We start from the raw sequence: 288,358 nt of genomic DNA, 5'->3' as shown, positions 1-288,358 counted from the left end.
TAATTCCATTAAACTCCTTGAAATCAAGGGGAAGGAAGAAAGCGTGGACCTCCCGTACCAAACGCTTCCCGTATACATAGATAATGATTTATTTACAATCGTTGGGAGTATCTTTGCTAATAAAGGTTAAGTGATACTCCGGACCCTCAGGGATGAACTAATGGTATTTAGACCAGAAGCCAGGCTGCAATTGGCCAAGGATATAGCGCCTTATTTCGCTCTCTGAAAATAGATTAGTTTGCCAAAAATATTATTTTAAATCATATAATACTTGAAAATAAAGTCGTGTGGTTTAATGGTTGCCTAAAACTACATTTGTAAGGTTAGGAAGTGAAAACCGCACGACCCCGCACTTCCTAGCTTGGCTACTCAATTATACAAATTGAAGTATTTCCAGGTATGGCCACGTGGAGGCGCTAGGTAGGGGCTTGGGATGGCTAGAGCTATGTTGGGCGCTTCTTCCTAGTTGCCTTCCCCATTTCATACCCTTATCCCAGCTGTGCATTAAGCAATAAAATTGAGGTTTGATAGTTGACTAGGTTTCAGCAGATACTAACAATGTACCAAAACTCAACTTTATTGGTTAATGGGTAACTTAGAAATCGGCGTGGGCGTACAGCACCACCCACCACCCTATTCGGGAGAATGCTGTATATCCATAACATTTGTCTAGAATTAGTGCAATTCATATCTTTCTACCTTCGTTTTAATTACCAGTCGCAATCGTTGATGAAAAGCGTAGCAGCTCGCACGCACGATATCCTGAGGCATTTCATCCCAAATTTTCTCCAAACGTAGCTTAAAAGTATCCTCAAATAATCAGTTGACTGCAAAATTTACTGTTCCTTTACCATCTTACATCTAGACTGGTCTGGTTTCCGGTATCCTTGTATCACTCTAAGATACAAAAGATGAGTCTATCGTTTATTCCGGATGGCTACAACCTCTTTAAAATATCACACGGTCGAAAAATTTTCAAAAACAGATTTATCACAGGTTCCCTTTTTGCGTCAATGATTATTACCACGACTTTTACACGAATGAAAATTCAAAACAAACGTGCAGGCTGTGTTGACATTTGAACACATTCTAATCAAAAAATATGCACACATCTGTGATTAGCCCATTTTTTATCAAACAGGTCCAACAAACACCGACAGTTAATACTATTGGTCGCCTTTTTGTTTCCATTTTGACATAGGACTATGTCTCTTAGGAAGGCAGCTGGGGGGGGGGGGGGGGATGGTAGCTAATTACATAAAATCATACAATGCGAGGGTCATGAAAAAACGATAAATTTTGAACGCTGATTGCTCTTATGAATAGTTTTTTATGGTTTGAATACCGATCGATAATAGATGCAGCAATTATGTGGTTTTTATTACAATTCTCATTTTTAATCACTAAATAGTGAAAAAAAACGAAAAGTTTCAAGGTCAAATTTCTTCATATATTTTCTTCGTGATTACCTTGCTTCCCAGGCAGGGACGACAGTTAAACACACCATCTGTTTAGTGTGCTTTGCTTTTACCTCCCCGTCCCAACAGGTCAAAAATCCTTTTACGATTACGACGATTAAACCTATTCCAATTTGATATCTGTGTCTGGGAAGTACGCTAGAAACAGTGATAAAGTCTCCTCGTTCCAAGGAAAATGACGATTTTTTTACGTAGAACTGTCTTACGGCAGAGTATTATGATTTTTTCTGTTGTACGGATAAATTGTTTCAGTCTTGTGGGCGTTACTCCCCCCTTCCTGTCAGCAACCTCCGGTCATCAACTCCCCCTTTTATCCCACCGGCACTTATAAGAGAACCGTGCAAACATTTCGGGGTCTTACCCTGTTAAGAACCCCCCCCCCCTTTGTCAGCTACTTCAGTTCTGATTCCCTTATGCCAAGGAACATGTATGCCAAAGTTTGATAAAGAACGGTGAAGGCGTTTCGAATTTATGGCTTTCCCCCTATTAGGGACCCTTCCCCTTCCTATTAGGGAACCTCCCCCTTCCTTTTTGTTAACCCCCAGTGTCTTTCTTTTGTCAAGGTACATGTGTGCCAAACTTGATAAACAACCAGGCATTTCGGAGTTATGGCTTCCCGATCAGGAGGAACTAACAAAATTATAACACTTCTTGTTATTTTGTTATCAAATTTTCCAACAACAGTTGTTATTAATTAGATATATTTTAATATATTATAACAGCCGTTGTTATAAATTAAAATTAATTAAACTGCCTCTAATTAACACCTGATTCATAACGAACCCTGTTATGATTTTATCTTAATTGTAACAGATTGTGTTAAAGGTTAATTGTCAACATTTCAAGTTATTCCAAAAATAACACAGCAAATAAAGATATATTAGCACCTGTTAGTAACCGTGAAGTGACGTATTTAATGTAGGGTAATGCCGTTATCGTCGGGCCACTGTTATGGTCGGGCCACCACGATTTTTTCAGTTTTAGTAACTCGTGATACGTATATACAAGCAATGTAAAACTTCTTACTGTGACAGCTAACTTTTCACAATATTGTGAGTTTCAATCGTGTATTCAAAACACGCGTACTGAATTCACTGATTGAATCAATACAAAAAAAGTTTTGCAGGTGCAGATAACTTTTCTTCAAGAAATGATTCATGAAATGCAATTATCGGGATAAATATTGAAAATTTATTAAGTGTGCTGTGCTCTATTCGAAGGATATTGAAAAATCCCTTCCACTTAGGACGTAAGGGGGTAAGAGGGTAAATGCCACAAAAGCGCTTATTGTAAAGGTCGGGCCAGTTGTGCAGTCATGGTTGGGCCCCATCATTTTAACCACAGAAGCGCAATTTTCGCTAGAGAACGTCAGTCGTGGGAAATGTGATGAAATAAAGCAAAATTAGTGTAATAAAAACCTAGGTTGTTGTTGATTTTTCATTGCAGTAGTACACTTCGGGAAACGCGATTGTAGTAATATTGATTTTACAAGATCACCAAAAATTTCGCAAAGATGTAATTAAAAATAGGATATTTATACATATAAGGGCCGTTGCTCACGAAATTCATTCTTTTGATGTTTCTACATAGAATTTCAATACGTATTTCTTAGATTAAGAGCGGTGGCCCAACCTGTACAACGTGGTCCGAGTATGACAACATTTTTTGTATTCACGTAAATGTCTATAACCTTATTATTTTTTAAGCAATCAGTTAAAGATTTTCCAGAAATATAGCTTATTCTTAGACCTTTCCAACGATATATTTAAATTTTAAAAATTCTTTTTGAAACGGAAGTTATGGGCGAATGTCAAAAAGGCGGCCCAACCACAACGACATTCCCCTACATTTGAAATGATGACGGTAATTAAAAAAAATTTTGTAAGTAACATATTTTGTTATAAAAGTAATTTGCAAGTAACATAATTTGTTATTGAAGCGAAATGTGTCATTCTTAGTGGTGGAATCTATATAGCTCATCTATAACTCAATGTGCTACTTGTATCTAAATCTGTTACAAACTTGAAATTGCATCCTCATTAGTTTTTTTCGATTTGTAACACAATATGTTAAAAATATCAAAATGTGTTATAAAACAGATATAATCTTGTTATGGCCTCCTGATCGGGATCCCCCCTGTTATGATTCCCCCCTATTCTTGTCAACCCATCAGTGCTGATTCCTTTATATCAAGGAACATGCATGCCAAGATTGGTGAAGAACCGTCCAGGCATTCAAGAGTTATGGCCTCTCCCTACCTGTTACGAACACGAAATTCTGACTTCGAGAAAAACGCATTCAAAGTTTGTTGCGTTCGAAATCGCCTTATAACTCTGGCTGTTTGCAACCTTTATGTAGTCTGATTAGAGTGAAATGTTGCTTAGAAAATTTTTGATCGATTGCTGTCATTAACTCATTTTTTAAATATTGTGACTTGGTCTGATTTAACACCGACCATATGCTATCGTGACAAGCAATCGAGTTCAGCAGCAGTTGAATCAATCAGTCGAGTCAATTAGTTGGGTCGAGCAGTCGAATCGAACAGTTGAGTCGAGCAGTCTAGTCGAGCAGTCTAGTCGAGCAGTTAAATCGAGCTTTTCAGTCAAGCAGGTCCAGTCGAGCAGTTCAGTCAAGCAGTCGACTAGAGCAATCGGGTTGAGCTGTTGTGTCGAGCAGCTGATTTGAATAGCCCAATCGAGTAATTAAGTCAAGCAGTTGAGTCGAGTAGTTTAGTCGAGCAGTGCAATCAAGCAGTTAAATCGAGCAGTTGACTCAAGCAGTCGGGTCGAGTGTTTAAGTCAAACAGTTGAGTCGAGTAGTGCAGACGAGCAGTTTAGTCGAGTAGTCTAGTCGAGAAGTTGAATCGAGCTGACCAGTTGAGCAGTTCAATCGTCTAGTCGTGCAGTTAAATCAAGCAGTCAAATCGAGCAGTTGAATCAAGCTGTCCAGTCGAGTAGCCGAATTGAACAGTCCAGTCGAGCAGTTCAATCGTGCAGTTAAGTTGAGCAGTTGGATCCAGTAGTAAGTCGAGCAAATGTGTCAAGCAGTCGAATCGAGTAGTTAAGTCGAGTAGTCCACTCGAGCAGTTAAATTGAGCTGTTTAGTCAAGCAGTCAAGTCGATCTATTCAATCAAGCAATTGAGTCGAACAGTCGAATCGAATAGTTCAGTTGAGCAGTCCAGTCGAGCAATCAAATCGAGCAGTCTAATCGACCAGTCCAGTCGAGCAGTCTAGTCAACCAGTTGAGCAATCGGGTAGTCCAGCAGTCTACCAGTGAGGTGACTAAAAGTAGAACCAATTGCTACGAAAGCATGACGTCCTGTCAGGGGCCTGTTTTGATTTACCGATAAGCCTCTTACGACGTCCTGTCAGAGACCTGATTTTGGCTACAGACAAGCCTCTTGGGCTTCGTACACAAATTACGTAACGCTTAGAGGGGAGGGGGGAGGACAAGCTAGCGTTACTTTTTGTTACGTAGGGGGGAGGGGGAGTCTTGAGAAGAGTTACGTAACAAATTTATCAAATTGAAAAAATACGGAATTATTTTTTGCTGAATAAATCTGAGCAGCTGAAAACCGTTTGGCCCGAAATGCAACATGGGGTGATGCCTAATTGCTGTTTCAGCTGTGTAACTCTATTTAAGCCTTGATTTCCACTTGATCAAATCCATTTTGATCAAAATTTTTGTTCTGAATTCAGACTTGGCTGTGTTAAATCATACAGTTGGATCAGAGTTCAGAATTGACATTCTGATCATAGTAGTTTTGATAGGAATGTACAACCGATGCGTTTCTTGAGTTTGCAAAAATAAAAAAATATAAACGGATTGAGCGATTTTCATTCATCGATAGGGGGGAAGGTTTAGTTAACGTTACGTAATTTAAAGGGGGGGCTATGCCAAGCGTTACTTATTGTTACATAGGGGAGGGATGGGGTCAAAAAACTATAATTGTTGCGTTACGTAATTAGTGTTCCGCGCCTTATGCTTTTACCGGATTTCGAACAAAGCTAGACCAACTTGATGTCCTGAAAGTGAACCTTGATGGAAAAGTGAGTGATCGCCTCTTTCTTTGGCCTGATTGTATTCATATACTTACTGCAAAAATTTATTCTAAACTGATGTCTTGCACGAAAACAAGGTTGACGGAATATTCGTGCAAGTGACGTAGCGTAGTATTTCTCAAACCGAGGGAGGAAGAATTAGTGACTATTTTATTAGAAAACAGGTTTCGGGTGTTTCAGGTATTACCAGCACCCACTAACTTATGTTGGTGTGTGAAATGATGATGATCAGTTTTCTCATTTCTCATGGAAATGCTCTACCGCAAAGGTGTTGGCATCGGAGCAATTAAAGACTAAACTAAACTGTCGGCACAATAATGGCAGCTCGATCTGCAGAATGTTTCCACCGCCTATTTTAAACATGCGGTCGATTTTCAATAGCAATATAGTAGTTAGATGAAGTATCAGAGAATCATCAAAGTTAGCAGTGTACTATTTTGTACTATACTTCTTTTTACTTTTGCCTATATGCATCTACTGTCTTAGTGAATAGTGCAATGCTTAAAATAAAGTGCACAACATCGACCAACTCCATTTGAGTCATCGACGACGTACTAAAAACTAAACTCATTCCGCTGCAGCAGCAGCATAACACTCTGGCGGTTAATGGCTCCGGCAGAATAAGGGCTGGTGCAAATTATAGGTTCGGATCCGCTGATTTCAACCGAATCTCGCACACCCAGACGCGGTTCGGGTACAAATTTGTGCTTCCAGCGGCGTGAAAAATGGTGAATATTTTTTGACGAACCTAAGGTCTTCAGCACTCAGGGAGGTGCGTACTCGCTTCAGTCAATTCCCGTGGTAATGGCACCGACCGACGACGGGGTGCGTGTGTGCGTTGCGCAACCTGCACGCCATCATCGATCGGCAGTGTCCAATTTATCAAGCGTGTAATTTATTGCGCTGCCTAATTTGGGGGCTGAATTTTAGAATTGCTAATAAAGAACTCGCAGATTGCTCGGTCGATTTGCAGAGGCTGAATCGTGGAAATAGTGAGGCTGTGCGTGAAGCATGGAATGTAGGTCGGGCGACGTTTTGTTTGATTAGAGGAAAAATTACTGTGACAGCTTGGAAAGGACTTTCAAAGGCGACGACCGCTGAGCTGTCGAAGAACGGACGGATGTTACGCGTTCACGGGCAATTACAGCTAGATTTCGCGTTAAGATCCTTTCCAATGATTTGCCGTACAAGGTCGACGGCAATCTCCGCTAATCCAGCGGCATTGCCAATCGATGTAAAAAAGCCTAATGTGGCCATTAAACTACCTCAGTAAGTGTTTTATTGGCGCGCAGTTGAAGTGCTTTTTTCCACTTACTTTGCGGAAGAGGTTATCGCAAAAAGCTCATTTAGTTTTTCTGATACAAATGAGATGACTAAATTAGGTTGATTTTTTCTGCACTCTCTCGGTGGGCGGCATTGGAGAATGCGGTCTCTTTCTTTGTCACCGAAGATACCGTAACTTTTAATAGCGGAGCCACCTTCACAACGGGTAAAACAACCAAATATTGGTTGAAATCTGCAAACATTGTATTAAATTTCCATTCCATATTGTCCAAATAATAACATAATTTTATTTTGAAATTAATAAAATTTAAATTACTCCTTCAACCCCTGGGAATTGTAACGTCATGCCGTATATTTACCATTTTCTTAGTTGTCTATAGATCATCACTTGCACATTGTAGGATTCCCGAGAGCACTGTGTTTGCCCTAGAGGGTAGCCAGCTTGCAAGCCCGCCCTGCCGCCCTGCTGCCCTGTTGCTGGTGCTGCTGCGGGTAACCTGTTGAAAGAGTTGAAAAAGCAATTGCCCGAGCAAAAAAGGAATAAGCGTTAGATTGTTCTATTTGGTAGCCTGTGTGCATGCAAGAAAACGCCAACCTCTGCTACGTGATTTAAATTAAATTCATTTTCATCGTTCTTTCCCCCGGTCGACATTCTCCCGTTTCTTAGATCCTTGAAGCAATTCCGAAGGAAAGAGTGACCTTTCAGCAAGTTAACCGTTTGAAAGCCGGCTGAATTCCAAGCGAGTGGCGATGGCATGGCCATGATGGGTGATCTGGATTTTCGAGTGCCTTTTTGTTTGGCTGTGGTGCTCTGTTCACAAGAATGCTGACCATTCTTTCGAGACCCGAATTAAAGCAAGATCTAGATCTTACTTTGCGAAGATCACGCCGCACCATTTCAACAATCGGCTCAATTGTATTAACCAATTCGAGTCATATTTCTTGGTAGCAACTATAATTATTCATGGCATGGCTCTTATTTTGCAATTTGGCGTTTCGAACAATGCTTTTGCTGTCGAATCTTATTTTGGTACCATAATTCACCATTACTTTTAAATTGATTTGATCACAAGTAGTTCAGAAACTTTCTAAATCGTTGCTGTGGTAAGCAACAGGAAACAGTCTACCGTTCACCGCGTTTTCAATTCAATCGTTTTCGATCAAATTCAAACTCATGTCAATGTCTTCCACGTGCTCCTGGTTCATGTCGCTAGGTGCTTCGAAAAGTGAGAAAAACTCGCCGCCGCTTGTTGAATATATCACATCAGGTGTAGTCCTTTCACCGCCACTGATACGATAGCTTGTCACGTTTATCTCACTGATGAAAGGCTGCAAAATTATGCGGCTTGTCTTCCAGTTGGCATTGAACCTTCCGAGAGGAAAAAAACTGTAGAAATTATCATCATTTCCACTGCCAGTCGGTCGGTAGAAAAGAGTAATTATATACGAAAACAGTCTGCCGAACGGCGGCCCTCGCATACGCAACATAATTTCCGCACACTCTGCTGACCAGCTTAGGTGTGGACCCTCTGCCTCCGTCTCAATGGGTGGTGTAGTTGTCCTCTTATAGATAAAAAGGTGCAACTTTTTCTCTCCATACCTGGCAAGTACCCGCGCACTCCGATTGCCCGCCCAGGCTGATACCACTTGAGACACGAGACTTCGGACTACCATAACCAAACGGAGAAAAGCAAATGATTGATCAAAGAGAAATTGCTGTATGAATAAATTTACCAGAACATAGTTGCAGCATTTTTTTCCACTATTACTGGTTAAGAAAATGAACTCGTAACAAATGATGATTGAAATAGTTGGCTTTTTGCTGGTTGCATTTCAGGTTTGATTCATACCCTGATCGGCGCGGCCCGAACGGCGGAAATCCATTTGCGTTAAACCTCTTGCCCTAATAGTTCGCGGTTGCACAAAAAGTACCCGGCGTGAATAGTTGCTTGACAAGTCCGAGGGCTGTAAAATTTTACACCTTTTGTAATGCTAAGTTTCGGAACCTTTCGTGCTTAGTATTCGATCTTGCAGGTGTTCATGTTGATCCACATGAAATAAAAGGCTCTTGCTAAACTAATAAAATCTAATTTCTGCTTTAGGCTGTGTATTTTGTAATGTACGGTAGCTACCAGCAGTGAAAGAAACTGGAACACCAAGTTTTTACAACATCCTAATGAAATAAAGAGTTCTATGAAGTTGACGGTAATAACGAAATGAGCCTTCAAACGTTGGTATTGAAAATTGTTTATAATTCTCTTGTTCTCAAAAACAAATTAATTATTATAGTGCATTTTTATACCAGTGTTCTTTTAGCTAATTTTGCTAATGATGAATGAACAGTGAAAATTTTTAGATACCATTTTTCGAAAAAACGAAGACAAAACAAGAACAGAGTGGTTCACAAAAGATCCAAATGGCAGATATTTAAGTTAGTCCGTTCTGCCATAATAAAATTACTACAGTTGCTTTGGTTGACAGGGCCTTAAAGTTAACAAACGCCAATTTCAGACCAAAAATATTTCAGATAGTTAAGTCTACGCCATATAAAAATAATTATCTTAAATATTTTGTACAAGAGGTAATAAAACAAAGATTGTATATAATGTATTAGATGCTAGGGGTACCGAACAAAGAAACAACCAAGGGTCCACCCTTATGCCACGTGGACAGTTCAGAAGCAAGTGGGAGTGTGGCAATGTCCACCCTTATCCACGAAAGGGGGAGAAGGGCTATAGAAAATGTCGACGTGCACAAGTTGTTTTTTAACACAAAATAGAAATTTTAATTGTTTCAGTTGAATAACAGCATTAACCATTGCATAGCGACCCAGAAGTGTAAACTTACTTTTGCGTCTACAGTGTGACACATATATAGGGTCTTTTTCTAATTCCCGTCGTAATAAGGAAAGCCATTCTAATTTCCATCATTTGCTGGATGGATTTAGTGAATACTCCAAAAGTTCTTGTACTGATTTGACTAAAACACACTTACCTTCCGATCCGTGAACTTTGAAATCACTGCATAAAGCATATTATTGAAATTACGCAACTGACTGTATTGCTAAAATTCGTCGTACCGTTTTAAAATCCGTCCAACAAAATTTTTCATCGTCCGAACTAAAAATCACAACAATGTTTACGAAGCTAACGCGCATGTATTTGTGTAGGACGGCATGACAAATGTTATTCTACAAAATTTCTGCAGGTCAGGCAAGTTTTTCTGGCTGTAGAATAACGACAATGCCTTGCGCGAGTTATTTTCATTTATTAATGACGGAAATTAGCACGATTAGTCGACATTGTCTTCTTCGTCGCACGAAAAAACGTAGGAAATTTGGCTGGTAGGACTTCTTTAATGATAAAAAGCATTTAAATAGATCTCAGCTCACTTTGATTGATTGTGTATGATAGACAACTAACTAAAATATTAGGGAATAACTAGTTTTGCATTGTGTGTCATAAAAATGCTGATATTTTTAATAATTTGTGTTGGATAGGACGGGAATAGGCAATTACGACGATGTAGCAACATACCCTATTCGAACAAAAATCATTTTATGCTTGCAACGGCATATACAATTAATACAATCAAACTAATGTCATGTGCGTGTGTCATCATGTTAAGTCTTAGTTGACGTAGTTTCATTTTCGTATTGTGTCTCGTTCGGTGTACACGTACCAATGTTCAAGTTACGGTCGTTGATAATAAGTAAATTCCGAAATGGTGCTGCATGCACAGTTTTTGCGAGTAAATGGCACATAAAAATTTCCATAATCTTTAGCAAAATTGTTCAACCCTAATGGCACTTAATGTGAAATTGACGGTTCCAGATTCCAATCTAATCTAATGTTTGATCTCACACTAACGCAGCCAATTCTTGAAAGCATCCTGGAAAATGACGATTACTTGAATCAATATTTTTTCTTGTCAACGGCCAAGCCAACTGCGAAGCATGTCTCGCAAAGAGAAATAATACCTTCCATTCCATAATAATTCCATTAACGAGAAATTAGCCCTCATCATGTATTCATGACTACCTTGAGTGTGTTAGTAAATAGGTCTTAATGGCTCTTTAGTTGCAATTTTTTAAATGTAGTACAGTAGATTCGCTAGGATAAATGTTTATTTGTCTTACATTATCGATAATCTTCAATATGCAACTCAGTTTCATCGACAAAAATGTTTTTCTGACGAGCAAACTGCTTATGAGCACATGCACTTCAAAATATAGTTACTAAATATATAGTTCGGCGGATAGAAAACCAGGCGAATTGGCATCCCTGATTTATGAAATTAAATTTGAAATTATGGTGAAATGTGCAGGTTTTTACGAAAAATAATCACTGGCGTGTGTTGAAAATGACTAGTTCTATGAAAATAAAGTGTGTGTTATTAACATTACTCCTGCATTTTGGATTTTGAAAAGCTTTTGGCTCCGCTTTTGACGTTTATTTGGCTCCCGATTTTCTATCCGCCGAACTATATATATAGTAACTATACTTCAAAATCATCTCAGCATAAAACATACACACAATATTAACCTCATCGCGTATCGCATTTTACCTGAATATTTTAAACAAAACCGGCCCTTCACTTCACTTGAAATACAGTAGTTAGAAACATTTAATTGTAACACATCAATATCTGGCTCACTTTCCGTCAGTGTATCTCCGCAGTTGGCAGAAATTTACAAAATATGAAAGCACTCGAGCACCTAATCGATATTTGCGTATGCAAAAAGACACTCATGCAATATGAAAAAATATGTATGTACAACTAGCGTAAAACTTTTAGTTTTCACCCACCGAACTTTTCACTTAAAATTTGCGTTTCAACGGCTTTTACTCATATAAGCCATTCCATCTAAAAATCTGGTAAGTTTTATTTACTTTATTCTTAAACATAAGACGAAATGCATGCCGACCGCGAACTAGATGTTTCCAAAATTTCCGGTAAATAAACGTATCGATTTTTCAGAGTGCATCTATTGCATGCGACAGGGGGATTATCGTATTCTTTCTTTTATCTCTTGCTCGTAGTAAGTCGGTGGGGCTATACAAAATACTAAGAGTTTGGCTCTTTCGTCATGTAATAAAGAAATGTAACGGAATATATGGCAACATTACGTAGGGTAAAGAATACCAGCGAATTTTGTGTTAAGCTCTCGCGTGACTAGCTGAAAAGTTCATCATATGTTATACAATACTCCCGTTTTTTAATAATATTGCTCGTCAAACTGCATGTGCACACACAATGCGTTTGGTTATTTCTCGCTTACAGTTTCTATTCAATTCGCAAAACAATACAAATATAAAATGATGATATCTTAATGATCGCTAATTTCACCTCAAACTCCTTGAAGCCAAGGGGAAGGCAGAAAGCGTGGCCGGCGGTACCAAATGCTTCTCATCGGTGTTGCGAAGCCCACACTCGTATGGTTTAATTTTCTAACACACGCGTACTCATTCTAACGAACGCGCCAACATAAGCGTCCCTTTCGGACTCTCGCTCGTACTTACCCGAAAAAAAAAATTACATTGAATTTTGTAGTATAAACCAAGGTTAGTCAAAAGAGGTTTTCTGATGTTCAAATTTGTTTTTCACCCCCGCTGGGTTACTCTTGACGACCACCGAAATTTTCAATGCGGAAACTGTTGAATGTATAAACAACGTTGATGGTTGCTAACCAATCGTTCCGCGCACTTCTCTTCTACAAACTGTGAAAACTAGATCACCTATTTTAACTCACCTTGGTATAAACAATGCGTTTACAACAGTTTTTATTGTGGACATTGAAACTTTTAAATTTAAATCTATTGTAAACGTATCTCAATTCAAATTTTTTTATGCCCTAGAATTGGTCATATTTCATCACAAAATTACTGCTTTTTTAGTTATATTTTATTTTTTCGCTTAAAAAAATTACCATAAAAGGACGATAACTTTCACTGTAGATGAGATTTTTTGTTCGCAGAAAAATAGTTTTTTATGGTTAAGATACTTAACAACCCGTCATTTTTATGGTTGAACCTCTCAAAACCATGAAAGTTATGGTGAACTAAAATAAGTTTGATGGTTTGGGTATCTTTTCTGATGAAAAGTTTTATTGTTTTTACTGTATTTTGTATCCTACTGTTATAATAATTTTTATCTTCATGCTATGGTTTTTTTTCCGGGTATTCATGCATTGCAACCAGGGCTTCGACCGATCCTTTTTTTCTACCGCAGTCACACCAACGCGCATTCAAGTTCACACCGTCCGTTTAGAGGTGGAATACGAACGCTATGCATAACACAACTGGCAGTTTGCTCAGTCAAACGCCGATGGCATGCAGCAGACTGAACGCGTTCTAAAACTTTTTGACATTTTCGTTTCGATCAAGTTGCCTTTACCGTTTGGAGCAGCGAATGACTGCAAAACAGTCAAATGACTGGCAATCACCACGCTAACGAAAAGCAACCGCACAATCGTATGATTCAATACTACAAAAAAACAACCACTACATGTGCATGGAAGAAGTCGGTCGGACTCCGTCCAATACAAACGAATATTTTGCTTGCGTCCGACCGACGTCCGGGTGACAAACTATTACTGTGAGCAGCCGATTTGGAGACAAAAAGAGAAACGAAAAAATACGTCACCGTATGCTTCCAGTCAGTTTGCAGTTTATATTCTCAAAGCGCAAAGCAAAACGGGAGATCGACTGCTTGCTTTTGCTGAGATGCCGCATGAATTGTAAGACGGCAGCAGCGCAAGCGGCAGATTGACTGGATTAAAAAAAAACAGTCAAATGATCGTTCAAAAAGCGGAGTTTGAATGCGGAAAGTTCGCATTCACGGCAGTCACATTCAACTTGCGATCCCTTTTCAAGCCCTGCTCCGGACCCTCGGGAATAAACTAATGGTGTTTAAACCAGAAGCCAGGCAGCAATTAGCCAACGATATAGTGCCTTATTTCGCTCCCTGAAAATAGATTAGTCTGCTAACAATATTAGTTTAAAAATAATTACACTTGAAAATAAAGTCGTGTGGTTCAATGCTTGCCTAAAACTACATTTGTAAGGTCCTCCGTGACCAGCGTCACGGCTTCAAGTTCTTAAAAGACTACCGGTCTAATAAGGGGTTTGTACATCGTCAGCTTCGTACGGCGGCGTGTGCTTCGCGATCGTAGCATTCTGCAAAGGATAAAGTAGAGCCAATTGCCCCTTACTACTGTTGTTGTCCGCGGCCACCATCGTTCCCAAATTCACGAACCCACTTACCACTTCCAGTTAATCGCTGTCAACGGTAATAACCGTTCGCCATGTTTGTTTCCTTGAGCCTCTCCCTTTGATGTATTTGGTTTTTGACGCATTTATTTTTAACCCAATCCTCCTAAACTCTGCTTTCTGTCTGGCGAAGATTGCCTCCGCCATAGCGGATAATCCGCTATCTTATCGCATGCAGGATAAGCCGCTATCTTATCTTAACCCTTGCTGCGTCTCGAAGGGACACAAGAGTGTCTCCGAGATGCGCACGAAACACATCACTCGGTCCAATGTACCTCTGAACAGTCGCGTCAGTTTATTCGAAAAACCATGTTCATGCATTATCTGCCATAGCTGGTCACGATCGACTGTATCGTATGCTAGTTTGAAATCAATAAAGATGTGGTGCTTGGGCACGTTGTACTCCCGACATTTCTGCAAGATCTCTCGGATGGTAAAAATCAGTGGGGTTGTGTACAAGACACGACCGCATATATAGGTGACGCAGGACTACGTAAGTCACTTTGTAGTGATAGTAGCATGTATTCATGCTTGTAATCATTCGATTCTTTATGTATACATGCTATATGCAACATATATACATACATACATATATATATTCATACAGAGCCGTATTATAACCGAACACTACAGCTGTAGCACATTTTTCCAACACAGATATTAAATTCGCCGATGTTTAATCGTCACGCAGTAAAGAATTTACGATCTTTTGGAACAACGAACTTGTGTCATTTTTTCTGGCTCACTTCCCTAACACAGACGTCAGATTGAACTAGGTTTAATCGAGTTCGTAAGAAATCTATTGGCACGAGGGGGTTTTGTCACTCTCTCTGGCGTACTTCCCAAGCAAGGACATCAAAATGGTCTAGGTTTAACCGCGGTGTTAAGAAATCTTGTTGAAATGAGGAAACTTCGTCCCCTGTTTTGGTTTATTTCCCAAGTACAGATATCAAATTGGTATAGGTTTAGATCATCGTAAAGAATCTTCCAACCAATCACGAAGCGAGAATTCTGGTAAAACATACAGTCAACCAAAAAAGTATTCGGACAGCAGCGCATAAAATTTTCTTTTAGTAATTTTGCACAGTATTTTTGCAAAGAATGGTAACACATATTTTTTAAAACACTTTTTAACTAAAGCATATTTATATGCACAACAAAAATTCGGGGAAAAGCTTTCCGTTTTGAAGATAGGGTGCATATAGTTTGAATTCCTCAAAAATGCAGCCAAAAAAGTATTCGGACAGTTAACTATTAGTTGAAACAAATGTCCTTTCTCGCTCATCTACTACCTCGTAGGACCATTTACATTCTTGAAGACCTGTTTTAATCTGTTTGGGATAAAATTAACAATTTTTCAAATATCCCTCTGTGAATTGCTGACCATTTTTTTACAAGAGCTCGGTTTAAGTTATTGTGATAAGAAATCGAATGATTTCTCATTTAGAAATGAGATTATCTAAAAAGATGTTGAAAAGGGTTCAAATCTAGACTGAATGCTGATGTTTCGGTAGCTCTAGGACAATTATATGGTGCCTACCGCTTACAATTATCGACAGTATGTTTAGATTCAACATCCCGGTACAATATGTATGTACCACACAATTACAATTTTGCTTTAATTTCACCTAAAATTATTCAGATAGTTGAGTTTACATTTAGTTCTATCCAAAAATATATATCTTTGGTGCCTCGGAGCTTTCCAAGCATCCCAACAAGGTATGACACTAACCGCATTGCTTGTTTACTTGCTGACGAGTGATTTTTCGCTTGTAACCCTTCTCTTTTAGTTATTCTTGCATAAGGGTTGTTGATGTCATACCTTGTTGGGGTGCTTGGAAAGCTCCGAGGCACCAAAGATATATATTTTTGGATAGAACTAAATGTAAACTCAACTATCTGAATAATTTTAGGTGAAATTAAAGCAAAATTGTAATTGTGTGGTACATACATATTGTACCGGGATGTTGAATCTAAACATACTGTCGATAATTGTAAGCGGTAGGCACCATATAATTGTCCTAGAGCTACCGAAACATCAGCATTCAGTCTAGATTTGAACCCTTTTCAACATCATTTTAGATAATCTCATTTCTAAATGAGAAATCATTCGATTTCTTATCACAATGACTTAAACCGAGCTCTTGTAAAAATATGGTCAGCAATTCACAGAGGGATATTTGAAAAATTGTTAATTTTATCCCAAACAGATTAAAACAGGTCATCAAGAATGTAAATGGTCCTACAAGGTAGTAGTTGAGCGAGAAAGGACATTTGTTTCAACTAATAGTCAACTGTCCGAATACTTTTTTGGCTGCATTTTTGAGGAATTCAAACTGTATGTACCCTATCTTCAAAACGGAAAGGTTTTCCCCGAATTTTTGCACCCTATCTCAAAACTTGCCGTATCTCAAAACTTGCCGTAAGACGTAGTCCTACGTCAAAATCTGATCCGTAGTTGCGCAAGCCCCAATGAAGCCCGCTTGGTAATTTCCTATTAAATCCTGTGCTATTGCTGACAGCCGGCGTAACAGAACCTGGGAGAGTACCTTGTAGGCAGCGATCACCAGCATTATGCTGTAGTAATTGCAGCGGCTCGACTCTTTTCACCCTTTTTGTAGATGGGACAAATCACTTCCATACATTTCTCCGGTAGCTTCTCCTCCTCCCAAATCTTGGAAATAATCCAGTGTAGAGCCGTTTTCAGCGATTCTCGGTCATGTTTATAAAGCTCTGCCGGTAGACGGTCCTTACCAGCGGCTTTGTTGGTCTTCAGCAACCCGATTTCTCGTTTATCTTCTTGGATATCAGGTACTGGGACATTATTGTCTTCCATGGACACAGCTTGTTTAACTTGCGTTCCGCCTCTTTCTGCAACTTCGCCGTTGAGGTGTTCATCGAAGAACTGCTTTCACCTGTCGACCACCTAGCGCTCGTTTGTGATTAGATTCCCTCCCTTGTCCCTACACATGTCAGATTTTGGTATGTAGTCCTTACGAGTTTCATTAACTCGGAATAGTTGTTTTAATTCTTCACGATCTCTGTCCTCCTTATGGCCCTTTTTGCTCCTCAGGTTCGTTGTATACTGGTTCCTTGCTCGTCGATATTTGGCCGTATTCTCCCTAGTGGCAATGATCAGATAATTTTTCCACGCAATTTTTTCTCTCCGTCGCTTGTTGACATTCCCGCTCAAAACAATCGTTTTAAGTACTCTGGAGCTCATCACCTAGTGCTCTCAGATTGCAGTGCTTATTCTGCCCCAACCGTCTTCAAGGTTTGAGGCACCTCTCGAAAAAAACGTTTGCCTTATCCGGCATTCGTGCGCAATTCTCGGCAAATTACGAGTTATCTAGCTGCCTGATATTCAGCCGAGCTGTCGTACGTTGCCTCCAGTCTCGCGTAGAACGCTTACTTCTCATCGTCGGGACTCGGAGCTACCTTCGTGCGGGCAATGCACGTTAATGAAGCTGTAATTGTATAAACTGTCCTTTACCCTCAATAGACATTCTCCGGTAAAATTAAGCATTGCAGCCACGGATCTTCCAAAACTTCTATCCTTTGCGACAGATTTTCTGCGGAGCTGCGATGCCGAGTTTACGAGGTTGAAACTGTTGGAGCAGTACTCGGTCGCCACCAGCGGAGTTTAGCGATCTGCAGTTCCAAGTACCGAGTATCCATTCGTCGTCCTTGAGTTAGCCTTGGTAGATACCGAATATTCGATCCGCAATTAATTTATAGGGGAAAGTAATGAAGAATTTTTGAATGAGGGGAAAGAGTAGAAAGCTGAGGGGGGCTATTGGGAGCTACGCTAGTAAGTTGTTGTTGCGACTCCTACCTTGTCCAATGCTGGAAGGTGCAAGGGTCGAACCAAGCTATAATATGAGATTGTAACCGGATTCGAACTCACAACACCCGCCAGGGCATGTGGCTCGCTGGTATTTGTACTTTTGAACCATAGAGGCGCTGTATCCGTAATTGCTTAAATGCTGGCAGTAGTCTCTACCGAGTCTCGAGATGGGTCTGCCATCTTATAGGACGGTTATCCGCCATGGTTTTTACCTTTCACCAGGACAGGTACTCGTCTACAGCCCGGATGTCGTTGGCTAAGCTGCGTCGCCATGAGCCTCTGGGTCTGCCTCTTATACGCTGTCCTTGTGGATTCCAGTCGAGTGCTTCTCTGCAGACCTCATTCGCTCTTTTCCTCAAGGTGTGTCTGATCCACTTCCACATACGTTTACGAATTTCAGGCCACCAGGCACCTGCAGTTTTTGCGTTGTTTCCGCTGAGACGCACCACGTTTTGCAGGCATACAACAGAACGGATTTAACGTTTGAATTGAAAGTTCGGGTTTTCGTATGTAAAGTGATCTGGTTTGAGCGCCAAATATCTCGCAGACCTGCAAAGGCACCCCTGACCTTCCTGATCCGTGTAGTTATATCAGTCTTGGTACCACCATCGGGCGTTGTCTAGCTACCATGATATTAAAAGGCGTCTAGATGCTCAACTCCACATGCCAACGGCAAAAGAATTACTCTGGTTGGAAAGGGATACCCCGAGATACCGTTGAAGGAGATGAATCGGCAAGCGAAGGTCAAACTGAGGTGTTTCCTGTAGTCGATAACATTTCGTAGTGGACAAAATTACCATGGACAGACTAATTAGACTAGACAACCTCTCTCGTAATTTTTTTACATAAATTTTTATTAATAACAAAATAACGCAATTAAAAACAAAACTTAGCACCATGAATTAACGTTTGTTGAATTTTTCATAAAAAACAGTGTTCAACTGAACTCGCCAACTCACCCAAAATCCAAAACACTGTGACTAGCCATGGTAATCTATTGATCAGCTTACTTTGCCTTTTCGGCCGATGGAATCATATGCAGTTGTACACACTCCGAGTAAATTGACTACATTGGCATGGATGGGTAACTACTTTGACGGCTTAAATCTATCGTAAACACTAGTTGTTTACGAAGAATGGCTGCTGAGTTATGCGTAAATGTTATTTTAGAGTGTTTTTGATGTAATATTTCGTTATACGGCAAATACGATTGCAACAGGAGGATATTACTTGTTGAAAAATTGCACCAGCGTTTTACATCCCTCACATATCTCTATCGAAAATGCGGTGAGAAGAATTTACAAAATATATTTCGCTTTTCCATAATTTGATTTAACCACGTCAAGCGCCTAGCGGGGCAAAAGTGCGATTCATGGACGAGTCCAAAATGCATAGCTAATTAGGGCATTGGATGGTATTTTCGGCATGCTTCTAATTATTGGGAATACTCTTTTTTCGTATTACCTGTAGAACCAATTTCTTACCACGAAACGAATATGCAACCGTAGTAGTGTATATTGGTAAGCATTTGTAATGATTTCCCCTGTAGGATGCGGAGAACAGAGGGTAGGCCCAAAATAGAAATAGGCCAAAAAACTGATGCCGCAACAGTACATACAGTACAGCACTGTATTATAGATACTAGAAATGGAAGATCTGCAGGAAACTGTGTGCTCTAAAGATGCTGGCCGAAGGTAAACAGTGTCTTTCTGCTGATGAAACAAAAAAACGTTTGTGTCGTAATTTCCGTAACCGGGCAGCATCTCTGCGCGTGTTACTAACTAGTATCGTTGCCGATATAAGACAGAGGGCTCACCAAGAATGGCTCGCTTACTCGTCAATCGGATGCTGCTAATCGTTGCCGATGTAGGACAGAGGGCTCACCAAGAATGGCTCGCTTACTCGTCGATCGGGTGACGTCCTTCGCCTCGATTGGGCTACCTTAAGGCCCAAGAGTTACTGCTAATCGTTGCCGATGTAGGACAGAGGGCTCACCAAGAATGGCTCGCTTACTCGTCGATCGGGTGGCGTCCTTCGTCTCGATTGGGCTATTTGAAGGCCCAAGAGTTACTGCTAATCGTTGCCGATGTAGGACAGAGGGCTCACCAAGAATGGCTCGCTTACTCGTCGATCGGGTGACGTCCTTCGTCTCGATTGGGCTACTTGAAGGCCCAAGAGTTGCTGCTGCTGCTACTGATGTTCTACTGATGTTCTGGCTGAACTGCTTACCGCTCCCGATGTGTACTTCTCAGCGTCCGACATTCGAATGAGCTCTCTTGCGGCGCGCACGCCTATTTATAGCAAATGACTCTCACGTACTAGTAGAAGGGGCGGGGCGAATATGTACTCTGTCTAATGCAAATTGGCGGACTTCGGACATCAACTTGAGAAATATGTATCATTTTCTTTTGTCACGTATAATATTATTTAACTTAGAATTTTATTTAACATTTTATTCATTTAATATTTGATTCATTTCAACATTTAACATTCTTATCCTACAATACTATCCTTGTGTACTCTCTAATCAAAAATACTATACAAGACCATATCGTTAAATCTAGAAGGTTTTCTTAATAAACGCTTGGGTCTATCATTTGCCTCGTGCATGTTTTCTGTTATATCAGGAAACTGTAATTCAGACATTGTTTCGCGACTTTCATTTGATTCTGGATTGTTTTCTTCTTGCATCACAGCGGGAACTTTTTTTACATCCTGTACATTTCTACTGTACTGCACGCCTCGGCTACTCTGAACAATAACTTTTGCACCGTCCCTTGCCAGAACGGTATAACGGTCTTCGGTGAATGTAGGATCTCCTTTTTGTTTCGAGCTTTGTGCCATCAGTACCTTATCTCCTACTGCAATATCCGAACATTTCGCTCCTCTAACTTCATCTGCATACTTTTTGCTATCTAGCTTCGAGGCAGCATCCTTTTCACGTATATCCGTACGATCTACTGGTTCAGGAGAATACTTTTCCCATAAACATGGAAAGGTTCCTCTGTATCTCCATCCGACGAGTAACTCAAACGGCGTGATTCCGAGACGTGATAGTGGTCGAACTCTGTTGTGCATATGCAAGTATTTTTCCAATGCTAGTTTCCAGTTAATATTGTCAAGTTTCGCGGCAGCGAAAGCTTCTTTCAACCCTTTATTTTGCCGTTCTACCGCACCGTTGGATTGAGCACTTAATGGGATCGATTTTCTAATTTTTACACCACGGTTTTCCCAGGTTTTGACAAAATTTTCACTTTGGAATGGCGGACCATTGTCACTGTGAATTATGAGCGGATAACCCCAAACTTCGAAAATTCTTCCTAACGCTGCATTAACACAATCCGCATCTATGTTCTTCATCTCAATTACATGTAGATACCTAGAGTAGGTATCTACTATAACCAAGAATTCTCCCGATCCGAAACCTTTGAACGAAAAAAAATCCACTTGTAAAATTTCCCACGGTCCTTCCGGTAATTCACGATTTGTTAATGGAATGGGTGGGTTTCTTCTCGATAATCTGAAACAAGTCTCACAGCCTTCTACAAAATTTTCAACTTGTTTGGCCATTCCTGGCCACCAGAAATAGTTTCTTAGGATTTTCTTCATGGAACCTATGCCCATATGTCCTTGGTGTGCTGAACTAAGTGCTCTTTCTCGAAGAGCGTAGGGCAGAATAACTCGGTCTCTAGCGAAGATTAATGCTCCAAATATTCTCAGATTCTTTGATTCTGATTCGAATCTCCTCAAAGATTTATCCCATTTGCCACTCTTAATTGCTGATCTCACTAATATCAGCTCAGTATCCTTCTCAGCCTCTATCTCGATATCATCCCACGTGATTTCCATTGTACCAGTGTCCAGCAAATACAATAAATGTTTTTCTTCAGCGTCATCGAACGGCATAGGGGATTGAGATTCCTTCACTAACCGAGATAAGGCATCAGCGACATTAGCTTCTCCTGAAATGGTAGCAACTTTGAAGCAATATGGCTGCAACCGCAACGCCCAAGCCTCAGCTCTCGATACCGCTCTTTTACCAATTCGGTGTAAGCCACCGAAAATAAAAGCATTCGATTCGGCGTCCGTCCGGATTGTAAAGTTAATGTTTAAAAGATACACCGAAAAGCGTTCAACACCCCAAACCATTGCCAGTGCTTCCTTTTGAGTTTGAGGATATTTCTTCTCCGCAAGTGTTAAAGCTTTTGATGCACATGATATAATCCGAGGTTTCGACGTATGGTCATATTGAACGAGGATCGCTCCTAACCCGTAAGGTGAGGCATCTACGAATAAGTCTGTTTTATCGTCTCGGTTGAAATAACCCAGAGTCTTGATGAATCTTCCTGCATCATTCTTCAGGTTATTGAACTCGTCTTCTAGGTCAGGATTCCAATAGAATTCTTTTGAATTTGCCAATTCTCTCAAATAGCGAGTTTTATCCGCACGCTGAGGAACGAATCGTTCTATAAACGTGATCAAACCAAGAAAACTCTTTACTTCTCCTTGTATTTCTGGTTTGCGAAAGTTCTTTATCGCTCCAATTTTTTCGTCATCTACTTGCCATCCTTTAGTTGATAATGTAAAACCCAAAAATTTTGTTTGTTGCTGCGCGAAACTGCATTTGTCATAATTTATTCGTACGTTGTGTTCTTCGAGCCTTTTCATGACGTTTTGCAGGTTATGATCATGCTCTTCTCTTGTTCGCCCATATACTAAGATATCATCCAGATAATTGACGGTTCCATCACATCCCGAGAGTACTACTGTTTGCATGACCTCCTGAAATATGTCAGGGGCGTTTGTTAGACCAAATGGCAACCGGCAACATCTATAAAGTCCATCTCCAGCGAAAAAATTCGTAAGATGTCTCGATTTTTCATCTAGCACTATGTGGAAAAATGCACTGGTTAGGTCTATCGTGGAGAAGTATGCAGCGCCATGCAATTCCATCAGAATGGATTGAAAAGTTGGCATTTTGAAAGGAGTTCTATGTATGCACTTATTAGGTCCACGCAAGTCGACCACTAGACGAATATCAGTTTTCCCTTTTGGAATAACTAATAGCGATGAACAAAAACTTTTATCCATATCCATAGTCACCTTCTCAATAATACCTGTTGCTTTTAATTCATCAAGTTTCTGTCTTGTCAGCTCTTTGAAAGCTGGAGGGATGTGCGTATAAACGTTCCTTGAAGGGGGTAAAGAGTTATCATAGCTCAGTATAACCGCCGGTACGTTAAATTTTGGAAACTCCTCGAAACGCTGAACGCTCTGCACAGAAACAAATTCACATCTCCAATCAGGATCGGTCCCGTCAGCGCCGGTAATCGAAACTTCAAGCCCCACTTCAAGTAAACTATATCTGGTTGCAGTGTTGAAGCCAAGAAGCGCTTTAGAACCATCTACCACATAGAACTTTTCTACTGTAACTGACCTATCTTCAGAAACAAAAAGTTCTGCTGAAAAAGTTGCTATCACGTTGATGTTTCCGGCTGTTGCATATGCACGCAAAATCTTATCGGACTCGTAACTCAACTCGTGCAAATTTTGTCTTGCCTTTTCGTCTCGAAGCATAGCGTTGAATGATTCTGGAGTAATAGTATTAACCTGTGCTCCAGAGTCTACAAAAAATACAACTTTTACGCCAGCAACGAACCCTGTAACGTAAGCCTTTGCGTCATTCGTCGTCACAGAATCGACGTTTCCAATATCATCTTTACATAATGGCGAGGATTGAAGTACCTGGAATAATTGCTTCATTCAATTAAAACAGTTTGCTTCATTTTTACTTTTTATTATCATATTATCATAGTAATAATAAATCACAAAAAATAATTATTCATCACTTTGTATTACCTCACTTTGTTCTAAATTTTCTTCTGTTTTCTCCACTGCTGCGATTTTGCTTGGAGGCTCTGTGTCTTCTCCTGTCCAACGACGTTTACGGGATTCTCCTTTTATTTGAGATGAACACGCTCGTTCAATGTGTCCCCGGCGATTGCAGCTGTGACAGACTTTCTCACGGTGAAAACAATCATCTGAAGAGTGATACGTGCTCAGGCATCTCCAGCACGATCGGGCAAATCTTGGGTTTCTCGATGTACCACGAGTAACCGCTCCTCTAGCACGGTTACCTGCTAATCCCCGTGAAGATCCATAATGACTACGGCGAGGTTGACCATAATTGTTCGACTGATGTGAAACTAGCGCTACCGTTGCTGCTCTCTGTTGATGGAGTCTGCGATAATCATCTTCATTATCCAGTTCCACTTCTCGGATGCGCACTTGATCAATTAACTCGTTGAGTGTCCCTCCATCAGTTAGAACCCGGTAAGATACAGTTCTCACTCGGCTATCTGAGGAACCTCTGGTTACGGTTCTTGAAATGGCTTCGAACACCTCATCCGCCTTGTAGTTACAAAGCTTCGATGCGGCAGCAACTCTTCTTACATAGTCAATATTGAGTTCACCGTTCCTTTGCACCATATTCGATAGCTTACTACGCTGGGATAAAATATACGCTCTTGACGCAAAATAAGCGTCTAGTCGAGCAATTGCATTTGAATAGGGATACATTTGCTCATCAGCCATATCAGCTTGCGATGTGGTGCCATCAAGTAGCTCAAGAAGCAACGGGCCTGCTTTGATGCGGAATAAATCGAATCTGGTCGATTCATCGGCCGCTTGAATAAGATTTAATGATGCATTAAACACGTTTTTCCAGTGATCATAGGCTCTCTTGTTGATTTCCGTATCTCCGGTCGCTGGCGAACATTCTGGAATGTTCAAGCTACCTAATGACATGTTGTTCATTGTCATAAGGAGCGTTTCGTTTCCGCTGTTCTGCTCATCGCGTATTGTGCTGGATCGTGCTTCACAAAAATCTGCATTTTGCGTCATCCCAGCCAACACACGGCTAAGTTGTTCCTGTTCCAAACGGGTCTTTTCCAATTCTGCCTTCATTTTAGCTAGTTCCTCCTTTAGCTTCTTCGTACGCTTTCCCTTTGAATGTCTGTAAACATAAAGGTACAGGGTTTTTTTTTTTTAACTCACGAATTTCAGAGTCACATCACATGTAATTAAAGTAATTTGAGATTTCATTGTAACTAGGAAACTATGCCTTTTCAATCATAGTTTTCATTAATTTTTATTTTTCGATTCAAAATCCCGCCATTTCCATCGGGATTTGAGATTTCATTGTAACTAGGAAACTATGCCTTTTCAATCATAGTTTTCATTAATTTTTAGTTTTCGACTCCCGCCATTTCCATCGGGATTCGTTATATTCCACCTTTCCTATTGGAATATATACAATACTTATTCATTCTTCCATGAAGAACTAACAACTATATTCCACCTTTCCAATTGGAATATATTTCATTACACAAATGAAATCTCAATTCACGTCTCAACTTGATATCGAAATTGAAAATTTACCTTTTCTCAGTATAATCAGGTTCGGTGTTGCCACCGACGGCGCCATTGTCGTAATTTCCGTAACCGGGCAGCATCTCTGCGCGTGTTACTAACTAGTATCGTTGCCGATATAAGACAGAGGGCTCACCAACAATGGCTCGCTTACTCGTCAATCGGATGCTGCTAATCGTTGCCGATGTAGGACAGAGGGCTCACCAAGAATGGCTCGCTTACTCGTCGATCGGGTGACGTCCTTCGCCTCGATTGGGCTACCTTAAGGCCCAAGAGTTACTGCTAATCGTTGCCGATGTAGGACAGAGGGCTCACCAAGAATGGCTCGCTTACTCGTCGATCGGGTGGCGTCCTTCGTCTCGATTGGGCTATTTGAAGGCCCAAGAGTTACTGCTAATCGTTGCCGATGTAGGACAGAGGGCTCACCAAGAATGGCTCGCTTACTCGTCGATCGGGTGACGTCCTTCGTCTCGATTGGGCTACTTGAAGGCCCAAGAGTTGCTGCTGCTGCTACTGATGTTCTACTGATGTTCTGGCTGAACTGCTTACCGCTCCCGATGTGTACTTCTCAGCGTCCGACATTCGAATGAGCTCTCTTGCGGCGCGCACGCCTATTTATAGCAAATGACTCTCACGTACTAGTAGAAGGGGCGGGGCGAATATGTACTCTGTCTAATGCAAATTGGCGGACTTCGGACATCAACTTGAGAAATATGTATCATTTTCTTTTGTCACGTATAATATTATTTAACTTAGAATTTTATTTAACATTTTATTCATTTAATATTTGATTCATTTCAACATTTAACATTCTTATCCTACAGTTTGGTAAAGTTTCTATCTGACGGAGGCTGCAGTACACCAGCGGAAAAATAGAAAAAGTGCCGGTTGAGAATATTTCTTTCTGAAACATATCGCAAATTGAAGGTACAATGGTTTGTTAACTACTGCTGTGCTAATTTCATGGATTCAAACTTCGAACTTTTTATTGTTGTGCTTCTTTATATCTCATGAAAATTGATGACAACTTCAAATGTCGCGCACTTACGCCCCGCTCTACGCTAATATAATCAGCAGGTATCTCTTGTGTATATTCATATCTTTCTGACCATTTGAACTTGCGTGCTTGATGATAACTGTAATTGGCTTATAGATTCTCTAAATTCATTCGAGACTCCTACCTCGAAGTGAAATCGCGAGACATTGCTCTATTTGACGCTCTTTTCACGACTTTTTTTTACGCCCCTATAAAAGCTTCGTATAAATGCTTCTGTGTATTCACGTACAAGGTCTAATTGACTCCGGGATTGAAATTCTACGATCGTTGCTCGAAAAGTTTTCTTTTCAAATCGAGCGCTTTTTCCCATGACATTTCGATCTGATATAGTGAAATATTCATTGGCAAAACATTAAAGCGTACTCCTACATTAACGGTGCAATTCTTTTTATGATATTGGCGATAATTTTACCCTTCAGACTCTAATGAAGTACTTTGAGAAAGTTTCCCAGGCCCTATTTATTTGACTTATATTGCGTTCGTTACATCAATGAAACTAAAGGTAACTATTTTGGATCAATCATGTAGCTTAACGATTTTTATGAATTAATAAATGTCATGTATGCAATTAGGTATTGAATATTTTGTTATGAATATATGCAACTGTAGAAACTTCTTGATAATGTTAGTTCAGTAAAGGCAGTGACGAAACCAGAATTATTGCTTAAAAGGAAAATAGCGTCATTTAGATTTGTTAAATAAACATTTTAAATTCAATTTTCTTTCAACTATGTAAATTTTCATTTCTACACCAGGCGATAAAGTATATATAGTCAGTTTCTCGAGATTCATTCACCAGAGCATGATTTCTCCACAATAATAAGCAAATAATTCAATCAATTTCATTCATACATGATTTGTAATGCACTCACGGATCAACAAGGTTCGCATTTAATATGCCCCACACACGCCAACAATTAGTCGGGATCGCGTCACTTTGCGCAGATTCCAGCACGTTGTACTGACCGACCGACCGACCAGAGCGACGGCTCCAAACACCATGCCACCAGGCAGTGTCTTTCGATTTGAGTGTGAAAATATTTTCCTTTTCCATTTGCCACGAAGAAAATTCAGTCGACTCTCGAGCTCAAGCCTTGGCTCGAGAGTCCGGCCGGCCCCCATCCATCGTGAAGTACTTCAAAGTTGCAGTTGCAAAGGCAAAACAGGGCTCCATGGGAAAGGCCAAAGCGCTTGGCTTTCCGTTGAATGGTGTCACCCCTTTGGAGCTTAGTGGCCATGCAGAGTACAGCCGATCCGTTTCTTGCGTACCAGATCGCCATTTCCCGGTCGACTGTAAATAGAAATCTTTACCGGCAGTTGCAGTAAGCGCCGTTGAGATTTTTCGTGACAAACATCGCTAATTAAAGTCATCCTTCGTTATCGCAGCTTTTCCAAACCGAACGTTTGTTTTCAGATTAGCTCTTCCACATACAAAGCGAGGCGAGCGGCTATCGCATTGGGATTTGTGCAACAAGATTTCTACCGATATAGCGATTCAACCATACGTGTTACGTGTCAGATGCAGGTGGGGACACGATGCCGCCGCGCCGGCTTGGTATTTGTCGCATAAATTAATTCGCCTGCCGACTGCGCTATATGCTGTAAAAGTTCGGTACTACAGCCCCCAGACAGGCCGCACTTGAAGTGCAAGATAAACAGAGTTAACCGCAAAGAGCAAAGAAAACGAAACAATTTGTTATACCAGATAGTGCCCCAGCTCGTGCAGTGTTGTCTGATAGCGGTTGACGGAAAATGCGGCACACTTGCACTTGATGCCGGGCTGATGTTTCATTCATAGGAATCTTCTTTCTTTGAAGAATTCCATAAAGTTTTCTCTAGATTGTGTGCTTCGAAGAGTTTATTGCAAAAAAGGGCCATCGCCAATCTTTGCCAAGCGGAAATGGTGCACTCAAGTTTGTCTGTATTTTTTTTTATATGAAGCCAGTTCTTGTGGTTGTAGCCTGCCTTAAACCATACATTAACAAATTTTGTACAATAATTTAGTAAAAAATCTATATTCCTGAATATTTGGTAACACTATCCATTTCAACATATACGCACAAGGTGCGCACCCTATGAATGTGTTGTTTTGATTGGACAAATACAAACGTCTTGTAAACTTCAAATGTGTGTAAATTCCACCCCATCGACAGACAACCATGTTTTTGCCGCCAACATCTCTCGTGTGCGAAAATGAGATAGCATGTCAGCACTGCGTTTCACTCAACTGCCAGCAGTCTGATTTGGGTCCGCTGTCAAATTTTGAGCCCCGGACATGCTGTCGCTGACGTTTACTGCAGTTCGATATAGAGATGTCGATGGGTTGGTAAATTCTCAACGTCGCAATCATAGAACACCCGCACGGCAATTTCGGCTAAAATGGTTTATTTTGGGTGCTGTAGAGAGCTGCTGAGCAAGAGAAAACGTATTATTTGTTCTGCCTTTTTCTAATTTGTCCAGTAAACTTAACTGTGAATTGTGTATGACGCTTGATAAAATATAGTAAGACATAACTCATCAAGGCACAACTTCTTAGGAAGTTTCCTTCTTACTCCATATCAGGTGTGGAGCCTAAATCCCAAAACGGTCATTGGCTTTATAAACCATGTAGTACCGAATTGGGGCACAGGATTACAACTCTTCCGCTCAACTCCATCAATGGGTATGAGCGATCCGTAAACTGTGTACAGCAATCGGGGCCTACCACAAAAGACGATCATTAAGACTGTCGCAGTGGCCTTTTAACCCAATGCCCTTCTGGCATACAAAAAAAATAATAATAACGAATATTTGGGATCTCTGGTTACCACCAGCAATAATAAGAGTAAGGAGATTTAACGACGCAGTCAAGTTGGAAATTGATGCTTACGGAAGACATACGTAACTTGCCGTATTTGAACGAAAGGTATTGCGGACTATTTTTGGCGAATGGTAAGCGGAGAGTGACGTGGGCGTATGAATCTCGAATTGCAGTCATTACTTGGAGAGCTTTCTATCGTACACCTGGCAAAAGTTGGGAAACCACGGTGGACCGGCCATGCCATGTGTGTTGGACGACTATGCAGTGAAATCCGTTCTCTTCAAGAACCCCACCGGCACCAGGAATAGAGAGGTCCAACGTGCTAGATGGTTCGACCAGGTTACAGCCGAATTACGTGTGTCAAGATGCTCTACGAATTGGCGACGAGTAGCGTAGTACCAAGTATAGTGGATAGGAATTCTCGATATGACATACGGCAAGAGCCACCCTGGGTCTATGCTGTTAGAAGTCAAGAAGATACGATACAGTCCAGCGCGAAGAGCTATAGCTGATAATGCACGAGAACGATTTTCTGGATAAACTGATGCTGCTGATCAAAGCTACCATGGAGCGAGTAATGTTCGTATTTCGGGCACTGTTGAATCCTTTGGATGGAGTGTACTGCTGCTGCATGTTCTTTAATATTGCAAATGAGGGTGTGGCACGGTGGGTGGCCAAAAATTAAAAGACACGATTATCAGCAAGAACAGTCAACTCTTAGCCTTTGCCGACGTCTTTGACATTATCATCCATTACTAGAAACTTTGCGACGACGGTAGCATTCTACAGCAAGCTAGAAGCGGAGGCTAGCAGGCTCGAGCTAAAAATCAATGCGTTGAAAATCAAATATATGAGAAGTGACGACTCCAGAGAAAAAAACCCGAATTAATCCACCTAGCGGCGTGACCTAGCCTTTCTACTGCCACAATAATCACTATTTAATTTCTCAGGAACCTCTTTAATTAACTTGACTATATTTTGAAATATCCGTTCTGTATTCCTCAAAATTCTTATTTGCCAGTCAAATTCGCAACGTATTGCGTACAATAATTATCTTTTCTTTCCTTGGGTGCAGAAATACTTGTAAGCGTCATTTATGTTACTTGATGAACATATTATTTAGTTTTATAACATTTACGTGATTTATAGAAACATAATGTAAACACAAAAGATAATTTTTGCAGACTTGAATGAATATATATATATAGACAGCCTTAACATTCAGGCCTTAGAGCCACATACGAAACTTGTTTTGAATTGACAATATGAAATATGTGTTCATAGCAGATTTTTTGATATTTTGATATTAATACCATGCGTTCAAAAGTTAGCATCTTTGAAAACAAGAGTTCAGAAAAATTATTATTATATTTCGCTTTTGAAGAAAAAGGATATCTACAACAAAATGGTTGATCTCAAAATTTTACTATTAGTTTGCTTGGCTTCAATTTTGCAATATATCTGAATTAGAAAAAATAACTGAATAGAGCATTAGATATAAAAAACAGAAATGGAAATATTTCTTAGCTGACGCTCCTTCAGATAATTATTTTTGCATGAAAATCAAAACTTAAGCTTCTTTTGAATGTACTTTCATGAAAAGATAGTCATTAGCTTGATCGCATCGTTTGTACAATGTATCCCGTTAGAGGGTTAGGAAAACAAGATGAGGTCGAATAGTGCAAAAGCTGTGCCATAAACATGCTTGAGAATGGGAAATATGATCGATGTGATTTCCAGTGCTTGTCAATTCGATTTATTTATTGAAATATGATGCATGACATAAGATTTCTGTCTTTTAAAGTGTCACTAACGAAAACAAATCGTACAAAATTACTACCGTACAATGTTTTGCTCCTATTTTTATATAAAATTTCTAAGCTCTAGTATTTATTGATTGGAAACAGCATCTATAGATGCGCAAAAATTGTTTGCAATTTATATAAGTTTATCTGGAAAAATCAATCCATTAGTATATTAAATCCTATACACCACTATATCTAAATGCTTAAATTAACTGCTTTTCTTCGCTTTTTGCTTTTCTTGTCTAATTGCGAGTTACAGCAAGTGAAGAAAATTTATTTATTTATTTATTTATTTATTATTTATTATTATTTATTTATTAAAATGACAATCGAAATCTGAAATTAAAGAAAAGAAAAAACTTTTTCCGATTGAATCCCACTACAGTGGGATTTCGAATTTGGCATGGTTCGATTTTGGCAACAAAAGTATCCGTTTTTGGCAACACAGAATATTTTATTTCCAAAAGTATGCTTAAATATCAGTCAGTTTCCGTATTACTTTAAATGACGAAAAAATATTGCCCTAAGTGTGTTCATGAAAAAAAGTTTGCGATCATAGAATGTTTCGAACAATAATATTTTTATTGCCGTAGGACTATGTCTTACCGTAGGTCACCAAAAACTTACTTACACCGCATGGATAGGTCTTGGCGGATTTTGTGAAAAAGGTTGCAATCGTTGATTAATAACATTTAGTTAATTTCCAATGCATTTACATTCAATTTTGTCATATCAAAAAGGGTCTCGATTTTGGCACGGTTTTGATTTTAGCAACATAGGCGACACGCATTTGTTGCCAAATTCGAAATCCTACTGTATTTAATATTTATTTGCGACAGATGTATAGTTCGCCTACAACGTGCAGGCTTCATCAGTGTCTTATTTCGAAGTGTATACGTATCTGTCGCGAATAAATTTTAAATATTGGAATTCAGTCGGAAAAAGTTTTTTCTTTCCTTTAATTTCAGAGTTCGTATTCCACATTCCACTAAGAGGCTTCGAAAACTTCAGACAATTGACATGTTTCACACTCTCCTTGAATTTCAATGCAAATTTCAAAATTGCAAATCGTCATCACAAACACACATATACATACATACACACATACATACATACATACATACATACATACATACATACATACATACGCACACACATACATACATACATACATACACACATACATCACACACATTGAATACAATCAACATTTGATTGAAATGTTTTGATTTTACACGTTTTAACGGTTTAATATACGGTGCTTAAGTGTTAAAGTTTGAATAACTTTTGAATGAACCGTCCGATTTTCAATAACTCGGTTTCGTTTGATAGATCTCAACAGTAATTTTCAAATGATAATAAATCTGGTGATGCTTTACATTGAATTAATGCTTATATGTTACAAAAATATGTTTTAAATACAATTTTTTCACATTTCTTTATGTAACTTTCAAACTACAAGTCCAATCGTCATGAAATTCGGAAGTTAAGGGTTTGCAAGGCTCCTCTTTTATATGCAATCAATTTGGTTTAAATCGGTTGAAGGACCTATGAGATAATGAAGCCCCATATTTTTCGTATTTTTATACATAACTTTTGAACTAAAAGTCCGATCAGTATGAAATTCAATAGCAACCTATGGGACACCTAGACCTTTCATTTGACACTAAGATCATAAAAATCGGTACAGCCATCTCCGAGAAAAGTGAGTGAGATTGAAAAGCGTCACATACACACACACACATACACACACACACACACACACACACACACACACACACACACACACACACACACACACACACACACACACACACACACACACACACACACACACACACACACACACACACACACACACACACACACACACACACACACACACACACACACACACACACACACACACACACACACACACACACACACACACACACACACACACACACACACACACACAGAAAATGCTCAGTTTTCGAAACGAAGTCGAATGGTATATGACATTCGGCCCGCAGGACCTTCTTTCCATTTCCGGGTTTTCGAGTGATTTCTATACCTTTATACTATATATTTATATAGTAGAAAGGCAAAAACGTTCACCTCCCACGGACAGTAACTATTGATGGCGATGAACTCGACGCGGTTGATGAGTGCATATAACAGCTGGTAGTCGGCCCTACTTTTCCCTCTACAAGCACAAAGCAGATGCAGCAAAGCGGTCAAACTTCTGAAAGTGGGGAGTGACCAGCTGCACAAAGCAATCCATGCCCAGATCTGGATGGAAGAATAAATGCCTTCAGACTGGCTTGATGGTCTCATTTCTCCGAAATACAAGAAGGGACGTCGACTCGATTGTAGTAACTATCGGGGCATAATTCTTCTAAATTCCGCCTATAAGGTACTATTCCGTATTCTGTTCAACAGAATAAGTTCTGTTGAGACCGTTATCAGAATTCTTTGTCGACGATAACCAGTGTAGTTTTCGAGAAGGAAGATCGACTACGGATCAAATATTCACCTTGCGTTAAATCCTTAACAAATTTCGGGAATACAACTTGCGGACTCACCATCTGTTTGTGGATTTTAAGGCAGCGTACGATTCAGTGAAAAGAAATTAATTATGGCAGATAATGCTCGAACACGGCTTTCCGACCCAGCTAATAAAACTGTGTCTTACAACGCTAGACAAATCAAAATCAAGCGTCAGAATAGCTGGTGAAATATCAGATGCATTTCCCAAGGAACAATTTTAAGTTTTATTACGTTCCACGAGTGGTTTTCATGACCAGTTCCATAAAATCGCTATAAAAAACTATAAGCTCCACCAGAACTTTCTGATGACCGCTATAAAACTGCCTTCCGACCAAGTAGCCCACTTTTCAGAAGGTTTTCATAACCTCTATAAGAATTTAACAAAATAAATATATTCAGTAAGCTAATCTCAATTTCGAGCTAAATCAATTTAGTTGCTTCCAGTGATAGGAAACCGAGTGATAACTTTCTTTCTGCAAAACACTTGGTTTTTGATAAATTTTTCTTTGCGAGCTAAAACAGAATACTAGAATATGGCAATATGGCCTCGCATAAAAAAATGATTACGGTGTTGAACTCTAGTAAGCTTCATAATAGCAGCAATAAATCTGATTGGTCATGATGTTACCGTTTTAATAGCTCTATATAACTAACAGATTTATTGCGGTTTGACAAGCAACCGTAATAAGATCAATTTCGATTGGTGCGTCATATTGTATTGATACGCCACACGTATGATAGGTTTATAAGAGACGTGGTGCAGCCAATTAGTTTTATCATGGTAATATAAGCAACCACAAGAAATTTGCTTTATTAACATTTTATAGCTAGTTACAAGTGTATTTTGACTTATATCCTCTTGGTATTGCGTAATACCATTAGAAAACCAGAGGTAATGATTATCGCAATAAAACCCATATAAAATTCATTGGCGGAACTAGCGCTCATTTCTAGGGGGGTACAGCCTACAGCCTACAGCCCCGGCATTTTTTTCGACCATGTTATTGGTCAGACAAGTAAATTTTTCTAGGGGGGGGGGGCACAATCTCTCTTGGTGGGGGCTAAGCCCCCCCCCCCATAGCCTCCCTCCTCTAGTTCCGCCAATGAAACTTCAATAAAGCCAAGTAGCTTTAGAATTGTTACTTGGGTTGTGACGTTAGACGGATTGAAATAAGGCGATGCACTCTCTAACCTACTGTTTAATATAGCACTTGAAGGGGTGATACGAAGAGCAGGCGTACAAAGGAATGGAACCAACATTACTAAATCGCACTTGCTTTGCGGATGACATCGACATTGTTAGTGTTGATCTTAGAGATATTGTACAGGCATTTGTACACTGCCAAAACGGGGTGAGGTGAAATAGATGGAACGGTACGAGGTTGTCGACGAATTCACATATCTGGGAACTCTGGGAACATGTGACAATGACGTCACTCGAGATGTGAAGAGACGTTTTGCTGCTGCAAAGAGGGCTTTCTACGCCCTCCGTAACCAGGTAAAGTCACAAAGTTTCCGGACGCGTACGAAATTAGCTATGTACAAAACATTACCCAAGTAACAATTTGGGTTTTATTACACCCTTATGATGGCATTTAAAACCAAAATTGGTCTTGAAGACCACCATAAGAGTACAATAAAACTCACATTGTTGCTTGGGTAATATTGCCGGTGGCCATCTACGGTCATGAGTCATGGACGTTAACAGAAGCAGATCGGCGTATACTTGAACGAAAAATTTTGCGGTCAATATTTGGCGGAAAGATGGATTCCGCGAACCACGAGTTGTACGAGGTGTATTAATATGATGACATTGTGAAGGTGATCAGGCGCCGGCTGACATAGTGCGCTGGACATGTAGCCCGAATGCCAGAAGGAAGGTCAGCGAAAATAGTGTGCACATCAGAAAACCTGGGCGAGGTCGTCGGCTTCGAGGTAGTCCACGCACTAGTTGGGTGTGTGAGAACGAGCACGAGCATGCGCAGCAAGAGTGCCAGGTGACTGGAGACTGGCAGCCCGAAACCCGAGAATCCTGGAAATCACGAATACATTCGGCTATGATCCGCCAATATGGATTGTCGGCCATTAAAGTAAAGTAAAGTAAGTAATGAGAAAGCGGAGCATGGCGCAGTTATATTAATAACGAGCTGCAGTCTTTAATGGAAGGGATTTCCATCGTACACCTGGTAAAATTCGAGAGGCTACGGTGAGCCGGCCACTTTGCGAAGTTGTTCTGTTCAAGGATGCCTCCCGAAAAGAGTGGCTTAATATTCTAAATGACTCGACCGGACAAAGCTGAAAATTCAGGACGAGCTGCCCCGACAGTGACTAGGTGCAGACGAGTTCGTGGTACAGTGCGAGCCATGTTGATGTATTATATTTTATATATAAAAATGGATTTCTGTCTGTCTGTCTGTCGGGATGTTCCTTATGGGATCGAAATATAGAATTGTGTTCCTTATAGGATCGAAATATAGAATTTTGCATAACTCGAGAACTAATCAAGCAAATGGAACAAAATTTGGCAAGTGGGTGTTTTTGGTGACAAGAATTTTTTCTATGGTAAATTGAGACCCCTCCCCTCTTTAGAACGAGAATTGTGACACCTCTCCCCTTTAAGAGGAAGGGCTTCCATACAAATGAAATACAAATTTCCTCATAACTCGAGAGCTAATCAAACAAACGGAACCAAATTTGGCATGTGAAGGTTTTTGGAAACAAGAATTTTTTCTATGGTGAATTAGGACCCCTCCCCACTTTAGGAGGGGGGGGGGGGCTCCTATACAAATTAAATACAAATTTCCTCATAACTCGAGAACTAATCAATAAAATGGAACCATATTTGGCATGCGGGTGTTTTTGGAGGCAAGAATTTTTCCTATGATGAGTTAGGACTTCTATTACGTAGTCGTGCTAACGTAAGAACTAGAATGACTCTTAAATGCCTTGGACACTTTACTTTTTGTTCTTACAAAGTATAAAAATTACCTTTTTGCCGACCGGTTTCGGGTAAGTAGTTACCCATTGGACTCGGCCCCGTAGATGGGTAACTACTTACCCGAAACCGGTCGGCAAAAAGGTAATTTTTATACTTTGTAAGAACAAAAAGTAAAGTGTCCAAGGCATTTAAGATGAATTAGGACCCCTTACCATTTTAGGAGGGGGGCTCCCATACAAATGAAATACAGATTTCCTCATAACTCCAGAACTAATCAAGGAAATGGAACCAAATTTAGCATGTGGGTGTTTTTGTAGGTATTTTTTTCTATGGTGAATTGAGTCCCCTCCCCTCTTTAGGAGGGGAATTATGACCTCTCCCCCCTTCAATAGTGGGGGGCTCCTATACAAATAAAAGGGGGTCGCCCATTTGGCATAAAGTCATTTGGCATAATGCTAGTTTCCGATAAAAGGAATTTTCTGCAAAGTAGTTTTCGCGCAAATTCCCCCGCAAAATGGTACTTTTCGTAAAATGAATTTCCACCAAACAGTACTTTTCTCGAAACAGTATATTCCCCGTTTAGGTCAACTGCGAATTGTCAATTGGTTTTCCGCGAAATGGTACCCTCGCAACTACCGTCGCTAACGAGTGGTCCTCGTTAATAAGCAACGGAAGACGATCTTGAACAATGGTTACCTGCACAAAAATAATCCTAAATCACGTTTATTCCAAATCTTGAATTTGTATTTAGTGTACGATGGACAGTGATTGTGTGCTATATGAAGTAAAACATTCAAGGATTCACACACAGCAAAGATGCACTCGTTATGATTGGGCTCTTTGTTAGTTGGGTGTTCTCTAGTTGGGCCCTGCTTTAACTAAAATGCACAAGTATTTCAAAATTCTATCGTTTTAACGAATTCAGGCTGTATAGATAAATGTAACGCACCGATACATTTCTAAGTGATACTCTTAGGTCTTTTTGACAAGTTATGCGAGATTTTTTTCTATAGCAAGAAAAAATTTTTGAAGTTGACAGCAGATAATCAATTACCAGAAATTGTGAGAAGCACAAAAGTCAAGGACATTCTGTAGTATACTATGGAACAGAAAATCGGTACGCAAAGATTTATTATCAATTACTAATTGTCACTGGCTTTTCCACTGGTGTTATATGCATAGAGTCTATTGTCATAAATTTTGCGCATGTTTTCCGGCGAACCTTTGCATAAATTACTTTTGTCTAGGCTTATTTGTTTTAGTAGGTTTACCAACTACGAGTTATTTTTCCTTGGTCTTCGCATTGATTCGTTTGTTAAAAACAATTACCAGTTGTCAATTGCTGCTTTTTGTAATTAACCGTTATGTGCGCGACAAAAAAAAACAACTTTAGCAGGGTGACAAGCGTACCAGGCTACCCAAAAGCGAACTTTAGCAATTGTCATAACTTTAACAATTTTAAATTGATTTTGACGGAACAGGTTTATCTAGTTTAAACACACAAGGACTATTTGGTCATTAAAAGACACTTTGCCCGAAAATCCGGAATTACGACGGAGTGTCCGCTATGAAGTAGAGAACTTTTTGTATTACATTACAAGAACAACTGTCATAATCTGGGTGTCAAAACTCTGGAAATTCATTTAATAAACTTTTTCATATAATGCGATGGCTCTGTCGCTCTGTTTTTTCCCATGTCGCTCTGTTTTTTCCGATGTGTGGACTCATCGCTGCGACCAATATAGCTGATCTACTGTGATATCGCCCGAGTGTTTGCCCTTGTACCCGGTTAAATGTTGCACACATAAAGATTAAGCACCAAACAATAAAATCAGGCTAGATTATCAATTATGCCAAAAAGTCGTTAAATAACCATTATGCCAAATGATCATTATGCCAAAAGACCGTTATGCCAAATGGATTTACGCCAAATGGCGTTATGCCATATATGGTAGCCCCCAAATAAAATACAAATATCCTCATAACTAGAGAACTAATCAAACAAATGGAACCAAATAGGGCAAAAGGGGGGTTTTGGAGTCTGGAATTTTTTTTATGACCCCTGTGGTAGGGGGATAAGGACTCTCATGCAAATAAAACAGAAATTTTTGCGTAACTCAAAAACTAATCGAACTCGAGAAATTTTAGACTCATAAAACATTAGTCAATAATAGACCACCAGAAACTATCAATAGTAACATTATATGATTCAGGGCGAGACGGACACAGGCCGGGAGTGTTGTTGGCGACCTGCCGTCGTAAGCGCCGGCCACTGCGGGAGGGGGCAGCCCCCCGTACAGATCGCCTCTGTCTAGGTTTATTTATTTTCCTAGATCTACTGACTTCTATTACTTTCCTTCAGTTGGGTCACCCCTGCGAAATGGTACTCTCTACGAAAAGATTATCCGTAAAATGGTACATCCCGCGTAAGGTTTTTCGCGAAATGGTTTTCTGCGAAACTCTATATTCCGCGTTATGATCAACCGAGAATTGGTGTTCCGCAAAATGGTATTCGGCGAAATGGTTTGTAATGATGGCGAATGTTTAAATGATATCCGCTTTATTTTATCACGCTAAGCAATGGGGAAGTTGTTTTCTATTTTACTGTTAGGAAAATGTATATATTAAAACACCCATGAACACTTCAGAAACTTGCAAAACTCGAGATTGTGATAAAGGTCATACGAGATTCAGGATTTTTGTACAACACAGTTTAATTTGTGGCAATACGAAGTTTGTCGGGTCAGCTAGTTAAAATATAAAAAAGTCTGTTTGTCAAAATTACACCGTAATATTAGATCGCTAATAGTTGGCGATAAATGTTCCCTTAAAAACTTATACTTATTTTTTTCCTATAAAATTCTTCCCCGAACATCGACCGCGTGACCACGATGGGTTGGTTACGCAAGCAGAATCAAATTTTATGGGAAACAACAACCTAACCGGGTAACTTTCTAATTTAACATAATTAAAGCGACGCAGTCTGCCAGTGCCTGCCGGCATTTGCCCTGCAATTTGAGCAACTCGTGTCAAATTTAAAGCGCATAAATACACTGTGCTCGCACCAGCAAAGGCTATCAATCCGGAGGCAACAAATCAACAAATCGAGTGCCGTTTCATCGAAGCCATTTTCTGCGTTCAGCCACAGCCTGAACGAGACAAGACAGCCGGCAGCCTGAAATCCTAGAAGCAAATTACTCACCTATTTAACTGCGTACAGTGACTGTCTGATACAGCAAACAAACACGGCCATTCCACCTGCCACCGGTCGGTGCCAATAGTAATTGAAATCGAACTTAATGAGGAGGAAATGTTTTACACTTTTCTACAGTCGAACAAGATGCGAAAGCGTGCTCGTTTGTCACATAAAAATGCCATCAACATCAGCGTCTAGGCTGTGTCTACTATCGTAGTGCCAGAGACTCGGACGGTCCCATTGGGGAGGTACCGTTCAGCCATGCCCTCCAGTATCGCCAAGCTGCTGCTGCTGTTGCTGCTGCTGGACCGAAGGAGACAATTTTCACGTCCACCAAGCGAGCAAGAAAGAGGACAAAACCGCAGTCGCACATCTTGCAGGGGTGTTACGATCAAGGGAATGCGCCATTAACGAGAGCAGCGAGTACAACATCGAACAATGTAAATCGATGTTTTGCTTTTTTTCTTTTTTTTTCTCGCTATGTTACTGCCATTGAAATTTGACACTTTTGGAAGCGTTGACAGTTTTGGAAGCGCGATGTTATCCTCTGTCAAATACATAGCGAGGGATAGCACAGCGCATCCCCTCGGTTACGATGCTTTCGGATGTAGCCTGTTCGAAGACGATAGGCAGGCATTTCGAAGCTCGGACCGACGACGACGAGTAATTAAATCTTCGAAAGGCTATCAAGAAGTGTGCGTCCAATTTGTAATGGGTACATTTTTCACAATAATTAACTTTGCGGATCCGATTGAGTTTCTGCCTGTTGGGGCCCGGGGGGGCTGCGGTTGAAGTTGATGACAACTCTGCCACCTTCTTGTGCCCGGAATACAAGTTGAACGGCAGTTGTTTCGCAGTGGTGGTTGGTTAGTTACTGCGAGAGTTGTAGACATTTGGTTGCAGATGCTGATTTGTTCAATGCGATAGGCAATATCTGAGTGTGGAATATGGCATTTTGTGCATTTTTGGCATAGTGAAAAATAAACTCCTCTTCTTCGTTTGAAAGAACATTGAATGCGTAAAAACATGAACATGTGGCTAGATTGCACTACTTTGTAGTTCTTAAATTCAAGTCGAAATTCCAAAATCAATCAAACACGCTAACAGACACGAAACAATTTAGTTGCTACCTTCTGGCTAATTAAATTAACAATCAACTTGTAAAATATATAGCTAACCGAAACGGTTCGGTTGAAATTGGACTCACACGCTCCTTACGGGCTCAAATGCAGCAGAGGGCAAAATGAAGTAATGCTACATGGACGCTAGTAGGAAGGAGGGTTTCTTTTCCCACGCCATCCAAAGGGCGCTGTAGTGGTACTAAAATCTCGCACAGAGGACTTTGGGCCTTGGCAAACTGTTATTTATTATAATAATCAATGCTTTCACTAGTTTATTTCACTGTTGATACAAAAGCTCATATTGCTGGAAAATAGCAGAAAAACTCGTTGACTCTTTACAATCTACGCGGCAGTAACTACTAATAATAATTTTAATAAAAATAAAAATACAATTATACTAGTAATGTGCCTTACAATTACCACCTTATTACAGTATTACAAAATCGTTTTGACAATAAACTATAACTGCATTGCACTGTGATTGTGTTAGTTTCTTAGTAGTCAAAATTATATAAATTCATGAGGAAGTTGTCGTTGAATTAGACTAAAAAGCTGTAACCGAGAGATATTTTCTCACCAAAAATTATACGTCGGATGCCAATCATTACTAATTTCTATGATCGTATTATTATACCTGCTAAATCCTAATGAACATGCAGGTACAATGGAGTGACAAATTACAACCAGCTTTCAACATCTTAAGTTATGAAAAATGTTATTTATCCATATAATTTGTTCGAAATTTGGTAACACAACCATTCGGCCATTTGGAATGAATCTATATCTCGGCAAAGCGGTATAGTTTTAAGTGCTTTATTCAAAAAGAATCAAATGGCGTTTTACTCCAGCTCTGGAAGATACGTACAAGTCTTCTTTGAAGAAATGTTACTTTGGCAAAAAACAACTGCTCCTATAAAACCTTTATTTATGGCAAAAATATGTATTATGCACATTGTATTCCGTCGTTGAATTTCTGTCCATATTAAAAAATATCAGTAAACTAAAAGTTTATTGGCATGGCATTGGCAAGTTTATTGGCAACCCCCTTGCCGACATTGACAACCGGGCAAAGCGATGACGATAAGTACACCGCAGATCAATAACTTTGACACATTTTCGCAACATTGCAAATAAAATATTGCAATATTGGAGCTATAATGATTATGAGTTTTCCGAGTATTTTTTGAGCGAAATTTATTTTTTTCCATATAAAAACTAACTTTGAATCAGTTGTATGCTAACGCAAAACAAACTTCATACAGTAAAGCTTTTCACTGGTTTCGAATTTTTCGGCTATCGTTGTGCTCATTTGTACGCAATCTTGTGTAAATATGGCCGATGATTGCACCAAAATATAGTGAAATAGATTCTTATTTTTGTACCGTAGAATGATTTGGGTACCATAAGAACATATAACATAATAAAAAAAATCATTTCCCATGATTTTTATAGAGAGGTAGTATGTTTCGTGCGATCGTTGAAAAATGATATTTATTTCAACTTCACCTAATTTTTGCTTATCAAAGCATTTCTTGATTATGCGTCAATCAAAGCGTCAATATTATGGAAGTAGTATCTTCAGGTTTTGTAGAAAAATTTTTTTTCGGTGAAATAATGAAACTGATGAATATATCGCGTAACGTTTCAGCCTACTATTCTTCAGCTATCGTCTGACGCCTGTAAATATTTATTACCATTAAAATGTGCTATTTAGGTATTTTTCAACAATCAAATTCGCGATTTACAATTTTTACAAAAAACACATATCACAAAACTCTTACATTCTTCTAGTATTTACGCCACATTCATATCAGTTATTCAGCCTTCATCAGTGGGCTGGTTTTCCTTCCGTCCAACTGGCTTGTTGTTGTTACTCTGACGAAGCTTTAGGACTAGACCGTTGTATGCAGCATTGAATGTTCCGCATTCTCTCTGTAGATTCACGGTTTTGCTATCACCTAGGATTTTGATGTGGAACATTTCCGCTGTTGTTCTGGTCTCCTGGTTCTCTATCCGTTCTAAAACCCGAGTTTTGGCGAAGTCAAAGAGGTGTCCTTCCTCCACTGTATGCTGCGAGAGTCCCGATTTCGCCTCACCCTTTTTGGCATCATTTTTGTGTTCTGCTACCCTGGTTTCTAGCTTCCTTCCCGTTTGTCCGATGTAGACTTTTCCATCGTCCGTTCCACATGGTATCGAGTATACAACATTTCTCTGCTTTCCTGGTGGGACGGGATCTTTAAGTTTACTAAACAACCGATTCCGAATTTTATCTTGCGGTTTAAACGTTAATTCCGTATTGTGTTTGTGCAAGATCTTCTTTAATTTTTCACTTAGTCCAGGGATGTACGGGGTGGAGACGTATTTTACCTCACTAGTGGTTTGTTTAGTCGCTTGCAGAGAGTTATACAGTTTGTGTACTCGATCTGCTAATATTTTCCGGACAAACCATGTGGGGTAATGGTTGATGCGCAAGATGTTTTTTGCCATTTTAATCGCAAGCAGGGCGATTTTGGCAATCGGATAGCTTTAAAGCTCTGTCGAATATTGCTATAGCCGTGTTACATTTGTGTGCATACGGGCTTTGGGAAGCAAAATCGAGGTACCTTCCATCTTCCTGTTTCGGTGCCCACGTTTTCTCTATTCGATCATTATTTCTCTTCAGCAGCATGTCGAGAAACTTGAGACTTCCACTCTGTTCAATCTCTATTGTGAATTGCAATCTGTTGTGAAAGCTGTTGAATGTGTTTAAAATTTCGTTCACATGTTCATTGGATGCTACACAGAAACAGTCATCGACGTATCTGCGGTACATACTCAGTGAGATATTTTTACTCTCCAGTTCGGTTACGACTCTCGCAGCATACAGTGGAGGAAGGACACCTCTTTGACTTCGCCAAAACTCGGGTTTTAGAACGGATAGAGAACCAGGAGACCAGAACAACAGCGGAAATGTTCCACATCAAAATCCTAGGTGATAGCAAAACCGTGAATCTACAGAGAGAATGCGGAACATTCAATGCTGCATACAACGGTCTAGTCCTAAAGCTTCGTCAGAGTAACAACAACAAGCCAGTTGGACGGAAGGAAAACCAGCCCACTGATGAAGGCTGAATAACTGATATGAATGTGGCGTAAATACTAGAAGAATGTAAGAGTTTTGTGATATGTGTTTTTTGTAAAAATTGTAAATCGCGAATTTGATTGTTGAAAAATACCTAAATAGCACATTTTAATGGTAATAAATATTTACAGGCGTCAGACGATAGCTGAAGAATAGTAGGCTGAAACGTTACGCGATATATTCATCAGTTTCATTATTTCACCGAAAATTTTTCAACAAAACCTGAAGATAGTGATTTTGCGGTGACTTAAAATCAAAGAATTATGGAAGTAGAATGGCAAAGTTCACGATAAATTTAAAATCGCACTTTAGTTTGGATTATTTGAAGGCTACAATATTGCTTCGAGTGATTGATAAATTACCGAAATATATTTTAGCCACTCTGTCATGCGAAAAATATCTGATATTATTTTGCTTGTAAATACATAACTTCAGGGAAATATAAAAAAATCCGTCAATAGCGCAAATAAACTTTTCTGTTGGTAGTACGAAAACTATGCAACACATACGCTTCACTTTGAAATATTGCACAAATATGGTATGTTTTAGCCTGTTTGTTGCGCTTTTTCAGTCGTAATCAGGTTGTAAATAAGTATGGAAAACGAAAGCTCAGCAATTAGATTTGTTTTAAATTTGTTGTCAATACTTATTTAAAACCAATTGTGTTACTTCGGTTATTTTCATATGTATTTGAACAGTGTGGCGTTTGTTGCCACCATCTGCTTGTTTATGCCACCCTGATTTGTGACGTTAACTGAAATAATTAGGATAAAATGGCTAATTTTGCCGCAATGCCCTGCCATCTGTAAGCGTGCGTCATGGGAGCTCGCGCCACTACGGACCAAATTTTCACCATCTGACCGATCACAGAAATGTCGGGAGAGTAACGAGCCCACGCATCACATCTTTATTGGTTTCAAAGCAGCATACGATGCAGCCTATCGAGATCAGCTATGGCAGATAATGCACGGTTTTCCGGATAAACTGATGTTTCGTGCGCATCTCGGAACACTCGAGTCCCTTTGAGACGGGGCTAGGGTTGAGGGTTGATTGTGACATCATAGCCAGTAACTTTGCGATGGCGGAGGCAATAAGGCTTGTTCGCGACAAAATTTGGACACCCCTAAACACGCACAGCTTCGGAAATACATTAACAATGAATGAAATATTTTGCAGAATGGTAGACGTATGTCTGTTCTTTCTGAAAATATAACACTTGTGTATATTACAAGCGCTCAGCGTAAAATGGTGTCGAAAGAAGAGCAGGTGCGAAAAGCAATTGTGTGCGGTCGCAATGAAAATCCGGATCTCTCGTTTAGAAAACTTGCCAAAAAGCTTGGATTTCCTCCAAGCACTGTTCACCAGAGGTTGGAAAACTCGCAAAATGAATAGATGCGCCGAGCATCGGCAAACGGTTTTTATCATGATAAAACAGCTACGCGAGTGGTTCAATTCGCTTATAACAATGAGCAACATACACTCACGCTTCATAGCATCGCTGAATATACGAATATCGTGAGCAACGCAAAAGTGCTGCTTTCTGCTGCTTGTAAAGCCACTAACACTACTTTAAACTATTCCCTTTTCGTGGTAATATTATTTTGAATACTTTCCGGCGTCCCCGGGCATTCTATATCCGATAAATCGAACACACTCAATGTTCAATATTCAATTTTTGACCGAATTCTGATGTTCACATTGAGGTTCTGTTCGTGATAAAATTCAAAGCTGATGCGTGCATTATCGGCGAGGCAGGCGAATAGTGTGTGTTCATGAGGGATGTTCATCGATTCAAACGATCACTTTTTCGCGAATTCTCCAACCACTGCTGTTCACAGTGTTTTAAAATCGTTCAATACTCGCTTGACAACAGCTAGGAAGAAGGGAAGTGGAACAAAAACGGATCTGAGGAACCACCATAAGGATGCGAAGGTAAAACAAATGTTACGGAGGAGACCAGATCTTTCTGTACGTACCCTTGCTCGTAGAATAAAAATGTCGCCAACATTTGTGCACACTTCTAAGCAACGACAAGGCATGTAGTCTTTCAAGGTAAGGACTGTGCCAAACCGTAATGATAAGCAAAATACGACGGCCAAAACACGCGCTCGTAAGCGTAAGCTCGTAAGTTGTTTTGGAGTGGTATGATGCTAATGGAGTCCATATTGTACTGAAGGAGGCGAATCCACCCAACTGTCCAGAGTTACGCCCCATCCAGCGGTATTGGGCTTTGGTGAAGAGAGAGCTGTCCCAGCACAAACAACAAGCAACAACCATAGATAAATTTCGAAAATCTTGGACAAACGCAGCTACATTGGTTGCCAACAAGTCTGCACTGACCCTCATGGCAAGGGTAAACTCCAAAATTCGCCAATTTTTTATGCAGACCAAATAAGTAATAGTAATTTGTTTGATAATTATTAACGATACACACATAAATGATAGAAAATTGTTTCATGGATTAAACTTCTAGCAAATTTGTTTTATTGCAAAATTGAGGTGTCCAGATTTTGTCGCGAACAAGCTTTAGGGTAACCAACGTATTTTGGACCCCTTTAGCAGCTGTACATAATATGGACACTTACAGCAAAATCAAATGGAAGTGTCCAAATTATGTACAGCTGCTGATGGGGTCCAAAATAGGTTGGTTACCCTATATGCCAGACTGGCAGCAGAGTCTAGGAGGAGTGGGCTAAAAATAAATGTGTCGAAAACCAAATACATGAAAGAAAGAGACTCAAAGGAAACATACGCGCACCTTGTGGTACAGGCACTGCCTGGAGAGATTCCTATTGTCCATCTGACGAAAATCGGTAAGCTTCGGTGTGCCGGACATGTCGTAAGGATGCCGGACGACAGTGTGACAAAAACCGTTCTCTTCAACAACCGTAAGAGTCGTACTTGCTTGAGGTGTGAATGAAGCTTCTTGTCCAGGGACAATTTATATGTTGTTCCACTACTTAGTTCTAGGAACGAGATTAGAAATGCAAAGTAGTAAGAAAAAAAACATACACACATAAACACCTTACTTTGTGCTGAGGTCTACTTTACCGACCATAAAGCCGGGGCTAGTTATAAGAATGGTACTTGCTCGAGGTACGAATGAAGTCTCTTCTTCAAGGGCAAATTATAACTCGTGTTCGCACTTCCTGGCTAAAGGGCAATGATTGGTTGATAAGTAGTAAGAAGTATAAAAGGAAAAAGGGGCGAAAAAACACCGACACTCAAGCACGGATAACAAGCAGTTTGCGCACTCTATAGCGATACTGCAATAAGGAGCGAAGTTGCGGAATACAACAATTGGACAATATCACCATAAATCAAAATACTGGTCGTAGTAATAATGTTCACACAGCAAAAAACAACCTCACCGGCACCAGAACCAGAGGGGTTCAACGTGAAAGATGGCTCAACTAGGTCGAAAGTGATTTGCGACTTCTGAGACGACTAGGAAATTGGCGACGCGTGGCCCAAGATGTAGTTGAATGGAGACGACTGCTTGAAACAGCACGAGCCACCCCAGCTTTATGCTGGTGACGAGACTGCTATCCGAATCCACTTAAATATAGCTATTTCAGTACTCCTTGGAAATTAGTAGTAGGAGTAGTACTAGTAGTAGTAGTAGTAGTACTAGTAGTAGTAGTAGTAGTAGTAGTAGTAGTAGTAGTAGTAGTAGTAGTAGTAGTAGTAGTAGTAGTAGTAGTAGTAGTAGTAGTAGTAGTAGTAGTAGTAGTAGTAGTAGTAGTAGTAGTAGTAGTAGTAGTAGTAGTAGTAGTAGTAGTAGTAGTAGTAGTAGTAGTAGTAGTAGTAGTAGTAGTAGTAGTAGTAGTAGTAGTAGTAGTAGTAGTAGTAGTAGTAGTAGTAGTAGTAGTAGTAGTAGTAGTAGTAGTAGTAGTAGTAGTAGTAGTAGTAGTAGTAGTAGTAGTAGTAGTAGTAGTAGTAGTAGTAGTAGTAGTAGTAGTAGTAGTAGTAGTAGTAGTAGTAGTAGTAGTAGTAGTAGTAGTAGTAGTAGTAGTAGTAGTAGTAGTAGTAGTAGTAGTAGTAGTAGTAGTAGTAGTAGTAGTAGTAGTAGTAAGTAGTAGTAGTAGTAGTAGTAGTAGTAGTAGTAGTAGTAGTAGTAGTAGTAGTAGTAGTAGTAGTAGTAGTAGTAGTAGTAGTAGTAGTAGTAGTAGTAGTAGTAGTAGTAGTAGTAGTAGTAGTAGTAGTAGTAGTAGTAGTAGTAGTAGTAGTAGTAGTAGTAGTAGTAGTAGTAGTAGTAGTAGTAGTAGTAGTAGTAGTAGTAGTAGTAGTAGTAGTAGTAGTAGTAGTAGTAGTAGTAGTAGTAGTAGTAGTAGTAGTAGTAGTAGTAGTAGTAGTAGTAGTAGTAGTAGTAGTAGTAGTAGTAGTAGTAGTAGTAGTAGTAGTAGTAGTAGTAGTAGTAGTAGTAGTAGTAGTAGTAGTAGTAGTAGTAGTAGTAGTAGTAGTAGTAGTAGTAGTAGTAGTAGTAGTAGTAGTAGTAGTAGTAGTAGTAGTAGTAGTAGTAGTAGTAGTAGTAGTAGTAGTAGTAGTAGTAGTAGTACACTGGTCGACTGCTGGACTGCTCGATTGCTCAACTGGTTGACTACACTGCAAGACTGGACTGGTCGATTAGACCGCTCGATTTGATTGCGTTTTTATTCAGTTAAATAATATCCAATACGACCATAAAAACTATTTGTTTCAGTTACCGGCTATGACTCTTATGTACAACATCTTCTTAGAGCTATATTATGCAATATAAGATCTCAAAGAACTAATGCAAAGAATAAACATCTTCGCAAACACTGGCCAATTGAATGTATCCGCAGTTTTCTGAATTCTGAATAGACGTTTATATTTTCCGGATCGTAAGATTCGGGCTCAACTAGTATTTTATAAAAGTGAACTGTTCAATTTATGCTGAAAATTAGCAGTTTTCTTATGGCTGCATTAACCCAATCGTCTAATACCTATTTTCTTAACAACATATATCATCAAGATATCAAACGGTATCAAGGTAAAGCACGAGTATTGACTGACACTTTAGGACTGTAAAGATTTGTCGCTTTTTTCCATTAGAATAAAAATTTTAGAAACTAAATCACAGCAACTGTCTTAGACGTATCTCTATTATGACTGTGCTGCTATCATGATCTCCACCATCAACCAGGAGAAGTAAGTTGCTTGTTGCACGTTTTAATGTACGCGAGCGATCGCACTAAATGGTGTAAGGTCGACTGATTGATTGAACGCCGGCCGTGGAAGAGTAAACATTGGCTCTTGTTTCTGCGCAATCTTGTGTTTACAACCAAACCTTTAAAAGGCGCCTCCGGTCAGGATTGGTGCGCTACTTTTCCAAGACATTGTTGAACGGATGTCAGGAATGTGTTCTCCGGTTTTCTTCAATACGGTTTTCTAACTTAATTAGGGCCACCGTGACGAGCTGTCAAAACGTTGAGTAACTCCGGCGTTGTTTAATGGAATGGTTTCTGTTCTCGAATTGAAAGAATCGTGAGAGGCTTGGACATCCATTCATGCCGAGTAATTGCAGGTCGATTGCACCGAGATGACGCAATGACTGGATCAAAAGACCTGGCTATTTGCATAGGTGGCTTCAGACCATATGCTGGACTTGAAAAGAACAACATATGACCGATAGTTCTATTTTAAACCGGCAGCCTGTTGCGTAGGTAGAAGTAGGTGAACAAGTTAAGCTACTGAAATCGAATCTTCATCTAATTGAACTGTTTCGAGCGTCTTAAGTTACACGCTGTGGAGCACCTGTCGAACAGGAAATACTAACCACGTTTTCCCACAGTCTAGTAAAAAGGTAGGCTCATAAATTTTCCAATCGCCCAGCTCGGGCTAATTCAATTCAAATTCAAAACCCTTTCGACGGTTGCGCCTAAAGCTACTGACTGGATCAACCTTCATAGCGTGCCAAACATGAACGCTAGCAATTCAATTTCAATGAATCCGCCACTGCAAGTATATGTCATGAAGCCAAACAGCGACACTGGCAGGTCCGAACCCAGTGCAGTTTGTTTGATTTGCTGTTGTGGCCATGGCAGCGGTTGTCCCAGAAAGCTTCTCAGTTGATTGGAACACTTCAAGGAGTAAAAATAAAACGTGAAGATAGTGACACATAGAGACATCAAAGCAGTGCAACAACCTCAAGCGGTATAAATACTCACTCGTCGACAACATGCTGGGCAAGTGAATCAAAACTTTAGTCACTTGGCTCTATAAACCCTCTTGACCTACAGGTCTTTCCCGAGTGGAGGACAATCTTATTCTCAATTGGTCCATTACCGATAGACATATTTCCATTTGGTAGATAGAATTGCACCCGTTTTCAACGACGACGGCTTGTCGTGTCTTCAGGTCTCCCCGGTTGAAGTAACAGCGGTCATCCAGTCTCGTTTCGACCCCATGCAAAGTGAAGTGATTTGAAACAACAAAACATTACTCTCCTTTTTGCAATTAATAAACATGTTATGCAAGCAGTCTGACCATCATCGCGCTACGAGTGGGGCCTTTCAAGAGAAATACAAACCAATTCACATGCTTCTGCGTTTACGAGTCCCAAATCGGGTCCAGCAAAGCTCTACTTAGGATGAGCGTTTTATATTTTCAAATCTACTCGGTATGTTGCTGTGCAGACAAAGAGGGTGACGATCGTCATATGGACCGGCTGACTGTGTGAGGTCCACAGTCATCTTAGGTGATCCTTTTGACAGTGTGAACAAAGGTTATTTGAAGCTTTTTGCATACAGATAGGAACCCCCAAAAAGATTTCAACCATCTTATCCGCGCGCGGGTACGGTCCCTCGACAGACGGATGAAGATTACTGCTTCCAGTTTGTGTATGCACGATTCCGCTTAACGTCAAATAAACCCCTACCGTAAAGACTCCTCCGGTGTAAAAAAGGAGAAAGAAAAAAACATATCATTTTACATTTTAATTAATTCATTATTGTGAGTAATGAGAGCAATTGCATGGGTTCGATGCCGCAGGGCTGCGGCTGCAACGTTAAGGCAAAGTTACTCCGTGCTGCAGCACCGAGCAAAGTGCGGCAGCAAATAAAGATTTGCACTTTCCGATATGCGAGCGGGCTTTTGGAAGTGGCCGGCCGCCGAGCAATTGATACTGTTGTACAAGGTGCTTGTTGTCTGCTGTATACCTGATAGTATTGCTGTGTGTAAAAGTACTAGGCAACGGTAAGCTATCTCGTAAAGAGATACGCGTCTTCACGGTGAAGGTTTCGAATGGCAACTGTGCGATTAACGCGCAAAAGTGGTGAGAGGCGACAGCGATTGCAACGCCGTTGGTTGCAGCAGCGCAGCCAGCAGGACGGGGATTGCTTTATCCCAGTCAGTGATGGTTTTGCTGGAAGGCAATTTGCGTACGACTGGGGTATCATTTCAGTAATAACCAATGAGCGGTGATAAATCATGGTCAGCGCGTCAGACTTGCGCTGCAGTTCCCAGGCTCATGCCGGACCAGATGAAAGGCCGAAAAGTACAACACTGTGTAACAGTTCGAGAAGGATGAACGGCCGGCTTCGGTTGTACTGTTAAACTGCGTTCTCCCAATTTTTGTGATTGCAGAGCATATACTCAGAGGAGAGGATAGAAGATACCAATATCTTAAATATGAAGGACAAAAACAAATTGAACTAATGAACATAAACATTTCATAATTATATAGGATTGGCCAGTTATTTTTTGCACTAGAACTTACCTTATACGCTTTCTGTTGGGGGGGAAAATAGGGGTGTTGCAAGTTACCCAGTACACGGGGTTACTTGCAACACTATTCTAATTTTGCATGAATATAAAAGTGCTTTAAACCGCGAATGGCTATTTTCAGACATGTTGAGTGTACTGGCAGTAATAAAAGAGACACTAGAGGCACGTTTTGCTTCCCAACTTCACATATCTCATTTTAAAAGATATCTGGTGAAAATGTAGCATGTACGCGAGTTCCGAATCACCTTTTGCAGGCACGTGGAGTTTTTCACAATTTTCAATTTTTCTGTAGATGGCAGAATGGAAGATGGTCGTTGTCTGCGGTAACTAGCGAGCCCAGATACACGAACTCTTCTACCACCTCGATTTCATCACCGTCTAAATGAATCCGGGGAGGGAGGACTGCATTCACTTCCCTAGAATCTCTTCCTTTCATGTATTTTGTTTGCGATACATTAATGACAAGTCCAATTTTGGCTTCAGTTTTCAGTCCGATGTACGTTTCCGTCATCCTCTCAAAGGTACGTGTAATGATGTCAACATCGTCAGCGAAACCAAGAAGATGGACGGACTTCGTGAATATCGTGCCACTCGTGTCTATCCCCGCTCTTCTTATCATACCCTCCAAAGCGATGTTTAACAGCAAACATGAAAGCCCATCACCTTGTCGTAACCCTCTTCGAGATTCAAAGGGACTCGAGACTGCCCCTGATACTCGAACAACACACATTACTCGATCCATCATCGCCTTGACCAATCGCGTTAGTTTATCCGTAATCCGTGCGAAAATCTAATCCGTGGTGGCACGGGCACCCATGAATCCCGCTTGATATTGCCCCACGATCTCCTTTACAAATGGTGATAATCGACGACATAAAAGTTGGGAGAGTACCTTGTAGGCGGCGCTCAACAGTGTGATTGCGCGGTAATTACAACAATCCAACTTGTCGCCCTTTTTGTAGATCGGACACACGATACCTTCCGTCCATTCTTCCGGTAGTAGCTTCTCCTCCCAAATCTTGACAATGACCCAGTACAGCGCTCTAGCCAGTACGTCACCACCGTATTTCAGCAGCTCGCCGGGTAGCTGATCAGCTCCAGCCGCTTCAGCCGACCGATCTCTTCTGCTACATCCTGGAGTTCGGGCGCTGGTATTCTGTCGTCTACTGCACGTGCTCTAAGATCTATTGCCATATACCTTCATGTTCAGCTACATCGCTGTTAAGGTGTTCGTCATAATACTGCTTCCACCTCTCGATCATGATCATCATTCGTTCGTGAGAAGATTACCGTCTGAGTCCTGGCACATATCGGCCTGCGGCACATAGTCTTTACACGAACGGTTTAACTTCTCGTAGAACTTCCGTTTATCGTTAGCACGGTACAGTTCTTCCATCACCTCGCGATCTTGTTCTTCCTGTTGGCGCTCTATCCTCCGGAAGACCGAGTTTTGCCTGTTCCGTGCCTGTTTATATCACTCCACATTCGCCCTCGTACGGTGATGCAGCATTATCGCACGTGCTGCATTCTTCTCCTGCACTAATTACTCGCATTCGCCGTCGAACCAATAGTTTTTTCGGTTCGGATTCATTGTACCTAGTGCCGCTAGAGCAGTACTACCGATGGCGGTCTTAATGCCTTTCCAACCATCTTCAAGAGTTGCTGCACCAAGTTGCTCTTCCGTTGGTAGCGCTACTTCCAGCTACCGCGCGTATTCCTGAGCAACTCCGGTGTCTCGTAGCTGCTCGCTGTTGGGTCGCGGCGTACGACTTCGACGCGTGTTATACACCGTTGAGAGTTTTGAGCGCTCGCAGACTGCAACTAGGAAATGGTCCGAATCTATATTCGCACTGCGGTAGGTGCGAACTTTTATAACATCAGAGAAGAATTTACCGTCAATTTGGTTTTCTATTAGTTGGTCTGGTGATCTCCAGGTGGCCTCGTGGATATCTTTGCGGGGGAAGAAGGTACTTCGGACTACCATTTCGCGGGAAGCTGCAAAATTTACGCATCGTTGGTCGTTGTAGTTCGTTGCGGAATGTAGGCTGTTTGGCCCGATTACCGGTCAACATATAGCTTCCCGTCTTACCTGTGCGTTCATGTCAGCGATGACGATTTTCACGTCCCGTCGCAGACAGCCATCATACACCTGCTCCAGCTGCGCGTAGAACACCTCCTTCTCGTCATCGGGTCTCCCTTCGTGAGGGCAGTGAACATTGAAGATACTGTAATTGAAGAAACGGCTCTTAATCCTCAACTTGCACATTCTTGCGTTGATCGGTAGCCAACCAATCACACGCTGGCGCAACTTTCCCAGTACTATAAAGCCGGTTTCCAGCTTGTTGGTGGTGCCACAGCTCTGGTAGAAATTAGCCGCTCGATGTCCGCTTTTCCATACCTTCTGTGCTGTACAGGACAGCAAAGTTCCTGCAGTGCTACGACTTCGAAGTTTCGGGGATGTAGTTCATCATAGATTATCCCATCGCAACCCGGGAAGCCGAGCGATAGTACTTATTTAGTCGCGTAGGTCGACGTCGATTGTTCCGATCCCTATTTTCTTCTTCGTTGTTGGTAACTTTTTGTTTTCCAGGGCAGCTTGTTGGGCCTGTCCCTAACCCCCTGTCTCGCCGGAGGACCATCCTGCACAGCACTGTTTAGAGTCCCTGCTGACACGAGGACGAGTATAATAATTAGCCGCCCCTAACATGGAGTACAGCCGGTGTTGGAGCCACCCCCCCTGGTGAACAGACGCTCGTATTTGACGAAGCATTTCCTCTACCACCATACTATGGTTACCGCGCCAGTATTCGAGTCGCACCTCCTCACTTCGCAGATTGACAACATTGCCCAGGCTACGCCGCATTTGGTATCATATGATTCGTGGAGGCGTGAGGCGGGAGCTTGTAAGGACCAGAGCTGTGTTTGACGCTCCTTCCAGGTTGTAAACTCACCATTTGAAGCCCATCCCATCCATCCATCTGGGCCCTGCATTATTCCACATTGAGCGATCTGTTACAATAACCTCGTATGAAACGTCTATATTGGGCCTTGCTTCCATGCTGTCAGATACTTAAGTTACTAAGGGTGTCTGATTGAACTCCCAAAATATGCGAAGATGACTGATTTGGTCACATTCGAGTATAGTTTTATTACTTTGCAACCGTAGTGCGCCGAGCTTTGATTCCTTTATCATATGAAGATGCAAGGGCAGTAAGCATAGCATTGCCTCCATGGCTGCGTAGGTGTTGTATTCATGGCACCGGTAACTGAAAGATAGGCCAGGTTATGAACTTTGTTTAGTTTGGCCTGGGCTGTCACCTTATGCATCTTTGGCCACCATAGGATATTCTAGGTTGTACAATAGTAGTAAACGACCAAAAGGCTAGTTGAGTGAGGCTTCAATACCTAAGTTTTTCTCTTATTTAACAGAATGGCAGTCCTAGGCTTGGACTGTGTATTACATTAGATCAACTTACCATTAGCGCCGGATGGACCGAGGATCGTGGTATCGTTGATCTATGGCTCCTGGATCAGAGCAGCATTTAGTTGCTCATTGGTGAACCCCCGGCATAGGACACCAGACACCCTTGGCATGGTAGAGGTTCACCTGAATGCAGCAAAAACTGCTCATTTTGTGGCAGGATTGTCGTTTTTGGTTTGATCCAATAATGAATCGAGCCTTGGCGTACGGGTACCAGCAGCGTTTTCGCTGAGTTGAGCGACCGGGTCGCCCACACCGGCAGGCTTCGGTTGCTGCAGGTGACAGGCCACAGATGTCCGACCCACACTTAAAGGCGGATTGACCCTCTGAGGTTGTCTACTATTGACTGGTGGTTGCTGCGTACGACTCTTGCGAGGTTTTCGCGGCAGGTTTACATTGTTTAGCTGGCAGCGGGGCGCTCCCAGAAGGGAGTTCCGCTCGTACCGTCCTCAACTTTGCAGTCGAGACTGCTGCGCCTGTGTTGATCAGACCTCTGACAGACTGTCGCATGCGTGGCTTGTCGGCTTTTGGTCAACCTCCATCAGTAGTTCCATGATCTTTCCAAACACATTGCGACAGCGAATCTGCCACGCTTGCGTTGAAAAGCCTTCGTTCTGACTCTGGAGGAATCTCAAAATTCTCTCGTCCGTGGTGCCGATACTGTCCTGAAAGTAACCTATGAAGGTGTGAGCCTTCGGTAGGTCCTCCGTGTCGTAGGCCCGTAGTTGTTCCCAATCTAACGAGACGAGAGTAGATGCCGTTTGCTCCAGCCATTTGACCGTGTTCTGATCGGAGCAAGCCAGTATCAAGTAGCCGTACTTGAATTGGTAGCTCCTGAACTTGGGCCTAATGTGTGAAGTCTCCTGGTCAGCTATGTGATCCAGAAGAACGGCGCGAACAGTCTGGAGCTGATCCGTAGTGAGCAGGGAAACGGAATAATCAGCCGTAGTTATGTCTACGCTGAAAGCATCCACTATCGTTATATGTGCACCCCGAGGGTGGTTTTGGTGCTAACGGACCCGCGTAGGCTCGACTCCGTGGTCTCTTTTGTAATTGTATGTAAATTTTGTTTGTATGAATTTTATCTATGGCTAGGCGATTCAAGGTAATGTTCTTATCAAAAGATTCTGAACTGCAAAAATGAGCAAGATAGTGTATTTTAAGCTCTTTTATTTTCTATTGATTGAAATAGGCTAGCTCTGTTTAAACGGTTTCTTACTCTATTTCGAATCCTATCTCTATAGGAACATCCAGTAACTTACACAAAACATAACATAAAGCACTTGCCCCTCGAGCCACTTAACACTAAGTAAACTTGAGATAATTCCGCTCACAGAAGGTCGGTACACACGGATACATAAGTGACACGGAACAGTGCGAATGCTATATTTTCAAAACCTGGTGAACCATGCCAAAATGATCATGGTTCACGTTACAAAAACACAATTGGAAGCGCGCGCATGCACTCGCACAAAACATAGATATGCTTCGGTGATCATCGTCGATCATGTCACGATCAGGTTTCTGTGCTTTTTCTCAGGCTTTTAAAGTACTTAACCTCCCCATTATAGGAGCACACAGGGACACCTCACCGGCAACGGTTGGTGATGGGGAAGCTGCAGCAGCGAAATGAAAAAAAAACCTACAATGAACTAGCCGAGATACATTGTGGGTGAAGTAGTACGTTGTGCCATGTACGCAGCAAGTTCACATACAGGAACTGAGGTCAAAAAGCTAAGCTACTCAGAAATAAATTTACGGTTTAGATTTTTTTTAAGTATAATTGGACCATTTTGGCACAACAGCGACATTGTACTGGCTGAGAGTGTGCTTCATTACGGCAGACAAAAAGTGTTTACTCAACGATTCGACGGTATGGGATGAAAGGACGCAGGCGTGATCTCAGGCGCGTTGTGAAAAATGTGCGACCTGTGATCGCGCGACTTGTGCTAAATTAAAGGGATTAGGAAATTACTCGTTCAAAACACGACCGATGCCGCCGCTGCCGCCACTCTCTTTTTTATAGGTCGACGTTAGAATCCTCTGATGCATTCGCGTTATTATTGGTGCACAGAAAAAAAAAACACACAAAGGCTAGGTATAAGCCGAAGAAGAATGAGAAAATAAGACAAGTTCTCACCACGTCGCGATCCTCATTTTCGGCGTCGTGCTCGCGGCTGAGCAAACACGTGTTTACTCAACCGTTTGGGCACGAACTGTTCCGGGCAGGCCGGCAGGCAGGCAGCCGCAGATCGACAGCACTACTGCAGACGTCAGGAGAGACTGATGAACGGCGGTAAAAGTGACCGCAAGCAGCTGGTCCGGGTGGCGCACGCCCGATCGTAATTGGACGGGACAAGACGGAACGGGGCGGGGAGAGCAATGTGTCAAAAAGTCGTGATTAAGGCATAAATCCGAAACCAACCGAGTCAAATCAATTCCGTCAATCTACTGTAAACGGATGTAATCCAATTGTCTATTCGAATTATCAATTAGATGAAGATTAGCAAACAGTTTAAAATTCTAGTAACATTTGCATGAGTAACCATAAATATGCTAAATGTTTACGAATTTTGTTATAATCGGGATATTCTGAAATCTGAAAGGTTATATAAAGAACATGTTAACATTGACGGAACTAGGGGGGCTAGGAGGCTATAAGCCCCCCTTAGAAAAATGGAGCTGAACGACCAAATAAAATGGTCGAAAAAAATGCTGGGGGCTATAACCCCTCTAGAAATGAGCGCTAATTCCGTAATGCATGTAAAATGTGTAAAATCTGTAATATTCGGAAAATCTGCTGGCTTTCTAGCTCAGGCTTTGACAATTGAATACAATGAAATTTCTTCTCCGTCATTGACATGGCAATATCGCATTGTGATTTCATTTAATGAAATGTCAGAAGAACTGACTTTAGCATGGCGTAGGGTAAAGCACCCGTTTTAAGCAGTCTAAGCGGGTCACTGATCGTTTTACCTTATTACAAGCGATGGGTTGACTAAGTGGGGGATATCAGGATACCAATCTTCTTGCTACCTTTAGTTCTTCAAGCTATTACCAGTGGAATACACTATTATTGAGCTAAACTTTTGATTTTTTGCATTAAAAGTTGGAGCGATAGAACTAATTTTGATCAGACCGAACATGTTTTCACCTCCAAGGTGCAGTCCTGAAATCTGAATTTTTATGCGTCCCCATAAAAAATCCTTCCAGCTTTTCCCCCTTATTCAGTAAGTTCGCGTAGCTATCCGCCACCTATTTTGCTTCCTACTAATCGGCATATTCATGCAACAACTCTTATGGGAGTATTACAGAGGAATACCTATGTGAGGCTGTGCTGAGTCGATCGACTAGAACCGACTAAGTTGGCTGTTTAGTAGGGTGATGAATTAGAGCTGGCCTGGGGAACCAGAGGAAACAGATTGATTAATCGGGAGATGAAAATTATCGCAGAGGATGCATAAAATTGAGTAGCCTACAGAACCAGGCCAAATCGGTGGACAAATTGAATGATGAATGATTCAAATCAAACGAAATAAGCAAATCAATCGATGCATAAAATTAGTAGCCCTACGATGCCACGCTAAACACGATGAATAAATAGCATAATGTTAAGCGCTGTGTATCCCACCAAATCACTGGATAAATCACATGATGTTTCTAAAAAGCTGCATATTCTCACTGTTGCTGTTCTTTTATTAACGAGTTCATTACTCAGAAAGCGTGAAACAAAATGGTTCAGTACTCGATCTTATACAAGATGTATCGGGAAGAAAAATGTTAGTAATATGTATAACTAAATATATACAAGATTTTCGTACAAAAGATATACACAACTAATATTTAGACTTGCTTATGTTTGGTTAACCCTGTCGGTGCCACTAAGTAAAACTAATAGAACCGCACAGACCAGCACTGAGCCTGATTCCCAGGAAAATGTACTTTCACTAGAATGTAGTTGTCCGGAAACCTTCTCTTACAAGCACTTCGGTTCCTTTCGAACAGCACCTCCTCGTCCAGTGGCTTTACCAGGTAGACTTTTGTTTGTTTGTTCTAAAACTCAGATCTTCCTTAGTTTTACGTAATTTCTCTGTTGAAATCACGCTATTCAATACCCTGCGTCTCGTCGACCGGTTCCATACAGGCTTTGACTGTTGCTTCGTACACGTCACCAATAACACATATACTAATGACAATACACTCAAATCTTTACACAAATTTACACGGTTTATTTTTACGATTTTGGAATCAACACGGTTTTTCAAGACGATTTTTGAATTAACACGGTTTTTTACGACATTTTTCGGATTAACGCGGTTTTTTTAAACGGTTTTATTTTACACGCCACGTATCCCCCGTGTAAAAAAGACTTGAGTGTAGTGTTTTTTAAATAATCAATTAAAACACTCGAAAACAGTAATGTCACTTCGGTTGGCAGACTTAATTTACTTATGAAATATGACGATGTAGGTTTGATATGCGTAAAATGCCATCTGTCTAAATTGTTCATCGGGCATACTACGCACCGCACCGTTCGGCAAACGGAATTCGTCGTCTCTTTTATTCTCTAGTGTTCTTATGGGAAACTGTGAGTTTGACGTCTCACTCGTTGCTCATAAGGATGCTGGGAGAACAAAAGAGGCAAACATAGCAGCACACACAGTCTGATTCACAGAACAGTGTTGTCAAAGCAAATAACATTGAAACACATCGTTGCTTCATTAAATCACTGAGAGAATCGTCGAACATTATTGAAAAAGTTATCTTTCCTGTTGTTTTTAATAAAGAAAAATAATTATGAACATACATTTCTCTAGAAACTATTAAACCACGTTTTTACCATTTGAGGTTTCAATTAATACCCGTTTTTGTCAAGTCCTCTTAGGCTAAAGAACTAGTTTTAAGCAGTCTAAGCGGGTCACTGATTGTTTTACCTTATTACAAGCGATGGGTTGACTAAGTGGGGGATATCAGCATACCAATCTTCTTGCTATCTTTAGTTCTTCAAGCTGTTACCATTGGAAGACACTATTGTTGAGCTAAACTTTTGATTTTTCGCTTTAAAAGTTGGAGCGGCGGAACTAATTTTGAACACACCGAACCCATTTTCACCCGCAAGGTGCTATTTTAAGCAATCCTGAAATCTGAATTTTTTTACGTCCCGTTAAAAAATCCCTCGAACTTTTCCCCCTATTCAGTAAGTTCGCGTTCCTATCCGCGACCTACTAATCGGCATCTGATGCGTAATCGGCATAGCGTATCGGCATAGATGCGTAAAATGCCATCTGTCTAAATTGTTTATCGGGGCATACACTCACCGCACCGTTCGGCAAATGGTATTCGTCGTCTCTTTTATTCTCTAGTGTTCTTATGGGAAACTGCGAGTTTGAAGTCCCACTCGCTGTTCATAAGGATGGTGGGAGAACAAAAGAGGCAAACATATAGCAGCACACATGGTCCGACTCAGAACAGTGTTGTCAAAGCAAATAACATTGAAACACATCGTTGCTTCATTAAATCACTGAGAAAATCTTCGAAAATTATTGAAAAAGCTGTCTTTTCTGTTGTTTTTAATAAAGAAAAATTAATTATGAACATACATTTCTCTTGAAAGCATTGAACCACGTTTTCACCATTGGAGGTTTCAGTTAATTTCAAACCTATAATTGTTATTACCAGAACCGAAACAGTGCCTTGGCAACACGTAAGTTCATCAGTTATGCTGCAGCTGCTGCTAGTGGTGAACAGGTTCCGTCAATTCAGAATTTGTTTTCAATTTTGTTAGAAAATAATAAAACTTTTGGCTAGTGACAAAGCCTTAGATAATAGAAAAAAAAGAGACTGAATAATATGGTATGTGACAATTGAGTGCTTGATTTTCAGAGTGGTTGTAATCAGTGCTGAAAATTTGATGAATTCGTTAGTAGCGAGGTGGCGATTGCTGAAGAGCAGCTGAAAAATGTACGTTTTTGGACAACAATTTTTAATTCATCATATTTCTTGTCGTGTGTTTGTGTGAATCAAATGTATGGTTAAGTGATTTGTGAAGATGATCCTATCAAAAGATTTTGAAAATAAGAATAAAAAAGTGCATTTTCGGATCATTTATGTTCAACTGATTAAAATAGGTAACACTGCTTAACTCGTTCCTTACCCTAATTTCTTTTGCTTATATCTCCGGAAATATTAGGTTTAGAAAGACACTATTTTTACATTTTGAAAGAAAATTGCCCAAGGAAAGATATTATATTTAAGCACCAGTGCTGCCAAATATTTTTAAACTCAATTTGTAAACATTTATAAGCATAAGTTGTCCCGACTTGGTATCTCTATGCAACAATAACTTGAAATAGAATCATACCTTACGGAGCGTGAATTGCGGGTGAAGATTAATGGCTCTGTGTCACAACCGTTTTCTAACAAATCTGGAGTCCCACAAGGTAGCAATCTTGGACCACTGCTGTTCATTTTGTATTTCAATGAACAAAATGAATCGTATGGATGTTTCAAGCTAGTCTACGCTGATGATTTAAAACTATATATGACAGTGCATACACAAGATTGTTCCCGTCTAAAAAGTTCGCTGGCATCATTTGCCAGAAATAAACTGATTATTAGCGTGGAAAAATGCCAGGTGATGACGTTTCATCGCTTGGTACACCCGATTTTGTTCGTTTATCATATTGACGGAGTAACTCTTACTAGGGTTACTAAAGTGACTGATTTGGGAATTCTACTGGATTCAAAAATGTGCTTTGATTTACATACTTCAGCAATCATATCGATTCGTTTCTAAGGCGGCGAAAGATTTTTCGGATCCACATTGTTGGAAGTCATTGTACACTAAAGTACTTTTTTTACACGGTTTGGTTTTTTGAGTATTAGGAACGGGGTAACTTAGAGACCATTCATTTATTTCTCAATACCTTTGGGAGTAGCTCGACATTCCTCGCGTAGATTGTAAATAGTTCCTTAACTGCACCGTTTTCGAGTAATCGAAAAAAACAAACCGTGTAAAAAAAGACTTGAGTGTACTGTGCTCTCATCCGCCCAATCTTGGAAAGTGCGTCTATAATATGGCTTTCTTACCAGGTCACATGGTGTCTCCGGAATGAACGAGTACAGAAACGGTTTGTTGGATTGGCGCTGATAAGTTTGCCTTGGCGTGATCCTAACAACTTGCCATCGTATCCTGACAGATGCCGGCTTTAGGGGATAGATACTTTGGAACGACGACGGAAGATTCAGCAATTATTATTTATAGCGAAGTTACTAAATGGCGAAATTGATGCCTCTGAAATTCTCTTAATGTTGAATTTCCGTATCCCAGGTAGAACTCTTCGAAATACGACGTTACTGCAGCCAATTTTTCATCGAACGGTGTTTGGGTATAATGAACCGTTCTCAGCATGTATTCGCGCATTCACAACTGTTGAAAAGTATTAGGAATTTGACGTACCAAGTAAACGTTTTTTGTATAGAATTAGGTTTTTGTAAATTACCTAAATTTTATTCATTAAGACATTATTGTCAGATGAAATATTGTCAAATAAACAAATAAACAAATTTACATTTTTCTCTCAATGAAGACAATTTCATCTCAAAAATTCCAACTTCATCGTGTTTCGTAAATTTTTTATATAAGAATCACTCATCACCCTGAGCCCTGAGGTATTCTTTGCCGATCCCGAGATACAGTGTTTTAAAGCAAGCAATCCTCCAATTTTGATATAAAACTAAGAGCAAAATAATTTTTCTTGGAGCAGTGATTCTCTACGCAATGTAAAAATACTTGGGCATGTCAGAAAAGCATTTATACAGTATATAAAAAAGTTTCTCTTAACAGTGTTGCCAACTTTCTATGGATTGTCTCTTCGCTATCGAGGAAAATATTATGTTGAAAAATTACTATTTTTCACCACTTTTTTATAAAAGTTGGGTAGCTCTTGCACACGGTTCAAAGAATACATGCATAGATTTTTGAAAATAATTGCTGTTTGTCCATGATAAATGAAAGAAATCTTGCTTATGACGAAGTGCAGTTTTCGTATGACGAACGCTGGAGCATGAAAAATTGTACCACTAAGAAATATAAGTTCCGAAATATTTTTTTCGGGCTAAACGGATATCATGGCAAGCAAGATGTGGCAGAATTATCTGATGTAAAAAAACTTGAGTACTTGCGGATTCATTCTTATAAAAACTCGCAATAAAATATGGATCGTGTTTACGTATGACAAAAAGGGTCCGTAACCCTATTGAAATCTTTTTTTAATAGTCTGTGAATATCTATTATCACTAATTCACATCAAACTTTTAACAACAGAAAGTTGTTTCAAAATTTTGCATAAAATACTAAAACCAAGAGATGCAACTAAAAATATGTGACTATTTATTTTGACAAGCCTGCATACTAGTGTTGATCACATAGTTCAATAGTACACAATGTTCTGTAGCAGAATTCTTTTGCGGTGCTGAACTCAAGTGTCCTGCATTCTTCTATAGCATCTTACAAGATTTTTTTTCTTTTCCATTCCAAATCGACCCTTGTATCTCTAATGAAAAATGACTTCCAATCGAACATTCTTCAGCTTCTGGTGGAGCAAAAAGCAACACCTGATATTTAATCTCTCCCGATCGACGACCATTCTGCCTTGTTAACCTATATATTACAACTCGTGCACCTATGCTAAACACTGACCACCACCACCACTACCATCAAGAGCAGCAGCAGCAGAAGAGAAGCACTAAGCCCAAGAATTCTTGCAACAAAAGGGTATTCGTCGTGGTCGAACGAAAAAAAAATCTATGCAAGAAGGACCGGGAGGTACCACCATAAAATAAATCTGTATAGCCCATTAAATGTGCTGTTTGAGGTCTACTTTTTTCCACTATCTCAACGACCCCCGTTCACATGGCACACACAGGTTGACAAACGCCGAACCAGCAGCTAACCGTTCGGTGACTCTTGTTCCATTTGTCCGGCCTCCAAAGACAGGCAGACTAGAAGGGTTGCAGCAAGAAACAGGAGGTTGTTAACTGTCAATGGATTTATGTTTTCTATCGTGTGGGAGAGGAGGTCACTTTCAAAAACCCCGTCGCATCGGATCGCAACGGACGACAACTGGGCCACACTAAAGGATCCACCAACCCCGTCGGCTGAGGTTTTGGTGTCCAATTTCTTCTACAGGCACTTAAAACTTGCTACACTGGGCCATGCCAAGCATGGCATCGCGCCATCGGTATCGGTTTCCTACAGGTACTATCTTACAGCATCCGTCTGCTGGTTCGTCCATCAGCAGCAGTAGCCATATGTTTTTCCCAACCAGTGAGCCCCTAGAAGCAATGCTATGCCGTGGATCAAGCTTCGGAAAAGGTCGAATCAATCCGCTGGAAATTCACGATAGGCGCGACAACGTACTTCTATAGACGATAGACAACCACGAGACGATACGGGCGCTACTGCAACTGCATTGCTGGAAAAAGCAGAAAAGCATTCTGACGGACGACCGAGTCCCACGGCCGTCACGCAAAAGGGCTGCTGCAGAGATAGCAAAACAAGCGACAAAATGTATGCAAAAACGATTTTTCAAAGTATCGAGCACATTTCAATCGAATTTACATAATATTATTGTCCATTCATTTGAATAATGAAAACGTACGTTTGACCGAGTGCAACCGGACTGTTGCCGGTAGCCTGTCGAGAAGGTGTAGCGAGCGATCTGATGCACTTGACAGGTTTGCAGGTTTAGTTTGTACGAATATCAGGGCTTAAAATTATGTGAATATGCAGTCATCGTCTCGTCCGTACACTTCCTGTTCGCTTGTCAGTCGTACATGTGTCTTGCATATCAGGTAAAGATTCATCGCTCTTAGTATGTCCCAATATCTTTGATGGAAACTAGACTAGGTAGTAGACTTTGGTGCTTTTTGGTTTTCAAATGGTAATCGTTTCGATTTAAAGCATGATTTTCATCATTTCCGTTTTACTAAGTTTTTTACTTTGAGATGAAACAAAGCATATTCATAAATACATTATTTACATATACACTGAAGTCGCTTTTTACGCGGTTTGTTTTTTACGCGACTATTTTTACGCGAATTTCGTAATTTACGCGATTTTTTTACGCGATCTTGATATACGCGGAACGTTTCCTTCGCGTAAAAAGCGACTTAAGCGTATTTAATGTTATATACGTATGTGGTTTCAAAAACAGTTTTTTCCCTATATATCTGATGCCGGATTACTAATACATTTCCTTCGTCAATAAAAACGTTATTGCATAAGTTTAAACGAAATAACCAAGAATAGCCTAACACAACCTAAAACACAATAAAACCAGAATTCCACATAGCAAATTTGTAGAGTGAGGGCGCCATTCTTTGACCTATTTGGGGGCTCAGTAGATAGGTTAGCTGGTAATGCGACAAATTTCTCAGTTGGCAATATGTATGTAATTTTTTGCTAAAATATTGTTTAAGATCGCATTTTTTAAATATATACCGTTAAAAGATGTTGAATGTAAATAATTATTATTAAATAACGATTATTTAAATTTCTGTCTAGATCTTCTTTTGGATCTGACACTGACAGATACTGACTTTCGCCAGATGCACGATGGAGTCTCTCCAAGCTGTGCCTATAGCGCGTGATTCATACGTCTCCACCACTCTCCGCTTTCAGTTTGTACTCCACCAAATATCGTCCGCAGTACTTTCCGCTCGAACAAGACAAGGGCGCGTATGGCTTCAAGTCCATAAAGAACTACCGGTCTAATAAGAGTTTTGTACATGGTCAGCTTCATATGACGGTGTATGCCTCTTGAACGTAGCGTTTTAGGAAGGGGAAAGTATGCCCGATTTCCTGCTTGAATGCGCCGCTGGATCTCCTTACTAGTGTTGTTGTCCTCCGTCACCAGCATTCTAGTTCGTCACCATTAATGGTTACCGTCGGTGGGAAGCAGAAGTTTGTTTCCTGTGAGCCTTTTCCTTTCATATATTTGGTCTTCAGTGCGTTTATTTTTAGCCCAATCCTCCTAGACTCCGCTTTCAGTCTGGCGCAGATTACCTCTGCCGTCGCAAAGTTCTTGGCTATGAAAGCAAAATAATCTGCAAAGCCTAGGAGTTGGCTAGCCTTGGCAAAAATCGTGCCTCTCATTTCGATGCCCGCTCGTCGGATCACTCTATGAAGAGCGATGTTGAACAGCATGCAGCATAAGCCGTCACTTTGTCTCAACTTTCGCCGCATCTCGAAGGGAATCGAGAACTTCTCAGTGAGGCGCATGAAACACAGCACACGATCCAATATAGCTCTGATCAGTCGCGTAAGTTTATTTATGCAGGAAAACCGTGTTCGTGCATTATCTGCAATAGCTGGTTTCGATCAACTGTATCGTATGTTGCTTTGAAAACAATAAAGGTGTGATGCGTGGGCACGTTGTACTCCCGACATTTCTGCAAGATCTGGTCCGTAGTTACACGAACTCCCATGAAGCCCGTCTGGTAATTCCCTACGAAGCCCTATGCTATTGGTAACAGTCGCCTACAGTTTTGTAGGCGGCATTTACAAGCGTTATGTCGCGATAGCTGCTGCAGCCGCGCCGATAAACTTTTTTTGTAAATGGATTGTAGATTTTGTAGACAAACCAATGCTTGCATCCATTCTTCCGGTAGCTTCAGCTCCTCCCAAATCTGGAAAATCTAGGCACTCTTAGAGTAACTCTTAGGCTAAGCTAGGCTCTTAGGCTTAGGGTAACTTCCCCTCCGCCTCCTTCTGCAAGCGCGCCATTGAGGTGTTCATCAAAGAACTGCTTTCACCTGTCGACCGATTTGTTATTAGATTCCCTCTCTCATGCCTGCACACATTAGGTTTCAGTGTATAGCAATTACGAGTTTGGTCCACCTTCTCGTCAAACTTACGCGTGTCATTAGCTCGCTTTTCACTCTTAAGGATCGTTATCAACTGGTTCCTTGCACCTAGCTATTTGACCAAGTTCTCCCTAGTGGCAACGCTCAGATAATTTTTCAAAGCTTTTTTTTCCACCGCTTATTGGCTTTCCCCATTACCAATCATTTTGTATACTCCGTGGTTCTTCACCCAGTACCTCGGTTGCGGTCTCTCCGAAGGCCTAGCCTATTCTGCCCCAACCGTCTTCGGGTTTGAAGCAACTAACCACTCGAAGGAAGGCAGTGGCATTCGCGCTCAATTCTGGGAAGATTGCGGGTAATCTAACCGCCTGATGTTCAGCCAAAGAGGACGGCTTTGACCTGTCTGGTATGCGGTTGACTGTTTTGAGCGCATATCTATTGCTACTAGGTGATGGTCAGAATCAATATCCGCATCCGCATCTATAAGCAATGTTGCACGCTATGTCCGAAAGTATTTATTATTTAACTTATATGCACCTCAGATTTCTCTTCACAGGATGTTAGTACTAATCAAAACAATTAATTTAGAGAAGGTCTTAAAATATTCTATCTTGGGTTTTGTGAAAAATTCAATTTTCAAGGTTATTTAGGAGTCATCACCTCTAAAGTGATCATATCCGTTGTATTCGACCACCTCCGATTTCAACCAAATTTGGTATAATTGCTCATTTAGACCCCACATTCATTTTCCCAAAGTTTTGTACGGATTGATCAATCCTTGCAGTGACGCTTCTCCATTTTTCTCAGATCTTCGAAAATACTCATTTTTCACTGCATGTCACTGCAAGGGGGATTGTTCAATCCATTCAAAACTTTGAGAAATTAAATGTGGGATCAGAACAGGCAATTATACCAAATTTTCCTGAAATCGGAGGTGGCCGAATACAACGGATATGATCACTTGAGAGGTGATGACCCCTAAATAACCTTGAAAATTGAATTTTTCAAAAAACCCAAGATAGAATATTTTAAGACCTTTTCTAAATTAATTGTTTTGATTAGTACTAACATCCTGTGAAGAGAAATCTGAGTGCATGTAAATTAAATCCAATTTCCATTGGTTTCTTACTCGCTTGCTGATTGTTATCGGTGCTGTATCGCGCTTTTTTCGAAAACTCAACGTATTATAGAACCTTGTCTATAAGAACGTTATCAATGTAGTTCATTGTACGTTGGTCAGGTGATCTCCAGGTGGCTTTGTGCACATCTTTGCATGAGAAAATGGTCCTAAGGTCTTAAGTCCTGTATTACGCATTATCCAGCGGTTCCAACCACCAACCAACCAACCAACCACCAACGAGAACGACGCACTGGCACCGGATTTAGTCAGAAATGAACGAATGAATGACCGTGAAGGGTTGGAAGTTATGATAATCACCATCTCTGGATCGGTATACGTCTCAATTCAGGTTGTGAGCCACTAGGTGTGAGCTTAGGTGGGATGACCGACGACCGGCTCAATTTCAACAGCTACGTCGACTATGCTTGCTACAAAACAGCCAAGGCCTTCAACGCGATCTTCAGAATCATGCCGAATACAGCACTGAAACCCCAGAGGTATAGAAAAAATTAAGCCGCATCTTTCGACTGTTGGCGAGTTGTTACTGCCTACCGAACTATTTCGTCGGGAACAGCTTGGGTTATCGCCGGAATGATCTCTATCTGAATTACACTGCACAATGAGCAAAAACGAGCTGATCCCAATCCCAATTAATTGCAGCCGCTAGTTTGGAATCTCACAAGATACCTATTTCTGTGTAAAAAAAAAGTGTAAGGATTCGATTGGCGATAGTCCCATCTTGTGCAGACCTTGAGAAGATATCCATTTTGCCCTATTAATCATCAGAAACCATGGTAAAAGGCCATTAAACAGTACCTATAACAATTTTTTTGCTACCCATAAAACGAACTCAAATAGCTTCAAGTGTTGTCAATACGTCAGCTGAATCTAATCCCGGCCATTCCATACTGTGCGAAATGCAATAATAGTCCATTCGCCAAATTCAGCCTTAAATACATGGTAAAACCTAATAAAACTAATTCGAAAGCCGGGGTATAAACTCTAATAGTACCAATTCATTTAAAAAACATCAAAAGAGTTGAATGTCATCGATTTTGTACCGTGATGAATTCACGAACCATCCATTTGCCCTTTTCTATCCTAGATCGACAGAAACGCGAAATTTTTGGAGCCTAATGCGTAATTTTTCAACAACAGTGTCTTTAGAGAAGTTTATCAACAAAAATAAAGCACATATTCCTATACTATTAAGGTGATCATAAATTCACCTATCATAGTGATACCAACTTTTGTTTTTTTAATGCGTCCAAAAAAAATTTTCTTCAGAAAAATTGTAGGGCACATTAAAATGGACAACTTTGCTTTATCTTTTACTAGTTGCGAGATATAATGCACTCAAGTCGCTTTTTACGCGAAGAATGCGTCCCGCGTAAATCAAAACCGCGTAAATTCCGAAATTCGCGTAAAAAACCGCGTAAATTCCGAAAATCGCGTAAAAACCGCGTAGATTCCGAAAAACGCGTAAAAACGCGTAAATTACGAAATTCGCGTAAAAAAATCGCGTAAAAAACCGCGTAAAAACCGCGTAAATTCTGAAATTCGCGTAAATACCGCGTAAATTCCGAAAATCGCGTAAAAAACCGCGTCAAATCCGAAAATCGCGTAAAAACCGCATAAATTCCGAAATTCGCGTAAAAAAACCGCGTAAAAAGCGACTTCAGTGTAATTTGTTTACAAATTACACTTGACTATCAAATCTGCGCAATAACCATAGTTTTAATAGCTTTAATTAGGTTTTATTATGCACTAGCTGACCCGACAAACTTCGTATTGCCAAAAATGAAACTGTGCTGTACATAAATCCTGGGGGTTACCCCCCGCAGTGGTCGGCGCTTCCGACAGCGTATCGCTAACAAGACTCGCGGCCGGCGGCCGTCTCGTCCTGAATCATCTAGTGTTACTATAGGTAGTTTCTAGTGGTGTTGTTGATGACTAATGTTTTATGGAAGAGTCTAAGATTTCTCGAATTCGATTAGTTTTTCTGTTTCATTTGTATGAGAGTCCGCCCCCACTACCACAGGGGTGAGGGGTCTCAAATCATCAAAAAATAAATTCATGCCTCTACAATCCCCCACATGACACATTTGGTTCCATTTGATTGATTAGTTCTCGAGTTATAAGGAAATTTGTAAAAGAGGGAGGGGTCATAATTCCCTTCCTAAAGAGGTTAAGGGTCCCAATTCACTATAGAAAAAAATTCTGCCTCCAAAAACACCCGCATGCCAAATATGATTCCATTTGTTCGATTAGTTCTCTAGTTATGCAGAGATTTGTGTTTCAATTGTATATGGCAGCCCCCTCTCTTAGTGTGTATGGCAGCCCCCTCTCTTAGTGAGGGGAAGGGTCTCTAACCATCATAAGAGCCTTCCCTGGCCCCAAAAAACTCTACATGCAAATTTTCACGCCGATCGGTTCAGTAGTTTTCGATTCTATAAAGAACATACGAGCAGACAGACAGAAATCCATTTTTATACGTATAGATTTAGGGGTGCATTGGGCAAAATGGATTATTTTTGCCTTTCGCACAGTATGGAGTGGAGGGGATTTGACTCTTCTAATGTTTTCACAACATTTGAAAGCTATTTGAGTTCATTTCACGGGCAGCAAACAAGTTTTTATACTATTTAATGACCTTTTATCATGATTTTTGAGGATAATAGGGCAAAATAGACACCTTCCCAAGGTCTGGACAAGATAAAACTATCACTAATCGATTCCTTGCTTTTTTACATTTTTTACGGCGAAATTTGTTGAGATGAGAACATGTGGAATACTGCCAACAGAGTAATAACACCGAGTAATAAACCAAGTTGAGCGGAAATGGAGAGCTAGCGTCCGATATCTTAGAGTACGAACTTCCAATCAATGTGGATAATGATAGCGTTCAAACGTCCTTTGGTCACATGCATATCACGATAGTAGACATTTCCTAATCTGTGCACGTCTCGATAAGTGGAAGGAGTTCCATTGAGGAAATTTAACAGCTCAGAAGCAGTGAAATTTTTAATGAGTTAGAGTCCCACACGACGACCCAAGCAACACACTTTGCGTACTTCTGGTTGCAGCAACTTATTTACGACTGAAATTAGTCATATGTCGGTTGGAGCAATTGGTTTGTAACAAATGTGTTAGTTGGGGAAACGTGATGGTAACACATTATGTTAAGCAGTTTTTCGAATAACCAACATTTTCTAATCTTTTTAAAACATTTACATTAAATTACCAGTGTCAAATACCTAGCCACATAAGTTAACAGTGGGCCAACGTCTGATCTTTAGCTTCAGTTTTTTCGGCAATGTTTCTTTCAACTCATTCCAATCGCAAAAAAGCATTGTTTAAGCCTGTTCAAACCATCGGTATTAAATGCAAAAACATTAACAACGCACTCAACTTAATGGAATCAATAAACGGGAATAAAGTTTAAAATGGATTCAATGATGTCATTTAGAACATTGTACTTCGCACAAATAACCTCAGCAACGATCTGTTTATCCATTTTATTCGGCGGATTATCCCGATGGAAAAGGACAAACCCAGCAAGAGCAATTTATGGCGATTCGATTTCTACACGCGTTTCCATTTGCCGCAACAAAGAATACGATCACAGGTGGGTAAGTCGATTTCCTGCTTGATGCAGGCCCAACTAAAGTAATAACACAAAATAAAATACGATAAAAATCATGGTACATTATCCTGCAGTAGGTGATAATTGTCCCCGTGCTCGTTTTGACGGTTATTTATTGCCACGGTAGTCGAAGAGTTTCGCCGGCCAGGGCGCCCCATTCGCCTTGAGTGAACCAAATTACCGGCATGCGGAGTGGCCTGAAAATGTGCAATCATGATCCCGGCTGTCATCGATTGGGGTGGCCATAACGAAAGTTGAGTTATCGTTATATTGATTAGCGGGACTGCTTTATGCTTGCCCATGACCACATTCATATAAACGCACAGATTAAAGTAAAAAGCCTTCCTTCTTGGTGGGTAGATTGAAGACCGCGTGCGAACATCAGGTCGATACTCGCAACAACTCATTTTGTTTTATTAATTTAAGGTTGCCAGCATATGTTGTTACTCAATTGGTTCGAAAAGGATTGTTTATAATCATTAACGATTGATTATTTCTCCAAGAAATTAAGCTATATATTGCCTTCATGAGAAAAAATGATTGCTTTAATACCGATGCAATCATTGCATCGTGCTGTTGACTGCTTGTAGAAAACCTTTGTCGGCGCTCCATGGCATATTCCAGGTCATTAGATAATAATTAGCCATGTTTCAACGAAAGATATTTGTATTAATGAGTGGACAAGACAAATATTCCCGTGTAGTCCTACGCGGCGTTGTAAGTCATAAATATCACCGCAATCGAGTGTGCTACAAACAGTTCACCCTGCGAAGGTCCACAACCTTTTCGGCGTGCTGAGCTGAGAGTACCACCGATAAACCTTCGGCACTGAGCATGTCTTTACACTGCCATCGGGTGCTGATTCGCAAAACTCGTCAAAACTCGTAAAACAAAGATCGCATCGAGATGTCCCGTAAAATTGCTATCGTTCCCTAGCCGGTTGCCAGCGGCTCTGCGGCGCTACTTTAATGCACATTGGTTGGTGGACATTCGCATCAGCTGCAGAAAATAGCAAACCCAAGGAACACAGTTCGATAAAAAAAAATCACACTAACGATCTCGTTCGCCCTCGTTTCCCAACCGCTAGGCCGGTATCTAGCCGTTGGCCACATTGCACAGCTGATTCCCACGATTCAAGCATCTAGAAAGGCTGTGAAGGAAAATCTACACCTTCTCTAAGCGGCAGCAATCAAACACACATGATCGGGCCCCAGCAAAAAACGGGAAAATGTTCAATAATTTTCGTAAGATAGATTTCCAGACTTTTTTTTACTGCAGGTACTTTAGCAGCGCGACTGCTGAATGCGCTAGCTAGAAGGAAATGAAGTGAAACACAATATCCGAAGCGACCATCAGTAGCACATGGTTCTTTTTATATGTTTGAGAGAAAAATCACGGCATTTGTTAGGAAATGGTGCGATGGTTAAGAATGATCGCAGACTGTCAAAATTAATGGCGTGCAGTCACTGGGAACACACCAAGAAGGCAAGCAGAAGGGAAGCAGTTCGTTGTTGCGTGCTAAAATGTTGCAAATCCTTTCGCTTCATACTGTTAGACTGATGGGGGACGCAGTTTTGGTTGCGGGAACGTCGGGGTTCATGACACAAGTTTTTTAAGTACGACTGTTAAATTTATTTTTTAATTTTTATGTTTGGCCACAATATTTATCTTTACTCAGAAACTACAAACTGTAAAATTATGAAGAAATGCAAAGTTGTAAAATTATGAATTTATTCTTCTAAAACGATAGTTTTTACAATAGATGGAGGTAATTATGAAACAAAGGTGTTCATAGTGCTTCCAACGCGAGACAAGACGTGGAGGGGAAAGAGCGGAAAATAAGATAAGGAAGAATCGAAGCGAAAACGATACTTATTTCTATTCGAACAAAATTCATTGCAAATCAATGGGGAGTCCGAAAATCTAAATAATGAAATTGTATCATAACTTACAAAATCTAAAAAAATAGAAATGATTTTCGCACAGTAGCAATGCAAGGTGACACTACAATAAAGGCTTTGAGCCACGGGTCGAAAAGTGCAGAGATAAAGATGGAGGTATCTTGACTGACGACCGTGCGGAGATCGAAAGGTGAAAGCAGCACAATAATGCACACCTGAATGCAGAAAGTGATGGAGAAAGTGATCACGTTGATGTAGCAATCAACAAAGATGTGCCACCCCCATCGATAAGGGAAGTTAAACAAGCCACCCTGCCGCTGAAAAACAACAAGGCAGCGGGAAAGGATGGCATTGGAGCGAAACTTATTGAAATGGGCCCGAACAACCTTGCGAGGTGACTGCATCAACTGATTGTCAAGATTTGGGATACGGGACGACTATCGGAGGAGTGGCAAGGCGGAGTTATCTGCCCTATCTACAAGACAAACGATAAGCTAGATTGTGAGAACTACGGAGCAATCATTATCCTGAGTGCCGCCTACAAAGTACTGTCCCAAGTCATCTTCCATAGACTATTGCCATTAGCCCATAGATTTGCGGGAAGTTAGCAGGCTGCCCAAGCAACAATGTGAGTTTTATTGTACTCTTATGGCGGTCTTCATGACCAATGTTGGTCTTAAATTCCATCATAAGAGTGTAATAAAACCCAAATTGTTACTTGGGTGGCTTCATGGAGGGTCGGTCTACAACGGACCAAATCACCAAATCTTCACCCTGCGGTAGATCCTCCAGATGTGCCGCGAATTCCGAGTCCTCACACATCACCTGTTCATCGATTTGAAAGCCGCGTATGATAGCGTAAACCGACAAGAGCTATGGAAAATATTGGATAAAAGCGGCTTTCCGGGTAATCTTACTAGACTTATCATGGCTACGATGGATGGGATCCAGTGCTGTGTGAGAATCTCGGGTGGATTGTCGGACCCATTCAAATCTCGCAGGGGACTTCGACAAGGAGATGGTCTTTCCTGACTGCTATTCAATATTGCGCTTGGAGGTGTTATAAGACAAGCGCCGATCGAAATGCGTGAGACCGGTTATCCTCTACGGGCATAAAACATGAACACTGCTAGAGTAGGACCTACGAGCACACGGAGTTTTCGAGCGGCGGGTGCCAAGAACCATCCTTGGTAGCGTGGAAGAGAACGGTGTATGGAGACGAAGAAGGAACCACGAGCTCGCGCGTATCTACGGCGAACCCAGTATTCAAAAAGTGGTTAAAGCTGGACGGATACGTTGGGCAGGAAATATTGCTAGAATGCCAGACAACAATCCTGCAAAAATGGTTTTCGCATCGAATCCGGTAGGAACAAGACAAAAAGGGGCACAGCGAGCGAGGTGGCAAGACCAGGTGGAGTGAATTCTGGTGAACACTGGGTGCCCGCAGAACTGGAGACCGGATGCCATGGACCGAAATAGTTGAAGAAATTATACTGCGCTTGCCTTGTCATAAGTCGTTAGGCCAATTAAGAAGAAAAACGTTCCTCTTTATCTAAGCTGGGCCAGATGATGATGATGATGATGATGATGATGATGATGATGATGATGATGATGATGATGATGATGATGATGATGATGATGATGATGATGATGATGATGATGATGATGATGATGATGATGATGATGATGATGATGATGATGATGATGATGATGATGATGATGATGGTGATGATGATGATGATGATGAAGATAAGGATGATGATGATGATAATGATAATAATGATAATGCTAATGAAGATGATGATGTAGATGTGAGATGAGTTCGCAAAAATAGACACAAGCGACGCGCCGTATGTAGGTAAGTCATGTGCGTCTGATTAATGTCTGTTACAAACCTCGTCGCTTTTATTCATGGACATGGCAAATTGATGGCCAGAAATGGTCTGTCACTTGCAGCTCCGTCTACAGAACCGAAATGACGAACATTGTCTGAGCAAAGGACGAAATTCTAAGGAATAACCAGCGGGTAATCAAACTTGCTGACATTGCTACAATTACGATGAGAGCTTGATACCGATGGCCCTTCAAATCCTCATGACGATGACTTGGAGATTCCGAAAGACTTTACGCAGACTGTACGATTCGTCTTAGACTCGTGAAAAAGAAAACTGAATCCATGTTGCCTGCGTTCAAAGAATTTTAAGAAAGTCGAGCGAGTTCAACCAATGCCGGTATGCCCCGAGAATAGTACCACGGAAGCCTTCAACTCACCGCTGCAGTCGAGCTATTCCCATCAGCATTCAACAGTCGTTCTGGTTCCGCATGCGTCAACAATCCGCACGAGATAGTTACTCCATAGTACTCCATGGTTTTTGTATCGTAACGGCTGCCTGCAGGATGTCAACTCCAGCCAAAAAAACATGTTGCAGACGTTTTCCAGACACTCGTTCACTAAAAATTTGCTGGTTGATGATCCCGGGTTGCAATTAAAATGCCAATTTTTAAATTCCAGACACAAACTGTGCATTTCCTAACTTACTTCGACAGTTTCATATGCTTTAAAATATCTGCGACCCTTTCGGTGGCCGTATAAAATTCTTGCCCAGTCCGTTTTAATGTTTAATGTCGAATTTGTTTATTCAATCCGGGTTGAAACTGGATGAATTGTATCTGTCAGATAGGAGCAAATGAACACAGAAAGTTCATCCAGTTCCAATCCGGATTGAATAAACAAATTCGACATAAGTCCGTTTTAATGTTAATTCGTCATCCATTGCCACTATGGATACCACCATGGGCTGAAATAACTATCAAACTCCGTACGAACGTACTCATTGGTTTGGTGCTTTTGGTTCTGGCACTGAGTTTTTAGTTGGTTTACCCTAAAACAACTTCAACTAAACAGAAAGCAACAAAACACCACATTTTAATACAATTTAACAGGTAGGAGCCATTGTTTACCCTATATTGGTCAGTCCGGAATTGTAGCCAATTTTATGCCTCTGATTATTACCCAAGCGAAATTCGTCGACATCTGCGTGTACAGTTTCCAGGATCGTGTTTTGACCGTCTTATTTTGTTTACCGTCGTGATTTAGAGTCACTACCTATTTTTAATTGACAATCAGAATCATGTTTTAGCTCGATGCATGGTTGTAGACAACAGTTTCAGCTTGTTTGCGACGTCTCGGACGGAGTGGTTAAAAATCCGCTTGATAGTGTTGGTATTTACCTTCTATCGTCGCTGCGAGCTACGGCTTTCGATTCTCTCACGATACAGGCTTCATAGTTGTCGACATACGTTCTTTGGACACTTTTATTACGTTTGTGTGGCCAGTTTAAAAAATTTCGCTAACTCGACGTGCGAGCAATTGGGATTTTCGCGATGCACGTGCAAAGCGTAGATGCGTTGCGCTTTTTATTTAGACGATTTGCTGTTAACGGAAGAGTAAGTGTCAAAATCAAAGTAGAAGCGCACAAACACACACCTACAAACAGAGAGTTCAAGCCAAAACACTCCAACAAGAAGACTGGCAACTCTGCCAAAAGTCAAGAGACAGTAACACTAATGCTATCTGCCGAGTTAAAGTTGAACCAACACATACTAGTGTGTGTCAACTAGAATATGAATGTACACAAACACGTATGCAATGCATTGCCACGCTCGCACACATTTTTTCCCACCAATACATGTATACAACTTCAACTTTTGCCGGGAGGGGTGCGCTGTTGCTTCTGTTACTCGTCATTTGTATGGGCGCGGGGAGGTGATGCCAGTCTTCTTGATGGAATGTTTTTGGTTCAAGGTTGCGTCAAGTTTAAGCGGACCGAATTTCAACTTCGATCGTAACTGTCGTAATACCTTTTATTATTCTTAGGTATTTGCTATTATGAAAATATCTAGCTTTAGTTTTCAGAAGATCGCATAATCAACCCTTTTACATGCATTATGCGACCTTTTGAAAACTAAAGCCAGATATAAGTATTTCGTTCCCAGTATTGAGTTTTACACATCATTGCTGCGTTGGCAATAAAGCCTAGCTGGTCTGACTTGGTGTCTGGTCAAAAACCTCAAAAGTGTGCAAAAGTATGCCATCCTGAAATCCAAGAGAAAGGCAATTATTGAAAATGATTTGCAAGGCTTTATAGATGGAATACAACGATAGATATGGGTGGAACTTTTCAAATTCAAAACCTCGGAAAAGAGTGAAAAGACATTTATTTTCCAAAGATTTGTTGGACAATCTACAGAAAAACTGAAACAGGTATATTTCAGAGTTTTTGTGTGTAGTTTGTGGTTATAAATTGTAAGTTAGAGTCGACGATGTATCGAAGTATTTTAGGTATTTTACATGCGTCGAAACGACGAACAATATCGATATTCAACTTTTAGCAAAATTTAGAACATGTGCCTTTCTTAATACAGCAAATGACGTCTACTCAGAGATGATAAGTTAATACCCTAAATCCCAAATACCATTTTGAAAATGTTACCCATTGTACCCATCTGCCGAAATGCTGCACATTAACTCGACTGCCTTCTTCCAGCGAATTGTCAAAAAGGTTAATATGATGACCATTAAAACGGCACCTGAAAGGTGTCATAAAAGTGCCGACTGGATAACAACTTTTTCTGCGCTCAGTCAAAAATAAACTTCGCCCCAAAAGTAACGCTTCCAACGAGATCGCTCGCCGCCGCGCCGACCGCAAATCAACAAAACCGCAAGCTCTCGAGCACATTAGTGAAGTCCACTCTGTGCGAGTTCAGATAAGGTACGTTCGACACACGATAACGGAGGATTATTGCAATTTTGCATTTTGAGTATTATCTGCTGATTTTGCCTGCCATTGGGTTTGACTCACAGCAATCAGTGGGCTGCTCGCGATCAAAAGACCAATAATTTACCACATCCTGAAGTTCAAAATGACCATGGTTTTGAGCCGTGTGAGCGAATCGTAAAATGAAAGGTTTTCCATCTACCGTCCTGGGTGCGGGCCTTTATAAGGCCATTCCTCCGCACCAGATTCATGAACCACCAGCAAACAGATGCACTATACCGACTACACAAGAAGTAGTTATTTGGTCGAATGGTTATTGCCAGGTTGGAATTGGTTCATAATATATATGACCACTTACTGTTCGACCACTGCACGTGTATTTATCTTTACGGTAATTTTTGTTTGCGCTTTGTGTCCTGCTGCTTCCGTCTAAATTGTTAAAGTTCCCGAACATAAAAAAAAGTTTTTTCGCGATCACCGTTCGTGTGACCTGTGCAGTCGTAATTTCAATTAATTCTGAAATCAAATCCCGAAAGACACCGGAAAGGTCACACGACCAACCGAGAACCCCGTCGACCCCGTTCAAGCAGATTAGATGAATAGATACATGTGCTTAACTGTCCGCTAGTTTACCCACGGGTATTCTTTACAATTCACAATGCACCATAGAGCGGGCTCACCCCATGTGCTACGACGATCCAAATCGAAACAGCAGGATTCTCGATACAGATTGTTAGCAATAATGGTAGCACCAGGGCCACCCGCCTCATCGTGTCGTGTAGAAAAACTAACTAATTCAAATCTGGTCTCTTTCTTTTCGCTTCTTCCAGAAGCGGCAGCAGCAACAGCAACAGCAACAGCAGCAGCAGCAACAGCAACAGCAAAATCCCCCACCGCTCTCCATGTTCGCAGCGGCATCCTGAAACGGCCCCCACCGCCACTAATCTCGGCACCGCACCTGCTAGCGTTAAGGCACAAAACGAAAGACTTGTGAGTATGATGAAAATTAGTTAACTTTTACGGTATCTTTTAAAAGGTAGGTGCATTAAAGCGACCAATTTTTTTTTTGCTTTCAAAACGTGCAAAAATATTTGTTTGCTTTTTTTTATTTTTCGCACTTTGACGTTTAAGTAATAGCATCAACTTTTATAACGATATGTTTTCCAATCTCACCTTCATGCAATTTTTTACCTACGAAAAAAAAAATTTGCTTTACTGTTGCTTTTACCTGCTTTACTTTTGCTTTTACCGTTCCCGATCCACCGCCAAACGGATTATAATAACTTCGGTAGAACAAACGCTGCCTCAGTCCATTTCGCTTAACTGAATCAAACGCTGCCTTGAAAGCCACAATCAGATAGCGACTCTGCTTTATCACTTTCACCGCGGTGATATACCAAATGGCACCTTCAAACCAATCTACTGGTACCAATTTTTTCGCCTAGATCCTCATGGAATCCTCACGATCCGGTGGAATTATGCAGCCGCTTATAACCCGCTTTTTAAAATCTGACTGGGATTCCAGTGGCAGCTTTTGAAGTCGCTTGTCGCTTATCGGTGCCTCCTCAAATTGACCGTCGTTCGCACAATCCTCATCCTGCTCCTGTATTGCACTATTCAGCGATGTCTGACAGTGAGCCTTTCGACTGCCTACAACCCTCGAACCGTCAGTAAGTAGTTTGTCGTTCTTGTCATCATTTCACATTGCCGACATAAATTCCTGTCTCTGATGAAGTTGACAATTCTACGGGGTCCGATAGCGATATAATTCAAATGATAGCGGTACTGTCAAATGAATGTACATTGAGTCAAGGCGATCGTGCCATCCCTGCTACCGACATTTCTGAAGGATTTACCGGAGAGTAAAAATTTTATCCGTAGGCCCCACTAGAATAGTACTCTATCAGCCTGTTTTGCAAAACGGTTTATTAAGTCAAATCACGTAGAAGCTATTGAGTATTTCAAAGAAAAATTTGAGTACTTTCAGCGGAACGGTTACTGGTCACTGTTATCATCTAAATATATCATCTAACGGTAATAAAACAGCTTAATGACGATAGATGCCGTTTCTGCAACCTAGAGTGTGAAAGTGCGCATCATGTACTGAGCGAATGCACGGCATTATTCAATAAAAGGCTCAAATTTCTTGATAAAGGACTCTTGCAGCCTTCGGAAATATAGGCTAGTTCTCCTCATAAAACAGTACAATTTATTCGCAATCATTTATTTATTGTTGCCAACAGGCAAAGCTTGCCCTATGACCCTTATTAACTAATACAAAAAACGTCGAAACATAGACACAAATCTTGAACGTAATACTTGTTGAGACAAATTAAAATCGAACACTAATGAAACTCGGTTGAACGACCTCTGCAGACCAGTGATGGCACTGTTGGCACTGTTGGCACTGTAGTTGGTGCGACGAAAAGGTAGATTTAGTAGGGGTAGCCTCCGCAGTACTCTCGTTGGTGCATTCAGGTTGATTTGACGAAGGATGGTAGGGCAGTCGATGTTGGATGTCAAGGTGCCCGAGACAACCATGGCGCGTGCTGTTTCTCGGCGAACTTCGAGAGTGTCGATACGAATGAGCTGGCAACGATCCTCGTATCGCGTGTTTCTCATTGGTTGACGCCATGGAAGTTTTCGAAGAGCGTAGCATACGAACCGACGCTGGATACTTTTGATGCGGTAGATTGCGTTGTTGTAGTGAGGGACCCATACTACAGAGCAGTATTCTAGAGAGGCTCGAACCAGTGACCCGTAGAGCGCTACCAAACATTCTATGCTGTTGAAGTCACGTGTCAGTCGCATAATCAGGCCTAGCTGTCTAGAGGCCTTGGCAACAATGAAAGAAACATGTTGTTTGAAAGTGAGCTTTACATCAAGTAACACGCCGAGATCCTTTACTTGTCCCACGCGCTGAATTGGAATCCCATTTAATGTATATTGGAAGTGTAGCGGGTGATTTTTCCTCGAAAATGTGATGAGCGAACATTTGGTTGGATTTAGCAGCATTCGGTTAGTCTCGCACCAGCTAGCAAAGGTATTAAGCTATTGCTGGAGAAACAACGCATCGTCGCTGTTATGAACTGCGTAAAATAACTTCAAATCATTCGCAAATGCGAGACGTGGACATTCTAGTGAATGGATTATATCGTTAAAATACAATAGAAATACCAGCGGACCCAGATGGCTGCCTTGTGCAATCCCGGAGGTAGCGAGGAACGAATCGGAAGTCTCGTCACCCATTTTCACACTCAGCGTTCGTCCCGTTAAATACGATTCTATCCAGTTCAATAGATCACCGCTAAAACCATAATAGTCCAATTTAGCGACAGCGATGCAATGATTAACCTTATCAAAAGCAGCAGGGAGGTCTGTGTAAATCGCGTCGGTTTGAGCAATATGGTAGTTTTGGGATAATGCCTTCAATCAAGATACCAATTACTAAATGACATACTCTGTTAATAAGAAAAGAAACACAGCAAAAGAGGACACGCCACGATAGATCAAAGAACAACTGGTCGCAGTGGTCCAATGCTCCCAACAATGAAAAAACTGCAAGGTATACAGCCCTAAGGGTTATACGAAAGGGTGACGTAGGACTATATCAGATCATTAGACCAAAGTCTAAAGAAAACTGCATTTCTGGATATGTATGTTTATAAGAATATGTGAGTGTTATTCTTTGAAGGAATGTTTATTTATAATTATTAACTTTTTAAAAAGGGGCTTTCAACCATTGGTTGGACGCCCCAAAAGGAATGCTTAAAAGAGAAGAGCGAAATATTCAGATTCAATTCTTCATTGAATGCGATGGTGGCTTTGAAAATACGTGGGCGGGGGTACATAAGTACAACGCCTGGAACCATTGAGACATAGAGATTTCTTTTAAAAATCATTTGTGTGCATCATAAAGGTTGAAATAGTAATGAATGAGCAGCCCACAGATTATTGAATTAAATATGATTTTGCGTAATTTGACATATTTCAATAATCTTACTTTAACTCCATTGTGACCTTTAAAAGTGCCATTGGTTAGAAATAACATTAAAGCCAAAGTACGTTCATCGCAAATATGATGTGCCATTCGAATGTCCTTCTCCTTTGACATGAATGGCAACAGGCACGTAAGTTAGCGACGTCGATTCACTGTCTTCTGCTCCGAGAAGGTTTTACATCTTTACTTTCACAGCTTACCGCTTGTTACATAGCAGAAAATATGGCAATTACGCAAAAATTTCTGTTTTATTTGTATCCTCGAATCATCACAAAATAAATTCATGCCTCCAAAACCCCTCACATGTCAAATTTGGTTCCATTTGCTTGATTAGCTCTCGTGTTTGAGAAAATTTGTGTTTCATTTGTATGGGAGCCCCCCCTCTTAGAAGGGGAAGGGGTCTCAATTCATCATATAAAAACAAATTTGCCTTCTAAAACCCCCACATGACAAATTTGGTCCCATTTGCTTGATTAATTCTCGTGTTCAGGGGAAATTTGTGTTTCATTTGTACAGGAGCCCCCCTCTTACGCCCCCCTTAAAATTGCACTCTTACCCCTCCATAGGGGGGGGGGCTCCGTAGCCGCAAGGAAGCAAATGGTCATGGGTTCGAATCTTAATAGAATTAAGCCATTCGATGTCAAGTGACTTTAGCATGGGTTTATTCTTAGGCCCCCCTCATTTACCCTTCCTTCATGCTGAATTCTAAATTTACCCACTGAAGCCTCCTGAAAGTGCAAAAGTCCCTCCTATAGTTAAGTGTACTGGTCAGAGTAACGAATGAGTCCTCACCAGGGACGGCTATAATATGGGATAGTACTGGCAGTCAGTTGGTAAATGGTTGGATAATGCGTAAAACGGACCCCATTGTGGTCCCTAGCCTCCTATCTAGCGACTTTTACCCCTACCTCCACGTGGTACCAGCAGCAACCTTAGCAGAGATCGGGCAACCATCCCCGGTGGAAAGTTTCCACTGGAAACTAAGGTCGTATACCAACAGGGGAGGAGGCACAGTGTGTCTCGACACTGCAAGATGGCAGCCCCATCACGAGACTCGGTAGCGTAAGCCCTAGTACGGCTACCTATCTAAACAACAAAAAACTTACAACAAGAGTCAAGAAATATCTTCTCGGAATATTCGGCATGGACCAAGGCGACGAAATAAGGACATGGAATGGAGACTTGGTACCTGGAACTGCAGATCGCTAAATTTTATTGGTGGCGACAGGGTGCTGCTCGATCAGCTAGAACCCTGAAAATTTGGCATCGTGGCACTGCAGGAGATCTGTCGCAAGGGCGAGAAGGTGTGGAGGATCCGTGGTGGCAGAGCCCGATTTTTCCAGAGTGGTGGAGCGACCAACGAGCTGGCAACGGGCTTCGTAGTGTTGGGCAAAATGTAGGATCGCGTAATGGACTGGAAAGCAATCAACGGGAGGATGTGCGTGTTGAGGATAAAAGGCCGTTTCTTCAACTACACCATCATAAACGTGCATTGCCCACACGAAGGTAGACCCGACGACGAGAAGGAAGGGTTCTATGCGCAGCTGGAGGCAACGTACGACAGCTGCTGACCACGGGACATCAAGATCGTCATCGGGGATATGAACGCCCAAATCGGCAGGGAAACAATGTATAGACCGGTGATCGGGCCCCATAGCCTGCACACCGACACGAACGATAACGGCCAGCGATGCATCAATTTTGCGGTTTCCCGAGGCTTGGTGATCAAAAGCACCTTCTTTCCTCACAAAGATATCCACAAGGCCACCTGGAGATCACCTGACCAACGAACCTCGAACCAAATCGACCATATTCTCATCGAGTGCCGCTTTTTCTCGAACATCACCAACGTACGATCCCTACGGAGTGCGGATATTAGCACTACAGCAGTACATGTGCGCTGAAAACTATCGACGGTTTATACCTCGCGACAAAGCCGCCCTCCTCGGCTAAGCATCCGGCAACTAGACAACTCGCGTATTGCCGAAAACTACGCGCTCGTACTGGATGAAGCTCTGCCTTCCTTTGTGGAGCTAGATGATTCGACCCTCGAAAACGGATGGAGTAGGATACGCTAGGCCGTCAACGAGGCCGCAACCGCGGTGCTAGGTGTAGAAACCTCGAGTGCACGAAATAATTGGTTTAACGGAGAATGCCAAGAAGCGATAGAGAGGAAAAAGAGAGCTTGGGAAAACTGTCTGAGCATATCCACGAGAGAGAATTTGGCGAAGTATCGACGAGCGAGGAATGAATTGACCACGATCCTGAGAAGGAAAAAGCGCCAGAAGGAGGACAGAGATCGTGAGGAGTTTTACGAGAAGGTGAATCAAACTCGCAAGGCCCACGCACCAAATCCTGACATGTGTAGGGACGAGGGAGGGGATCTAATCACAAACGAGCGCGAGGTGGTCGACAGGTGGAAGCAGTTCTTCGATGAATACCTCAACGGCGATATAGCAGCAGGAAACGCAATGGAAGTTAAACTCGGAGTACCAACAAACGACAACAGCGTACCGGCTCCCGATCTCGAAGAGATCCGACGAAAAATCGGTCTGCTGCAAAATAATAGAGCCGCCGAAAAGAACCGACTCCCGGCAGAACTCTTCAAAAATGACCAAGAACCGCTAGTAACGGCACTTCACTGGCTGGCACGTTGTACTCTCGACATTTCTGAAGGATTTGTCGGAGAGTAAAAATTTGATCCGTAGTAGCACGGGCCCCCATAAAGCCCGCCTGATTCTGCCCTACGAATTCTCTTGCTATTGGGGATAGACGACGCAACAAAATTTGGGAGAGCACCTTGTAGGCGGCGTTGACCAGCGTAATGCCGCGGTAGTTACAGCAGTCTAGCCGGTCGCCTTTTTTGTAGATGGGACAAACCGCACCTTCCATCAACTCCTCCAGTAGTTTCTCCTCCTCCCGAATCCTTGAAATTATCCAGTGAAGTGCCGTTGGTAGTGGTTTTTGTAAAATTCTGTAGGAAGTCGGTCCTTTCCGGCGGCTCTATACTGATCTATAGGAATGTACACATTTAAAATGCACGCAACCATCACTGAAGTTCCGTTCCTTTACGTTGCCTATTGACGATTGCTGAAGGTTAGTGTTCTGCGTATGCAGCTTAACTTCTGTTTCTCTTCCCGTTTTACTAATTTTTGGGGTGTGCCTCAAGGCAGCAACATAGGACTTCTACTGTTTAAGCTGTTTTTCAGCGATATGCTACGCTGCTTGGAGTTGGATGCAAGCTAATGTACGCTGATGACGTAAAATTGTATTCACCAGTTCGTTCTATAGATGATTGCATACGGCTTCAGAGGCTTTCGGATATGTTCGCTGACTGGTGCACGAGAAACTGGCAGCAACACGATCAGCATCCCGAAGTGCCAAGTAATGACTTTCCATCGCTGGTGCGATCTTCTTCAACTACGAAATAAATGAGCATGCAATTTCAAGAGCCGACCAACTCAATGACCACGGAGTACTGCTTGATGCCACACTGACGTTCAATTTAAATCGCACCACTGCATTTTCGAAAGCTTTCCGACAGCTTGGCGTCATCGCTAAGATTGCTCATGATTTCAGTGATCCTCACTGTTTGAAAACACTATACTGTTCAACTGGCATGGACTCTGCATATGGAACGGCTGCAAAAACGTTTTGTCCGGTTTGCGCTACGGGACTTACCGTAGCGTGATCCATCAAATCTACTACCCTATCGTTGTCGTCTTCTGGGTTTTCAAAAACTGGAGCGGCGTAGGAAGGTTCAGCAAGTTGTAGGTGTATCAAAGATCCTAAAAGGCGGAATCGATTCACCAACAATTCTATCTGTTTTGAGCTTCCGTGCATCGCAACGCTTCCTGCCCCGATCAACCGAACTACTGCAGCCGAGTTTTCATCGAACAACTTGTGGATGCAACGAACCTGTAACTGCCCGCATTCGAACTTTCTTTGCAGTTGAAACCTTCTTTAAGCGAACCGTCACATAAGTTTGCACAGAAATTAGCTTACACTAGATTTTTATAAGCATGGCTCATATTCAATAAGTCAACTATGTCAGTTGAATTTGTTTGTGAAAAATAACTGAAATAATTTTATGAATGAATGACGGTGTTCATTTTATTTTCCAGATTCTTCACCATCAACAATGATGCCAGTAAACCCCACTCGCCATTCACTGCCAGTCACCTGTTCTCGTCACTTTGCGGGAGCACCATCATCAGCAATAATAATAACAACATCGACGAAGATGCCTTAGCCAATAACAATAACAACAACAGTAGCATTATCAATAATAACAATTATCTTAGCGATGATTCGAAATCAAGTACCTTACGAGAAACGTATCCTATGTACAACTATTGTGTTCAGCAGAGTCCTACGCAACTGTATCCGTCGTTCGCCGCCGGTGCCTTTAGCCATCATACCCATCCCCATCGTCCGCACGCGATGTCCCCCCACGACATCGGCCGCCATACACCACCTCCACACTCGTTTCTGGATCTCCAACAGCCACAGCAGATGGTGGCGTCGCAACCGTCCGCCCTGCAACCAGTGCCAGTACTAAGTTCCAAGCTAATGCCGCCTATTCCGCTGGCTGCATCGATAGCAATTGCGTCCAGTTTGCCCAAAAACCATCCGCTGAGTGAATCTGCCAGTGCAGCTGCAGCGTTTCACCGACTACTGCAGCCTTCATCCTCGTCGGCGGCCGGCATTTCGGCAGCAGCTGCAGCCGTGGCCGCCGGTCGAGCTCTACTCGAAGCCCGACATCATAGTAGCAGCAGCAGTCCCGATCGAATGATCAAATGTGAACGAACCGACTATTCACTCTCACCCCGTTTACCACCGGATATCGGTGGGCCAGGAGGAGGGGATGGTGGGAAAAGTACAATCACCAAGAATAGGAAAATCCATCGATGTGATGCTAACGGCTGCGATAAGGTGTACACCAAAAGTTCTCACTTGAAAGCGCACAAGCGGACGCATACAGGTAAGGCGAAGAAGTACCTATAGTATTGTTTATTTGTTAAACCATCTAACTAATTTTTTTCCGCAGGGGAAAAACCGTATATCTGCACCTGGGAAGGCTGCGTCTGGCGCTTCGCTCGATCCGACGAGTTGACGCGGCATTACCGGAAGCACACTGGTCTCAAACCGTTCCGCTGCAAATTGTGTACTCGTTCCTTTAGCCGTTCGGATCACCTCTCGCTGCACATGAAGCGGCACTGAGGGCGCCACGGTTTCTAGACTAGATATTCCACCAGTGAAGCAATACTCCGCTACTCATCAGCGACGTGCTACCGTGAATCTCATTTTATCTCTCTAACTCATTATATATTGTGTTAAACTCTGGCTCTGAGCGTTACTTGAAGTCCGTTTGATTGCTAGAGCGTAATTAGGTTGCTGTTGTTTCAATGAGAGCTTATGTACTTCGGTCGACGAAGAAAACTTCGACAACGAGGGCTTCTGTATTGTTTGCAATGAGCGATTCCTAGGGGAGGTGTTTCTATCACTGTTTTTTGGCCTGGCTTGCTATTATTTGAAAGGTTGTCTTTCATCCCCTGTACTAGATCACAAACCTTGAATCATATCGATCATAATAGGAAGATGACAAAAAATGAATGAATTGGTCATGCCTTTACGGTAATCTGGTGGAATTCACAATACCACTGTTCACTCACGATTTTTAAAAACTCGACGGGTACATCGGGCGGGAAAGTTATGACTGCAGCCTGAAGTTAGAGGCTTTTCTACAATGTGATACTCAGTGCGTACCAATGACCGGTGGGCCTCCGGTTTCCAAGCCATTTCGAATACTACTAGTTAAAAGGACTCATAATGCATAAACTTCAACTTCTGGAGTGATTTCATGAATTTTGATACCAATATTGTTTGGTTATATTGACAATTGTACAAATTTGTCTTGGATAAATAGAAAAGTTAGAAGCATTGCATTTCGCACTTCCGAACACTTATGGGTGTTAAATTGCCCGTACACATAACGGTTAACCCGGTCGAGCCATCTAGTACGTTAGGCCGCTCTATTCCTGGTGCTGGTGGGGTTCTGGAAGAGCATAGATTTCGCAACATAGTCGACTGACATCCTTCCGACGTAGCGGTTCCACCGTAGTTTCTTGACTTTCGCCAGATGTACGTTGAGAATCTCTCCAAGTAAAGCCTGACGCTCATGGTTCATACACCTGCACAACTCTCCGTTTACCGTTTGTGCTCCGCCAAAAATAGTACCTTTCGTGTAAATACGTCAAAAAGACAGTCCTAAATCCGCAAAGGAATACCAAAGCAAAGCCTGGGTGCTACATTCCGTTACCGAAATTGACCTTCTGTTTTTTATACGACTGACTTCGCAGCCAGCTGTTAGAATACAGGACAATTGCGGGGCCAGTGCTACGATTCTATTGACTCTAAGGGCCTCTCCCAGCCGAGATTCGAACATACGACGAGTGGCTTATTAGACCAACGTCTTACCTCGAGGCCACCTGGGAGGCAAAGGAATACCAACTGGGAGGGAAAGGAATACCGGTGGTTGCATTAGCCTTTTGTACATCATCAAAATCGAAATGTCTTGAGGAAATACTTTCGGTTTGAATGCGCCGTTGAACCTCATTATTCGTATTGCTGCCGGCAATGATCAGAGATTTCAAATATAAAATCTACCATATAGAGTTGATCACCGTCAATATAGTCACTGTCCGTAACAGGCGAGCGTTGTTTTCTCTCGAGCCTCTTCCTACTGTATACATTTGGTTTCTGACGCATTAATTTGTAGCCCAATTCTCATAGCAGAACATCTACGAAGGCTAGGAGTTGGCTACTTTTAGTGAAGATCGTTCCTCTCGTTTTGAAGCCCGCTTGCCGAATCACACCTTCAATAGCGATGTTGAATAGCATACAGCAGCGGTTCCCAAATGGGGGTTCGCGAACCCCCAGGGGTACGCCAAAACTTTAGTTCGCTTCAGAATAGTATAGGGAAATCCGTCAGGGGGTACGCGAACCGAAAAAAGGTTGGGAACCGCTGGCATACAGTATACAGGACAATTGCACTCGACTCTTTGTTCGTATTGCTAGCTGAAGCCCGGAATGAAGAAGTTAGACATTGTGAGACACTTCGTGCCTCAGGGTGTAGCCGATCCGGCACAAACAACAACCTCCCCTTTCTGGAGAAAGGTTAAGTGCAGCAGAAGTCGAAAGGAACACCGAGAGCAAGGTGCCCCTAGCCTTCCGCAACTTGGAGAGCTTGAACCAAACGGTGAAGAAGTACCTCGCCAAAATGAAACATCTTTCTGGCGAAGGATGACGAGCGTTACTTGATGTTGGACGGCAACGACTGGCAAAGCATTGGGTACATTACGCGCCATCATCCCCCATTTACGCGATGACGTCAAATATATCTCCCACACCAAATTCCCAAGGGAGGTCCTTCTATAACTGACGATCAACGAGAAGGAAATCTCGAGTAACTTTTCAAAAAGACCTAGGTAACATTAAAAGACTCTCTTTGGTCTACCTCTCTTTCGATTATTACGACGACGATTAGTTAGCTGGTAACACCAGCAACCGATTTATGCAAGGCAGATGTTTTAAAGTGCATTTACATCGCCGTGGCAACCGAAAGAGAAGAGGCACAAAGAGAATCTCTCATTGTTACTTAGGTCCTTTTGAAAAGTTACGCGAGAAATGTCCAAGCCGCTGTTCTTTCCTTCGAGGCTTGCGATGAACGGGGAGATATGCAGCATGACGGACTTGCCAAAAGTTGCCGCCTGGAAGATGTGGTCTTTTGGCAGTCCTGACCTCGGCCCACTATGTCGAAAGATCACGGGAGGAGATGAACCGGTTAAAGATAATTGTTATACTGAATACCGCTAACCCATCCAGTGTTATGCAGCTGCAAACAATAGAATATATTTGGGCGAATAGTTTCTAGTAGTAGGTAGTAGTAGGGGAAAGCCACCATCATTTCAAGGACTTGCCAATGTATGTAGGTAGAATTACAGTAGATCCAAATTTGATTATCACATGAATTTCACACTAATGCTGTTACAGAAGGGCCAAAAGAGATTGGGCGGACCCACAAGCAGAGGCACTTGTGCGCATTTCGGGGTTATAAGAGTCGCCTTCCAGCATTAGGATCCTTCCATGTAATAAACAATTTCGCTGTACCAACTTTAACCCACGTGATGATTTGTTTGTTTTGAATTGAGAAGTGCTATATTTGCTTCAGACCTTAAGGATTCAGGTTGGCAATCCACTCCATCATCCAGCCATCCACATTTATGATATCAATAATAATACTATTAATAATATGATATTAAGATGAAATGTGGTATATATGGACAAAAATAGCACAATCTCACCAGCAGTCCTTCGTATGGAATAGAGTAGCGTCCTTTGAGGTTCCATAAGTGCTTTTAATAATTAATTTAATTTTTTCATTCTGGTATCCATGTGCAGTATTAAAACTCGTTTCGACCAAAGTTTTTACTATATAGCAGGAGATGCTTCATAAGCTAAAACGAAAAAAAATAAATAAAATAACTTATATTAGGCTTACTTATTAGCAAGGCCGTGTAGCTCCGCCGTCTGCCCAAAACCGCGGTTTTGAGATCAAGCAGCCGGGAACCATCCAGCATCGCACCTTCTAGCTTGGCTACTCAATAGAGCATTACCAGGCATGGCCACGTAGAGGCGCTAGGTAGGGGCTTGGGATGGCTTGAGCTATGTTGGACGCTCCTCATTTGCCGTCCCCACTTCATACCCAGAATATATTTGGGCGAATAGTTTCTAGGCCAAAACAGAGAAGCCAGCTGATCGCCAACGCCACATGACAATCATGACATTATTTCTGACCAATGCATAAAAAATGCATTTCCAATTTTCATGCAAGTTTAGCGAGTTAGCGATTAGCCATCTCAAGGGTTTACTTTTGGCGAAAGTAACGGTTTCGCTAACGTACTCCAAATTCAGCGAAAACGCTAACCCGCTAATTAGAATTTAGCGTCACTAATTAGCGAATTTGCGAAATTGTGCCTAACACTACCTATACATAAAAGGATTCGGTGTGTATCCTAAGGTTGGTTCTCCTTCTCATAGGACCTACGCGAGTCATTAGCCTCGAACAGTTGTTCTAATTCTTCGCGACCTCTGTCCTCCTCCTGGCAATTTTGCTTCTCAGGATCGTGGTCCACTCATACTGCGCTCGTCGATAATTGCCCAATTGCTCCACCGTGGCAATCCAATCCAATCTCCAATGGCGTCTTGCTGTCCTATGGCGAACAGCTGATTGACGTTACTTCTAGTTGCGCATAGTACGCTTCCTTCTCGTCATCGGATCTACCTTCGCGTGAACAGTACTCGTACATGATGGTATAGTTAAAGGAACGGCCCATCACCATCAGCAATTACACATCTCTCGTTAATCGCCAATCTATCTAGCCACCACAGATCCACCATACCTTCTCGCCTTCGCGGCAGATCTCTGCGATGCCAAACTTTCGGGGTTCTAACAGATTTAGCAGTACCGAGTCTCGTGATGAGGCTGCCATCTTACTTTACCTTTAGTACCTAGACAATAAATTTCTTAATTAAGACACCCCCTTCCGGATCAAAAACTGCCGTAAACCGCTCCTGACCTGGTTAAGCAATTGCTGGCGTCGGCGGGATCTCCGCAAGTGATATTACAATCTCAAGTTATTGGCTCAAGGACTACCGGTCTTATTAATGTGTTGTACATCGTTAGCTTTCTACGGCGGAGTACGTCTTTTGGATGGCAGAGAAGGTCCAATTTCCAGCTTAAATGCGTCATGTAATATCCTTATTCATGCTGTTGTCGGCGATGACCAGAAATCCCAAATGTATGATCTCATGAACCACTTAAAGTTTATCGTCGTCAATGACCACCGTCCATGCGAAGCAAATGTTGCCTCTTTTGAGTTTTCAATCAGAATTTAGTTGGTATTAAACCCATTGACTTTTTCTAGTCTCCTCTTTCAGTCTAACGTAGATTCCCTCCACCACTTGAAAATTTCAAGTGCTAACGAAGCCGTATGCGAAGCCAGGGAGTTGGGTAGTCGTATTAAAAAACAGTCCTACGGTTTCGATCCCCCCTCGTCGAATCACACAGTTCGAAGGTACTCGAGGGTGTCCAAAAATGCGCACGTAGCACATTTCTCGTTCTAGAGTAGTTTTGATTAGTCACATTAGTTTCTTCGGAAACCCGTACCCGTGTATCATCTGTCATAGCTGTTGGCGTTCGACTGTATCGTATGCTGCTGTCAAATCAGTGAAAAATAATGCATTATTCCATATTCCTGACATTTTCGAAGGATTGAGCCTTCCAATTAGCCTGAAGGTACGATGCTGGTCTAACGACCAGCACATTCTGCTCTGGTCGAACGCTGGTCTAGCGACCAGTCATTGGGAGACTGAAAGAGACAACAGGATCGAAGTACTAGCCCCACCATTTTCCTGTATTTTATAAGAGCTGACTGCTTAGTCTATTGAATAAAGAATAGAAGGTCAAGTTCCGACACCGGAATGTAGCGCCAAGGCTTTCCTTTGCTTTTTGAAGGGTTTGTCGGAGTAAAAATCTGATTCGTAATGACAGGGACCGCACAGAGTCCGCGCGTAGTGTCCTACGAATTCTCTTGCTATTAGAAGTAAACGACGTATCAAAGTTTGAAGGTCCCTGTATTCATATTCACATGTCGGTTGAAATGTTGGTAAATTCAGGTTTGGTCAACATGCTTGACAATGTGTAAGTGCCACGAACCAAGCTGGCAAGAGTTGGGATCGACCTGAATGACCCGCCAACATTTTGTTCATTTCGAACCCAACATATGCGTATAACGGGTGACAACTAAAATTTTGGAATTTTTTCTCAAGCTGTCAAAAAAGACATGAAGAAGATCTGATTTACCGAAATTAAAGATACATTATCCATTGTTGAAAAAAAATAGTGTGCATTTGAAAACGGTCCGTAATCGGCTGTTCGGCGAAGCTTTGGTTTGACGTCGAAACAGGAGCGTTGTACGGCCGTCAGGTCTTGCGAATACATCTCTTGATTCTACCAATCAACTGTTTGCAATTCGTGTCTCTACTGTTATTTTTGTACACCAAGGACCTCAAAATTCCGAAGAAATCCTCGATTGGGCGCACTGAGACAGATTTTACGGGCCGTGGTCTTCGGGTAAAAATGGGATCGAATGGGTATTCAGGAACGATTTGGCTGTTTTTGGCATAATGCAGCGATGCTCTATTCGACCAAAACACGTATTGTCCATCTGCATGATGTTTTTGTAGAAACAGGATCAAAATTTTCTTCAAACATTCGTCCGATGCATCTTAATTGATAGCCAAACCAGAGGACTTATTGTTGAAGAACCGAGAAAGAGAACGATGTCCTTCTGCGTCGATAATTTTGGCTGGTCTTCCACTACCTTGCTTGCGAATAGTCGTTGTGCATCTTAGTATATGGTAAACAGTCGAAGCCGCAACATATTCGCTTTTTAAAGGTTGTACCGTACACATTTTAACGAGATTTTTGTGGAAGTTCTTAGAATTGTACAACACGCTCGCGGAATGCTTCTTGTTTTGACGCCATTTTTAGCAAAACTGAGCAAGCATAAACAAAACAAAAAATACTGACGGAAAGAAGAGAGAAAGAGCTAACACATACACACTCTCATTTCTCCCTGAGCTCGTTTGTTGTTGAGTATAGGGGCCTCGAAAAAATTCCAAAATATTAGTTGTCACCCGTTATGTAAGGGAGCACCTAGCAGGCGGTAATTACAGCGATTAAGCCTATCACTGATAGCTATGGCTGATAAAAAGATGGATGTCGGCATGTTTTTCAGCTTTTTCGTGGCCCAGGCGAATAGCTGCTTCTCCGTTTTGGCCACGAAATTATTGGAATAGATCCTCCGTTTAAGGTTCACCCAAAAATTTTCTATCGGTCGCAGCGGGGAACGTTGGGAGGGGGAGACGGTCTTTATCTTTAGCCGGACCATCTCCTCCAGTGATCTCCTTGCATAATGGATCGAGGCCAGATCCCGCCAAAGGGCCACATTCTTCTTTTCTTGATATTACTTGATGGAGGCGGCAGCTTCCGGCAAGCACTTCGTACCAAATATCTTCCCATACACCGCAAGATCCGAGGGAAAGAACTTGTAGCGGCTTGAACATTCCCTTTTCGATGAGCGTCAGTCACAAAAGGACCTTCTTCTAGAACTTGGTCGGTCATTGCCGCCCAGCGTCAAGTAGGTCTCGTCATCCATTCTAACCATAACATCGTGCTTCGCCGGAAAAAGGTTATCATCAGAGCCTACAGCCGCTACTTCTGGGTAATTACCTGCTGCTCAAACACGGCCGACTGCGACTGACATTTCGGCATACAAATGTCCATTTTGATCAGCTACTTCTTCACCATTTGGCTGGTTACTCGGACCTCTCGGCTCAAGGCGCGGAACGATTAGGTCATCTTACTCTCGGCCTTTCCCTTCAGCTTCTGCTGAACCCTACAGTCGCAAAGCACTGTCGTGCGGCCCGAACCAGGCTTTCGTTAGACACTCTCGCTTTTCCCCAGAAGGGCTGTATCCGACGAACAAGAAGTTCCTCACGATGTCTAACTTCTTCCCTCCTGAGTGGAGCTGATGTTTACTTGACTGTTTTCGTTATGTCTAATATCAATAAATCAACAATAGGTGATATTCGAGAAAGTCTGGAAATTTCTCTTAGAGTTTTATGAGAAAATAAGAGATCTCAAATTTTTTAATTCTTGATTTCGTTCATAAGTCCATTAAATAGGGACCCTCGTGACAAAACCGCATGAAGTTCTGAGTCTCTTAAAGCCCATTTTCTTGGATAATTTAAAAATGTCCTCATGAAAGGTTTTGAGGAAAAATGGACTAAAAAATACTTTTCTGTGTTCCAAAACAGCACAGCACAGAAGTGATGAAAGTGGATATGAATGAAAAATCACAGTTAGGTCATAAACAACAACGAACAATCCCTTTTAAGACACTATTTGTTCAGGTTTAAAACATTGCTTGCCATTTTTTAACAGTTTTAATTCCCAACCAGCCCATACCGTCAAAATAGATTTGCCTTCACTTGTTCTAGGAATCATTGCATCTGTCCGGAATGCCTACCGTCTTAATTTGTTTAAACGAAATCAAATCCTAGCCTGTATAGAAAGGGGAAAAATACAATTCCGTGATTTCATAGACGATTTCTTTCAGCCGAAGATCAACCGGATTTGGATGCAAAATGAGCGCGCATCCGAATCGAACCTACTAAACTATAATAAAGCCAGTGTGACGCCTTCCGTTAGCTAATTTATTGAGCATAGTATTCTGCAGCTAGAATTTAGAACCTGTTTTTGTACATAGGAGATTAGAACGACAAACCGGTAATTGAGTGCCGCGAAAAGCAAACCCAGAAACAAGTGCAATTACAAAGCAAATAAATCCCAAACTAGACACTAAGAGCGTGAGTAGAATGGTAGAAGTGCTTACTTGAAAGTGCATGATGCGTGATGCGATCAACGAGCTTGAGGCGATTGAAAAATAAAATAAATCAATGTTCCCTCCCTAATTTTATTGCTAGTTATGTCAGCCCTTAGCGTGTAAGGTAACGAACAGTACTTTAAAAAAACACACACATGATGATATTCCTATTATTGTTTTCGATTTCTCGAAATCGCAAAAAAATCGTAAAATCGAGAGTTTACTTGATAAGTTAAAAAAGGCAATAGTAGAGAAACCAGTTGATATTGTTGATTTTTATCTATTATCATAGTCCGATAAGAACCAATTGTGACAGTTTAGAACCTAGAACCGCAGTGAGCCAGTAATAAGATAATCGTTTTTATTTTATCTAGGTAGCAAATAACAGTAGCCAATAGTGTTGTGTACGCCAGTTAAGATGTACTACGGAACCTGAGTATGCCAGTAATATGATAGTAGGTTGTTGAAATAAAAAAAAACCGGAACCGAGTGAGGGATGGAAAAAGCGCCAGTATTTTCGATGCTACAGGATAGGATTGTTTTTAGCTCGCTGCTGCTGGCAATGTCCAGCCAGCAGCCGTAGTTTTTTTTGTTAAATGTTTTTTAGAACAATTTTATAGATATAGTTTGTTTTGTGTAAGAGGACTTTTCGAAGCTATTTTATTGACGAGAAAAAATAAACTGAAACTGAAGATGAAGAAAAAACAATCCAGATGGTTGTGTGTATGTTTCATTACCTTTTATTTTTACTTTTGTCCAAAGCATTTTTCATAATAGAATGTGTAGTTTCAATAGCTTGTTTTTTTTGTTTGCTTGTTACCAGTTTCCATCTTGTATATATACTATCCTTTTTGTGTTTAATTTTACTGTGTACCTTGTTTTTTTTAATTTGTTCAATAAATAATGGTATAATTCTTTTTTATTTTTATTTTTTTTTTTGGTTTGATTTATATATAATGCTATTCTTTTGTTTCGCCAATCTTCTTGCAATTGTCAACCCGCCGTGCATAGCAAATGCCGTAGCTTTTGTTCATATTTTGCTGCCTGTTTGGAATCATAAAGATTATATGCATCGAATATTTGCAAATATAGAACTTGATTTGCTGTCTGCTTTTCTAAATACTTTCAAGAATGTATTTTTATTTGTTCTGGAGAAATTTAAATATGCAAGTTTTCCATTCATAAATACTTTTACATCATGCTGGGAATGTGTGACAGTTATTTGCTTGTTACGATTTTGTTTGCATGTTTACAAATGAAAATCAACCGAGCAAGTGAAAGCAACGTGTTGCTAGTAGTTGACCAAGTCAACGCTTGTAATGGATGAGCACAATCCGATCATAGCAGGATTGTTAAGCACTTACTATTGCTATACATCTAGAAGATGAGTTTATGTGTTTATCAGATTAGAGTAAATAGTAAAACTTAAACTTCAAAGTGGAATGTGAGAGATAGTAGTACCGGTCGACAGCATCTTTCTGATAGCGCGTTACGAATAAAGTCCTCGCTCTCGTCCTCGAGAGGAGACGAAGTGTCACAAGCTATCAGAAAAAAAACGAGCTTCCTTTTATCTTAACATTGAAAAAGTGAAATTTCCTCATCACTTTATGCAAGATTGCTCGCCTCTGCTGCGATAAGCTTTCCAAATTATTCAGGAAATATAAGTGTTTGTTAAAATTACATTCACATGACTCACATCATATTTGTCTACTTCATATCGCCCTAACCGGTACCTGTTGATTTATGTTGTTTCCTTGCTTTTCAACTAATCTTTGGTATTATTTGCCTCATTCAAGTAAATCAATAAAATTAATACTGACAACATAATCTAAAAGCAACTTAAAACCAACGAATAAACCTATACTTTGGAATGTGAAGATTACTTCAATCGTCGGTACAGCAGAAACGATTGCATCTATTTTTGTCCACAAGAATGGAAGAGAAACAGCGAGAAGACGAAACGATTATCAAGTCTCTTAACGAGAGCGCTGAAGCAAAAACATTTGTAATGTTCTACGCGATGGTTGCACTGATGTGTCAAGAGCAGCTAAGCACTGCGCGCAAGCGTAATTTTTTTATTGTCAGGATTTCAAACAGTTAATCTGACGATAACAAACAGCAACAACTGTATGATTGTAACTAGCTAAATACACGATTTTTTGTTTGGAATTTCGGCATTGTGATGAGCTTGCAGCAATAGCAAAAATATTGATTAAAACAATACCTTACTATTAGTTTTGCTTTTGCGTAGAGCATCTAGCTCTGGCTGGTGAAAAACGATTGAAGTAGACCTTTCCGTTCCAAAGCCCGGTCCTTTTTGACTATTTACATCTATTGCTGCCGAATGTATAAACCAAAATAGGGTATTTGGTTTGAAAACAATTAACTTAAATTAAGCAACAGTCGATACTTAGATTCTACTATCGGCGTAAAAATCAATAAGCGATTATATTTACAGATTCTATACAATGTAGATTCTCCCGTTTCAATCTAGCTTCCAACCTCGAACAAGATCCAAAGAAAAATCCTAAGCGCACCAGCAGCTAGTTGCTATTAGCCTATTTTTTCTTCTAATTAAATACCCATGATTCAATTTAAGCCATATCTAATCGCTAGTTTGTATGTGTGCAGGTAATGCGCTTGCGTGAATTCTTGACATATGTTTCAATAACCTTCGTTGACTGAAACTTCAAGATGAGAAAGCTGATTAGTTCCGCGCACTAGCCGCGGACACTACCGAACATACGCGCGATAAGCCTGTTTTGTTTTAGCCTCTGGCGTTGGACAACTAAGTCACACACGCTATGGCAACATTTGTTTCCTTAACATTAAAAACTATCTCTGGTTTTCCTACGAAAAATGTTCACAATAACTTTAGTTCGATCGCATTATCCACCTTTTTGAATACTTTCCAACCAAGCGTCTGCATTGGAAAATTAAGCATCAAATCAAAACTGATCCAAACTAATTCTGGTGGCACGCTGTTTAGTCTGGTTAAAATTCAAAAATCTAAAAAATTAATACCAATTTTTTCCACTCTATCTGAATTTCATCGCTTTTTTATAGCGAGAATTCAGAAAACGATTGATATTGCACACTATTTCCTTTCTTATTCGGTAGCACCATTTTCCGTATTCCACAGTTTAAATAGATAGAGCAAGATAGAATAGATTCTGAATACTTAAAGGTCTTCCGTGGATCTGTGATACCTTCGGCATTTTTGTTCCAGTGCCTGCTTTTCAACTATGTCGTGGTTGTTGCTGTTGTTTTTGTTATTGAGTATTGTAATTGTTAAAAATGGTTTAATAAGCATTTTGTTTTAGTTTGCTTCGTTTGATCTGCTTGTAGAGAAAAGATATACACATACAACTATTTAAAGTTTTTTTTGTCTTGTTTATACGATGAATATTTTTTCTGCTTTTTTGGTTGATTTGTTCCTTGATCTATGCATTAAACTTCTATTTAATAATATCAATTTTATTGTTTCATTTATTCCATTACTTGTTACTTTCAAAACCAATGAAGTTCTAACGAAGCGAAAATAAACTAGCAAAAAATCTAACTTAAACGGTTACTCTTTGACTGAATATTCCATGTCATCGTTCGCTTTGATCACTTGACGTCGGAGGGTCTTGAGCACCTGGGAACTTTTGTAGTTAGATGATTGTGAGGAATTTTACCCGATTCAAAATTCCTCGCGGTCGAGAGTAAGCTCTTCTCTGAAAGTGCCACTTCGGGCCAAGTCTAGAAACGTTGAAACCAAGACAGATTGTTTCTAGCCGAGGAATAGTTACTTGAATTCTACATCTCCGGTTTCCCTGAATATCTGTTCGCCTGTCTGTTCAAGGATCAATTTTATAGCTTTTCCCTTCAAACGAAAGCGTCAATTATCTACACAATTGCTTAAAATAAAAGCGTATAAAAATATATATATTTTCTCTAAATTCTGAAAATACTTCAGTGTAGCAGTCAATGTTTGTTGTCCAAACATTAAAAAATAATGCTAAGCCTTCACGATTTACTTAGTAACATGGTAAAGTTTGACTTCCACTACATTGCGTTCTGTTTATCGCTAATCTTGTCCGATGGATCCGTGTGTTCAAATTTCCTGCTAGTCGTCAGTCGCTTCTCCGAAGCAGCTTCAGCGTTCGTATAGCAATTGTAAAACGAATAGCAACAAAAATTGTTCGAGTTTGGTAAGGAACCAAACGAGATCACGAAAGTAAACAAAAAGAAGCACCTTCAAGCTGCCCCTTTCGCCAGTCGTACGTCGCACACCAACATCGCCGTCGTTATCCTTCCGATCGTTACCTGCTGATGATGTTGTAAGTTTGCCCGGTCTTCGGCTATGGTGCGGTCTTCTGAGATGGAATTGAGACCCTGCATCTAGTACACCAACACGGACTCCATCGTAATCGTATCTCATTTAGCAGAGCTGCCAATACTGGCCTGGTTCTGTGCCTGGGCTAGCATCAAAGCCGCCGCGGCCGATGTATCACCTCCATTACTGCTGCCGGTTAAGTTCCGCCGCGCCAGACGAGATCTGCGAAATTGAAAGTTACAACAAGATGATGTTAGTTTACTTTTCAAACTTTAACTGACAAAACCACATTACACAATTTGGTTGACTTCTCTGTGCCAAATGAGATTGGTGTTGTCTCGGCATGACACCTAAGATGTCAGCCCCTTCGCGAGACCAGGTAGCGCAGCCCTAGTAAGGCAACCTGCCTAAACTAAACTACTACGGAAATTCAAGCAAAACGGATCGGAATATTCGGCAACGAGCTAGCCAACGAAACAGGGACGACAAATGTAAACTCGGTACTTGGAATCACCTGACCAACATACAATGAACCAGATTGGCCACGTTCTGATAGATGGCCAGTTCTTCTCCGACATTACGGACATACGTGTGCGCTCAAAACTGTCAACCGTATACCAGACACGTCAAAGCCGTCTTCCTCGGCTGAACAGACAGCTAGATAACCCGAAATCTGTCAAGAGATACGCGCGAATACTGCATGAGGCATTGCGTGCTTCAGAAGATTTATGTGCTTCAAAGCTCGAAGACGATTGGGGTGCAAAGTCCCGGAATATACCATAATGATTAGTAGATGGGGAATACCAACCACGCGCTGCAGCGGAGGAAAGAAAAAAATCGCTAGGAATAATTATCTAAGCATTGCCACTAAGGAGAACTTGGTCAAATACCGACGAGCAAGTTGACCAGTTGACCGCTAGCGTGAAGATTAAAAAGCGCCAAAAGGAAGACAGAGATCGTGAAGAATAGAACAACTATTCCGAGCTAATGACAGGCGCAAGTTTTTTTAGAGAAAATGAACCAAACTTGTAAGGCCTGCACCCCGAAGTCTGACATGATGTATAGCGAACTTTATAGCCACGGCCGAAAAACGCCGGTGACGGCTTTACACTGGAATATAAGGAATAGTTTGGCTCATCTACAAAAAAGGTGATCGGCACAACTGCTGCAACTATCGCGGCATAATGCAGGTAAACGCCTGCTGCTGTTACTGGGTACTCTCCCAGATGCTGTTACTGATGCTGTAACACAAAATTTCGTAAGGAATAATCAGAGGCTTCATGGACGCACGCATAAGTACGGACCAAATTTTTACCATCCGACAGATTTTGCAGAAATGTCGGGAGTCGACGTGTCCACAAACCACTTGATGTCAAAGCGGCATATGATACAGTCGATCGAAACCGGATATGGCAGGTAGTGCAGATGCTTAACCAGCATGCTGTTCAACATCGCTTCAACAACAACCACCATCGCTTCAACAACCCCCGCAAGCGGTGAACCGACCAGCGCAGCGGGCATCGAAACGAGAGGTATTTTCACTAAGGGTAGCCAACTCGTAGGCTTTGCAGATGACGATGATATCATAGCCAGGAACTTTGCGATGGCGGAAGCAATCAACGCCAGACTGACAGTGAAGTCCACGAGGACTAGAAACAAATACTTGAAAGAAATAGACTCAAAGAAAACAAATGCGCGCCTCCCACGGAAGGTAACCATTGACGGTGACGAACTGGAACTGAGACGCTGTTCACGGAGAACTTACGCCCCATTGCCGTGTTCGAGCAAAGTTGGAGTACAAACTGATAGCGGAGAGTGACGGAGGCATACGAATCATGAGCTGCAATCACTGCTTGGAGATTTCCACCATACATCTGGCGAAACTCGGTAGGCTACGGTGGGCCAGACACGTCGTAAAGATGCCGGAAAACAGTGCTACGACCTTCGCGCTTTCTTTCTAGAGAGTGTCGTATGAAACAAAAAGGTATCTATTCACTCTGGTAGATGTTTAAAAATCAAGAAAAACTATGCTTACAATCTTCGTAATTAAGCTGCTGTATGACGTACCTTATTTGGCCAGCTAGTAATGGATTGATTGCATACAACCAATCATGCACCTCCTTGTCGCCCAACGTTTGCAGCAAATATCCTCGATGTTTCGTCACCACACTGAAAAGCGAAGATAAAAATTAACTCTAAATAGCTGAACGTCCGCAAACAGCCACAGTAAGCCTACCTGAACGTATTGGGCACCTTCACCATGGCCGCCTGATCTTCGCTGCATTCGACTTGTGCGGTTGCCAAATTCAACACCGCCCTCTCGACCGGATCCTTATCCGAGCGGAAGATGAAAACGTACGGCCGACGTACGGTAACCCAACGTTTTTTCCAACCCGAACCACCATGCTCCAGCACATTCAAATAGCCTTTGCGCGCTACTACCGGACTCACGCGAATCTCTTCCAGTTCTGGGACATACAATCGCAGCGGCATTTCCTGTGTTTGTGGCGCAGGAGCGGGAGCTTCCCACCCATTCGGTACTTCCACTCGATCCGGCGAACACAGCTCGATGGAATTACCCGATATGTAGCTAGCATTCATATCGGCACAACCTTCGTCACCAGGCGAAGCATCCACTGCAAGCTGGTTGTTGACGTCGCACGTTAGATCAGCCTTGCCACCGATACGTCCCTGAATCAGCTTGACACACTTCCAGACCACCTCCGTTTCGCGAGGCGTCAGCTCTCGCTCGGGCATAAGCGGTGTCTGCTGATCTTTGACCGGTGTCTGCGGAGATGGTGGAATGACCATATGCACCGGCGATGCACTCGCCCGCTGCGCCAAGTTGCACACGTCCTTCTCGGTTTTGGTGGTCGGGTTGGGTGTGGTGTCCATACCGAGGCGCTCACGCAGCATCAGCAAATGTCTGACGCGACCCACCTCCTCAAGCCGGGTAAGCTTCTCCAATTCCCACTGATGGTCAAAGATGAGTGAATCGCCCCGAGGTCGCCATCCATGCAGATTTTCCTCGCCGCGCACGTAGGTCGAGCTGGTATCCAACACACGCCGCTGGCGTCTTTGTACTCCTGTTTGGAAATGCACGTGATTATCAAAATAGGAATTTATTATGCAGTATAAATGGGTAAAATGCTTTGATTTTAGGCAAGCAATTTAAAACTTTGGCAAAAGCCAACGTAATAAAACAATTAGCGTATACTCGAAAACTACTCCCTACAAAAAAAAAATCTAAAAATAGTGGAATAATGTCTTGTGTTTCAATCAAACTGAAATTCAAAAAAAATCCTACAAACCTACATTGCAAAAGTAACTTTAGCGAGCTAATTCCAAAACAAAACCAAAAACAACTGTAACTAGTGATCTCGCTTTTGGGGGGTTCTCGTAATGTTAGCGCTCTACACACTAGCACATTTCTACCTGGACTACCTGCTTCAGAAGCTCTCCGCAGCGACAACTCATATACACCGGACAGCCGGTTGGCTTCCGGATTGCGGTACTGGCCCGAAAACAGATGCTTCAGTGAGCGGGGTCCTGTGCGGGCATCTCGTCCATAGATGATCATGCTTAGGTCCTTGGTAATGATAGCCGGGCGGGCGCAATTTTCGAGCTGAATTTAAACACAAGAATGAAAATAAACCTCAACCAATTCACAGGCTAAAACGTTTACCTCCAAATACGCGCTAAGCGTAATGAAAATCTGTTCACCAGTTTGCGTGACACGGTTGAGCAGCGCAGAGTTGTGTAAGCTAGAGTCCCAGGCGGCCTCAAAGCGGAAGAATGAACGATCGTCGCCGGGAACTTCCAAAACTTCCCCTGGGAATAGACCCAACGACAAAACACACGAGTCTGAATCGTCCAAATCATCAGCCGGTTCCGGTTGGTTGCGAATGCGGCCCACAACCAGCTCCCGAATGTCCTTCCATTTTACCTCGGGAGTCGGTTCGTGAACGATCGTTATCCTGATACGACGCTGGATGCCTTGATGCAGTAAGAACAGACCGCGGCAGGGAAGATCATCGCTGTGGTCAACCACAGCAGGGACATATTCGCCGTTAGGAGCCAATTCGCAAATTTCGAACCATACCAAAACATCATGCTTGGCCAATACAGTTGACGACGGAGGACATGGCAGCGGACCAAATTTAGGACTTCGTACAGGTTGGCTGATCGGAATACTTGGCGGCAACATGCGACGCGGAGGCGGTCGCGTTATCTGGCAATCCTGCTTGGCGTCCTTGTGCAATGGATGGTGCTGATAGTGGCCGAAAACCTTGAACACTATCGGTTGTGTCTTCAAGTATTCGATAAACGATTTTGTGACCGGAACAGTGATCTGCACAAGAGATGTATTTGACTATAAAGATTTTAAGACCGAAAAGAAATGAATAATTCTTACATTTTGCACGTGATAAAATCCAAGTGGTGCTCCAGAGCCGGAATTTTTAACCGGTTCTGTCGAAAATGCTTCCTCGTGACGATGTAAAAAGCTGCGTTCGTAATAAAGTGCATTAATAAATAACTCTATATTAGAGAACAAATAACCTACTTAAACTGACAGAAGATGTCTGCATATTCCGCCGCAATTCCAGTAGCCTGCAAAACCGTTACACGGAAAGTAAACTCTTTGCCCGGTTGTAGATGCTCGCCTGGTTCCTGCTCGTTGGATTCGTGTAGTTCGGATGCAACACTCGAGTCTCCACGACCTGAATCGGCATCTTCCTGTTCTAATTCTTCCAGCTTCATGATATCGTTTGCGCCTTCCATATACTTTTCGTCCTTGTCGTGAATGGTACGTATCTTCGGCACCTTATGTTGTCCATTTTGTACCTCATCGAACAAAATACGAGCAGATTGCTTCACTCCGTTGCTGAAATCGGCATTTTCCTCATCCATAACAGGCTGAACAGCGACCCGGAGGTAACCACGAACATCACCACGCTCATTGACAATCGCAACCTTGTGTACCAGTGGTACCGGATAGAGCAGGTTACTCAAATACACGAATGATCTTTCCGAAAATATAAGAAACGTTAGCAATTGTTAGCTGAACGACGATTACCTAATTGACACTCACCTGCCAACCATGCGGAACCACGGGAATCTGTCGTAAAACGGATCACCTCCTGTTAGACTTTCCACGTTGTAGTCCGGTGACGTTGGGCTAAGTTCAGCTTCATTGTGATACATCTCACGCATCAACTCCAAGCGTTGCCTGCAAGTGAGTTCCACATGTAATAAAATTCATTTACAACAAATAGGATAAGCATAGGTACTAATATGGTACTATGTATAAATATTTAATACATGTAATACAGCTAAGACAATGGAAGTAAGTAGGCAAGCTAAGCTAGGCATCTGTTGTTGCGAAAGCACAAGCAAATAGATGATGAATATGTAGTACGTGAACAAACCAAAATCTATAAACATGCTAGAAGAGTTGTACGAAAAACGCAAAATTGCATCTTTATCCAATTGTTTTTATGAACAAATGATAACGAAAACTATTATCAATGAATTGAGAAAACGAGGAGATTGCGAATTTTTGTTTACACTCTGTAAGAGTTAAGTTGATTGACAATTGCTTTGTATGTAAGACTGACGCAAATTATTGAAAATATGTAAAACTAATTAGTTCATTATAAAAAAAATTAATTCTGGTTTTATTTTCCTTAAACTACGTGATGTGATATTTACATTTACATGTGCATCAGTAACGAGAACAAACGGGAGAAAACGGGGAAGATAAAAAGGTGCAAAGCGCAAGGTGCCATAGTTGTCAGTGCGACGAAAAACCATCCTCAAAGGCGTGTTAATTATTGTTAGTGTGATATTTTGTCAGTGTGAAAAATCCGCAAGGCTCATATAGGTATGGTTTGTGTGGCTGATTGTTAAATTTTCGCGAGATGAATTAAACAAAAAAGCTAACAAGTGTACAACGAGACTTCATGAGATCAGGAAATTGGATTACATGTAATGTACTTGTGTTAAAGTATAGCATTATTATTACGACGATAAATGGCATAAACGAGCTTAATAACACATGAACCGATTATATGATTAGTTAGTTACTACGTATCGAGTAATATAACAATTATTCCACAAGGATCAATTTATAAGAATATTCTCCAAGACCACGCTGTCCTCAAGAGAATCTTATTTTTTTTTAATATAATACAGTAAGCTCTCCTTTTTTTAATTTTTTATAATACGGTGAGCTTTAAAACCCCCTTCTAAACGTCATGTCATATCTTGACTATGTCACGAAGTGTGAAAGATCCGTCCTTACTCACTATCATTCGTTCGTATCCAGTTGAAGGAAAGTACCAAAAATCAGTAGACCAAGGAAAACAAATAAACCTAGATAGAGGTGATTTCTACGGGAGGGGCAGCCCCTCCTCCGGTATTCCGCGAAACAGTACTCCACGATATGGTCTTCGGTGAAATGTTACACAATCAAATGAAACACAGCAAATTTTACTGGTTTCTCTTTCATCGCGTATAATTGGCACTAAAAATTAGCACTCTGCTCATCATCACATTTAACTTATTGCCATGAAAACGAATTGACTCAGAAGAGAGGTTGAAACACAGAGACACTTGCTGCTTTTATTACATTAAATGACAAAAATTGCGTTAAGAAGAGATGCAATTTACGGTAAGGAACGGATTAATCAGGGGTCACCTATTTTAGTGAGTTCAAAATGCAGTCTTCTGTTCATATTTGCAGAATATGTTGATAGGGACATCATTTTGAATGACTTAACTAGAGCTGTAATTCATACAAACATAATTTACTGTGCTTTCGACAAGAAATATGTGAACTTGAAATTATGACCAAATATCTTTTATTTCTTCAGTTACTGAAGGGAATAGTAGATAAGTGAGCACTTGCGTCATGGTCGCTTAAGAAAGCATCTTGATGATTAAAATGCGTTACGGGTGATTGAAATTAGTTTCAGCGCTTCAATTTTCAATGTATAAAAAAAGAACTTTATGGCTTAATAATTAGTGATCCCCTTAGACTGCTTAAAATTGGTTCCTTACCCCATGTTCACCTTTGATTGTTCTGTAACGTATAGAAATTACTACAGAGTCTTGCGCTGGTATTATTGAATCGAACATCCATATCCGGCCATAAATTTCGATTTGAAACTGCAAAAACCGTACTTTGCATTCGGCATCATGCTGCCACAAAGAGAAGCGGTATCTGACTGATTAGTTCTATTTTATTATTGCCCCTTTTATGACTATTTAGACTACTGTGATAATCATTTAATGAAACATACCGCATTTTGCACTGTCAATCTGACACTAGAAAGGCTTTAAGTTTAATCAACTTATGTTTGACTTGAGTTTGACTTCATTTTCCTTCTTACCCTTCTTTTTCACTTCATTTTCCTTGAGCGAAATCGTGTGCGAGATTCGACTGTGATAATCGTGTAAATCGGGGTAGTCCAAATAGAGGCAAATGTCGCAATATACACAATATTCATCCGAGTTAAAAATGGTCAGAACTATCTACACCATTCGCTACTGTTCCGCGTGAAGAAAAGTTGTCACAGCCAAGCTGTCTGTTTTGTTTGCAAAGAACATCCGGCTAGACAACTGAAATTGGAGGCTGAAATGAACCCATACAGAATCCGATATTAAATTGCCATAGTCCTACATCTGCCTCCCAGTTGGCCTCGAGGTACGACGCTGGTCTGACAAGCCAGTCGTCGTATGTTCGAATCTCGGTTGGGAGAGGCTGTTAGAGTCAATAGAATCATAGCACTAGCCTCGCAAGGTGAACGAGAAGGTGAACCAAACTCGTAAGGGCTACGCACTAAACCTGACATGTATCAGGACAATGGAGGGGATCTAATCACAAACGAGTGCGAGGTGGTCGATGGGTGGAAGATGTTCTTCGATGAGCGTTGCGGCGATATAACAGAAGAAGACGCAACGGAGATCAACCTAGGAGTGCCTATAAACAACAACAGTGTGCCGGCTCCCGATCTCGAAGAGATCCGGTGAAAAATCGGTCAGCTGAAGAATAATAGAGCCACCGGAAAGGACCGACTCCCGGCAGAACTCTACAACAATGACCATGAACCGCTAGCAACGGGATAATTTTAAAGATTGGGGAGGAGGAGAAACTACCGTAGGAGTGGATGGAAGGTGTACTCTGTCCCATATACAAAAAGGGCGGTCGGCTAGATTACTGTAATTACCGCGGCATTACGCAGGTCAATGCCGCCGCCTACAAGGTACTCTCCCAGATTTTGATGCGTCGTCTATCCCCAGTAGCAAGAGAATTCGTAGGGCAATATCAGGCGGGCTTTATGGGGGCTCGTGCTACTACGGATCAAGACTTTACTTTCCGACAAATCCTCCAGAAATGTCTGGAGTACAACGTGCCCACGCATAATATATTTCATGAATTTCAGAGCAGCATACGATACAGTTGAACGCGAACAGCTATGGCAGATAATGCATGAGTACGATTTTCCAGACAAACTGACGAAGCTGTCCTGTATGTTATTCAATATCGTTATTAGAGGTGTGATCCGGCAAGCGGGCATCGGCATGAGATGAACGATCTTCAGCAAGAGTAACCAAGTCCTAGCCTTCGCAGACGACCTCGACATCATTGTTAGAAACCTTGAGAAGGCGGAGGTAATCTATGAAACGCGAATAACCAAATATATGGTAGGAAGAGGCTCCACAGAAAGCAACGTTTGCCTCCCACGGACAGTGACTAATGACGGCGATCAATTTGTATTGACGGCGATTGACGGCAAGTGGTTGATGAATTCGTATACCGTGACCGCACATAATTGCGATCAGCTCCTAATTCCGATCACTCAGCCTAAAGAGTCATTTTTTAGAAAATTGAGCCAAAATCTGTAGTAAATGAGTATGCTCCGTTATTGTGCTATGTGTTTATCTGTCAATTGTTGAAAAATTACTGTCTTTGGGGAACCGAGCACTTCAAAATAAATTAAATACGACAGACAGTCGCAAAAAACGCCATCAAAATGTATTTTCTTAGCCGAAGTGCTAAGCGCACGATCAAATTTGCTAAGATCATAGCAGCTCGGAAACATATTACCATCTTCGGTATTCTATCATAACAAATAGATACAAGCATATATAACCGTTTTATATCATATTTGGCTGAAAATATGCTGAATTTGCGGAATTTATTCCATTAAAGTGATTGATCGGAATTATGAACATAACTTATCTTTCTGCTTTTAATTCCGATCACTATATCAAAGTTATAAACTCTCAAAATGGACGTTAACGAAGTTGCTATTTGGACTTTAGGATTATTCGCAACATGATAACATGGTGGAAATGTTGAAATCTTTTGACGTAGAACTACGTCTTGCGACAGGATATCAATCCAAAATTTGGAGTCAAGACAGCGTCACGAAAGAATGAAAAATTTTGAACGCTAATAGCACTTCCAATTTAAAACGGATTTTGATCATGAACGATGCAGCAATTGTACGGCTTTCTTAAAAAGATTGTTTGCCAATCACTATTTAGTGAATTTTGCCAGATATTTTCAGTATGATAGTCTTGCTTCCCAGGCTACGGACAGACGGATGACCATAACACACGCCATTATTAATGCCTGTTTTCTTATTATAATATATTACTTTGAGGACTTTGAGTTTTCTCTTAGAACTTTGTTGATAGCTGGATGCGTGTGGCAGATTTCTATACTGATATACTCCAATTTTGGCACTGGTAGAAATCTTCTTTTTTGGTATCACAAAATACCTCTCCTACCAAAAATACGCTCCAATTTATTAAGCAAGATAATATTATTATGCTGTTTGTTTTTTCTCACTTTACGCTACACATATATCAATATGCTGTAAAATTCTTTAATATTCGAGGTTTCTTCGCGATATACAGCCTAACGTATTTCTACGCCAACTACGCGGTCATATCTGGAACACAACCTTTCTGATTTGAAGGCTGAATGTGGCTCAGTTCTATTATAAATGTAACAATTGAACGAAGATAAAAGAAAGGCAAGGTTTCATAATCCGCTTGTCGTGCTCTAATGATAATAATAACCATTAACGCAAGCAGAAGATGACTGGTAGGGGAATTATTGTCAGACTCTATAAACGCAAAACATTTCAGATCCACCTTCACTTTCAAATCCATTTGGTACAAATCGACAATAGTTTTATACTTTAGCAGCTAATCATGACGTGATCGGAATTAGATACACCTGTGATCGGAATTAGAATCACCCCTTAAAATTGATGATCGGAATTAGGTGCACTGATACATCATACTTTGATGCATTTTTTGTAACTTTCGGTAAATAATTTGGGCACTTTCATATTTTTCCATGAAACATAATTGAAAATACTTGCTAAAGACACATAACATGTAAATAAATGTCAAAGCTTTATTTTTCGGTGAGGGTTTAAAGTTGAATCATGCCTTAGGTGATCGGAATTAGGTGCTTTCACGGTATTTGGAATCTCTGGTTACCGCCGACAATAATACGAGTAAGGATATTCAACGACGCATTCAAGCTGGAAAGCGAGCCTACTTTTCCTTCAGCAAAACAAAACTGAAGATGTATAAAACGCTAATCAGACCGGTAGTCTTTTACAGACTTGAGACAGCTACTTTGCTCACGAAAGACATACGTGGATTCTTTCGAGCGACTCTATGTTGGGGGCTCAAATCATCGTGTGACTCTAAACAGCATTGTTCACAATGGCCCTCCAACGAGACAGTAAGTTGGGGAAGGCCCAACACAACAGGCCACCTTATCAATACAAAAAGTTGCAAATAACACACAAGCAATTACAAAAACCTACACGATGAAATTGCATAGCAGGTTGCGATAGAGTAATCTACAACGGGAATCAACCTCACAGCTTCGAAGTCGTACCGCTGCAGGAATTTTACTGGACAAGCACGAAGGCATGGAAATCAGGCATCGTGCGGCTGCCTTCTTTCAGAGTTGTGGCACAACCAACGAGGTTATAACTGGATTTGCTGGACAGGTTGCGCCAATGAGTAATCTGATAGCAGCCAATCAATGCGAGGAAACGGAGACGGAGCTGGTTTAACTACAGTATCAGATATCAGTAATGTGTACTGTCCGCAGGAAGGGAGATCGAACGACGAGAATAGTTCCTTTTACAGACGGACATGAAAACCGTCATCGACGACATGAATGGTCACCTTCTCGAATGATCGCGACGTGTAAAGCAAAACAATGTAAAGCAAAGCCTAGATGCTACATTCCGTTATCAAAACTTGACCTTCTGTTTTTATACGACAGACTTCGCAGCCCGCTGTTAGAGTGCAGAACAATTGCAGGGCCAGTTGTTACGATCCTATTGACTCTAACAGCCTCTCCCAGTCGGGATTCGAACATACGACGACTGACTTAGTAGGCCAGCGTCATATCTCGAAGCCAACTGGGAGACTCGTAGTCGGTCGTTAATCGTCTTGACAAAGGTAAGTCGGTTTCAACTTGATCGAACCATTAAGCACGCTAGGCTCTTCTATTCCTAGTACCGGTGGGGTACGTTAAGAGAACAGATTTCACTGCACAGTCGTCCCGTATCCTTGGGACGCGGCCGGCCCACCGTAGTCTCCATTTTTTGTTATATGTAAATTGATTACGCCCCGCAAAGTTTTTATTGATGAGGTCAAGGTAGTTTGCAAAGGCTAGGAGTTGGATACTTTTGCTGAAGATCATTCCTTTCGTTTCGATGCCCACTCGCCGGATGACACCTTTAATAGCGATCTTGGATAACATACCGGATGCTCCATCCCATTGCCTCTGTGCCATTCGAAGCGTGCTCTGGGATCCCGTGCTACTACGAATGAAATTTTCACATACTCCGACAAATCCTCTAGATTCGTAGATTTCAGGACAGCATACGATATAGTTGAGCGCAAGGTCTATAGCGGATAATACACGTGAACGGTTTTCCGGAGAAACTGACATGGCTGATCAAAGCTACCCTAGGGCGAATGATGTGCTACATGCGTGTTTCGGGGACACTCTCGACTTCCTACGAAACTCCAAGATTGCTACGGCAAGCTGACACGCGTTAGAAATTGCGATCGAAATAGCGCGGATAAATTTTTCCAGAAATCCCGCAGTCGCAGACAACGTGCCATGCAAGTGTCAGTGAGATATTGACAGAAACGCATATCAGACTGGAGACAGAGACCAGTCGAGCTCGACTAGTCATCAATACGTCGAGGACCAAATAATGCGAGGAAGACGCTCCAAGTAAAAAAACAACAAATAGGTTCCTACCAAGAATTTGGACTAACGATGACGGATTCGAAGTGACAGGTGAGTTCAAGTTTACTTTAAACTCCAACAGATGTTGCGGTCGAGTGTGATTCGCTGAATCGCGAAGCGGACCATCTACAAAACACAGATAATACAAGTAATCATCTACGGCCACGAGACGTGGGTTGAGCTCGCGTAGTACCAATGTGCCTTGAGTATCTTTGAACGACAGATGCCGCGCTCCATCTACGGTAGAGTGCAGAAAGATTACCGAACGTGGAGAAGACGAACAATCTGTGATCATCTATAGTGTGAAAATCAACCGGATGCGATGGACTGGACAAGTTGTAAGAATGTCATAGGAGTCTTGCGACTTGAAAAAATCCATTTTTTATTGATTATTTCGGAAGATGAACATTTTAAGAATATGTATCTGTAGCTGTTAGGATAAATTCCAAAAAGTGACAAAGTTACAGCTATTGGTACCGCGAATGTCCGGGCAAAATTACACAGCGAATAAAAACTTCAACGCTGCTTTTCACGAAACCACGCTTTCAAAGTCGGTACGATAAATATCTCAAGAACAACTGAATCGATTCACTTCTTTTTTTGTCTTAATGCTCATAAAATGGTATAGTGTTTGACCCATCTTTCTTTCGATTTTGCAATTTTTGTATTTTTTAGATAAGATTAAAGTCAATTTTTAGCTAAAATCTATTAGGCTATATTACCTTTCAAATGAAAACATACTTTTATGATTAAATGTCTTCTATTTTGTCATGCGTTCGAGCTTAAAATAAAAAAGGATGACTCAACACGAGATACTTTCAAGTAATTTTTCATATCGAAAAAACCCCTGAGCCGTAATCCGCAGTACCGCATTTTACATTTTTTCTGAATGGCCACCTTCAAGGAGCCCTAAGTAAATAGGGAAAAGGTCCCCACATAAAAGCATAATTTTTAATGTTAGTCTAAAGTGGGACGTTTAGAATGCAAAAAACTCGAATCGATTCACCCTTCGCATTGAGAGAAAAAAATTGAATTGCGTCCAGAAATATGCTGTCGAAACTTAAGTAAAGTAAGTAACTAAGTAAGTTAGTAGCTATGGTTTTTGGATCGATAGATTTTTTTCTTTAAATTATCAGAATTGAAAAGATAGGTATGCACCTCATGTTGGACTTTGGACCCCGTAGGTATTAGTTTAGCGTTGTCGATAGGTTAACTCTTACAGTATGCAGTGGAATTAGATTCGATTTGTTGACTAAATTGAAAAATAATTCCTGGCTAGAAATTTTCGCCTTTAACACTACTCCACGTACATATACGTATAACATAAAAGTATGTTATAACATATAACATAAAAAAGTCAAATAAATGATATGGAATTCCTCCAAACCAGAATTGTAATTGTTTTGTACTTTCTTCTACAAATGAAACCAGGATGAAAGTTTTATGTCTACTGAAGAAAGAACGAGAAATTTTCTTAATTTGTACACTCCAGCGGAATGTTTCTTTCCAATGAAGAATAAATGATATTTGTGATAATGAAATGAATCTTATTTGCAAACTCTCGCGCAACATGTGAAAAGGGCCTAAATTACATATGGTCGTCTCTACCGACGGCTAACTGTCCCGGTAGAAAGTTTGAACGAAATCCAAAAAGAAGTTGGTGTATTTGATTGCTAAAATCCAATTTGATTTGATCCAAAAATAATGTATTTGATTGCTATTGAAAATGCGTTCCTTCAAACAAAACTCTCAGAAACATCACTAGTACCTATGATAGGCTCGATAAATAAACTTTTCAATTTGGTAAAAAAGTTTTTATAAATCTCAAATGACTTACAAGAGTCACGATGTTACATAATATTTATATCTAATTTTTAATTGCGGTTGAATTTTTAGGCACGGAAAAAAATATTTCAATATTTTCTTTTGTCAATAACGTGAAAAGTGAATCATACCTACACTTCAATTATAATCCACTATTATAGAAACATTGTTAAGTGAGCAGTGTATGACAACCTTACGGTTAATGTACATCGGTACGGCATCATTAGTTTTATATATCAGACGGAGTTGAAGCAAAACGAATAACACATAAAACCGAATTAAAAAAATTAAAACAGTGAATGAAAAACAGAAAAACATTGAGATGCGATTATGCTAGCCGAGCGTAAAGCTTTGCGAATGGATTACATTTGAAGCTGCAACGAGTGCATTGATGCGTGCATGTATAAGCAGTATTCGCCTAATCATAAATCATGTCCTTTCAATCGCTTTCCCACAAATGTCAGCTGAGGAAAGTTTTCAAACCGACATCTTTAGTGATCTGCATAAAACCCCCGCTAACTTGGTACGTCACCATTCATGACGAATACAATAAGAACATTGCTAGCGAAGGTTATAATACTTGGCATCGGGTGTCGCACCTAGAAGGCATTAAATTAGCCAATGTGAGCCGACCGCAGTTTCGACCCACGCCGAAACCGGCATCTGCCGCTAGTAACGGTGGATTAAGGCAATCTCTCGTGCATGTGCCAGTAGGTTCCGGTACGGTTTCACTGTTGCCACTTGCCACGTAGTCGACATGCTGTCCAGTGTCAAGTCTCGGGACATCAATCATATAGCGCATTGCTTCTGGCGACGATTCCGCAGAGTTATAAATCTGACGCATCAGCTCAAGACGGTAGCTAACGAGCGCGAAGCCAGTCAAGGATATTTTTTTTTGGTAAGGTTGCATTTGTGTTCAAGTTGGATTATGTTTACAGGTTAGTAGTTGAGAGTGATAGTGATTCAGATGAGTGGAAAGAAAAAGTTAGAAAAGAAAATCAATTATTTGCTCTCGTCTGATGTCAGTAAGGAAGACATGGTAAGTGGAAAAAAAACAAAATAACAAAAATAAAATTAACAGACGATAGAAGCTGAGTGGAAGTGTATATAGTGAGCGTAAGTAGTTGCTGAGTTTTGCCTTTGAGGATTTTTGCATGCCAGTCAAAACGTTCTGGAAAGTACAACTGGCGCACTAAAGAGTTATGTTGTGTAATTGCTGATGAAAACGGGTTTGCTTTAACCAGGCAAAACAATTATAAGACAAAGTTCTGACAAATCCCTACCGTAATTTCTCCAAGCTCCAGTGATGCGTTGCCCCATTTTTAGTGTCAGTAACCTCGACGGCAACGATCGTGCGCGGAACAGGTGCCTGGCCAAACTCATCCTCTTGGCCGTTGGTAAGAGCTCCTCCGATCAACGGAGATGGTGTTAGTTCCGGAGGGAGCGGTGAGTATAATGTGTCAGTTAATAAGGTGAATTGGAACTGAACCTTTGGTTTTATAAGTAGAACGAGATGTTAAACATTTTAGTTACATATTTTCATTATTTTATTTAGTGTAAAAGAAAAATCAATCCAAACAGTTACCTTTTTCTTTAGTTCCACAGATATGGCGTTAGCTTCTTTAAGGAAAATAGCGTTGCCCCACAAATCATCGCGTAGTGATGTAAACTGATGGAAACGCCATTTACGAAAAGCCCATGCAGCTAAGCCAGCCTCACGAGCCGTCCAACAGGACTCGAATAGTGGGTTAACTGTTGGTAGATTTCAAGTTATAGGTATTGTATTTACTATAATATTCATTGAGAAAACATACCGAAAATATCTTCCTCTTGGTGAAAATCTTCTGGGCTATAGCTGCTGTACATCGACATAGTCATCGATTGTTCTTCAACCTGCTTCTGGAGAGCGTCTATACGAGCTTCATATGTCTAATTGGAATATAGATAGAGATAAAAATTAGCATAAAATTTATCGCAGAATATTTCATTTTCATACCTTGCGCTGTTCCTCAAACTCTTGATCAGCTGCACGTTTTTCCCGTTTATATTGTTCCTCCAGAGCACACAACCGCTTCTCCATCTCGACTTTTAAATCAATACCCTGCTTTTCCAACAGTTCACACTGTGCAAAGTTCCAATCAGCCACCTCACCATTGGTACCTGGTGTTTCGCATATGTCCTTATCTTTGGTCTTTTCACGTTTCTCACGAGCCTGCTCCGGATGGGTGAACCGAAATACGTGATTCCGTCCAAGTATGACACGCGATCCGGTTTGCAGCACTTCCGGTTCGATTAGTTTTCTACCGTTGAGATAAACCAGAGCATCCTTATGGGGAACTAATGTGACAACACCATCCTTATTTTCAAAGACGCAATGCTCTTTCAGAATGTGGGAACCAGACAGCTGAATATCCTGAGGCACATTTGCCTCAGACGTACCAAGTCGTGTCAGACCTAATGGAGCAAAATTAGCAATAAAGATAATGTAGAAAAAATCGATATACTTTACCGTCTTTAATATAGTATAACAAGCACTCCGACAGTGTCGGATCCTCGTTCAAATTCACCAAGTGCGGGGACTTTTTCGGCGAGAAAACGCCCACGGTGATGCCATCCTCCTTGACGGCAACTCCCATCTCCGCGAACACGGCCTCCCGCTGAACGCGAATCTGTTCGGTACGCTTCAGTTTTTCCTCCCATGTTTCATTCAGCTCGGCAATCAGTTTTTCGCTGGCCTGCAGCTGATCAACCGCCATCTCGGTGCTGGATCCGGTACGCTTACGCAACCGATTGGGGGAGCACATATTTTTCTCCATGACACTAGCAGCGTCGGCATCGGCATTTACACCTTCGATGGTGCTGCCATCGAGGCCGACGCCACCGCCGCCACCACCTCCGCCGTCGCCTCTCTCCAGTTTTATGCATTCGTCCTCTGTAAGGGAAAGCATTACAATATGATGGATCGCTTTTTTATTGCTTGCCAAACGGAACAGAGCATCTTGCGATGAGCGTAAAAAAGTGAATATACTATACTTTTGGGCCTAGAACCAGTATGTACAGTGATTTGAATCAAGTAAAATGTTTCAGTTAGTACTTATTATTGAAAATTTTGAAAGATGAATCCCGAAATACATTTTAATGCATTACATTTTAATTAAAATTAAAAAACCAAAAGAAAAAATAGGCATGGTTTAACAAATAAACCAATAAATCACCTGTTGATTTGGTTCTAGTTTGTGTAAGAACTAAACCTTCCTTTTCTAGCATAAATTTTATCTATAGACAACCCTAACCAGAATTCAACATAACCTCCATAATTTTCAAAACTTCAAAATGTGCACCGAACCATTAATAAACATTGGAAGAATTTTGAAGATTTTCATTGGATTTTCATTCATTTCGTAATCATTCGAACAGTTATTCTTTCCTTCCACTCCAGTATTAGACCACTCTGAAACATCCAGAAGTAAGTGTTTACAAAAATGACTTCTACTTCTACAGAAGTCATAACTACAAGTGACCTGTTGTCTGGTCAAATTTAGCGTCTTAACATTACGGTAGAAGTTGAAACGAATGTTACCGAACATCCGAAGAGGTAACATTCGTTTCAAATATTTTTTTGAAACGATGATTCTACATTTGATGAAGGGACGGTAAGGGAAAGTAATGAAGAAGGATTTTTTTTCGGGAATGAAGGGGAAGGGTGGAAAGGAAGGGGGGGTAATAGGTAGCTATGCTTAACAAGTTGTCGTTGTGATTCCTATCTTTTGTCCAATGCTGGAAGGTGCATGGGTCGAACCAAGCTGTAATCAGAGATTATAGCCGGATTCGAACCCACAACACCTGCCAGGGCGTGTCGCTCACTGGTACCCTTGTACCTTTGAACCACAGAGGCGCTGGACAAAAGAAGTCTGCACAACCCCCCTTATTAACCATAGCGACATGGCTTGGTCTATTTTTAGACACAAATTGTGCCTCTTCCTCCACCTACTGTAGAAACCACCGACCGAGAAGTTTAAATCTAACGTGTTTTTTACTTTCAGGACTACGACACTGTGCAGGCCCTTACGACTTGCAAGGTACTGCGTGTGACGCTGTTCGTCCGAAAGCGTGTTAGTCCGCGTTTCTCAGCGCATTAGGGCTAGTGCAATGGTCCTACTGACTCTATCTAGCAAGCACCGCCTAGCAGAAATTTGAACTGAACGGTATGTTAATGGTGAAGTTGCTAGAAGAAGTTGTTTGTCTGATCTACAAAAGTGATAGTCGGTTTGACTACTGTAACTAACGCGGAGTACCGCTGATAAATACCGTCTGTACCCTGCTACACCGACTATATCTAGGATTATTACGCCACTACTTCATGATGGCAGCCCCATCTGCGGGATAGGGACCTAAGGCTAACAACCTACTGCATCCGGAAAGTGGCCAAGTTACAGAAAGTTACAGAAAATGAAAGAAGAAATCGATCTGGTTCTTACCCGAGGAGTTGGATTCCTACCGAGCTCAAAAGCACGTGCGGCCCTGATGAAGTGGGAACCGATAAAAGGAGGAATAATCGTGATCAGATTGAGAACACGGGGTTTTTTTTGTCGGAAGATTTGACCACTGCGACACGGGTTAGAAACCCTGCTGCCATCCAATGCTATACGCCAACAATTGCTGCAGACAGTGTGATTGTTAAAATTTCGAAGGTTGACATTGAATGTCCACCTGGACGACTTCAACGTGAAAATTGACTCAAACAACGCAGACTTTGAACGCGTAATGAGACGCCTTAGACTGATAGAGATGTCTGAAAACGGGGAGCTGTTTACAGTATTCTGCGGTAATAACAACATAGTCACTGGTGGATCGTTCTTTCGCCATAGACTAGCACATAAAATCATGTGGGTTTCCAATGACGACCGAACAGAAAACCGAATTGACTACATCAGCTGAAAGGGAAAACGGAGTCTTCTTGATGTACGCGTCAAGTGCAGTGCCGATATTGCATCCGACCATCACCTTGTTATCGCCGAGATACGCTTGCGCGTCGCTCGTATCCATCGACGGGAGGAGAAAGTTCAGTGTCGATACGACGTCCGCCGATTGGAGAATCCTGAGGTGAAAATGGTCTTTGCCGAACAGCTTGAATACCAGCCTCGGAGCAGCCGCCATTAAGAACGCCTTCATCGCGACCAGTGACGAAACTCTTGGCAAAGTGCGCAGCAGCCGAAGGAATGGATTTTTAGTAGAACTTGGAAGATGACCGATGATCAGAGAGACAGGAAAGCCGGCATCGGGCGAGCGCGCACCAGTGCGACTAAGACAGCTGCCCATCAATGATACGCTGAACTGGAGAAGGCCTATCTTGCCCATCGCTAAGACAAACTACGATGCTAGACTATACAGAACACCTTAAGCGATGGACTGGACATTTTAACAACTCTGTTCAAATGTTAAAAACCAACAAAACTAACTGCGCGTAACACCAAAAGTTCGTCGCATTATTCGCATCAACTCTGAGGCACCATGGCTGGATAAAGTTCAAGTAGCCATCAACACTATGAAATCCAACAGACGGCCAGTGCAAGACTACATTGCAGCCGAAATGCTCATAATATATTCAACTGTATCAGCCCAGATGATGCATCAGCTATTCAGCAATATATGGGAAACCCAAACATATCTGGTGGGAAAGATGCATGCCATATTGGTGAAGTCCCAAAAAAGGAGATCTTACGAAATGTGCAAACTGGCCTGCCATCACGTTGCTCTGTATTACTCTCAATACAATGTGTTCTGTAAGGTTTTGCTTTACCAGATTCAGGATCCACAGGGTCTACGGCGGCAGCAAACTGGTGCTGATCGATCATGTGTAGACCATATTACAACGCTCCGCATTATCTAAAAGCAAATCAAAGAATTGCAAGACTCTCCTTTGTTGGTGTTTGTTGACTTTGAAAAAGCGCTTGGCGTGGTTCAACCACGAGAATATCTGGAATGCAGAGGAGTTCCAGATAAGCTAGTCCATCTCATCGAGGCTCAGTGAGAGGCATGCTCGTGCAAGGTAATGGCGTCTTATCTGATCCTATAAGGGTTAATGCTGGTGTGGGACAGGGTTGCATATAATCGCCGCTTTAGTTTCTCACCGTTATTGAAGAGATACTAGTTGGAGCTATTGATAGTAGGAAATCGAGGATTGCCTTGGATTGCGCCCCGGCCGCAGGTCAATGTAGTAAAATCTCAGTCGATGGTAGCGAACACTGACCATCCAACAAATTCGACAATAAGGTTTTGCACGGGCGAGCACAACCTCACTTCTTTGACGTTTATCAGTGGTTTGCTTACATGGACTTGGAACATGGGTTAACAAGTTGAAACTGAATATTGCTTAAGGCCTTAACGGCAAGTCAGAAAAGCACAAAAACTGCCATTCCGAGTAGTTTGGAGGGCGACACTACTGGATAATACGCTTTTAAAACGTTTAACTCCAATTTATGCATATCGCGTTTGCCTAACAAATAGTAAACAAACCACGAGTGGATGTCAAATGGATGAATTGCGTTCATTCCGGTTCATTCGTGACGTCACCTTGCAAAATCTTATACACTAGCGGGGCAGCAGGCTGAGCAGATGAAAGCTTTTCAATAGTCCAAATGAATAACACAGTTTGCTTTGTTTTTCTCGTGTAAATCTTATGGGAGAAGTACATCAAATTCTTTTATTCAATCTGCCTACTATCTTGGTAGTCGGCCAGACAACGCCCGACGTTGGTACCAAGACTAATATAGCCACACGGACGGATTAGGAAGACCAGGAGTACCTTTGCGAGTTTGCGAAATATCTGGCATTCATACCAAATCGCTCTACACACCAAAATGTTCAACTCGAGTGTTAAATTCGTATTGCTGTAAGCCTAAAGCGTAGTGAGTCCTAACGGAGACAATGTAAAAACTGCAGGTATTCAATAATTGCTGCTTGCGATATGCGTACCTGGTGGCCTGACAATTAGATATCGAACGAGGAACTCCATCGTTGATGTCATCTACGGCCGATAGCAACTGAAATTCGAGAACGTAGGTAGAAGTGGATCTTTGGACTGGAGTGGAAGCATTCGACTGGAATCTCAACGTAGAAGAGTCAGACTCAGAGGCTCATAGCGATGGATCTTAGCTAACGACATCCGGGCTGTTGATGAGAACCTCTTTTGGCAACATCTCTGATTGTTGTGCCAGATTGGCGGACACGGATCAATAAGTTAGTAAGTAAGTGAGCGCCACGGGGATAGAGTGGAGAGGGTCGCCCTTGTTAGGTGATTTTAGGAGCTAGCATAGAAACGAGCGATTGGTGGCTTTAAAGAACCGTGCCCAAGGAGAACATACGGACCCTTGCCGTATACGAGCGGAAGGAGATTGGTGGTAGCGCTGTAATTCAGCTATGTATAGAATTACACATTGTTTGAAAAAATTCCATTTTACCCCAGACGCGAGTCGGGAGGTTACAGTAGCTCGGACGTAAGGAATTCTAGGCGATGATACAGTGAAACAAAGGTACCTAACATGCAAGATGGCTCTATCAGGTCAAAGACAACTTGCGACTTCTGTGACGCCTAGAAATGAGTATCTCTTGACTACTGCTCGAAATATCGCGGTTCACCCCGATTGTATGCTAAACGACGTATTCTTTCTGTGGCGTTTACGAAAATGTCAGATAGATGCGATAGGCGCCATATTTATGTCGCAAGCATCTTGCACATGCGAAAAAGAAACAACACGTCTGTTTCACCACACATACGAAACAATACATACGTTTCATTCTGTCAGGCAGGCGCTTTTTTATGAAATAGCGCCTTCGTTAAGTCGATTGTCAAACACCGTTCGTTAAAATACGGAGGGGTGCACTGCAAAATGCAGACAAGCATCGGATTAATGTTATTTTTTCCGAATTATCAATATTTGACCCCATATCTCTTGAAAACACTGAAAATAATTCTAGAATAAAATGCTAATGAACATACAGCTAATTCACTTGCCAAATTTTCTTTTTCAAACTAATTGTTTTGTGATGCTGTTACAAAAAATAATCTACAATGGAACAAAATCAATAATTTGTACACTTTGATATGAATTCAGGATAAATTCAGGGGTCAATCATAAATCTGTCCACTGATAGGTAAATTACTCTTGTGCGCCGCCTAAATCCGAGCCGAGGAGCAGTGGATGATTGGCATACTTAATTCAGACAATGATAAATTTAACTGAATAATTTAACGGCGTTTTTAACTGCAATCACGGTTTTTTGTGTACCAACTAACTCTAGTTTGGAGACTCGTTTTTCCGATAAAGCACTCTATTTATGATTTCAAACTACTTTTTTTCACCACTCACCATCCATTAAGAACTATCGTCATAGAAAACAATTTAGTTTAAAGCAACTGCGACCCAGTATTGAGCATTTGCCGTCTGTGCCGAGAGTCTTCTCTGAAGTCATCAAAATGCAGCCTCACGACTATTACCGTTCGCGAGCTAATATGATTTGAAGATTCGCCCCACCATCCCTTATCGATAATAAAAGCGAAATGGTATCAAATGCTAAATTTCGTTTACTATTTAATTACAATACCGTAGCAGAAGGTTAAAATTTTAATAAAAACAAAAACCTAATTACGAAGCATTTCTCTTTTCAAATCACCGTACCCAGACAGGCCCGCGCGAGTGTGTTCCTCGCAAAGGACACCACGGGATGAGTGCATTCGCTACATACGAAGCGAGCGCGTACGAACGAACGGCGAATGATATAACAAGCATTGAAAGCCACATATAAATATAAAAGTATGATGATGCTGGACGGAACTATATTTATCGATTACAATATTGTGTAACTGAAAGAGCTATAATTTTAACACACAATACAGAAAAAAAATCCTCTGAACGAGACCATACCAGATTCCGTCAATGTGAGGCATTAATGTGTAAAAACTAAAAATAGTCACATGAAATGAATAACTGAAAATGTACGTTGGAAGTTAAAGAGACAGGAACAGGGTGTAAGAAAAAAAGGATGCTTGTTAAATGTAATCGATAGTCTTAGGTAGAACTGTAGTAGGTACTAGAACCAAATGAAACGTAGTAGCAATACACAGTCAGTAGATTGAATATGAAACAAAATCACAGCGGAAGGCCTTCAGGGTTGATCAAAAGTTTCGAATTATTTTATTTTTTTTGTGTAAAATTTTGCGAAATGAATGCCAATAATTTCCCATCGTGTACTAAGCAACAATTTTTTTAACGAGTAAACTGAAAGTGCCAAAACAGGTGATCCGAAAAGTGCGGACGGTGAATTCGTGTGTTTCTTTTCTGTTTTTGTCCAACCCTATAATTTGCGCATTTCTCTACTTGATTATTTGCATAGCATATATTGAGTTATAAAGATGCGATACGACACCAATATTATGAGCACAAATAAAAAAAATATAACAATATGTATATACAGAAATGAAATTTCACATATTTTGTTTGGATTTTGCGTTACGGTAGGAAACTGTGTCTTTTGGAAAAGTTGCTTGCACTATAAGTTATTCCGTGTGGCCTGTAATGTAACGTTTAAATTTCGAATTTTTCACAATATCCAAACTAACTTAACTGTACTGTTCTCTGTACGTTGGTAAGCGATGATCAATGAAAATAAAGTCTTCAAAAAACAAGAAACGCAACCGAAACCAAAGATATTAGTATAGCTGTATTTTGTATTGCTTAGCATTCGACGTTCTACTTACTATTAGCATCTCGCTTTTCACAAACCACTTTACCGTCCGGTCCTACAGGAAAAGTGTACGTGAAGTGTTTAATTTTTGGGATTTTCAAAATCTATCAATTCCTTAAATTTACTCGAAGCTTAATTACGTTGATATTTAATGGAACTTAACGGTTCAATATAGCTATCGGTAGTAGTTTTTATTGAAATTTCTTGAAAATCAAAATAGGAATTTAACAAAGATAATATTATGTATGATCTTTTTGGAGAAGAAATAAAAAGAATGAAATAGACCGAAATACGGAGGATGGGAGTACTACGGTGTCAGAAGTTCAGCTCTGGAGAATTAAAGTACAGTTCCAGGGCGAACCGAACGCGATTGATGACAGGACTATGTGATAAGAGAACGAATAACTAGTCAGATCACACTCACCTTCCTGCACTTCGATACCCTCTGCCTTGAGAAGCTCTCGAAGCTTCTGAATCTCTTCCTTGAGCTCGCGAATAAGCTTTGCGTTGGCGTCCTCGTTAACGACAGCTTTGCAGACAATCTGTTTGGCACGGTCAGCATATCTGTGGAAAAATGGTGAAAAAAAACATGAGTGCCAGTGGCTATGGGTGTGCCGTTGAAATGCCAACTAACCTTAACGTGCTCAATGTTTCGTCATAGTTAATATCGGCCGGCGATATCGCCGCAATCATAGCAGTTTTCGAGTTGCCTCCGAGATTCTCACGTAGCAGCCACGTCAGGACCGAGTCACGATACGGTATGAAATCCGCCTTTTTGGATTTTTTGCTTTTCGATGCCTTTGGATTTGGATAGCACCGCACGCGCACCGAAATGGGGAGGAAGAATCCGAAAAATGTCAATTAGAATGAGGGTTTTTCGTGATAATAATATAACACTAGACAGGTGTTGAGGCACACGAAACGAATAAAGCAAAATTCACTTCAAAAGCAACGGAGAGGCATGGATGATATGAATGAAATTAATGGTACTTATGAAGCGCGTTATGGCAGGAGTGTGTGCATATTTTTTTTGTGGAAGCGATATTATGATTCTTATGTGTTTTGATTTAAAACTCTGGTTGTATATGTTTGCTGCTCAATCAGCTATTCAATGAAAAGAGTACTATCGAAATTTAAACTTGCTACCATTTTATTCAAAACTTTAGTTCCTTTTCGGAAAATTGCAGACTCGTATTTTTGCCAGTTTTGTGTATGGACCTTGTTTAAACATTGATAACTGTTTCGAAAGGTAATCCGATTTTATTAATTTTTTACATATCTTTTTAAAAATTCAGAAATGCCAATTTTTTTTGATTTATAATTTTTTAAGAAATAAAATCTCGATGCAACGGCTGGAGACGCTAGCGTTTTCCGAAACGCGACTTCATCGCCGTAAAAAAACATCAGCATTGGTAACACATTCTTGCGGAGGTGCAGAATTGCTTCACTAAAACATCACGATAAATTTCTAGAAAACGATCAACAGAATCAAGAATCGGACATTGAAAACTCCTGTTCTGTGGAATTATAGGGTGGCAAACCTGATTACCGTTTCATTGGAAACATTACAAAATGTTACAATTTGAAATGCGTCGTTCCCAAACTTTTGAAAATCGAGAACGGACGGCAAAGAATTGTGCGATCCATCCAGTCCTACTGCGGGTATCATTATCGAGGCACTTAACTTGACCTACAAAATTCTCTCCCGCATTCTTTTTTCGCAGATTGAAGACGTAACGTTGTTGGCGAGTACTAATGTGGTTTCTACTATCATAGCGGACTAAATGTTCACCTTGCTACAGATCATCGACAAATTCTAAGAATTTAACTTACAGATTTACCATTACTACATACATAGGTTTTAAGGCAGCGTTGGATTCAGTAAAGTGAAATGAGTTAAGCAGGGCCTGTTGCGGATCCCGCAATATGCAAGCTCGCACAAAACTCGCGATCTACATCATAAGACACTGGTTCTCCTCATGGCACTCTTTGCCAACGAAATGTAGGTGCTAAAGAACAGATGCCGAGGAGCTGGTGTCTTTGAGCATGATCCCGCAATCGAATCTTGCTAAACTAGAGGTGCGATACGTGCGCACAAATTACATACACCAGGCGTATAAAAATATGGATGATGTCAAGCAAATAAACCACGGCAGGGTGCAATGGGTTAGCTACGTAGCGATAAGGCCAGATAAACAGAGGTGCAAAGACAATATTCAGCAGGGAGACCGACCGAGGTCAACGATTTTGAGACAAATGCCGCACCCATTGAAAGTGCGCTTTAGGTGAAGATTCTCGAGCAGTAGGACGATTTATGGATGGCAGCCCAAGGCATAAGATTAATATACGAACTAAGCTATTAACAAGCTGATATATTAAGGAAGCTTTATATTTCGATTCAGTGCTTAGCATTTCTAAGCCTGTGAACCATTTCACGATTTCATTTTTAACTTTTTGGTTAAAATGTGACAGTTTGATGGTTTTTTACCTTCTGTCAAAAATAACCCTAATCGGGAGCATGATTAGTTTTGAAGGTTTTGACAGTTCGATGGTTATCGCTTCTGAGAGCCAATGAGATATGCACAGGTGAGGAAGAGAGCTTCGACGTGTTTCACTGATTTTTCGTTGGATTTTTTTACATTTGTTTGGATGCTTATCGCATAATAAATTTGTTCAAACAACCCGGGTTGAAATGAGATGAATTTTATCTATCAAATAAAAGCAAATGAACATCGAAAATTCATCCAATTTTAACTCGGACAGAATAAATAATATTTTCATCCTCACCTTATATGCTCTCATGGAGCAAAAAAACTATCAATCCATCAAATATGAAATGGTTCGCATTCTGAACTGAGTTTAACCACTCAAGGAGAAATAACCATCAAACTGTTAAATTTTAACCAAAAAGTTAAAAATTTCGCGAAATAGTTCACAACCTAAATGTTAAATTTTTTATGTTCAATGACCTAAATATGATCAAACATCTTTCTGAAGTCATAAAGATGTCGATTATGGCCGAAAGCCACCCAGTAAAGTAAAATTTAAAAATTTTAGAAATAACACTTCCGTGTTTAGTAAACGACAATCAGTAAATTCGGAAATGCTCCAATACGATTGCAATACGTGTTCAGAGGGTCTTGCTAATATAAAATTGGAGTTACGCAGCTATAAGAATTTCCTGTTTTTACACCCCACTGTCACAAATGTCATTCCCAAAGCATTGGGCGATACTGTATCTGTATCGAAAAAATCGATACTTTTGGGCCGATACATCGATATTTTGGATCGATACTGAGCGTCCCGATACCGGCCAGTATCGATGCTAAAACGCCGATATTTGTATCGATACCTTTATATAGTAAAAGCTAGAGAAACTAAAATACTTATCCTAATTAATAACCTTGCTTATCCTAATGCGATGTCCATTAGGATTTCACCTGCATAACAATGTTCCGCCAACAAACTCGGTCCATGGCTGCCCGTCTCCAATTTCTCGAATGTCCCACACTTTCCAGGACTTGCTCCATTAAATGGAGTCCATTCGGTCTAACCGTCGAGCACGCTGCGTACCTCTGCGCCTGGAACCAATCGAATTCGAGGCAAACATCATTTTTACGGGATTGTTTTCCGGCATGTCTCGCCCATTGTACCCTTCCAGCCTCAGCAACTTTCTGAATACTGGGTTCGCCGAAAAGCTGCGCCAGCTTGTGGTTTATGTTTTTTCTCCATACACCGTACTCACATACACCACCAAAGATGATCCTAAGCACACAACGTCCAAACGTTGCCATGGCCGTTGCAGCGCTTTCAAGTCTCCGTCGAGCATTGTCCACATTTCGTGCCCGTAGACTATCGGTCTTATTTGCGCTTTGTACATGGTACATTTGATACAGGGTTGAAGTTGGTCAAATTTTATGGTCTTGTAGAATCCGTAGTAAGCACGACTTCCGGCAAGAATGGTGAGGTGTGTTTCTCTGCTGCAGTTGTTATCCGACGTCATCAACGACCCGAAGTATATAAACTAGTTTACCACCTCGAACTCGTAGAAATTAAAATATGAGGTGTACCTAATTAAAAGTACGGCGGCTATTTTTATCGATAAATATACTAACGCTGCAAAAAGAGATGCATTCCTAGTTCCAGTCTTAAATCAAATTTTAAATAAAACTTTAATTTCAATTTGAAATCCAATTTCAAGTCGGATTTCTTGGGCGATGTAAAAATTAAATTAAATTTCAAATCCTATTTCAAGTCCAATTCGAAGTTCCTTTTTAAGTCCGATTTAACTCCAATTTCTGGCGAAGTTGTAAGTAAAATTTCTAGTATAATTTTACATCCAATTCAGGTTAGTTTCAAATAAAATTTCAAGTTCAATTTCATGTCTCATTAAGTCCTATTTCATGTGTAATTTCAAGTCCTATTTATATATTCTAGTCTGAATTTGTCCAAACTTAAGTTTAACTTCGCGTCCAATTTTAAGTGTAATTTGAAGTCCAAATTCAAGTTCCACTTTTAGTTTAATTTTAAGGACAATTTAAAGTCTTACTTCCAGTTCAATTTAAAGTAAATATTTAAGTTGAAATTGATTCAAACTGTCCAATATCATTTGATCATCAATATCAATTTAAAGTTCAATTTTTAGCATAATGCCATGCATAATTCTAAGTTAAATTATTTCAGTTTCTATTTCAAGTTCAATTTTAAGTAAAATTTCAAGTGCAATTCCAGCTCCGATTTTAAAATAATCTTCAAATGCGATCATTTAGATAACTCGCAAGTTGCTGAGAACTACGCGCACTTGCTGAGTGAAGCTTTGCTTTCCTCCATGGAGCTAGCTGTCTTGCCACTCGAAAATAGATGTGGTTGGATACGCTAGGCCGTCAATGAGGCCGCAACCGCGTTGTTAAGTGAAGAAACCCTGCATGGAGTGACTTTTGACGGAGATGAACTGGAAGGGGTTGATGAATTCATAAATTAGGGATCTCTGGCAACCGCCGTCAATAATACGAGTAAGCAGATTCAACGACACATTCTAGCTATGTCAGGTCTACTTTTGCCTTCGTAAGTGATTTCGATCAAGGAGCATAAATCGTACGCAAAATATAAGTGCATTTGCCGTATTTGAACGCAAGGTGTTGGTAACTGGAAGCAGAGAGCGGTCCAGGCATATAAACCACGAGCTGCAGGCACTACTTTGAAAGATTCCCATCGTACACGCATTGGCGTAGCTAGAGGGGGTGCCTGGGGTACCAGGCCCCCACCAGAATTTTGCAGGCCCCCTCCAGAAATTTTCCCCATTGTAATTGAAAAACCGGAAAAACATTCAGTGTATATATTCCCACCGCGTTGATGTTTTCCTTTTATGCTAGGTATCGCAAACGCGTAGTTGTTGTCATCGTTAGTAGCCGTCAGTAACCTGATAGCCACCCCGGCTCATGCTGTTATAAACAGTCGTCTCCATTCAACTCGATCTTGGGCCACTCGTCGCCAATTTTCCAGTCTCAGAAGTCTCAAATCACTTTCGACTTGGTCGTGCCATCTTCGCACGTTAAGCCTCCCTGTTCCTGGTGCTGATGTAGCTGTTGAAAAGAGCTGTTTCCGTCACACTGCCGTCCGGTATCTTTACGAAATGTCCGACCCACGATAGCCTACTGACTTTCGCCAGATGACAATGAGAATCTCTCCAAACAGTTTCTGTAGCTCGTGATTCATTCGTCTCTGCCACTCTCCGCTTTCAGTTTGTTCTCCGCCAAATATTGTCCGGTGTGCCTCCCGCTTCCGGCAAGCGACGCTGTGAACAGTTACCGTCCGTGTGAGGCACGTGTTTGATTTATCGAGCCTCTTTCTTTCATGTATTTGGGCTTCGACGCACTTATGTTTAACCCAATCCTCCTAGACTTCGCTTTCGTCGGACCAACCCGTCAAGAGCGAAGTTGAATAGTATGTAAAAAGGATTCGAAAGTGTTCCCGAGTTACACACGAAATACATCTCTCGATACAATGTAGCTCTGATCATTTGCCCCAGTTTATCCGGAAAACCGTGCTCTTGCATTATCTGTCATAGCTAGCCTCGATCGAGTGCATCGCATCTGCTTTGAAATTAATAAAGATGTGGTGCATGGGCACGTTGTACTCGCGATATTTCTGCAAGATCTGTCGGATGATAAACATCTGGTCCGAAATTGCGCGGGCTCTCATGAAGCCCGTCTGGTATTTCCCTACAAAACCCTGTGCTATCGCTGACAGCCGGCGTAACTGGATCATAATGAAATTTTTTTCGGAAGGCACCCCCTGGGCCCCCTCCAGGGAAATTACCTGGCTACGCCAATGTGTACACGGCTGGCATGTTGTACGAATGCACCATTGGCACCAGGATGAAACTGACTTGGGAGTTCTTGATATAGCACAATCTACCCCGGGTCGCTACAACGTAGCATTTTTTTCTTGTCTCTCTTGCTGATAGCGCCATCACTGGTCTGCAACATGCATTCAACCAAATTTCAGCAGTGTTTGACTTTCATCTGTCTCAGCAAGTGTTACGCTCTACAGTTATTTCAATGTTTCGATGTTTACTGTATTAGGTGTTAAGGGCCATTAGGAGCATTGTTACCTGTTGGTGTTACCACTTGTAGAGCAAAGTGTTTAATTTAGTTATCTGTATGATTGTAGAGGTACATTTTCACGGTCATCATTATTGTCCAGTTTTGTATGGCTTGTACCTTTTGTAGCGTAAACAGAGGTGGAAGGGGGTTAAATTAATTGGTTTGTCGAATCTAAATCTTCATCCGCATGTTTGGGCAGAAAATGTTCTGATTTTTTAGTTCGACCGATATGGTCACCTCGCTTTTATTCATAGGTTCCATTTCTAGCATTTTTGTCTGTAAGGTTGCTGAGTGCTCGATTTCTGGCCGGCTCGGCCGGTTTTTCACTTGCAAAGCTGGTGACCGGTCAATCTGGCAAAAAGTCGGTTTACCGACTTAAGAAAACGGATTTGCTGAAAAAACGGATGAAAATTAAGCTAAATAATAAACAAAAGTATGGTTTTCGTTGTGGTTGCGTACACCCTGTCAGTATATCGATACCGATATCGATACTACTGGTATCGATACTTGCCGCCCGATATTTCAGCCGGATCGATACTTTTAAAAAAATTGTATCGATATTCGAATATCGATGCTTCTCGCAGTATCGCCCAATGCTAACCCATACATTTTTCGTGTAGCCAACATCTCATCTAGCCCATAACAAACTTTGCCTCGGACCAAATGTATTTGTGAGTAGCCCGCTCTAACTTCAGCCTCGGATGAATCTGTATTGGTAAGCGCTCGAACAAAATTACTTCTTTGCTTTTTTTCTTTTTGTGTCGGACGTGTAGGAAGCGTAAAAAGATGTTAGCCGCATCTTTACCCTTCAGTTTCATACGGCTGTGTTTTTATGACGCTATCGATCCTAAACCGATCAACTTAGGCGACATTTATTGCATTAGCCGCTAACTGATCAGTAATTATATTCAATTTCGATCAAGCAAAAGCAATGCAGTAAGCAGGAAGTAAAATGTTTGCATTTGCAGTCGACAAGTGTTGCAGTTACTATTTCGCCTAGCATTTGATTGTGCATTTTCGATTTACAAAAACAGAAAAATACTAAAAGCAATGACGGATGCAGATGAAGAATCCAAAATACTTACCGACTGTAGTCGGAAAATGATGATGGTGATAGTTAGATTTTAGATAGTTTTGTTTGTCGGTTTGGAGTTAGTCGAACGAGAATGTGTGATGATGAATTTGGTGTGGAAAAATTATTTGAAATCATTATTCAACATTTTTTTAACCAAATATGCTATATAATTAAGAGCTTCAAGAAAAATATTAGAAAAAGTGTGTGGTGGATTAATGGATAAGAGGAAAAAACGGTATTTAAATTTCACAGGTACAAATATTTACTCACCACTTCTGCCAGAGCGGAAATGACCTTGCCAAGGGTGGTCAAGCTCTTGTTGATATTTGCGCCTTCTTTCAGTCGTGTGCCCTTGGCACCGGTCGAGTCTGCCCGTTCAGAGCCAGCCAAATCCACCAGACTTATTTTAGAAACTTTGTCCGTCTTAAGGCTGGTCATTTTGTCGACAAGGTTCTGTGTGAAGACTATGGTAAACACAGCATGGGAACGGGAGCTTGTTTCGTTCATGTTGGTAGCCGCCACAGTTCTGTTTCATGTTGAAAAAAAAAACGAAAAAAGGAAACATCATTATTAGGTGCAAATTGCCAACAGCTAAAGAATAATTACCTAGCTTTATTACCCTCATCGATCAGATCGTGAATGTCCTGATACGATGTGACAGCTAATTTCGACAAATCTTCCACGTACGGTCCGAGAAGCGGATGTTCACGTACTTTAAGATTGCCTTTATTTTTTGGATTTAGCAAATCCCTAACCCGTTCGCAGTAAATCTCCATATAGGACACCTCGACCGAACACTTCAAATCTTCCGTTTCAATTTCCTGTATTCGACGGAAGAGATCCTTACAGATCATCGGTATGACACCTTCCTGACCCTCCTCTTGTTTGCCCATCATTGTGTAGGACTTGCCGGCACCTGTCTGGCCGTATGCAAAGATGCACACATTGTACCCATCGAACGAATGTTGTAGCATTTCTTCACCAATATCTGAGTATACCATTTCCTGAGTGGAAAACTCGGCATCCCGGGGCTAAATATAAAATTGGAAAACAAAAAGGAAGAACTTTGTAGTACACCGTTACTGCAAAGAAGAAACAGTTTAAACTCACATCATGTGACCAGTACGAGTAGTCGTAGTTGAACCGTTTGACCGACTCGCTGCTTCCCGGTGGCACCTTTGGGTTTGTGATGCAGGTTGTATTGCCGGTCATTTCAATGATACATTTCGATTCGCGACCGATTTCGCGTGAGTTAAAGGGTCGCACTCGGACCGCCACCTTCACGGACGACATGACGGCGAGAGGCCCCCTAGGCCTGATGGGACGCTTTTACGGTGCTGCAATGAAGAACGGTGAAAAACCAATTAACTAGCTGGAAAAATATTTTACAGCAAGAGAAGTTTGTTGGCTGGAAAAGTGTTCACCAATGGATCGTAATCAATTTAGGACTTTTCAATGGGCTTTTATGTACACATTAAAAACAGCCATTAGCGTTGTTCTCACTACGTAGAAGGTCTGTTGGGAAGAAATCGAGATTTTTTGTCCTTTTGCTCCCTATTTTGCTTTCGGCGAAAACTGCTGGAAAAGGTTTCACACTAAATTGAGCTAGATTGCTTAGCAAATTGCGTGGGCTAAAAATGAAACGCTCTCCTACGTTAGTTCACGGAACGAATGAAAATGCTGTCGTGAAACTCAATCTCACCTCATGATATCTATCTAGTCTGATCGTCTTTGTTTGCGTTCCATTAATCTGCCCCATGTTTGAACGAGCAGTTTTTGCCAGACAAGATAGAATCGATTTTGCAGCATCGTATGCTTCGCGGAAATTTCCTCTATATTGTACAGAGACCGTCCATCGTAGTCAATTTATCAATGGATATTGATACCCAGCAGTTTGATAAATATAATTTGACCTCTAGTTACATCTATTTATAAACGAACATTACAAACTTGACATCTGTAATGTATGTGATATTTTGCTGTAATTTCAATTAGGGATGCCAAGTCTGAAAATTACAAAAAACGGCCGGTCGGTTCTATCTTAAAAACTGTGGGGGGGGGGGGGTGGAATTGTGGCAGCATATTAGAGGACTTGTGAAGCGACCCTCATTTCCCGCTGTAACGCTATATTTACGCATTTTCATCTAGCCGAGCCCGGATGAATCAACCCCGGTCGGCTAAGAACATAAATTCCGCATTCCATTCGATTGCCTGCGCCGGTCAGTAACTCGATCGAGCGACGGCGCCGGTAGGGCAAAGTACTCCAACGAAAAACAGCCCGTTTTGCACCATTCTAGGTTAATGAACGCGCAAGTTTCTTAACTTGCCGTAACGAACGTTTTGCCGACTAAGGCAAACAACGAAGCGCGGGACGGTTTGTTGACAAAAAACAAAGTTCCCGCGCGAGGGGCTAAAATGTATGCGCGAGAGAGAAGCTCAACGGACAGCGTGAGGTCTGCCGCTAGGCAGAATAGGACGGAACTACCTCGAGGAGGAGGAGTTTCCTTAGGGAAAATAGTCTTTAGCGAGTAAGTATTAACTTTGTGACTTTTGAATAAATTAATTCGGATTTGGCACGCTGACCCGTCTGGTCGGTAGTGCGATTGAAAAAAACGGTGTTTTAGAAAAACGGAAAGAAAAGGTAGTCCGGGAAAATCCGGGTATACACTTGCCTGGATTTGATTAGGATGAGCAATCAGTTGTGGAGAACGGCAGGATATCACAGTTTCAAACCGCTGCGCTGGTTTGTCCATTACATTCAAGGTGCATTATCTCGCACAAAAGACTTTGCAACTAGATGCGAATTGTTGACAATTCAACCGTGGACCCCCGTTAATTTGAACGATTTATCATGAAAATTAATGGGGTTCGTCTTTAATTTGAACAACTGAGCTGGCCGCCTTGTTCCTTTTTGTTATTGTTTCGGTGGTTTGATTTAATTGCGGTTACAATTAAATATTTTCGTCGCCGATCGAATTCTTATCAGAATTGTTGGGAAAATGGAATGTGAACCAGATTAACCACATTGGATCAGTACAAACAAACCGCGTTTATTGACATTGTCTTCATAAGAAAATGATGTCATGTGGATTATGACATTCAACTCATTTTAATCTCACGACGTGCAAATAGCAGGGTACAAATCAAAAAAATTTTAGATTAAAAACAGTCAAACAAACGAGAGTCCACGGTGCTTGGATATCAAAGCAGCTACCCTACTGATCACCATCTAGTGTTGTTACATATTTTTTCGAAACAACCGATGGGTTACACCTGCCAACTCTTAAAAGCGAACGAAAACAAGTCCGACATGATTCGTCCAACACATAAAAGCAAAGCAAAACCTAGGTGCTACAGTCCGTTATCGAAACTTGACCTTCTGTTTTTATGCGACAGATTTCGCAGCCAGGTGTAGAGTGCAGGACAATTGCAGGGCCAGTTGCTACGATCCTATTGACTCTAATAGCTTCTCCCAATCGGAATAGGACACCATACGAACCGTTGCTTTTTAAGAGATGGCGCTTTTCTAGTGGCAGTAAAAGCAAAAATTCTTACTTATCTATGTTAACCTACCTGAAAAAGAATCACTAATCATATTTTATTTGTGGTACAGTTACTCTGTTATACTTAATTTTCATGACTACTGCCTAATTTTGATAAAAAAACAAACTTTTCCTATACCTCTCCATAGCATTTTACTACCATTCATCCGAGAGCCCGGAAAAGTGATTTGATACCGTACGACGGCCAGGAGCTGAACATGTTTGCGACATTTCAATTCGAAACAATTAAATTTCGCAACATGGGCGCAATAAATAAAAACAATGTTTATCAACTATTTATTGGTTCAGGTGTGAAACGTGACAAAATTGGTCATGAAAACCGCCATAAGAGTACAATAAAACTCACATTGTTGCTTGGGATGAGCGAGCCATGTTGCTGCGTTGAATAAATTTATTGTCGCGCAAAATTGAGCTGTTTCCGAAATGTACAATACGCGTTACAAAGTAACGACATCTATTGTATTCAACAGGGAAACGTTGATAGTTTCAAGCATACTCTCACGCATGGCGCATGATGAAACCCTAAGTAGCGCCAACTTCTGTTACAACTAGAGGCAGTGTCCAATTCGAACATACGGCGACTGGCTTATTAGGCCAGCATCAACTGGCCAACTGGGAAGCCTAACAAAATGGGATTCGTCCAACAAATATAACCTATAATAAATAACTCAGTAATGTCAGCGCCAGTAAATAGAGAGAGAGAGAGAGAGAGAGAGAGAGAGAGAGAGAGAGAGAGAGAGAGAGAGAGAGAGAGAGAGAGAGAGAGAGAGAGAGAGAGAGAGAGAGAGAGAGAGAGAGAGAGAGAGAGCATTCCTGACGTCGTATCGATGAATCCGTTTTGTTCGATATCTATTAAACAGCGATTCACTTTATTTTTGATTTTTATTGTCTAGTAGCTGACCCGACAAACTTCGTATTGCCACAAATTAACCTGTGTTGTACATAAATCATGAATCATCGGATGATCTTTGTCACTATCTCGAGTTTTGCAAGCCCCCAGTGGGCGGCGCTTCCGACGGCGGGTCACCGGCAACACTCGCGACCGTCTCGCCCTGAATGATCTAGTGTTACTATAGATAGTTTTTGTGGTCTTGTATTGACTAATGTTTTATGGAAGAGTCTCGAATTTCTCGAGTTCGATTAGTTTTTGAGTTTCGCAAAAATTTCTGTTTTATTTGTATGAGAGTCCATATCCCCCTACCACAGGGGTGAGAGGTCTCTAACTATCGTAACATAAATTCAAGACTCCAAAATCTCCCACATGCCAGATTTGGTTCCATTTGATTGATTAGTTCTCGAGATAAGAGGAAATTTGCATTTCATTTGTATGGAAGCCCACCCTCTTAAAGAGGAGATGGGCCATAACTCGCTTTCTAAAGAAGAGAGGGGTCTCAATTCACCATAGAAAAAAATCTTGCGTCCAAAACCACTTACATGTCAAATTTGGTTCCATTTGCTTGATTAGTTCTCGAGTTATGAGGAAATTTGTATTTCGCTTATATATGAGCCCCCCCTCCTAAAGTGGGGAGGGGTCCCAATTCATCATAGAAAATATTCTTGCCTTCGAAAACCTTCACATGCCAAATTTGGTTCCATTTGCTTGATTAGTTCTCGAGTTATGAGGAAATTTGTATTTCGCTTGTATAGGAGCCCCCCCTCCTAAAGTGGGGAGGGGTCCCAATTCATCATAGAAAAAATTTTGGTCTCCAAAAACACACACATGCCAAATTTGGTTCCATTTGCTTGATTAGTTCTCGAGTTATGAGGAAATTTGTATGGAAGCCCCCCCTCTTAAAGGGGAGAGGAGTTATAATTCCCCTTATAAAGAGGGGAGGGGTCTCAAATTACCCTAGAATAAATTCTTGTTACCGAAAATACCCACATGCCAAATTTGGTTCTATTTACTTGATTAGTTCTCGAGTTTTGCAGAAATTTGTGTTTCATTTGTATGGGAGCTCCCCCTCTTAGTGGGGGTAGGGGTCCCTAACCATCACTAAAACCTTTCCTGGCCCCAAAAACCTCTACATGCAAATTTTCACGCCGATTGGTTCAGTAGTTTTTGATTCTATAAGGAACACAGGACAGACAAACAGAAATCCTTTTTTATAGGTATAGATATTGCTAAGTCTATGTTGTTGCCTAATAACAACAATTTTTCAATTGGCCTTAATCTACATTTTTCGCATTAAGCATTTATTCTTTCCCAACAAAAAAGTAAGACGACTGCTAAAAAATCAATGCTATATTCAGAAGTACTCATTGAAAGAAAAATGCAAATTTAGTTTTTAAATCGAATCTAAAAATATTTGACAGCACTGCCGCTAATAATTTTATCGAATTCGTCGGACAATTTTTTTAGGAACATGACAATATTACGATGAGATATAAAAATTTTTAAAATCATATTGATATTTTCGGCAGAATGGTTTTTTACGTAGGACTACGTCTAAGCGTGAGCGCCAATAGCTCAGCGACCTATTAATCGGTTTTCAGGATTTTTGCACGAATCGAATCAGGAAATATTCTTCTACGCATTCATTCCAATAAAGATAACTATTTGGTCTTTAAGTACGCGCTACTGAAAATTGGCCAGGTGTAACGTTATGTCATTTTCTGTAAATTAGCGAAGAAAATTAGATGTTTCGCCAAAAACGAGGTGTTTCAGATATCTTAGTTTGGTGCAAAGTAAATTACTGTACGCTTTTGATTAGTCGAAAATTTCTATGGAATCATTTTCTCCAAGATCTCTCAATTTCCCAAGCACGGAAGACACAGCTGTATACGACTACTGACTACCGTGCTACAATTTTTGATGATACTGCCTAAACCTAATCACTCGTATAGAAAAACATTCCAAATAATTCATTTTTTTCTTTTTCCCGGAAACGAATGCCTTCGAATGGACATTTGAATTTTGGAATGAAAATTTTGAAAAACTTTCGAGATGGAGAATAAACTGTTCGTTTGAATGTTAATGCACTTCATATAGTTAGTGATACCAGGATACCATAAATAATTTCTCCGGCCTTTAACATGTGCACATCTCATTGAACTACATTATTTAACATATGCTTGTTGTTTAGCCTAAAATTGTTTGTTCGAAAATACGCTCCCCGTACACAACACGACAGGTTGCGATCAGTAGGGGGTTTACAATTTAATCGAATGGAGGCAGTTTCAGCAGCACATACATAGATTGTTTCTGTCGGAATATTTAGGCACTGATTTGCATATGGAGAACTCACAGTCGTAGTTCCGTTATGGTTCCTGCGGCGACGAGCCAAAGCGAAATACAATTTATATACACATGTCGCACAGCAAGAACTTCAAGGATACGTGGTTAGTATGTATATACATACATATTGTAGTGTCGTTTGATGTTTCCTTTGGGAGTTTTGTACGGATGAAAAATTTTACATCTTAACATGTTAACTTGCAATATCAAGGACAAATAGGAGAGAGTAGTCAACAGTGAGACAACAGGAACAGTAAGTCAACGGGAATAGCTACGCCGTAAAATATTCAAGATTCATGATCTTTTCATGGGAAGTTAAGTTTGTGAACCTACATCGTATAACGTAGTTTGAGAAAAATTTGTTAATTTTTAAATATATTTTTCAACAAAAACCATTTTTGGGGGAGTCAAAGTAATTCTTTTTTTGCAATAATTTTCAAGAGATTTTCAACAACAAAATACATACAAAATTATAATTAAAATTACTGCATGGCATCACATAGTAATAAGAGTTATTTAAAAAAAAAATATGACAATCGACTTCTATGCTAACTTTGCTAGATCACTATTTTTCATAAAACATTCCTATTAGTAACGGTGAGACACAGAGACGAGGGTACCACTGCGACAAAGCTTTCGCCATGCACATTTCTTTGAAAGTTTTTTTGGTGTTCAATTGCATATAAACCTACATGAATTGACTGTAAATGAATTCTTGAGTGTAAGTATAAGGTCAGATGTCCAGGATTTATTCTTTATATGAGTATAAATTTATATGTGAAAAGAATAAGAATTTTCAATCATACCCAACAATAATGTATGCTTTATAGGCACAACAAACAGCACAACCTCTAAACTATTCTTTATTACCCAAAAATATGGTTTCAATTGATTTCAAATAGGTGTCTCAGTATGCAATACTCGTTGTTTCACTCTTCCCACCTATTGGTGAACAGTGAGACAAAATTACACCTTCATATTGGTGTTTATGACTAATTTAGCTTATAACCAAAAGGACTGAAACTTTTTTTCAAACAACTAGAAGGATATACGTTGGATATCAAATGGATTGAAGAGCTCGTTGGTAGCTATCATGAAAATTGTTTTAAAATTTTTGGAAACAAGTGTCTCACTGTAGACGTCTCTCCCCTATATTTAATACAGGTCATTTAGACTTACAAAGTAATACGGGTTACAATTGCGACGTTTAAAGATTTATACAAATATCATGACATTTAATGAAGCACAACAATGAACAAAACAAGGCAAATATTTTACATTTAATTTAAATTACCTAGAGTAGGTAATAGCATTTTGCAAAATAAATTTTAATTTTGCTAATCCCTAATATATGTATAACGAAACAAATTTACCACGTGCATTGAAGCTAAATCCCTTGAACAAGACGACATTGTTTTTCTGTAACATGGAGCTCCAACTGGAGAAGTTAATCGAGAATAAAGAAGGTAAAACAAATTAAAATGACCTTATTTTAAATCACTAATTAATAGATCTGGCTTGGCGATGGTATTGATTGTGCTGGAGTAATTGGGAAACCAAATTATCAACATTTATCAGTGTTAACACAATGTTAGAAAAGCAATTTTTTATGAATTTAGATTTCGCATTAATCGTTCGAACCCATTTGCGTTTTTATCAAAAAATTATTTTTTCAGTGGAAAATCATGCTAATCTCTAATCACTTCTACTACGGGACGAATCTACCACGAACCGCGCAATTAATCCTACGTCAAAATGTTTCGGGGAAAATCCGCGATGGCGGTTGGAGGCATGGAAGCTTGGAGGGCAAATCGAGTTCATTCTTCTTCGGACACGAGCGATGACTCATCCTGACATGCGAAGAAGCCCAAGGCAGAAAAGGGCAGACACCATAAAAACCAGAATCGCTCCTTCCTACTAGCCGCCGTTTGCCGAAGACGATGTCTGCTGAGCAATTATTCGGGTTGGGTGGTACGAAAAATGTCATAACCTAGGATGCCGTGAGTAACAATCTGGGGGATGGAGCCCCGTTCTCGTTCGACAATGTTTTGATGTTGCGTACGTTGATATTGTATAGCTACTGTACTGTGTATGTGTTCGTTTGCGTATGAACCCACTCCAGCAAAGAGGAAGCAGGACGAAGGAAACACTAACGTCAGTTCGGTTCGGTTCACGTGGGTACGACATTGAGTCGGGTCGTCGTTTTATTTCTCTGCGCGCTTTAATTGAGAGAGTGAGAGTCAGACCAGCCGATGAATGGTACGGGTTGAGTTTTCCTTTTAGGATTTTTTTTATGTTGCTGGGGATTAGGTTCAGAAGGGAGGATTGAACTGCTTTTGCCCTGAAAGAAAATGAACGATAACATTGCGAGTGGTCAAGCGGTCACGAAAATTATTTAAATATAAATACCTACATTGTGTGCTGTGCATGCTGCAGAACGCTATTACTAATTGTACATTACCAGAATGTGTTACGTGCAATTTCCAGTATTCATTGAATGAGGAGAATGTATTAGTTAAGAGTCATTTCCCTCGTAGGTATGCTGTTCAGACAAATTGCATTCGATAACACAGCAAGTCATTCTTGCGCGTTATTATTTGTCAGAGGAAACTAGGCTAGTGGCACAAACACGAATTTCCCTCTGCATAAGTTAAAGAAATGGGCAATGAATGCTTAACAAGTTTATCTTTAAACGTCAGTTATATTCAAAAATGTCATTTTTTATGTTATTTATATAGTTTGTTGATATGTGATGATTTTTTTCCTCGAACAACAGACTTCGCGGCCAGCTGTTAGAGTACAGGACAATTGCGAGGCGGATGCTACGATCCTATTGACTCTAACAACCTCTCCCAACTGAGATTCGAATAAACGACGACTGGCTTGCTAGACCAGCGTTGTATCTCACAGCCATCTGGAAGCCACATGATGATAATATTTTCATCATAAAATTCTTGACTTCATATAATTTGAGAAAAGTTAGAATGTTTTAAGTGTGGCTGCGATGGCGGGGTGGGGCACTAAAAGATTTAAAAAATAAAAGGTCTCAATAAGAGGCGAACCAGCCGCAGCCTGAAAACCTCTCTAATATAGAATTAAAAAAAAAGGTCTCAATGTAAAATGTTCTTTTTTTTAAAGAATGCTCAAACACATTCTGCCAAGTGTAGTTAGTCTACCAACCATAATAAATTCGAGAGAACAAATAATCCTGCGGTCGAGGTTGCCAAATTCTCGTTGAATGTGATTCATCGCCAGCGTCAGTGTGTCTCCAGCAAATTATACTAGTTGCTAGTAAACCATTCGAATTGATGTAATCAAATAGTGGCTAGACACGCAAGGCACAATTTTGGCGCCACCATTCGTTTCAGCAATTGGGCTGGCAAGCCGTGACTTCTGAACGAGTAATGTTCTTTATTCGAATGAATAAAACAAATCTAAAATTTCAAAATTTAATAAGCTTGATTTACGAGAAATTTTACACATTTGTAAGAAACTATTATTAAAGAATGAACTTGGGAACTCATTTTCTAGAATAGTAGTTTCATCGTGCTTAATTTTTTATTATTAAAACTAAATTTTATTAGTGGACATTTATCGAAGCATAAGGCCGAGACTAACTGTTAGGCCAATTTGCCTTGCCAAATAACGCATAATAATTCTGCAGAAAATGAAATGGTGTAAAAAAAATCACGTAATATGAAGCATAAATTGAGTGTTTATTGGCTACATTTCCGTTTGCCTAATGGGCGTTCGCGAACCTCCAATGCACAATGGGCAAAAACGAGCGTGTAATCCCAAGAATTAGAAGCCGCTGGTTTGAAATCTTACACGATTCCTATGTAAAAAAATGCAGGAAATCGATTGGATATGGTTTCATCTGGGGCAGATTTCGGGAAGTTGTCCATTTTGCCTTATTATCCCTGAAAATCAAGGTAACAGCCTATTAAACAGTATAAAATTTTATTTGCCGACCGTGGAATGAATTCAAATAGCTTCCAAATCCAAATATTATCGAAACATCAGAAAAATCGAATCCCTTCCATTCCACACTGTGCGAAATGCAAGAGTAGTCCATAGTCCATCCAACCGATCGGCGTGAAAATTTGTATGCAGGGATTTTTGGGGTCGAAGGTTGTTATGATGGTTAGCGACACCTCCTCCATCTAGAAGGGTGGAGGTGCTCACATACAAATGAAACACAAATTTCTGCATAACTTGAGAAATAATCAAGCAAAAGGAACCAAATTTGGCATGTTAGAGTTTTTGGAAGCAAAAATTTTTTCTATGGTAAATTGAGACCCCTCTCCCCTTTAAGAGGGGGTGCTCACATACAAATGAAACACAAATTTCTGCATAACTCGAGAACTAATCAAGCAAATGGTATCAAATTCGACATGTTAGAATTTTTGGAGGCAAGAATTTTTTTTATGATGAATTGAGACCCCTCCCCCCTTTAAGAGGGGGAGGGGGCTCCCATACAAATGAATTACAAATTACCTCATAACTCGAGAACTCATCAAGCAAATGGCACCAAATTTGGCATGTAAGGGTTTTTGGAGGCAGAATTTTTTTTCTTTGCTGGTTTGAGACGTTCTCTGGAAAAGGCTGTCATAAAAATCAAACAGAAATTTTTGCATAACTCGAAAACTAATCGAACTCGAGGAATTTTAGACTCGTCCATAAAACATTAGTCAATAACAAGAACAGCAAAAACTACCTATAGTAACACTAGATGATTCAGTGCGCGACGGCCGCAAGCCGCGAGTGTTGTCGGCGACCCAGCGAGTGTTTCCGGCAGAAATCACCTCTGTCTAGGTTTATTTTTTTCCTAGGTCTACTGACCTCTATTACTTTCCTTCAGTTGGATTCGATAAGCTAGTCCATCTCATCGAGGCTCAGTACGAGGCGTTCTCGTGCAAGGTTTTGCACGACGGCGTCTTGTCCGACCCCATAAGGGTTACTGCTGGCGTGAGACAGGGCTGCATTTTATCACCGCTTCTGTTTCTCATCGTTATAGAAGAGATATTAGTTGGAGCAATTGACAGTAGACCAAATCGAGGATTGCCTTGGAATCCTCTAACGATTGAGCAGCTAAATGACCTCGACCTAGCCGACGAAATTGTCTTGCTCGCACAACGCCGAAACGGTATGCAGAGCAAGTCAGACGACCTCTCCGAGAGCTCCCAGGTAGCAGGTCTCACAGTCAATGTAGCGAAAATTAAGTCAATGGTAGTGAACACTGACAATTCCACCAACTTCACAATAGCGGGACAACAAGTTGAGCAGGTAGACACCTTTCAATATGTCGGTAGCCAAACAACACCCGATGGTGGTACCAAGACTGATATGGCACGGATCAGGAAGGCCAGGGGTGCCTTTGCAGGTCTGCGAAACATTTGGCGCTCAAACCAGATCACTCTACGTACGAAAACCCGAATCTTTAATTCAAACGTTAAATCCGTACTGCTGTATGCCTGCGAAACGTGGTGCGTCTCAGCGGAGACAACGAAAAAACTGCAGGTATTCATTAACCGGTGCCTGCGATACATCATTCGTGCCTGGTGGCCTGATAACTGGATATCCAATGAGGAACTCCATTGTCGGTGTCATCAACGGCCGATAGCCACAGAAATTCGTGAACGTAGGTGGAAGTGGATCGGACACACCTTGAGGAAAGGAGCGAACGAGGTTTGCAGAGAAGCACTCGACTGGAATCCACAGGGACAGCGTAGAAGAGGCAGACCCAGAGGCTCATGGCGACGGACATCCGGGTTGTAGACGAGAACCTGTCATGGCGACAGGTAAAAGCCATGGCGGGTAACCGTCAGCAGTGGAGATCTCTGATTTCATCCCTTTGTTCCGCCGGGCCGGCGGACATGGACACATAAGTAAGTAAGTTGGGTTCGAAAGAGCGAAACAGTACTTTCCTCGAAATGATATTTCGCGAAACATTATATTCCGCGTTATGGTCAACCGAGAATTAGTTTTATGCGACATGGTATTCGGCGAAATGTTACATAATCACGGCGAATATTTAAATACTATAAGCTTTATTTTACCTGGCGTAGAAATGGGGGGACTTGTTTTCTTACTTTACTGTGAAGAAAAATTGAAAACTTGTATATCAAACTACCCATGGTTTCATAGTCACGTAACTGCTAAAATGAATCGTCTAAGGTTGAGCTCCTTAAAAACTTGCAAAACCCAAGATCGTGACAAAAGTTATCCAAGATTTACGATTTATGTACAACACAGTTTAATTTGTGGCAATACGAAGTTTGTCGGGTCAGTTAGTTCTTTATAAAATTGTGATAGGCTTATTTGAAAAAAAGTTTATGTCCTGGTCTCAAAATATTGTTGAAGGAGGGGGGGGGGGGCAAGAAAAAAATAATAACATCAAACCTTCAATAACTAAACAAAAGAAAAGAAACCAGCGTATATTTTTCCATATTATCAAAAATTTAATACAGATATCTTGTACAGTACTTAAATTTTAGTTCAAACCGAACCAAACTTCGATATTTTTCGACCCAAACACATAAAGTAAGGATCCAGCTAGAGATGAACCAGTTTGATCTTAGTGTGAAAATGGCAGATTAGGTCCCTACCACTTTTCACTTGAAACACATATACTGTGCTACCGATATGTTTTAAGAAAACAAATCTCTGAAACTATTCACGTTTGAAACCGCATATTTCTTCGTCAACCTTTTAGTCATGAATATCAGGCCATTCATTCCTCTGTTGATGTTTGTTCTCCAAAAATAACGTGTTCACCTTTGTATATTAAGGATGCAAACCGTTTTGTAAATTTCAAGTTTCGAACAATTCAGTGACATCCTCCCTGCATGCATCCAAAGTAAAGAACTATATCTCTGTGTTTTACGTTCCTAACATCCAAAATTCGGGTACGTACTTGGACACTTTACTTAATAAAACGACCAATTTGGAGCTCCTCAAGCACCAATAGCTGATATTCTGGAGTGTCTAATTTATCGTGTTTCTATCTTATCTAGTACGGGAAAAATAATCCAACTACATTTCGGTATTTCTCCGTCAAAAGCGGTACCGAATTTCACTCAGATATTGTTTGATTGATTTTTACCTCAATCTAATTCGGTTCTTTTAAAGCAAATTCGAAAACAGACACTGAGGAAGCCTGCAAGTCGTAGGCGAAATACGTATCTGTCGTGAATAAATTGGATAAGTTTTCTTATTTTTTATTTTTAGGTTTCGTATTCTACTAAGACGCTAAAACTTCAGTCAATTGATAATTGATAATAATAATACAACTTTAGATTTTCCTGGATTCGCGTATTCCTTTTAAAAATATACATATCAATACTTTATTCGTGTTCATGTACTAATTAACTGAAAAATCTGCAGTTTTTATACGATTAGATGGTTGATAATGGTATATATTCGGTGTCTTACGAAACGCAACATATAAGAAAATCATACATTGTTTTATAGCGTTATCCGTAATTACGACTACTCATGAAGCTAACGGGTGGCAACTAAAACTTTGGAATTTTTTCTCAAGCTGTCAAAAAAACACATATGACATGAAGAAGATCTGATTTACCGAAATTAAAGATACAATATCCATTGTTGAAAAAAAATTAGTGTTTGAAAACGGTCCGTAATCTGCTGTTCGGCGAAGCTTTCGTTTGTCGTCGAAACAGGAGCGTTGTACGGCCGTCATGTCAACTTTGCGAATGCGTCTCTTGATTCTACCAATCAACTGTTTGCAATTCGTGGCTTTCCAGTTATTTTTGTACACCAAAGAACTCAAAATCCCGAAGAAACCTTCGATTGAGCGCACTGAGACAGATTTTTCGGGTCGTGGTTTTTGGATAAAAATGGGATCGAATGGGTATTCAGGAACGATTGTGTTTTATTAGCGTAATGCGATGATGCTCTATCCGGCCGAAACACGTCTTGTCCATCTGCATCATGTTTTTGTAGAAACGAGATCAGAATTTTCTTCAAACATTCGTCTGGTGCATCTTAATTGATAAAATGAATAAAATGATGTCTTCTTGCGAGTAATTCGGGGTCAAAATCAAGGAATTTTTATAGTAAAAGTTCTCCAGTTTCTAAATAAGCAAAGATAGAGGTATACCATATTCAGCAATGTTGTGTATTTTTACTACATATTTGTACAACTTTGTAAAACAGGAAAAAGTCATACAACAACTACAAAAACAGCTAAAATAGAAAAACTGATTTTAACGATTTTTCATTTATGAGAAAGAGGATTTTTCTATCTTTGGTGAAGAGATAGAAGGTTACTGTCTTCAGCAAAATTTCTTGTAATAATATGCTGTAAAACTTTGCAGAACACATCAATGTGTTATATTGAAACTGAAGAAAAATAAATTTTTTATTGCACTTTTAGGGGGATTAATCAACATTCTCATTCATTCTAGTGTCATTCTAGAAGTAGCATGCAAAATTAAGAAATGGAGAAATGAAAACACTGGAAGTTATGAATTTTTATATCCAGGTGCGCGTGCAAACGGGGGTTTCCAACATTCGATAAAAATTTAAGGAAACATTTTTGTAACGGTAGCTTTCACAATCGAGGGAAGGAACGCTAAAAGAAAGTAATGAAACAGAGATGTTGATAGTATGTCAGGGGAGACAAGGCGTGAAGGGAAAAGAGCGCAAAATTATGTAAGAGAGGGTCGTTGAAGCAACACTTATTTAGTTTATATTACATGCCTCTTTACCCAAGCTGGGGCATCCGCGGATCGAACTAACAACTAAGCTATAGTGAGAGCCAATTGTATCCAGATTCGAACCCAATATTTCCCCCAAGCTCTGTGGGTTGAAGGTAAAGGGACATGTTCGATTCTATAGATATTTCCGCCTGTTTTGATTGTAAGTAATGATAATAAATGTATAACTTTTGAGATTTGTAAACAAAAAACAGTCTAAAAAAAAAGAAAAAGAAGGAAAACAAAATTTAGTCTTCTTTTTTCCTCGCCTTGTGTTTTGTATACAATGCAAAATTCGACTCTATATACAATTAAAGTGTTGCTTGTAGTAAAGTAATGATGACACAACATTTGGAGACACTTATACAGAAGTTGTTTGTACGACACCAAATTGATCGAAATCGATTAACAAAATTTTGTAGATTTTAATCTTACGAAATATTAGGACAATTTACAAATTATTCGCACATAACAGTTTACATCCAGTTGGAATTACAAACACACGTCATTGAAATAAATGAGGAAAAGTAACAGTCTTAAATTACTTCCCAGTGGAACACCAGCCTAATTGCAGAAATTGCAAGATTCGACAGAGCCTAGCCTTACTGAGAAGCTACGCACTGTAAAGTATGTTTGCAGCCAGCAGACAAAATCTTCAGAAGCTCCTCGTCGATGAAGTTTCCGTAGCAGAATTTGGTGATCAATTCGATCGTTTCAAAGTCAGTGTACACCGTGTGGATCAGAGCTGCACACTCCATAAGAATAAAACAGAAGTAAGTAAACTGTCATAAGGTAGAAAAGATTGTTTATAGAGTGCCTGAAAAAAAGCCACATTGCTGCATCGAAATACATTATTTCACTTCACTAAACTAAATTTTTCTCCACACATTCCACAGCACTGATGCTGCTTCACGTTATTAAAAGGGTATGCATGTTTTGTTTTGCAGTGCACTCGTAAAAGCTTGTTTTCGTAGCGGGATTTTTTTTTATTTGAAAAAAAAGAAGTTGGCACCATACAGAAAATGAAGCATTTTGTTGCTTTTTTCATGTTTCAAATACTCTTGTGATCAATTTAATATTAATTTTTTGTCCTCTTGACTATGGAATGTAGGTTAAAAACATTGAAAAGGCATTTTCGTATTGCGACATATGGCATGGTATTGCAATGCACTACGATACAACCCGATTCTGAGAAACAGGCAGGACCGTTGATGGTATTTTTGGCAGGTTTCTAATCATTCGGCGTTTTCTGAGGTTTTGTTTCATGCATCTAAAAACGATTTATTATATCATATCAACAATAAATAGAGATAGTTTTTCAGTCAGAAAAGATGACAAAGCCAATAGGACTATGAAACAGATTCCGCACCCTACCTGACGGTAGAACATTGTTATATGGACCAACGCTAATGTTTTTAAATGCGCTACATGCTGCATTAAGTGACGCTTTGTTCGTCCCTTTGTTCGTCTGGAAAAACTCAGACAAAATTAGTCAAAAATAAAACTGAGAACGAAATTCTAATAGAGTCAAAGCTAAAAATTAGTTCCTATTTTATTCAGTATAATCTTCTTAAGTATACCAAATATACCAAATATCCTAGCCAGCTTTTTCGTAAATCATTAAAACTTTAAAGCGTTACGATAGGACTGAAATGTCACAAATTTTACAAATTTTAAATTTTATGCTCACATCATACTACAATCATCAAAAATCATAAGTCATTTTCTAAATATTTATTTTGGTATGTCATATTCTCACGGTGCCTTGCTATCACTAATATAAGTAGAAAAAACTATGCTCACATGTCCGCTTAATTCAATTATTATTGAAATTTGACGGAGGCGCATGGTATTTGTGACGTGCGTAACGAATGTAAAAATCAAGTTATCGAGTATTTCGCTTATTCGAGTAAGTAAATTAATATACGACTTTGATTAAATGGTTAATTGTTTTAGAAACGAATCTCACAGTTGTAAGGATGAAATTCACTTATACTTTCAATAGTAAACTAGGTTTCAACCAGTGGTTTAACTTGAGTTAATGTGCTGGCGAATGACAAGATATGGCTAACTACGTAGAAGACGAAAAATTATGTAACCGCTGCAAAGATATCATGTCTCAATAAAGATTTAAAATAAAATAGAAAAACAAGCTTTGATGGAGGCATTGTTTGTAGATATAACTCGTATTTCACGTATCGATCAACATGTTTTTGATTTTTTCTACTCTATGATTAATCGCACATATCTGCATTCATTCCTTAAAATGAATCACATGACAATAACGAAACCTTCTTTTGCTAGCCACCAGGTTTTAGTTTCAGCGAGGGTAAACGAACTCAGAAAATCAAAACCTTGAAACACGTAGTAAGCCTTCGATTTCAACCACCCAACGACACCCAACGATTACATATCGACGTTTCGTGATGTAACATCGTTTCATGCGCTGTTACGTCCAACACCAACAGAAACAAAATATCCTGTTTTCACCACATAATAAAATTAAGCGGTTTTTATCATCAGACCCTGTGTACCTTTTGGGCAAGAATCAGGATCGCAGGTGACTCCGTTAATAAAATACACCAAGGTTTTTTTATGCGATTTTTACGCGATTATAAATCGCTTTATTATCTAATGTTTTCCCGAATTACCCAAATAAAAGCTTAAGTTTACGTGTTTTTCATTTTGTTACTTAATTATTAATTTCCCCGAAAAAAAACTCGTAAAAGCAAAGTTACTAACATTTAGTTGAAGCCCGTATGGTAGGGTACAGGAACTTTCCAACGATGACTCATCGCTGCAAGTTTACCTTGTGTGCATTTGTGCTGCATCCGGAGAGAACGAGAGAGGAAACGAAAACCAAGTTGCATTCTTCATCAGACGGTGATGCTTTTTTGCCAGCATTAAAAGAACCACTGCACACATTCCCAGTCCCAACCGGCAGCACACATGCACACGCGAAAGCTGTGCATCATACAGTGTGTTGCCAACATGGGAATACCAGAGAAGGTATGTGGTCGGAAAAATCGATATCCATAAAGCACGGAGCTTAATCTAACTCCGATAGCACAAAACAATCCAATCTATGCTGATGCTGTTGGAAAAATATATTTTAAAAGGTTTGATTTGAGGAAAGCGTCTAACTTTTTGTCGAAAAAAAAACTTTAAAAATAATTGGAAATAGAACATTTATACAAAAATTCAGCCTCCAAATCCCAAATGGTTATTCAGCAAAATCGTGTTCCGTGCTATACTACAACAAAAATAAAATATGTTATGGTAACAATTTCATATTCGAATATTTTCAACAAACATAGATGATTCACCAAATATAATAATACAGTTGTATAAATCCATACCAAACATCTCCCTCAACCGTCTCATCATTGTTTTTGAACTGGAATAACTTGTACTTATGCTTGTAGTGCTTTGTAAAACAATGATCAATATTTCGCCTGGAATGGAATGCGCAAAAACCCAGTCACTATTTGCACTATTGCAGTGTTTCGGAAAAACGGCATTTCACTTGGAGAATTATGAATCACACTGGGACAATCACCGAAAAAAAATTCACTGACGACGTTTGCGACGTAACGATCCTTGGAGAGAAGAAAGAGCTCTCTCCTGACAAATAGAAAATTTTGCGAATTGCGATAAATTGCTGATTCACAAAATGGCGTAGCAAAATTGAAGCACAGAATTCCATCGCACAATGAAGACAATATCGTTTTTTTCACAAAATTTTCTGCACACATAGTCTATTTTTTCCATGCTTACACTAGAAGGACTACACCAGGAAGAAAATCCATAATCACACTTTTTCCAACATGGCTGCCGATTATTCTTCATCACAGACAAAAATCGAATATGGATCTAAGTCTAATGCATAACCAATAAGAGGTTTTCATTAGGAAACCTCAGTCACAGGACGAAAATTTGACGTAATTATAATCCTTCGGTGAACAAATTTACAAGAAAGGAAACAGATTTTCACGCAATAATTAGTCACACTTACTGGAAAAAACTAATAACACAAGTGCGCTGGGGATAGGTCCAGGGCCACTTTTTATCGTAAACTTTTTTTTCTATCGATTAAAAGCTTCAACGGTTCAAAAGTTACCGAAAAATACTACGAATTTTCACAATTTCCCGAAATTTTCACCACTAGAATCCCCCTCGATTAAAAAGTGCCACCGCACTGAGCTGCAAATGATCTCTCCGCAGTGAACTGAAAGATTTCGACTACAAATCCATACCGACCGAAGTTTCATATGAAACTAAACTGGAACAGTCGGGCAATTAGGATTTACAGCTGAGAGAACGGCAAGATGGTTTGAAGGAATTCCGGGAGATAACACACAAAGCACGATAGTGCGCATGTGTATGCTCTCCTCCGAACCGAAGGAGGGTCCGTTTGTTATCGATTTCAAAACATAGATTAAAACATACAGAACATAATACGGAATTCACCTAGCAGTGTGGTATTATGAACTCAATCCTTAAAGTTCGACAACTAGTATCAATACATTTACATTATAAGAATTTGAACAGAAGTTCCAATCCAAAGGGTTTGCTCGTTTTAGATCATGGTAGTAATATGGTATCTATAGTGTGTATTGATATAATCTTTGTGTATGGGTTTTCTGCACGATATTTTCCGTGCAGACTCATCATTAATCAGACGATGCTGTTTATAAGTGTTTCTGTTCTTTCTTCGAAATCGAAAATTTAATACCAATCAATGCGTTAGTGCTGATCTGCCCATGGATTCATAGTTGTCGTAAAACCCAAAATGGCCAAAAAGGCCAAAATGTCCGTTTCGGTCCTATGCATTCTTAATTGTGTAATATATATGCCCAACACTCAAACAACATATGTTTGTTCGGAAATATTCGAGAAATTTGGGAAAATTGAGCTACTTTGCTAATGGTTTCATAGTTGACGTAACTCCCCGCATAATCAGCCAGCACAGTAACCTATTTTTCAATAGCACGCCAAGTTATGAGAATAAACATTCAACAAACAGTCTTTTTATTCACAAAAACTGGCGATTGCATTTTTTAAACACAATAAACGGAAAATAAATCAGAAAACCCCATCAGCCCTCTTTTGATTGATAAACTCTGACAGATTATTTTATTGAAAAAATTTACAGTAGATTATATGGCTTTAAATGTTTTACACGATAAAAATGCGTTTTCTCAACAATCATGGTGTTGGTCGTTACGTCAACTATGAATCCATGGGCAGTGATATTACAATTTACTAGGAACCAATTCCATACCTTAACTAATTTTCTAACTTTTTTACCGGCAGAACGTTTTGTATGCTATCGTATTTTGTATATTGTTTATTTACCATAAGCTGGAATGGCGAAAAAATTCGATTATTAAAATTCAAACCCACAAACTCAGTTAATGGTTAGATTGGCGTAAGAAAAATGTCAAAATATGCGTATTTTTTTAAACCTTCATGCACAAATATTATCAATTTATTCCAGTGGGCTTGAAATCATGGACTTTCCAGGGAATATCTGTCCATCATATGTTGTACACGCTGCTAGTCTAGATCTGCCTCTCCAATATCAAGTTATTTGTTCGGCATCTCGGGTCAACTTTCACAAGTTCATATTTCCTTTTATTTGTTTGTTTGTTTGTCTTCTGTCTTGATAGCGTTCTTCTATTCCCTTGACTTCCATATTTTCAGTTAGGCAGAAATAGGCGAAATGATGGCCAAAATTTCACAAAAACTTTGGGTTCTTTAATGAACGGAAGAATATCCGTTCCCTATGTTGATCCGTTTCCTGTTTCCAGCTCGAACCCTAGCCGACCTAACCAACTTCGCCTCCATACCCACCTAGAAATCAACGTCAGCGAAGAAGTCAACGCAAACCGGCTGCTAGCCACCCGCTCAACGATTATGATGTGAGATTTATTGATCCTGACCAACCTACCTGCACCACGCCATCTGCCACCGTTTCGTCTTCGGTCACTGTGAAGCCATTCTCCTCTAACCTGCCGCCACCGGGATGCACGCCTGCAACCAATTTATAAACCACTGATACCCTTAGTACAGTTTAGTTGTTCCCGCCGACGTTCTGCAGTCATCCCGGTCCTGTACTTGAACATGGAGAGGGGGTCTTCCAACCCGTTATCGCAAACAAGTACTAGCAACGTAGTAATCTCGATACTCCTCTAGTACAGTATTTTTCATTGAAGCAAAGATTGCATCCGATCATCTGTTCTCGATTTATTATCAGAACGTTGGACTAAAATCACTCAACTGCGGCAACTATTAATTGTGACTACGACGTTGTCATTCTAACGAAAACATCGACAGCAGCGTAATCTAACTATAATCCTCTAACAAGGGTATATTGCTGCTTCGTCGTAATTGCCTATTCCCGTCCTATCCAACAGAAATTATTAAAAATATCAGCGATTCTTATAACACACAATGCAAAATTAGTTATTCCCTAATATTTTAATTTGTTGACTATCATACGCGATCAATCAAAGTGAGCTGAGATCTATTTAAATGCTTTTTTTTCATTAAAGAATTCCTACCAGCCAAATTTCCTACGTTTTTTCGTGCGACGAAGAAGAAAATGTCGACTAATCGTTTCAATTTCCGTCATTCATAAAATGAAAATAACTCACGCAACGCATTGTGGTTATTCTGCAGCCAAGAAAACTTGAATGACCAGCAGAAATTTTGCAGAATAACATTTGTCATGTCCAGCAGACTAAGTCCCCGTACAAAGTGCACCCTGTACAAGACGATTATTAGACCGGTTGTTCTCTACGGGCATGAAACATGGACAATGCTCGAGGAGGACCTGCGAGTGCTCGGAGTTTTAGAACGACGAGTGCTAAGAACGATCTTCGACGGCGTACAGGAGAACGGAGTATGGAGGCGGAGGATGAACCATGAACTCGCACAGCTCTATGGCGAACCCAGTATCCAGAAGGTGGCTAAAGCTGGACGGATACGATGGGCAGGGCATGTTGCAAGAATACCGGACAACTACCCTGCAAAGATGGTGTTCGCCTCAAATCCGGTAGGAACAAGACGACCAGGAGCGCAGCGAGCAACATGATTAGACCAAGTGGAGCGAGATCTGGCGGAGAGTACCCGGTGTCCGAGGAATTGGAGAGCGGTAGCCCTCAACCGAGTTACATGGAGAAACTTTGTTCAACAGGCTTTGTCTTAGGACGGCAAGCCACCTAAGTAAGTAAGTAGTAACATTTGTCATGCCGTCCTACACAAATACATGCGCGCTAGCTTTGTAAACATTATTGTTATTTTTAGTTCGGATGATGAAAAATTTTGATGGACGGATTTTAAAACGGTACGACAAATTTAAGAAATAAAGTCAGTTGCGTAATTTCAATAAAATGCTTTATTAATCGCTTTTTAGTGAATTCAAAGTGCACGGATCGGAAGGTAAGGGTGTTTGAGTCAAATTAGCTCAAGAACTTTTGGAGTATTCATTAAATCCACCTAAGAAATGATGAAAATTAGAGTGGCTTTCCTTACTACGACGGGAATTATAAATAAACCCTATATGCTTTTTCGCTGTGATCACATTCCGGCAACCAGTCTTCATTCTCGGGATGGCGGCGTGCTAATTGATATCACGAATCATCTGAGAAGCCACTGTGTGCCTCTGGATAACTGCGAAAACTCCGAGCAAATTGTAGTTTGCATTAATTTCTGTCATCAATCGCTATACCACACTCCCTGGAATCATTAGAAGTTCAAAGGTCTTTCTCGTTGGAAATCGGCATATATTGTACCAATTCACAAATCAGGTAATCAGCTGTGTCTCCAACTAACGTGGTATCTTGCTACTTTGTTGCCTTAGAAAGGTATTATAAAAACTAGTCCATAGCGCGCTATGCAACGCACTAGTCATCTCTGGCAGTCAGCACGGCTTTATAGGAACCTGGTCAACTACCACTAATCTAATGTGCTATGTTACTACTTTATCCAGAGAAGTCTAAGCAAAACGACAAGTGGACTCAGTATACATCGACTTTGCAAAAGCTGTACCATACATTCTGGTTATCGCCAAGTTGAAGCCCATGGGCCTTCCGGATTGGATTACAGAACGGCTCAGTTTATATCTGACGGACCGCACGGCATACATTGTAGTCAATTCCTCTCGCTGTAGAACGTTTCTTATTCCCTCTGGCGTACCCCAAGGAAGCGTACTCTGACCATTGCTATTCAACATTTTCGTAAACGACCAGGGTGCATCTATGTCATCTCTTGTGCTTTCGTTCGCCGACGATTTGAAATTTTTTCGAGCAATTTTGTCGGTTTCGGACTGCATGGCACTGCAAGAGGATTTAAACAATCTACTAATTTGGTGTGACAACAAGGGCATGCGCAGTGCAAAAAATCCAAAACAGTAACCTTCACTCGGAGCATGGGCGTAGCGATGGGGGAGAGGGGGGTTTGGATGTTCAAAACCCCCCCCCCTCCCCCCCCCGGGGAAAACATGTACTACATTTTCAAGCTTGAAATTTCACAGCCATCAGCTTAGAGCAGGACTCAACAACATCGCTTTCAATTGCAAATGGTCACTGGACAATGAAGCAATGCTGGCTTCAATCTGCGTCAGTAAAACAAGTTTCACGTCAGCATGACGATCGGTTTTAAAGTTTCATTTTCACTTTCCAATCAAACATTCAGTAGAAGGTCAGTAACTTTTAACGCAAATGAATTGAATTTGAGTAACATTTCCTACATCAACAAATGAGACCAGTCTCTTTATGTATGATGCGAAGGTAAGAGCGCATTAGCGTCTTTTATTTGTTTCGACTATGCCGGGTCCTGGTTTGGAACACAAGAAAATTTGCGGGGCTAGTTCCATGATCTTCGTTCTTGTCTTCAGCAGCTTAGAGCCGGGGTGGTTCGTGCTGTTTTAAGCTTCATTCAACTCGATCTTGGATTATTCGTCACCCATTTCTCAGGCATTTCTGAAGTTGTAGTCCACCGTCCACAAGAGCGCGTATGACCTCAGTGCGCATTGTCAAATCCCGAAAAACTATCAGTCCAAAAGGGGGTTTGTACATTGTCAGCTTCGTACAGCGGCTTATGCCTCTTGATCGTGCCGTTTTACGAAGTAGGCTTGATGTCCTGCTTGAATACGTTGCTGGATCTCCTCATTTGTGTTGCTATCCGTGGCCACCAGCGATCCCACATACACGAGCTCATCTACCACTTCTGGTTCGTCGCTGCCAACAATTGCCGTCCGCGAAAAGCGCACGTTGCTCTCGTTTGAGCCACTACCATACATGTATTTGATTTTCGACGCATTTATTTTAAACCCAATGGTCCTAGCCTCCGCTTTCAGTTTAGCGCAAATTGCGTCCGCCGTGGCAATCTTTCAGGTTAAAATATCAAAACGCGTGGCTTGCGCAGTCAAATTATCCGCTTGTCAATTTACCCCATCTAGAGCGATCTTGAAAAGCATGCAGGATAAATTGTTAGCTTGTTTCAACCCTGGCCGCGTCTCGAAGAGGCTCGACCCTATGGACTTTTACAGCCTCTCCCAGCCGAGATTCGAACACACAACATACCTCGATGCCAACTGAGAGGCAAAATTTTAACATTTGTCTGATTTTATTTCAATTCGATTTTTTGTCAAATGAAGAACATTCAATTTCAACGCGAATTTCGGAATTTACGTGGTTTTTTCTACGCGAATTTCGGAATTTACGAGGTTTTTTACGCGAATTTCGGAATTTACGCGGTTTTTTACGCGATTTTTGGAATTTACCCGTATGTGCTCAAAACGTCTATTTTTTTCGCGTAGTGTTGAAAGCCCCAGTTTTTTTTACGCGAAATGTTGTTTTTTACGAGAATTTTGGAATTTACGCGGTTTTTGTTTACGCGGATTTCGGAATTTACGCGGTTTTTTACGCGAATTTAAGAATTTACGCGGGTTTTTACGCGGTTTTGATTTACGCGGGACGGACGTATCATTCGCGTAAAAAGCGACTTGAGTGTATATATTTAAGAAATCTTCTATATAGGGTATTGTCGTTATCGTCGGGCCACTGTTATGGTCGGGCCATCACGATTTTACAGTTTTAGTAACTCATGATATCTATGATACAACCACTGTAAAACTTCTTACTGTGATAGCTAACTTTTCACAATATTTTGAGTTTCAATCGTTTATTCAAAACAACCGTACTGAATTCGGTGACTAAATCTTACAAAAAAAGTTTTCCAAGCGCAATGAACTTTTCTTCAAGAAATGCCTAATAAAATGCAATTATCGAGATAAATTTTGAAAATGTATGAAGTGTGTAGTGATGCACACGAAAACTATAGGGTATTATGCACACGATAGGGTATTCGTACCTATATTAGCCGTTGTTCACGGAAATCATTCTTTTCATGTCTCTATATAGAATTTTAATACGTATGTCTTAGATTTTCTGCGGGGGTATGAAATGGGGAAGGCAATTAGGAAAAAGCGCCCAACATAGCTCTAGCCATCCCAAGCCGCGTCCGCGTGGCCATACCTGGAAATACTTCAATTTGTATAATTGAGTAGCCAAGCTAGGTGCGGTTTTCAGTTCCTAACCTTACAAATGTAGTTTTAGGCAACCACACAGGCAAACCACACGACTTTATTTTCAAGTATTATATGATTTAAACTGATATTTTTAGCAAACTAATCTATTTTCAGAGAGCGAAATAAGGCGCTATATCCTTGGCCAATTGCAACCTGGCTTCTGGTCTAAACGCCATTAGTTCATCCTTGAGGGTCCGGAGTATCGCTTAACCTTTATTAGCAAAGATACTCCCAACGATTGTAAATAAATCATTATCTATGTATATGGAAAGCGTTTGGTACGGGAGGTCCACGCTTTCTTCCTTCCCCTTGATTTCAAGGAGTTTAATGGAATTAGGTATTTTTTCTGGTTCCGCTTGATTCCTTGGAATTCTCTCTGCGGTACATGCTGCGCAGTTGGCCTGGCCGTTGACAAGAAAAATGATTGATTCAAGTAATCGTCATTTTCCAGGATGCCTTCAAGAATTGGCTGCGTTAGTGTGAGATTAGATTAGATTAGATTAGTATGTCTTAGATTTTCTGCGGTGGCCCAACCTATACAACATGGCCCGACTATGACAACATTTTTTGTCTTCACGTAAATGCCTATAACTTTTTTATTTTTCAAGCAATCAGTTCAAAACTTTCTGGAGATATACCTTATTCTAAGACCTTTGCAATGATGTATTTAGATTTCCAAAATTTCTTTTGAAACGAAAGGTATGGGCGAATTCTAAAACGTGGCCCAACCACGACGACACTCCCCTATATAAAAGTGAGCGTGAGTATGGTTGTATATCCCGCCATGACTCCAGAACACCTTGACCGTTTTCCACTAAACTTGGCACACGTATTTGTCGACATAAAGGAATCAGTACTGTGGGTTGACAAAAGCGAGGCCCCTGGCAGGGGGGGATTCATACCAGCAGAACGCCTTAACCGTTCTCCACCAAACTTGGCACACACGTTCGTTGACATAATGAAATCAGCACTGGAGGGTTGACAAAAGGGAAGGGAGTGCCGAACAAGAAGAGAGTTCCAAATAAATAAAAGGGATTCCGTTTCTTTTGCATTCAGACCGATTGCAGTTGAACAAGTGGTTGGGGGACAAGATGGTGAGGAGAAAAGAGAGGGGTAATGGAAGGAGGGATCCACCTAGGCGGGATAAATGGAAAAAAGGCTTTATTTTTCTTTCGTTACAGGGATTTCCAGGGATCAAACAGATGCATAATAGCCTATGCAACAGAAGGGGGAGGTGACTGGGAGGGTGACAACAGGAGGGGGACGAGGAACATGAGTATGAATGTATGTTCCGCCATAATTACGGACCGTCTGGACGGCTCTTCATCAAATTTCGTTTGGCAAACAAATGTTTTCGACACAAAAGAATCAACGCAGGGGGTTGATAAAAGAGAAAAACGGTCTCTTATCAAGGGGGAGGAAGATTCAAATGGGTAAAAGGGTTTCGATTGCATTTGGAACGATAGTAGTTTTACAAGTGACTGGATTTCTGAAAGGGGGAATAGGTTGGGCATTAACAAGGAAGAGGTTCTGTAACGTAAAAAAGGTTTTGTGTCGGTTTCTAGGGATTAGCGAGAAGAAGACAGATTTACAAGTTACTTGAGATATTATTTATTTATTTAATTATTTATTTATAAATATACATATATCATTGTAACACAAATAACCTCCTACTAGTTCTCAAAGCTTATGAAATACCCCCAAAAGAAAACTGATATAAATTTAGTATATTGCAGGTACAGTTTTCTGCCAGTAAATCAATCCAAGATTCCGGGTAGTTAGGACGGTGACACGTGGGTAACGAAGGTGCGATTTTAAATGTCACCATATCAAGCTGATTTATAAGGCCTCTCATGGATGGATCGGTAGGTTTTAGCATATTCACATTGAAATCCCCCTTGATCAACATGTTGGACTCGCATGAAGATAGTTCAGAAATTGTTTCGAAGATGTCATTCAAACTGGAAATAGGAATGTCAGGTGGCTTGTATATTATTCCACAAACAGTTTTGAGACTATTAAGTTCAATGAAACGATAGTCTACCTCACTACCTGTTTGAGATTTTGCAAGGCTTAGACAGGTGGCTGGGGGATGACAGGAGGGGAGCTAACAAAAAATGTAGCCACATAAAAACGAAGAAAAAGAGTTTTGTTTCTTGAATTATGAGAGCTTTCATTACAATAACAGATGTACAAATAACAGAAAGATGTTACAATAACAGAAAAGTGGCCCTTTCCAGCGAAGACGAACCACTTTTGCAACTAGAAATATTAAATTGACCTCGTTCGAATCATTATTTCAATTAATTCAATTGTTATGTGTTCAAACTCGAAGCCCCCCCCCCCCCCCCTCTTGGAAATTGGCTTGAAAAAGGGGCAAAAAAATAATTTGTGGGATATGAGTTAATTTTTTTTTATAAAATCAATTGTCTGTGGGCTCTACAGCCTGACAAACTTGAAAAATGAGTATACGAGGTGAGTTAGGCCATTACAAATATTTTATAAAGTTTTTGTCTTTCCGGTGTTCAGCCACTGAAGGGGGGGGGGCGAAAAAAAAACAAAGAGAATTTTTTAATCGAGCAAAAAAACATGGATTTTAAGAATTTTTATTTAAGGTTTAAAAGTGAAAACCGAATCTATTCTTGCTTATAATATATACGTTATTATTTTCTATGCAAAACTATACGAAAAAAGACAAAAATGAAGGAAATTTTTTATTGACGATTTTCGGAAATTCCATTGTTCGAGTTTCCATTTCTGTTTCATGCTAGAAGCGTTAATTCAACTTGGAGACTCATTTTTCGAGTTTTTCAGACCGTTGAGCCAACAGACAATTGATTTTATAAAAATAAATTTGACTCATATCCTACAAATTATTTTTTTGCCCCTTTTTCAAAAAGCAAGAATAAATTTGGTTTTCACGTTTGAACTTAAAATAAAAATGCCTAAATCCAAACTTTTTTTGCTCGAAGGGACAAAAACTTTTTAAAATATTTGTAATGGCCTAACTAGACCATTATAACTTTTGTTATATACTCAATTCTGGGATTGATTGTAACATAAGTACGTGGTTTCTAGTACTATTTTTAATAGAGTATGCAAAGCCACAAGTTGAAACAAATGCTTTAGGAACAGAACATATATTTAAACTTTTTGTTTCTGCGCGTCATGTAAGAAAGATTACAATTTGCTTCAATCGGGTGTACACTACAATAAACAACCAAAAAAAGAGAATTTAGAACCTTTGACTACTGCAAAATCTGCTAGTTGAAAGCATTAAAAATTCAATACGAATGATTTGTGATACTCCTTTTTTAAACGAATACACGGCAATGCTTCAACTTTCATAAATAAAACATGCAAAACTAACCATCGAAATTCACGTCATTCGACTGAACGCGAATTCATAAATCGATGTTTATCGATATCGAACACATACACACGAAATAGAAAATTTTCCGGTGGCTGATGCATCAACATAGTGTAAATCTGTACAAATTCAAACAAAACTCTCATAGTCACAGCGAAAATCAACCCCCATAGCACAGTGCAGAGTGCACTGCAAATTTATGCACACAGAACGGTTCATGATTCACCACCGCACACACCTTTGTCGTTGGCCAGACCAGAGTATAGCGAATGACGATGTAGACGCAAGGATGCGCGCGCATTGAACTTTCGTCCATCGCAACGACCGACTGCCCGTTCGCTGTATGATAAAACGCTCACTGCTAGATCTCATGTCGGCGGTGTGAAATGTAGCTTCATTCATTTCCCATGCATCGTGAATGGGTGAACAAGGGCAGGTGCAGGCTCCGCATCCTTCGGGCCGTAATCAAGTAGGACTCCCACAATCTGTTGTCCTATTTGCTTTGCAATATTAACGAACACCTCTTGAACAGCATTGATATTTTTATTTTATTTTGCTGTTACGTATCGCAGAGCTTATACATGCAGTACATTTTCATTAGAGTTTCAATTTATCGAGCAAAGATGTGCGTTGATAACGTTAAGTACGAAAGGTCCATGCAGCGCCGATGAATGTTTTCCAGACGACAACACGTGCTGCGTGGGACGCAAATTGCGACGAGAGAATGTATGACGTTGGAACGGAAATAAACACCGACAACTAAGGAGAAAGTTACGCAACAAAGCAATAAAATATACGCTTGCGACTATTAATGGGAATAAATGTCCTTTTGGATATATCACAGGAGACCTGGAAGGCTATTCAGTTTAATCGGTATTTATCCATTACAGGTGCAATTCGGTGAAATATTTGCCAGCCGAACGATGCCTGACGGCAAATTATTGTAACCAGTTATACTTCAGCACAATAACAATATACTTTCATTACATTCCAAAGAGTGATATTGTGATATTATAATCTAACCTGACTTGGCTTTCCATATACAACAAAAAACTTTAGATTGATTAAACAGGAAGATTTCAATTTTTTGTAAACATACATAAAGGAATTTTCACAATATTTCACTAACGCCCGTGCTCTCCTGCCTTCCGGCAAAATTTAATAAAACTTGCAGTATTTTTTTTTTGTGAAATTTGTAGTTCTACAACTTTGCTAATGACATGGTTCCTACAAGATAACTTTTCTTTCAAGCGCAATACACCCTTAACGTCTAATTTGTTTATATATTTATTTAATCCATCTGATCGCAGTCTACATGAATTTGTGATAGGATGGAGAAAAGCCCAGTTGAGGTGAAGCTTGCCTCAAGTGGGCGTAAAAACCCATCATCTTTTTGATGTAAAATACAAAACAATTATTACAAATACAAATCACGCTCATAATACTAATACAGATAACCAATTGTCAAGCTTATAATCTATTCCTTACAACTACACAATTAAATAAGCAGTCTTTTAAAACGATTCTTAAAAGTATCACATGGTGCTACATTTCGGTGCTAGGTGCTACATTTCGTTATCGAAACTTGACCTTCTGTTTTTTATACAACAGACTTCGCAGCCAACTGTTTAGAATACAGGACAATTGCAGGGCTAGTTGCAACGATCCTATTGATTCCAGCAGCCTCTCCCAGCGGAGATTTGAGCATACGACGACTTATAAGGCCAGCATCATACCTCGAGGTCAACTGGGAGGCCTGTGTGCTGTGTAGTGTACATAGAATGAGTAGTACTAACTGTCAGTACAATAAATGGTCACAAAAATAAGTCGCTTGCATATGCGGAGATTCCACCTTTTCAGACTCCCACGCGAAAATTATTAGCGTGATTATTTTCTGCGTGTCCCACACACGTTTGCAAATAAGCAATTTGAACCATTAGTTTTTCGTCATTGCCTCCCCACTGTATCCCTCCTTGCATGATAAGCATATTTTCAATATATTTGGTAAGTGCAGGATAACGGGTGGCAACTAAAATTTTGGAATTTTTTTTCTCAAGCTGTCAAAAAAAAGACAAAGATATATGAAGAAAATCTTATTTACCGAAATTAAAGATACATTATCCATTGTTGAAATAAATTAGTGTACATTTGAAAACAGTCCGTAATCGGCTGTTTGGCGAAGCTTCCGTTTGATGTTGGAACAGGAGCATTGTACGGCCGTCATGTCAACTTTGCGAATGTATCTCTTGATTCTACCAATCAACTGTTTGCAATTCGTGGCACTCCAGTTATTTTTGTACACCAAGAAAATCCCAAAGAAATCTTCGATTAGGCGCACTGAGACAGTTTTGTCGGCTCGTGGTTTTTGGGTACAAATGAGATCGAACGGGTATTCAGGAACGATTGTGTTTTTTGCGTAATGCGATGACTCTCTATCCCGAGCAATTCCAGCTCAACTAGCAAAACGATTTGACTTGACTATTTTTGATTGGAATGAAATTTTCCGGAACCACGCAAGAACTCATTTTCCACTAAACTTGATTTTTTTCGTCAAGAGTTACTTTTCAAAAGGGCGTATTTAGAAATGAGGTTACTTTTTTTCAAAACATCATATCTTGAAAACTACTTATTTGATGAAAATGGCGCCAAAGGAAAAGTTGTAGGAAATTAGCTACGCTGAAAGAAAAAAACTTTTCAAAACCATGATAAAAATAATAAAATGTCAATTATCTCAAGACCATCTCCTCCGATTTGCATTAGTTTTTGTTAAGATAACGTAAATTATGCCCTAAAATCTGGTGAAGAGCTATCGTTGGACACTCCTTCAGATTTTTTTTTTGAAAAACCTTTGAAATTTGACAAGTTTTTCAAAAATATCAAAATTCCACAGTTTTTTTATAAAACTCAACCAAAATCAAATTCTACGCATAATTTTGAACAAATTATGTCATAAAAACTTTTTTCTTAGGCCCAGCCGTTCTCAAGTTATTGCAAATTTAAAATCTAAAAAGAAAAACCATGATAAAAATTATAACATGTCAATTATCTCAAAACCTTCATCTCCGATTTGCCTAATTTTTTTTTAAAGATAGCTTAAATTATGCCCTAAAATCTGGTGAAGAGCTATCGATGGACACTCTTTCGGATTTTTTTTAATTTGAAGTTAGACAAATTTTTCAAAAATATCCACATTTTATTTTCTTTGTAAAATTTAAACAAAAGCAAATTCTACGCATAATTTTGAACAAACAAAAACAAAAAACTTTTTTCTTAAGCCCAGCCGTTCTCAAGTTATTGCAAACCCATACATACTCTCATTTCTCTCTGAGCGCGCTTGTTATTGAGTATAGCGGCCACGAAAAAAATTCAAAATTTTAGTTGCCACCCGTTAATTATCATTAAAATATGGATTTGCGTAGGACTCGTAAAATTGATGCAGGGCTCAATAACATTTAATTTTCATTGTATTTCGTGTAAAGTATATCCATAACATTTGAGTAAAATTAGTCCAATGCAATTCTTTCTCCCTTTTCTTTAATTATTACCAGTCGCAATCGTTGTTGAAAAGCGTGACAGCTGGCACGCACGATATCCTGTGACATTTCATCCCAAATCTTCTCCAAACGTTTCATCAAAATGTCTAAAGTCAATCCTTTGGTGTTCATTAGTCTGCCAAGGATGTAACCCCATGAGAGGATTCAAATCAGGCAATCCACTCTCTCGAAGAAATAATATCCGGAAAATTGTCCTCACACCAAGCCTGTGTATTTTTCGCCTGGTGAGACGGTGCAGAAACTTGTTGGAAGCAGTACAGAGCATTCCTGTAGTGTTTTTAACGATTGGAAGCAAATGGTTCTTCAAAACATTATCGGCGTGATATTTAGTGTTAATTTTAGCACCAGGTTCAATGAACAGCAATGGAACCTTTGAAGAGAAACATCCGCATACCATCACACAGTGATCAAATTTTGAAAAAACGCGGACATTAGCAATTAGGTAAAAAATACGTGATTTTTTAAGGGTGGTGTCTTCGGAGAAGTTTAATAATAAAATATAGCGCATCTTTCTGCGCTATTAGGGTGATCGTGAATTGACCTATTAGGGTGATACGAACTTTTGTTTTTTTAAATTAAAAAAAATGAAAGTACTATATTTTATCTATAAAAAGAAAATATTTCCATCAGGAGATCTCCAAAGAAATCTCAGAAAAATCAATTAAAAAATTGTCATTTTTTGATAAAATTTTTTATAACTCATTAAATTTGCATCTTCGTGAAAAAGTCTTCAGAGAAAATGTGTATTTTAGCATACTGAATAACTTTGTAGAACACTCAAAAGCAGTAAACAAATCGTGTGCAAAGTTATTGAGCATAATTGATTTTTAAGCGCTCCTGTTAATAATCATTATATTTCGCAACCGGTAAGAGATAGATAGTTAATGTATTCAGCAAAGTTGCTTATTTTAGTATGTTCTTCAACTTTTTGAGGAAATAAATTTTTTTAAGATATAAAACAAAACAAAAGTTCATATCACCCTAATAGGTGAATTCACTGTCACCCTAAAAGTGCAGAAAGATGCGCTATATTTTATTATTAAACTTCTTCAAAGACACCACCCTTATGCATTTTTTACCCAATTGCTAATGTCCGCGTTTTTCCAAATTTGACCACTGTGCATCACCCTGGAAACATTCTTTAAATAGCCAGGTTGTCCCGAGGAATACCAGAAAGGTGTGCCTATATCCGATCATTTTTTTGGTTGTGGTAATCGTGTAGCAGAAACATGTTTTCGTCTGAAAACAAAATTTCACAATCACCGCTTGAGCAGCTACCGTTCGACATTGCAATCTTCTGCTTTTCAGTCAAACTGTGCACCCATTGTTTTTTATATGTGAAATTTCCTTCTACCTTGACCATTTTACGTCCAGACTAATCTGGCTTCCGCCGAATTCGCTAGATACCATTATATGAGAATTGTAAACCTTGATACAGATAATTAATTGCTTCATGTAGTTAATGCCATTGCACATCTAATTTGATGAATGTTTCTTGGAGCATTTTTTTCAGCTTTCCGATGGTGGCCTTAAAATTGAAATCGGTTGTGAGGATCATAGCGAAAACGGCGATTTATTGATAAAATCAAACATGACCAAATCCAATATGGCCGCCAATTTGTTTTCGCTTCATTTATAAGCCCTATCTCTCCTCTTTACAAAACTGTGTTGTTTGTAGTTTATTTCATAGCAAATAATTACAGTAGGATTTCGAATTTGGCAACAAATGCGTGTCGCCTATGTTGCCAAAAATCGAGACCTTTTTTCGATATGAACAAATTTGATGTAATGTAAATGCTCTAGAAATTGACAAAATATCATTAATCGACGATTGCAACCATTTTATGTTTAAAAAGTCCGCCAAGACCTATCGTCCGGTGCAAATAAGTTATTGGCACCCTGCGGTAAGACGTAGTCCTACGGCAATAAAAATATTGTTCGAAACCACATAGCTTTTTTTTCATGAACATATTGGAGGCATCATTTTTTCGTCATTTAAGGGGGCATAGTACTTTTTCAATTTAAAAAAATCGAAATTTTTTTTATTGATTATTTCGAAAGATTAACATTTTGACCATGCGTGTTTCAAGTCATTTCGATGAATTCCAAAAATTGACAAAGTTACAGCTATTTGTACCGCGCATGTCTGGAGCGATTACACAGCGAATAAAAACTTCAACGTTGTTTTTCTCGAAACCAGGTTTTGAAAGTCGGTACCATAAATATCTCAAGAACGGCTCAAGCAATTCTCATGATTCTTTTTCCGTTTTAAAGCCAGCAAAATTATGTAGTGTTTGACCCATCCTTTTTTTGATATTACAATTTTTGTATTTTTTAGAAATGTTTAAAGTCAATTTTTTCGACTAAAAACGTTACTTTTATGTTTGAATGTCCGCCATTTTGTTATGCGTTCGAATTTTAAAAAAAGGATGGGTCAAACACGAGATAATTTAATATACTTTCATGTCATTTTGGAATTTTTCAATTCGGATAAGCCCCCCAGCGCCAATCCATGGTACCGCAAATCATGTTTTTTTCGAATTATCATGTTCAAGGAGCCGTAGGGGAGAGGGGAAGAGGTTCACATATGCAAACAAAATTGTAAATATTAGTATAAAGTGCAATGTTTTGAATGCAAAAAACTGGAATCGATTCGCTTTTCGCGTTATCGAGAAAAAAATATTAGAAATAAGGCAAAATATATGGTGTAAAAAGTACTATGCCCCCTTAAAGCATGTATGCAGAAACTGATTGATATTTAAGCATATTTTTTGAAGTGAAATACCTTGTGTTGCCAAAAACGAATACTTTTGTTGCACAATACTTTTGTCGAGGCATGCCAAAATCGAACCATGCCAAATTTGAAATCCGACTGCATATGAAAATTGTGAACCTTGCTACAGATAACTAATTATTTTATTCAGTCTATGCCATTGCACACCTAATTTTATAAATGTTTCTTGTAGCATTTGTTCTCAGCTTTCCAATGGTGGCTTAAAACGGAACGAAACGAACTATCGGTTGGGGGGATCATGGCTAAAAAGCCAATTTATTGATAAAATCCAATGTGGCGGCCAAATCCTAGATGGCCGCCAAAAAAAATGTTACTCCATTTGAAAGCCTCGTTCTTCTTCTTTATAGATAGATAGATAGATATTTATAGATATTATAGGGCAATTTGTTAGTTGTTTCTTTGCAAATTTATGAAATTTCACATGATATAGATCTCAGAGTTTGCTGAAAATTCAATTTTTTTTTAAACTGTTAGGCCCCTTAGCGAACGAGGGGTCCACTATTTCAAGGCATTAAAACTGTATTTCTCATTTTTTAACCATTTTCAAACAATTAAGTTCCAATATTTGAAGACCTCGTGCCAGTAGTGGCCCCGTTTCAACGAGAATTACTCATATTAAAAATTATGGACGAAAAAAAGTTGGACGGAATACCAGATAATTACCCGGTGAAGCTTCAAATCCGATGGGAAAAAGACGATCAGGAGCCCAGCGACCAAGATGGTTTGACGAAGTGAAGCGAGATCTGGCGGCGAGCACTTGGTATCCAAGGAATTTGAGAACAGCAGCCTACAACTGAGCTAATATAAGAAATTTTAATTCATCAGACTAGGAGGACCAGAGTTGTTCCTCGAGCCCAATTGAGAAGCACGTACAATATATTCTAAATAAAACTTATTTTCAATACGAAAGTGTAAAATATAAAGCAGTTGTTGTTAAACAACGTTGGCATGAAAAGGTTAAAAGCTCGAAGAGTTTTTTTTTGCTTCCACTAAAACTGCTGGACCAGCATTCATAATTAAGATAGAGCTTTTCTAAGCAGCTTGGTAAATGACCTATACGAGAAGAACTTTGGTATACTAAATTACGTTATATTGTCTCAGGTCTCAGGTATGAGAATCAGCGGAAATTAGCTTTGGGAGGATGCAGACTCACACAACCGGGCTTTGATAAAAATCCATCGAAGAAAATATCACCATCCAACCAGCACAAAACACCAACAGACCACACATAGTCGTCGGTAGAGAGGAGAGGTGGGAACAAAAATATTAAAAATAGATGAAAATTTAAAAATTGACGCTATTAGAAATTTAAAACAGTAAGTATGAACGTAAAGTAAATGAAGTTTTTGGTGTTCATCAGAATTGGTATAAGTACAAGAAAAACAAGGGTTAAATAAATGACACCAGCCAGAGCGGTGCAAAACAGTTAAAATTATGAAAAACATGTAAATATTATTAAACTGTTGCATTGGCAAGGAAATTTAATTCAAAGAAAATGGCTTTGTTACTCAAACTGCTCAAAGCGTCGCGTAATGTAAAATACAATAATCCCAAATTTTCTTATAACTTAATAAGTAGCGTTTTATTAGATTGTGGTCACAACATAGTCCCCAGTTGGCCTCGAGGTATGATGCTGGTATAATAAGCTAGTCGTCGTATGTTCGAATCCCGACTAACGGAATCCCCGGAATTTATGGATTTGATCCTACAACATTACTTTGTTCTTATTGCAACTAAAAAAATTTACGCATTTATATTTATCTCTTCGTTATCCATTACATCAATGACTCTAGAGCAAATTTATCGCTGACATAAAGTTCATACATATGTACTAAAGCTAAGACTTCACCCCTCGAAGTTAGATCTTACGCACGACTATGAAACCAAACATTGGCAAAACCTATGCTGGATTCATATCTATACCTACGTATACAAAAAGTTGACACAGGGAAACTTCGTCCTCCGAAACACCTCCCCAGTTCCCACTGTATTATTGGTCTCAGTATTCTGCAAACGTTGGTAGCTGAGTGGGTGGACAGACGACCGACCGGACGTGAACAACACAAGCTGGCTGGTTGGCTGGCTGGTAGCATTTGCCGCTCAGTGACGCAAAATGAAACAACGATTTCAAGTGGAAGTTTCTGTCGACAGTACCGCCAATAGTGGCAGATACATGTACAGTACATCAACGACAATTTTATGTATTTGACCGAGGACAGGCTGGCACCATTTGAACGACGGTTCTGTGGTAGGAACTTTTCTTTGAAGGCGCTGGTTTTCGCTCGGTACGTGGTTCATACAGCTGCGAATTTCTTTTCCGTGGATGTGTATGATTACGGAAAAAAACTTGAATTGTGCAGCTTTATTTTCGCATGAATGTAGTGAATTGCACGAATATATTTAAATATATTTAGTAAACATTCGGAAAAATTCCTCCTAGAAGGAGCATACATTTTTTCAATAAATAACTAAACTAAAAACTGAATTTTTGTGAATCATAAAACTGTGAATGTAAAACTGTGTTAAGAAACAACAAATTTTGAACTTATATTAATTCTATGTGCATCGCATTGACAATTAAGATGTAAAGGTTAAAAACACAAAACGTGAAACAAAACATTTTTTTTTTGAGAGATAGTTTTTATATGCGAAAGTCGTTCATTGGACAGCTTAACTGAGTGTTTCAAAAATGAAACAAAACTTGTTGACGTGATATTGAAATATATTCATAATATGCAACAATTCTTATTTGATAGATTTTCTGTAGAAACAAAAACTTATCTTCAAGCATTTGATGCAAGTATCATGATTTTTCTGTCGACAAGGTCGGAAACTTTTAAACGACTCATGTTACGAGTCGCTATCATATCCTCTATAAAATTCATCTCTTTATCTCAGTTTATTTAGGATTTTTTCCTTTTTTTCTGTTAGTTCTATTCATTCCGGTGATACAAAAGGTGCGTGGAAGGAAACGACACCCTAGAGTACGTGTGGAAAGGCAATAAACAAGTTGGAAAAAGCAGTTTTTTCTAGTATTTATGTACTGGTTGTCAGAGCACGTAAGATGAATGCGTCTGAAAGAGTTAGTAGATTTGACGCTTCTACCTCGTTGTATCCACAGCTGCGATCCCAGGCGAGCTGCTACATTCATTTTATACATCCTTTTCCAAGAGCAACGAACGTTGTGGAAAGCTCTGGTTCGTCATTTAGATAACTTTTCTCGTTTTTCGCCAGTAATGATGCTTGGACTGCGACTGAGTTTTCTATGAAAATTATTTCTTTTGTTATCGGATAATTCACAAGTTTGTGTGTAATTTTGGTCTGTCATTATTGCGGTGATCATTATCATTATACAGACACTTGATAATTCGAGAATTTTTAAAGGTTCTTTGACCAGTTGAAGGGAACCTTATTCAATGACCACCAAATGAAAGTCTCTTTTCATTTGATATCTTCTTAAAAACCTTTCGAATTCTTATCAGTCTAATTACAATTATTCTGAGGGTGCTTAACATTTTCGTAACATTTGCTGGCTAAATGATCTTCCAGAAAACAACTCGAAGCTAAATCATGAGTCATCATCAGCCTCTATTGGGTTTTCTGCGAATATTGATTTCGCAGGTCGCCCAGCCGACATTCTTACTGCGTGACCAGCCCATTGTAATCTGTCGTGTCACTGGCCCCAACATATCCGCATATCTATACACCCGATAATATCCATAATTCATGCGCAAGCACTACCCTTTTTGTCTAACGTGCAGCCAAAAGTTGTTCACAGCCAAAACTTTATAAAATATTTGTAATGGCCTTACCAAAATAATAAATAAGGTGCAGTGTGTGCGTTTTGTTGTTCTGAGACTATGATTTGCTTCTGGCCAAAGTAAAACGGATGGATGCGGTACCGAGCTAATTTTCTAATCGTTCTGCTGTTCCGGAAGGTAGCAATCTGGGCCCTTTGCTGTTTTCACTATTCTAAAATGATATATGCGCTGTGTTACCTCGAGGATGCAGACTTCTGTATGCGGATGACTTGAAGATCTTCCTCAGTTTAAAGTCTAATGAAGAACTTCAAAGGCTTCTCAACAACTTCATCGACTGATGTAAAACGAACGAGCTCCTCATCAGTGTGCGTAAATGCTCGGTCATCTCTTTCAACCGCAAAAAACAACCGATGCAATGGAGCTACACTATCAATGGCGAGTCACTGGATAACGGGTGGCAACTAAAATTTTGGAATTTTTTCGCGGCCCTTATGTTCAACAACAAATGAGCTCAGAAAGAAATGAGAGTATGTATGTGTTAGCTCTCTCTCTCTCCTCTTTTTGTTAATATTTTTTATTTTGTTTATGCTTGTCAGTTTTGCTAAAAATGGCGTCGAAACAAGAAGCATTTCGGGAGCGTGTTGTACACTTCTACGAACTTCCACAGAAATCTCGGCAAAAAGTATACGGTACAACATTTAAAAAGCAAATACGTTGCGGCTTCGACTGTTTACCATATCCTAAGATGTCCAACAACTATTCGCAAGCAAGGTAGTGGAAGACCAGCCAAAATTATGGACGCAGAAGGACATCGTTCTCTTTCTCGTTTCTTCAACAGCAAGCCCTCTGGTTAGACTATCAATTAAGATGCACCAGACGAATGTTTGAAGAAAATTTTAATCCCGTTTTTACAAAAACATCATGCAGATGGACAATACGTGTTTTGGCCGGATAAAGCATCATCGCATTACGCCAAAAAAACACAATCGTTCTTGAATACCCATTCGATCCCATTTTCATCCAAAAACCACGACCCAAAAAATCTGTCTCAGTGCGCCCAATCGAAGATTTTTTCGGGATAACTGGAGAGCCACGAATTGCAATCCAAATTGGATGCCATCCAGCGTAGATTCGTTCAATACGCGCTTAAATATCTTCCATGGAGAAACACATACGATCTGCCTCCGTATCAAGACGCTGTCGTTTGTTGCATATGGACACTATGGAAAGAAGACGGAAAATTGAAAGGGTCCTCTTCATTAGAAAGGTTTTTGTCGGCGAATTAGATTGCCCAGCGATCCTGGCTCAAACCAATATCAGTGCCATTCCAAGTTTTCTACGAAACAGAGTAGTAAATTCAAAGAATAACTACTTTGAGGGCAGCAGAGCCTTTAATTAATCTAGTTAGTAGTGTTTTTATTCATGTAGACAACAGCGTCAGATGAATTATTGAACAATATAAATAAAGTGACAGTATATTACGAAATGCTTTTTACCTTTGTTTCCTTAATTTTTTGATTTTTTTCTAAAACACATGAAGACATCTTTTAATTATTTTGCTGATAGCTTAAGCAGCTTAACGTTGACCTTAAAAATATTATTTTTATCAATTTTATTCGAGAAAATAGAGTTTGGCGAGATTCAGCCAAGTTCGACCTTTCATGATTCGGCTTTTCATGCTTCGGCCAAATAGGGGTTCGGCCTTTCGTGATTCGGCCAAATACAATTTCAACCTTCTGTGACAGTTGTTAAAATGCGGGCATTTAGATTTCGGCTGTTTGTTATTCGGCCGTTCGGTATCAACCCGGTGAGTCGATGCGAGGACTATTTACGGAAAACTAATAAGTGTCGATAGACCTAGGAAAGGGTATAAAACTATGTATGTAGATGTGATTTCTGCAGGAGGCAGCCCGCGCAGTGACCAGCACTTCTGATGACGAGTCGCCGGGAACACTTTTTTACGGAAATACATATACCAAAATGTCTTTATGCCAAATGTTTTTCTGCAAAATGATCCCCCATGTATATGCCAATGCTTTTATGGCAAATCACATTATGCCAAGCAGAAATATGCCAAATCAATTTATAATTTGAGATTTTTTGATTCTTTTCGATGAAATAATAACACTATGTTTTTTCGACGTGACGGCCTTTCCTTCGGTCAACTGCGTATGACTAACGTCTGTATGCCTAAATTCCGTATGCCTGACGTTCGTATGCCTATCGTCTGCTTGCCTAATAACGCACACCCTATAGATAAAACATAGAGTAAGGAGGGGTAAAAGTGCGATGCGGGTAAAAGTGCGATTCCATGATTTATCGGTGCAGATTCCGAGTAAATTTTCTACATTGGCATGGTACCTACTTTGACAGTTTGAATCTAACGTAAACTTTGGTTGCTTACGAAGCATAGTTGCTGAGTTATGTGCAAATGTTATTTTAGGGCGGTTTTGATGCAATGTTTCGTTATACGGCAAACACGATATCAACAGGAGGAAATTACTTGTTGAAAATTTGTAGCAGCGTTTTACATCACTCACATATCTGTTTTGAAAATACAGCGAAAATAATTTACAAAATATATTTCGCTTTTCCGTAATTTAACCTTACCCCGTTAAGTGCCTAGCGGGGTAAAAGTTCGATTCACGGACGGGGCAAAAGTGCGATTCATGGACGAGGCAAAAATGTATAGCTAATGATATACAGCTTTGGGCACTACATTACAGATACTAGAAATGAAAGATCTGCAGAAAACGGTGTGCTCTACAGATGTTGGCCGAAGAAAAACAATGTGTTTCCGCTGATGAAACAAAAAACAAACGTTTGGAAAAGTTTCGATCTAACGGAGGCTGCAATACACCAGTGCAAAACAGAAAAGGTGCAAATTGAGAATATTCCTTACCGAAACATAACGGAGATTGAAGATAATATGGTTTTGTTAGCTACTGCTGGGCTAATTTCGTGGATTATAGCTTCAAACTTTTGCCCCGCGGTATTCGCACTTTTGCCCCGCTAGTGGGGTAAAAGTGCGAATCTGCACTTGATCAGAAGAAAGAAGAATTTATTTTGCAAAACACTATTACCGCAGATGATTTATAGTTGAATGTGAAGACATTGAGTTACTGCATTACTATAAAATATATCATGCTGTTGTCCTTTTTTATATCTCACGAAAATTGATGACAACTTAAAACATCGCACTTATGCCCCGCCCTACTCTATAGTAACAAACGAAATTTCTTGACAGATCCCCCAGCTTGGGTAGAGGAAGAGGAACGGTATACTTCTTAATAAGCGTTTCTTCAATTTTTTCATGAAAGTACACTCAAAAAAAGCTCAAGTTTTATTATCATTCAAAAACAATTCTCTCGAAGAGCGTCAGGTAAGAAAGAGTCTAATTTCTCTTTTTCCTTTTTCAGGTTTAGCGCTCTACCTAGATAATTTTTCAATTCAGATGTTTTACAAAATTAAAATAAAGCATAGATAAATTTTGAGGCCAATCATTTTGTAATACATATCATTTTTTTTTAAAAGTAAAAAAGGAAAACTCGCCCAATACTTCATATGAGGGAGTACATGTGTTTTTTCTGAAGAACGATCATTGGAAGAACTGGGGAAAATGCCTCCAAAAGCGTAGACCAAAGACACTAAGACAGTCTTAATCGTTAGAGGGATAAACACCTTCGTTTTATTGATTCCTTCTACCGTCTCCTCCGTCGATTGTAAAAACTAACATTATGTAAAATACTGCCGTTATAAAAAAAATAATATCTGATTTTCTGACTTCGTCCCGCTTATGATTATTCTTGATGGCGTATTGTTGTCATCATTTGCAATTTGCATTTTCTGTTACTATCCTTTTATCACATCTTCATCATCCTTGCTGCATCTATTTATAGCCTTTTCGTCGCTTTTTATTGGCTTTTTAACACATTTTGTCGCTTCCTTAGCGCGTTTCAATATTTTTTCGTAGTATTTTTGTTGTCTTCTGACTTTTTTCGTCGTTTTTGTTCACTTGTCATCACTTTTTCGCCATAGTTCTGTTGTCTTGTTGCCGCCTTTTTGTCGTATTTTTGCCACCTCGTCTTTTTGCTATTATTTGATCGTTCTCTCGTCGTCTTTTCATCATCTTATTGTTGTCTGATCAACACCTTTATGCCGTTTTTTGCCGTATCTTGGTTTATTTTCTTCATATTCGAAGTCTTCTTGTTATTTATCGGTCGTATTTTTATTTATTTTTTCAGTCTTTTTGCCATCTTTCATCGTACTTTCGTCGTCTGTTCGTCGTTTTTTGACATCTGTTTGTGGACCCTTTTTCGACAGCTTTTCGCTATTTTGTTGTATTTTCGTCGCTTTTTTGACACCTATTTCGCTGTTTTTGTTGTTGTCTTTTTGTAACTTGTTTGCTATTTTTCCGTTATCCTATTTACTGTCAAGTCAATAAAATTTTTGCCTTTTTACTGTCATTTCACGGTTCTTTTGTCGTCTTTTCTGCATGTTTTGTTGCCTTCTGACGCTTTTAAACGTGTTTTTGTGCTTTTTTGTGTTGCTATTCCGATTCCGACAGAATTTCGATAAATCCCATCAGATTACAAAGTGAATGAAAATTCGACTAAATATATATAAATACGTGCGCTCAGCAAGATCCTTTTATTTCGAGAAGTAATCACGTTCAGCCTTCGGAATAAATTAAAAAAGTTTTTCAATGACTCCACAAAAGACAACCAAATTATTCAAACAATTTCCATGTGACCAAGCGCCTGAATGTAAATTAGCGTCTAGCTGATGAGCATAAATTCTAGCGTTTCCGACCAACCAAACTAAGCCCTGCGGTTTAACGGATGATATATGCCGACAGAGTATTACCGGGCAGTTTTTAATCATTGAAAATGAATCTGCCTTTGCGTCTGGGTTTGTCCGACGGTAGCAGCAGAATGTTTTTGTTTCTAGTCGATGCACAAACTTTGGCAATTTGCATTTCTTGATGATATATAACACGTCGACGATAAAGGGTTTCTTAGGTGTGCAGGAGATATAATAGGCATAGTGTAGAGTAGCAGTATATATAAGAGTGACATTTACTGTAAAATTAGTAGTAGCCTTTCAGAAGCGAACGAATAAACGTATTTCTAAGAATTTCCTGCAATATCGCCTACAGGTGAACATTTTTTTAGCCTTCCAACGGCAGCTTTAGAATTGAACTCGAATGTTTTTAAAGAAATATATCAACGATATATTATTATATAATGTTAACTGATGATTATTATTCTAAAACTCAAAAAATATATGTGTTGTGTGTCAATTGTAAAAAGAGCAAACTATCTTCGAAAAGCAGCTGTAAAAACGCTTATCTGATCACGTAGGTATGTACATTATGTCTATATCCGGTTCGCTATTTTCATGCTGCATCGTGCTGTTCGTGCCCATACACCATTTAATGTTCTTATTGTGGCCCACTTGCCACGTCTTAGCAGCATGAAGGATAAGTACAAGATACAAAGCAAGATAAAACATCCCCCGGGAGTAACAATAACTACTCAATATCTTATGTGTACATACATATGGTTCTATCAGTATTTGCTAAGACTAAGAACAGTAGATGAATCCTTTGGGAGAGGATTTCTTGCTCGCTTAGGATGTTCAGAACCACAGGTTACAATACCAGTTGATACACGTATACTATCCACTCAATAATTGGTTGAATGATGAGAATATCGAAAAATCTGCTGAATACGATTGCTTATTTATCTATCGCATAAGAGTACCAGTTAGGAGATGAATGAAGTCTTCAAGCTCGAAAACCAATATCATGAATTCAATCTAATAACGAAAGAAACAACGGAAAAAATAGGAACAGTTAGAGTCAAAGACACATTACTACGATCTCTATTATAAAAAAAACTGCAGTAGAAGTTTACATCATCTTGTACAAGAAAAGCAAAAGTTTTCCTTGTTCGAATAATAAGATTCCGGTTCTGGTGCAAAAACATGGCTCACCTTATGGATCTGATCATCCGGTGGCACGACAAGACACTTTATGGGGGCGAACTTGCTGTCTTATTTTTCAACTCTTCTTTCTATAAGCTGTTCGGGTAACGCGCAGGACATCACTTTTTGAAAAAAAGCGCAAGATAAATGACAACCGGAATTCCTAGTTTATCAGCGTTGATATTACATCAGAAATGGTAGTGAGACTAGTGGGTTGTTATTTTTTTGTCTGTTACTGTGTCATGCGAGAAAGATTTTACTCTTACCGAAGTTGCCAGCAAGAGAATATTAGAAATTTTATTTATCCATGGATTCAAATGCATGCCACTAGAAAATAAGTATTATCTCCGAAAATGAAATGTCCATTTCATTCCTTTGAAAAACCTTGTCAACTCGAATACCGTAAGTATAGAGATAAAGAGGACAGGTTAGGCTAAAATGTCTTCCTGTCTAGTCCTATATGATGCAATGATTGTGCTTTGATGGAATAATAAATACAATTTCTTAGAATGTCTAACACAAAAGTCAATAAGTGTTAAGGTATGGTGTGTATGCGGGCGGGGGTTTCTGCTTTTTTTTCTTTCGAGTGACTAGAGGAAGCGAGCGTGATGCTTTTTATATTAGTAGGTATACTAAGAAAATCTTGATAAGAAAAACTCAAACGTTTTTCCCAATTAATTACAATCTTTAACTTGTAATAATGATATATCGAAAATGCTAGTCAAACATAAATTCTCTTGACCGATATTGTGATATCAGATTTTTTTTCGTTTATAATATTATACAGATTATGTCCTTCGTGCTACAGTTCGTTTTCAAAATTCGGGTAAAACTGGGAGCCCTTGTAAAAGCTCGATAAATTTGAAAAACGAAGGTAAAATCAATTTTCAAAACTTGTTTACCATTCCTTTCAATAATTTAATCATACTAAATTTTTTTGCATAATTCCAGAATGCCTGAAAAGTTCTTTATTAAACTTGGCACATATAGTAGGGGGACAATGTGGGAGGTCCAGATATGGAAAAAAGGTTTATTTCTTGTTCATAATAGGGTTCTTAAAAAACATACGTATACAAGTGGCTGGGAGACGAAAGAAGGGGTGACCCCGAAGACGATCGAACACTCAGCTGGTAAGTACATAATTGAGTGAAATTGAGCATTGCTTTCATAGAGAAACTTTCAAGTTAAACAATAAAAACATATATTTCTGTTGCACGAAAATTTCTTTTTTTCTTTTATCACAGACCGATTGGAAATAGTCTTTAGAAAACTTATGGTTCTTCGGCGAATGTGGTAGTGCCATAGATACCCACTTAATATATATTGCATTATGATTCGAATCGCTGTTTTTTTCTGTTTAATATATGGCTAAAAGATGATTCTTATTTGTGACAATGAAATCTGAATTTAAATAATTTATCAACAATAATTAGATATGACTTAAACATTGTGTCCAGTAGACTACCGCGTCCGTATAACAGTTAGAATTGAAGAACAACATCAGCAGAATGCTAAGATCAATCGCCAATATATTACTAACAAAATTAATTCATCTTCACCTTTTGAGCGGCTCTTAAATAACAAACTACTTATTTTGACAGTGTCTAAAAATAATTAATTTTTTAACAGATTATTAAATTAACTTGGATAATTTTAAAATAATGATAAATAAATTAATGTTATCTTTTAATTCTACTACATGGTACATATTCAACTAAGACGCTCATTAGTTAATAGCTATTGGATAATTGTCTTAAGTTAATGGGAAAATTCGTAGCTATTTTGAGAAACCATGCAAAACATCATTGAATGTAGGCACACTGTAACCTTGGTGTAATCCATGTCGGGGGTTTCTTGCGCAATAACATCGGTTCTGCATCCAATTCAATATTCAAGTGCATAGTCAAACGACAGAGAACAGAGCATACCTATAGCTATGTGCTTATATGTTTAAGAGAATACCAAAGAAACAAGGAATAAAATCAATCGATTCTCGTTAAAAAAATAAAAACTATATGATTTGATTGAACTGCCTAATACCTATTATACCTAGAATTAAATATTCCATCGATAAACCTTTTCGCAAAATCTTGGTACTGCCACTGTCAGGAAAATTCAACCCGATTAGTAATATGCCTACGGAACAAAGGAGGGTGGTTTCTCCTGGTATGTCGAGAAAAGTCTCTCTAACATATTGCACATTATACATTGGGGCTCACCTTGAAATCGATATCCTGAAGGTAAGAAACAGTCACTTTGTAGCACTTCTAAGTTCTAACTATTCACTGTAACTGTGGCAATCCACTCAAAATATGATTTCTAAAAACAAGCAGCGAATATATTTTCATTCTCAATCCTAGATTTTGCACGAAGAAGAAAATTCGATTTTTCCTTCCCCCTTGGTTGACACCTTGCACCATTAAGACCAATATAACTGAGGGTTGTTTTTCTTCTGCTGGTCGTCGCAGCTTGATGAGGAACGGAGAAAAACGAGAAAAAAGAAAAAGGATAAATGCTGTCAGTAGAAGGTAAATAAACTTCACACGCTAGTTCAGTTTTATTTTAAATGGCATAACATTCTACTCATTTTTGCATTTTCATTCACACAGAAAAATTTCATGGTAAATTCTACCATTTTAGGGGTAAGCTTGACCAGAAAAGTATGGTGGTTTTCAACCGACTGGGAAAACTGGTCTAGACAACATTTTCATGGTTATTTCGACTATAAGCTTGAACAATGGACGCATGGTACGGTTGACCACGCATAGTAGGCATAACTATAATCTGTATACCATAAAATTGTCATCATTACAATGCTTTAGTTATCTTAACCACTTTTTGTATAGTTTTACTGACAAGAAAATAGTCATCTTGGACAAAAAAATAAACGGAACTAGCTGGTTGCAGTGACAATTTTATGGTAAAAATGACCATGTATGGTTGGGACAACTATAATTTCAAACTATACAATTGTCATCATGACAATGGTTTTGTTATCATGACCAGGTTTTGTATGATATTGCTGACAAGAAAATAGTCATCTTAAACACGCAATGAACGGGACGAGTTGGTTGTCGTGACAATTTCGTGGTAAAAATGACGTTATTAACTATTGTTGAAATAACCATGAACGTAGTCATCTCAACTATAAATTTTATAGTTTTTATGATCATTCACGTTATACTTACTCCGAATGAATCAAACGAATCTTTTGCAATAAATGAATGTGGTGCATCTGCAGGTATACTTGCAGAGAAACTTTCAAGTATACTTGCAGATGCACCACATTCAATTATTGCAAAAGATTCATATGATTCTTTCGAAGTAAGCATTCAAAATGTCAAAAAATGAGCAAAGAGAAGAATATCATATTGCGCAGCGGTTCCCAAATAGGGGTTCACGCTAGAAACAATGCATAGTCTGAGTAAATCAACAATACGCAATTTTAAATAAAAATTTCTTCGCTGTTGTTGATATTGGTATTATTGATTCGATGCCATCAAATTTACACTGAAACAAGAACATACAGTGGACCCCCGTTCGTTTGAACGATTCCTCATGCAAACTAACGGGGTTAGCTTTTAATTTGAACAACTGGTAACCCTAAATATGCTGAAGCTTGTGTGAGCTGGCTGCCCTGTTCATTTTTATTGTTTTGATAGTTTGATTCAGTTGGCACTTGCAAGCAGCGAATATTCATTCTCCGATAAGATTTCTACCATAATCGTTGGGAAAACGCATTAGATTAAACAAGCTAGATCAGTACAAACAAATCGTGTTTAAGTGCATTGTCTGCATAAGCAAATGATGTCATATTGAGAATGACATTTGAACTATTTTTAATTTGCACATCGTGCAAACCAACGGAGCTCAAATTAAAGAGTGTTCAGATTAAAAACGGTCCAACGAACGGGGGTCCACGGTACTACGGTTCTCGTGCCATTTCCCTGGAAATGCTTGCTTCGATTTTTTGTGTGTAAAATCTGTCGGTAGCGCCGTCCAGAAATAGTTTACCAAACGCATAAAAAATATCCATGTAAATATTGTGCTTTGCAGCTGTACCTGGATTAATCCAGATTATTTTCTCTAATGCCAATGTATATGACAAAACAAAACAGCAACATAGCAGTTGTCACTCTTTCTCTTTCTCACTCACAGCATTCGCATTGTCGCACTTTTTGTGCCAGTCGCACTTTTAGACTGCGGTGTCCAGTAAGGTGCAAAATGCGGGATACCTTTATCCATATTTCTTTGTGCTGGAGTTACATAGCATTGATGGCAGCGACATCAAGATTTAGTTTGCCACTTACTGCTCGAGGGGTGCTCTATTGAAAGATTACTCGTAGATTACCTAAAAACCTTTTACACACTTTTTGTGGGCTGGTACAGTATAATCAATATATATGGATTACCTACGAATGGCCGAAACACAAATGGCCGAATCACGAATGGCCGAAACACAAATGGCCGAAATAACGAATGGCATAATGTACCAAATGGCCGAATCACGAATGGCCGAATCACAAAAGGCCGAATCACGAAAGGCCGAATCACGAATGGTCGAATTACGAAAGGCCGAATCATGAAAGGCCGAATCACGAATGGCCGAATCACAAAAGGCCGAAATTTTTCGAGATGCCTAAATAACTACTCAATAAAAAATCATGAATTGGCAAGTACCCAGGTAACCAATAAGCATTAAAATAAGCAGTAAATCAGTCGTTTATTAGCATCCCTGGCGTTTTATACTGCAGGTTGTTGTTTATCAGCTTTTTGACTGCATAACTGTTGTAAATTGGCATCCACAATTCTATTTAAATTCTTCTTGTTGGTAACTAGCTGCAAATAAGCATTGTCAGCACTATAAGAGGGCCATATATAGCCGCATATTTTGCCAAAATAGCATTTGAGTAGCATTTAAGGCAACTTAAATGCTTATTGGCTTGCTTTTAAATTGCATTGGAAATGCTTATTGGTTACCTGGGTAGTTAACAAATAACTTTAATCAAACAAAAAACAAACTACTACTATTAAACAAACAAAACATGCTTTACGAACGCCTTTGTTTAGTTAATAAAAGCGCAACTGCGTCAACAAAATTTTTGCTGCTCATTTTGTGAGCATTAACACATTTCGAGTAGATTTTTTCGTCTATTTCTCGGCGCGAATTCGGAACATCCCCCTGAAGAATTCTAAGGATGTTCCCCTCTATCGCCTTTTGCTCCACCCGCAGCTCTGTGATGATCCTGGTCATTGACAGGTGATTGGAACCAACAATGGTTGTCCATCGTTGGTGCCATGCTTCCAAGCTGTTTGTGGTCCGCGGTAGCTTGTCAATGACATGCTTAAAATTTGACCACAGAGTGGGGTGAAACAATGGCCTGTTGTTCCCGTTCCTCCCACTTATGTAAGTATCCAGAAAATATCTGAGGAAATTCTCCAATTCTTCAGGCATCGTTCCTTCCATCGCGTCGTACGCCTCCTGTACCCGATTTTGAGGCAGAAAAGACAAAGCCTAGAATTTTTATAACATTATAAAAACATCAAATAGTACTTTATTAATAAACCCGCAGCCGTTTTACCACAGAGAACAGACATTCATCTTAAACCCGCCACGTGTGTAAAAGCTCAGCCGCCATTTTGAAAATAAGTGGTAATGCTCCCGTTACGTGGCGCTCACATCACTAACAGAATGGGCTTTTCTTGTTAATGTCTGTCAACGCATATCAAAGCTTACGTCGTATTTTCACCAAAGCATATAATAGTTGCTACAGCAACTAACGTATTATTTACCCAATTCATCGCACTTAAAATAAAGGTAAACATTAATCAAAAATAGCAATATTTGACTACTTCCTTTTAAATCCTTGATTTCGATTACGAATTTGAAAAGTGATGGAACCATTGGCACAGGCCACGATTTCAGCGGCCGCCATCTCCGTGATCAATGAATCAAAGGCAAACGCGCCACCACCGGCGAATTTCTTTCTATGAAGTGGTAGAGGGTTTTCGGTGTTCAAAGATTCAAAAGTCCACTTCTGGTTCAAAGAAGAAAAGTCCACTGCTTATACCACCGCGGTGGGGTTTTGCTGCATGTAATGATGAAATGGTACAATACAATACGGAAAAACACTAAATACGATGCATATTTGTCTTACTTATTAAAATAACAGTAAATTGAAATACGATTTCGTTTCTGTTTTCAATGTTTAGCCGTGTTCAACAAATAACATAAACAAAATCGATCCGTTGCTACAATCGTTGCTGGGTTGCTACAGTAACTAACATAAGAGTTGCCAGTATTCCGAAAATGTAGACTATGACGAGAATATATAATAAATTTGGCAACATGAATATCGGGTAACTGGTGCACCCTAACAAAGATGTCGCTAGCGTCTTGTTTAAAAGCTTACACATCATTTGCGTGATATTTTATATGAACATAATTGTCTGTTCTCTGTGGTTTTACCGCCATTAATATGTTTGTGTTGGTCAAGTAATGTTGTTTTAGTCCGCGTATACTGATTATATTTTGTGTGAAATGAAAAAAGCATAAGAAGCATTTAGTGATGTCCGAAATTTTCAATTGGGTATTTTAATTTTCCCAAAAAAGTTGATTTTTTTAACTCATTCGATAGCCCGTCGTTTTCTGAATCTAAGAGTTCTTTTTTTATTTTAATTAAGTGAATATTTGATGAAAAAATTAATAAAAATCAAAAATAGAATGATTTGCTGTTTGACAGATATCCACCAAGCCGATTGATTGAAATGATGTCAGAAGTTCTCTTTCTCTCTTTTATCTTTCTAATAGAGCTTTTCATTTTGACCGAGCTTTTGACAGCTCCCATATGAAACCTGTATCGGCTGATGACCATAGTTTATCTATCCACTGTGTAGTCTAAGGCGAGCTGAGAAGAAAAATGGTTTACTTATAAGCTATCGTCTTATCCAAAAAAAAATTTTTAAATGAAAAAAATGCTTTTTTTATTACTTTCACTCATCAAATTTAAAAAAGTCTTCATGTGACTTTACAGTGACATCATATATTATCATAATATGCGAGAATTTAAATACCGCTAAAATACCCAATTATTCGATTACCGAACGGGGCCTTCCCCGTAATCTGCAATTGATGTAGGAAGCGGCACAATATGTGTTGATAACCCAACCAAACACGCCGCTATTCTTGAGAAGTGGATTTTGCGGTCTGCTTTTGTCCAGCGCCTCTATGGTTCAAAGGTACAAGTACAGTGGACCCCCGTTGGTTTGAACGATTCCTCATGCAAACTAACGGGGTTACTTTTTAATTTGAACAACTGGTAACTCGAAATATGCTGAAACCTGTGTGAACTGGCCGCCCTGCTCTTTGTTATTGTTTTGATGGTTTGTTTTACTTGGCAGTTGCAAGCGCGAATATTACATTTTCTGATCGGATTTCTATCTTAATCATTAGGAAAACGAAATGCGAAACCGATTAAACACGCTAGGTCAGAACAAACAAATCGTGTTTATGTGCATTGTATGCATAAACAAGTGATGTCATGTTGAGAATGACATTTGAACCATTTTTAATTTGCACGTCGTGCAAACCAGCGGGGTTCAAATTAAAAAGTGTTCAGATTAAAAATGGTCAAACGAACGGGGGTCTACGGTACCAGCGAACCACATGCCCTGGCGGGTGTTGTGGATTCGAATCCGGTTATAATCTCAGATTACAGCTTGGTTCGACTCATGCACCTTCCAGCATTGGACAAAAGGTAGGAGTCAAAATGACTACTTGTCAAGCATAGCTACCAATACCTCCCCCCCTTCCTTTCCGCTCTTCCCCTCCTTCACCAAAAATTTTCAATTCTTTCCCCTACCGTCCCTTCATCAATTGTAGAACCTTTCAAAAAATATTAATATATATGTATGACCGCATTTCAAGGTCAAGACTAAAAACTTGAGATTAGTCTTTAAATGTTTCCTAGATGATTCAGGGCGAGACGGCCGTAGGCCGCGAGTGTGCGCCGGTGACCCGCCGTCGGAAGCGCCGGCCACTGCGGGGGGGCAGCCCCCCCGCAGAAACCACTACTATTTAGGTGCATGCATTTTCCTAGGTTTACTGTCTATTAGGGATTATTCCTTAGTTAAGTCCGAACGAGCGGCAGCGAGTAAGGACAGCATGTACCCAATGTTTGCGCAGGTTGAAGGCTATGAATATTTTCGGTCGAATATGACATTCGGCCATTCGTGTTTCGGCCATTTGTGATTCGGCCATTAGTGATTCGGCCTTTTGTGATTCGGCCATTCGTGATTCGGCCATTTGATATATTGTGCCATTCGTTATTTCGGCCATTTGTGTTTTGGCCATTCGTGATTCGGCCATTTGTGTTTCGGCCATTTGTGTTTCGGCCATTCGCAGGTAATCCCTTTTTGTCAATTACCTGGTAGTCTGTTCTCTGTGGATATATTGCTCGTTTCTTTCAGGGGGCTGATATGACGTCACATTTTCGTTGCTCACATGAAAAAGGCGGGAAACGCAAAGCGATTTCACAAAACGAATTTATCTAACCATTTTCACAGTTTCATGTATTTCGCATTAATTGTCTGCCTGAAATTGGCTATGTGATGCTAAAACCTTGACTAAAATCGAACTAAAACTAACAAAATTTAACAATTTATACATCCGACTCGGTTGTCAGCTTGAGCCCATCTATGAAGCTGTCAGCTTGGGCCCGCTCTATGTTGGCTACGTTTTTTTTGTATAGGTTGGTATTGGAAGTGTCATTCCCGTGGTTTCTTTGGTAACAAAACGCGCTGCTCACTTTTTTGATAGCTTGAAATCGTCGCAGAGAGGATCTGCTTGGCTGTATGTAAGTTATAAGCACAGAGAACAGACATCCTGGCTGGCATACCCAACCTGTGTAAATTTTTGTAACGGCCATTTCGAAATAACCCCTCGTTTACGTTCAAGTTATCCGAAGTTACTCCTCGCATTAGTTAGTTTGGCGATTCGTTTGATGGTGGCGCCACCCGCAAGCATCTGTCAAAACTGAAATCCAATATATTTCTTTCCCTTTTTTACTTATGCAAAAACCAAAAAAACATCAAAAGCTCATCAGTTAACAAACCGAACGAAGGGAATGGTACAAAGGTTTGTTGATACTATCGAAACTAGTGTGGTGTCCAGGGCTTCGACCGATCCTTTTTTTCTACCGCAGTCACACCAACGCGCATTCAAGTTCACACCGTCCGTTTAGAGGTGGAATACGAACGCTATGCATAACACAACTGGCAGTTTGCTCAGTCAAACGCCGAATGCACGCAACAGTATGAATGCGTTCTAATGCTTTTTGACATTTTCGTTTCGATCAAGTTGCCTTTACCGTTTGGAGCAGCGAATGACTGCAAAACAGTCAAATGACTGGCAATCACCACGCTAACGAAAAGCAACCGCACAATCGTATGATTCAATACTACAAAAAAAACAACCACTACATGTGCATGGAAGAAGTCGGTCGGACTCCGTCCAATACAAACGAATATTTTGCTTGCGTCGGACCGACGTCCGGGTGACAAACTATTACTGTGAGCAGCCGATTTGGAGACAAAAAGAGAAACGAAAAAATACGTCACCGTATGCTTCCAGTCAGTTTGCAGTTTATATTCTCAAAGCGCAAAGCAAAACGGGAGATTGACTGTTTGCTTTTGCTGAGATGCCGCATGAATTGTAAGACGGCAGCAGCGCAAGCGGCATATTGACTGGATAAGAAAAACAGTCAAATGATCGTTCAAAAAGCGGAGTTTGAATGCGGAAAGTTCGCATTCACGGCAGTCACATTCAACTTGCGATCCCTTTTCAAGCCCTGGTGGTGTCGATAGTATCGTCAAACTTCATTGTTAGAAATAATTTGCGATTTGTGACACACACGTGGCAAAATTCGGTCTTCTTTTGATGTTATCGTGTTGTTATGCTAATTATCATTATTATTACTGTCGATGTTTGACTAGTTTTGTTCGAAATAGTATCCGTCAAATCATCGATAAATAGCCCCATAATATCGATAGTTATTTCAAGTGTTATCTCTCATCGTTAATTGACGGAAATTCTTGACGGTGATTGACAGTCAATTTAGTTTGGCGATTCGTAGACTAGGCGGCGTTTGATAACTGTTGTAATTTTAACGGTTTTTCGTTTGAATTTTTACACAAAAAATTACGAAAAATTTGTTCTAGCTTGGATGTCTGTTCTCTGTGTTATAAGTATATATTATGCTTGTCTAGCACGTAAGCTATTGATTTACTTGACAAAATAAACGATATTTGCCCCCGCGACGATTCTGGCGACGGTTTCGCCCGCGACGGTTATAATTCATCGCGTACGAAAGGATGGGAAATTGTAGAGTGACTATATACAGAGTGGTGACAAGTCATCCCAAATGTATGCAATGCGGTTTTTCCAAGGTTTTTCTTTCTCTTTCCTGCATACGCGTTGGATAGGTCGTCTGCTCGATTGGAATGACACTGACAGATAATTATCATTCTAATTTTGACATTGTCGCCACTCTGTATATAGTCACTCTAGGAAATTGATAATAGGGCAAAAACATTCCTTCAAGATGGGGTGTTTTTGGTTAACCCATTATGACCCGGGTATACCTAAATTTGGACCAAATGAAGTGAAACCACAAACTATACAGACAACACGCGAACGATTTTTTCAGGTACCACAAGGGACGTGAGAAAGTCACTCACGGTCCCTTCACAAGCACTCATTTTTCTCACTCTTCTAAAGAGTTTGGGTTCATCAACAGGTCATATAGCAACGCGAAACAAACATTTTTGGTAACCATGTAAAACATAAACACTCTGCCTTGCCAACCCGAAGAAGCGGGCAATATCAACGGAAGGTGATGTTATTTGCGTTATCTGTATCGCAAAACTTGGTGACACGATAAATTTCGTGCAAATGTTCGTTGGAGATCTTTAAGAAATTATTGGCGGCGTGGAAAATATCGATCTGTATCGGAAATTGTGTGCGAGGATACTTATCTCCCGGTGGTAAATCTCAGTCGTAATAATCCTCCTCCATGCCATTCGCGGATTCATCGATGGCATTGGCAGATCCCATATTGTTAAATATGCTTTTTCTAATCAAAAGATAATTTTTACAGGGCAACATAGCTGCCTCTAGATAACACTATTCGGACAGAAAAACGTCTTTATGGCTTTCACTCAGTGGTACACATGGTAACTCCTCAACCAGCCGAAACAAGTATCGATGCTATTGATATTTTACGACGTACAGGGACTACGACAAGCAGAATGTTGTGGAATATCTTCTTATATTCCTTGAAGTCTGCCTCGGGCTCAACGAAATCGTCCAATGTCCCTCTATTAGCAACACAGTAGTATGTGTCAGCTTGGCAAAGTTTTCCAATGGCCCAATGGGTTCGGAGTCCCACCCAACGGGGAATCGGAGCACAACAGCGCGGTCATTAACAAACCTTGAATATCATCCAGCAACAGAGAAATGCGATCCTCCTAGGCAGTCTTAATAAAGGTTTCTCCACCTAATTCTTTCATGCACAATTTGTGAATATTTTTCATTTTGTATCCCTTGTGGTTTACTTCCGCTTAAAGTGTCCGGTAATCGACGTCCATAAGCTTTTGTTTTTTCGGATCCGATGCTTCTGAAGCCGATGTTCCTAGATATCTTCCGTTGCATTACTTCTGCCAGAGCCAGAATTTTGTGTTCCTTTGTTTTAGTCTTTATTCTCATTTAATGCTAACGATACAACCGGTAGAAGGTTGCAATTCGGCAGACACTTCTTTCTTTTGCTGCTTCAGAAAGTGATGAACCGAATTCCAATTTTTTTTTTGATTATAGTCACTTAAGTGTTAAGTGTTAAATTTAACATTTTAGGTCATATGTGATTTCTGCGGGGTTGGGATTTGAGCCCACGTCCTCGGCGTGAGAGGCGTGAATGCTAACCAATACACCGGGACTGACCCCCAAATTTCATTTATCAGATATGTAAATGTTAATCATGGATCCGCTTGTTACTGATTTGATTATCGCAATGCCCGCACAATGATCCCAATTACGACACATTCATCTAAAATATGTCAGTTCAAAAGCCACTATTTAAAGAGCCGTTTTGGATGCTACAGTTTTGTAGGTGAAATTAATAAAAAGCTCGACGAATGCCAAGGCTGGCTTCTACGTTCTATCTGCCGTTAAATTGCATACTCAATGCAAGTTGGATCAGTGGAACAAGCTTTTTGGCAGTTTTGCTGTAGGTCCAATCTTTAGAATCTTCAGAAACACGACTGTTTCAACCGTCGTGTCCAGTAAGGGAATGCGCGCACAATACCCGACACGTTAACATAAGCAAATGGTTGCAAGTGTAGTAAGAATTTATCCAAAAATAAATCCCCAAAGGCGTTTATCAACCCTTATATATGACAAAAATGGTTTTTTTTATTTATCGTGTACTTTTCTTAAGCGACCAAAATATAGACGAATAGCTTATCTGCATTTCCCTGCTGCACGAAAATTTTAAATAAAATGCTCTCTTGTCATCAGTATCCAGCATTGTATCCAATTCCTTGTTGTTCCTTGATAACCAGATCAACGTAGTCGTGGTCATCATCGCACGAAACTGGCGTATAGGCTCGAATCATCAGCTCTTCGTTAATCGTTAAATCACACAATATGGCAAGCAGAACTTTGATTTTGAGCTGATGCACCTCCTAGTTATCTTTATTTGTTTGTTAGAAATAACCCATAGCTTTACGTATCGTCGTAGAAATCGGCTGCAGATCATATTGATGGGCTCGCAAATGTGCAAAATATTGGAATTGAATTCAAGCAATTCATTCGAATTATCTCAACTAATAGCGAGTATATTCATAGATCAACAACAAATTTAAGAATTACTTTATTCCTATATAATTGGGATTTCTGAAATGTCTTGCCAGCGCTTCCGGTTTTGTTTTTCTAATAGAAAATCCATTTCTCCACGTAAGTCATGTGGATTTTTTATTTGTTTGATTACAGTCACTGCTTAGGTCATTCGTGACTTCTGCGGGATTGGGATTTGAACCCGGATCATCGGCGTGAGAGGCATGAATGCTAACCACTACGCTGGGATTGACCCCTCACGTGGATTTTCAAAACTATTATCAGGAAACTTTCTGATCTTTGCATGTTCGAGATTTTTATACAATTTAATAGTAATTTGCATTACACCCTTCGATAAAACTGAACCTTGACGTGGCGTAGGGCTTTTTAACTAATCAGTAAATGAACAGCGGTCACGTTTACTTCTGAATGTGGGTATATTACAAAATACTTTTATGATTTCAAGTGGGACTCGGGGTAAAAATTTACCAAATGTGATTGTTGCGTTGTTCAGAAAGTGCTTTTATTCCGTTTAAGAATAAAGCCAGTAAGGGGATCTCTGATATTTAATAGATTAATGTTTTTGGGGTACATCCCTATCTATCACAGCTGCCACAAACATCTCGGAAAATTGCCGGTTTGATTGAGTCGGCCGGGGTTTAGGGTTAGTAAGGGGATGTAAGCGGGATACCTGGTTTGGATGCCGAAGGAACATTCTACAATTGAAGATAGAATCAACAAAAGGGCGAATGTCGCAAGCGTAAACAAACCGAGTAAGGGTTGATTTTCCTATGCTGGTCCTGCAAAAAATAACTCTCACCCGTTTTGTTTACATTTGCGACATTCGCCCTTTTGTTAATTCTATCTAGAATTATTACGGGTAATAATAGAGATTATTATAGAAAATTGATAGTGGGCGATAGTAATAGTGACCGGTGTTTGGTGGGGCTGACGAATCTTCTACTTCTTCACTATACTACATTTTACAACTCAAGTAGTACAAAATGTCCACGGCAAAGCACATTTATAAATTCGATCTATTATTTTTCTTATCATCATCATCATCATTTCATTTAAAATATGACATTCCGGCCTTTGGCAGAGAGATCTCAGAGTTAGTTCGTGGAGTCCGCGCAGGGCCGGAACGCCTCCACCTGCGGGTATAGGCGAGTCGGCTATGCTTGGGGCTCCACCTGTGTTTTAGTGGGCGACATTGCCTGTCTCGTCAGGTAAAACTGATGTTTGAGGTATCCCAGACACTTTGTTGACATCACAAAAGGGCCCAGCGCAGAGTTTTATACGCTATTAAGCGACCAGTTGGATAACCCGAAAAAAGGAAAAGGAAAAATGAATTTGAAAGTAATTTGCATTGCAGCTCATAATGCTCGGCATGATTCCAATTCAAGTTTTCCAATTAGTAAAACTTTCAAAGTATTGTAAATGTATTTACTTAAAACAAATCATTAAAAGCTTTAAAAAAAATCATACAGACGACGGATCCAGCTCGTAGGTATAGGGCAGTCAGACGGCCCTCGCGCTTTCCACAATGAGGATTATTTGAGAATTTGGCTTTCCTGGTTTCCACAATCCCATTGCACTCACAAATTGCTCTGGTTGAACGGCACTGTCAAAGAGTCAGGTCCATTGTGGCGATTATTTCGAACTCCCAAAGAATTTTGTACCTACAGGAGAAATCGAGTCTTCAACAAATCGTCCTTAGTTGTAATTCCTTTGCAGGGTTCAATCAGGAACTGCCATTTGGGAGTTAAATTAAGAATCCCCATTATGAACTTCCACAATATCACAAGCGGAAACCTTCTCCAAACCAATTGGCCGGAACCGATTGTTCTTCGGCCATATCATTGGTCTATTGTCAATATTCAGCAGGGTGTATTCAAATTCTAGCCTGGGCAGCAATTAGAGAAAATTATATGAGAAATAGGAACGGAGTTAGAATAAGAATTAAATATCATCTACCTACTTACTTGAACATTTCATATAAATAGCTAAAAAAAACTTTGCACATGTAAATTGACAGGAAAACATAAGTTGGTGATTGGGCTACTGAGATTGATGCGCGAGAATTGAGTACTGAGTACCGCGTGAAATCATGAGATATGCAAGGGACGATATTCACTCACTTGAAATGAATCTGGTCCCTAAAATTTTATACTTTTTGTTCCACGCGTGGTGTCTGTGTAGTTTGTGGTGAAACTCTGTAATCTATTATATTATGGCTCGAATATGTCGGGAAACGCAAAATCGTCATTTGGAATGCTTTCAAGGCCAAAATATCGCAGGTTAAATATTTTATAGGCTCAGTTTCAAACAAACAAATTATAAAGTTTTTTACAGATTTCTTACCGAATTTTGTGATAGACTTTACATATAAATACTAATTTACATGTCAGGTAATGTTTCGTCACTAAATGTAGACTTTTTCATGCGTTTTGGAGACAAAAATTTTTTCGCCATTTTTTCAACTTTTTTTCCGCCATTTGTCACAACTTTGCACTGTTGAAAATACAGATGAAATGACAAAAACTGACAAATTATATCACACACACATCAGATTGATGTCTTATCTCTCTTGTAGTGATATATTAACAATGCTAACTATTGAAATTCAGCAGTAAACAGGTTTTGAAGACGAGGTATGATATATCATACCCTGGGTCATAATGGGTTAATGCGATAATATGTCACTTCATAGAGTAAACATGAACAAGCGTGTAAATTTTATTGCTCACCTCAGTTTTTGGTCTCATTAACTGACAGCATAACAAGTCAAAATTTTGACAACAGCACAATATCAGTTTAGATTGAAAACGTTCGTATAATTTTGTATTTAATTTCAATCTATAGAAAAGAGAACGGCAAGAACTCAAGAAATATTCTAATATTGCGGGCATCGTTTGTATAACCGTACACTAAACCGTATATTGCACTGAAACAAGATAAAATAACTTTTTTTTTTCTTTTACAGATGGGCGATACATCTGGTGCCAAGGATGAAAAGTCTACGACAGCTGAGATGTTTCCGCTTAACATCAAAATTAAACAGGAAAAGACAACAAGCTACGAAGATTCGAGTAAATCGGAAACTGTGGATAAACTATCTATAGATTTGAATTTGTCTAATATCTTCACTTCTGCGAGAACTTCAAACCCGTCTACCGGTTCGGCAGCTGAAAATCAAAATGATACCGATCAGGCTAAGGAGAGCAAATCAATAGAACCGCTTAAATCTTCCAACGAAATACTGACGGAACTCTTTAAAGTTTTCAATGCTGCTCCACCGGAAATTATCGATGATGATTCCAACGAAGCCGATTTAAAAAAGAAAAAGCGAAAGCATAAGAAGAAGTCAAAAAAGAAAAAGAAATCTGAAGGCGGGAGCGAATCATCGTCTGACACGGCGGCGGAAGAAGGAGAGATATTAAAAAAAGTGAAGAAAATCAAAAAGGAAAAAACTAAAGAGAAACATAAGAATAAAAAACCCAAGAAAGATAAAGTAAAACGTGAGAAAAATAAGGTCAAAGAAAAGGAAACACATAATAACAATGTTGTGGTAAAATCGGAAATGTCATCTGTCGTTGTCAAGAGGGAGTTTAGTAATGATCGGTATTCCCGAGACTCTGCGGATTATCGTGACTCGAGAGAATATCATCAACATCATAGTGGTCATCATCACAGTTCAAGGTAAAATCCAAATCTCAAGCAATAATTTTTGTATATCAACTTATTCAATTTGCAGCTTGCGTGAAGACCATCACCAAGCAAGGATTAAACAGGAGAAAGTAGACCATTCATACCGGGAGTATGATAAGGAACGTGTTCGTGAACGTGATAAGGAAAGGGAAGATCCGAAATCACATAGAATTCAAATTAAAAGTTTGAAAGATAGCGCCATTTTCAAAGAAGCTGCTACGAAGGAAAAAGAACGGGAGAAAGACCGTGTAAGAGAAAAAGAACGGGATAAGGATCGTTACAGAGAGCATTCGGACCTAAGGGAAATGAGACGCCGTCGATCTGATTCTGATTTCTCCATATCCGATGAAGAACCTTATCGGCAGGGTCGATATTACGATTTCTATTCAAAGAAATATAATTCATTTTATGCAAGCTACAAAGATGAGGAGTATCAGCGCAACCGCAAACGCAAGCGAAGCGAAGACAGAGAACGATATAGGAAATCAAAATCAAGATCTCGGTCACCACAGTTTGACAAACAAAAACTTCTGGAAATCGCTCGCAAAAACGCTATTTCAATGCTTAAGAAAGGTACTCTTCCGGGAGCCCAAGGGTTAGATAAAGAATCTAAGGAAAAACTTATTTTGAAAATGAAAACCACCGGAAAAACCGTGGAAGAATTGACGGAGTACTGTAAAAAGATCTCGGAAAAAGAAAGTTTAAACGACCTTTCGAGTGTGTCAGAAGATAGCGATCACGATGTGGATGGCAGTTCGAAAGCTTTTCATCATCCGTTTCAAATCAAAGATCCTGGTCCAATCGTAATGAACATCAAAAATGCAGTTCCTTTGCCTCCAAAGTCCGCTGAACAAACAAAGGCACTTCTGTTGCAGTATCCTGTTTCTTCCGGCGCTCAGCACAGAAAGATGGAGAGTGAATGGGTTCCTGTTCAAAAACCACCAACTGCTGCTCCCGTGGCCATAGTTCGCCCCGAAAAGCCTATTCCGAAAATATTACCGACTTCGGCTTCATTCGTACAATCGGTTGAGCAACAGCAACCAGCCTATACGGCTGTAAACCCTGTACCGGGACCGCAAGTTTTCCCGCCTGTTGCTACCGATCCACAACCAGTTTTGCCCTCCGATCCCGCCCCGACGACTGCTTCTTTACCCGTTCCACTTACGGTGGATCCTTCTGTTGCACCACCCGCCATCAATCTTCCGACTTTCCCTCCACCGGCAGCAGCGTTAGAACCTCCGCAAATGGAAGTCTTCCCGACTAATCAGGAAGCAATGAAATTAGACGTGTCGTCTATCATTTCACAACGACTCAATGCTATGCGCAAGCTGCAAGACAATCCAGCCGATGCGGAAGCAATCAAGTTGCTATATAACACACAGAAGGATATGTCAGCGTGGGCGTCGTCAAAATTCACCCCTGGTCAGTTCTTGGGTTCCACTGGAGTTCAATGCTTGAGTCAACGTGAACTGGCTGAAGGTTACCAGCCATGGGCAAAGCGGGATTCGCTGAAGCAAACCGCTCCAGTCTCTGGTGGAATGGGCATGCATTTACTGCAGAAAATGGGCTGGGTGCCAGGAGAAGGTCTCGGAAAAGAAAAAAATGGTTCCTTGGAACCTTTGCTGCTGGACGTCAAACTAGACAAGCGTGGCTTGGTAGCTAGCGCCGAGGATCATCAGCGGCAGATTCAGATGCAAATACAACAGCAACACAGTGGCCGAAGGGCACGGTTTACGAATGTAAAGATTGTCACCGATGGCAAACATCCGGTGTCTATTCTGGGAGAGTACTGCAGCAAGCGCAAATGGTTGCCTCCACGTTACGATCTGGTACATGAAAGCGGTCCGGGGCATGCGAAAAATTTTGTGTTCAAGGTGATTGTGAACGGTTTAGAATATCAGCCAGCGATTACCAACAACACAAAAAAGGAGGCCAAGGCTACAGCAGCCAAGTTCTGCCTGCAGCAGTTGGGAATTTTGCAGTCGTAAGTTGGTGAGTACTCGTTTGTATTAGATACTAATGAATATGATTTTTTCTGGCTGCTGTATTGAATACAAGTGATTAGTTGAACTATAAGATGCTTGTGCGTGCCGTTCACAACAAGTCTGCTTTACTCAATCTTACTTTTACAATAAAAGAAAAAAAATAATATTAATTAATATTAAAATAAACCAATGTGTATGTTTATAAAACGGATTGTTGCTAACCTATAGAAGTTAAGAGAAAAATTATTCTTACCTACATAAATTACCTGAAATGCTGAGTCCAGCCATCCCAAGCCCCTACCTAGCGCCTCCACGTGGCCTTATCCGGTAATGCTCTATTGAGTAGCCCAGCTAGGAGGTGTGATGCTGGGTGGTTCCCGGCTGCCTGATCTCAAAACTGCGGGTTTGAGTGACGGCTGAGCCACACGACCTTGTTAGTAAGTAGGTAAGATTAATATAAGTTATTTTAATTATTTATATCAGTTTAGCTTATGAAGCACCTCCAACTGTACAGTGAAAACTCTGACCGAAAAAAGTTTAAATAATGAAAAGTTTAAATAAAAGAAGAAAAAATTAAATTAATAATGGAAGCACTTATGGAAACTCAAATGATGCAACTATATTCCATACGAAGGACTGCTGGTGAGATTGTTCTATTTTTGTCCATATATCTACATATAATGTATATTCATATAAAACATATTTTATTACATTGCCATATACCATCATTATCGTAAAGGGGAAGAAGAGGATTTTGACGCGCCATTCTAGCACACAAATCATCACGCAAGATAAGTTTACACGGTGAAGCTATGTATCTAGAAACCGGAAGTCTATGCTGGAAGGAGTGTCTTACATTATAGTTACTATATATATAGTTCGGCGGATAGAAAACCAGGCGAATTGGCATCCCTGATTTATGAAATTAAATTTGAAATTATGGTGAAATGTGCAGGTTTTTACGAGAAATAATCACTGGCGGGTGTTGAAAATAACTAGTTCTTAGAAAATAAAGTGTGTTTTTTTAACATTACTCCTGCATTTTGGATTTTGAAAAGCTTTTGGCTCCGCTTTTGACGTTTATTTGGCTCCCGATTTTCTATCCGCCGAACTATATATATAGTAACTATATCTTACATTCTCGTGGAATCATATAAGCGATGGTGGCTACCCCCATACATACACATACAAGTTGAAAAACAGTAATACTAGCGTATTGATTTCATCCAACGGTATAATTTGCTTGTGTAAGCACAGTATGCAGGGTGTTGTGATGTTAGGTAGCGTTGTGCAGATATTTCAGGTTATGATAAAGGATCATATTTGATGAAAAAAAATTCTTCTATTTGATGAAAAAAATCTTTCTATGGCTAAATCTCAATCGTTACAGAGTTATTGAACTTTTTTAGTTTTCGGTTCTGTTTACCTTAAATTAGCTCTGGTGCAAAAACTATGCTAGTCAGTCTAATTATGTTAGTTTCATTCGAAAGCTAAGAAAATGTACTACAATCGCTTTTAAACCTCCTATACTTCAAGAGATTTAGTAACTTTTTAGAAACAAAAAGCTTTGAAATAAGTGTTTCTCAAGGCATTTTTATTGAATTTCTTCTAAAAATGTGCGATAAAACTAATTGCTTTTATTCACCAATTTAAAGCTCTAGTAACGTTCTACAATTCATTCTTTGCCGTTGGGGCGAACCAACCAACGGTTGAAAGCCCCATCAAATAGTAAATAAATAAATTAGCTGATCGACGAATGCTGGGGGTTTTAGCGTAAAATTTGGCAAAATCCAAAATGGAGTTTAGCGCAGCTGCATGAACCACGAGCTATTTTAAGAATGCAAATACTAATTCTACTTTTAAATACTCCGAATTGAAGCTGGTAATATTTTCGGAGCTTGGGCCCCAGCAATTGAACATTCGTGAGTCGTAGAAAGAGTTTAACTGAAATAAAAATTTTGGAAAATCTTATTTTGTGTAACAACGAAATTTTTACTGGGGCCCACAGGGCATTTGCCCGGTTACCCGGTGGGCCAGTCCGTCAACAAGTAGCGTCAGCGATTGACCATAAAATTTTGCGAATCGTGGGAAATGATTTCAAGACAAGGACATAGCAAATTGCGGCACAGTCCCTTGTCACCATGGAGGTGTGGAACGTACTGAACCGGGTACAGATGCATCTTTTCCACACTATAGGTGCAAGAGCTGCTGCCAGCGAATAAACCTAAGCGGCTTGAGTTTTGTACGGTTATGCAAGCAAAAGTGGAGGCGAACCCTCAATTTATGTAAAACATTGTTGTTTTTCATACGTGTCAGACTGTGTCCACCGCACGCGGTAATCTAGTGTGCTATGCGTAATGTATAAGTTCTTACAGTTTTCAGATGCTAATTCAACACGTAATACGACACGTTTAAAATGAAATTGCAACGAAACTAAAAGAGATAGGCGTTTTACGTTCAGAGCTTTAAATTGGTGAATAACAGCAATCAGTTTTATCGCACATTTTTAAAGAAATTCAATATTGCCCGTTTCTTTGGTAACAAAACGCGCTGCTCACTTGTTTGACAGCTTGTAGTCGTCGCAGGAAGAATCTGCTTGGCTTTATGTAAGTAATAAGTATATATTATGCTTGTCTAGCACGTAAGCTATTGATTTACTTGACAAAATTAACGATTCTTGCCCCCGCGACGATTCTGGCGACGGTTTCGCCCGCGACGTTATAATTCATTGCGTACGAAAGGGTGGGAAATTGATAATAAAAACGCCTTGAAAAACACTTAGTTCATAGCTTTTTGCTTCAAAAAAGTTTTTAAATCTCATGAAGTAGAAGGTTTAAAAGCAAGTACATATTTTCTCAGCTTTCGAATGAAAGTAACAGAATTCAGCTAGCTAGCATAGTTTTTGCACCAGAGTTAATTTAAGGCAAACAGAACCAAAAACTAAAAAAGTTCAATAACTCTGTGACAATTGAGGTTTGACCATATATTTACGTAGGAATATTTTGACGTAGGACTACGTCTTACGGCAAGTTTTGAGATAGGGTGTCATTCCAAAAAATCAAAAAATGCGAGCGTCACGAAAAATGAAAGGTTTTGAGCGCTAATAGCTCAGCGGTTTTCCGATCGATTTTCAATATTCTTACACCAATCGATCGGAAAATCTTCTAAGAATTGACCCAAATGAAGAAAAGTACGGGTTCTTGATGTTGAACTATTGAAAAATTGAAAATAATGAACCTATGTTTTACCAGAATTCTCGCTTCGTGATTGGTTGGAAGATTCTTTACGATGATCTAAACCTATACCAATTTGATATCTGTGCTTGGGAAGTAAGCCAAAACAAGTTTCCTCATTTTAACAAGATTTTTTAACACCGCGGTACGCCAGAGAGAGTGACAAAGCCCCCTCGTGCCAACAGATTTCTTACGAACGCGATTAAACCTAGTCCAATTTGATGTCTGTGTTAGGGAAGTGTGCCAGAAAAATGACACAAGTTCGTTATCCCAACAGATCGCAGATTCTTTACTGCGAGACGATTAAACCTCGGCGAATTTGATATCTGTGTTGGAAAAATGTGCTATAGCTGAAGTATCCGGTTATAATACGACTCTGTATGAATACGCATGCTTGCCGTTTCATTAGAAGTGTAGTGAAAAGATGTGCTGTTGATAAAATAGGATTGAATTGGTAAAATCCCTTCAACGTGGGAAACCATACATAATAAAAACAATCTTTAATAAGGTAGCAGGAATGCAATAGTTTGTGTTCTTGATTTTGTTAAATTGTTTTCAAAAGCACTATCTTTTGAGAATTGAACGTATGCAATGTTACTACTTTGATAAATGTTACTTACAACGCATGTAGCATGTATATATGTTGCATATAGCATGTATACATGAAGAATCGAATGATTACAAGCATGAATACATGCTACTATCACTACAAAGAGACTTACGTAGTCCTGCGTTACCTATATATGCGGTCGTGTCTTGTACACAACCCCTCTGATTTTTTTTCGTCAAATATGGTCCTCAATCACCCCCTGAAATATGCATGCATGTATCGCTGTCGGAAGAAGCGGTAATTAGTGCGAAAGATTTTCAGACCATCGACATATAATAGTTTTTCCGGTTCCAGGCTATCACAGAGATCTTTTACAAATAGTGCAAAAAATAATGGTTCTAAAATGCTGCCTTGAGGGACCCCAGATTCGAAGCTCTATAGAGCTTGCTAAGCCCAGTGCAAAAGGCTACAAAAACTTATCATTTATCACTCAAACGTATGTTTTTTACCGGGGTATAACTGGGGGAAAACAAAAACAAACGTGTAAAATCAATGTAAAATCTAACAACAGCAACAACAAATCGCGCGTCGATGTGTGCATACGATAAACGTCAGCAAGCTCAATTCTAGATAGAATTAACAAAAGGGCGAATGTCGCAAATGTAAACAAAACGAGTGAGAGTTACTTTTTGCTGGACCAGCATAGGAAAATCAACCCTCATTCGGTTTGTTTACGCTTGCGACATTCGCCCTTTTGTTAATTCTATCTTCAATTATGCGACCTTTTGTTCAGATTAAAAGCGGTCAAACGCGCGGGGGTCCACGGTATTTTTTAGCGCTGCTTTTATTTGACTTTCGAGCAGTTTCGGTTTGGAGTAGTTTTTTAAAAACATCTGGCTTTTCTGTATCAAAAAGATCAAGAAAAAAATTTTGTTGTGCCAGTATGGGTAGAGTGAGTTTAACAAGAAAAGAATCAGAAAAAATAAAGTCCATCATACAGGTATTAACTATTTTCAATTTTGCTTTTTCGAGTGACACAATTTTCAAGTGGTAAACTTGTGATATTAGTCAACTGTGACTGTAATAATTGTGTATTTAGTTAGGACACTTTTCTTTCCTGAAATGGTTTGAAAAGTTAGTCACAGGCACTTTATGCAGCTGGTGCTGTTTCTAACCCTTCTACCAGGATAGAATAAAAACACGGCTATTTTGAGCTAAGGTATAAACAAATCTATTCCATTGACAAGAATACGCCTCAAATTATTGAACATTACTGTTTTACATTCTGCAGGACAGTTCTTCAAACTTACGTTGATATAATTTGAAGATTATCAACACATATTGAATATGTATCCCGCTTATGGATCTAACAGTCAACGGGATAATTTTAGTTCATCTCAAACCAAATACAACACAAGTGGATCCAGTTATGTTACGGAACCCACAAATTATTCTAATTACGTCGGCAACTCTTCAGATAATTACTCGTACTATCAGCCTTCTCGTGATGCTGGAGCCTCCTCATCCCAAACAAATTATAATTATGAAAGGAATATGGCAGATTATACTTTAGAATACAATTCACCAGCATACAGCACTAACAATACGTATGGTAACAAATGTTCAGATAACAGCCAATACAATCCGTCATACACTAATGCTTTGTATTCGGCTGTTGAAGCTAATATGCAAGAAAGTTCAGCTCACAAAGAAAGAAACATGAAACAACATTGGGTTAGGCGTGATTTCCACCGCCAAGCAGCTCCTTATGCGGGAGAAAAAGGAAGCAACCTTCTTCAAAAAATGGGCTGGTGTCCAGGTGAAGGACTGGGTAAAAGAAAAGATGGTTCTCTTGAACCGCACTTGCCATTCATTAAAATGAACAAACGTGGCTTCGATATAGACAAAACGATAGAAAAACCAAAAACCTTCCGAATGGCTCAAAAGCCTGGTTTTGGTTTTCGAACTAAGCCTGTTGTAAAAAAGTTAGTAACCGAAGGAAAACATCCCATTTCAATCCTAGGGGAGTATTGCAGTAAGCAAAAGTGGGAGCCACCTATCTACCGAGCTGTTGTTGACGAAGGACCTGTTCACGCTAAAAACTTCGTGTTCAAGGTGATCGTCAATGGGAATGAGTATGAAGCAACCACGGGCAGCAACATAAAGAAAAACGCTAAAGCTGAGGCCGCCAATGTGTGTCTTCGAAAGTTCAACATTCTGAAAGACTAAAGTGAAGTCGACTATAAATAAAGCGGATAGATATCTAAAAAAAAGTTGCCATGCTTACTGATTAACTACTCACTCTGGCAGTCATCAGCAAAATCAAATGCGAGCCGGGCTCGATCGAATTCAATAAGTATTATGATATCTTAGGTTAAGTCCCACAAGAATTATGTACAGACTTTTCTACCCCCATTTCTGACGAACAAAAAGCGAATTTCTCAATGGTATGAATACTATGGTTTGACTTTCAGTAACTATACCTACTGCGCATTTGTTTCATCATATAAATAAGCCATGTATAGCAACGTTTTGTGTTTCGTTACCCAAGAATCATGTAAAGCATTTTAAGAACTTTGAATCAGTAGAGTACAACATTCGAACTTATCACACCAAAAGGTTAAATTTACTGTGCCTTTGCTAAACGCTCCGAAATGTCTTTCCAGTTAACGACATCCCAGATAGCATCAACATAATTTGGTCGTAGATTCTTGTATTGCAGATAATAAGCATGTTCCCATACGTCTATTCCAAGCAAAGGAACCAAACCTGAAACATAAAGTAGGAGAGTTCGCAATTCATTGTAATTCTGTTGCGGTTCAACTTAGTTACCAGTAGTGGCCTCCAGCGGATCCTGGTTCGGACAGGCAGCGATTTGAAGGGATTTTGTTTTCTTGTTATAACCAAGCCAAGCCCAACCTGAGCCCTGCACGGCGACGGCGGCCACTTTCATTTCTTTTTTGAAGTTTTCCAATCCTTGCAAATCTCGTTCGAGAGCTGCCTTCAGTTGAGCTGATGGTTCAGATTTGTCGGGTGACAGGTTCTTCCAAAAAATAGAATGATTTATATGGCCACCTCCGTTGAACTTGAGGGCAGATCCGAGCTGGATGATTTTAGATGCATCATTCTTGGCGACAGCTTCCTTCAGCTGTTCCTCGGCAGCGTTAAGATTCGTGACGTATGCATTGTGATGCTTTTGATGGTGTAGCTGAAATTAGAGTCCTGATTTAGAAAAATTATCGATAATAGCGCTTTGAGCAGGGCTCAAAGATGGAAATTTTGTGGTCCAGATTTGAGTTTTGAGATGAAATTTTATCGGCATGTGATTAGGTTCGCAAAATACCGCAGTAAATGCAAATGCGCAACAAAATGTGGCATCTCACATCAGACTTGTCCTGCACCCAGTGAACTTATTTTGCTTTTTCAACTGTAACACCTCAGCCAAGCAAAATTCGAAGATATTATATATGGGGCATTTTTAGAGTAAATTATTATATTTTTATTCTATATTAGAGAGATTTTCAGCCTAAGTAAATTATTATCCATAAGATTGCTGAACTAAGTATTGCTCTATCTTTAGTATTTACGGTACACTCCCAGTTCACACTGGCTGGTGCACCTTGGCGATTCCAGTGTGAACTGAGAGTGCGCCGTAAATACTAAAGATAGAGCAATACTTAGTTCAGCAATCTTATGGATAATATTTTACTCTATAAATGCCCCACATATATTTCGAATTTTGCTTGGCTGAGGTGTTACACTTACAATTAAAAAAGCAACATAAGTTCACGGAGTGCAGGACAAGCCTGTCTCACATCATGGTCTAGCAAAATAGACTCCATTCAATATTTGTGGGAGGATCGGAAGATAGCCACTCGAAGACATGGAGACTGGGACTTGACTTGTACATTACTGACCTCCATTATTTCACGGCAGATGACCGGTTCCAGAGCACCGAAGTCGTATGGCAAATCCGGAAGGGTGTGCTTGCTACGGCACCCCAAAATGACCGGAACATTTCTGGAACAGAATAAAGATGCATCGTAAATCTATATACATAATCGACATAATCACGTCAGTTCAGCTGTCAAACTATTTATATAACAATCACTAATAGTTTATCAGCTACATGAAAATTACTGATAAGCATATATATTATGCAACTCCAGCCTACCTCAGTAATGAAACACGAGCAGCCAACATATTTTCAGCTTTGTTGTCTAAATTAGGACAAAACTTTTCTCAAAACCTGAACTAATCTGCCTTTTCTGAGTTTTCCAAGTAGGCAATCGGCAAATCGTCGTTTCGCTCGCTGGTCACTGTCGCTGTCGTCGCTTCGCCTTCGCTGGCTGATGCTGATGCCAGTGATACCAGATTTTCCTAAAAAAATGTCTGCAACTACTCCAAATCAGAAACAAAAAGCTCGAAATCAGTCTGCTCTATTGTGCCTTGTATTTTGCATTTGCTAACTATATAAAAACTTCGAAGAAAAACGGTATCAAACCAATAAAAATCCTAAAAACTGCAAATATCTGCAATTTTGTTGTGCTCCACAAGATGACTCCAAAGACCTACGATTTGCAGACAAACAAATAATCTGCTATGCTAAAGGCAAACATTTACATTCGCACTTGTGGCCGTTTGAAACTATCCGAGAAATAATATTTTAATCAGTGTCGGAGGGTGTTCGAGCAGTTTGACATACCCTGTTGCTTCTTCTTTACTCTGGATCCTCTTCTCCTGATCTAACAGAACAACATTTTGTTATTATTAAACACGAAGTTACAAAAATTCCTGTATCCTGTCTCAAATAAAGGTTTTGTCTTCAGTGAACATTTTTTTTTATTTGTGTTATCACGGTTATCACTCAGACGGGTAAGACCACCGTTGGTCCATCTCCATCTTGCCAGCAGTAAACATTATTGTAGCGGCTGATTAGAGCTCATCGTGTTTATATCGTTTATATATTATCTAAATATATAATGGAGTTTTATTTGCAAACGGATTCATCACTTTTATGTCGGATTTGTATGAAAGATACCACGACAATCGAAGCGGAAGATATATATTTACCGGATAAAGATGAACCTAGCATCCACAGTCTGCTTGCTGTAGTTTGTTCTTCTGTGTTTTCCAAAGAAGAACTTCAAACCAGAGAGTTACTAGGAATGCCTAAAATAGTGTGTTTGCCTTGCAAGGAGAAAGTTGTAGCATCGTATAAGTTACATGAAGATTGCATTGAAGCAGACCGTAAACTGTGGGATATGATTTCGGTTCAAAAAGAGTTGCAGGATTTACAAGAAATCAACACCGACCCAGGGATAGACAGTGCAGCTGATAAGTCCGGACCGGAATTGGAGGAAAAAGAGCGGCAAAACAACATTCGCGAAGCGTTGAAAATCGCCAAGATAGAATCCGGAAGGTTGGATAACAGTGGCACAACTTGCGAATCGTGTTGGGCAAAGATGAAGACCGAGAAGCGCCTATATGAGCACATGCGGAAAATTCATCCGAACGAGATCCTTCCGTGCACGGAATGTAACGCTGCATTTTTCAGTAAATTTAAATTAGAAGACCACAAAGTTTTTCACATCACTGGTCTGAAGTACGTTTGTCACATATGTGAAAAGCGATTCAAATCCGCTACTGGAATACGAAATCACATTCGGCTTCATGGAGCCAGTACTGAATACCAGTGTGATCAGTGCGACAGAAAGTGCACAAATCCAAGCACGTTGAAGCTCCATCGTCTGTGGCACACTGGCGAGCGTGCATATCCTTGTGAGCGATGTCCGTCTAGGTTCAAAACGAAAGGATCTCTTAAGCAGCACATGACGGTGCACACTAAGGAAAAGAATTATTCTTGTGACTTGTGCGGTTCCAAGTTTACCAAAAGCACCTCACTTATCAAACATGTACAAATTCATTCAGGAGAACGCCCTTATGTTTGTGATATTTGTCCACAGAGGTAAGTTAAGTCTAACTGCGTAAGAAAGTCAGTAAACTGTAACATAACATACTTTCAGGTTTAAAACCACCAATGTTCTTAGACGTCATAAATTTACTCATACCGGAGAAAAACCATTTAAGTGTGCGTATTGTGATCGTGCCTATGCCCAGAGTAATGATCTGGCAAAGCATAGCCGCATACACGTAGGAGACAAACCGTACAAATGCGATCGCTGTGACGAGGACTTCCGTTTGCTGACTGATTTGCGTCAACACTACAAGGTGCATTTCGACGCAGGCGAACAGGGTGAAAACGAAGCTATCAATGCACTGAATGATGTGTATTCCGAGGAAGGCTTGTACAATGGACTTCCGTTTTCCATCGTGTCGGTGCTGAACAGGAGGTTTGAGTTGGAGCAGCGAAAACAAAAGCAAAAGGAGCATCAAAATGAACCTCTGCGAACGGTAAAAGTCGAAGACGGCAAGTGAATCACGGAGTTTCGTTTACTTTGAGTAATTTTAGTTTTTAACAAACGCACGATACAATAGAACTGTAAGTAATAAACACTACTTATGAAATAGAGTAGAGTTTAATCGAATTTTTAGGCTCCATAATGCACGCAAGTGTTTCTGCTAGCGGATCCATTCAATCCTCTTTGGCGCTCCATTGACAACATTTGGTTATCAAATTTAAATATATCTACTGTTAGTTTATTCACCTACTCAGGTAATCTGAAAATAAATAAAAAAGAAAACTTTTCCAAACTAAATTTTGCTATATATTTAGATTTATTCGCGACAGATAAATATTTGGCCTACGACTTAGGCTTCATCAGTGTCTGTTCGAAAACAGATACTGTTAAAGCCTGCAAGTCGTAGGCGAAATACGTATCTGTCGCGAATAAATCTAAATATATAGCAGAATTCAGTTTGGTAAAGTTTTCTTTTTTATTTAATTTCAGGTTTCGGATTCTACTAAGAGGCTCCAAAAACTTCAGTCGATACTTAGGTAAACCTTCTACGAAAAAGAAAAATTGATTGTTGTTGAGAAATTTAAAGTAAGTTGAAAAAATCACGTCATCCTGGACGAGTTTCAACATGGCAAGGGGTTCTCTAAATTGTCGTGAATGGCATTTTAAATTATTCTTCAACTTTTTCATGTGTTGATCTATTGCTTGCTTCCAGCTCTACGGTTATCTGATCGACCACTCCGTCGTTTTAGTAGCCTGCTCAATAGATAGGGTACGAGCAGCATAGTTTTGATTGATTCCTTAACCTTCCTAATGCATTAGAAAAAAGTTACATATTATGCATTGGGGTCGAAAACGACCCAAGTTTTGAAATTGCCCTCATTCATCCATTTTCAATCCGAATTTCGTTTTCTTTACCTCATTTGAAAGCTGTGGCCAAAAACTGGCACCCAAGGTATGTTAGGGGATATTTGATGACTAATGGCCACTTCTGCGTCGGTTCCGGAACACCCACTACCAGGTCCCGGGGGACATCCCAGGTAACCAATAAGCATTTCCAATGCAATTTAAATGCAAGCCAATAAGCATTTAAGTTTCCTTAAATGCTACTTAAATGCTATTTTGGCAAAATATGCGGCTACTTTACTGCTAGCCCTCTTATAATGCTGACAATGCTTATTTGCAGCTAGTTACCGACAAGAAGAATTTAAATAGAATTGTGAATGCCAATTTACAACAGTTATGCTGTCAAAAAGCTGATAAACAGCAATCTGCAGTATAAAACGCCAGGGATGCTAATAAACGATTGATTTACTGCTTACACTAATGCTTTTTGGTTACCTGGGATGTTTCTATTTTGAGATAATTCATTTTGCGGCACATCAAATCACATTGGCTTGATAAAATAAGATTAATGGAAGTACAATGGGGACATTTTGGACTCAAACGGCCATTTTCCCATTGGTTCTGGAACATCCGGTACCTGGTTTTTGTGGACAATTTTGAATTTTAGGATGATTTATCTTGCCACACGTCAAATTACGTCAGCTTGATATCATTAGACTATTGAAAGTATAATAAAGACATTTTGAAGGCAAATGGCCACATCAGCTTTGGTCCCGGAACATCCGGTACCCGGTTTTTGGGCCCATTTTTGTATTTTAGGATAACTCATCTTGCGACACATCAAATCACATCGGCTTGATTAAATAAGACTAATTGAAGTAAAATAAGGTCATTTAAAAGCCAAATGGCCACTTTACCACCGGTTCTGGAACATCCGGTACCTGGTTCCGCGGGACATTTTTGGATTTTGAAATAACTCATCGTGCGGCACATCAAATCACAACGCGTTGGTCAAATAAGACAGTTACAAGAGGTACCACATGAGGTATAGAAAACAAAATTCGGATTGAAAATGGATGAATGAGAGCAATTTCAAAACTTGGGTCGTTTTCGACCCTTAATGCATAATATGTAACTTTTTTTGCTGTGGCTCTTCTAGATGTCACTGAAAGCTGAAACTCCCCCACAATGCTAGTTTTTCAAAGTTAGGAAAAGTCAGAAAATTTCAAGTCTCTAGCTCGTTCCGTTACTGAGTATCAAGCTTTGTAAGTATGCCGATGGGTCGAAAACGACCCCAATGCACTAGGAAGGTTAATGTTGAAATAACAAAAATAAAACATTATTTTGGTATAATTTTTAAAGAATTTGAAAAATTCTCATTCTAGTTGTTCTAGTTACAGCAAAGTTCCTAATAGAATCGCTTGCTAACAAAGTAGTCTAGGGTTTTTCATTAACTATAATAAGACAGACGAGTAAGCGAAAAAAATATTTGTTTGGTTCAAAATGCAGTTGTTCCAGCACTTGAAGCGCTTGAAACCATTAATGTAATTATGAATTTATTTATGAATATATTTTTGAAATCAATTCCTTTTTTCCTACGCTTGCTCTGCATGCTTACAGTTGGTTTCGAAGCAAGCATACGCTCCCGGAGCTTCCATATGACTATTGTGCTTTAGAGCCCATCATTTGCAAAGAAATAATGGAGCTTCACCACTTAAAACATCATGCTGGTTACGTAGATCGCTTAAACAGTGCTGAAGAGGAACTAAAAGAAGCGCTGGCTAGCAGCGATACATCCAAAATTATCAGCCTGGGCAAGGCCATCCGGTTCAATGGTGGAGGCCACATTAACCATTCGTTGTTCTGGGAAAATCTAACTCCAAAATGCACCGCCCCATCTAAGGCATTGGAAAGTGCTGTGAAACATGCTTTTTACAGCATGGAGGATTTTCGGCAACAGATGGAAGCATCTGCTCTTGGAATCTACGGTTCAGGATGGGTTTGGTTAGGGTGGCAAAAAGAATCCAAATCGCTTAAAATCGCAAGTTCGATCAATCAGGACCCTCTAGAGGCGACGACAGGTTCGAAAAGCGCAAATTTGGTGTTGTAACATATTGATAGCCAATTTCTTTTCAAGGTTTGATTCCAATTCTGGGTATTGATGTATGGGAACATGCTTACTACATTCAGTACAAGAATGATCGAGCTAAATATTTCGAAGCCCTTTGGAAGATTATAAACTGGCAGGTAGTTTCTCAGCGTTACGAAAAGCTACGTTGCGTTGTTTAATGGTAACAGTAAATATAGTCAAAAATTGTCCATTAATGGAAATATTTTGAATACAAGCTTTGTATTTGGATTTTTATTGGAAGGGGTTGTAGTCCTAATTTTGAAGAGATCATTTAGCTTTATTCTGTTTTCGATTCGGTTTTTCGATTGAAAATGATCGAAATGGTATTCCTATCCCGAATTTGGCCATTAAAGCGGCTATTTTGGAGACTCCCGAATTATTCGGAGTAGTAATGAGTAGATGCCTGGAAGATGACCACTTCCCGGACAGATGGAAGCGACAGAGCCTGGTCCTATTGCCGAAGCCGGGAAAACCTCCGCGTTTCCCATCGTCATACAGGCCGAACTGTCTACTCGATATTGCCGGCAAGGTGCTGGAGAGGGTTATCCTTAACAGACTCGTACAGTACACGGAGGAGGGTACAAACGGTCTGTCAAGGAACCAATTCGGCTTCCGTAATGACAAATTTACGGTGTCACTAAGACAGCCGAGGTGGCCATCCAGCGTAAGAGGACGGATATCCGTTATTGCGCAGTTGTCACGCTCGACGTGAGAAATGCGTTTAATAGCGCTAGTTGGGACTCCATAGCTAACTCGCTTCGGAACGTCCAAGTGCCAGTGTCGCTGTACAGCATTCTGGAAAATTATTTCTAGAATTGGGTGCTATGCTACAACACGGGGGAGGGTCAGAAGTGCATTCCAATCACCGCAGGGGTTCCGCAAGGTTCCATACTGGGCCCGGAGTTGTGGAATGTCATGTATGACGAGGTGTTGAAGCTAAAGCTCCCGGTAGGGGTGGTGATTGTCGGCGATATCACCTTGGAAGTCTACGGTGAATATATCAGAGAGGTTGAGTTGATGGCTACCCACTCTATAAGCATTGTCAAAGATTGGATGCGCTCCAGGAAACTGGAGCTAGCGCATCATAAAACGGAGGTTAGCGTGGTGAACAACCGCAAGTCAATGCAGCAAGCAAATATCAGCGTAGGGGACTGCACTATTTCGTCAACGGGGTTCTTCAAACACCTGAGAGCCAGACAACTTAGTCCAAAGGATGTGTTCTAGCTCGGACGTCTGGGGAGCGGTCAATGCGGCTGCTACATAGATTGCACTTGAGCTACAAAACCGCTGGAGAGCCAATCAACGGCGAGTAAATAGCCTAACTACCATAGTCCAGTAGTTATCTAAGAGCTTGCGCTAAGTACTATAGCCCCTCCCTGAAGTAATACCGATAAGGTGGTGCCAGGGGGGATTGAGGCTGGAGACTCGAGTAGGGTTTTAGTGGGTCTGGGTCCTCACGCCCCATTAGGAGGGTCGGGATACCAAACCACACTCCCTGAGTTGTCTTTTCAGGTGTCTGATAGCACCGTATCTTCTAAGGTACTGAGCAGATTTCCCTAGCAAAGAAACTGGTGTTCGTTGGGTATACCAATGGAAGGAAAGCCTATCGTATTCTGGACCCCAAGACGAACCGTATCACTATTAGTAGAGACGCAAAGTTCCTTGAGCTAACTACTGGTACTTGCAAAGGAGCTTCATTATTAAATGAGCATGACTCCTCAACTGTCTTTGCAATAACCTGTCTTCGCCGAAGACGTCGTCAATGACCAATAATCGAGGGACTAAAAGAAGGAACCGCGGAGCCAGAGGTGACATTAGTCTTTAGTGCATTGTTTGGTCCGCGCGAAGTGGAATGGTGAGCTGCGATAAAGGAGAAGTTGGAGTCTTACGATCAAAATGGCACATAGGAGCTCAACTTCCACCCGGTCGCAAGGCAGTTGGTTGCTGGTGGATTTATAAGACCAAAAGAAGTACGGCCAACAATACCGTCAAACATAAAGCTCGGCTAGTACCCCATAGCTATACGCAGAATTACTGGGAGGATTTCGAGGAGAATTTTGGCCCAGGAGAGCAGGCCATCCTCCGAGCTTTGTTAGCGGTAGCATCGACAGCTCGATGTGTAGACCGCGTATCTTTACGGCAATTTGACTGAGGAGCTGCACATGAAACAGCCGCCTGGTTCCATTAAAAGTAAAGAACGGCTTCGCCGTAGCACTTAAGGCCCTAAACAATCAGCAAGATGCTGGAACCAGCGTTTACATAGTGTCCTGCTGAGCTTGTAATTTATGCAGAGCGGATCTAGATCGTTCGTAAACTGAAAGTTTGTCTGCTCGTTTATGCAGGATGGTCCGCTCACTTTACCTCAATTTTGATTGATTTGACAGTACCGTCTCAACCGAGCAAAATTTGACAAAGTCCTGTATGGGACTTTTGTATAATTAGTTTGTTATCTATAATTTTACTGAATAAAGTTTTGCTGTATCTTTTGTAGTTACGGAGCTACAATACTAGTACCTCATTATTAACCAAATGAACGATCATTCAGTTACTACTGAGTGGCGTGTCCCGACGGTGCAATACCTTCAGTAAACACATTTCCATTCAATTATTAATAATCTAAATTTTCTTTAAAACAATATTTAACTCGCGCTTATTACCGTCCGTCCTCCACAAAGCTATTCATACGACCGCTCTCCTGATGTTACTTTCTTTTTCTCTCTGTCGTCTCTCTTCGTGCTCTCATTCCCTACACTGAGGTACTAGCATTATAGCTCCGTAACTACATACAAGATACAGCAAAACTTTATTTAGGAAAATTGTAGACTATAACTAGTTCTACAAAAGTCCCATACATTACTATGTCAAATTTTGTTCTGCTGAGGCGGTACTGTCAAATGAATCAAAATTGAGTCAAAGTGATTGGACCAGCCCTGCGTTTATGTCGAGGACATACTAGTCGCTTGCCAGGATTCTTCACAGATCGACCATGCGACCAAAGCATTGAGTGCGAAGTTCGACATAACCGATTTAGGAGAAGTTTCTTTCCAGGTCTGGAGATTCAGCGACTTGACGGGAAATACAGTATTTACCTGGAGAGGTTACATTGACAAAATCGCCAAGAGATTCAGGCAATAGGACGCCAAGTCTACCAAGTGCCAGTTGGGTACTGGGTACACTTAGTCGATTGATGCCAGTTCGCTATTCCCGGACAACACGACCTACCGGAGCCTCGTAGCCGCCTTGCTTTACGTCGCTGTTTCTGTCCGCTCAAGCATCGCCGTAAGTGCATCTATCCTCGGTCGAAAGGTGTGCGCTCCTACCGAGAACGATTGAGTTGCTGCAAAGAGAGTACTCCGTTATCTCAAGTCAACAACAGGGACTAAGCTGCTATACAAAAATGATTACCGAATGGGCCGGTGACGGCAACACTCGTCATTCTACAAACTTTCTGCTGGACTAGCATTGGAATCAGCATCTATGGCTCGAACAGCACGTTCCTCTCAATGCATAAGAAAATATCCGGTTTTTTACATTTTGCAGTTAGCTCCTTTTGAAAAGTTGGTACCGAATTGTGTTTTTTTAACTAACATGTGGACAGCCAGTTAAAATTATGCCGATTAATATTCATCAAATAGTTAACGTCCTGTGCTTCTTGCTAGTTCTGTTTGACATTCTAACTTTCAGTTATTTCCGTAATAGACCATTGAGTAATACCATTGAAGCTATGTAAAGAATTGCGTGCGACGAACTGATGCAAAGCAGCAAATAAAATGTCCAAAACCAATTTTTGGATTAGACCGATAAGACAGACGCTAATTCTTCCACGCTTTCAGAATTGCTGCGTTTCGTCACATATATGAATACCTCGTCAGTCCTGTTGTCGTGCAAGACATCAGTTTAGAATAAATTCTTGCAGCATAAGGTTGCAATCAGGCCAGAAGAAGGGGTGGTCATTCACTTTTCTATAACGGTTCACTTTCAGGGCATTAAATTCAATATAGGTTCAAAGTTTAAACGAAAAAATCGGTTAAAGAAAAGAAAGTTATTTTTACACTTTAACAAAATTGCTTACTTTCAGGACATTACTATGTCCGCCGTTAAACCAATACTATACCTGAATATCTAAACCAGCCCCTAAATAGCAGATTACACTAAATCCAGATCCTGGGCCTTCATCAGACACTTTTAGATTCGGTTTTAAATAAGCACTTTCGCATTTAAATAAGCGATTGTTTAGATTTAAAATACACTGCACAAATTGAAGGTAAGTAATAAACTGGGCTGGAGGCCAGCTCCTGACTCGTATCTTTATTTCTCTCACCTAGCGTTCGCGTACACACGTATTTTTTATGGCAACTGAAGAGATGCCACAGACATCACATTAGTCTAGCTGTAATCGAAAAGAAAAATCTATATGATATTAGCTATTAGCGGCATTCATTCGTCCGGTGAACGCCTTAGCGAGCACACGTCTAAATTAGTCGAGCAAGTCAAAAGAAAATTTAACGTGTTTTTTAAGATTTCTATATTTAAATCATTATTTGTGAATCTCTATCAAAAGTTGGTTTAAATACTACTGGACCTAGACAGGAAGAACCGTATAATCATGGCGGAAGGTGGCGGAGGAGGAATTCCTCCCGATAAAAGAGGTCAAGGTGCTACTGAAAAGAATCAAGACAAAATGGACACTACACAGGAGAAGCCATCTTATCTCTATTCGCAAACAGACATGGCGCCATATAGGCTTTATGTAGAAATGTTGGACAATACAAGCCGAATCAATAAATTTTCATTGGGATCAGTATTACGAAAAATGGAAAAATATAGAAACAACATTACGGATATGAAATACATGGGAAATAACAAGATTATCATTTTCTGCGATTGCTGGCAACGTGCAAATTCAATGGTTGTCGACCCACTGTTCAAAGAGAGAGGTTATAAAATCTATATCCCGCGTCATCTACTGTGTATAACAGGTGTTATTGGAGGCATAGCAACAGATATCAGTTGTAACGAAATTCTCAATGAGATTGAAAGCAATGTTCAAGTCCTTGAAGTATACCGTTTGAATAGATGGATAAATGATAGTATTGGCAAAGTGCCATCGACACGAGTCAGTGTAACGTTCAGAGCTAAAGTGCTACCAGAAAAAATCAAATTGTTTGGGATTCCAGTAAAAGTTCAGCCGTACGTCCGGAAATTAATCTTTTGCGACAACTGTCATCGGTTTGGCCACGGAAAGGCTAATTGCAAAGCAAAAACACGCTGTGACACATGCTCCCGGGTACATGACACCACTACCGAAATATGTCTATATGAGGTAAAATGCCTGCATTGCAAAACATCTGATCACCGTACTACTGACCCAGGCTGCCCTGCACGACAGAAAGAAAAAAGTATAAAATCAATGATGGCAAGGAAAAATCTGACCTACGTAGAAGCAAAGGAGATGCTAGCACTTGTACCCACCAACAATTTCTACGATGTATTAGCCAATTACGAAGAATTTCCTAACGTGTCTGAAAGTTATGCATCTAAAGCAGGATCGAACACGAAAAGCAATCAGAACTATCAGCAACCCCGCTCGTCTACAAATAAGCTACCAAGTGCAACTGGAGCAAAAAGGAAGAGACCCGAAGACACACAACATAACATGCAAACAGAAACTACAACTAACGTCCGTGGGACCGCATTAAATAACCCTCACAGTACTACAGAAAAAGAGCGATGGGAAGAAAAGTATAACAAAATGGCTGCGGAAGCAGAAGAAAAAGCACATCGAGCCGTACAAGGTGATCTGATGAGTTTTTATTCGGCACTCTTTCAACTCCCCGAGGTAAATGATTCGATAAAAGAAAAAATTAAAGAATGTTCCAAAAAATTTTTTAAATTTGACCGCGTGATTAACTAATCTTACATTCTTAAACTCAGATACCCACTTGTAATCATTAATTGATAGATCTATAATATTTTTTACGATGGCTGATTTCAGCATTTTGCAGTGCAATATACAAGTCTAGCAAAGCACAAAGAAGAACTATTCAGAGTATTACAAATGGGTAACTATTCTGCTGCCTTCGTTTCTGAAACATGGACCAACACTGATTTCGAAAAATCAAATAAATATCATATTCCTTACTACCACGAATTTTTTAAATCCAGAGAAGACAGTTACGGCGGATGCGCACTGCTTTTAAGGCAGGAAATGGGATACAATATAATTAATCTTCCTACACTCTCGGAAGCGACGCAAGCTGTCGCCATAAAAGTGTACTCATTAGATATAGTTCTGGTTTCCGTATATATAACACCCTCAATTACAGTGAAAGCTTTAGAAGAAGATTTAAACAAAATTTTTAGCACAATCAAACATCACAAACAAATCATACTAGGGGGAGACTTCAACGCGCATCATTGCGCGTGGGGTAATAACTTCAACGATACGAAAGGCGTAGTGGTCATGAACATTATCAATGACTACAACGTAATCCTAATAAATGATAGCTCAAAAACCTATATTCCAATCCAAATAAACAGGAATTCAACAGCAATAGACTTAACCTTGTGCAGCCCAAACATACTGTCCAAACTTTCGTGGGAAACATTAGACTATGGAATAGGTAGTCATCACGTTCTGATTAAAATTACTTACAGTACTAGTGTAACAGTTGAACAGAAATGGGTTTATAATCGTAAAAGAATAAATGACGAAATTAGGAATATTAATTTAGATAACCACATTCGTATTGAAGATTTTCAACAGACAGTAAGCAACATACATAAAAAGAACAGAATTCGTAACAAGTATACTCCGAAACATTGGTGGACAGACGAAGTAAGTGCGGCTTGGAATGACAAAAACTCTGCAAGAGCGGCTTTCAATAAATTATCAACAGTTGAAAATCTCATTGTTTTCAAAAGGAAACAGGCTTTATTTAATAGATTGAAAAAACAAGAGCGAGCAAAAAGTTTCAAAGAATTTGTAGAAGACATTAACCCTTCGTTAACCACAAGCGAACTTTGGTATAAAATAGGAAAATTAACTGGAAAATCCAAAAAGAAAATTACAAATAACATACTATATGAGGATTCATCGTTAGCAAACAAATTTTTGGATAAAAATTTTGGTCCAGACGATCCAACATTTTTAATAGGTTCTAGTAGATATTTTACAATTCCTCATGATCTGTTAACTGCTAATCAATTTGATGAAATTATTCATAAGAAAAATAAGAAATCTGCTCCTGGAGAAGACAAAATCAGTTACCAGCTACTAAGAGAACTGAGTACTGAAGCAAAACTTAAAATAGTACAACATCTGAATAATGTCTGGAAAAATAGTTATTTACCCTTATCTCTTAAAACAATAAAAGTAATAGCTATTGAAAAGCCAGGCAAAGATCCGTCAAGTATAGACAGCAAAAGACCAATATCTTTAGTTCCAACTCTTACCAAAATTATGAATACAGCCGTACTACAAACACTCACAAGTCATTTAGATGAAATGAAAATAATTCCTAGTACATCCTTCGGTTTTCGCAAACACTCTTCTACGACTACCTGTACGAATTTTCTTATAAATACTATTAAACAACACAAAAGGGATAAATTCGAGACTATGGTAGTATTCCTAGATTTGTCAAATGCCTTTAATGCAATACAAACAAATCTGCTAGTAAACAAACTATTTGAATACAAAGTTCCAGATGCGGTATGTCTCTGGATTTCCCAATTCTTGAAAAACAGAAAAATCACATTCAGTATGAAGAATAGTAAAATTGAAAGATTTGTATCAAACGGTTTACCGCAGGGAGATGTGTTATCACCCACGCTTTTCAATATTTATACTGCAGTACTACATCAGATTGCTGATGAGGATACAGTACTTGTACAATACGCCGATGATTTCGGAATCATAATAAGAGCAAAGTGCCTACGTCTTTTAGAAATAAAAGTTCAAAGTGTTTTAGATAACTTTGTACAAGAGTTGGATAAATTAAATTTTAAGATCAATCCACAAAAATCAAAAATAGTCTTATTTAATGGTAGCAATAGAACTATACCATTAAAAATAAATAATGTGATTGTAGAAACAGTCAAATCTCATGTTTACCTAGGGATAACAGTAGATCGCTTTTTAAATTTCAGCGGTCACATAAAAAATACAAAATCAAAAATAACAGAAAGATTGAACATGCTTAAGGTCATCAGCAGCGTTAAACAAGGAGCACATCCACAATCTATGATAAGTATATACAAATCTATTATCCGTAGTGTACTTGACTATGGTGCATCAATCTATAATAATGCTAGCAAATCTAGTAAACAAATGTTAAAAACAATCAACAATCAATGCCTCCGTAGAATTACGGGCTGCACCAGAACTACTCCGCTGAATTCATTAATGGCCATAGCTGCTACTCCTCCATTAGATATAAGACAACATTTTATTACAAGCAAAGAAATTGCGAGATCAATTTATTTCCGAGATAAAATAGCAGATCAACTACATCTTATTGATGAAAACACTAACCATGTCAAACTTTCATACACCGAATCTATTTTCATTTCAGAGAAGTCTATTCTGAAGAATATATCCCCACTAGTAAGGACCAATCCAAACTTTAAAAAAATTGACATTGTTCATAAATTAGATTCATTACTAACATCGAAAAGAAACACTAACCCAATGCATCTCAAGCAACTCACATTATTCGCTATGAACGGCAGATACAAAGGAAGATGTCAAGTTTTTACCGACGCATCGAAAGAAAACATTACTTGCGGAATAGGAATTTACACAACCTACAATAAAAAACGATACTCATTTAAATTAGAAACAGAAACGTGCATAACAACTGCGGAAATAATTGCAATTGACACCGCACTGTCATATATTGAACAAGATCAAATAACCAACGCTGTAATATATACGGACTCCAAATCTGCTTGTCAAATTATAGATTCCGGGCAATATGAAAAACAGGTTCCTTATCTCATTTTTAATATTATTAGAAAAGCCGCAACATGGAATGTTGCATTTCAGTGGATTCCAAGTCACACTAACATCAAAGGAAACGATGTCGCAGACATACTAGCAAAACACGGTCTTACTGAAACCAGAACTATAGCTAACCAGATATTGATAAAAGACGCGTTTTGTAAGTTCGAAACTGACATGTTTGCTAAAACTAATTCGTGGTATAAGGATTATGCAGATACTAAGGGTAAAACCTTCTATCAATTTCAGCCAAACTTCGAAAAAGTAGCCTGGTTCTTTAACAAAAATATAAATAACGAAAATACGAGGCAGCTAAATAGATTGATTACAGGCCATGATTGGTCCAAATATTGGAAATTTAAAATGAAATTAGTGGATGATGAAAACTGCGAAACATGTAACGTACCCGAAACCGCTGAACATGTTATATTGCACTGCAATAAATTTGAGACCATCCGTCGGAAATATTCTTACAATTTAGTGTATAATACTTTAACATCTTTATTCCAAAGTAAAAATCTTCATCATTTTGACGAAATCTGCAAATTTTTAAAAGAATGCAAAGTGGATATTTGATTTTGGTTAGCCCAATACAAGAAAATAGTAATAATTAAGATATTAGTTACGAAAGATTGCCAATAAAAATGAATCTAAGCCTAGACAGTGCTGTCACAAAACACCACAGGGCATTATAGTCATAGTCACTCGGCCCTTACCAAGAACTGTCCGATGACAGTTCGAACAGAGTTGAAGAAGAAGAAGAAGAGCTATTAGCGGAGAATAGAAAAAACTACATTTTCTCTTTCCGCAGACATAATACACTCAACCCCCGCTAATATGAAAAACAGCTCGTTCAGATTGGGCAAGTTCATTTTTAATCTGAATATTTGGTAACTCTGGCAAGACGGTAAATCTGGTAAATTTGGCAAGACGCACACCCTATGAGCTTGTTGTTTTGATTTGACGAAAACAAACGTTTTGAAAACATTTCAAACATGCGCGAATTCTAAACGTTCGGTTTGTAGAAGACGAAATTGGTTCGGCAGTTTCGACTAAAATGGTCTATTTTGAGTTCTGGAGAGAGGTAAGTTGCATATGAGCTTTATTGCCAAAGCTCCTGAGCAAGAGGAAACGCATTAAGATTTTTTGCTTCTTTTTAATTTACCGGTCAACTTTAACGTCAATTGGGTGTGACGCTTGATCGCTTTTTAATGTGAACGCATTCATACCACCGGGGTACAGATTAAAAATGTTCAGATTAAAGAAGGTTATACCAACGGGGGTACACGGTATATAGTAACTATAGTTAAACCTCTATGCATGTGCGGATATCTCCATTGTAAACTTTTTCCAAAACGATTTTTCTTTCAGTTTTCGAGCAGCTATCAATTAATAAATTTTAAAATATCTGGCATCTCAGAAGAATAAAAGAAATCAGCTCGAAAAATGCGATTCACAAATTCGGCCAATCAGGTGGATCTGTTTATTGTTTACAATGCATTTATTTACTATTATTGTATCTAATGGTAGTGAATATTCTTTAGTTATTGAAAGTTAATTTTTTTGAACGGTATTATCATATCTTATCGTCGAAATTGGCAGAACATAATTGACAAGGTTGAGAATATATGCAGATACGTCGCATGCAACTAGTACTTCAGGTATAAATATATGATACAAAATTAATTCCCTATTCCTTGAGGTGCATATTGCAGATTGAATAATCAGTTAATAAACTTAAAACTTAGGATGGAAAATAGTTCACAATTTAATCCCGAAACGGTCTGCCGTATTTGCATGCAAGAGCTTTCTGTGGAATCATTAGAAAACATCTACGCTCCAATCAATTCAACGCAATCTCTTAGTTTATTTGATATGTTAAGTGTTATATGTTCAACAGTATTTATCAAACGTGAAGACTATAAAAACATGGATAAATCTACTAGTTTGCCTCAGAGTGCGTGTGCAGATTGCCGAGAAAATATTATGGCTGCTTACAAACTGCATAAGATTTGTATAGAAACTGATCACAAGTTGCGACAAATTTGTTTGAGGAAGCAGAACGAGATAGTTGAGACTATCTATCCAAAAGACTATCCAGTAGAAAATTACGATGTAACAAACAACGTTACAGAATTATATTTGAAGATCGAACCTGACATACACCTAGACAAACACGATGAGTCATATTTAGCAAGCTATACGGAGTTTGGTATACCGAAGAACATCGAAGATGTCGAACAGTTAGGAAAACGGACAAAAACATTACAACGTAATATTTGTAAAAGGGCTTTTAAAAGTAAGAAAAGTTTATCAGAAAAGCAGACTTGCCCGACGTGTTCCAAAATATTTTCCAATATGTCTTCTCTGCAAAGACATAATCGGAAATTCCATTCAGGAAAGACGATCAATTTACAAGAAAACGATTCAGAATTGTATTTGAAAGTGGAATCTGAACTACACCCAGACAATGTCGATGAGTCAAATTTAGCAAGCTGTGAGAACCTTGGTATACAGAATCCCGAAACGTCGGAGACAGAAGAGAGGAAAGAATCTCATTGCAATATCTGTAAAAAGAGTTTTAAAACCAAGAAAAGTTTCAAGAGACATTGTAGGCATTTTCATTCCGATGAATCGGAAGTTCTCGACAATGTACAAAACTCGGACAAGCCGACTTGTCCACTTTGTTCCAAGGTATTTTCTAATATACCTTCTCTGCGAAGACATCACCGTAAATTTCATACCGGGAAGCCGTTCACCTTCCGAGAAATGCACCAAGAGACTACTCGTGAATATGCCTGTACACAATGTGAGAAGAAGTTTCGTACATCCGTTGCACTACGCTATCATGTTAAGCGCCATTCAGTCAATCATCCTTATCTGTGTACCATGTGCGGCAAAGGATTTAGAGATAACAGTAACCTAAGACAACACTTCTTACGACACACGGGCAACAAACCTTTCCCTTGCGAGCAGTGCCCTTCCAAATTTTACACAAAAGCAGAGAAGGATGCCCATATGGTGACGCATACCGGGGAAAAGCGGTGGGCTTGTGATATATGTGGGTCCAGGTTTACGATGCGATACTCGCTCAAGAAACATAAGAGGATTCACTCAGGTAGACTTTAACCGGTACAAAAAATAAATGCGAAAATACTTTTTTGTTGTATTTTTCAGGTCATCGACCACATGAGTGCGAATTTTGCAATCTAAGGTGAGCGTGGTATAACGATATATGTATACTGTACTTCAAGTTATAAAATTTAAATTTTAGGTTTGCTGCACCTGATCACTTGAAAAGACATATGAGGATCCATACCGGTGAGAGACCTTATAAGTGTCAGTTTTGCAACCGTTCATATTCCCAGTCGAACGATTTAGTGAAACACAGCCGCACTCATTTGGGAACTGATAATCTCTATCAATGCGATCACTGCGAGGAAAGCTTTCGGCTCTTGACGGAGTTACGAAGTCACTACCAAGTCCATTTCAAAACGGACGGGAAAGACAACGGTACCGGTGTTAGTCGAGAATGGGATTCTACACGGCTGGAGTTCACGAGTGCTAGTATGTTACGAAAACGTTTCCAAAAGGAGCAGCAACGTAACGAGCAAACTCGTCAGCGCGAAATCGTCAGTTCTATTCCAGTTAGTATCGATGAAATTCCTGCAAGCAAAGGTGATCAGTGTCAATAAAATACTTGCTATTCAAATGCTGAATTCTAATTTAAGCATTTATCCATTTCCGATGGGCAGGATTAGGATATGTAGGTATATACCTTTATCCACAGCGAACAGCTTTCACAGGTTGTATAGTTGTGGCATCATTGGGCTTTATTAAATGGTGAGACTAAAAATATTGTTCTATTCAACGGGGTTTGCTCTGGGACACGATATCCAACTTTTCATAGACAGAAATTCGGTCATAGTCTGACACGACTAAGGTTGGTAAAGCTGCAATTGTGTAATCCGAGGATCCACTGTGTCCTACCATTTAAGATAAGTGTTACTTCCATCACAGAACAGAAGTGGAAGTCCGAACGATTCGGCGATCAAAACTGGTAACAGAGTGGTTTTTGTTTTTATTTTTCTTTGGGAAGGTTTACGCATAATAGCGAATAACAGCAATATAAGCAGAACACTCGCTGCCAATCGCATAGCAGCTTTCACATGCTTTCGTGTGCATTCGTATGCGTTCGTGTGTTTTCGTGGAAAAAAGTGACTCGCTACCGCCAGGTTCGCTAGTATCTGTAGAAGGTAACATGTACGTGTTTGGATTTCTACTTCCACTTCTGTTCTGTGCTTCCATCCTACCTCGTCATGGTATTTAGCAGGTGGAATACGAACAACCTTAGTGGGGATCGTGTAACCAACTCCTGTAGCAACCAATGTCGTCTGCTGGCAAGGAAGTGGACAGTTATGCGAATGGCAAATGTTGACACGAGTCTTGCTAGCCTTGAATGTCTACTCCATTCTTAGGGAAGCTTTTGACTCTACAGGATAGTGCTAAATTCATTCTTATTGACCACAAATGAAATGGATAACTTTTGTGCACTCTGTTAAGCACATTTCTAATTTTATTGCTACATGCTACTTATGACGTCAAAGAAAAAAATCCCACTGCGATCTGGAATATCTCCGGGTAAATGGAGCCCAAATTTATTAACTTATTTTTTCATTAAATGCCAATCTATTGTGGTTCTTTTAAGACTAATTGTATAAAAATCGAATGAAATTTTTTTAATGAGAACGCGTTCGTATTACAGCGGTTCAGATTAAATGTGTTCAAATTAAAGAAGGTCACACCAGCGGGGTTTTACGGTACATCTACCATTACTAGTTCGTCGCCGTCAACGGTTACCGTTCGTAGAAGGCACGCGTTTGTTTCCTTTGAGCAAAAACATCCCATCAAGAAGACTGGCAACTCTGCCAAAAGTCGAGGCGACAGTAATAGCCACCCCATCGACATCTCTATATCGAGCTGCAGTGAACGTCAACGACAGCATGTTCTGGGCTCAAAATTTGACAGCGGGCCCAAATCAGACTACAGGCAGTTGAGTGAAACGCAGTGCTGACATGCTATCTCATTTTCGCATACACGAGATGTTGGCGGCGAAAACATGGTTGCCTGCCGATGGGGTGGTAATAGCAATGCTATCTATCGAGTTAGTTGAACTATCACATACTAGTGTGTGTGTGTATTAGAATATGGATGTACACACCCCATCGACATCTCTATATCGAGCTGCAGTGAACGTCAGCGACAGCATGTCCGGGGCTCAAAATTTGACAGCGGGCCCAAATCAGACTGCTGGCAGTTAAGTGAAACGCAGTGCTGACATGCTATCTCATTTTCGCAAACACGAGATGTTGACGGCGTAAACATGGTTACCTGCCGATGGAGTGGATGTACACAAACACGTATGCAATGCATTGCCACGCTCGCACACATCTTTTCCCACCAATACATGTACACAAAGCTTCAACTTTTGTCGGGAGGGGTGCGCTGTTGCTTTTGTTAAGTGTCATTTGTGTGGGCGCGAGGAAGAGATGCCAGTCTTCTTGATAGAATGTTTTTGCTTTCAGTCTCTTCCTACATAAATTTGGTCTTCGACGCATTTATTTTTAGGCCAATCCTCCTAGACACCGCTTTCAGTCTGACGTACATTACCTCCGTCGTCGCAAGGTTCCTGTCTATGATATCAAAGTCATCTGGAAAGCTTACGAGTTGGCTACCCTTGGTGAAAAACTTGTTTCTCGCTTCGATTCCCGCACGTCGAATCACTCCCGAGCGATGTCGAACAGCAAGCAGCCGATAAGCCGTCACCTTGTCTCAACCCTCGCCGCATCTCGAAGGGACTTGAGAGTGTCCTCGAGATTTTATGCAGCCCGCCTGGTAATTTCCTTTGAAGCACCCTGCTATCGGTGACAGCCGGTGTCAGAGAATCTGGGATAGTACCTTGTAGGCGGCGTTCATTAGCATTATGCTGCGATAGTTGGAGCAGTCGAGCCACCCTTTATGTAGATGCGACAAACCACTCTTTCCATCCATTTCTCCGGCAGCTTCGCTTCCTCCCAAATCTTAGAAATAACCCAGTGTTGCGAAGCCCACACTCGTGTGGTCTTAATTTCTCGCACACGCGTACTCATCCTAACGAACACGCAGATAAAAGCATCCCTTTCGGACTCTCGCTCTTATTTATTCATGCTCTGCAACGAGTGTTTGCGAGTGTGTGTTTAGCTTAGTTACAGTCGTCGCTCTCGTTCGTCGTAGCAGCCCGAGCTTTTGATATCGATTACTCGCGTCAGCTCGCACTCCCGCCCGTGTGTAGAATCGAGGGTGAAGATGAAGAAGAAACGAAAAAGTAATGCAAAATTTGTATCCCAGTGCGCTACCAGCCTCACGAGTTTTTTGACTCGCGAATAAGCTATGCAGGAAGCCGATGTGAGGATGTGCGTGCGTAAGTGTGTGGATAGCAGAATGTCTACACACAGCAACGGCGGTTGTTTCTTTCACGTCTGCATGAGCGGTGTAAGCATTGAATGCTATATTTCTCATACTCTTTCGCGTGTGAGTAGGCATCATTTACTTCTCGCTCGATTCGCAACATTGGCTGGGAAATTACTATCCGGCAGAGCAAAGGGATGAAACCAGATATCTACACTGCCGACGGTTACCACTGGCTTTATTTGTCGCAAGAACAGGTTCTGGTCTCGTCCATTGTTCTTCGACAGTTCCGCCAGCTTTGATGGTTCTTTTCATCTCAGGATTCGTAACGACACCTAACTTTCTCCTCCTGTCGTTAGACTCAATCGATGAACATAAACTCATACCGAAGTTTCACGGCTGGTTTTAAAGTTCTTCCGTATAACCATTACTGTCTCTCACTCAAAAGCTCCCTGAAGGATAGAGTTTGTGCCACTCGCGGATCAATTTCGCATCTAAGGTAATGTTGGATGATAGCCAAAAACACATTCTTCCAAGGCGTGTTGCTGCAAGACGTCAGCAGGAAGTGCTGATTCTTTCAACTAGATCAGACGAATTTGAGTGGATGGAGGTAAAGGACAAGAATATGTGCGAAACATTAAGCGACGACACATCAGCGACTTCTGAAGCGTATCCGATCGCAGCAATTGGAGATCATCTTCAAAATCCGTGAATGGTGCCGTGGTTGCCGTGACGTGACGTACTTTCTCAGGAGGGTCATGAATGTGTGACAAAATGTCATTTGTGCGGTCTTAATGAATACTAATTATAATAATAATAATAATGGTAGAACAAAAACTTAAATACAATTACTCTACACACGAAGAAACACTTAACTATTGTCTTTGAGAGAGTCGTCTTCTAAAAGTATCGATGGAGATGTCGAAGTCAAATAATTCGTAGGCTGTGTTGAACTGGGCTGCCATGTACCTTGTTGGTTTAAATAGACCGTAGTTGACTCTTCTTCGAAGCAAGGATGGAGAAAGTTCCTCGTTCGTAGAGCTCGCTCTGGGGCGTAGAGATTGAGCTGTTCCAATAAAGTAGGGCAATCAATTTGTCCGTTCAAGAGCTTAGCAACGAACACAACTTGGGCGATGTTGCGCCTCTTTTCGAGCGTTTCGAGTCTCAACAGTTGGCACCGTGCATCATATGGGGGTAGGTCCGACGGGTTACTCCATGGCAGCATGCAAAGAGCATAAAGTATAAACTTTTTTTTCACTGACTCAATCCTTACAATCCAGTTAGCTTGAAACGGGCACCAGACAACTGAACAGGACTCGAGTATTGAGCGTCCTAAGGCGCAGTAAAGCGAGCGGAGACAGTAAGGGTCTTTGAACTCATCAGCAATTTTAAATATAAAGCCAAGTTGCATTAGTCTTCGAGACAATCTCGTCAAGATGCAAGCGAAAGGTAAGCGCACAATCGAGATTTACACCTAAGTCACGAACGTGGTCAACTCGTTGCAGTGCCTGACCCAGAATGCAGTAATTGAAAATAATCGGGCTCTGATTGCGGTGGAACGTGATTACATTGCATTTGAGCACACTAATTGTCAGCAAATTTTTCGTGCACCAGCCTTCAAACGACTCGATCATCTGTTGTAGTCTCGAGCAGTCAAGTACGGTTTTTATAGACAGGTATATCTTGACGTCGTCAGCATAATACAAGCGGCATTCAGTTGGTAAGACTATAGAGAGCTCGTTGATGAACAAAGTAAAAAGGAATGGGCCTAAATTGCTTCCTTGAGGAACTCCCGATAGATTGCAAAACAATTCCGACTCTTCTTGATCGATTTTGACGCATAAACTACGGCCGGTAAGGTAAGACCTCATCCATCTTGTGAATGCAGCAGATATTCCAAGCATCTCCATCCGATTCAGTAATATTTCGTGGTCGACACGGTCAAATGCAGCTTTTAAATCTGTGTATATCGCGTCTACTTGCGCGCCTTTTTCTAGACTATTTAAACAGAACGAAACAAAGACGCAAGATTCATGGCAACAGATTTTTTGGGGATACAACCGTGTTGATCGAGAGATATGTATAATGTAAGCTACTGCTGAGAAGTGCGTTATGTGCAATTATTTCCATGACTTTCGAGCAGGCACAAAGGGACGTGATGCCGCGGTAATTTTCCATGTTTCTCTTATCTCCCTTTTTATGCACGGGAAACATAATGGATTTTTCCCACAATGTGGGAAATACATTCTGCACCAGCGAAGAATCAAATAACATTGCTAGCGGACGAACAACAGCTGTGATACATTTTTTCAGAACACATGAAGGAATTCCGTCTGATCCAGCAGCGAGGGAATAATTAAGCTTTTTGATTGCAGTTTCAACGAGTTGATCAGTTATATGGAAAGTGTTCAAATTGATCATATCAGGCGGTATGTCTCCGACAGCAGAAGCTACTTGTGCTTCCGGTGCAATAAAAGTGTTGAAGGAATTTTTGAAGTGGGCAGCAAAGAGTTGACATTTTTCACCTGCTGTGTTCGCGCCATAGGTACCCAGGAACATGTTCATAGGCAGCCCTATCTCGCTTTTCTTAGAATTCACGAACGACCAGAACAATTCTGGATTTTTACGCAACTTGGCTTGAATTCGTGAGGTAAATCGTTTGTATAGCGATTGCTTGTAAGCTCTGTAGTTACTGCTCGCTTTATTAAATTGTTGCTTTGAAAAAGGACAACGGAGCCTGGTGTATTTGCGTAGGGCAGAAGACCTGAGACGCTTCAAAAACCGCAGATGACCGTCACCCCCACCCCATCGGCAGGCAACCATGTTTTCGCCGTCAACATCTCGTGTGTGCAAAAATGAGATAGCATGTCAGCACTGCGTTTCACTCAACTGCCAGCAGTCTGATTTGGGCCCGCTGTCAAATTTTGAGCCCAGGACATGCTGTCGCTGACGTTCACTGCAGCTCGATATAGAGATGTCGATGGGGTGGTCACCACACGCTGGTTTTCAGGTGATTTGCGAGTGGGCACACAATTAGAGATAAGACGTGTCATAATTTGAGTGAAATAACTAACAGCATCATTAACATCCGTAAACCAATCGAGGCAACGCCAATCAACACGAGCAATAGCTTCGGTAAGAGCGGGAAGGTCTGCTCTTCGAAAGTCCAACTCTTACGTCCAAAGTATTTTCAAACTCAATAGGTGCTGGAAAATCAACTGTGATTCCAGAGCAGTATGGTCAGCGTCAAGTAGGATTATAAGATCTACTGCTTCCTGTACTGAACAAAACGGGGTTGCACATTTATTGACCAAAACTAAATCAAGAAGACGTGACTACCGTGTTAATCTGCGCCAAGCCTTGGAGATAAAAGCCATCCAGTAGAGCAGCGCAAGCCTGCGAAATATGCGATCGCAAACTATCGACCATAGGTGGTACACTTGATGAGAAATTCCAGGTGAGACCGGATTGATTATAGTCGCCGAATAACAATGTGAGATCGGAAAGGCTTAGGTCCGAATAAACAGCTTTGATAGAACAAATGTGATCCTTAATGCTATTCGGAGCCGCTTTACGGTCGGGGGGAAGGTAAATTACTCCGATGCTCATTGTTTGACCGGGCAACCTTACTCTTACCCATATTTGTTCTAATGAGTTGCATATAGGAATGGGGTCGATGGAAGCGCTTAGCCTCGTTGGAACCGCAATCAATACTCCTTCGCCACGTGATTTGTTGCTATTGTCTAAGCTTCGGTCGCAGCGGAATACCGTGAAAATGCTGCCGAACAACTGCGCAGAGTAGATTTTCTCGTCGAGCCAAGTTTCAGTGAGGACGATGATGTCAACATTCGATTCCGCTATAGCAACAAAAAATTCGTCGATTTTAGTGCGCAATCCTCGCACATTTTGATAATAAACCCACAGGCGCCCTTTCAGCGTGCTTTGAGTGGTTGTAGGTTGTACGTCAGCTGATGTGACAAGGGGAGGAGGGGGATTTGATGTTGGTCAAAATTTGCGTGACGTACTGAATGGAGGTCGCCTTACTGCTCTCATTTGTCGTCGACATCAGATTACCCACACCAACACTTGGTTAGAGTCGTACTAACAATGTTTTTTTTTCATGTGCACACACCTGAAGTATCGGTTACGCAGTTAATATATGGGGGATGACAAGCCATTCCGCTTCCTTTGACTCAGCAAATATGGCCGATTTTCTCAAAGGAGCGGGAATGTTTCCTTGTTCGACCAAATGTCAAATACTTATTCTATTGGTACCCAAAGCAAAAAAAAATCTTTCACTGCAATCACTATTATGTTATTAATTCATTTGATGTATTAAAGGGATGTTTACTACGTAGTGATCGTAACGTGTAAGTTACTACAGGATGCCTCTGAAGTAGAATGAATGAAGTAATTGAATAGTTAATTTTAAAAACGCGGTATCAGTGGCTAAACTATGAAAAGAATAGATGGGCCAACGATGAGAAACCTCTTCTCTTCGGCGTATCACAATTTGCATGGTAGCTCGAATGTTTCGCAATACGTGCTATCTTTTTAGTACAATCATTCGATCATTCAATCATCCCGGCGAATGAATGATAATATATGCGTACGAATGTGTACTCGTATGCTTCTCGTTGTCCAACAGTAGTAGCACCTTCCCAATTGATATCCGAGAGCACATGCTTTGCGATGCTTTGAGAGTCACGCGAGAGAGCCACTATCAATTGATGACAATCGCATAATTCAGCGATAGGCGATGCGCTCGATTGGCCGCTATAGCCGGTCGGTTAGTCGGCACCAACGCGACAGATTGATCTGTTCCTCCGTGCGTTCAACATCGCCAGCAACGGTCTGTGCTTGAATTTGGTTCCTGCGGATCACGCGCTGTTCGCCTATTAGTGTATATCGTACCGACCACCGTCTTTTTACAGAGAGAACTACTATACATAGGCGAAAATTGGGATTGGCGCTTCAGTTTGCAGTGGACAGTGATTTGATCAACATGGCCGAAACGGACTATTGGGGTCTTGCGAGAACTAATGGTATTAGATTAAATCCATTCATTAGGTTTTGACAATAGGTTGCATATTCTAGTGCTGTGCTAATTGATGTTACAAAATGAGACTGTGCCGTGCGTTGATTGTTGTGTAGAGTTGGCATATAGTAGAGTTTTATATGAGGTTATCACAGGAACATGAGAAGTTAATTTACCGACTATAGAAACCGACGAATGTCTATTTAATTATAGTGATCAGAAGCAAAGATATCTGAAATTTACAATCATCAGACACGAGAATGTTTCACTTAACTCAAAAGATTGAAGAATCAAGTGGTTCATCAACTGCCGTTTTTGCAGTGGTGTTGGTATCTCCCCTTTTGGGGACTGCTTTGGTGTAAGAGATATCATAAGATGTGCTTAAATTGACCAAATGGTGACCAGTACAATCCAGTAAGCAAAGTGACTCAGAATAAAAACTGTATCGCCGTAAACCAGCGAAATAATGTTATTCAAAGAATACAAGCATCACATGTATAGCGTCAATGTTTCGGTTCTGTCGGTGTATTGTATTCAGTTCCCGATTCTGGGAGGCTGAGGTGTGGTGCCAACCCAAGACAACGTGTGACATTTTACTGCGGAAAGCGGCAACGATCTGGCGGTCTTTTGTGCACCTATTTTACAGAGAAAATTCTCGCAGCGAATAGGTTCATATACTTCGCAAGTATGTAGTTCGAGTGTACAAGTGGCGGCAAGCGCAATGCCGTACTCGCGGTTTGCCAAGAGCAGCGAAAGCCTGGAGAAGTATAACAAGCTATTTATTCGATAAAAAGATGCTAAATTTATCAACAATAAGGTTCAATTAATCCCATCAGAATGGTCAGATGTGCGGAATGGCGATTTGCCAGGGCGGAAGAATATTTCATGTCTGTTCGTTTTATCGTTTACTAAGTATCAGCTGGTCCCAAAATTTAGGTTCTTCAAATTTAATCACGCGTAGTGGTTGTCTCCCGATACTCGCGTGCCTCGTAAATAATCGTATGCCTGGCATGGCAATGATGCTAAAGAATTTAAGCATGAGTGGACATTTTCAGAGGCACTGACAGATTGTTTTTAAGCGGTAGCTTTTTAGGGAGCGACGTGATCGTTTCATGTTTGACTGTAAAACTGTTTGCTTGGCAAGTTACGCAAGTTTGTTTTGCAGAAATCTTCACTTAAGCAACAGAAAAATTTATCCTTTATCTGCCAGATGCAAGCGCCAGTATTTTTTTTATGGAAAAACTTTAGCGATAGCTAATTTTCTATGATATATTTTGTAGTTTTTAAAATCATTTAGTATATTAATTTCATTGACAAAAGCTGGTACGAATAATAAGTAAGTTATTTTTGAACAGTTTCATCTTCTATTTTTTTCATTTTTGAATTTAATTTCATGCCAAGCTTCGAATGGTCGAGCTCACTGCCTCATAGAAGTGAAATTTGTGAAAATCTAGTTCGAAACTTTTGTACAGGCAACGCTACAATAATGCGCTAACGTGTTCGTAGACAGACAAATGCACTTTTATTATCAACAAAGTTTGCAGGTCTTTTTCAGCGTAATTGGAAAAAAAATATGCAGGACTTAACTCAGAAAGAATTCCGATAACAATAAACTTTGTTTATTTCTTTGAGAACGAAATAGGCCATTGGAGTGGAACAGCTCTAATGTTCCGTCTCCAGTAGGCACAAACCTCTTATCTTTTTTACTAACAGTTTTACACCAAATGATACATAACACACCTTAAAACGTTTAATAAAAATGCGTCACATGCTCTTGAGTGGCACCATAGCTAGTATGTGAGACAGGAAGATAGAAAAAAGCATGAGATCGAAGTGGTCTACGGCGGGTGCTTATGTTCAGCAGTTGTAGAATATCAGGAGAATCAATATATTATGATATTGAGATATCGGAGATAATGGTAACTTTGGCAACATCACGCCGTGGTACCAAGACCGATAAGGTTACTTCAAATAATCCGAAATCAATGCTAAAGATAACACGAACACAGCTAAATAAACGAATTCGGTAATAATCTTTGATTAGAACTACGTTTGTGCTCCATTACAATGCTCGTCGATTAGTAATTCAGCACCCGGCACGGTATAGAAGTACAATCAAATTTCGATTTTAGGTGGTCCTAATAAAAAGTAGAAAGGTCTGTGTCTCGTAGGCATGACTAAAGGCACAGTCCCTCCCCTTAATATTGATACTATGGACCTTTATGTAGATTTCGTATAAAGATATCAAATTTGAACGTTATTAGGTCAAAGCGTATGCTACAATTCAATACTTCTACAACAATCTATGAATTACACTCTTTAGATATTTTAAATTATTAAACCCAATTCGTTCTGCGTCAAAACAGCGTTCGTTGCTCAAGACGACAACTTGCGATTTTCCAATTATTACATAACTAGCTGGTTGCCGGATCCTACTCGGGGCCCCTTTGTCCCTCAGTCACTTGTACATCTTCTGTAACTTGGCATACATGTTCCTTGACATAAGGGAATCAGTACTGAAGGGCTGAGAAGAAGAGGAGGGGGTGGGGGTTCATAACAGGGGGGAGGCCATAACTGCGAAATACCTGGACGGTTCTTCATCAAACTTGACACATATGTTCCTCGGCATAAGAGAATCAAAACTCAAGAGGTTGACAAAAGAGAGGAGGGGGGTCATAACAGGGGGGGAAGTTCATAACAGGGGAAAGGCCATAAATCCAAAATGCCTGGACAATACTTCATGAAACTAGCTGGTTGCCGGATCCTACTCGGGGCCCCTTTGTCCCTCAGTCACTTGTACATCTTCTGTAACAGAAATAATGCTAGAACCAAACCCTTTTTCTTCATTTGAATGTGTCTACTTCCTTCGTCAGTTCCCCTCCTATTGTCCCGCAGCCATTTATAAATCTGTCTTCTTTTCGGTAATCCCTATAAATCGACTCAAAGCCTTTTTTACGTTTTTGAATTCCCCCCCCCCTTATTAATGGCCACCCTATTCTCCCTTTCAGAAATCCAGTCACTTTTACAAATGCTATCGTTCCAAATGCACCCCTTTAACCATTTGAACCTTTCTCTTCCCTTGTAAGACAGCATCTCCATTTTTTGTCAATCCCCTGCGCTGATTCTTTTATGTCAAAAAACATATATCTGACAAACGACGTTCCGGAATTATGGCAGAACATACATTCATATTCACGTTCCGTGCCCACCCCCCTCCCCACCCTTCTTGAAGGCTCCTTCCTCGTCAGCTCCCCCTTCTGTCACGTAGCTAATTATGCATCAGTTTGCTTTATGAAAATCCCTATAACGGAAACGAAACAAAGGTTTCTTTCATATATCACTCCTCGCAATTTTCTCTCAGTCACGTGCATAACTGCAATCGGTAAATGCAAGAGAAACGCAACCCCTATTACTTATTTGGACCAACCCCTTTGTTAGGGATCTCTCACTTTTGTCAACTCCCCAGTGCTGATTCCCTTATATTAAGGAATATGCGTACGAAGTTTGGTAGAGAACGGTCAAGGCATTCTGAAGTCATGGCGGAACATACTAACATACGAAAAAACTTAATCACGCTCACTTTTATATATACAGATTTTGATAGATTAAATGCAAGCACTGTTTCGATCAAGTTTTAAATCAAGCTGTAACCGCCACTCAGTTTCAGTGATTAGTTTTGAAATAGCGATTTTAATTTCAATCAACTTAACAAAATTATTGCTGTCTTGTTAACGGGTGGCAACTAAAATTTTGGAATTTTTTTCTAAAGCTGTCAAAAAAAGACAAAGATCTTCTTCATGTGATCTGATTTATCGAAATTAAAGATACATTACCCATTATTGAAAAAAAAAATTAGTGTACTTTTGAAAACGGTCCGTTCGGTGAAGCTTCCGTTTGATGTCCGAACAGGAGCGTTGTACAGCCGTCATGTCAACTTTGCGAATGCATCTCTTGATTCTACCGATCAACTGTTTGCAATATGTAGCTCTCCAGTTATTTTTGTACACCAACGAACTCAAAATCGCGACGAAATCTTTGATTGGCGTCACAACCCCTTTTTATCAGTAGCACATCCTTGCCACAACACAATATATTCTCCTTTCATTCTTTTCCAATGAAAAGACAAACGTGGGTATACATACCTGTGTATATAAAAGTGAGCGTGAGTATGTTTGTATGTTCCACCATAACTCCAGAAGGCCTTAACCTCTCCTCCAAACTTGTCACATATATTCCTTGATATGAGAGAATCAGCACTGGGTTGATAAGAGGGGTAGGGGATTCGTAACAGGGGGAGGGGGAGGGTCATAGCTCCGAAATTCCGGGACGGTTCTTCACTAAACTTGGCATACATGTTCCTTGACATAAGGGAATCAGTACTGAAGGGCTGAGAAGAAGAGGAGGGGGTGGGGGTTCATAACAGGGGGGAGGCCATAACTGCGAAATACCTGGACGGTTCTTCATCAAACTTGACACATATGTTCCTTGGCATAAGAGAATCAAAACTCAAGAGGTTGACAAAAGAGAGGAGGGGGGTCATAACAGGGGGGAAGTTCATAACAGGGGAAAGGCCATAAATCCAAAATGCCTGGACAATACTTCATGAAACTTGGCACAAATTTTCCTTGACATTAGGGAATCGGCACTGGGAAGTTGACAAAAGGAGAGGATTCCTAACAAGGGGGGTAGGGATCTAAATAAGTAAAGGGGGTTGCGTTTATCTTGCATTTAAACCGATTGCAGTTATGCAAATGACTTTGAGAAAAAAGGGGGGTTCCACCGAGGTGGAATATATGGTAAATAAACCTTTGTTTCGCTTCCATTATAGTGATTGAGCAAACCGATGCATAATTAGCTACGTGACAGAAGGTGGAGCTGACTGGGAAGGAACTGACATGTAGAGGGACAAGGAGCGTGAATATGAGTGTATCTTCCGCCATAGCTCCGGAGCTTTAAACGTCATCATCAAACATCGTTTGTCAAACGCATGTTTTTTGGCATGTTTCTTTCCTGCTGGGTGGTTGACAAAAGAGGAAGACGGTCTCTTACAAGGGAAGAGAAAGGTTCAAATGGGTAAAGGAGTGCGTTTCTCTTGGATTTGGAACGATATCAGTCGTACACGTTGTTTTACCTTTGTTATACTATATAACAAAGGTTTAGAAATTGGTCGAAAAACACGAAATTGATCCGAGGCCCGTAGGGCCGAATCACATATACCAATCGATAGAGCTCGACGAACTGAGCAATGTCTGTGTGTGTGTGTGTATGTGTGTATGTGTGTATGTGTGTATGTGTGTATGTGCAGCTCATTTTCTATCGCCTGTTTCTCGAAGATGGCTGAACCGATTTGATCGCTTTTACTTTTGTTTGAAAGGTATTATTGTCTAGTATATCACTATTGAATTGCTTTGCGGTCCGACGTTTCGTTTAAAAGTTATAAGCAAAAATGTGAAAACTACGTGACACGCGTTTCTCCTGAACTACGCAACCAATTTTAACGATCTTAGTACCAAACGAAAGCTCTTGCTGTTACTAAACTTTTTATCAAGTTTTATTGAAAACGGACAAGCAGTTTAAAAGTTAGCCTTAAAAAACCATTTTTGATAAGGTTCAAATGATCGCCTGTTTCTCAGAGATGGCCAAACCGATTTATGCGCTATAAGTTTTATTTGGCAGGTAATATAACCGGATAGATCACTATTGAATGGTTTTTGGATTGGACGTTTAATTTGAAAGTTATGAGCAATCGTATATACCACACCAAAATTAACAATAATTTATAATGATTTTAACCAAGATAATTTACCTAATTTCAATTATTTTAATATCAAACGAGAGGTTTTGACACTACGAATATATATGCAAAATTTCATAAGAATTGGTTTTACCGGTCAAAAGATATCAATCCTCGAACGCTCGCGCCAACTTTTGCAACACAGTTACTCGCGCGCACAATAGCCCAAAACCAAAGAAAACGTGCGCACTAGAGTTTTGACTAGGAAAACTTGTTTTTAGTTTATCGAACCTTTGAAAGAGTTTCTTGAAATTGAATGCTCTATCATCTGGTGCAATTTAAATTTGGATTAATCCCCCTAAAAGTGAAAAAAATTTTTTTTTTCAGTTTCCATATAACACATTGATATGTTCTGCAAAGTTTTAGAGCCTATTGTTACAAGAAATTTTGCTGAAGACTGTAACCTGAGATAGAAGCGAAGACAGAGAAATCTTATTTATTGTTTCTGTATTTGTAAAATCAGTTTTTCTATTTTAGCTCTTTTTGTAATTGTTGTATGACTTTTTCATGTGTTACAAAGTTATACAAATAGTAAAAATACACAACTTTGCTGAAAATAGTATACCTCTATGTTTGCTTGTTTAGGAACTGTAGAACTTTGATTATAAAAATACCCTGATTTTAACCCCGAATTACTCGACTACCAACTGACGGATACATTTTAAACATTTTACATTTGCTGATAGTTTTGCTACATACAGACATCATTTTTCCATATGAAGTAACGTGAAAAAAATTCCAGTTTGGGGCCAATAGCGGTACTACACCTCATATGCTGCTTGCTTCGTTTCTGTGCTCTCGGTTTATGCTGATCTATTTTCCTAACAATTTAAAGTATTATTGTATTGAACAATTCAGACATTTTGCTGAACATTTTTTTGAAGAATATACGTTAGTTAAACACCGATTGGTAAATATGACATTCAAAAACCTACACATGTTATTCAGAATACAACAGCGTGAGTAACCGAAGGTTAATAAAAATTGATGAAATTTTTTCAAGAAAGCCTTATTGATGCATAGTTATGCATAGTTCAAAAACCTATAAACTAGACCTTTACTACGCAATGTATATGTTAAAGAATAATATTTCTTCTTACAACTTACTTTTACTTGCACTTACCCACATTAGTAACAACTTAATCAGCAATTTCATGAGAAAAAGAACTATCAAAATTTGTAAGTGCTACTATTTTGTTCAAATTTTGTAAGCTTATTCAATTTCCAAAATTTTTATGTAAACCAACGTTAACTAATAGATGAATTATGTTCCGAAGACGTGTCGATTTCTATCTCAAATAGCAAGTAAGACCGTATAACAAAGGTTCCTTTCACCAATAGGTGGATTAAATCAGGTTTATTTCTGAAAGGGGGAATAGGGTGGCCGTTAAAAAGGGGGAGGTTCAAAAACATATAAAAGACTTTGTGTCGATTTATAGGGATTACCGAGAAGAAGACAACTTTACAAGTGGTTGGGGGACAACGTGAGAGGAACTGACAAAGGGAGTAGACATATTCAAATGAAAAAAGGGTTTTGTTTTATTTGAATATGTCCACGGCATTATGAGAGTTTTCGTTACTAAAACAGATGTACAAGTGACTGAGTGACTAAGAGACCCCGAGTGAGATCGGGCAATCAGTTAGTTGAATCATATTACAACCGATAACCGAGCACTACAACTGTAGCGCACTTCCTTAACACAGTTATCAAATTGGCTTAGCCAATGTATTGTTCTTTTCTTTATGGAACTAACTAACATTAATAGTAGTCAAATTTATACGTTTAACATATTACATATTCAATAAAATGCACTTACGCCATTTAAAGTCTCAAACTAGACTTACCAGCAGCTGTAAAAATTATGTAATAGTGTATCTGAAATGTGTAGAGCACTTTCTACATGTTTTTTCGTGAACGGTTTAACAATTGGTTTGCAATGAGTGTTTCGTCGATTTAACATTGTTTTTAGTACTTACGGCACTTAAAAGAGCGTACTCAAATTTCCACCACAGGAGGATTTTGAAAATTTCACCAGAGATGCAGTACAACCTCACGAATCGACTGGTGAGGTCCGATTTTATGGAGCATTTTTTTATAATAACGGTCTCGGAGAGCACCGTGAGACTGTCACTTTTTTTGCGGTACCGTCATCCGGGGCATATGTTTTTGTTCTTTAGCTCAGTATAGAAACAATTTAAGAACTAAGTTGATTTCAAACCTGTCAATATATACTAAATTGTTCAATGAACAACTACCGTAGAGATGGTTTAGTTACAATGAAACCTAATTTTACTGGAAGTGCATGAACTTTGGCACAATCTCGCCCCTTCTAGGGGGTGACATTGTGCCAAAAACATAAAGTTAAGCTAAAAACCTAAACAGTGAACATTAGCATGTTTATTAACAATACATCAGTATAAAATAGTTCATATGGGGTCATCCATGAACCAAGTGAATTATTAGAGGCAGGCGGTCGTCCAAAAACAACGCATCATACAAAAAGTATGAACGAAAATAACTCGGGGAGGTCTGAAATAACTAAAAATGAGTTCGAAGTCAATGGACAGCCTTTATATAGCCAGTAGCGTTTCTAGGGTTAACAAGGGGGAGATATATGAAGGGGTGTATACTAAGGGGGCATACCTATTTGATCATTTAACAAAAGTAACCATTACTTCGTTCGAGAACCCGCGGCCGAAGAACATGTGGCCTATGCCACCCCCCTCCCCCATCCTTAAAACTGGCAGTTTATACACGGTATAAAATATTCTTCTTATATTAGAGTGTTTATTCAAAGCTTCTGAAAATTCCAAAGAAAAAGTAAAAATTAGTTTAAATTATTTAGCAGACCTATGATGCTATTTGCTCCAAAACGGATGATGCAATCTAATCTGTCAAAATATAGTGCTCAATAGTAAAGAATGTGAGTGTACTGCAGTATACTGACGTATTTTTGTTGTGTATGTGAAATGCACGATTTGGATCGATCGTTATGGCTTGGCACAATCTGACCCCCGTGAAGCTCGAAAAGTACAAAGTTTCGAAAAATATTATTTTCGTAATCAAAACTTATCCAACGCATAATAATTCTATTCAATAGTTTATATTAATATAAGATATATTAATTAGTTCACATAATTTTCTCAAACTGCATTACGTGACGTTGGTTTACAAACTTCACTTTGCAAGAAAATATTAAACATGGTGAATGCTTTATGGCCAACCTGTATACCCGTTGATTCACTGTTCCTGCTGTATAACTGTTGAGTCAACAGTGTTGACTACTCTCTCCTACAGTCCATATTTCACAGTTCGACAACTTTTGGGCAAGTTCGTTCGAAAATACAACATCAATGCAATTATTTTATCATTCTGGCCAATTTTCGGTGGATAGCTCGTAATCAAATGACTCATCTGCAGACAACCATGCAGCCCCATTGCTTCAAATTCGGTGGAGGCGCCTTGTATTCCAAATTTTCGTTAAGGGTACGTTTCAGACCGACGTCGATATCAATAATCTTTTCTGTGTATAAAGCATTTTTTAAAGATTTATCAGCTTGCAAGTATATGAAATCAACGTGAAATAATGGAATTCTGACAAACGTTTTAAACACGAAAAACACGATATTGATCCAAGTCACATAGAAATGACATCCAAGTCATATAGAAATGACATGCATTCGCCGCTTTTGCTTGCAGGTGTAGTTAGAATAGTATAAGGACAAGAAAGAGAGAATAAGCTGTAGGGGAAGGGCAATAAAGACGGACACTGCGGGAAAGGCGGACACTTGTCATATTTCATAAACAATAGTTTTTTGAAGCAAACCAATGATGGGAAATGTTTCTATAGACTGCATGAACACTTTTGAAATATACTGCCGATTCTTAGCAGCGCAGCTGTCAAATTTATGAGTAAAACAAAGAAAAAATGCGTAGATACGCTAACCGATGTAATTTTGTGTGTGAAGAAAATAGCTGGTAAATCCTTTAAAAATAGCATATTCATGCTATATCGACGACATTCCGTTAGTTTGATCCTTCACTGAATATCCATTGGAAGTCTGATGAATTTTTGGATATTCAGGAAAAAGTTATGGTGCTTGAAAAATTGGTATCCAAGTCGGGAAAGACGGACACTCAAAGGTAGGGAAAGACGGACACAGAGATTTAGAACTCATTTTGCCCAACAACGATTTAACAATGCAAATACTTACATATTATATATGCAAAAGTAATCAGAACTTCAGAAGTCATATAACACTTGGAAAAGGACAACTTTTAGAAACGATTGATTCATCACCAATTAGAATACAGAAGGGAATTTTATTTCCTCGATCAAAGGGGGGATCGGGAAGGGGTTTTTTCCCAAACCAATTCTTTCTTAAATACACGATGAAATATGTAAATCTTTCTTAATACTTATAATTCGACGACGCGTGACAGCTTTTGCGAGTGTCCGTCTTTCCCGCCTATGCGCAGAAACTCTGATTTATACATAATGTTTATAACTATATTAGACAGTATTGTGCCTGTTGGAAAAGAAACCTGAAAGAGGTTTACTCTAACGGGCTTTTCCCTGCTCCTTAGAAAAAAGAAAAAGATAATAATAAATAATAATAATAATAATGTGTGTGTGTGTGTGTGTGTGTGTGTGTGTGTGTGTGTGTGTGTGTGTGTGTGTGTGTGTGTGTGTGTGTGTGTGTGTGTGTGTGTGTGTGTGTGTGTGTGTGTGTGTGTGTGTGTGTGTGTGTGTGTGTGTGTGTGTGTGTGTGTGTGTGTGTGTGTGTGTGTGTGTGTGTGTGTGTGTGTGTGTGTGTGTGTGTGTGTGTGTGTGTGTGTGTGTGTGTGTGTGTGTGTGTGTGTGTGTGTGTGTGTGTGTGTGTGTGTGTGTGTGTGTGTGTGTGTGTGTGTGTGTGTGTGTGTGTGTGTGTGTGTGTGTGTGTGTGTGTGTGTGTGTGTGTGTGTGTGTGTGTGTGTGTGTGTGTGTGTGTGTGTGTGTGTGTGTGTGTGTGTGTGTGTGTGTGTGTGTGTGTGTGTGTGTGTGTGTGTGTGTGTGTGTGTGTGTGTGTGTGTGTGTGTGTGTGTGTGTGTGTGTGTGTGTGTGTGTGTGTGTGTGTGTGTGTGTGTGTGTGTGTTTGTGTGTGCGAAGATTTTTTAGATATTTTAGATTGATAAAACTGTTACTCATAAGTACCACTAATAATTTGATTAACAATTTGATGATATTTAAACAGAAAATAAAGCTAAAATCACCCACAATTTGGTGTGACCCATGACATACAGTCAGTTCTGTATGTCCACAATCATGGGAACTTAGAATACTTAGAAAATATCTAAAGAAACGTTTCTCAGAATTTCAATATTAAAAAAAACATTATACACACAAAAGATTATTATTACTCACATCGGTCTGTAACGTACCCTTAAACGTAAATTTGTAATACAAGGCGCCTCCATCGAATTTAAAGCAATGGAATTGCATGGTTATCCACGGATGATTCATTTGATTCCGAGCAATCCATCTGTTAGTGAAGCTCATTAATGGAACAGTAGAACATAACATTATCATTATTTCTTATTTTATTATTATTTATTTGGCGTTGATTATTCTGTGATACATTAGAAAGCAGATCAGAATTGCACAACCCCGGAAAACTTTACAGGTATTCTACTAAGATGCTCAAAGCAATAATTTATTTCACAACCCCACTTATTCGATTACATATATTGTATAAATTCTAAATTTGCCATGTTTACTGTAATCAATTTTCATCGCCAAATTTACATTTTGTATTGGCGTAAGCACATGGGTTCTTACTGTTGTTCTGAAATCCAAGCGAAAGCGCCAAACTATCATCGCTGTATATGAAGTAGGTACTCATATCGTTTTGGTTTGAAATGTGTGTCTTGTCACCACTGAAATCTATAGCTGTCGTAGCGGTAAGCCCTAGCCGCAGTCACATGCAAAAACGAACGGCACTCCGTTGACAAACTGTATCTTATTCGTTTGGTTTCGTCTTCGTTCGTCCATGTACTTATATTTTTATTGGTCGGAATATGGCTTTAATTGAATTAAAGTGATATATTTTCTGGTGTATGCATGTGTATGACCCCGGCTTGAAGAAGCGAGAGGCACTTCGGAAATGTCAGTCAGTCGACTAGTCGGATCTGCTTATTCGGTGCTTCTTCAGACGAAGCTTCCCTTGAATTGACATTTTGTATCTTTCATGAAAGTTGTTAACCCCGTCATGTTTGTCAGGTAATCAATCAATGATTGTAGCGTTAGGTTAGGATAAGCGGGAGCGCATAAAAAGTTTTCACATTTGACATTTTCGTTTTATTTCTTGTTGGGTGCTCTTTCCACTGTGACCAGTTATTTTACTGTTTTGTCACTGTTAGTACGGAGGCTTTCCAGTTGCTGACTAGTTGCGTTGAACCATTGAGGTATTTTAAACTATTTCAACCTATATTTCGGCATCAACTTTTCTGAAAGGCCTTAGTGCAAAATGTAAACAAACCGAGTGAAGCTTTCTTTTTTCATGCTAGTTCAGCAGAAAATAACTTTTACTCGTTTAGTTTACATTTTGCAGTAAGGTTTTTTTTTGAAAAGTTGGTGCCGATTTATTCTATTGAAAACTAGTGTTTTTCCGTTTTTAAAATTATTTTTCGTTCTTTTTGGCACAAATATATGTAGTAGAAACCAACCTAATATAACATCTAAAGCATTAGCCCGACCAAATGAAAATAACAAATTTATAAAAGGATGAGTTCTAAATAACACGTTTTTTATGACAAAATCTTCTTCGCGTTTTGTTATAAAGTTGGTCTTGTTAGTAGTTAAAACATCGAAAATTGTAACACTATCTGCTTTGGGCACATTTTGCGTGTCGCATGTTTTCTATCACATTTATAACAAACGTTGATAGAAATATCAACTGGAGCTATAACTCTGTAATATTTAATATAATATGTAATATTTTTGTTAGAATCCTCTGATCGGGAGGTTAATCAGGATTTTCACGGATTATGATTACAATGTCTAGTCTAGCACTTCAAGATACGAGAATAGTTCATCAACATCAACTAATTAGCTAGCAACAACAACGGAGAAATTCCTCATTGTGGTCATCTCGTGACTGCTGACATTCCAGAATTATAGGTTGATTATTTTTTGTCACATTTTGAAATTTTTTAATAGTTTTTATCAATTTTTTTTATTGTGAGATGCATTATGAAATGCTTCTTTAATATACATACACACAGCCAGCAAAATCTCTGTGATTTCAAACACTTCGTCGTTTTTTATTACGATTGTATGAAATTCTGTCATTGTTGACATTGCGTGTTAATGTGCGAATTGACTTTTATTCAAAGTTCTTAATTTTAAGCGAATGCTGACCATCTATGACTACTTTAAATTATTATTTATTTCAATATTAACGTCTTTTCGAATGATAGAAACAGATTGTATTCGTGATTACAGAAAACCATCAATTCACAGTTACGTCAATTCACACATAGTTACACATTTTATTTTTGACAGTAACGGAAAATTTTATTCTATTAACGATTGCTAATTGATACAATCAAAGACTTAGTCATAAAAATAACGGGGAGCAACAAAAGTTAACCTCCGTATATTTACTTTGTACTCAAAATCTTGTGTAGACAGTAGCGGCATCATTTAGCATCGTCATTGACAATATTGTGCTATTTAGGTAGGTATTTCTCACACATGCTACATGGATCATTCCATTCCTAGTGAACATACCAGTTACAGTCGATAGTCTCCAATTTGAACCAGAAATAATATTGCTCATCCCGTACACACATTCAAAATTTTATGTTGATTGATTGGTACCTCTCGAAGCGTTGCCTTGCTTTTTGCGAATTTCCAAAAAATATCGGCTGAATATCTCTTCAACAAACCGATGTAGCGTGCGTGCGGTATTTTCAGCCTATTGAAACTATATGGGTCATTCCACACGAAGTGTCCGTGCCCCGTGTAATCGACCTTCACGAATTTGAACCAAATTTCGCCAGATTGTTCGTTTTCGGTTAGAAATCGAAAATTTGATGCCGATCGATTAATGGGAGCACCTCCATTTTTAAGGAAAATACTCTATTTTGTCAAAACCTCTCATTTTCTTTTGCTTATATGTCCGGAAGTATTAAGTTTAGAAAGACACTAATTTCACATTTTTGAAGGAAATCATCCAAGAAATTCGAAAAGGATATTATTTTAGAGCACCAGTGCTGCCAAACATTTTTAAACTCAATTTGAAAACTAAATTTACATTTTTCTCTCAATGTAGATAATTTTAATTCAAGAATTTCAACTTCATAGTGTTTCGCAGATTTTTTTACATAAGAATCACTCATCGCCCGGCGAGGTATTCTTTGCCGATCCCGAGATACAGCGTTTTAAATCAAGCCATACCCCATTTTTTATGTAAAACTATAAGCAAAATAACTTTTTTTAAGCAGTGATTCTCTACGCAATGTAAAACTGCTTTGCCATATCGGAAAAGCATTTATACAACATATAGCAAAGTTTTTCATAACAGTGTTGCCAGCTTTTCAGTTTTTTGTTTGATTTAAAGCACTAGATGAGGAAATGTTACTTCAAAAAGGCGAAAAATATACGTTAGTTGTTTGATCATAGCTTTGTAAACTGTTTTTCATCTCGCTAATAGACATGAGTTCTTATCTTCCTTGTTTATTGCGTTTATTGTTGCTAGGAGACTAATATTTCCTTAATTTATGTAACTAATCATGCGGGAAACTGAAAAGTTGGCAACACTTTTAAGAAAAACCTTTTTATATACTGTATAAATGCTTTTCCAATATACAAAAGTATTTTTACATTGCGTAGAGAATTACTGCTTCAAAAAAAGTTATTTTGCTCTTAGTTTTACATTAAAAATGGGGAATTGCTTGCTTTAAAGCGCTGTATCTCGGGATCGGCCAAGAATACATCGGGGCGATGATTGATTCTTGTGTAGAAAAATCTGCGAAACACGATGAAGTTGAAATTTTTGAGATAAAATTGTCTTCATTGAAAGAAAAATGTAAATTTAGTTTTTATATTGAGTTTAAAAATATTTGCCAGCACTGGTGCTCAAAAATAATATCTTTTTCGAATTCCTTGGATGATTTTCTTTGAAAATATGAAAATAGTGTCTTTCTAAACTTAATATTTCCGGAGATATAAGCAAAAGAAAAAAAGAGGTTTTGACAAAATCGGGTATTTTTCTTAAAAATTGAGGCGCTCCCATTAATCGACGAAATGTTCGATCCGTACCAAATTTTGAATTTTTACTTTCTGACCAAAAACGAACAATCTGGCAAAATTTGGTTTAAATCCGTGAAGGTCGATTACTCGTTTGAACTTTTTCTCGGACACTTGGCATGGAATGACCCATATTTATTCGAGACAAGATTTCCATACCAATTGGTTGGATAACATTTACTGAATATCTAGATGTATTTTGATATTAATAAAACGCTATTAAATTTGAGAGAGAAATGTTGAGAGAGAGGTTGCTGCGACTAGTTTAGGTCCATTTTTTTTCATTGTGGAGTCCGAGCGGTTAGAATTTCCTGCAGGCCGGATGCGCCTGAAAAACAAAATTTGTTAGTTGCATCGCCTCATTCGTGCAATTGGCGAATGAGTGCTGTATATGGGCTGGTTTTCACGGAATTCATTCTTTTCATGTCTCTATATAGAATTTCTATACGTATTTCATGAATTTTCGGCGCCAGCAGTGGTCCAACCATTACATCATGGTCCGACGTTGACAACATTTTATTGTCTTCACGTAAATGCCTAAATTTTTGGTTTTCAAGGTACAGTTCAAGATTTTCCAGAAATATACCTTAACCTAGGCTGACCAGACGTCTCGGATTATGTGGGACTGTCCCGGATTTGGATGGCTTGTCCCAGATTACTAAGCGTCCCGGAAAGTGTCCCGAATTGATTATTTTTTAATCGAAACAGTTTCTAAGGATGAAACATAGGAAATTATGCTACATTGCATGAAAAAACCTGCTGTTGACTCCGCTCGTCAGCCAGTGCACACCCTCCCCAGTCACGGCTCCGTCCTGCCGGCACCTCGAACTCCTCATCTGACCAATGTCGCTGGTGACTGTTCTGTTCATCTTCAGCTTTCACTTCACTATCCCCAGTATTTCGATACTAGACGAACCCGGGGACAATTTGGTGCACTCAGCTCTTTTGAGATGAACTAAAGTCCATTGTCAATTATTATAGCACGCATGTTGAAACTACGGCAGCCTATCATGGGAATGAATGAAGGGCAAAATCCGCCTGGTGAGGCACCTACCCCTGTGTATCTTCGAATTCTTATCCGTCACAAAACACTGGTGCCACGGATGCCAATAAAACAGATCTCTTGCCAAGTCATGACCTTTTTTCACGAACCCATTCCCAAAACCAATCTCGAATCTGCTACAAACACTGCCGCAAGCCAGAGCAAGAAGAATTTAACTCCTGGGTTTGGCTGAAATCGGCCTTCTCTGAAGCTTATTCATCATTCCGTCAGACACATGCATCACGTTTCGTCATCACCAGGCCGCACAGCCCACGAGACCGGATTCTAGCCTTTGTTAATTATTTCAGACTTCTGTTGGGCTGTTGAGCACAGCGGTCAGTTTTCAGTTTTTTCGCCAAGGCACAATCCGTGATGCTGAGATCAACCTTGACTTTTCGAATGACCCTCAACTGCATTTGACGATCAAGAGTTTAACTCCAACGTCAAGCCTGCGCCTTGCGGACAGTCCTGAGAGTTTCCTTTCACCCCTCAATTACTCACAACACAGCTCTTTTAGGATAAGGTCGTCAGTCCTGCCAGCTCCCCAGCCGACGCTGATGGATTCTGCAGGAGACCACACACAATTACTTTCATTTTTCTTCCTGCATGATGAATATCTCGAAACCACGTTACCTTTAAACTGCGAAAAAAATACCGAGCAGCACTGTTTACAAATAACACAGCGCTACTAAAAGGTAACATCCATGACCACTGGAAGCGGCACTATCGCACTATCTTTACTACCGAACCGATTTAGCAAATAAGCCATTCAATATGTCCCGCATTCATCCAAAAAAATCTGGTCACTTTACCTTAACCTGATTTTCTACACATCCTTTATTGCTCGCTCTGTACAAAACCATTTTCAAATGGCCACAATATATACCGATTTATCAGCGGATTTCGACAAAATAAATCGTCAGACCGCCGACTTGAAACTTCAGAGGCTTGGATTAAGCGTCAATATTCTTAACTGGGTTGGTAGAACTATGTCCATCAAAATTGGAAATACTATTTCTTTGCCGTTTTCTGTCACATCTGGCGTGCCACAAGGAAGTTCTGTAGCTCCATACCTTGGCTGCCGTACCTTAATGATATTTATCTTACCCTTAAATACATGAAATTGTCGTGGACACTGTACTACCAGAAAATCATTCAACGGGTTGAGGCTACTCAACGTAAATTCGTGCTTTTCGTCTTACGGCCCCTACCTTGGAATGATCCTTTGAATCTTTCGAATTATGAAGATTAGTGTAACCTTATCGGTGTCTGTTGATACTTTGGTATTACAATGTGAGGTTGTCAAAGCTACCTTTATCTCTTATAGTAACATCATATATTTTTTGTCCTGCGTTCTACAACTACTTAGCATAAAAATCGTCGTAGATTCTTTCGATTCCATGCATTTCTCTACCTTTCTGCCTCACGTACTAACTATGGTAGAACCGAGCCTCTCAGTAGCATGTGCCATGTTTTAATCAATGTTATAATGTGTTTGATTTTAATTGATCTCGTACCATTTCAAACCAAAGAATTTGTCGTGCCCTAAAAGAAATGCAGCTTGTCTTTTATAATTTTATTCCTGTCCTCAAGTCCTTGAAGTCCTGAGCTCAAACTTTTGTACAACCAATTCATGTTATTGTAAATTCAGACAATATATTCCTAGTTTTAAATGTTAAACTGTTGTTAAATATGTGCTATTTGATGTAAATCTACACACTTCGAAAAACCTTGTAAATTTATGTCTTTTGACACGCATATAACTGGAACATCGTAAATCATTTAAAATTATATTCACAATATAAAACATCGTGGCGTGTGTTGCATACATATAGGTTTAATTATTACATTTGGCTTGATGTATAAATATATTTTACAAATAGTCTAGGCTATTTGCGTTTTATTTAGTGTCAAAATATATGTGATTTTTGTTACATGTTCATTAAACTATATGCATTTCAGTTTATGTCGAATGTGAGATTTATTTTTTCGTTCTGTGTGATAAATAAAGATCGGAGGTTTTGTACCTACTGGAGAAGGAATATAAAAGCTGTTCCACTCTAGCAGGCTTTTCCCTTCTCATGTTATATCGAGCTTTATATCGAGTTATTACAGTACTGTGTTGAATACTGGTGGTTTTAGAAAACACAACACATTCAGCTGTTTTTAAGTCTTGTAAATTGCCTTATGTCAGCCAAAAATTATAACAATTTTTTAATATTGTTTCCAAAATTAGCTGTCTTATCGCTTTGATACTTCGACCAGAAATTTGGAATCCGGCCACTGTGGATCGTTTGAAAGAATTTTAGCTTGGTTTTGTGGTTCATAAAATTCATACAGAAAAAGTTAGCTATTACCACAGACTAACGGACGTAACACTTCGAACAAATTTTTTAGCGAAACGTCGTTCAAATGATTATTCTAAATATCGCGAAAACGCTAGCAGCACCTGGTGCAGTCTTCGCGCTATGCGAAGCGGTTCGCTATAAATTTAGCTATGCTATAAATTTACTCATATTTTACCTGATAGCAGCGCCAGTACGGGTGAATGACGTTCTCCCTCAGCGACTGTTGTTTGAGTCTTGGCTAGAGGAAAATTTGAAATGATCGTTTTAGTCGGCGATGGAACTAGGCTCCAGTGTTACGTCTGTTAGTCTGTAGTATACTGATAGTTTTATTTAGATTATGTAAAATTTATGGTAAGTTTTACGTTTAGATATGCAAAAATCTGATTATTCCTGCCTGGGCACCGAAGTTTGGTTTCGCAATCCGACCTTACTCTCCTTTAAGTAATATAAGTGAATACAAATTAAAATATATGTTGTAAAATAGTAGCATGTGAAAAAGAAGTAACAGAATTGTAATGTACACAAGTTAAAATATGTATTTAGGCCTCCAAAACTACGATTTCATCTCATTTATAATAACATTTTAGGTTAAACTTGGTAAAACATGGTTCTGCCACCCTAAAGCTGAATGTCTCAATTTCTAACAAACGTTTGGCTAAGATAAACTACGTACCTATAGCGTTGTTGAGTCCCCTTTAGCATGTGACTTAAACCCGTAGAGCATTTCGCATGAGCCATAAACAATGACCGACGAGATCGTGCCGATATACGGCTCTAGGCAACCCAGCCAGACCATGGTCGTTCGCCTGTACCAGCAGACACGTTAATAGAGTTTTTATTTGTAAGCTGCGACAAGCCAGATACATATATTTCAAGGCTCTCGGGTGTAAATTATAACAAGTTTTAATAACAATTGAAAAATTATCGGTCGTAATCTTTCGGACACGCATCAAAAGTGTATATGAGGCTCCCAACCTAAACATTGTAGCGAACGAGTTTTTCGTTTAGATTTCAAACCATATAAAATCACGGGTTCGTCATCTGTTGTTGTCTTGTATTGCATACTGTAAAGTGAGTTCATTGGTCGGAGACTGACGCAGATGGGGATATTTTTATTGTCATACCCGTTGGTAAAGGGCAAAATACCTATATATGATCGTTTTCTGAAATTTTTAATGAAAAGTATACCTAGTTTATTTTTAAACCTCTAATCTAATAATTTTCTAATTAGATTGCTCAGATATGCGAAATAATGATCGATTTTTGCAGTTATTTACCGTAGTCGGGCTTAAACCCACTATTACTGGTACTTCTACCCTGCATTTCATGTTAAATCGTCGTGTGCCAAACTTCATAACAATGTGTAGGTTACCAGTAGCAAAGCAAAAAGCAGAGTTTCCGTTCTACATCCGCTTCCGGAATTTTTGTTTTTATTCAACGGAAGACTTTGCAGCCAACATTTACAGAATAGGTCAATTGCAGAGCTAGTGCTACGATTCTATCGACTCTAACACCCTCTCCCAGGCGAAATTTGAACATATGACGACCGGCTTGTTAGACCAGTGTTGTACCTGGATCATAACTGGGAAAAGCCTAATCGGTACTTATTCTTAATACCTATATAGCAGTCATAACATAGAAATAAATCACAATATTTTGTAAAATCGACTAGGTAGAATATGACTGCAACCATAAACCGTGTCACGATAGGACTGTTGAATTAGAACAAAACCAATAATGTGTGTAATAATATGCTATTTAACTACTATTGCCCCAATGCCAAGCCCTAAAACTTTCATCAGAACACTTTTTAATGTCGAGTACTTGTTCGTTTAGATACATCGACAAACGTAAACAATACAAGTGAGAGTTCATTTCCTAATGCTAGTCCTGCAGGCAATGAAGGGCTTTCACTCGGTTTAATTAGGTTTGGAGATACGAATGAAAAGAAAATAATAGCTACAATTTGCAGTATGGAAACATTAGTTTTATTCAAAATCTAATTCGTATTCGTCATCGGTGTACTGTGAAGTACCAACACCAGAAGTTGACACCTGGTCGCTATATTCTCTGCTACTTTGTAGAACCGATACATCCGGGCCGGATGCAGTACGTGTGACCCGTTTCCTAAGACCGGACGGTGAATATGTGGTTACCGATTCCTGCATCGTATATGCGCCTCCTGCAGTACGACCTTTAGGACGGCCTCGAGGCGTATCCAGGTATTGTCCATACTGACTCGCTTGTCGCGAAGATGGTGACTCCTCAGTTTCGTGGTATTCGCTGGAAGAGCCTAGCATATTTGAAGCGCTTTGTTCATAGAATTGTGAAGAATCTTGTATGCTCCCGTAGGAAGGAGGCGTTTTCTGTCGACGAGCCCATTCTGGAGTTTGCTGCCGTCGGGCCCATGCTGGAGTTCTTCGGCTTTGCGGGGTAGATGCCATTCGAGGTGTCATTTGGCTTGGGGATCCTGCTGCCGGCAGTTTATCCACGATGAGTGATATGGAAATTTTTGCACTTTCCAAACAATTCCGAAACGTGTCTACATTAAAAGTTGGTCCTTTTAGGACGGCGTGAACACAGTACCTTATCAGGATTAGGCAGTATTCTACTAGAGTTCCTAGTTCCTCTCTTGTAACCAGTGTCATTTTGCACGGAAAATGTGGAATTCACGTAAAAATTTCAATGTCACTGCTAACGAAAAAATATTTTATGGCGTATCAGTTAGTCGATGTTTGCTACGATTACTGAATTATACATGAAATTGAGGGCAAATCAAAGAACAATCAAGAAGTGATCGATGCAGACCTATAGGGTAGATGATCCATTAGTTGCGCTACTAAGCACAATATAACTTCATTTTGCTTGTCTATTGAGGTATATGCTTCAATTATTGCTTGTGGGATATAAATTTATCAAATACAAGGTATTTGTCACAAGGCAAGACAATTGCTTTCGTTGTACGAGAAGCTTTATAAAGAAAAAATGAATTTTCCGATTCAATTATATTGTACCAACAGTTGCGCTAATGTTTCCTTAATTAAGTTTGATGTTCCTTTAATTGTGGTATTCCATATACATTGCTAGGTTGCTAAGTGAAAAAACATCGTAGCAAAACTATAGATGAGCGCCTATAGTTGTGCGCTCCAACTGCGCGTTGGATTTTGGAAAATTGGCATTTTAGCAAATAATGCTTTAATTTTAAATGGTGTAGTCTAACTACCAATACTTCTAAAAACCTGTTTTATATAATGAATGTAATTGTTTTATCTAAAATGCTACGGTGACGAAAATATGCATTAATAATGAATAGTAGCGCAACTATTGGTACTACCACAACTATTGGATCAAGTACCCTAGTTACTATACAGTAGAGATTTCTATAACGCGGATTTGTAGAACGCGGATTTCTATAGCGCGGGTACCATGATATTTCTATAACGCGGTTTTCCGCGTATAACAAATACACGTAGCATATGGATATTGAGTTAATTGGGGCTAAACTCGAATTTTGAGCGTTTTTGAACAGATATGACCATGGTGTCTTTTAAGAAGTTGTAGGGCATATAACAGTTGACTCTCTAAGTGATATACGGAAACCACAAAGTTACGGGTTGGCCTGCTGGAGATTCCGGAATATCCGTTGAAATTATCTTATTGGTAAAGTTGGTTAAAATTGGTAAAATATTTTTGAAGTAACTAAAGTCGGGTAATTGATACGAATTAAAAACAAAGTAATAAATAAGCGACCTTAGAAAGCCATAAGGTGGTCCTCCGAAAAATTCAGAACATATCGTGAATATTTCGAGTGTAATTTGACTACACTAGAAGTATATTTCGACTATTTGTGACTCAATTTGGCCATTGGATGGTTTACCGGGAAAAAATTCAAAGCTTACCTGAAATTGGTCACTGGAAATGTAAATTTTTTTAATTTGTAACAGATCAAAATGAAATGGAATATCAGCAATCCTCAACTAAATAGGCCGCTCACGACACGACTCGACATAGCCGCCAAAACGTTCACTGGAAAATTAGGATTTGCCATCAAAGTGAACAATAAGTGAAAATTCATGTTGAAGTCCGCGCTACAATTTGAAAAAGGTTTGTTATAAAATGTTCGCTGACAAATAAACGAGGTTATTTCGCCAGTTTGTTGAAATTTCCAATTTTGCTAGTGTAATTTGATAGATGTGGTATAGTAAACTGAACTTCCGGTAACATTTACTATACTTACAAATCTAATAGCAAATATATCAAGTTTTGTATAAACTCTTCACCAAGTATTGTGCATTTCTGGGAAAATTTTAACAGAAATCTAACCATCGTAGTTAGCCATGGCCATTCCGAAATCCGCGTTGACGGTATCTAATATTTTTATGGATTTTGCCTGAGAAAAAGTGAGAGAGAAGTGTTATTGCTTTTGTTTTCACCTTTTCCTGGACAATTCAGAATGGGGCTTCTTGTAAGAGCGAACAGGCTACGAAAACTGTTGCTTTCGTCAACGCGATGAATTTATATTCCCATTTCATATTGTTCAATTCGAGGTTGGATAAACATAATTCCGAACTCAAAGAACAATTTCGCTCGTTGACCACTTTTACGGATGTTCCGTATTTGTCGGAGAATCGCATGTTGGCTTTGGAATAGCACGTATTGTTTACTTTACTTATATTACGCCAAATAATAAGCCATAGGAACTTTAAAAAGAATTTTGAAGCTATGAGAAGACTTCACAGAAATGAAAATTTACCGGATGTTCCGGAAGCTCTGGAAGACCAAGAGGCGATTTTTTCTGTCTCACCAAGCATCTGTAAGATGGAAAAATATATACTTGACATCTTTCCCAAAGGAACCATGGTCGTGTTGATTCGAAATTTTGTAAAATTCAGGTATAGCCCCAATTAACTCAATTTCCATATGCTACGTGTACTTGTATAACGCGCTTCTTATAACGCGGTCCCAATTACCCGCGTTATACAAATATCCACTGTATATATAGTTCGGGGGATACAAAAATCGGGAGACAATTAAACGTCAAAAGCGGAGCCAAACGTTTTTCAAAATGCGAATTGTGGGAGTAATGTTAATAAACACACTTTATTTTCATAGAACTAGTCATTTTCAACACCCGCTAGCGAGTATTTTCTGTAAAAACCTGCACATTTCTCCATAATTTCAAATTTAATTTTAAAAATCAGGGATGCCAATTCGCCTGGTTTTCTATCCACCGAACTATATATATAGTAACTATATGCAGACCTCATTTGCATCAACACTATACATGATTTTTGACTAGTGAATGGGTAAGTACTGCAACAGTAGATACTTAGCCTTTAACCCACAACATTAGTCAGTCAACAAACCAACTGATAAACAAATGAATTGGGATTGATTCATTTCATGCATAACTGTATAATGGTAAATCTGGTAATTTTATATGAAAACTAGCTGACCCGACAAACTTCGTATTGTCACAAATTAACCTGTGATGTACATAAATCATGAATCTCGGATGATCTTTCTCACAATCTCGAGTTTTGCAAGCCCCCCAGTGCGCGGCGCCTCCGACGGCGGGTCACCGGCAACACTCGCGACCGTCTCGTTTTGAATGATCTAGTGTTACTATAGATAGTTTTTGTGTTCTTGTATTGACTAATGTTTTATGGAAGAGTCTCAAATTTCTCGAGTTCGATTAGTTTTTGAGTTTCGCAAAAATTTCTGTTTTATTTGTATGAGAGTCCATATCCCCCTACCACAGGGGTGAGAGGTCTCTAACTATCATAAAATGAATTCAAGACTCCAAAATCTCCCACATGCCAAATTTGGTTCCATTTGCTTGATTAGTTCTCAAGTTATAAGGAAATTTAAATTTCATTTGTATGGGAGCTCCCCTCTTAAAAGGGGAAGGGGTCGTAATTCACCATAGAAAAAAATTCTGCCATCTAAAACTCCCACATGCCAAATTTGGTTCCATTTGATTGATTAGTTCTCGAGATAAGAGGAAATTTGCATTTCATTTGTATGGAAGCCCACCCTCTTAAAGGAGAGATGGGCCATAACTCGCTTTCTAACGAAGAGAGGGGTCTCAATTGGGTCCTAAAATTTGTGATAAAAAGATGATTTTTTTAGAAGGAACGATAAAGCTTCCCATTATGACTACCAGAGTATAGTTTTTTCTTTTTTAAAAAGATGCAGAGCACTAAAAAATTAAAAAACAAAAATATTGTAATTTATTCTCCCTTGACATTAGAGATCTTCCTTGACATAACGAAAATAACACGTTTCTGGCAACAATGATAACTTTTTCTCACTGGCAACTCTGGTTTGACATTAGAGCAGCTGATCGTTTTGACAGTTACAGCTTCGCAGTTGTCTCTTGTGCTTGTCTGCGTTTTGCTGGTCGTGAGAAAGTGGAACATCAAATTTGTACTAGTTATCGGATAAAAGTTTTAATTCGGGCAATGTATTCCAATCCATCGATTCACGGTGCTAGACTTTGTCCAAATCTAGTTTGCGCTAAGAATGACTAAACGATGTCAAACTGATGGCCAACAGTATAATCTCGGTACAATCGACCCCGCAGAACAGTATGAAAAAAAAAACGCCAACCGAAACTGGCACCGTATTATCAATCAGATTGGTATGTTCTGCTACTCCGATGTGAATCAGCAGTAGGGCGAACGGCTGACCAAAAATTTCTGTGCGTTTCTAACCAAACACGGTCGCATCTCGATGGCGGGTGTTGCATCCGAAAACTGAAGCCATCCACGCTGTGACCAAGTGCAGTCACTACGCTTATTGCTGATTTTGACAAAGGCCTTAATTAAACTGAGATGACCGGAACCGGAAAATGAGCTGTAAACTCAGAAAATGTTTTAGGTCGCGATTGCCAAGCCATTTCCTGACTTTGCAACTTTTGACTTTTTGACACACTATCACATGAGCGTGAAGGTAAACAAAAAGTTTTCCGTGACATTTCAAGACATACTATGGTTTCTTTTTATAATTCGTGTTGTCTAGACACCGCTTGACACAACCATGCACAACTATAGTTTGTCTATATAAGGTTGCCCAAATGTTTATTTTTTGTTAAAAATTTCACAAAATTAAAAAAAAAAGGTTTTTAACGGCAATAGCCTAAAAATATAAAATTAAATATTAAAATATGTGTTCCTAACCCTAACCTCATCGTTTCAAGCTAAAAACGACATAGGGCTTTAGGACCCAATTCACCATAGAAAAAAATCTTGCGTCCAAAACCATTTACATGTCAAATTTGGTTCCATTTGCTTGATTAGTTCTCGATTTATGAGGAAATTTGTTTTTCATTAGTATAGCAGCCCCCCCCCCTCTTAAAGTGGGGAAATCCATAGAAAATATACCATAGAAAATATTCTTGCCTACAAAAACACCCACATGATAAATTTGGTTCCATTTGCTTGATTAATTCTAGATTTATGAGGAAATTTGTATTTCGTTTGTATGAGAGCCCCCCCTCTTAAAAAGATAAGGGGTCATAATTCATTATAGAAAAAATGGTTGCCTCCAAAAACACCCACATGCCAAATATGGTTCCATTTGCTTGATTAGTTCTCGAATTATGAGGAAATTTGTATTTTATTTGTGTAGAAGTACCCCCTCTTAAAGTTGGGAGGGGTCCTAATTCACCATAGAAAATATTTTTGCGTCCAGAAACCTCCACATGCCAAATTTGGTTCTATTTGCTTGATTAGTTCTCGAGTTATGAGGAAATTTGAATTTTATTTGTATAGGAGCCCCCCTCCTAAAGTGGGTAGGGGTCCCAATTCATCATAGAAAAAAATTTTATCTCCAAAAACACCCACGTGCCAAATTTGGTTCTATTTGCTTGATTAGTTCTCGAGTTATGAGGAAATTTGTATTTCGTTTGTATAGGAGCCCCCCCTCCTAAAGTTGGGAGGGGTCCTAATTCACCATAGAAAATATTCTTGCCCTCGAAAACTTTCACATGCCAAATTTGGTTTCATTTGCTTGATTAGCTCTCGAGTTATGAGGAAATTTGTATTTCATTTGTATAGGAGCCCCCCCTCCTAAAGTGAGGAGGGGTCCCAGTTTATCATAGAAAAAATTTTTGTCTCCAAAAACACCCACGTGTCAAATTTGGTTCCATTCGCTTGATTAGTTCTCGAGTTATGTGGAAAATTGTGTTCCTTTGGTACAGGAGCCCCTCCCCCCTCTTAAAGCGGGGAGGGGTCCTAATTTACTATAGAAAATATTCTTGCACTCGAAAACCTTCACATGCCAAATTTGGTTCCATTTGCTTGATTAGTTCTCGAGTTATGAGGAAATTTGTATGGAAGCCCCCCCTTTTAAAGAGGAGAGGAGTTATAATTCCCCTTATAAAGAGGGGAGGGGTCTCAATTTACCATAGAATAAATTCTTGTCACCGGAAACACCCACATGCCAAATTTTGTTCTATTTGCTTGATTAGTTGTCGAGTTATGCAGAAATTTGTGTTTCATTTGTATGGGAGCCCCCCCACTTAGTGGAGGGAGGGGTTTCTAACCATCACTAAAACCTTTCCTGGCCCTAAAAACCTCTACATGCATATTTTCATGCCGTTTGGTTCAGTAGTTTTCGATTCTATAAGGAACATACGGACAGACAGACAGAAATCCTTCTTTATAGGTATAGATGAGAAGAAATGATTTATTTGAATAACTTTTACAATTAAATCATGATTTTATAACAGAAAAGAAAAAAGTTTTCAAGGAAATAAAAAACATAGGTATATTCGCGGAGCGAAATTAGATTAGCGAAGGAAAACGCATCGTATGTTATCTACAGTACAGACATATATTTTTAATATCTGATTCAGGTTTAAATGCCGTTGCTGGCGGGAAATGCCGTGCCTGCATCCAGTTAGAGATTATCGTTAATAAATAGGGGTTATAGTTTAAATTCCTTTAGTACGCGAAGGTAGCCAATTTGGCCCCCCTCAAGTATGTTATGATACCTTCGCAACCTTGGGGCACTGAGTTCGGCTTCCTTCTTCACATGAAGATGTAAAGGCAGCAAGCATAACATTGCCTCCATGGCTGCAGTTGATGTTGTACGCATAGCGCTGGTCACTGACAAACATGCAACGCGTTGAACTTTGTTTAGCTTGGCCTGCACTGTTATTTCATTCACCTTTGGTCTGCATACAAAAGCGGCTTAAGTTAGCCTAGGCCGTGCAATAGTAGTATATGACCAAAAGGTTAGTTGAGATTTCAGTCCCCAGGTTTTGCCAAAGAATGAACTGCTTGCCCAGATGGCTGACGTTGTTTTCTTAAAAGCACAGTCTAGATAAGCAGTCCAGTTCAGTTGATGATCCAGGATAACACCCAGATGTTTAACTTCATTGCTGAAGCTTAGTCTGACGCCGTTCACTGTCGGGGGAGTAAGAGTATGCCTCCTCCGCCTAGTAAATGGTATCACGACCGTTTTGGTGAGGTTTATATTAAGCCCCTCTTGTAAATACCAAGAAAAAGTGGTATTTAGAGCTCCTTGCATACGACTAGGTAGCACTGCGTCAAATTTACCTCTGACAATAAGTTTGACCTCATAATGATGCAGTGATAGCTTATACAAGAGTGCGTCAACCACCAGTAACCAAAGCAAGGTAGAGAGAACTCCTCCTTGAGGACAACCTTTGATCGCTGAAATCGTGATCGACGTATCTCTCAATGGGGCTGTGATTTTCCTGCTTGACACCATTGCTTGAATTCAGCTCATTGTCGATTGATCAGTTCCTTTATTAAGGAGAGCCGTATTAATTGAAACGAAGGACATGTTGTCGGAAGCACCTTCAATGTCAAGAAAAGCACAAAGTGGGGACTCTTGGTATCTTGGCAGTATGAGTGCAAGCCACCAATAATTCAAGTGAAAAATGCGAAGCCTTGGGCTTAACCGTTCTTCTAAGACTTGACCCTTTTTTATCGACAGGCTTCACAGCCTGCTATTGATGCACAGAACAGTTACGGGGTTAGTGCAACAAACCTACTGACTCTATCTATCAGCACCGCCTAGCTTTGCATATAACATTCATGTAAACCCAACCGCTCAATTGGTTTCGAGGTATGATGCCGGATTAACAAGCCAGTTGTCGTATTTTCGAATCTCGAGAGCTTTATAGAGTCAGTAGGATTGTTGCACTAGCCCCGTAACTGTCTTGTACTCTAATAGCTGGCTGTGAAGTCCGTCGATAAATAAGGGGCAAGTCTTAGAAAAGACGTTTAAGCCCGAAGCTTTTCGCCTAGCTGAGATTCGAAAATACGACGACTGACTTGTTAGGACATCATTGTACCTCGAAATAAACTAAGCGCTTGAATTCACGTGAATGTTACATGCAAAGTGCGGTGGATGAGAATTACCTATGTTTTCACGTAAACTGGACGTGACGATTTTTTTCGGTGTAGGGAGTATTCCTGGTCGCGCATCATTATCGAACCTGAAATTTGGTTGTGCAAACCTCACATATACTATTACCAACTTTCACAATACAACAAAAGAGTACTGATTTTTTTGAAAGAAAAAATAATAGCAACAAACTTTTATGATGACCCGTGTTTGAACCTTAAGTATTCGAGTAGGTACTCTGTTATTTACATCCGTGCTGCCCCAAAACGTGTGATGGGCGTTGGCATCGCAGATCAGGAACGGTACGGTTGATGGCCCTGCTGTACCGCACGAGAGTCCTTGTCACCCGGGAAGTATGCGGATGCGGATGCCACTACCAGGTCCTGATTTCCCGTAGTTGTCAGTACTTCCAGTTTGACAGCGACGACATCGCGTTGAATGAATTCTATAATGGAAGCAAACTGTATTTATTTCGTTAACAGAATTGCAGTTCTCGGTTTGGACTGCGTGTTACAGAAGATTAACTTACCGTAGTTTCCTAGGATGAGAATTCTCGTGCCGTGAACCCAAGGTTCTTGAATGAAGGCAGGTCTTAGTTGCTGGTTTACGAACTTCCGACCAAGGACACTGGAAGACATAGTGGCATGACGAAGGTTCGCTTGCACGCAGCGAAGGCTGCCCGCTATATTTGTGGTTTGCGGTCCTTGAAAACTGAAGGGCGGCTGCCAGTGGCGTGAACGCCTTGTTGATTCGCTTACTTCCCTAAATCAGAGGGCTTCGGTGGCTGCAGTCGACTGGAGACCGAATCACGACCGTCGCTTTTCGGTCGATTCTGAGTTGTACAAGTGGTTGGCTGTTGATGCAGAGCTCCCTTTTGGGGACCGTGTGAACCTGCACAACCGTTGCCGACGTGCCTGGAGTAGGTGGTTGGGAAACTTCTTCGGGAGGTTGCCCCACACGTATCTCCGTATTCCGGGCGCCGAATCCCCTAGTCGGCAGTTGGACGCGCCTCGGGCAACCTGTCTCATGCGTGCCTTGCCGAACATATAGTTCAACATGAAGCCCTGCTTGACAGCAGACAGGTTAGCAGACGAAGGATCTATCTCCAACACCAGTTCAATGGTGTTCCCTGTCACACTACGACGAAGTACTCGCCATGTTTGTGTAGAGAAGCCGTCGTTCAGCTTTTAGTCGTTCAGCAGACGGAGGATCCTCTCGCTCGAGGTATCCACACTACTCGAGAAATACCCCGTGAAGAAAGGGTCCTCGGGAGGTCCTTCATGGTGTATGTTTGTAGCAGCGCGTCATTCCTCGGCTTGATGGTTGGTACCGTAGTCTCCAGCTCATGGTGTTCAAAATACCGCCATATGATGACCAATAAATAAGCCAATTTTAAAAAAAAATCGTTCAACGAATTTTTGAGTTACGCCTTTTTGAAGTTTTAAAGGGCAGATTGCTCATATAAAGTAAATAAAAATCTTCAATGACACTTCCAAAATGAACGTAAAGCACAGCCGGTATTGATTTTTTTTGCAGCATATGCCCGTTGGCGACCATTTTAGAAGTTTTACGATGTATTGTACTAACCTGAAATGTTTCGGATTAAGTTATGGATGTGGGAAAGTATCGAACATGAACAAAAACTTATCATGTGACATCTCAAATTACGCCAGAATATAAAAACTAGATCAATTAAAGTCAGATCAACAACGTTGGTTACATCTGGACAAGCTCCAGGCACTTCCGGGAATACCCAGACAAGTGGCCAGTTTCGTCCATGAACAAAAACTTATTGTGCATCACCTTAAATCATACTAGAATTCAATAACTAGATCATTGGAAACCAAATCTGCTATCTAGGGTCAGGTTTGGTCATATCTAGCCATATTTGGGGGACTTTGGGAACCCCTAAGAAATGACCAGTTTCGAAGATGAACAAAAACACATCATAAGCAACTTTAAGTCACACTAATACTTTTAAAATAGATCAATGTAAGCCAAATTGAGTACCTAGAACCACAATGGCAAATTCCGGACATGGTTTTATTATCAAACATATATGACACTGTGGTATAGACTTCCCTTATAATAAAAATCATATTTTCATAAACATTAATGAAAAAACAACCCTCGTCGCCTCTTGTCGCTGCAGTTTCTTACAGTGCGCCTGAAACCTCTAAGTGAGGTCTCTAACACGGTTTAAAAGTTTGCTATAATTTAACGTTTTTTGAAAATTATTAATTTTAAAATAGTCATATTTTTATTTTTAGCCATCTTTTAATATTTTAAGTACTCTTTCAACAAATTTAAATATCTATGTTATTAAATTTACTTAGTATCTGTAGAGAAATTCAACGAGAAAATGGAAGAATCCCCGAGAGAAAGATAATTTTATTTTTTGTCAAGCAAATATTTATATCGGGAGCATATGATAATTTATCCCCAAATCTCCCTAAATATGAGTTCTTATGAGTTTAAAACATTTCTTTTGTAATATATACGGGTCATTCCATGCCAAACCGAGAAAAAGTTCAAACGTGTAATCGACCTTCACGGATTTTAACCAAATTTGGCCAGATTGTTAGTTTTCGGTCAGAAAGTAAAAATCCAAAATTTGGTACGGATCGGACATTCCCTCGATTAATGGGAGCGCCTCCATTTTTAAGGAAAATGTCCGATTTTGTCAAAACCTCTTTTTTTCTTTTACTTATATCTCCGGAAATATTAAGTTTAGAAAGACACTACTTTCACATTTTCAAAGGAAATCATCCAAGGAATTCGAAAAAGATATTATTTTTGAGCACCAGTGCTGCCAAATATTTTTGAACTCAGTTTGAAAACTAAATTTACATTTTTCTCTCAATGGAGACAATTTTATCTAAAAAATTTCAACTGCATTGTGTTCCGTAGATTTTTTACATAAGAATCACTCATCGCACCGAGGTATTCTTTGCCGATCCCGAGATACAGCATTTTAAAGCAAGCAATTCCCCATTTTTAATGTAAAACTAAGAGTAAAATAACTTTTTTTTGAAGCAGCAATTATCTACGCAATGTAAAAATACTTTGGCACATCGGAAAAGCATTTATACAGTATATAACAAGGTTTTGCTTAACAGTGTTGCCAACTTGTCAGTTTCCAGCATGATTAGTTACATTAACTAAGGGAATATTAGTCTCCTAGCAACAATAAACGCAATAAACAAGGAAGGTAAGAGCTCATGTCTATTAGCGAGATGAAAAACAGTTTACAAGGCTATGATCAAACAACTAACGTATATTTTACGCCTTTTTGAAGTAACATTTCCTTATCTTGCGCTATAAATCAAACGAAAAACTGAAAAGCTGGCAATACTGTTAAGAAAAACTTTGCTATATATTGTATAAATGCTTTCCCGATATGGCAAAGTCCCAAGTAGCACACATTAGGTCCATTTAGTTGAAGCAACCGAATTACGACTGAAATTAGTCATAATTCGGTATCAGTGCTGTTAAGGGGGCATAGTACTTTTTACACCATATTTTTTGCCTAATTTCAAATATTTTATTCTCGATAACGCGAAAAACGAGTCGATTCGGGTTTTTTGCATTCCAAACATTGCACTTTATACAAATATTTACAATTTTGTTTGCATATGTGAACCTCTTCCCCTCTCCCCTACGGCTCCTTGAACATGATCGTTCGAAAAAAACATGATTTGCGGTACCATGGATTGGCGCTGAGGGTCTTATCCGAATTGAAAAATTCCAAACGACATGGAAGTAGATTAAATTATCTCGTGTTTGACCCATCCTTTTTTTTAAATTCGAACGCATAACAAAATGGCAGACATTCAAACATAAAAGTAAGGTTTTTAGTCGAAAAAATTGACTTTAAACATTTCTAAAAAATTCAAAAATAGTAATATCAAAAAAAGGATAGGTCAAACACTAGATAATTTTGTTGGCTTTACGACAAAAAAAGAATCATGAGAATTGCTTGAGCCGTCCTTGAGATATTTATGGTACCGACTTTCAAAACCTGGTTTCGAGAAAAACGATGTTGAAGTTTTTATTCGCCGTGTAATCGCTCCAGACATGCGCGGTACAAATAGCTGTAACTTTGTCAATGTTTGGAATTCATTGAAATGACTTGAAACACATATGGTCAAAATGTTAATCTTTCGAAATAATCAATAAAAAAATTTCGATTTTTTTAAGTTGAAAAAGTACTATGCCCCCTTAATATTCATCAGCATAACGTTCAAACTTCTGGATTATCAGTCTGCCTTACATTGAAAATCTGCTTGCTTTGATCAAACGTACATAATCTTTTATTCATACGGCCTAATAACTAAATGCAGAAAGCATGAACTTCATGCATGAGAATATAGAATATCAGCGCCAAACTGATGTTCACGTTTGAGCAGTGAAAATCAATAAAAAAAAATTATGTGTTGGTTTAGCATCTATTGCATTCAGCTGTTGAAAATAAAATTTTTGTTTTCATTAACTGCATTTAAAATTGTTTTTTTAACTTAAGTGAATATCACCTTCTGGATTTGAAAATCACTTTCTCCTGTTCTATTTTCACGATATATTGAACTTGTATACCTACTATGATGAAAATCACAGTGCAGTTGTACATACAAAACTCAGAGGCATAAAAAAACAATGTATGCTGAGAAAAAAGATTTTCTGTTTTGTTTGAAATTCGGTGATAATTTAAGGCCATGGTTACCACAACTACTTTGTAACAACTGTGCTAGCAGGGGTAGTTTTACATTGCGTAGAGAATTACTGTTTCAAAAAAAAGTTACTTTGCTTATAGTTTTACATAAAAAATGGGGAATTGCTTGCTTTAAAATGCTGTTTCTCGTGATCGGCAACGAATACCTCGGGGTGATGAGTGATTCTTATGTAAAAAAGCTGCAGAACACGATGAAGTTGAAATTTTTTAGATAAAATTGTCTTTATTGAGAGAAAAATGTAAATTTAGTTTTCAAATTGAGTTTTAAAATTGTTTGACAGCACTGGTGTTCAAAAATAATATCTTTTTCGAATTCCTTGGATGATTTGCTTTGAAAATGTGAAAATAGTGTCTTTCTAAACTTAATATTTATGGAGATGTAAGCAGAAGAAAAAAAAATTCATAAAAATGGAGTATCGCTTGCTTTAAAATGCTGTATCTCGGGATTGGCAAAGAATACCTCGGGGCGATGAGTGATTCTTATGTAAAAAAATCTGCAAAACACGATGAAGTTGGAATTTTAAAGATTAGATTGTCTTCATTGAGAGAAAAATGAAAATTTAGTTTTCAATTGAGTTTAAAGATATATGGCAGCACTGGTGCTCAAAAATTTTTTTCGAACTCCTTGGGTAATTTCCTTTAAAAATGTGAGAATAGTGTCTTTCTAAACTTAATATTTCCGGAGATATAAGCAAAAGAAAAAAAGAGGTTTTGACAAAATCGGTTATTTCGGGTAAAAATGGAAGCGCTCCCATTAATCGAAGGAATGTTCGATAGGCACCAATCACCAAATTTTCGATTTTTGCTTTTTGGCTGAAAACGAACAATCTGGCAAAATTTGGTTCAAATTCGTGAAGGTCGATTACACTCGGTTCGGACACTTCGCGTGGAATAATATAGAATCAATTTAAAACAAAAAAATATTTTGGCCGTGAATCACAATTTTCCGACTATAGTGCAACGTAACGTAACGAATAGCTTTTTTGCAAGCACTGCGGTTAAGATTAGTACTACAGTATTATTAAAAATTATCTCAAAGAGCAAGTTGCGATCCAATAGACGCTTATACATTCTATAGATTCAATAGTTCACATTGTACACTGGATTCACGCTTATGTCAACAGTTCATTATTTCACATTATTGTCGTATCTCTACACGGCCGCAAAATGTTGACCCATCTATAGTTTTTCATATGCTAGATAAAGCAATAAACGATCAAATTAGCCCAGGTACTTGCTCATCAGTATTGTCGATGATATTGTCCTCAGCAGTATGTAATCATAGGCGAATATAGATTGCGATTCTTTATGGCGTACGCTGTGGATGCTTCTACGCTTTTGGCGCAATGTTGTTTACGCGTTTTCACGTGATGTTTCGAATTGAATCATTTTTCATGTAGTACTCCGGTATAAACGAAAACATAGTATAAATACATATGCGGCTTGAGAGGTTACCGATGGTGGCCTACGATTGTTTGCCTTTATGATATGGGAGTGGAAATTGATTCATGTGCTTCAACATTTGACCGTAGAAGATATGTTGAAAAAAATTTACATTACTTACCGAAACTTTGCATAGTGGAAATTAGTTAGTCTGTAAATCGGCTAGCCTAAATAAGCTGATTAAATTATTTCTAACTTTTTTTCCTAAATTAAAAAAAAAGAAGAAAATCTATAACTTATAAAACATGGTTTAAGAAATCAGAAAAAATATTAATACTAAACACCTACCTAAATACCCCGTTGACACTCAGGCCAGCAACAATGTCTTCACTTGCATGTTTATTTGTATATCAACTTATCGAGGTGAGCGATAATGACATCCGACATTTCTTTCCTTTTCTAATAAATCGCAACAAGTCTCCGGTCGGGTATTTTATCATTTCATTGGTGAACACAGCGCGACAATAAAACTTACTAGACTTCTGTGGTCGATACATGTAAATGGTAGAACAGAACATGTTGCCAGTTGCAATTGCAACACCGCACCGTATGATTGCAGCACGGTACATTTCAAACCGCAGCAGTGTCTAACTGTCTACCGGCTGCCATGATACTGATAATATCGAATTGTGTCACACAACATCGGTACTGTTTGTTTTATAAACAGCGTTTAGTGTTAATTACAGACGGGAAGGAAGTGTACATTTAGTACCCGTTGATGGCGCGAAACAAAGATGCCGCACTTGTGCGACGTTTGCTTATCGAACATGTGTATCTGGGAACGGCCAACAACACCGGTAACTCAAATGACCAGGCGAATTTTTTTCTCACGCTCGTTTTCCCCGGAAACGCACTAAGAACTTGTTTTTGTTAAGCGTTCGTTTATTCTACTGTTAATTAATTTTATTGTTTGCTTAGGTTGACCTTGATTCATATATATTCGAAATTTATTTGCCATAAGCCATTATCGCACAAATTATGCAAAATTCGGTCCATTAAATCGTATGATGGCCTCGTATAATCAATACTGCGAAACCATTGACTTTACAATGTCTCGGCATAGACTTAAACATTACTTTCAGTCAACACGTAATCGTAACGCGTAGCGAACGATACAAAAGAATAAGTACACTTTTTAATCTTCATTAAATTATAAGACTTTTATATGAGAAAATTGTATATATTATACTAGTCTACATCGGTTGACGAAATAAATAAATAAATAAATAAATAAATAAATAAATAAATATTCAATAGTGTAAAATATAAATAAAGCAGATTTAAAATAATTCGCAGTATCTAATAACTATATCAAGAATCAATCACTAAACAGATAAGAAAAAGCAAAGCAGAGGAATTATGCGTGAATTTCTTAAAAAAAAACTTATGTAACACAATAACTGAATGCTATTTTCTACAGTCCTACATCATTTTGCAAATATAAAATGAGTAACGGTATTACCACAGACAAACAGACATAACTCTTGGAAGAAAAATTAACAAAAATTATCGTGCCTCACATTTAACCTGAGCACTAGCACCATCTATGATCGACATTCCCAAATATCAAATAGCAACATGGGTGTCCCACGAAGTAGGAATTATTTTTTATGGGGAATTCTCCTTCTTTCGTCAAAAAGCGCCACTTTGACCAAAACAGAGACATTCCCAACTAAACCCAAATTTGAAATGACGGTTTAATTGGTATTAAGAAGGGAAAACGAGTGTTATGTCTGTTTGTCTGTGGTATTACCTTCGTCTTTCTTATGAAAATAGCACATAGTTGGTATGATTCTGATGTTCCCACACATAGCTTCCTTAATTACTACTAATTCATCCCAATTGTATGTCATAAGGCATCCTCATAAAGATATTAGAGCTTCAATTAGTGACAAAAGCTGAATTGAGAAAAACAGAAATCGATGCCTCAGTTATTCTAGGCAACTTTAAATTAAATATAGATATATCTTCACATCATTAACGCACAGCAAAAGTGATCTCAAGCTGCAAGCACGATGTTGCAAATATGTGCAACAATTTAAACATTTATTTCATCTTACAGGACTAAACTGTACACCACCTGCGATAGAGGATTTCCCACCCGACCTGTTCACAGTGGAACAACGGCAGAATGGGGCGATAGTTTTACACGCGATTGCTAGTTTATATTTATTTGTAGCGTTGGCTGTAGTATGTGATAAGTATTTTGTACCTGCCGTCGAAAAAATATGCCACGGTAAGTGAAACTGAGTTTAAATAGAAGGAAAAAGGAGTACTTGCACGATAGACTGACCCTTATTTTTCAAAAGCTTTAATAAACCACGAAGGTTAGGTGAGGGGAGACTGTATTTTGCTAGCATTCACCACATTAGCTGTCTTCAGTTTCTTGTCGTTGCCTGATCGCCTGAATCACTTCACGTCCCGGGTATTGATGTGATCGCCAAATGACGGATTCCCAGGTGTTTCCCGATTCATCGCGGAACGTAGTCAAATTTTGCAGAACGGCCCATGTTATGGCAGATATGATGTTTTGGCAGATCTGATCTTACTTCAATGCCGTCTCAATAACCATTAAACAGATTATGATGAAATTCTATCTACTTAAAAATTTAACTCGTGGAGTTTGAAGATAATATTAGTACCGTTGAAATAAAAAAACAGCCGTCCCAGAAGGCTGCCTTGTGAAACCCAAATCGACCAAAATTAGCTAGAGTAAACCATCACCATGCACATTACGTTACTACCCAACAAACACCAACTCGTATATCAATGCACGAAAATTATCGTTATTGACTTTTAATAAATTCAGGATCATAAAAATAGCCTAACGAAACGCACACAAGTTTATATTCTGTCGTATTTCACGATAACAAGTGATTAACTTACGACCTCCATTACAGAATTCTATATCATTATACAACTAATCGCTTTGAGTCGGATCTTATCGCTTATAAAGACTCATAGAGTGGAATTATTAACGTATATTTTGTAGTACGTGTATGGCCTCCAATTTAGTACGCAAATGCTAGTTTTGTGCATCTAGTACTATTTTTCAGGGTATATATAAGTACATATAACTCATTTGTACTCTGACATGCATATGAAAATGTTTACTGGGTATATATAGAGTGGCAACAGTGGTAAAATTGAAACACAAACCGCACTATCTATTCTGTCTATCTATCTATTGTCGTCTGTCTGACTATTTAGCTCCGTCAGAGCGCTTAAGATGACGATTGGAGAAATACGATCTGTGCCATAGGAGCTGCAGCCTTCCGCTGCCGAGCTTCTTCAGTGTTGTGGTGGTAATGCAGTTCAGGACGGCAGAAAGTTTAGATTCAAAGAGTACTTCGTCGTCATATACACTTGAAATTTTTCGAGAGTAATTGTTTACGTTAGCTTAGTGGTGCCGGTCCATTATCGATCTTGCGCCGACCGAATTATGGTCCTCTAGTACTATCGGTAGCAGTGAATGTGCGTTATCCTTGACAGCGCAGATCTATCGGGCGTGGAGTCTGCCCCGAAGTCTACTACCTTTTCCTAGTTCTCTGCTGAAAATAGTTTTGGCTACTCTTTCGCCGTGCATTCTGGCCAGGTGCCCAGCCCATCGCAGCCTACCACATTGTACTACCTTCATTATATCAGCATATTTTTATACTTGATAAAACTCGTGATTCATGCGTTTGCGCCTTATTCCAGTTTCCATTTTGCCACCAATGCCCAAATTGATCGCAGAAATTTTCACTCAAAACCCCAACTCAAGACCCCCCCAATCAGCTTTCTTTAGCGTCCATGATTCATAGCTGTAAAGCGCCACTGGGAGGATTAGTGTTTTGTAGAGCGCCAGTTTCGTGTGAATTTGTGAAAGCTCGTGAGCATCCCAAGGTGTATGAATTTCTCCACTACTTCGCATCGTTTCTCATCCAGCTCCTCCTCGGCACCAACACCATTTGGACTTCCACGTGCTCAGTCAGCAACCAAATACTTCATTTAGGCGGTGTTGATGGTAAGCCCCTAAGTCGCTGCTTCCTGTATGAAGGGCCTAAAGGCCTCTTCCACTGATCTACGGTTGATTCCAATAATATTGACATCATCCGCTAAACCAAGAAGCATGTCAGGTTGCATGACAATAATCCCGTTACTTTCCACGTTTGCTCTTCGTATTGCAACAAGGGTGAATTAACAGGCTAGAGAGATCCCCTTACTTCAGTCCATCCAACATCACAAAATCGGTTGAGGTTACACTCGCCATTCTTCTTCTTCTTCTTCTTCTTCTTCTTCAGCAGCATAGAGCCGGGGTGGCTCGTGCTGTTTCAAGCACTCGTCTCCATACAACTCGGTCTTGGGCCACTCGTCCCAATTTCCTAGTCGTCTCAGGAGTCGCAAATCGCTTTCGACCTGGTCGAGTCTTCGTGCACGTTGGGCCCCCCTGTTCCTGGTGCCGGTGGGGTTGTTGAAGAGGACTATTTTCGTCGCACTGTCGTCCGGCATCCTTACGACGTGTACGGCCCACCGTAGCCTGCTAACTTTCGCTAGATGTACGATGGGAGTCTCCCCAAGCAGTGCCTGTAGCTCGTGATTCATACGCCTCCGCCACTCTCCGCTTTCAGTTTGTACTCCGCCAAATATCGTCCGCAGCACTTTCCGCTCAAACACGACAAGGGCGCGTATGTCCTCCGTAAGCAGCGTCACGGCTTCAAGTCCATAAAGAACTACCGGTCTAATAATGGTTTTGTACATTGTTAGCTTCGTGCGGCGGCGTATGCTTCCTGATCGTAGCGTTTTACGAAGGGCAAAGTAGGCCCGATTTTCCGCTTGGATGCGCCGCTGGATCTCCTTACTAGTATTGTTGTCCGCGGTCACCAGCGATCCCAAATACACGAACTCCTCTACCACTTCTAGTTCGTCGCCGTCAACGGTTACCGTCCGTGGGAGGCGCGCATTTGTTTCCTTTGAGCCTCTTCCTTTCATGTATTTGGTCTTCGACGCATTTATTTTTAGCCCAATTCTGCTAGACTCCGCTTTCAGTCTGGCGTAGATTGCCTCCGCCGTCGCAAAGTTCCTGGCAATGATATCGAAGCCATCTGCAAAGCCTAGAAGTTGGTTACTCTTGGTAAAAATCGTGCCTCTCGTTTCGATGCCCGCTCGTCGGATCACCCCCTCAAGAGCGATGTTGAACAGCATGCAGGATAGACCGTCACCTTGTCTCAACCCTTGTCGCGTCTCGAAGGGACTCGAGAGTGTCCCAGAGATGCGTACGAAACACATCACTCGATCCAATGTAGCTCTGATCAGTCGCGTCAGTTTGTCCGGAAAACCGTATTCGTGCATTATCTGCCATAGCTTGTCTCGATCGACTGTATCGTATGCTGCTTTGAAATCAATAAAGATGTGATGCGTGGGCACGTTGTACTCCCGACATTTCTGCAACATCTGTCGGATAGTAAAAATTTGGTCCGTAGTTGCGCGAGCCCCCATGAAATCCGCCTGATAATTCCCTATGAAACCTTGTGCTATCGGTGACAGCCGGCGTAACAGGATCTGTGAGAGTACCCTGTAGGCGGCGTTTACCAGCGTAATACCACGATAGTTGCAGCAGTCTAGCCGATCACCCTTTTTGTAGATGAGACAAACCACTCCTTCCATCCATTCCTCCGGTAGCTTTTCCTCCTCCCAAATCCTCGAAATAACCCAGTCTAGAGCCTTTGCTAGCGTTTCTCCGCCATGTTTATAAAGCTCTGCCGGTAGGCGGTCCTTCCCAGCGGCTTTATTGGTCTTCAGCAGCCTGATTTCTCGTTTGACTTCTTGGAGATCAGGTACTAGGACATCACTATCTTCCATGGGCGCTCCTAGGTTAATTTCCGTTCCGCCTCCTTCTGCGACTTCGCCATTGAGGTGTTCATCGAAGAACTGCTTCCACCTGTCGACCACCTCGCGCTCGTTTGTAATTAGATTCCCTCCCTCATCCCTACACATGTCAGGTTTCGGTGTGTAGCCCTTTCGAGTTTGGTTCACCTTCTCATAAAACTTGCGCGTGTCATTAGCTCGGAATAGTTGCTCTAATTCTTCACGATCTCTGTCCTCCTTTTGGCGCTTTTTTCTCCTCAGGATCGTGGTCAACTGGTTCCTAGCTCGTCGGTACTTGGCCAGGTTCTCTCTAGTGGCAATACTTAGATAATTTTTCCAAGCATTTTTTTTCTCCTCCACCGCTTGTTGGCATTCCCCATCAAACCAATCATTTTGTATACTCCGAGGCTCAATACCTAGTGCCGCGGTAGCGGCCTCTCCGATGGCCGAGCGTATTCTGCCCCAACCGTCTTCGAGGTTTGAAGCACCTAACTCCTCGGAAGAAGGCAGTGCCTCATTCAGTACTCGCGCGTAGTTCTCGGCAGCTTGTGGGTTATCTAGCTGCCTGATGTTCAGCCGAGGAGGGCGGCTTTGACGTGTCCGGTATACGGTGGACAGCTTTGAGCGCACATGTACTGCTACTAGGTAATGGTCAGAATCAATCTCCGCACCCCGACGGGAGCGTACGTTCGTTATGTTAGAGAAGAACCGGCCCTCTATGAGAACGTGGTCAATTTGGTTCATTGTACGTTGGTCAGGTGACCTCCAGGTGGCTTTGTGGATATCCTTGCGCGGGAAAAGGTGCTTCGGATCACCAGGCCTCGGGAAGCTGCGAAGTTCATACATCGTTGGCCGTTATCGTTTGTGTCGGTGTGCAGGCTATGGGGTCCTACCACCGGTCTATACATTTCTTCCCTACCGACCTGGGCGTTCATATCCCCGATGACGATCTTGATGTCACGTGACGAGCAGCTGTCGTACGTTGCCTCCAGCCTCGCGTAGAACGCTTCTTTCTCATCGTCGGGTCTACCTTCGTGCGGGCAGTGCACGTTAATGTTGCTATAATTGAAGAAACGGCCCTTTATCCTCAATACACACATTCTCTCGTTGATCGCCTTCCAATCAATCACGCGATCCTGCATTCCGCCCAGCACTACAAAGCCCGTTCCCAGTTCGTTGGTTGCGCCACCGGTCTGGTAAAACTGGGCCTTTCCGCCACGGATCTTCCATACTTTCTCTCCTTTGCGACAGATTTCCTGCAGAGCTACGATGCCGAGTTTGCGGGGTTCCAGCTGTTCAATCAGCACCCGCTCGCAACCTGCGAAATTTGGCGATCTGCAGTTCCAAGTCCCGAGTCTCCATTCGTCGTCCTTATTCCGTCGCCTAGGTCGATGCCGAATATTCCGCTCCGTATATGCTTGAATGTTGTTAGTTTATGTTTAATTTAGGGGTGTAGCCGTACTGGGGCAACACTACCGAGTCTCGTGATGGGGCTGCCATCTTATAGTGCCGAGACTCACTATACCTCCTTCCCGGTTAGTATACGACCTTAGTTTCCACCGGGGTTGGTTACCCGATCTCCGCTAAGGTTGCTCGTATTCCGGCTGGTACCACGAGGAGGTCGGGATCGAAGTTGCTGGATAAGAGGCTAACGACCACTATGGGGTCTATATTCCGCATTATCCAGCCGTTTACCAACCACTCGCCATTCTGTCATATGATTTTGACCTATCCAGCGTAGCACGAATCAGCGTAATTAGTTTCGCCCGAAAACCATGTTCTAGAATTATCTGCCACAGCTAATTTCGTTTGACTGAATCTTATGCTGCCTTAAAGTCCATAAACAGATGAAGCGTCTGAAAGTTGTACTCCCAGAACTTGTCTAGTAACTGACGTAGGGTAATCATCTGAGTCGTCGTGGAGCGACCCTCACGCAAACCAGCCTGGTACTGGTCGAAGAAGAACTTCGTTAACGGTCTCATTCTACAGAACAGGTTACGGACCTTATAGGCACAATTGAGCATTGTAATGCCTCAATAGTTATTTCACGATGTACTTTTTTGAAAATAGGGCAAATGAGGCCGTCCAACCACTTAACCCGCTTTTACTCTTCCTCCCAGATCCTGACAAAGATCCGTTGAATTGCTCCGTACAGCCGCTTGCTCCCCGCTTTTTGAATTTCAGCCATGATGCCGTTCTTTCCTGCAGCCCTGCCGTTTCTAGCTCACTTATTGCCTTCGTTACCTTCTCTTGTGTTGGTGGCTCCTCAGCTTGGTCATCGCTCACAATTCTTAACGCCCAAACAGAAAGCTGCGTTAACGCATCCGTTAGCGTCAATTTGACAGTAAACCCAAGGGAAAACTGTCAGAATAACGCTGACGGACGTGTTGACACAGTATTCTGTTTGGCCCTTTATCCTGTTTCTTCTGATCACCGTGTTTACCTCCCCATCCAACAACATCTAGTAGTGCTTCCTAGTTCCTTCCTCCTGGTTGGCACCGCTGTTTTATCAGTAACCAGGTTGCCAGCACTATAATTGCCCATGTCAGGCATAGACAAATTCATGCCCCTCACCGTTTTGTAGAAATTCCGCGTGTCGCTATTGGCGAGTCTCTCTCCACTGCGCCGGCGATCACGTTCTCCATGTACTCGCGTATTTTTAGACGGTGGGTTCTTTTTTCCATAGGTCTAGTTTCTCTATACCTCTCTATACCTGTTCTGACGTGTAGCCGCAGGGAGCACGTACCTCCTGGTTTGGCTGTTCTCATCTGTCACTTTCTGGCATTCGGCATCCAACCTGTTGCTCCGCATTCTTGCACGTGTCGTGCGTACCACCTCTCTTGCAGTTGTTTGATCCTTGGAGATATCTCCACAGCTCTTTTATATCTTTCCTTTGTTCCAGCTGTTCTGGGATTCGTTGATCAAGCTTTCTTCTGTATTCTGCTGCCATACCAGCGCCGTCAATTGCAGGATGTTGAATTGTAGTGAAACATCGTTGACATCTGACATGGGTCGATCGTTAATCAAGAAATGATCGATCTGAGAGCTAAAGTCTACATTTGGATGCCTCTAGGTGTGTTTCCGAATATTCAGACGTGAAAAGTTGGGGCTACAGAAGACCATTCCTCTAGTCGCGGTGTAATTTATGAGCCTCAGACCATTGGAATTGGTCGACAGATGAAGGCTGTATCTTCAAATGACAGGATGGAAGATTTCCTCTCTTACGATCTGCGCATTTGCATCTTCGATGGTTATTTTCACGCATGTTTTAGGCAAACCCCTTAGGTCTTCTCGAGTCTGTCGTAGACCTAAGCATCATCGGCTTTATCATATGTCGGTGCGTATACACTGATTAGTTTGTAGTTGAAGAATTTGCCGTTAACTCTCAACACACATATACGGATATATTTTTCGCTAGTACGGAAGAAGAATTGACTACAGGAAGTAGGTCGATATAAGTAGAGGCACTACATGGAGCAATCCACACGGCAAAATTTTGACATAATTTGGGATCAACATTAAAGCTGTTTGCAGTAGGAATGATATCAACAATCACAAATTCCAAGCACCCGCATCCTCTCTTCTACTCTTTGCTCCCCTCTCACCACTACTCAAACAGGTCCCAGCAAATGTTATTCTCGTTATATAATGTTTTAAAAAAGATATTTAGGGGAAAACGGTGTAAAATGCCCCTTTGAGAATAAATGACGCTTTCGCCGTTGTAATGTCACGGACTGTTTCAGCCCTGCGATAGCTTTTCCTCAATTACTTTCTCAAATTTTCATCAATTTCTAATATCACTATAGATTCCAGTAGAACATTCGATTTTCGTTAGAAGTTAATACTTTTCGCTGTAAATAAGGTATTAAAAGGCTTCTTTGAGGAATAACACTGCATGGCGTTATAACGAATGTTTTTATAAATGGATGTATTGTAATCGTCCTTCTCAATTCGTGCGTTGGGAAGCACGCAGACGAAAATTAATTACAACTGTTAAACCCACATCTTTTATCAGCAATTTGGCACTAGATTTACCTCGCTGTTATCAGTTTTTCAACATTCAGCAAATTTTCTGAAGCTTTGACAACCAACCCATGCAATGTTTCAATTCGGTAAAGTGAAAAGAAAGGTTTATACACATTTGAATCGTTTATGTTTTTGGACCGGCCAGCTATATTATCCTTACAATCTCGTTGTTTTTTATTTATGTTTATTTTTCAATTCAGCGGTTTTGATAAAAGTGAATATAAGAGTCAGTCGGTTCGATCGATGTACAGATGACAATTTCAGCTTACCGAAAAAAAAAGTACAGTTAGTAACAGACTCTATCCTTCCGGTAAGATATTCTTCTGGTCTTTTACAGCGTTAAACATGTCGAACGACGTGGCTGGGGCGACTTTTATGGCAGCGGCGACGTCGGCGCCGGAGTTGTTTGTCAACGTAATCGGGACGTTTATCACCGAGGGAGACATCGGCGTTGGCACCATCGTGGGGTCTGCCGTTTTCAATATCCTAGCGGTGGCTGCCTGCTGCGGGATCGGTGCCGGGATGGTAGGCATTAGCTAGCTCTGCGAAGCGTTTCTTCTACATGGCTTGTGGTGGTACATTTTTTCTCAACTCATAGCACAGGCTAAATTGTATTTCAGGTAGTTCCACTCGATTGGTGGCCACTGACGAGGGATTGCCTGGCGTACGGCATTACGGTGGCAATACTGATATGTATCATACACGACGAACGGGTCGAATGGTACGAAGCGCTGATCCTGGTGTTGCTGTACATTGTATATATTGCTGTTATGTACTACGACAAGGCGTTTCAGAAATGTGCTCGAGGTAGGTTTCTTGGTCATGCTGTGCCGAAAACGACCAGGTGATACATTGGCAATGGTTGTGGAATGGACCTAATTGAATTTTTTTCTTTTTTAATTTATGCACCTATTCACACACATCCTCATTTGCACCTTATGCTGGATTATTGGTGGTGATGCACAGATGGAGTAAAGCACGCTCGCAGTCGAAGGTCACAAGATGCATTTAGTAGTATAAAATCAATCTCCAGCAGAGAGCAAGGTAAAATTGATTAATCAACATTTATGTTGTTTCCTTCCTATTGGTCTATATTTATATCTAGCTATAAACAATATTGCACTAAGCGTTTTGTTGAAAACTTCATACAACCTATGACGTTAAACCCATTAGCTCTTCGCTTTATACACTGGCTCACGTGGATGTAGTCATTGGACCCGGGATGAGAGTACAATTTTTCTTAATCAATTCGCATTGACCTTAATATAAACAGTTGTCTTACTTTTCATTCATTTCTCTTCTTTTCCGGTCACCATCCTCCACAGAGGCAGTTGAAGCGCATCTTCCGCTACGTATCAGTCATTTCCAGCAGAACGGTAATTTGAAGAACGTTACCCATATCGACTCGAGCAACAATGAATTGACGTCATCGGATCTGGAGATGCAAATTAAAGCGATCAGTGTCAGCGGGGGAGGTGGCGTCATGATGGCGGTTCCTGGAGTGGCCCTTGCGGCGGCAACTGTGCTTAGCGATCAGCAGCAAAATTTGCAGCATCAACAGCAAAATAAACATCGTCACAGCGGGAGTAGTTCGAATGAAGCTGCAAGCGTGGAAGATACCGATCAGCCACCGCCACCACCTAGCCCTACCACCCCGCCGTTATCGTCAAATAGTGCCGAATCTGTTAAGCAATCGCTAAATGGAAATGGGTCCGGAAAGGACTCAATGGCCGCGGAAAACGGCACCGTGGGATCGGATCCAAGCGAGGATGATGAAAAGGAGGAGGAGTTTCAACTGTTCAAATATCCCGCGAAACAAAGCAAATTTCGACAGTTTTCGTGGATCATCACGTGGCCAATCTATCTGTTGTTTGTGTTCACGATCCCGAACTGTGAGAAGCCGCGGTTTAAGAACTGGTTTCCATTGACATTCATTATGTGCATCGTTTGGATCGGTTCTCTGTCATATGTAGTTGCTTGGATGATAACTATCATTGGTAAGTTTTGATAGTCATAATTAGATTGACATCTTAGTTTATATTTAGTTAAAGTTCACTTTCGAGGAGGCAGGGAAGATTAACTTCGGCGGTTTCCTAATGGATATTTTCTAGATATCGGATGATAACCCGGCCCATGAATCCTAACTTTCGTCACAGACTAACGATCTCCGCTAAGATTGCTCGTGTTCCGGCTGGTACCGCGAGAAGCTAGGGATATGAGTTGTTGGATAAGATGCTAAGGACCACTGCGGGGTCTACTTTATATCTACAGCTATACGATACACCGACGTTACGCATTACCAAGCCATTCACCAACGAGAACTGTTTCATATGCCATAATTCCGAAGAACGTTACTTATACGTCGTACAATAAGAGAAGCAGAGATAGTTTATTCATTACATTACCGACGGTACGCGTATACGTTACATTACCGACATCAGCAACGTCACAGAATAGTGCGAAAGAAAGAGATAGAGTGCTCAAAATTGGCCAGGCTATGTGGGAGGTCGAGGGGGTTCGAATCCGGTTATAGAAAAGCAAAGCCTAGATAGCCTACATTCCGTTATAGAAACTTAACCTTCTGTTTTTATACGACAGACTTCGCAGGCAGCTGTAATTGTACAGGATAATTGCGGGTACATACGATGACTGACTTGTTAGACCAGCGTCGTACCTCGAAGTATAATGAGAGGGTAAGTCAACTGGGAGGTTAGAATTGGCTCCAATTATAGCTTGGATAAACGGTTGCGGTACATAACTTCTCAAGCATTGCTTCAATGACTTACCTAATTTTTCGCTCTTTCCCCTTCAAGCCTTGCTTCCGTTCTGTATGAATATCCTTGTTTCATTGTTTTCTCTACCGTCCCCTACGTCTGCAAAAGGGACAATATGGTTTGGAGCGTCTTGTAAGTAGCTTTTTTTTTTTTTTTTTTTTTTTTTAACGAGTAGGGAAATCTGCTATCAGACACCTGAGAAGACAGCTCAGGGAGTGGGGTTTGGTATCTCGTGAAGATCGTGAAGATCCAGACCCACTAAAACCCTACTCGAGTCTCCAGCCTCAATCCCCCCTGGAACCACCTTATCGGTATTACTTCAGGGAGGGGCTATTGTGCTTAACGCACGCTCTTAGATAACTACTGGACTATGGTAGTTAGGCTGTTTATTCGCCGTTGATCGGCTTTCCAGCGGTTTTGTAGCTCAAGTACGATCTGGGTAGCAGCCGCATTGACCGCACCCCAGACGTCCGAGCTAGAACACATCCTTTGGACTAAGTTATCCGGAGTAGTGTCCTGTCCGCTAACTGCCATCATGTTGCTTCTCACGCCCTCGAAACGAGGGCATATGAAGAAAGCATGTTCTGCAGTTTCCTCAACGTCCGCGCATTCGGGACACTCGGGGGACTCCGCATGCCCAAATTTGTGCAGATACTGTCTAAAACAACCATGCCCTGACAGAATCTGTGTCAGGTGGAAGTTGACTTCGCCATGACGCCTGTTGACCCATCCGGATAGTTCCGGGATAAGTCTATGTGTCCACCGGCCTTTTGTGGAATCAGACCATGCCCGCTGCCATGTGATCATCGAGGCCGATCTTGTGGTACTCCGTATGCCTCTAGTTCCACGTTGGTTGAAGCACTCTACGTCCTCGCTGATGATGATACCAATAGGCATCATACCCGCTAAGACGCAGATTGCGTCATGTGAAACTGTGCGGTACGCACTCGCCACTCTTAAGCACATGAGACGATAGGTGCTTTCCAGCTTGGCGAGATAGCTTTTGGTACCTAACGCCGATGACCACACCGGCCCGCCATACCTGAGTATGGACTGGACCACGTTGGCTAAAAGCCTTCGCTTGCTGCCATATACCGCAGAGCTATTAGACATCATACGAGACAATGCCGAAATAGCTGTGGAAGCCTTCTTGCAGGCATAGTCGACGTGGCTCCCGAACTTGAGCTTGTCATCGACCATGACTCCAAGGAGTTTTAAGAACCGCATTGACGAAATAGTGCAGTCCCCGACACTGATATTTGCTTGCTGCACAGACTTGCGGTTGTTAACCACGATAACCTCTGTTTTATGATGCGCTAGGTCCAGTTTCCTGGATCGCATCCAATCTTCAACAATGCTTATAGAGTGGGCAGCCGTCAACTCAACCTCTCTGATAGATTCAACGTAGACTTCCAAGGTGATATCGTCCGCAAAGCCGACAATCGCCACCCCTACCGGAAACTTTAGCTTCAACACCTCGTCATACATGACGTTCCACAACACCGGGCCCAGTATGGAACCTTGCGGAACCCCTGAGGTGATTGGAACGCATTTCTGACCCTCCTCCGTGTTGTAGCATAGCACACGATTCTGGAAATAATTTTCCAGAATTCTGTACAGCGACACCGGCACTTGGACGTTCCGAAGCGAGCTGGCTATGGAGTCCCAGCTAGCGCTATTAAACGCATTTCTCACGTCGAGCGTGACAACTGCGCAATAACGAATACCTGTCCTCTTGGGCTGGATTGCCACCTCGGCTGTCTTAGTGACAGACAAGATGGCATCCACTGTAGATTTGCCTTTTCGGAAGCCGAATTGGTTCCTTGACAGACCGTTTGTACCCTCCGTGTACTGTACGAGTCTGTTAAGGATAACCCTCTCCAGCACCTTGCCGGTAGTATCGAGTAGACAGATCGGCCTATATGACAAGGGGACACCCGGAGGTTTTCCCGGCTTCGGCAATAGGACCAGGTTCTGTCGCTTCCATCTGTCCGGGAAGTGGCCAGCTTCCAGGCATCTATTCATTACTGCCCCGAATAATTCGGGAGCCTCTAAAATAGCCGCTTTAATGGCCATATTCGGGATACCGTCTGGCCCCGGTGCCTTGCTCACCTTTAGGGATTTAGCGATATCAATGAGTTCCTCGTTCGTAACCGTCACTTCCTCCCCGACCTCCAAACCGCCGTCGCCCACGTTACTTTGGATGTTCGGCTGGGAGGCCGACCATCCTACGCTATGGTCTGAGATACTGGAACGTCGGCCGTGGGACGACTCAGCGGCCTGGGACCAGGGCCTTGGCTCGTGGCGCGGAAAGAGGCCCTCGATGATCCGCTCCAGCATCTCTGGCGATTGCTCAGCGGGCGCCATCACACCCTTGGTCTTTGCCATTACGACTCTGTAGGCATCACCCCACGGGTTCGCATTGGCACTAGCACATAACCTTTCAAAGCAGGCTCGTTTACTAGCTTTTATCCCGCTCTTAAGCGCTGCGCGTGCAGCAACAAGTGCTACTCGACATTCAGCCCTGCTTTCATCCGAACGAGCTCTTTGCATAATTCTCCTCGCACGAAAGCACGCTCCGCGGAGTTCCGCAAATTCATCTGTCCACCAGTAAGCCGGTGACCTGCCATACCTAGGACAACCTTTCCTAGGCATGGTAGCGTCACATGCTCGCGACAGTACCTCAACCAAATGATCAGCGTTCGGATCGGGCATACCGCGATCACCGCACTCTCTCCGGATCGCTTCCACAAATACTTCGGGATCGAAGTATGATGTCTTCCATCCACGGGTGGTTGGAGTGTTGGCCCTACTCGCCGCCTGCCGCCTCGTTATCTGACCGACACCATAGCGGACCGCCTGGTGGTCACTGTGAGTGTAGCCATTATCTACCCGCCAGTCTCCTATCAGACCAGGACTGCCGAAAGTCACGTCGATGATAGACTCCGCACCGTTCCTACTGAAGGTACTTGTGTTGCCGACGTTGGCCAGATCTACGTTGAGCTTTGCCAGAGCTTCAAGCAGAATCCGATCCCTATGGTTCGTGCGACGACTTCCCCACTCTACCGCCCAAGCGTTAAAGTCGCCCGCCACAACCACCGGCGTTAAACCAGTCAGCACAACTGATACTCGGTCTACCATCCGCGTAAACTGCTCGATAGACCAACTCGGCGGAGCATAACAACTGCAGTAGAACACTCCACCCACTTTGGCAACCGCAAATCCCTCGTCTGCAGTTGACACAACCTCCTGAACCGGGAACCTGCTTGTTGTCCATATAGCCGCCGTCGCAGACCTATCCGAGACCCAGTTGCCGTTTCCGGCAGGGACGCGATATGGATCCGAGACTATGGCAATGTCCATTGCTGACTCAGAAACTGCTTGGTGTAACAGCTGCTGAGCTGTGCTGCAGTGGTTCAGGTTGAGTTGTGTCACTTGTACTATGAACGTGGCTTAGTCGCCGGCACACCGGCCGGGCACCTTGGACCTCCCGTTACGTGCTTTGCGTCCCGTTTACCGGTACAGATCAGGCACTTAGGAGGCTCCGCGCAGTCCTTTGCTTTATGGCCAGCACTGCCACATCTCCTGCACAACTGGCTCCTATCTGGCCCCTTGCAGTTCCAGGCTTTATGTCCGTGCTCGAAACACCGGAAGCAAGCTTCCGACTGCTTGGACACGCTCAGTGGGCATACCGACCACCCCACTTTTAGCCTAGCAGCTTTCAGGGCTTTGTTTCCGTCAATCAGCGGAAGTCGTATGGTGGCTACCTGGGTCCCGGCCGGACCCTTGCGTAGGCGAACCGCCTCGGTTGCCACCACCACTCCACTTTGCTCTTTGAGAGCTTGTACGACCTCACGCACTTCGGTGATCTCGTCCAGGTTCTTAAGCTGGAGAGTTACTTCTGGTGTGAGAGCACGTACTTTCACTCCGTCCCCGAGCACTCCTTCCGCTATGGGCTTGTATGCGGAACTCTTCTTTGTGGCGTCCTTCTTTAACTCGAGGATCATATCGCCCGTGCGTGAGCGGCGGATGCTCCGTACGTCCGCGCCCAGATCCTTGAGTAGGGCGTCTCCTCTCATGGCCTTCAGAACCTCCGAGTATTTCGACCCGTCGGTTTTCAGGATAAGAGCGTCGCCCTTCTTCGCTCGCTTTCTTGCCGGTTTAGGTCGAGCAGTTTTTTTACTGGAGCCTCCTCCGCCTTTTCTCTTGGCCCTAACCTCGGTCCACGGGCCACCTGTCTTGGAGCTTCCCGCTGGTTCATCGGTTAGCTCTGCCAACCCGCTAGCCTGAGGGCTTTTACCGATCAGGCGTTTTTTCGGTCCGCCAGGGGTGCTATCCCCCGGGGACTGTCTCGGGCGCTTGGCGGATGCCTTACCGCTACTGGTAGCACTTTCCGTAGCCTCCTGGGCCGCGTTACGACACTCCGTCAACGGGCAAGCGTCCGTTTGTACTGCCTTCGACGCATTCACGGTCACCTTCTTAGCCTCTCCTGCACGCGCCACGAGGTCGTTGTGCGTTTTGGTCGCTGGTCCTTGGAGAAATTGCCGCGACCTGACGTAAACTCGATTATTACCTCGAGCTGCTGTGACGCTGCTACCACTTTAGGTACAGCGTCTCTATTTTTCTCCATCGCCCTGATAAGCGCTGGGCCGTTCATCGCTGTGTCCGGCGTGGTAGGCATACCGCTGCCTTTGCCACCCACACTAGCGCTCCTAGTTGCATCCTTCTCCACCCTTGGTGGAGAACGCTGGATGCCTCCTCTAGCGAACGGGTTTTCCACCGTATCCACACTTGTTGTATTTTTGATTTTGTCTTCCATAAGAATCCCACGAGTTGAGGGGAAAGAAAAGTCCGCCACATCAGAGCCCCTCATGATGCGGTAAGGGCTGATTACTGTGGAGGGCGCTCTGGTACTCCACAGGCTCCGTTTGAGGCTGAGTATTTATAGAACCCCCCCACCATTCATCCCTCGGCACGGGTCGCATGACACCTTGGATTAGGGGTTTATCCATTCATGTTTTTACTTTTAGGCATGGATAATAGCTATTAAAACCATCCTCCTTTTAGGGCTTTGGACCCTCTGCTCAGGTTCTCGGTATTTTCAGGTTCATCGAACATGCTTCTACCGAGATCCGTCATTTGCAGGCGGAGAGTTTACACTCAGCTTTCGCATGAGTGCCCCCTTCTCTGTCCGCATACGACCCTAGTTTCCACCGGTTGTCCGATTTCCACTAAGGAGCGTATCCCGGATGGTACCACGAGGAGGTAGAGATAGGAGTTGCTAAATAAGAGGCTGTGGAACTTCGTGATAGTTCTGGAGCGCATTATTCAACCATTTACCATCCTTGTAAGTAGCTTGGCGGGAAGGAAAGTGCTTCTAATCACTAGGCCTCGGGAGGTCGGGAACCTTCGAGAAGCTTGATACATTCCTGGCCGTTATCGAACTGTCGTCGTATGGTTTCTCCAGCTGCCCGTAGAACATTAGCATCTCATCGTGGGGTCTATCTTCGCGGGGCAGTACACATTCTCTATGTCGTTCCTGAAGAACTGGCCTCCACTTCAAAGCCTATTTTTAGCTCGTTGGAGGCTACTCCACTTAGGTAAAATTATAGTTTTTCAGTGTTACGACAGAATCAGTACTGCCACTATGCCGTACTTTTGAGGTTCTAGATGCTCGAAAAACATCGAATCGAATTTTCTTGGTTGTTCGAAGTTGCTGTACGTAGGTAGGTTCCTTTATTAGGGCAACGCTATCGAGTCTCGTAATGCGATGGAATTGCCATATTGGCTGTAGAGGTCGAAACAGCAGGCAGCTTTAATTCGGTCGCTCCGGATCAAACGCTATCATGAGCCGCTCCTAACATATAGTGCATATACGTTCACTAGGTTGATGAAACGATGTTCTTCCTTGCAGTGGAGCCACCGTCACATCACGAACCGCTTCTGACATGGGAACAGATTGCTAAGGATGGCAAAGCAGGGCTTCCCTGTCAGCATACGGTTTTGGTGTCCGAGCTTAAAGGGTGTCCACGGTTAAATTGCAACACACTCGAATTGCTCTAACTTTTGAACCGTTGTGTAAAATCAACAGAAAATTTGCTTGGAGAAAGTTCAAAGTGCATTGTTTATACTGTGTTGTTGTCTTTTTATCAGGTGCACAAAGATATAAAAAATGCCGTCGAAAGAACAACTCGTTTGCGAAAAAGTTCTGCACAAGTACATCGTAAATCAGAATCTGTCACCGCTGTCGTGCCAACGGTAAGAAGTTGAGAATCCCAAATTCTACCTACTGCGAAGGATAAGTTTGATGTTCCAGAGAACCTCCGGAAACAGAAAATGTCGAACTTTGCCAAGAAATTCTTGATTGGCAAGCAATTTGTTCATGTGGAAAGCGGAGCACACCTTTCGCGACCCCAGGATCCATAAGCATAGACAGGTGTGTTTGAAGAAGTGTCTCCAAAAGCGATTTCTTTCTCTTCTGAAGTCTCACTACTGTCCTACGGTCTTCTGGTACAATTTGACTTCATGCCGTTGTGCAAAGGCTGCGCTGGAGTGGCGAAAGGCAAATAATGTCGATTTTATGCCGAAAGATCATAACCTCTCACCCCGGTGCTGCGGCAAATCTAGAAATACCAGGCTATTATGAAACAGAAGCTTCTGAAACATCCTAAAATAGTCAAAACAGTTGAAGCAATGAAGAAAGTATGGGTAAATATGCAAACCATGTTGCTTTTGAGGTTGTGCAAGATGGGGTTAACGCCAAAGTATCGGCATTCGGATACGGAGGCGAAATCTAATAAAATAAAAACTAAGTTTAAGGAGAAACCGAAAGTGGCTCACGTTATTGTATTAGAGCGACAAACACTGTACTGTACATCTCATGTGTTTGTTGAAAACCTAAACGTGTTTTTGAATGTTGCATTAGTATTAGTAATATATGTCAAATAGCAGAGCTTGCAAATGTAAACACAGCTGATCCGCAGCCAACCGCACCAACTACAAACATCCCGAAGCACTGATTACGTGGCGAAAGCGTGCTCTGCCAATACAGATGTTTTTAAGGCACAAAACAATACATGCCTCAAACGGTAGCCATTTATCCAGCCATCTTTGAGCCATCGGTTTCCCCTTAATTGTTTCATGATTGTTCATTCATTTGTTGCAATTTTACACCCTTTACCTGAGAGATAACTTCCAGCTGATATAGGTATTATTCTTATTCTATATTTTTGATGAGCAGCAAGTTCAAAGGGTGCAATGGATGAATAAATAATTTAAAACTGATTTTGAAATTTTTACAACGAACATAAACACTCTATTACTTATTTTGAAGCATTCACAAACATTACAAAGTGCAGAATAATTAAAATTATTTTCGGGCCTCTTGGTAGAATAATCGAGAACAAATTGAAAATGAATTTCTTTCGGTTCTACTACCTATCCATCGTCACGAATACGCGTATTCCAGTTTCGTTACCTTCTTCAGCGCGTGGCAAGTTTCTCAAAGTTGCTGTGTTCAGGAGCTTAGCAGGTATGCTGGCTAAAAATGGGTTCATACGTCAAAGAAATAATTAGTCACTATATTTTAAGTCACCCGCTGTGATATTTTTATAAAAAAAGAACAGCCATAATACTCTCGAATCCATAAATCGGCGGATTGAAAACAAATGAATCACTCGCTGTGGCGCAATAAAGTCGATACCAGATGGGGGTTCCCCAAATTGCCTCGATAAAAATACTAGAACGTAACATTTTATATCTGAGAATTATGCTATGACCATGATAAAGACACGTTTGATAAAACGAAAAACTCGAAACTTTCTTAACTGTTACCAATTTAACTGATTTCAGGTGACACGCTCAAAATTCCTGATTCCGTGATGGGAATCACTTTTCTGGCTGCCGGTACCAGTGTACCAGAAGCTGTTTCAAGCGTAATAGTTGCAAAGCAGGGTAAGTCCTCAAGCATTACGTAGATCTAGATCTAATCATAAATTGAACTCACCATTTAATCGTTTACTTAAATTTCAGGCCATGGATCTATGGGGATTAGCAACTCAATTGGATCGAATACATTTGATATTCTGCTTTGCCTAGGTTTGCCCTGGTTTATCAAGGCAGCTTTCTCACCGATTCAGCCAGGTCATCACTGGGTCGGTATAAACTCGGCTGGTTTGGAGTACTCGGCAATTTCCCTACTATCGACGCTGCTGATGCTTTATGTGGCTTTCTCCTGGAACAAATTCAAACTGGACCGACGAGTTGGCAATGCCTGTCTGATTATGTACGCCGTCTTTTTGATACTGGCCAGTTTGATCGAGCTAAACGTATTTTTCCCGGTGAATCTGCCCACTTGTGTGCGGTGAATTACTGCTATACATTGGATTTAAAGGATTTTGCTGTAAATTTTCCGTCGTCCGTGTGATATCTTGTTCTGAACCTATGAGGATTTATTTTCATGACATTAACGTAATTATATTTCAGAATACCCCTTGATAAGCATTCGCGATCATCATCGATAAGCTCTGCAGTAGTTGACTCGTAATCGGTTCAAGATATTCAACGAACAACGTTTCACCAACGTTTTTGACGCACTGCAGTGCGTAGTTTGGCGCGATTTAAAAACGTGATGTTGAGTGAATTTGATGTCTGGTCGTCACATGAGCAATTTATTCAAAACTTCTATTGCTGGTTTTGTAACTTCGGCAAGGGAATCATATTTCAATGGCGCTTTGCTGATTAGTCGAACTAATAATATCATGTTCAAGAATAAATTTTAAAATGTTGACTACAGAGAAGTGCTTGTACCGATTAAAAATTAAATTGTTGGTAGATCAAAGAGTTTACGGTTAAAATAATATCAATTTTATTTGACTTAAAACTTACTGTGAACTCAGCACCAAATGGATGCACAACAAAAGAAACAAATCTAAAATAAATCATTATACTGAGGAAACATCTTGTAATACACAGCAGACAAGTTACATTCACTGTAACGAACGATATCTATATTGCAAGAATAAGATTTAGTTAATGGAAGAACACATTGCTATAAGTCCTTAGTGTACAAGATAGAATGGAGAATAGTGGTAATGAATGTGATAATTCGATCACGTTCAGTTTTAGTCGAATTTTACGCAAACTAATGAATAAAATGAGTGACATACATTTCCTTCTTCACAATTGTAAATATTCGTGTATTTTGTATGAAACTTGGATTATTAGAATAAATAATTACCTGTAAGGTTGCATAGTTCTCATTTCTGTCTCAAAAGCCTCTCTTTCATATGAAACAATTCCTTAAAAATGCCAAGCAATAGGAGTTTTCCTCATTTAACTATGATTTACGCGTCCAATTAACGTTTTATCACAGAACTTCGTAAATGACACTGGGCGTCTTCAAAGAAGTTTGTAGATATAGGCGACAATTGTATATTTCGATAAATACACTTTCCCCCTGCTCGCAGCGGAAATTTTTAATTACAGAAACAATGTTAAATTGATCATTAGTCTATATCGATGAAGTGAATAAGTGAATTGATTCCATTACCTTGCATGAAATGCTAAGATCAAGCCTTAAATTAACAGAGAAATTATGTACTGTGACAACTAAAATTTTGGATTTTTTTTCTCAAGCTGTAAAAAAAGGACAAAGGTACCTGAAGAAGATCTGATCTACCGAAATTAAAGATACATTATCCATTGTTAAAAAAAAATTAGTGTACATTTGAAAACAGTCCATAATCGGCTGTTCGGCGAAGCTTTCGTTTGACGTCGAAACAGGAGGGTTGTACGGCCGTCATGTCAACTTTGCGAATGCTTCTTTTGATTCTACCAATCACCTTTTTGCCATTCGTGATTCTCCAGTTATTTTTGTACAGCAAGGAACTCAAAATCCCGAAGAAATCTTCGATTGGGCGCACTGAGACAGATTTTTCGGGTCGTGGTTTTTGGGTAAAAATGGGATCGAATGGGTATTCAGGAACGATTGTGTTTTTTGTCGTTATCGTAATGCGATGATGCTCTATCTGGCCAAAACACGTATTGTCCATCTGCATGATGTTTTTGTAGAAACGGGATCAAAATTTTCTTCAAACATTCGTCTGCTGCATCTTAATTGATAGCCAAAACCAGAGAGCTTGCGAATAGTTGTTGGGCATCTCAGGATATGGTAAACAGTCGAAGCCGCAACATATTCGCTTTTTGAATGTGGTACCGTATACTTTTTGCCGAGATTTCTGTGGCAGTTCGTTGAAGTGTACAACGCGCTCTCGAAATGCTTCTTGTTTTGACGTCATTTTAAGCAAAACAAGGTAAGCATGAACAAAATAAAAAATATTGACAAAAAAAAGAGAGAGAAAGCTAACACATACATACTCTCATTTCTCTCTGAGCTCGTTTGTTGTGGTGTATAGGGGCCTCAAAAAATTCCAAAATTTTAGCTGTCACCCGTTAAAAGTAACTTTGACCTCATTCAGAGCCACAAATTTTATAAAGGGAAGTCCTCAATGGCCGGGTAGCCGCTACCCAACAAACATGTTTGTTGTATAACAGCTTATTAAGCGTCTGTTACCTAGTAATTAGTTATACAACGGTTGAATAAGCTACTATTAATCAAAAACGTTTGTTGGGTATGTACAGTTCAGATTAAAAATATGCAGATTAAAGAAGGTCACATGAGCCAGGGTTTATGGTGTTTAGAAGGCCCCCTTATATATACTGATTAGACCTTTTTTTAGTCAAAGATGTCGGAGAAAACCTTCAACTTAGCTTCGACGTAGGATGCTGGTCTAATAATAAGCAAGTGGTTGTATATTTGAAACTCGACTCGGTGGCGCCGCCAGTCAGTAGGGTCGTTGCACTAGTCCCGTAATTGTCATGTACTCTAAAAGCCGGCTATGAAGTCTGTAGATAAAGGAGGGTCAAGTCTTAGAGACGTTTTCAATTGGTATCTGTCTGCTA

At 40.2% G+C, this 288,358-nt stretch overlaps 9 protein-coding genes across 11 annotated transcripts; 7 read left to right on the top strand and 2 right to left on the bottom strand.

Annotated features, from left to right (window-relative positions):
* The first annotated feature begins 81,469 nt into the window (after positions 1-81,469).
* Positions 81,470-87,709, top strand: LOC128735686 (Krueppel-like factor 6). Its single transcript, XM_053830170.1, has 3 exons — positions 81,470-81,504; positions 86,611-87,470; positions 87,537-87,709. Exons 1-3 carry the CDS (start codon positions 81,470-81,472, stop codon positions 87,707-87,709), a joined length of 1,068 nt encoding a protein of 355 aa, XP_053686145.1.
* A 9,195-nt stretch (positions 87,710-96,904) lies between these two features.
* On the bottom strand, positions 96,905-179,841 carry LOC128733973 (kinesin-like protein unc-104). 3 transcript variants are annotated; one of them, XM_053827901.1, is made up of 20 exons: positions 179,684-179,841; positions 132,990-133,216; positions 132,486-132,910; positions 132,150-132,405; positions 124,834-124,997; positions 124,624-124,763; positions 124,213-124,254; positions 116,965-117,387; positions 116,452-116,909; positions 116,270-116,384; positions 116,041-116,207; positions 115,739-115,944; positions 105,414-105,551; positions 104,886-105,347; positions 104,736-104,826; positions 104,007-104,672; positions 103,757-103,946; positions 102,558-103,407; positions 102,389-102,490; positions 96,905-100,543 (listed from the first exon to the last, which is right to left on the bottom strand). In XM_053827901.1, the coding sequence occupies exons 2-20, from the start codon at positions 133,170-133,172 to the stop codon at positions 100,423-100,425; spliced, it is 5,199 nt and encodes a 1,732-aa protein (XP_053683876.1). In that variant the 5' UTR covers positions 133,173-133,216; positions 179,684-179,841; the 3' UTR covers positions 96,905-100,422. The 3 variants fall into 3 exon arrangements, with proteins under 3 accessions (XP_053683876.1, XP_053683877.1, XP_053683878.1); XM_053827902.1 differs by having other exon boundaries at positions 103,766-103,946; XM_053827903.1 differs by lacking the exon at positions 124,213-124,254.
* Positions 179,842-193,191: 13,350 nt separating this feature from the next.
* LOC128734810 (protein Son) lies at positions 193,192-196,166 on the top strand. Its single transcript, XM_053829166.1, has 3 exons — positions 193,192-193,278; positions 193,340-194,055; positions 194,111-196,166. The coding sequence occupies exons 2-3, from the start codon at positions 193,340-193,342 to the stop codon at positions 196,050-196,052; spliced, it is 2,658 nt and encodes an 885-aa protein (XP_053685141.1). The 5' UTR covers positions 193,192-193,278; the 3' UTR covers positions 196,053-196,166.
* Positions 196,167-200,793: 4,627 nt separating this feature from the next.
* Positions 200,794-202,507, top strand: LOC128738506 (protein Son-like). Its single transcript, XM_053833695.1, has 2 exons — positions 200,794-201,051; positions 201,124-202,507. The coding sequence occupies exon 2, from the start codon at positions 201,180-201,182 to the stop codon at positions 202,059-202,061; it is 882 nt and encodes a 293-aa protein (XP_053689670.1). The 5' UTR covers positions 200,794-201,051; positions 201,124-201,179; the 3' UTR covers positions 202,062-202,507.
* Positions 202,211-204,157, bottom strand: LOC128738507 (superoxide dismutase [Mn], mitochondrial). The gene is made up of 4 exons (XM_053833696.1): positions 204,007-204,157; positions 203,750-203,852; positions 202,665-203,040; positions 202,211-202,601 (listed from the first exon to the last, which is right to left on the bottom strand). The coding sequence occupies exons 1-4, from the start codon at positions 204,033-204,035 to the stop codon at positions 202,459-202,461; spliced, it is 651 nt and encodes a 216-aa protein (XP_053689671.1). The 5' UTR covers positions 204,036-204,157; the 3' UTR covers positions 202,211-202,458.
* A 595-nt stretch (positions 204,158-204,752) lies between these two features.
* Positions 204,753-206,329, top strand: LOC128737681 (GDNF-inducible zinc finger protein 1-like). Its single transcript, XM_053832373.1, has 2 exons — positions 204,753-205,800; positions 205,859-206,329. Exons 1-2 carry the CDS (start codon positions 204,815-204,817, stop codon positions 206,268-206,270), a joined length of 1,398 nt encoding a protein of 465 aa, XP_053688348.1. The 5' UTR covers positions 204,753-204,814; the 3' UTR covers positions 206,271-206,329.
* Positions 206,330-208,600: 2,271 nt separating this feature from the next.
* On the top strand, positions 208,601-209,386 carry LOC128735685 (superoxide dismutase [Mn], mitochondrial-like). Its single transcript, XM_053830169.1, has 3 exons — positions 208,601-208,641; positions 208,718-209,178; positions 209,235-209,386. Exons 1-3 carry the CDS (start codon positions 208,601-208,603, stop codon positions 209,384-209,386), a joined length of 654 nt encoding a protein of 217 aa, XP_053686144.1.
* Positions 209,387-219,747: 10,361 nt separating this feature from the next.
* On the top strand, positions 219,748-221,927 carry LOC128735684 (oocyte zinc finger protein XlCOF6-like). Its single transcript, XM_053830168.1, has 4 exons — positions 219,748-219,893; positions 219,948-221,350; positions 221,410-221,446; positions 221,507-221,927. Exons 2-4 carry the CDS (start codon positions 219,982-219,984, stop codon positions 221,925-221,927), a joined length of 1,827 nt encoding a protein of 608 aa, XP_053686143.1. The 5' UTR covers positions 219,748-219,893; positions 219,948-219,981.
* A 7,691-nt stretch (positions 221,928-229,618) lies between these two features.
* On the top strand, positions 229,619-285,762 carry LOC128734535 (sodium/potassium/calcium exchanger 5-like). Its single transcript, XM_053828785.1, has 8 exons — positions 229,619-229,724; positions 266,812-266,985; positions 274,960-275,147; positions 275,243-275,429; positions 275,589-275,666; positions 275,948-276,619; positions 285,248-285,349; positions 285,428-285,762. The coding sequence occupies exons 1-8, from the start codon at positions 229,685-229,687 to the stop codon at positions 285,760-285,762; spliced, it is 1,776 nt and encodes a 591-aa protein (XP_053684760.1). The 5' UTR covers positions 229,619-229,684.
* The last annotated feature ends 2,596 nt before the right edge of the window (positions 285,763-288,358 follow it).

The sequence above is a fragment of the Sabethes cyaneus genome, chromosome 2, assembly GCF_943734655.1.
Source record: "Sabethes cyaneus chromosome 2, idSabCyanKW18_F2, whole genome shotgun sequence".
In the NCBI taxonomy this organism is placed as follows: domain Eukaryota; kingdom Metazoa; phylum Arthropoda; class Insecta; order Diptera; family Culicidae; genus Sabethes; species Sabethes cyaneus.
The sequence above is the reverse complement of the archived record's forward strand: the minus strand, read 5'-3'. Positions and strand labels throughout refer to the sequence as shown.

Bases quoted from the DNA above. Each gene is read 5' to 3' on its own strand.
- LOC128735686 (XM_053830170.1), top strand. From the start codon at position 81,470: ATGAGCGAACATTTGGTTGGATTTAGCAGCATTCG. The intron at 81,505-86,610 runs GTTAGTCTCGCA...TTTATTTTCCAG, and splicing joins GTTGGATTTAGCAGCATTCG to ATTCTTCACCATCAACAATG. The intron at 87,471-87,536 runs GTAAGGCGAAGA...TTTTTTCCGCAG, and splicing joins GCACAAGCGGACGCATACAG to GGGAAAAACCGTATATCTGC.
- LOC128733973 (XM_053827901.1), bottom strand. From the start codon at position 133,172: ATGTCGTCCGTGAAGGTGGCGGTCCGAGTGCGACCCTTTAACTCACGC. The intron at 105,552-115,738 runs GTAGGGATTTGT...ACTCACTTGCAG, and splicing joins TGGAGCTTGGAGAAATTACG to GCAACGCTTGGAGTTGATGC. The intron at 105,348-105,413 runs GTGAGTGTCAAT...ATTTTCGGAAAG, and splicing joins TGGTTCCGCATGGTTGGCAG to ATCATTCGTGTATTTGAGTA.
- LOC128734810 (XM_053829166.1), top strand. From the start codon at position 193,340: ATGGGCGATACATCTGGTGCCAAGGATGAAAAGTCTACGACAGCTGAG. The intron at 194,056-194,110 runs GTAAAATCCAAA...TTCAATTTGCAG, and splicing joins GGTCATCATCACAGTTCAAG to CTTGCGTGAAGACCATCACC.
- LOC128738506 (XM_053833695.1), top strand. From the start codon at position 201,180: ATGTATCCCGCTTATGGATCTAACAGTCAACGGGATAATTTTAGTTCA.
- LOC128738507 (XM_053833696.1), bottom strand. From the start codon at position 204,035: ATGTTGGCTGCTCGTGTTTCATTACTGAG. The intron at 203,853-204,006 runs GTAGGCTGGAGT...ATTCTGTTCCAG, and splicing joins GCTCGTGTTTCATTACTGAG to AAATGTTCCGGTCATTTTGG. The intron at 203,041-203,749 runs GTCAGTAATGTA...CTCTAATTTCAG, and splicing joins TCTGCCGTGAAATAATGGAG to CTACACCATCAAAAGCATCA.
- LOC128737681 (XM_053832373.1), top strand. From the start codon at position 204,815: ATGGAGTTTTATTTGCAAACGGATTCATCACTTTTATGTCGGATTTGT. The intron at 205,801-205,858 runs GTAAGTTAAGTC...ACATACTTTCAG, and splicing joins TGTGATATTTGTCCACAGAG to GTTTAAAACCACCAATGTTC.
- LOC128735685 (XM_053830169.1), top strand. From the start codon at position 208,601: ATGCAGTTGTTCCAGCACTTGAAGCGCTTGAAACCATTAAT. The intron at 208,642-208,717 runs GTAATTATGAAT...GCATGCTTACAG, and splicing joins AAGCGCTTGAAACCATTAAT to TTGGTTTCGAAGCAAGCATA. The intron at 209,179-209,234 runs GTTCGAAAAGCG...TTTCTTTTCAAG, and splicing joins CCCTCTAGAGGCGACGACAG to GTTTGATTCCAATTCTGGGT.
- LOC128735684 (XM_053830168.1), top strand. From the start codon at position 219,982: ATGGAAAATAGTTCACAATTTAATCCCGAAACGGTCTGCCGTATTTGC. The intron at 221,351-221,409 runs GTAGACTTTAAC...TGTATTTTTCAG, and splicing joins ACATAAGAGGATTCACTCAG to GTCATCGACCACATGAGTGC. The intron at 221,447-221,506 runs GTGAGCGTGGTA...TTTAAATTTTAG, and splicing joins TGCGAATTTTGCAATCTAAG to GTTTGCTGCACCTGATCACT.
- LOC128734535 (XM_053828785.1), top strand. From the start codon at position 229,685: ATGGCCGAAACGGACTATTGGGGTCTTGCGAGAACTAATG. The intron at 275,667-275,947 runs GTAAAATTGATT...CATCCTCCACAG, and splicing joins AATCTCCAGCAGAGAGCAAG to AGGCAGTTGAAGCGCATCTT. The intron at 285,350-285,427 runs GTAAGTCCTCAA...CTTAAATTTCAG, and splicing joins CGTAATAGTTGCAAAGCAGG to GCCATGGATCTATGGGGATT.